This window comes from Hyla sarda, chromosome 1 (genome assembly GCF_029499605.1).
Source record: "Hyla sarda isolate aHylSar1 chromosome 1, aHylSar1.hap1, whole genome shotgun sequence".
NCBI classification, from domain to species: domain Eukaryota; kingdom Metazoa; phylum Chordata; class Amphibia; order Anura; family Hylidae; genus Hyla; species Hyla sarda.
In genome coordinates this window covers 579,793,861-580,082,218 of record NC_079189.1, presented here as the reverse complement: position 1 = coordinate 580,082,218, position 288,358 = coordinate 579,793,861, and positions in this window count along the sequence as shown.

The following is a 288,358-nucleotide window of genomic DNA, read 5'->3' as shown; positions in this document are numbered from 1 at the left end:
CCCTCCCTCTCTGTAATAGAACACTGATGTGATTGGTCACAAGATGGCTGCCGATTATATAGGGCTGTGACAGGGTGTGGCTGGCTGCGGCACGCTGCATGTGATTCAGGGTCATCCAGCCGACCCTTGCTCCCGCCTTCGCATTCCTTGCCCCATGTCCTCACATTTGGATCCGCCATTTTAGATGCCCGGCCCCTGGAGCCTGGACCGCACTAAATGGAGTTTAATTAAGCAATTTGCAAGATCAAATCACGGCAGTATTCGCATTCATTACGAATCAAATTTTTCTTGAAATTTTGTAACAAATTTGGATTCGTCAGATTCGATTCACTCATCCTTAGTGAGAGCATCTCAGGCTGGTTTGCAGTATGGGAAAGTAAAGGTAGATACCCTCTCAGATTGAATAGCCCATCCAATCCCAGGGTCACTATGATCTGCTTCCACTATCATTTTTTTTAAAGTACATTTTCCCAAAAAAAATTGAGACAAGGGAAAAGCTATGATAGTTCTGCAATAATAATAAAAACAGAATTAAATATGATAGGATATCACCTGGGATGCTATGCCTCTATAATCTACAATATTCCATGTTTCCCTTCTGATGTAAGCTCCATTTCTTGGCCATTCATCGTAGAGTGTAGATGAGTGTTTCATCAAGCAGAGGTTTCCATGGGGATTGCTATGGTAACCTTTACCTTAATAAGTTATTTTCTTATGAAACTAATGGTAACTCAAGTGTTAAAGAAAGGACGACTCTTTCAAGATTATTTTTGTACTGCCCTTGTTACCTCCAATTTCATTAAATAAGATCTTAAAAACATGGGTTAAGTGTCCGCATGTCTAAAGTAGCTTGTATTGCATGCATTATATAGTCATTGTTAATGGACAAACCTATTTGTCGTCTCTATTGACTAAATGAACGTATTCGCTAAGTTTGCTAAAAATAAAAGAGAAATGTACTTTGCTAAAAAGAGCCACTTATACTGGAGATGAGTTGTATTGGTTTTTTTTTAAGCACTCGTTCCAATTGATAAATTAAAGTGGATCAAACGCAAACTGGAGTCCTAAAGAAGATGTTTGTGGAAAACTCAACTTTTCATCAGAGCCGCCCCCCCCCCTCCCCACCTGATTGTCTATTAAACCATAAGAACCATATACGCAGTCCAAAACATTAACATTTCTGTTTTCTCTGTTCTTTTTACCTTATAAAATAAAATTTGATAATTTCATTACGGAGGTGAGTGCTGGATTTCCTATTAAGTTTGTTACCCAGATCTATATAGAATTTTTCCCTACATCGTCCTCCTGGATTTTGAAGTGTGGCTGTCTTATGAGCGGTGAGCTTGCAAACACCTGTCAATTGTATTATGTAAATGACACTCTCACAGGATGGGTTCACACTACAACTGTGCCCTCTGTGACACCTATATGGCGGCAAGCTGTGTTAGGGTATGTTCACACTACGGATATGTAGCTGAACATCAGCCTGGCAGCCGGCACCATTGATGGATATGCAGTGCTCGCGGACTTTCGCGCAAAGTATCAAAATGTTCTTTGTTTGCATGGAACAATTTCAGCGGCGGCATTGTCTGCCGCAGAAATTCCGCAGTGTGAAGCCCCATTCACACTGATGCTAACGTTCACTGTGCGGAATTTCATTCCGTGGGAACTCCGCAGTGTGAACATACCCTTAAAATGATATGACAGCATACACCAGCATGGACAGGCACATGGGCCCCACTGACAAGTATGTAGTCATCTACTGACTATGTTTAGGTCATTTTTCCAACGTAAATGTATTTTGACTTGTGGCATGCTGTGCTTTTGAGTACAAAGTGCCTATTTGTTCAGGAAATTGCACAATCATAGTCATTAGCTGACTTAGATTGTGGCACTGAAATCAAAGGGGCCCGTGCCTGTCTAGGCACATGTATGTTGTGCCAGGTTGACAGGTTGTCAATATATACTTGCTATATAGGACATAATTGTTACATGAACCCAGCCTTAACATGTTCCTGGCTACCATATATATATATATATATATATATATATATATATATATGTCACCAAGTGGTTTGAGTTGTGCCATGGCCGCCGCAGGGTAAATATGCATATTAGGGGGCATACCCTGGGAAAGGTAAGTATGAAAAGAATTTAAAAAATAAAAGGGATGGGTAGGGTGGGGCACACCATGATGATGTTGCAGGTGAGAAGGACCCAGCACTTATGATAATTCAGTTGCCCTTCCCACAAATACAGGCTGAAAAATCAACCTTAAAGGGGTACTCCAAACCTAGACATGTTTTCCATTATCCAAAGGATAGGGGATAACATGTCTGATCTTGGGACAAAAGTCAGGGGCTTCTGTGTTTGTGACTTCACATCACGCCCCCTCCATTTATTGTCTATGTGTACTGGCCATCATGCCCCCTCCCACAGACATAAATGGAGGGGGCGTGGCATAATGTCATGAACACGGAAGCCCCAGTGGCTGGATGTCCCACAATCAGACATGTTATTCCCCCTCCTTTTGATATGGAACAACATGTCTAGGGGCAGAGTATCCCTTTAATTTATATCTAATCCTAACAATTTAAAGGGGTTCTCCACCATAAGGTGATTTTAGTACGTACCTGGCAGACAGTAACGGACATGCTTAGGAAGGATCTGCGCTTGTCTTGGGCTAAATGGCTATGTTGTGAGATTACCATAATACTGTGGCTAGCTTTCTGTGAACTTGTATTTCCTGTTTTCGGTTTTCTTGTTTGCCTACAAATCCCATGATACTATTTTCCTCCTTCCCACACATCAGCTACTCCACCCATTGAAACATAAATGAGCTGCCAACCTGTGATTTTCAATCAGAGTGCCTCCAGCTGTTGCATTAGTTGCAGATTGCTCTCTCCACCCATTGAAGCAGACAGGCTCTCTATCATCAGCTGACTAGTGTGTCAGGTCTCGGCCGCATTGCAAGATGGGAAAAATCCAAGACAACAGTCATTTTGTATGCTGATAAAAATAAATATTGGGATGAAAATCACAGAAGAATTGTGAGAAAACTGACACACAGGTACAGACACTATATTATGAACTACACTAACTTTACAGCCGCTGTAGCATAGTCAAATTAAAAATTTCCTGTAATACCCCTTTAACAACTACATTGCTAAAGTAATATAAACTGAAGCAGCTAAAATGTTTGATGGAGCGACGGGGCTCCCTCTGTCATCACCAATGGGTTTCTTGACAAAGCCCCCCAGTTAAGCATGTCTTTATAGATTACATGCCAGTTTTATAATGACAGAAATAAAAAATGTTTTACTTAATTCTTAGGGGAAGATTTTTAATGCCTTTATATACCAAACAAAGCAAAAAAGATTGTTGTAGTCAATGTAGGCATATTTATTAAAATGCACATACATTTAGAAAATTGTGGACTATCCTATTGCCAGAAAATGAAAGCCACACCTAATAAAAATAAGATTTATTACTACAAAAACTGTCTTAAACTTTTAGGCAACACACCCTATTGGTAAATCACTCCCACTTTTTCAACTTTCTGCAAATTAAAGTTTCTACAGTAAAGTGTGGTTGTGCTGTTTATACACCAAATTGTCATTATGAAAGTGAAATAAAAAATACACACAAACACACACACACACACACACACATATATATACAGTGGGGCAAAAAAGTATTTAGTCAGCCGCCAATTGTGCAAGTTCTCCCACTTAAAAAGATGAGAGAGGCCTGTAATTTCCATCATAGGTATACCTCAACTATGAGAGACATAATGAGAAAAAAAATCCATAAAATCACATTGTCTGATTTTTAAAGAATTTATTTGTAAATTATGGTGGAAAATAAGTATTTGGTCAATAACAAAAGTTCATCTCAATAGTTCCATAGTTACATATAGTAAGGTTTTCACACACTGTTGCTGGTATTTTGGCCCATTCCTCCATGCAGATCTCCTCTAGAGCAGTGATGTTTTGGGGCTGTCACTGGGCAATACAGAAATTTAGGTGCACTACTGTGGTAGATGTATACAATGACATTGGCTAATCCCTCAACACTGATGTTAAAATTGAGACATTCGCCAGTGTATCCTTATATAAAGGACACACCAGAGCCCGCACACCAACGCCAAGGTTTCTCAGATGGCACGGGACCTAACGCTAACCTACCTGTGCGTATAAAGCAAAAACCAGGGGCCAGTGGGCAATTACAGCAGCACTAGGTCGACATGCAGCCTACTCCCAGTTCCCTCCAGCGTGACTGGGCACATATACAATGGGAGGAGGGAGAGAGGCTACAAGCCCCACCCAAGTTGGCTGATATAGGTGCATGGCCTCACAGGTGCAACCCTAATGCTGCCTGGAAAACTGTCACTGGGCACTGGGCACTGGGCAACACAGACTTTCAACTCCATCCAAAGGTTTTCTATGGTGTTGAGATCTGGAAACTGGCTAGGCCACTCAAGGACCTTGAAATGCTTCTTACGAAGCCTCTCCTTTGTTGCCCGGCCCGTGTGTTTGGGATCATTGTCATGCTGAGAGACCCAGCCACCCTGATGGAAGAAGGTTTGGACTCAAAAGCTCACGATACATGGCCCCATTCATTCATTCCTTTACACGGATCAGTCGTCCTGGTCATTGTACCGCCCAAAGCATGATGTTTCCACCCCCATGCTTCACAGTAGGTATGGTGTTCTTTGGATTCAACTCAGCATTCTTTCTCCTCCAAGCAGGAGGAGTTGAGTTTTTACCAAAATGTTCTACTTTGGTTTCATCTGACCATATGACATTCTCCCAATCATCTTCTGGATCATTCAAATTCTCTCGAGCAAACTTCAGATGGGCGCAGACATGTACTGGCTTAAGCAGGGGGACACATCTGGCACTCCATGATTTCAGTTCCTTGCGGTGTAGTGTGTTACTGATGGTAGCCTTTGTAAGTTTGGTCCCAGATCTCTGCAGGTCATTCACTAGGTCCCCCCGTGTGGTTCTGGGATTTTTGCTCACCGTTCTTGTGATCCTTTTGGGAGATCTTGCATGGAGCCTCCAGATAGAGGGAGATTATCAGTGGTCTTGTATGTCTTCCATTTTCTAATAATTGCTCCCACCCCAAGCTGCTTGCCTATTGCTGATTCAGTCTTCATTCTTCTTTAAAAATCAAACAATGTGATTTTAATGATTTTTTTTCTCATTATGTCTCATAGTTGAGGTATACCTCAGAACTTGCAAAATTGGTGGCTGACTAAATACTTTTTTCCCCACTGTATAACAGACACACACACACATATATGTATTTCGTATTTTGTATTTTTTAAATATATATATACAACCCTGGAGAATACCAGATCACTTAAACTGCATCACATATTGAATAAGGAAAGCAAAAACAATAAAAGGAATAAATTACCGTATTTATCGGGGTATACACGGGCACACACGCACCCTCATTTTATCATGGATATTTGGGTAAAAAACTTTTTTTACCCAAATATCCTTGGTAAAATGAGGGTGCGTGTGTGCGCGTGTATACCCCGATATACCCCCAGGAAAGGCAGGGGGAGAGAGGCCGTCACTGCCCGCTTCTCTCCCCCTGGCTTTCCTGGGGTCTAGAGCGCTGCTGTCGGCCCTTCTCTCCCCCTGGCTATCGGCACCGCTGCCCGTTCTGTCCCCCTGACTATCGGTGCCGGTGCCGATAGCCAGGGGGAGAGAAGCGGCGCCGACAGCCAGGGGGAGAGAAGGGGCAGCGGCACCCATTGCCGGCACCGCTGCCCCGTTGCCTCCCCCCATCCCCGGTGGCATAATTACCTGAGTCGGGTCCGCGCTGCTGCAGGCCTCCGGCGTGCGTCCCCGGCGTCGTTGCTATGCGCGGCGCACTGACGTCATGCGCCGCGCCGTTCAGCGCATAGCAACGACGCCGGGGACGCACGCCGGAGGCCTGCAGCAGCGCGGACCCGACTCAGGTAATTATGCCACCGGGGATGGGGGGAGGCAACGGGGCAGCGGCGCCGGCAATGGGTGCCGCTGCCCCTTCTCTCCCCCTGGCTATCGGCGCCGGCACCGATAGTCAGGGGGACAGAACGGGCAGCGGCGCCGATAGCCAGGGGGTGAGAAGGGCCGACAGCAGCACTCTAGACCCCAGGAAAGGCAGGGGGAGAGAAGCAGGCAGCGACGGCCTCTCTCCCCCTGCCTTTCCTGGGGGTGTATCGGCGTATAACACGCACACAGACTTTAGGCTAAAAATTTTAGCCTAAAAAGTGCGTGTTATACGCCGATAAATACGGTATATGTACCCTAAAATGATGCCGAAAAATAAGAGCCAAGCCCGAGCCTTCATATTGCTACTTAGATGGGGGAAAGAAGTTGGGATCTCAGAATGTAGTCACACAAAACAGTATAATAATGTGCCAATAAAAACATAACAAAAGATCTCTAGCATATATAAATTTGGTATCACAGTTATCATACTAACCATACCGTATGCAGTTCACAGCCCCCCTTCCTATTTTTTCTTTTACTAAAAATGATCAGAAACCTCCTCAGTCCAAAAAAAAGAAAAAATAAATCCTTCTAATTTAAAACAATAAAAAGAAGAAGATGAAGGGGAATGTGCAGCTGCATTGCCCCCCCCCCCCCCCCCCCTTCAATCCTTTAAATAACAGTCACAAATTATACACATTCGGTTTTTGGTATTTATTAAGGGACCTGACTTATTCTTGTAGGCAGAACCCCCTCCATTTCCCTATTCAGTGGTCAGACAAGTCATCTCTCCCCAGATGCATCAATGTATCATTGTGGTACAGACACATCATCTGTGGGTCCAGTAGACAAGGTAGTCCACCATGTTTAAAATAAAAGATTTTAGTGATTTCTACTCGTTTGCATATAGTAATATACGTAATTTATTGCCATAGCTTATTTACAGCTTGCAGTCCAACAAAAAATAGATGATGGTTTTGCTGTAGCTGGTAACATTGTAACAAAAAGTTCTTCACTATTTGCTCATTCAAGTGCTGTCACATGGGTGCAAGTGCCCAGGGCAAGGCAAGTAATTGAGCCTGAGCTTACCCTGTTGTTCTCCATCTCACCCTTCTCCGTCTTACCCCTTGTCTTTCCTTTTTTCATAACATTGTATCCAATCCAACTCTATCCACATCTCTACAATCCCCCCATTCTCTAATTCAATCTCCTCTGACTTCTTCACCCATTGCCCTTTTATATCTAGCTCCTGTCATTCTCTACCACAACCACCTGTCCCCTCTTCGTCCTCATGCCACCTTATACATTGCTATTCTTCAAGCCACCCCAATACCCTGATGCCCTTTCACATATTAGCACTATACCCTTCCCCAAGTTCCCCCTATCCCTGCTCTTCCCTGGTGTCCATTCTCCTCCATTCCATAGTTGGCTCATGCTCAGCTTCGCACCCCTAAGACTTTTGCAACCGAGCAATCTCCTCTGTGCCACACAATATGCCACTGGTCCTAAGTTCTTTACCTCAGAGGGTAAATGCCACATCATGAGGGTATTTGTACAGACTTCATACTATGCAGCAAAGTGTAGGATCACAGCATTGAGGATACTTTTAGTTATTTATTTCAGTAGGGGGTATCTGGAAACATTGAAAAAAATGCTCTTAGAGGCCCTTGCCCTACTTTGCAGAATTGAACCCTACACTTGAACCCTTCTATACTTTACATAAGTGGTCAAACTCCATGGTATTAGCTCAGCACCCCCTGCCTATATGCCTCATCAGATGAGGACACCCCACTATTAGAGACTTTCTCTCTCTCTCTCTCTCTCTCTCTCTCTCTCTCCCTCTCTCTTTCTCTCTCTCTCTCTCTCTCTCTCTCTCTCTCTCTCTCTCTCTCTCTCTCTCTTTCTTTTTTGCTATGCAAAAGAAAAACAAATATCATATAAATCAGATATAAAAATTCGATGGCATGTTGTTACAATAGTCCCGGCACGCTCATCGTGGTTTCGGTGGTAATTAGCATGCAGGACATTGACTTGTGACACACACCATTTCAGACTAGATCTGCATCTGTCAGTATAAATCCCTACCACATACAAGACATACAGTATTGAATCTAGTTAGACAACTAAGTGAATTAAAACAAAAATCTACAGATGCATGGTAAATGCGCAGGATGCTGTGTCACACATGAATAACTTCTGTGGAGGCTAAATGACAGATGTATTTCCTCAACTCCGGGGCAGACTCCAGCACAAACCACTCTTCATTTATCAATAATTGGGCCTTAATTTCATTTGGCAGTGGTAGAACAGCATGCCTAGCTTCCTCTCCAATAGACTAACACTAATTATAGTGTTTTTTGGGGGCATTCTTTTTTATTTTATTTAAATTTATTTTTTTCATACTATTTTTGAAGATCCTTAGGAAAATAAGTATTTTTGAAGGGAAACGTGTAAAATGATGCTTGGCTTAGAATTCCATTTTATAATAACTCTTGATTAGCAAATGTTGTGCTAAAAATAAGACAAGAGCGAAATTGAATGGAAGTGTCTATCATTTTAGAATGGGGCTACAAGTCAGGTTAAAGGGGTATTCCAGGCCAAAACTTTTTTTATATATATATCAACTGGCTCCGGAAAGTTAAACAGATTTGTAAATTACTTCTATTAAAAAATCTTAATCCTTCCAATAGTTATTAGCTTCTGAAGTTGAGTTGTTGTTTTCTGTCTAACTGCTCTCTGATGACTCACGTCCCGGGAGCTGTGCAGTTCTTATGGGGATATTCTCCCATCATGCACAGCTCCGGGGATGTGACATCATCATTGAGCAGTTAGACAGAAAACTTCAGAAGCTAATAACTATTGGAAGGATTAAGATTTTTTAATAGAAGTAATTTACAAATCTGTTTAACTTTCCAGAGCCAGTTGATATATATATATATATATATATAAAAAAAAGGTTTTGCCTGGAATACCCCTTTAAAGTTATACAATAGGTCAACGTCACTGTTATTTCTTGTGGGGGGGGGGGGTTGCATGTGGCCCCCAAACTATTGCTGAATTTGTAACCCATCTCCCCCTTTGTAAAGGTACACTTTATTTCCGTGTACGGCATAATAAAATGATTCTCCAATTAAGAGCCATAGAGGTAAGAGAAGTATTGAATATGTTGTCTACTATTTAGTCTACTACTTATTGTAAAAAAAAGGGGTGACAAGGTGATTTTAGTGCAGTCACTTTATTGATTTTAACCCCTTAAGGACCAAGGGCGTACAGGTACGCCTTTGCTCCCTGGTACTTAAGGACCAAGGGCGTACCTGTACGCCCGTGGGAATTTCGGTCCCTGCCGCGCGCCGGGCGGGGACCGGACCGGGGTGACTGCTGATATCAATCAGCAGGCACCCCGCGCCAATGCCCAGGGGGGTCATCAGACCCCCCCATGTAGGCGATCGCCGAAAATCGCAAGTGAATTCACACTTGCGATTTTCGGCGATTCCGGTGATGCGGGTCACGTGTGACCCGCTGACCCGGAGATACAAGGTGATCGGGGGTGTAGGATACACCCCCTATCACCCTCTGTATCTATGGGGAGGTGGCGATGTCGTCACCCCCCAGGATCGCTTCTATTGGCCGGACGATCGTCCGGCCAATAGCAGCCGGCAGGGGAGGGGTTAACGGCCCCTTCTCGCGGCTCTGCTTGCTCCCTGAGTTCATTCAGCGGCCAGAGCTGCGAGAAGGAGCCAGGGACCCCCCCTCCGTGAAGATCGGAGCCCCTCACAGAGGAAGACCCCCCTTAGAGCAGGGAGAGAGTACAGCCCCAGGGACAGGTAGGGTTAACCAGTAAAAAAAAGTAAAAAGTAAAGTAAAAAAAAGTGTAAAAAAAAAGTTAAAAATTTCCCCCCCCCCTGACCCCCTAATAGGACCTAAAGGGTCCGCAACAATTTTTTTTAGTGTGACCCGGGCCCTATTAGGGATTCAGGGCGCTGCATTTGGCCATTTTTTTTTTTTTTGCTGCAGCGGTTTTTTCCCCCCCATACAGTTAGTTACACCAATCACACACACTACATACTCACCTCCCCCCCCCACACACACACCCGCCACCCCCGCCACCAACCCCCCCCCCACCACCACCACCACCGTAGAAAAAAGGCGATGGCTCGCCAGGCATTTTCGGCAGCGGAGGCATATGCTTTTCTTGCCTCCGACTCCGAATCTGTCAGTGAGGACGATGAAGATCCAACATTCCTGTGTTCTTCATCGTCCTCCTCATCATCTAGTACTGATGATGAGTCACCTATACGGCGGCGGAGACGCCGCCAGGCGAGGCCACGCACCCCCCATGATAGTGGCCCAGTGGCCGGCACTAGTGCGAGTGGTGATGCTGCTCGTACTAGGAGTCCGACCCCCCAGACAAGTTTACCAGAGCCCCCTTCCGGTGAACCTGTCTGGAGACACCCAGAGGCTTATCAGCCACGGGTTCCGGAGTTTGTTGGCGACTCCGGAATCCGGATTGACAATTCTGGATTCACTGAAATTGACTATTTCAGTTATTTTTTCAGTGACAGTTTTGTCAATCTAATGGTGGAGCAGACGAATCTGTACGCCAGGCAGTTCATTGCCCACCACCCTGATTCTGTTTTGGCCAGGCCCAATGAATGGTACGCCATTGATGCAGCAGAGATGAGGACATTTTGGGGCCTCTTGCTGCATATGGGCCTGGTCAAAAAACCAAGTGTCAGACAGTACTGGAGCGGGGACATCTTCTACCAGACCCCGCTTTACAGTATGGTCATGGCACGGAGGCGGTACGAGGCGATTCGGAAATGCCTGCATTATGCAGATAATGCGGCATGTCCGCCCCGAGGTGATCCCGCCCATGACCGGCTTTACAAAGTGAGGCCGGTCATCGATCACTTTGGGGCCAAATTTTTGGAGGCCTATGTACCGCTCAGGGACCTCTCTGTTGATGAGTCTCTTATCAGTTTTAAGGGGAGACTCATCTTCCGCCAGTATATTCCCTCGAAGCGGGCGCGGTATGGCGTGAAGCTCTATAAACTTTGTGAGAGTACCTCTGGGTACACTCTCAAGTTTAGAGTGTATGAGGGACGAGATTCCCGTATTGAACCCCCAGATTGTTCCCCCACTCTGGGTGTTAGCGGGAAAATCGTTTGGGAGCTTGTGCACCCTTTGCTGGATAAGGGTTACCACGTGTACGTGGACAACTTTTATACCAGCATCCCTCTCTTCACATCCCTCGCCGCCAGATCCACGTCCGCTTGTGGGACCGTGCGGAAGAACCAGAGAGGCCTCCCTATAAATTTTCTGCAGACACCTATGCCCAAGGGTGAGTCCCGTGCCCTTACCCATGAAAACCTGTTGTTGGTCAGGTATAAGGATAAGAGGGATGTCCTTATGCTGACCACTATTCATGGTAACGGCAGCTCACCTGTCCCTGTGCGAGGTACCACAACACCGGTCCTCAAGCCCGATTGTATTCTGGACTACAATCGGTATATGGGGGGAGTTGATCTTTCTGATCAAGTCCTCAAGCCATACATGGCCATGCGCAAAACGCGGGTATGGTACAAAAAAGTTGCGGTCTACATGGTACAGGTTGCCATGTACAACTCTTTTGTACTGTCCCAGTACGCTGGCAACACAGGGACATTCCTCCAGTTCCAAGAAGAAGTCCTAAAGGTCCTGATCTTTGGCGACCGGGAAAGAGCAGGCCGGACTTCCCAAGGAACTGGAGTTATAGGTGCCAGGATCGTCCCAGGCCAACACTTTCCAGGTGAAGTCCCCCATACTGGAAAGAAGGGACGATCCCAGAAAAAATGCAGAGTGTGTAACAGGAGGGGGATTCGGAAAGACACCACCACTCAGTGTGACACTTGCCCCGATCATCCGGGCCTCTGCATTAAAAACTGCTTCAGGGAGTATCACACTTCCATGGAGTACTAAATTTTTCCTTTTCATTTTAATTTTCCATAATTTGACCCCAATGTACCATGTCCAGAGTACATTCCAAATTTTAACACCATAAAACCACTAAATTGCCCAAAAAAACTCATCTAAAAAAAAAAAAAAAAACTGATGAGACCTCTGGGGGTATTTTTTTCTCTGGGTCATGGGTTACTGAGTCACTATCATCGGGGACTTTTTTTGTTGCCTCAAATGCGCAGCGCTCTCTCTCCACCTGAGCGGGGTGCGCATTTGAGGCAACAGGTTAGGGACGGCCACACACGTCACATTCCCAGAATGATGATTCAGAGCATAGGGTTTGGGGTGGGCATATTTTTTAGTTTTGGCTATGCTCTGGGTCATCATTCTGGGATCAAAACCTGTTTTATAATTTTATGTCCCACTGTACCCCATTTTAGTTATTTAGTGTACCCCAGTTATTTACCCCATGTAATGCCCCTTGAGGGGGGGTCCCACTGTTCTGGCTCCTTAGGCCGCAACGCAGAAGCTCAAGGCCCCTGAATGCGACCTGCTCCTCTCAGACCAGTGTGCAAGCTGTTTACGCCCAGACTTGAGGTATGTCCTTACTCCAAAGAAATGTATTTACAAACTTACGGTGACATTTTCTCCTTTTACCACTTGTGAAAATGAAAAATTTGGTGTAACCCCAGCATTTTAGTGTAAAAAAATCCAATTTTTCTTTTTTACATCCCACTTCATGAATATTTATCAAACACCTGTGGGGTGTGAAGACTCACTGTACCCCTTGTTATGTTTCTTGAGGGATGTAGTTTCCGAAATAGTATGCCATGTGGTTTTTTTTGCTGTCCTGGCACCATAGGGGCTTCCTAAATGTGACATGCCCCCCGAGCAAAATTTGCTCTCAAAAAGCCAAATATGACTCCTTCTCTTCTGAGCATTGAAGTTCACCCGTAGTGCACTTCAGATCAACTTATGGGGTACCTCCATACTCAGAAGAGATGGGGTTACACATTTTGGGGGGTATTTTCTGCTATTAACCCTTGCAAAAATGTGAAATTTGGGGGGAAGCACACATTTTAGTGAAAAAATTATATATTTTTTTTACATATGCAAAAGTTGTGAAACCCCTGTGGAGTATTAAGGCTCACTTTATTCCTTGTTACTTTTCTCAAGGGGTCTAGTTTCCAAAATGGTATGCCATGTGTTTTTTTTGTTGTTCTGGCACCATAGGGGCTTCCTAAATGCGACATGCCCCCCGAGCAAAATTTGCTCTCAAAAAGCCAAATATGACTCCTTCTCTTCTGAGCATTGTAGCTCGCCCGTAGTGCACTTCAGGTCAACTTATGGGGTACCTCCATACTCAGAAGAGATGGGGTTACAAATTTTGGGGGGTATTTTCTGCTATTAACCCTTGCAAAAATGTGAAATTTGGGGGGAAACACACATTTTAGTGAAAAAATTATATCTTTTTTTTACATATGCAAAAGTTGTGAAACCCCTGTGGGGTATTAAGGCTCACTTTATTCCTTGTTACTTTCCTCAAGGGGTCTAGTTTCCAAAATGGTATGCCATGTGTTTTTTTTTGTTGTTCTGGCACCATAGGGGCTTCCTAAATGCAACATGCCCCCCGAGCAAAATTTGCTCTCAAAAAGCCAAATATGACTCCTTCTCTTCTGAGCATTGTAGCTCGCCCGTAGTGCACTTCAGGTCAACTTATGGGGTACCTCCATACTCAGAAGAGATGGGGTTACAAATTTTGGGGGGTATTTTCTGCTATTAACCCTTGTAAAAATGTGAAATTTGGGGGGAAACACACATTTTAGTGAAAAATTATATATTTTTTTTACATATGCAAAAGTTGTGAAACCCCTGTGGGGTATTAAGGCTCACTTTATTCCTTGTTACTTTCCTCAAGGGGTCTAGTTTCCAAAATGGTATGCCATGTGTTTTTTTTTTGTTGTTCTGGCACCATAGGGGCTTCCTAAATGCGACATGCCCCCCGAGCAAAATTTGCTCTCAAAAAGCCAAATATGACTCCTTCTCTTCTGAGCATTGTAGCTCGCCCGTAGTGCACTTCAGGTCAACTTATGGGGTACCTCCATACTCAGAAGAGATGGGGTTACAAATTTTGGGGGGTATTTTCTGCTATTAACCCTTGCAAAAATGTGAAATTTGGGGGGAAACACACATTTTAGTGAAAAAATTATATCTTTTTTTTACATATGCAAAAGTCGTGAAACACCTGTGGGGTATTAAGGCTCACTTTATTCCTTGTTACGTTCCTCAAGGGGTCTAGTTTCCAAAATGGTATGCCATGTGTTTTTTTTTGCTGTTCTGGCACCATAGGGGCTTTTTAAATGCAACATGCCCCCCAAAAACCATTTCAGAAAAACGTACTCTCCAAAATCCCCTTGTCGCTCCTTCCCTTCTGAGCCCTCTACTGCGCCCGCCGAACAATTTACATAGACATATGAGGTATGTGCTTACTCGAGAGAAATTGGGCTACAAATATAAGTATAAATTTTCTCCTTTTACCCCTTGTAAAAATTCAAAAATTGGGTCTACAAGAACATGCAAGTGTAAAAAATTAAGATTGTGAATTTTCTTCTTCACTTTGCTGCTATTCCTGTGAAACACCTAAAGGGTTAACACACTTACTGAATGTCATTTTGAATACTTTGGGGGGTGTAGTTTTTATAATGGGGTCATTTATGGGGTATTTCTAATATGAAGACCCTTCAAATCCACTTCAAACCTGAACTGGTCCCTGAAAAATAGTGAGTTTGAAAATTTTGTGAAAAATTTAAAAATTGCTGCTGAACTTTGAAGCCCTCTGGTGTCTTCCAAAAGTAAAAACTCATAAATTTTATGATGCAAACATAAAGTAGACATATTGGAAATGTGAAAAAAAAAATTTTTAATTTGGAATATCCATTTTCCTTACAAGCAGAGAGCTTCAAAGTTAGAAAAAAATCAAAATTTTCAATTTTTTCATCAAATTTTGGGATTTTTCACCAAAAAAGGATGCAAGTTACCACAAAAATTTACCACCATGTTAAAGTAGAATATGTCACGAAAAAACAATCTCAGAATCAGAATGATAACTAAAAGCATTCCAGAGTTATTAATGTTTAAAGGGACAGTGGTCAGATGTGCAAAAAACGCTCTGGTCCTAAGGTGTAAAATGGCCTGGTCCTTAAGGGGTTAAAGCTCAGTTTATTTGGCACAGCTATTTTTAATTCTTTATAGTTCAGAGCTGGGCTGTTTTCCAGCAGTACACACATAGTACTTCCTCGCTTTCATCTCTGGCCAATGACCGGACAGCACAACACATCACTTACTCCTATACCATGACATAGTGCTGGTGAGACTGCAATGAACAGGTTGATGCTGTGCTGGACTGATGATTTATTCAGTACATTACTGTATATGAAATATGGAGGGAGAAGGGGCTATAACTGCAGGAAATAAACTGCAGCACCACAGCATGGAAGGTGTTAAAAAAACTCCTACTGCTACTGCTGAGATAAGAGAATAGCTATTGTATGGACAGTACAGATTGTCTGGAGAGTTATAGATTGCAGGTATACAGCCCAGTCTTTCTTAAAGGGGAACTACATTTCAAAATCTTAACCCTTCCAGTACTTCTCAACTGCTGCATACTAGAGAGAAAATTATGAAGTTCTTTTCAGTCTGACCACAGTGCTCTCTACTGACACCTCTGTCCATGTAAGGGACTGTCCAGAGTACAAGCAAATCCCCATAGCAAACCTCTCCTGCTCTGGACAGTTCCTGACACAAACAGAGGTGTCAGCAGAGAGCACTGTGGTCAGACTTGAAAGAACTTCACAAATTTCTCTGTAGTATATCTGTAGTATACAGAGCTGATAAGTACTGGAAGGGTTCAGATTTTTAAATAGAAGTAATTTACAAATCTGTTTCACTTTCTGGCACCAGTTGATTTGAAAACATTTTTTTTTCCACCGGAGTTCCCCTTTAAGCTTCCCCTCCCCTACTGCACAGAGCTCATGACATGCTCTACACCCACTTTCTGTAGTCCGTCTTGCTGAGGCTGTTACTAAAGACAGATTACTCCGGTAACAGTCAGGGGGATGCAGACTGCAGGCAAGGTAGACATCTAGTGGCCAATACTTTTAAGCTGTGTTTCTGGTGTGAGGAATCATTTTTGATAAATGAAGTGATTTACAATAATGTTAGGAATCACGTTCACTATCAAGGGAGGGGAGTTATTTAAAATGAAAGTTGTAAAAGAGTGCTGGACTTTCTACTGTAAGCTATTGGAGATAACTAATTTTTTTTAGTTCAAGATGGCCCCATCATTCCAGGCCCCAAGCATGGAACCACCCTAATACTTTGCCCCAAGAATGGCACCCATCTAAACCTTAATCCTCAGCTTTGTTTGCCTCTTAGTCCCCAGCATGGCTTAACTCTCAGTCCCTGTTCTCAGCATAACTCCCCCCTTATTTCTAGTTCCTATCATAGGTCCCTTCTAATGGTCATTCCCCAGAATGACTCTTCTCATTCTTATACACTAGAATGAACCCACTTTCATCAGCAATCGCTCAGGAAATTATAAGGGTTCCATGGTGCTGTAAATTCCCCTCCTCCTGCTCAGGATAATGGTAGCTTCTCTTCCCAATGGTGCTGCATGTGCGGACCCGTGTCCAAATGAATAATGGCAAAAAGATTGGCAATAAAAATTTTGCTCAAAAAGTGTTTGTATGTCAGAATGGGGGCAACTTCCATAGGCTATAATGAAAGGGGAAATCCTTCATAGAAAAATATGGTCGGAATAGGGGCAGGGGGCTTATGGAAAGGGGGGTTATCTAGGGTGGTTTCATTGTATACCACTGCTTGTGATATTACATGTCATTATTTTTTTTTTATGCCTTTAATGAACCATACAAATCAATCAGCAATTCTCTTGTATCTCTGTAGTCAAAACAGGTAGTAGATGTCATTAACAATTGACATGTAGTGCTCATCACAAATTGCTCCTAATAAGCACATGTCTACTGATTTGACATACACAGATTGTTATGCAGTCCACTTATGTATACATTTGTTTAGTACAGCACTTTGGGACACGGGCAGAGCTAGCAGCTTGGTGACTGTTAAGGAGGCTCCCAGCTATGGGGGGGGCTCTGCTTCCTTGGTAGGCGTCACTGCCTCTAATATGCAGGGAGACATGTGGTATATTTAATATCTAAAGGCCACTTTTTTTATTCATCATGAGGAATAGAATAACTATGTATTTCACATGAAGTGATGTCAGCATGTCTCATGTGGTGCCATCTCTAGTTCCAGCCGAAAAATCACCAGTGTAAAACCAGGCACAGAGTCCGGCACTACTGTAATCACGGAACATAGGCGAGCACAGGTGTGTGTAATGGAACAAACATAACCGTAATGTACTCAGTCTTGGAATATGTACAAATGATACCAAAATGCCGTATAGGAAGAATTGTAGACGACACTCACCTGAGTCGTTGCTTCATAAATCTTTAATGTGCCGGCTGAGGTGCGGTCTCAGGCAGGTATCGTTGCAGGAACGCCAAGGACCTCAGCGTGGAGGTACCTCCACGCTGAGGTCCGCGGCGTTCCTGCCACAATACTTGCCTGACACCGCACCTCTGCCTGCACATTAAAGAAAGCCCCCGGAAAGTACAAAATGGGAGAGGAGGGGGCACATGAGAGGGGGTGTAGGTAGCGGTCATAGGGTTAACAGGTTAGAACTAGGCTGGGGGGGATGAGGGGTTAAAGTGGGAGGAGCTAGGCAGGCAAGGGACTTGGGGTTTGCAGGAACAGGAAGAGGAGGAGTCATTCCGGGGAGAGAAGCCGTGTCCTGCCCGTCCTTTGAGCTGGTAATGGTGGTGTTGGGTGTTTGTTTTTCGTGGGGGGCTTGGTTTCGTTCTGTCACGGCGGCGTGAGCTGGAGGCATGCTGGTAGGATGGTGGAGGCCCTGGTCATAATGGCCGGGGGGAGCTGGGTTGATAGCCAGCTAATCATGGGGGTCCCTAGCGGAAGGGACAGAGTGGGTCTCCAAAGGTGGTACCCTTGGGCCAGGTGATGGTTGACCAAGGGCAAAGGAGGAGACATTACTTGGACGAGAAGCTGCCTTCAGGTCCCCTTCCAGAATGGGGAGGGTTATTTATTTTTGGATGGGAGGTTATGTTAACCCTGTATCAGGTGTTTGAAATGCTGTTATTTAATTTGTTATTTCATTTTGTTGTTGTTTATTAAAAGAGTAAAATGTTATATAATTGTTATTTTGTTCATAAAACGGTTGGTCCGCTGTGGCCTTTACACCATACAAAAGTCTGTGGTTATTGGTAGGGATGGTGGTAAGTAAAAGGGTAGTCAGGGTGCAAGGGTAGCGTGACTCTACTCTTCCCTAATCAAGATTTATGAAGCAATGAATCTGGTGAGTGTCATCTACAATTCTTCCTATAAAGTGAAAAATCATCAGACCTATAAATAAAAATAATACTTATAAACATTAGATGACAGAATACTAGTTGAAATAGGAGCTATTTCTTGGGCAGGCCAAGGAAGTGTTGCAAACTGGTGGAGACATTCCTAGGAAGCCCTCACTATGTGTGAGTGAACAATATCCTGGTGAAACGCCATGAGAGGAAACACATGAGGGTGACGTGTCCTGCACATATCGCTGAGGGGTGACCGTAATATGTAATGTTCTCCAGATCATCACACCAGCAGGGGCAGTGTGTCACTCCACAGCAAAGGTAGGATTGAAGCACTCACCAAGAGGCCTTCATACTCAATCCTAACCATCATCGAATTCCAAGCAGACCCTGGATTTATCGATAAAGAAGATATTGTTCCAGTCTATAGCAGTCATGCACACCACTGCAAAGGAAGGCGGTGGTAGTTGGACATGTAATGGGCAATATGACACCAAATTTCCTTCTGCTAAGGGTCTGGAAATGGTATGGGCAAAAAGAGGAATGTGTAATGAAAGTGAGTGCCACCTGTGTCTGGATGGTGGACAAGGGAACTGTGGAAGCTGCTCGTGCTTGTTTGCAGATGAATTGATCCTCTCTTCTGGAGGTCTGTGTGGGCCATCCAGAGCATGTCTGCCGTGTGTGTCCACACATTACTACTGCTCCCAACACCTCCTAACTTGGTCAGCGGGGCATTAATGATGGGCATTTTGTTAAAATGACCATCTGCTTCTCTCACTTCCTTTTTCAAGTATGGCAACTGGTCAAAATGTCTTTGAGTGCATTGTAGAGGCATGTCTAGCAGTCACTGATCCCACACTAAGAAGTACACTACCTAAAAGTAGCCTCTGAGAGCCATTTATTAGCACAGTGGGATAATCCCTTTTACGCCCTCTTGTGGCAAGACCCAGTGTTTAATCTAGTCTTTCCCAACCAGGGTGCCTCCAGGTGTTGCAAAGCTACAACTCCCAGAATGCCTGGACAACCAAAGGCTGCCAAAGGCTGTCCAAGCATGCTGGGAATTGTAATTTTGCAAAATCTAGAGGCATCCTGGTTGGGAAACACTGGTCTAATCAAACCATATCTGTAGTACGGTAATTTACATATCTAATACATAACTGCATGCCGAGTTCCACAGAAATCCAACATTTCCATTTATTTATTTATTTCTATTTTATTTATTAATAAGTGTCCTTTAAAGCGTTATCCCGAAGGAAAACTTTTTTTTTAAATCAACTGGTGCCAGAAAGTTAAAAAGATTTGTAAATTACTTCTATTAAAAAATCTCAATCCTTCCAGTACTTATTAGCGTCTGTATACTACAGAAGAAATGCTTTTCTTTTTGGATTTATCTTCTGTCACAACCACAGTGCTCTCTGCTGACCTATGCTGTTCAGGAACTGTCCAGAGCAGGAGAAAATCCCCATAGCAAACATATGCTGCTCTGGACAGTCCCTGAAATGGACAGCAGAGGTCAGCAGAGAGACATCCAAAAAAAAAAGCATTTCCTCTGTAGTATACAGCCCTTAAAAAGTAATAGATGGATTAAGATTTTTTTATAGAAGTAATTAACAAATTTGTTTAACTTTCTGGCACCAGTTGATTAAAAAAAAAAAAAGTTTTCAACCGGAGTACCCCTTAAAGCTCTTAGAACTTGAAGAGCCTTTTGAGCACAATGTGAAAACGATGTGAAAACATTGTGAACTATCTGATGACAGTTAACTCCACAGGGACCCCCCAGGGCTGTGTTACTTCACACAGCTGCCAGTATTTGCTACAACTCAGAAATAACTTGCAATTCAACTTGCTGAAGATGAAAAGGCAGAGGGTCATTAATTCTCTCAACCTTATTTCTAAGAGCCCTTTCATTCCCAACTATACCCACTATACCACAGGACTAAACCATCCAGGCTATTTCAAAATCCTTAGGACACCCAACCTTCCACTACACAATGAGCCCCAATATTTTTTAATATACTTATCTCCTATTTATAGAAATCATGGCTTATATAAAAGAACACTAGGGGTCCCCATACCATCCAGAACATAATCCTTTCTGACTACCGAATCTGAACCACAGGCTGGGACAAAGTCCAGGGAGTGAGGATGGGACTAGCACTCCTCTGTGCTCACTCCTGTCTTGTCTATCAGACTCCAGTCTGAAAACAGAGAGGAGGGGGTTTCAGAGTAGCCTGCAGTGATTGGATGAAAAAACCCAGCACAGTACAGCAGACTCAGGGAGGAAGTGAATGCATGGTGAGCGAAGGTGGGCTGAGTTCTTGCCTATTACACGCCCCTTCATGAGCAGTGGATGTCAGAAAAGGTGAGCAGAAGAATGGAGGGATTTGTAAGCCAAATACAGAAGCTAGACATATAAAAAAGACATGTAAAGCATCTGCATGACCTAGTAAGTAACATATAGAAGTGTTATTTTTTTCTGTGATATGACAGGTACACTTTTAGGCTGTGAAATCACACAGCCCTGTTGCCTCACCTCACCTGAATACGAATCTAATACCAATTGGCTCCTACCCAGGCTGATGTTTCCAGCAGCCCTAAGCAGAATCCCCAGGCCTGAGCCTACCATTGTGCACCAATCCACTTGTATCAATGAATCATGAATCAATGTCAGACCTTTCAGGGTAAATAGGAGACTTTTTTATTTTTAAATTTATTTATTTATTTTAATGAAAATAACTATTGGCAGTAGGGTCAGAATTATGACACTTGGCTGCTTTACTTCCATAGAAATGTCAACATTTTCCATGTACATATAATGAAATATAATAGACTCATCTCTCCCTATACCTCTTGTGGTCTGACCAGTAGTTTATAATGCCACAATTCTCTCTACTGTACAGTTAGTTGGATGCTGGATCATGAAATGGCAATAGAAAGGAGGCAGATGGCTAATTATAAAATACAGGGAAATGCGCGTGGCTCCGAAATCTTTCTCTTCTTAACAGATGAATGGCTTGCTAGGGGTTTTGTGCTTGTGGGTAGTAAAATACAACAACTCATAGAAATAAACCCAATAGCCCCAGTTGTGCCTGCTGTGGTTTCTATTGTATTGTAACTTTTAGATTTTTTTTCTGTTTTGATGCTGCTGATCGACACACTGAGAAAATAAAATGTTTATGGGATTTTATAGGTAATAGGAATTTTCAAATTGTACAATGAGAGGAGACTTTCCACGGCACTGCTTTTAATTTTGGTCTTTAACCCCTTTAACGACGCAGGATGTATATTTACGTCCTGCGCCGGCTCCGGATATATGGGGTCGGTCCCGGCGGCTATCAACGGCTGGGACCTGCAGCTAATACTGGACATCACCGATCGCAGTCATGCCCGGTATTAACCCATCAGTCTAAAGGGAAAGTAAAAGCGTTCCCGGCAGCTCAGTCGGGCTGATCGGGACCACCACGGTGAATCCGCGCTGTCCCGATCAGCTGTACGGACACGGGGAGGGTCCCTACCTGCCTCCTAGTTGTCCGATCGCTGAATGACTGCTCCATGCCTGAGATCCAGGCAGGAGCAGTCGAGCGCCGAAAACACTGATCAATGCTATGCTATTGCACAGCATTGATCAGTGCTGGCAATCAGTGTAATGTATGTTATAGTCTCCTATGGGGGCTATGACATTGCAAAAAAAAAGTTTATAAAGATGTTTTAACCCCTTCCCTAATAAAAGTTTGAATCCCCCCCTTTCCCATTTAAATAGAAAAAGACTGCGTAAATAAAAATAAATATAAACATATGTGATATCGCCGCGTGTGTCCAAACTATAAAAATATATTGTTAATTAAACCGCACGGTTAATAGCATACATGCAAAAAAAAATTCCAAAGTCCAAAATAGCGTAGGTTCAAAATTGAAAGGGTTATGATTTTGAAAAGGAGAGGAGGAAAAATGAAAGTGCAAAAACGGAAAAACCCTGAGTTCTTAAGGGGTTAAAAGGCATTGCTCTGCAAATAAATATTGTATTAGCAAGGCTGCATTTACCATTAGACAACCGTGGGCATCTGCCTAGACCAGTGTTTCCCAACCAGAGTGCTTCCAAATGTAAAACTACAACTCCCAGTATGCACGTATCAGGAGCAACCTGAGGAAGAACAGAGACGCCACCCCTATGGCCATTTCGGAGGAAGGAGGAGGAAGGTGTTCCAAAACGTTTGCGTCCTTGTCGTACCTCAGGTTCTCTTCACATGTGGGTATTACTGTTGTTGTTTGTATGGATGTTTTTTACTTTATGGCACTTTTATCTATCTCAGGCTAGGTTCACACTACGATTTGAACTACGGTTCCTGTATACGGCTGGGAGGAGGGGTGGGCGGGGCTTAATCGCGGCGCCCGCACTCAGCCGTATTCGAGAACCGTAGTTAATTTATGTCTATGAGCCGACCGGAGTGAACCGCAGCCTCCGGTCGGCTGCTTTTTCGGCCGTATGCAGTTTCCCGACCGCAGGCAAAAACGTGGTCGACCACGTTTTTGCCTGCGGTCGGGAAACCGCATATGGCTGAAAAAGCAGCCGACCGGAGGCTGCGGTTCACTCCGGTCGGCTCATAGACATACATTAACTACGGTTCCCGAATACGGCTGAGTGCGGGCGACACGATTAAGCCCCGCCCCCCTCCTCCCAGCCGTATACGGGAACCGTAGTTCAAATCGTAGTGTGAACCCAGCCTAACATACTTCCACAGTTTATACATTTATGCAGTTGCCCTGGGTGGGACGATATATACAGGATTGTAATGTGTTCTATTTGTCAACAGTATAGTTTAACAATACGGGGGTGGGGATTGTGTGGGGGGTGGCTAATATTATTACAAGGGGGCCTAATATTACTACAGATGGAAGGGGAAATAATAATACAGGTGAGCTTACTATATTGGGACCTAATACTACAAGGGGGGCCTATTAGAGGGGGACCTAATAATACAGGGGGCCTAATATTACTACAGGGGTTCCTAATATTATTACAAGGGGGACCTAATAATACAGAGGGCCTTATATTACTACAGGGGGTCCTAATATTATTACAAGGGGGCCTAATAATACAACAGGGGGGGGGCTAATACTTCTACAGGGGGGGGGCTAATAATACTACAGGGGGGCTGATAATACCACAGAGGGCCTAATATAACTACAGGGGGGCCAAATACTACAGGGGGACCTCAGAATACTACACTGAGACCTAATTTTACAGGGGAGGGGCTAAAACTACAGGGGGCCAAGTCGTGGCCTTACAGTACATCGGGCACAGTGTGAGGCCTAATTACACAATTCTATCAACTGGATGACTGATCTCTGCACTGTCAAACTTCAGAACCAAAGTTACAGGATAGGTGCCTACTAAAATAAAGAGATCAAGAGAGCTTGTGCTTCCCCTTGCTCGAAAATAACATATTTGCCTCTGATTCCCTCTCATGTCCACCAATCATCACCATCGATAGTGATCATATACACTTAAAGTGGTATTCCGGGCAAAAACATTTTATCCCCTATCCAAAGGATAGGGGATAAGATGTCTTATCGCGGGGGGCCCGCTGCTGAGACCCCCCGCGATCTCCCTGCAGCACCCGCATTCTATGTGGGGCAGGGACGCCATCAGGGGCGTACAACCTGTACGGGGCCCGGTGGTCCAGGGAGGCCCGGACGTCCCTGGACCTTTTTTTTTTTTTGGCCTGTCAGTGAGTGACTGCGACTGTCACTCACTGACCGCTGGGTGCCCCCAGGACTATGACCGGGCCTCATAGTCCAGGGGGCCGGCACATTTCTATTAAATTTACCTTTTTGTAGGGCGCGGGCCCCTTAAGAAAAAAAATCAGGGCCGGACAGGTCAGGGGCTGATTGGAGTAGAGACGTCATGTGCCCAGCGCAGGCACGCACGTCTACTCCAATCACTTGACCTGTCCCTGCTTACCTCCCTAAGCGATCTCCTGCAGACACGATCCTCAGTGACTGGACTAGGAGCAGGCTCACGTCGATGCATCGATCCCCCGGAAGGGTAAGTAAACTGGCGCGGGGGGGGGGGGGGATGTGTTATGGGGTGATAAAAGCATTGTGGGAGGAGGGGGGGTGATAGGTGCAGGGGGGCGCATTTGATAGGTGCAGGGGGGTGTTATGGGGGTGATGAGAGGTGCGGGGGGGTGATGAGAGGTGCAGGGGGTGCTATGGGGGTGATGAGGGGTGCGGGGGGGGTGTTATGGGGGGTGATGAGGGGTGCAGGGGGGGTGATGAGAGGTTCTGGGGTGGTGGTGATGAGAGGTGCCGTAGGGTGGTGGGGGTGATTAGAGGTGCAGGGGGGGTTATAGGGGTGATGAGAGGTACAGGGGGTTATGGGGGTGATGAGAGGTGCAGGGGGGTGTTATGGGGGTGATGAGAGGAGCAGGGGGGTGTTATGGGGGTGATGAGAGGTGCAGGGGGTTATGGGGGCATGAGCGTTGCAGGGGGTGATAAGCGGTGCAGGGGGTGATGAGAGATGCAGGGGGTGTTATGGGGGGTGATAAGAGGTGCAGGGGGTGTTATGGGGGTGATAAGAGGTGCAGGGGGGTGATGAGAGGTTCTGGGGGGGTTGGTGAGAGGTGCAGGGGGTGATTAGAGGTGCAGGGGGTTATGGGGTGATGAGAGGTACAGGGGGTTATGGGGTGATAAGCGTTGCAGGGGGTGATAAGTGGTGCAGGGGGGTGATGAGAGATGCAGGGGGTGTTATGGGGGGTGATAAGAGGTGCAGGGGGTGTTATGGGGGTGATAAGAGGTGCAGGGGGTGTTAAGGGGGTGATGAGGGGTGCAGGGGGGTGATGAGAGGTTCTGGGGGGGGTTGATGAGAGGTGCAGGGGTGATTAAAGGTGCAGGGGGTTATGGGGGTGATGAGAGGTGCAGGGGGTTATGGGGGTGATGAGAGGTGCAGGGGGGGTGATGAGAGGTGCAGGGGGGGTTATGGGGGGGTGATGAGGAGAGGTGCCCCCCTCCCCTGGTTATAGTAGTGATGAGGAGAGGTGGGGGAGGAGGAGTTATAGTAAGGATTATTTTTAGTGGGTACAGTGTATAGCAGTATTATATTCAGGGTACAGTGTGGGGCAGTATTATATTTTGGGGATACAGTTTATAGCAGTATTATATTCAGGGTACAGTGTGTGGCAGTATTATATTTAATGGGTACAGTGTGTGGCAGTATTATATTTAGTGGGTACAGTGTATAGCAGTATTATATTCAGGGTACAGTGTGGGGCAGTATTATATTTTGAGGATACAGTTTATAGCAGTATTATATTCAGGGTACAGTGTGTGGCAGTATTATATTTAATGGGTACAGTGTGTGGCAGTATTATATTTAGTGGGTACAGTGTATAGCAGTATTATATTCAGGGTACAGTGTGTGACAGTATTATATTCAGTGTACAGTGTGGGGCAGCATTATATTTAGTGGGTACAGTGTATAGCAGTATTATATTCAGGGTACAGTGTGGGGCAGTATTATATTTTGGGGATACAGTTTATAGCAGTATTATATTCAGGGTACAGTATTTTATTTAGGGTACACTTTCTGGCAAGGTTATAATGATTACTGTCTTCATGCAGAGGATGAGGATCTGCTGACAAAGTGAGGAGCCAATGATGTCTGGATGTCAGACTCTGCAAAGAAGATGGAGCTGGAGGAAGACCTGGTCTCTGGACCAGATGAAGAAGAAAAGATAACAGAGAAGATATCACTCAAGTCAGAAGACGTCACTCAGGTCACTGATATCATTGTGTATTCTCCTGACTGTCCCATCAGAGCTGTAATCACTTGTAAGTTCTGCAGTGATGATGGGAAAAACTGTGTCCAATCTGTGTCTCTCCAGCTGTTACAAAACTACAACTCCCATTGCCAGAGGCTCTCCAGACATGATGGGAGTTTTAGCTTTCCAACAGCTAGAGAACCACTTCAACCGAGGTGATCGGTGGGGGGTCTCAGCAGTCAGACCCCCACCAAAAAAATGGCCCTGGGGGTGGTCTGGACAGGGGGTATGGGTAGGGAGCCCCGAGGTCATTTTTTGCATCGGGCCCTGTGGTTTCTAGCTACACCCTATATAGTTTGGGTACGCCCCTCTGTTAATAGTTGCTTCCATATAGTTTGGGTAGGCCCCTCTGTTAAAGGAGTAGTCTATTGAAAAATAACTTATCCCCTATCCAAGGATATGGGATAAGTTATCGATCGCAGGGGGGGTGCAAGTGCTGGGACCCCCCTTGCGGGGCCCTGGCAGTTTGCTGGAAGCTGACATCTGTACCCCGCAGGAAGCCGCGGCCAGCACATCCCCTCCATGTATCTCTATGGGGTACATGGAGGGGCGTGTTGACCGGTGCTCCATGCGGGGTACAGCATGCCCCCCTTCCAGCCATTCAGGAGATAGCGGGGGGCCCAATGTTCGGACCCCCGCTATCTATAACTTATCCCCTGTCCTTGGATAGGGGATAAGTTATTTTTTACCAGACAACTCCTTTAATAGCACAGTGTTATTCAACACCGCACTCTGCTCTAATCTGATTAGAAATATATAATAAGAAAATAAAATAATATTGGGGGTAGGCCACAGGGGGGGGCAGGCATTGAGCTGTGTGAGGGGCCCCGAAATTTCTGATGGCAGCCCTGATGTGGGGACTGTGTGTCTAGTTTCGGAAACCTCCGGGTTTGCGGGACTGGGGACGTGATGCCACGCCCCCTCCATTCATGTCTATGGGAGGGGGCAAAAACATTTTATCCCCTATCCAAAGGATTGGGGATAAGATGTCTTATCGCGGGGGGCCCGCTTCTGAGACCCCCCGCGATCCCCCTGCAGCACCCGCATTCTATGCGGGGACTGTGTCTCTAGTTTCGGAAACCTCTGGGTTTGCAGGACTGGGGACATGACGTCACACCACGCCCCCTCCATTCATGTCTATGGGAGGGGGCATGATGGCCATCTGCTCCGGGTCTGATGACGGGGCCGGTGATCGTCACGTCACAGCTCCGCCCCCGTGTGACGTCACCCTCCGCCCCTCAATGCAAGTCCATGGCAGGGGCGAGACAGCTGTTTCGCCCACTGCCATAGACTTACATTGAGAGGGCGGAGCGTGACGTCACATGGGGCGGAGCCGTGAAGTCACGATACTCCGGCCCCATGATCGGCAGTCATCAGACCCGGAGCAATGTTCGCTCCGAGGCCTGATGAGAGCGGGGTGCTGCGTGTGAGATCGCGGGGGTCCCCCGCACGATCAGGCAACTTATCCCTTATTCTTTAGATGGGGGATAAGTTGCCAGCATGGTAGTACCCCTTTAAAGGGACCTAAGAATACTACATGGGGACTTTATACTACGGGGGAGCCCAAAACTACTGGAGGACCTAACACTACCAGGACAGTTGTCAGTTAGATAGACATACTGTATGTGATGACTCTGGAGCCTTGGGAAAATCCTGATACACTAAGAAAGTTGTAAACCCAAAAGAGTTTGAGAACCACTGCTCCATACAGTATCCATATTGACAGAAATTACCCAAATTTAGCAACTAAATGACTGACCCCAGCACTGCCGAACTTCAGAACCAAAGGTACGCCGTAGGTGCCTACTAAAGCAAATGCCAAAGAGATCAAGAGTGCTTGTGCTTCCCCTTGGTAGAAATTATATATCTGACGTAATTTGAAAAATAAAATACATTTTGTATTATTTGAGCATAATAAATAATATATGAAAATACCAATTGAAAGTTATTTAGGTTATTTTCATGTGATTTTGTATTATTAAATATGACGATGATCCTGAAATACTTTAGCATAAAAGAGCTGAGGGTTTACTAGTGAACAGAGACATGCAGCGTATATATACTGTACCGAGGAGCCCACAAATCCACCTGGCACCAACATACTGACAGATGAAAGACCAGATTGAGACAAGAGAGAGATCCAACAATATTATTGCACCATTGCACTGACAATGATTAACTCGTATCTAACAAGGAGTTAGCTGATAGATCTACATATTTATTTTTATTTGTAAATTGAAGAATTTCATAAAAAATACATCAAAACAGTGAAACCACACTAGAAAATTATAACGTAGTAATTAAAGAGAAGGTTCATCATTGAGGTATTTCTAACAATTCCCTAATATAAACTTGTTATCCAACTTGGGAAGTTTACATGAAATAGCAGGCGGCATAAAGAGTCCCTCTAGTAAAGGAACCATAGGATGTCTCAGTTGGGTACTATATTTCCCTTTACAGCCTATATCATACCCCTGACCATCAAGATTTTCGTGGTATTGTCCTCCAAAATGGACCTGTATGGGTTAGTGGCTTCTGTAAACATACACTCACAGGGGGAGATTTATCAAAACCTGTGGAGAGGAAATGTTGACCAGTTGCCCATAGCAACCAATCAGATTGCTTCTTTTCTTCTTAACAAGGCCTCTGAAAAATGAAAGAAGCGATCTGATTGGTTGCTATGGGCAACTGGTCAACTTTTCCTCTGCACAGGTTTTGATAAATCTTCCCCACAGTAACTACCATTGGTAGTCATAAGAGCCCATTTTTACATATTTTGCCATGCACAGTGGCTTTGTCCAGAGGTAGAGGGCTAATGACCAAAAAAATGCCGTGTTGGAGGTTCCATAACCTCCTATGATGACGTAGTGGACAGATGCTATCAAAATAACCCAATCCTGTGCTCCTACCAAGGGCCAGCCAAACCAATAGATAATTATGGGTGAAGGACCTCTCTGAAAGCCAATAAACTAACTCATCTGGGCCAAAACTGTCTGGCAGTTTATAAAATCCCTAGCTGTGAGTAAATGACCATACACAAGGTGGTTGGACTCCTTCACCTTGCAAATAGAGAGCCTGCCATACGTTAAAAAAAATCCATGCTACTAGGATCAGGAAAGTCAGCAGAATATGAGTGTTGGCGCATCCCTGTCTACCCATACACGTCATGATGGATTCCACCAATCAGATATGGCCGGCTCCTATTGGCCAACATGACTTAGTTTCAAGTTTGCAGAAGAAAGTAGGGATGTCACAGTTGCCAACGGATGATCATCATTGGCCAGGAAATTACTAGTATATATATATATAAAATTGTACTGTATTTTTCTTCTATAGAATGCAAAATTGTTATGATGAATCATATGCAATAATAAAAATAAAAATATTTTTTGTCTAGAATAATTACTTGTGTGTGCACGTATTGGGGATGTTGATAGCTCATTCCTATCAACCTTTTAACTCAGTTCATAGTTTTAATCGTGGGACGTGATTTTAGCATTACAGAACCTCTCTATGGGTCTTAAGTTTACTGGACAGAGACTCTGGATAGATCTCTGTTATGTTCTGACTCGTTTTGACAAAGAACGTATCAGTACGATCGCGCATTCCTTGGCTCGCATGCGCTAGTTTCTCGCATATGGGCATGAAGTAGTATGCCTTGACAGGGTGGAGCAGAAGTGACGCCAAGCACCTGCGCACACAAAATGTTTACAAGCCCCAGCTGGTCAGCATTCCCATAGATGCCCAAAAAGTAAGTGGATTTGAAGATTGTACATATTTAAATGGAGATGACTGTAGTATAGCAGTTTTCCTGGCACATATAGCTTATTTGTATTTACACTGTAACTTGTTTTTTAAGGCTATTTGGTTGTTGTACACTATAGTGGTTGCTATGACAATATGCCTTGGTGCACTCTGAACCAATGAGAGAGGGTGGGTGTGATTTGTTAATCACTCACAGATATGTATTGACCAATGAATGTTATTTGAGACATATATATATATATATATATATATATATATATATATATAGAACACTGTTTTATTTGTATTGTATGCTTGATAAAGGCTCACATGGAGCCGAAATGTCGCTTTGTGTAACCAATAAACTTCAGCTCTATTTTAATTGACCGGAGCCTCGAGAGTGGTGCTGTGGCCTTTGCATTTCTCTATTATTTTTATTTATATATATGTGTATATATATATATATATATATATATATATATATATATATTTATTTAACATTGTACTGTACTGTACTGCAGTGAGGAACTTCTAGACAACCAGTCAGTGAAGACACCTTAGTAATCGAGCATATACAGCAACCTGAACAATGCGGAGGCAAGGGCAAGTTTGTATAATACTAACCTCCCCTGATCCCCTTCAGCCCCTGTTCCAATGGCTCCTGGTCTCTGCTTGCCACCACTGCTTCCTGGTTTTAAGACAAGTCAAGTAAGAAGGAACTGTCTGCTCAGCCAATCAGGAAGTACAGCAGTGTCCCGCCTCAGTCAGGGATTGAGCAGGGACGGGGCGCCAATCCCTATATTTCCAATATACATTGGTTAAAAAATGTGTGTATTTTTAGGTTAAAAAATTATATATGCTATTACCTGTGTGTCCCTGTACTGAGAAAAAATACAGGAACTGTGGGCGGGACAAGTAAGGCTCTGTGCAGGCTCCCAGCTTGTCAATCAGCCTGCTGTGTGAGACAGGGTATGCAACAGAGCCTCAGTGTACACAGCAGCCAGTGGTCAGCTCTGAGGAGTGAGATGTGAGGGCAAGTTTCATGCCTGCCCAAGGGAATGCCTCCTCCTCCTTAGTGAACTGCATTCAGTGTGAGAAACATAAGCAAGGGAATTAGAAGTAATACAAGGATGAAACCAAAATTTAAGCACAGGACTGGATAAGCACCAGCTAAAAAATAAGTCTGGAGAATTTATTTTTCCTTTATCTGTACACTTTAAAGAGTACCTGTCACCAAACTAAACTTTTAATATATTGTTTTTTATGTAATTAGAAAACACCTTTCAATTTACTCTTTGTTAAAATTCTCAACCTTTACATGTTTTTAATGTGATAAAAAAAAAACGGCCACTAGGTGGCTCTGTTCTGATCCCTGCCGCAAGTCAAAAAGTTAGTTTGGTCTCCTCCAGCCCTGGCGGGAGACCAAACTCAGGAAGTGCTTGTGGGACATGGCGAGGCACAGCCCTCGCATGCTTCAGTGACATCTCGCCTGCTGGGGAACACCCACTTTTTCCTGCTGGGATCTCACACAATGTGAGCAAGGGGAAAGGTATGATACAGAGCTTTTTAAAGCAGGGCAGGAGGGGTGTTAGGAGTAGTTAGGTAATATATTCTGAGTTAGTTTAGAAATATGGTTTGATGATAGGTACCCTTTAAAGGGGTACTACGCCTGTAGACATCTTATCCCCTATCCAAAGGATAGGGATAAGATGCCTGATCGTGGGGGTTCCACCCCTGGGGATCTCTCTGCTGCACCCGGCTTTCCTTTAGAGCGTCGGGTGCAGCACCAGAGGACTTGCATTGAGGGGACGTGGCTATGACATCATGCGCGGGGTGTGACTGTCACACCATGAGCCTCTGTGCCGCACCTCCAGTCATCTGGCACAGAGCGAAGTTCGCTTCGTACACCGGATGCCTGGGGTGCGCAGCCAAGATCACAAAGGTCCCCAATGGCAGGACCCCCGCGATCAGACATCTTATCCCCTATCCAAAGGATAAAATGTTTAGGGGCGGAGTAACCCTTTAAGGTGCCCCAAGACATACATAAAAATGTTATGTCCCTGAGCTACGTCTTCTCTTACATATCACAGCTTACATAATAATATCAGTGTAAGAGTAGACGGGGAGGAGACACAGACATATTTGGGGAGATTTATCCAAACCTGTGCAGAGGAAGAGTGGTGCAGTTGCCCATAGCAACCAATCAGATTGCTTCTTTCATTTTCCACAGGCCTCTTTAGAGGCCTGTGGAAAATGAAAGAAGCGATCTGATTGGTTGCTATGGGCAACTGCACCACTCTTCCTCTGCACAGGTTTGGATAAATCTCCCCCATTGAGAAAAAGGAGGGGAAGAGAAAAGCTTCGCAAGTAACACCCACTGAACTCTGAACCTTCAGCTCCACAACTAGATGACAGAGGAAACAGGTTAAACTTCAAAGTACAGTGTAAAATACAACTCTACTTCCTCTAGACAAAAATACATTTCCGATAATCTTTACAGTGCTAAAAGCACGCAAAAACCTAAAGCAGAAATGAACAAAATAACAAAGACAATTAATCATAAATAAAAATGGCGAAAAAGAAAAGGAAGTAAATCCGCACCGTACAGCTACCGACTACAGTACGGAGGGAAAATGATCATATTGAGAAACATAATTAATTCTTGGAACTTTATTCCTTTTAATTAAATTCAGTTTACAACAAAGTGATAACTGTAACATGGACCATCTGCTAAGGTCTTGTTGAATATTATCCATTTAAAGGACAAGAATGCAATCCAAAAGATGTCATTTCAGCGAGCCGGAACATAACCAAACAGGCACATGCTGAGAACTCAAATATTTTTTTTTTGCCATTTTTTGATAGTAAAACATGGAAAAAATCATGGTAAAATGATTTTATCTATTATGTGATGTAATAGTGGAATATGTGATTGCAATATATTGCGCCAATATTTTTTCTCCATATCATCAGAACTGGCAAAAAGTCTTGGAAAGTTTGAAGGTAGTTGGAATCAGGGAGTGACATTCAATGTGATGTGCATCTGCCCAGGGGCCCATAGGTAAGTGGGCCGAATGTCACACCAAAAGTTGAGTGAAATGGTGTTGAGTCAAATGGTAGGTGCTCTGTTCTGAGCTATTTGAGAACAAGAGGAGTTGATACACACTTTACATGGGTCTTTTGCCTCCTTTGACTGTTCCCGGTGGACTTGGCCAGTCAGTGGTGCATGACTAGCATTAGCCAATGACATACCAGGGCACACAGAGGAAGAAATTGGCTTCCCTCTATGGAATACTTAGAAGCTCATGGGCCCAAGTGCAAACATTTAATAAGGGTCTACCATCTACCATGTAACCAAAATGAAGCACTCAGTTTTTATTTATTTTTTTATCCATCGTGCACACTCACTATTACTCGCTGAACAATCTGTATTCATTGTATTCTAGCACGAGCCTGACTCAAAATAAGTTATTATGCTTAATGTCAGTCAGAGGATGTTAGACCTGGGTTCTGACTGGGTTCTGCACTATACCTACCAGATCCCTCCTACTAGCTCCCAGACCCCACCCCACACAGATCTGTATACTGCTGCTATCTCTATGGGATCAGGATATATAATATATATATATATATATATATATATATATATATATATATATATATATATAATAGTTACAGTATATGCCTTCCCATCAGCTCCATCTGTATACTGCTGCTGCTATATATATATATATATATATATATATATATATATATATAATGTAAGACAGTAGATATTGCACTTATACACCTCTCCTGAAGCTGTATTCACACATTTCAATCTCATATCTATCTATCTATCTATCTATCTCATATATATATATATATATCAGAGATGGAAGTAATTCCAGCAGCACACCATGGATTATGAGAAAAAAGAAGTGGTTTATTCACCCAGTGTCTTGCGACGTTTCGGTTGCCTGATTGCAATCTTTCTCAAGCTTGAGAAAGGTTGCAATCGGGCAACCGAAACGTCGCAAGACACTGGGTGAATAAACCACTTCTTTTTTCTCATAATCCATGGTGTGCTGCTGGAATTACTTCTATCTTGAATACTAGAGTAGATAGAATGTATATAGTAAGGGGCTATACATGAACCTTAATTAGGTATTACCTCACGGCAATTAGAAAGTAGAAAAAAGTGATCCCTGTAAAGGATTGAGGTGCCTTATTAAAATGTAACTTTTAATAGTTATACGCTTAAAAATATTGTCTTAACCAAATAATAGTGCTCAAATGGTGCAACCAAACAAAAAAAAAAAGGAAAAAAGCGAATCAACGCTAGAGAGCTAATTGGCTAGCGTATGGCGCTCATATGTCAGCCTCGTGTCACGATATAGGCTGATTAGTACTTGTCAACATGCTGATTAGTACTTGTCAACATGCCACCATACCAATACTAATACTAAAAGAACAGAATAACTGTATTTTAAATAAACTGTTTTAGAGTCCCTTGTCCCAACGCGTTTCCATGGGTGGAACTGATAAGTAAATTTGTTCCCACCACTTCATCAGGGTACTAGAAATCAACTTCATATATTATATGTATCCAGATAGTAGAATGGAGAACAGATACATTGTACTCCAAATAGTATACAGAGATATGGTGTATCACTGCCAGTGTCTCTCTAGTAGCTTAGAGTGATCAGTAATCCACCATTCATTCCCCTTAGGGTCCTGGTCACAACGATTATGTGTGGATACTGGGCTAGCTTGAGAGACCACCGGGTGAGTTTGTTAATAGAGATGCACGCAAAAAACGCTGCAATGGCAGCGAGTGCCGGAGCGGTGTCCGGAGCTAGTGCGTGTATGGTGAACATGCCGGCGTATCTTGAAAACTACACATAGGACTCCTGACCAGAGCCTGGTCCGCTTGCACTTAGCATAATTTCTTTCGATTTGGCTTGTGCTGCTTCATTCTTTGCATTATCTATATATCATCTATCTCATATCTATCTATCTCATATCTATCTCATATCTATCTATCTATCTATCTCATATCTATCTATCTTACATCTATCTATCTCATATCTATCTATCTATCTATCTCATATCTATCTATCTCATATCTATCTATCTATCTCATATCTATCTATATCTCATATCTATCTATCTATCTATCTATCTATCTATTTCATATCTATCTATGTATCTATCTATCTATCTCATATCAACTATCTATCTCATATCTATCTATCTCATATCTATCTATCTATCTCATATCTATCTATATATCTCATATCTATCTATCTATCTCATATCGATCTATCTATCTATCTCATATCTATCTATCTATCTATCTATCTCATATCTAATCCAAATGAAAGCGGCACCTCCTGAAAAGAGTATGGTCGAGTGCACGCCCTAGAACCTCGGTGCTCCGGTCCGTAGTCAATATAGATCAATGTAGGCAGCACACCAAAATTAGTGCAAAATTCAAGTGTTTATTCCAGGGATAGGTCACCTATCCCTGGAATAAACACTTGAATTTTGCACTAATTTTGGTGTGCTGCCTACATTGATCTATATCTCATATCTATCTATCTCATATTTATCTATATATCTCATATCTATCTATCTATCTATCTCATATCTATCTATCTATCTCATATCTATCTATCTATCTATCTCATATCTATCTATATCTCATATCTATCTATCTATTTCATATCTATCTATCTCATATCAACTATCTATCTCATATCTATCTATCTCATATCTATCTATCTATCTCATATCTATCTATATCTCATATCTATCTATCTATCTATCTATCTCATATCTATCTATCTATTTATCTATCTCATATCTATCTATCTATCTATCTCATATCTATCTATCTATCTATCTCATATCTATCTATCTATCATCTATCTATCTATCTCATATCTATCTATCTATCTCATATCTATCTATCTCATATCTATCTATCTCATATCTATCTATCTATCTCATATCTATCTATCTCATATCTATCTATATCTCATATCTATCTATATCTCATATCTATCTATCTATCTATCTATCTATCTATCTATCTCATATCTATCTATCTCATATCTATCTATCTCATATCAACTATCTATCTCATATCTATCTATCTCATATCTATCTATATCTCATATCTATCTATCTATCTATCTCATATCTATCTATATCTCATATCTATCTATCTATCTATCTCATATCTATCTATCTCATATCAACTATCTATCTCATATCTATCTATCTATCTATCTATCTCATATCTATCTATCTCATATCTATCTATCTATCTCATATCTATCTATCTATCTATCTCATATCTATCTATCTATCTCATATCTATCTATCTCATATCTATCTATCTCATATCTATCTATCTATCTCATATCTATCTATATCTCATATCTATCTATCTCATATATATCTATCTATCTATCTCATATCTATCTATCTATCTCATATCTATCTATCTATCTATCTATCATCTATCTTCTATATATCTATTCCCTCTGATCCTCTTTGTCACATTAGCGTTGCACTATGTACAGTATATACTCCTGGCAGCTTGTTAATGTTACATCTCTATGAGAGGAGCTGTCAGGGCAGCGGGCATCAATCAGTGACAATGAGGATGGCATTTTGTGTTTATCTCGGCTGATCGGCTGCAGTGTGAAAACAATGCCTGGAGAGCACAATAGTAAAGGAGACAATAACAGCTCTGACAAATATGATGATGAACAGATCCTAGTTAGTATTTGATTGGCATCACTCTGGGCACAGGTGCGGGATGGCTGCAGCGACATCTGATGGATATAAAACAACTAAATGCAAATGAAAACACTACAAGAACCGCTGTATACAAACCTCAGCCCGACTGCTCCACATTGCCCAGAGCTCCGCGCAATAAACCTTCCAATTTACTGAGAAAATGAGAGGTTGTTATATGACATCACTGTGATATATTGTGTACATTCACACCAGCCACTCCACATAACTTACCCTGTAAAATCAGCTACGTTCGAATCTAGATGCCATTAACAAGATATATATATATATACAGTACAGACCAAAAGTTTGGACACACCTTCTCATTCAGAGTTTTCTTTATTTTCATGACTATGAATATTGTAGATTCACACTGAAGGCATCAAAACTATGAGTTAACACATGTGGAATTATAGACATAACAAAAAAGTGTGAAACAACTGAAAATATGTCATATTCTAGGTTCTTCAAAGTAGCCACCTTTTGCTTTGATTACTGCTTTGCACACTCTTGGCATTCTCTTGTTGAGCTTCAAGAGGTAGTCACCTGAAATGGTTTTCACTTCGCAGGTGTGCTGGTGTGGAGGAGGAGGTGTGATGGCGGCCCTGGTGCTTTGCTGGTGACACTGTTGGGGATTTATTCAAAATTGAAGGCATACTGAACCAGCATGTCTACCACAGCATCTTGCAGCGGCTGCTATTCCATCCGGTTTGCGTTTAGTTGGACCATCATTTATTTTCAACAGGACAATGACCCCAAACACCTCCAGGCTGTGTAAGGGCTATTTGACCAAGAAGGAGAGTGATGCGGTGCTGCGCCAGATGACCTGGCCTCCACAGTCACCGGACCTGAACCCAATCGAGATGGTTTGGGGTGAGCTGGACCGCAGAGTGAAGGCAAAAAGGACCAACAAGTGCTCAGCATCTCTGGGAACTCCTTCAAGACTGTTGGAAGACCATTTCAGGTGACTACCTCTTCAAGCTCATCAAGAGAATGGAGTGTGCAAAGCAGCAATCAAAGCAAAAGGTGGCTAGAACCTAGAATATGACATATTTTCCCACTTTTTTGTTATGTATATAATTCCACATGTGTTAATTCATAGTTTTGATGTCTTCAGTGTGAATCTACAATATTCATAGTCATGAAAATAAAGAAAACTCAGAATGAGAAGGTGTGTCCAAACTTTTGGTCTGTACTTTATAAATCTCTAATAACTGGGTCCACCCCTCACATTATATACAGTATCTCCCATAAGTGAGTCCACCCCTCACATTATATACAGTATCTCCCATAAGTGAGTCCACCCCTCACATTATATATAGTATCTCCCATAAGTGAGTCCACCCCTCACATTATATATAGTATCTCCCATAAGTGAGTCCACCCCTCACATTATATACAGTATCTCCCATAAGTGAGTCCACTCCTCACATTATATACAGTATCTCCCATAAGTGAGTCCACCCCTCACATTATATACAGTATCTCCCATAAGTGAGTCCACCACTCACATTATATACAGTATCTCCCATAAGTGAGTCCACCCCTCACATTATATATACAGTATCTCCCATAAGTGAGTCCACCCCTCACATTATATATACAGTATCTCACATAAGTGTGTCCACCCCTCACATTATATATACAGAATCTCCCATAAGTGAGTCCACCCCTCACATTATATACAGTATCTCCCATATGTGAGTCCACCCCTCACATTATATATACAGTATATTCCATAAGTGAGTCCACCCCTCACATTATATACAGTATCTCCCATAAGTGAGTCCACCCCTCACATTATATATACAGTATCTCCCATAAGTGAGTCCACCCCTCACATTATATCCATATCTCCCATAAGTGAGTCCTCCCCTCACATTATATATACAGTATCTCCCATAAGTGAGTCCACCCCTCACATTATATACAGTATCTCCCATAAGTGAGTCCACCCCTCACATTATATATACAGTATCTTCCATAAGTGAGTCCTCCCCTCACATTATATATACAGTATCTCCCATAAGTGAGTCCACCCCTCACATTATATATACAGTATCTTCCATAAGTGAGTCCTCCCCTCACATTATATATACAGTATCTCCCATAAGTGAGTCCACCCCTCACATTATATATACAGTATCTCTCATAAGTGAGTCCACCCCTCACATTATATACAGTATCTCCCATAAGTGAGTCCACCCCTCACATTATATACAGTATCTCCCATAAGTGAGTCCACTCCTCACATTATATATACAGTATCTCCCATAAGTGACTCCACCCCTCACATTATATACAGTATCTCCCATAAGTGAGTCCACCCCTCCCATTATATATACAGTATCTCCCATAAGTGATTCCACCCCTCCCATTATATATACAGTATCTCCCATAAGTGATTCCACCCCTCACATTATACATACAGTATCTCCCATAAGTGAGTCCACCCCTCACATTATATATACAGTATCTCCAATAAGTGAGTCCACCCCTCCCATTATATATACAGTATCTCCCATAAGTGATTCCACCCCTCACATTATATATATACAGTATCTCCCATATGTGAGTCCACCCCTCACATTATATATATACAGTATCTCCCATAAGTGAGTCCACCCCTCACATTATATATACAGTATCTCCCATAAGTGAGTCCACCCCTCACATTATATATATACAGTATCTCCCATAAGTGAGTCCACCCCTCACATTATATACAGTATCTCCCATAAGTGAGTCCACCCCTCACATTATATACAGTATCTCCCATAAGTGACTCCACCCCTCACATTATATATACAGTATCTCCCATAAGTGAGTCCACCCCTCACATTATATACAGTATCTCCCATGAGTCCATCCCTCACATTATATATACAGTATCTCCCATAAGTGATTCCACTCCTCACATTATATATACAGTATCTCCCATAAGTGAGTCCACCCCTCACATTATATATACAGTATCTCCCATAAGTAAGTCCACCCCTCACATTATATACAGTATCTCCCATAAGTGACTCCACCCCTCACATTATATACAGTATCTCCTATAAGTGAGTCCACCCCTCACATTATATACAGTATCTCCCATGAGTCCATCCCTCACATTATATATACAGTATCTCCCATAAGTGATTCCACTCCTCACATTATATATACAGTATCTCCCATAAGTGAGTCCACCCCTCACATTATATATACAGTATCTCCCATAAGTGAGTCCACCCCTCACATTATATATACAGTATCTCCCATAAGTGAGTCCACCCCTCACATTATATACAGTATCTCCCATAAGTGAGTCCACCCCTCACATTATATATACAGTATCTCCCATAAGTGAGTCCAACCCTCAGATTATATACAGTATCTCTCATAAGTGACTCCACCCCTCACATTATATATACAGTATCTCCCATAAGTGAGTCCACCCCTCACATTATATATACAGTATCTCCCATAAGTGAGTCCACCCCTCACATTATATACAGTATCTCCCATAAGTGACTCCACCCCTCACATTATATATACAGCATCTCCCATAAGTGACTCCACCCCTCACATTATATATACAGTATCTCCCATAAGTGAGTCCTCCCCTCACATTATATATACAGTATCTCTCATAAGTGACTCCACCCCTCACATTATATATACAGTATCTCCCATAAGTGAGTCCACCCCTCACATTATATATACAGTATCTCCCATAAGTGAGTCCACCCCTCACATTATATACAGTATCTCCCATAAGTGAGTCCACCCCTCACATTATATACAGTGTCTCCCATAAGTGTGTCCACCCCTCACATTATATATACAGTATCTCCCATAAGTGATTCCACCCCTCACATTATATATACAGTATATCCCATAAGTGACTCCACCCCTCACATTATATATACAGTATCTCCCATAAGTGATTCCACCCCTCACATTATACATACAGTATCTCCCATAAGTGACTCCACCCCTCACATTATATATACAGTATCTCCCATAAGTGACTCCACCCCTCACATTATATATACAGTATCTCCCATAAGTGAGTCCATCCTTCACATTATATATACAGGATCTACCATAAGTGAGTCCACTTCTCACATTATATATACAGTATCTCCCATAAGTGAGTCCACCCCTCACATTATATACAGTATCTCCCATAAGTGAGTCCACTTCTCACATTATATATACAGTATCTCCCATAAGTGAGTCCACCCCTCACATTATATACAGTATCTCCCATAAGTGATTCCACCCCTCACATTATATATACAGTATCTCCCATAAGTGAGTCCACCCCTCACATTATATATACAATATCTACCATAAGTGTGTCCACCCCTCACATTATATATACAGTATCTCCCATAAGTGAGTCCACCCCTCACATTATATATACAGTATCTCCCATAAGTGAGTCCACCCCTCACATTATATATACAGTATCTCCCATAAGTGACTCCACCCCTCACATTATATATACAGTATCTCCCATAAGTGAGTCCACTCCTCACATTATATACAGTATCTCCCATAAGTGACTCCACCCCTCACATTATATATACAGTATCTCCCATAAGTGAGTCCACCCCTCACATTATATACAGTATCTCCCATAAGTGAGTCCATCCCTCACATTATATATACAGTATCTCCCATAAGTGAGTCCACCCCTTACATTATATATACAGTATATCCCATAAGTGAGTCCACCCCTCACATTATATACAGTATCTTCCATAAGTGAGTCCACCCCTCACATTATATACAGTATCTCCCATAAGTGAGTCCACCCCTCACATTATATATACAGTATCTCCCATAAGTGAGTCCACCCCTCACATTATATACAGTATCTCCCATAAGTGAGTCCATCCCTCACATTATATACAGTATCTCCCATAAGTGAGTCCACCCCTCACATTATATATACAGTATATCCCATAAGTGAGTCCACCCCTCACATTATATACAGTATCTCCCATAAGTGAGTCCACCCCTCACATTATATATACAGTATCTCCCATAAGTGAGTCCACCCCTCAGATTATATACAGTATCTCCCATAAGTGAGTCCACCCCTCACATTATATATACAGTATCTCCCATAAGTGAGTCCACCCCTCACATTATATATACAGTATCTCCCATAAGTGAGTCCACCCCTCACATTATATACAGTATCTCCCATAAGTGACTCCACCCCTCACATTATATATACAGCATCTCCCATAAGTGACTCCACCCCTCACATTATATATACAGTATCTCCCATAAGTGAGTCCTCCCCTCACATTATATATACAGTATCTCTCATAAGTGACTCCACCCCTCACATTATATATACAGTATCTCCCATAAGTGAGTCCACCCCTCACATTATATATACAGTATCTCCCATAAGTGAGTCCACCCCTCACATTATATACAGTATCTCCCATAAGTGAGTCCACCCCTCACATTATATACAGTGTCTCCCATAAGTGTGTCCACCCCTCACATTATATATACAGTATCTCCCATAAGTGATTCCACCCCTCACATTATATATACAGTATCTCCCATAAGTGATTCCACCCCTCACATTATATATACAGTATCTCCCATAAGTGACTCCACCCCTCACATTATATATACAGTATCTCCCATAAGTGACTCCACCCCTCACATTATATATACAGTATCTCCCATAAGTGAGTCCATCCTTCACATTATATATACAGGATCTACCATAAGTGAGTCCACTTCTCACATTATATATACAGTATCTCCCATAAGTGAGTCCACCCCTCACATTATATACAGTATCTCCCATAAGTGAGTCCACTTCTCACATTATATATACAGTATCTCCCATAAGTGAGTCCACCCCTCACATTATATATACAGTATATCCCATAAGTGAGTCCACCCCTCACATTATATATACAGTATCTCCCATAAGTGATTCCACTCCTCAAATTATATACAGTAACTCCCATAAGTGAGTCCACCCCTCACATTATATATACAGTATATCCCATAAGTGAGTCCACCCCTCACATTATATATACAGTATCTCCCATAAGTGAGTCCACCCCTCACATTATATATACAGTATCTCCCATAAGTGAGTCCACCCCTCACATTATATATACAGTATCTCCCATAAGTGAGTCCACCCCTCATATTATATATACAGTATCTCACATAAGTGAGTCCACCCCTCACATTATATACAGTATCTCCCATAAGTGACTCCACCCCTCACATTATATATACAGTATCTCCCATAAGTGAGTCCACCCCTCACATTATATACAGTATCTCCCATAAGTGAGTCCACCCCTCACATTATATACAGTATCTCCCATAAGTGAGTCCACCCCTCACATTATATACAGTATCTCCCATAAGTGAGTCCACCCCTCACATTATATATACAGTATCTCCCATAAGTGAGTCCACCCCTCACATTATATACAGTATCTCCCATAAGTGATTCCACCCCTCACATTATATATACAGTATCTCCCATAAGTGAGTCCACCCCTCACATTATATATACAATATCTACCATAAGTGTGTCCACCCCTCACATTATATATACAGTATCTCCCATAAGTGAGTCCACCCCTCACATTATATATACAGTATCTCCCATAAGTGAGTCCACCCCTCACATTATATATACAGTATCTCCCATAAGTGACTCCACCCCTCACATTATATATACAGTATCTCCCATAAGTGAGTCCACTCCTCACATTATATACAGTATCTCCCATAAGTGACTCCACCCCTCACATTATATATACAGTATCTCCCATAAGTGAGTCCACCCCTCACATTATATACAGTATCTCCCATAAGTGAGTCCATCCCTCACATTATATATACAGTATCTCCCATAAGTGAGTCCACCCCTTACATTATATATACAGTATATCCCATAAGTGAGTCCACCCCTCACATTATATATACAGTATCTTCCATAAGTGAGTCCACCCCTCACATTATATACAGTATCTCCCATAAGTGAGTCCACCCCTCACATTATATATACAGTATCTCCCATAAGTGAGTCCACCCCTCACATTATATACAGTATCTCCCATAAGTGAGTCCATCCCTCACATTATATACAGTATCTCCCATAAGTGAGTCCACCCCTCACATTATATATACAGTATATCCCATAAGTGAGTCCACCCCTCACATTATATACAGTATCTCCCATAAGTGAGTTCACCCCTCACATTATATATACAGTATCTTCCATAAGTGAGTCCACCCCTCACATTATATATACAGTATCTCCCATAAGTGAGTCCACCCCTCACATTATATATACAGTATCTTCCATAAGTGAGTCCACCCCTCACATTATATATACAGTATCTCCCATAAGTGACTCCACCCCTCACATTATATATACAGTATCTCCCATAAGTGAGTCCACCCCTCACATTATATACAGTATGTCCCATAACTGAGTCCACCCCTCACATTATATATACAGTATCTCCCATAAGTGAGTCCACCCCTCACATTATATACAGTATCTCCCATAAGTGAGTCCACCCCTCACATTATATATACAGTATCTCCCATAAGTGACTCCACCCCTCACATTATATACAGTATCTCCCATAAGTGAGTCCACCCCTCACATTATATACAGTATGTCCCATAAGTGAGTCCACCCCTCACATTATATACAGTATCTCCCATAAGTGAGTCCACCCCTCACATTATATATACAGTATCTCCCATAAGTGAGTCCACCCCTCACATTATATACAGTATATCCCATAAGTGAGTCCACCCCTCACATTATATACAGTATGTCCCATAAGTGAGTCCACCCCTCACATTATATACAGTATCTCCCATAAGTGAGTCCACCCCTCACATTATATACAGTATCTCCCATCATGCCTACTGAGCGCTCAAGTAACCAACGCTTATGAATATTTAAATGCAGACGGCGGGTCCACCTCCAGAGCACAAGTCTGCGCTGAAAGAGAAGGACCTTAGGAGGATCTGGGTTCCGTACTGCAGGTAGGTATAGCTTTCCAAGACTCCGCATCGGTCTCCTGTTCACCCGTATTATAACCCGGTGTATTGGATTATAGTGCGGGTGAACGGGCGACCGTTTTCCTTTAAACGGATTTTGCTGTATGCGGTATTTAATACATTTTCGCTACAAACCTAAATCAGTAAGAACTGAGAACCCATTCACTGTGTTCTGACTATTGCTATGTGAGGTGACATGAATGGCTTCATAATCACCTTTATAGAAGATGATAACATTGAAAATACACAAAATGTTTTTCAAGTTAAGGAGTAGATGTGCCAATTGATTGATACGGTAGAAACCCCGAAAGAGCAGATGTTTAAGAGTCTTCATCGAAATGCTGCTTTTATTCATTCTAAAATACCTTCTCAGTCTTGAAAAATACCAGTGAGTATCTGAACAAACATGAGCATAGAAAAAAGATTACTTAAAGGTACTTTAAGATTTAGCGTAAGACGCATCCGCCGTATGAGCAGAAGGATTTTAAGGGGTCGCTATAATGATGTTTCAACATATAAAGTTAATTTGGAATTTTCTTCACACAAAAGAACTGAATGGAATCATTACGTTTTGCTCTATAGGGTTATTTGGAATCATAGTAATCTGCATTTCCATAAAGAGGATGGGTACGGGGCATTACATCCCTGAAGTCTAGATTTGGGTGGAAATTATTTGAACATATGTAAAGTAAAAAAATTAATATGTCTAAATACATAAATACAAGTTCCATACAAATTATTTTTTTTAGTACAGGGGAAACTCTTATAAAGTCAGCAAATATGTAAAACATCAAGGACAACAGCTGCATTGAGTTTGAATGTTCTCCCCATTTCCCCCCAATACTCCAGTTCCCCTCCCCCACACTCCAAGACACACTGATAGGCAACTTTAGATTGTGAGCCCAATGTGGACAGAGACCAACTTAAAGGGGTATTCCAGGCCAAAACTTTTTTTTATATATCAACTGGCTCCGGAAAGTTAAACAGATTTGTAAATTACTTCTATTAAAAAATCTTAATCCTTCCCATAGTTATTAGCTTCTGAAGTTGAGCTGCTGTTTTCTGTCTAACTGCTTTCTGATGACTCACGTCCCGGGAGCTGTGCAGTTCCTATGGGGATATTTTTCCATCATGCACAGCTCCCGGGACGTGACATCATCATTGAGCAGTTAGATAGAAAACGTCAGAAGCTAATAACTATTGGAAGGATTAAGATTTTTTAATAGAAGTAATTTACAAATCTGTTTAACTTTCCGGAGCCTGTTGATATGTAAAAAAAAGTTTTTGCCTGGAATACCCCTTTAACTGTACAGTGTTGCAGAATTAGTGTGCGCTATATAAATGATTATTATTGTGAAGAAGCTGAAATAAGCATGTTTTTTTTTATCATGTGTTGAATTACTTAAAGGGGTGCTCTGGTGGAAAACATTTTTTTTCTAATCAACTGGTCCCAGAAAGTTAAACAGATTTGTACCAGTACTTTTTAGCAGCTGGATACTACAGAGGAAATTATTTTCTTTTTGAATTTCTTTTCTGTCTGTCCACAGTGCTCTCTGCTGACACCTGATGCCCGTATCAGGAACTGTCCAGAGCAGGAGACTATCCTCATTGCAAAGCTATGCTGCTCTGGACAGTTCCTGACACAGACAGAGATGTCAGCAGAGAGCACTGTGGACAAGACAAAAAAGAAATTCAAAATGAAAAGAATATCCTCTGTAGCATACAGCTGCTAAAAAGTACTGGAAGGGTAAAGATTTTTTAATAGAAGTCATTTACAAATCTGTTTAACTTTCTGGCACAAGCTGATTTAAAAAATATTTTTTAAACATTTCAACCGGAGTATCCCTTTAACCATGGCATGGTATGCTATCTCATCATGGTCCCCTAAAAAAATCCCCTCTCATTCATAGTTCCTAGCATTGCTCCTCAGCTGATTCATAGTGTCCAACAAGGTTACTGATCTCATTCCCGGTCAACAGCCTGGCACACAATCTTTTTACCTGTGCCCTATATGGCTCACCATCTTATTCCTTCAGAATGGTTCCCCACCTCATTCATGGTCCACAGCCTGGCCCACAATCTGATTACTTTACCAGGTACAGCACTATTCTTTTGGTATGGTGGCTTTTCCTCATATTACAGTTCAATCCCATCCACTTGAATGGCACTTACTAAGCTTTTCTAAGCTATCGGGCATAGCCACTACCAGTAGGGATGGGCTCTCCAATCAGATGATCGGCTGGAAGAGGCAAACACCCACACTTCCACACTAATGGTCACTATAAGTAAAAATTTAACTCCAGGGAGCTGGTACTGATCACTGTGAGTGGTGTTGGGTCCAGTGTTATCTATATTCTGGTGTCACCTTTTACTGAACACCTGTCTGGAAATGATCTGCAAGCTTTCAGAATTATTATAAAGTGTAAAAAGTTAAATGGAAAGTTACAGGAAACATCACCAATAATTTCTAAGACATATGGTTAACAGAAAACCCAAATTTAAACAACAGGTCACATTCTAAAAAATAAAATAAAAAAAATAAAAAACATTCTTTTCACATTCTTAAAATATGCTATTTTCTTCTGGCCGCTAAACCTAATAATAAGCTTACTCTTCCTGTTCGGTAGATATCACTTATCAGCATTTTACTCTTCATTATTGCAGACCGGGTTGTAGTGAGAGCTGACAGAAGTGTTTAGATAAGATGGGATCAGGCTGTTTACAATATGTGATGGCCATAGCTCCCCTCCTTCCTCTCACTGCACTGGCCGCTGACAATCTCTAGAAAACTCTCTAATAAAAGTATTTAAAGGGGTAGTAGTCTGCTCAGAACAAACGCTGGAGCCGGTGCCGAGAGCTCGTGACGTCATAGTCCCTCCCCCTCATGACATCGCGCCCTGCCCCCTCAATGCAAGTCTATGGGAGGGGGCGTGACGTCCGTCACGCCCCCTCCCATAGACTTGCATTGAGGGGACGGGGCGTAATGTCATGAGGGGGACGGGGCTATAGCATCACGAGCTCCTGGCACCAGCGTTAGCAACCGTTTGTTCCAAACGCTGAGCAGCAGAGTACCCCTTTAAGCCAGCTCCAGACCATAATGGCTGCCCATATAATTATAATGTTTAAAATATGTACAAACAGAAAATAGAAACAAAATAGTATCTGTCCATAATCAGAACAAACAATCCAGATAACACATTCCCTTGAATCAATTTTAAATGTATTCAAAGTTTTTTTTATATCCTAATATAGACATGCAAAAAAAAAAAAAAAAAACATATGCTATACTATTTCCTGATTCATTGGCCTGTGACTTGAATTGTATCCATCATATTTGCTCTGTGTCCGTGGGAACCATGGCTACTCGGTCATCAAGGGCGGCCAAAGTGTTAATAAGGGCCTAATTGCACTAATTATCCCACATCTTCAGTAAAGTGGTTAATTAGCTTTGATGAGAAATGTCTTATTAGCTGTGGAGGTAACAAAGGTAACGAAGGCGAGCGCTCGATAATTACCCAACGTGCAGAAGAAGGGGTTAATTACTTAGTACCTGGAAATGTGCCTTGGGCTTTACCCTAATATTTTGCTTGTTGCCTTAAGCTGTTTCCATAACTAACAAAGTCACAAGTTTACTCTCTTACACAAATCTAGTGTTTAGTAGTGTAGCAAAGGTAAATGTGATGTTTATGATGGTACAAACCAAGGGCAAATGTACCATAGTGGAAGAACATTAGGGTGCTATGGGGCCCTTGGAAAGAGGGGGGCCCATCCTGGTTCGTCCAATTTCTTTTCGCATTATTTGCAAAAAAAAAAAAAAAACTGTTCGGGACTCCTCTCTCCAGGGAACTGATTTGTCAGCAAATTAATGGAGAGGGATATGGACCAATGGGTCATGGAAAGCATCATTGGCGCTCCTGGAGTCACATTCGGGACATCCCTGTGTCCCGAAAAATGTTTTCAGGACACAAGGATGTCCCGGTTACCTCTCTGCAGCCCCGCATTAACTTTAAGAACGCAGGGGCCACTGGGAGGTAGCGCACGTAGTAACGGAGGAGCGGAGCATCGAGGAGGATGTGCGGGTATGGTAAGTCACCAGCACGTCATCTTCAGTGTTTCGATCACCGCTCCTCCAGTCCCGGGACCTACTGCTATGGTCTATAGGCCATAGCAGTAGATCATGACCCAGGACCAGAGGAGCGGTGGTCGGAAAACTGAAGTGGGGGCAGTACACAGACATACAGCCGCCAGCCTTACACTGTATATGACTAAAGGCTGTATGTGTGTGGGGAACTATACTGCACCTAATGTGGGGGAACTACAACCTAATGTAGGGGAACTGTACTGTACCTAGTGTGGGGAACTATACTGCACCTAATGTGGGGGAACTACAACCTAATGTGGGGGAACTATACTGCACCTAATGTGGGGAACTATACTGCACCTAATGTGGGGAACTATACTGCACCTAATGTGGGGGAACTATACTGCACCTAATGTGGGGGAACTGTACTGCACCTAATGTGGGGAACTATACTGCACCTAATGTGGGGAACTATACTGCACCTAATGTGGGGAACAATACTGCATCTAATGTGGGGAACTATACTGCACCTAATGTGGGGGAACTATACTGCACCTAATGTGGGGAACTATACTACACCTAATGTGGGGAACTATACTGCATCTAATGTGGGGGAACTATACTGCACCTAATGTGGGGAACTATACTGCACCTAATGTGGGGAACTATACTGCATCTAATGTGGGGAACTATACTGCACCTAATGTGGGGAACTATACTGCACCTAATGTGTGGGAACTGTACTGAACCCCTAATGTGGGGAACTATACTGCACCTAATGTGGGGAACTGTACTGCAACTAATGTGGGGGAACTATACTGCACCTAATGTGGGGAAACTGTACTGCACCTAATGTGGGGAACTATACTGCACCTAATGCTGGGAACCACACAGCCAACCTAATGTGGTGGAACTATACTGCACCTAATGTGGGGGAACTGGGGGTGGGGTTGGTGAAGAAAAGTGGAGTGGAGAAGGACCAGGAGGGCATGGGGGGAGGAAGTGAGGTTGTTTTCGGGGGGGGGGGGGGGGGGGGCGAAGTAAGGAAAGTGTGGGTTTGGTAAAGGGGGCAGAGAAGTGTGAAGGGGGGGGGTAGGGGGTGCAGAAAAGTGGAATAGTGGAGAAATACCAGGAGTGTAAGGCTAAGTTTCCAGAGAAGGCAAAAGCACAGGGTACACAGGGTTTGGCAGTATAATATACAGAGTACACAGGGTTTGGCAGTATAATATACAGGGTACACAGGGTTTGGCAGTATAATATACAGAGTACACAGGGTTTGGCAGTATAATATACAGAGTACACAGGGTTTGGCAGTATAATATACAGGGTACACAGGGTTTGGCAGTATAATATACAGGGTACACAGGGTTTGGCAGTATAATATACAGGGTACACAGGGTTTGGCAGTATAATATACAGGGTACACAGGGTTTGGCAGTATTATATACAGAGTACACAGGGTTTGGCAGTATAATATACAGGGTACACAGGGTTTGGCAGTATAATATACAGGGTACACAGGGTTTGGCAGTATAATATACAGGGTACACAGGGTTTGGCAGTATTATATACAGAGTACACAGGGTTTGGCAGTATAATATACAGGGTAGACAGGGTTTGGCAGTATAATATACAGAGTACATAGGGTTTGGCAGTATAATATACAGGGTACACAGGGTTTGGCAGTATAATATACAGGGTACACAGGGTTTGGCAGTATAATATACAGGGTACACAGGTTTTGGCAGTATAATATACAGGGTACACAGGGTTTGGCAGTATAATATACAGGGTACACAGGGTTTGGCAGTATAATATACAGGGTACATAGGGTTTGGCAGTATAATATACAGAGTACACAGGGTTTGGCAGTATAATATACAGGGTACACAGGGTTTGGCAGTATAATATACAGGGTACACAGGGTTTGGCAGTATAATATACAGGGTACATAGGGTTTGGCAGTATAATATACAGGGTACACAGGGTTTGGCAGTATAATATACAGGGTACACAGGGTTTGGCAGTATAATATACAGGGCACACAGGGTTTGGCAGTATAATATACAGGGTACACAGAGTTTGGCAGTATAATATACAGAGTACACAGGGTTTGGCAGTATAATATACAGGGTACACAGGGTTTGGCAGTATAATATACAGGGTACATAGGGTTTGGCAGTATAATATACAGGGTACACAGGGTTTGGCAGTATAATATACAGGGTACACAGGGTTTGGCAGTATAATATACAGAGTACACAGGGTTTGGCAGTATAATATACAGGGTACACAGGGTTTGGCAGTATAATATACAGAGTACACAGGGTTTGGCAGTATAATATACAGGGTACACAGGGTTTGGCAGTATTATATTTAGGAAGCACAGTCTCTTGAAGGGTTATAATGATTGTTGTCTTTATACAGAGGATGAGAATCGGCTGGCAGAGTGAGGAACCAATGATGTCCAGGCGTCGAACTTTACAGAGGAAGATGGAGCTGGAAGAAGACCTGGCGTCTGGACCAGATGAAGAAGAAAAGGAAAGACAACAGAGAAGACGTCTCCTGTGAGTCATTTTATGTTTGTGTATTCTCCTGACTGTCCCATTAGATCTCTCGTCACTTCTAAGTTTTGCAGTAATAATGGATGACACTGTACCCCAATTTGAGGCTCCAGCTGTTACAAAACTACAACTCCTATAATGCCTGAAGTGAAGTGATTTTAAACCATGTAGCCCATTTTATTTTAACGGGAGCCTGACTCCTGCGACACCTACCAAAAAAAAAAGGCGACATAATCTAATATGCCCGGGCCTATTTTTGGTCTCAGTTTGTTCCTTACTTAACAGACCCGCAACAAGTCTCAGTGGAAGGGAAGGGGGACTATCGGGGGGGGGGGGGGGGGGCATCATAATGAAGTACTCCGTCTTCCAGGCAGCCTTAATCTGCCCCTGATGGAAAGAAAAGAGAAATGAACACCAGATCGTTCTGTCCTGGGGCAAAATCAGACACCATAATAGAAGGCCCATTTGGACCTTTGCTATGGGGCTTCATCTGGTTCACACTCTGTATTTTGGTCGATTTTTTGCGAGCCATAAACCAATCCTAAACCATAAACTCCCGATTTACCGCTCAAAGGATTTGAGGAATACTGAAAGAAAATTACCTGGTATTTTCCATTCAGGAAAGTTTTACAGCCATAAATTTACTGCCATAAAAATAAAGGGGTGCTCCACTGCCTCAGTGTTTGGAACATTTTGTTCTGAACGCTGAGTGCGGGCACCACACCCCTTCAATGCAAGTCTATGGGAGGGGGGAATGGTGGGAGGGGGCTAGGAAAAAGTTGTATAATGTATACAGAGAATAGAGTTCTACTATCTAGCTCTCTGCTAAGTATGGCTCTGTTCACATTATTTTAAAAAGGCATGTTAAGAATGTAGAATGTGAACAGACCCTTTCTGCCAGCGTTGCCCCAAACAGGGAGCCTCCAGCTGATAGCTGTCTGGGTATGATGGGGGTTGTAGTTTAGCAACATCTAGAGGCTTCCTGTTTGGGAACACACTAGTTTATGGACGCTCTTCCCCAGGGGAGAGTTCCATAAATGTACTTACCCATTTTTTGTGTTTTTTTTTTTCTTCTTCTCGTTTCAGGTCCATGTATCTTGTGGACTACCTCAGATTCAGTCCATCAACGTAGTACATGAAAAATGGGTTAGTACATTTACGGTGCTTTATCCTGGGGAAGAGCACCCACAAAGCATTGTGTTCCCAAACAGGGAACCTTCAGGTGTTGCTAAACTATAACTCTCCATCATTCCCAGACAGCCAAAGGCTGATGGGAGTTGTAGTTTAGCAACAGCAAGCCTCCAGCAAGTTATAGTTTAGCTGGAGGCCTCCCTTCCACTACACACTTTGAATTTTAGAGCATTTTACAAGCATCAGTCCAAAATTTTCCAACATGTCACATAAGCTAAGCACAATGCACTGCCAAATATATTGGTGCAAATGTGTTGCTTTATTGGCAAAACCTGAGCAATTAGCCCACATCAGTTGCTTTGTTCCAATGCCAAAAACGCCACTTCCAGGGGATAAGTATATAGATTGCATTAAAGTGTACCTGTCAAAAAAATATATTAGTATGTTAATCAGTACCTAATCCTGTCCATGTGCATCTAATTTTTATGCTTCTGTTGTCTATATTTATTATAAAAATCCCTCTTTTAATTAGCTCACAGTGTTAGAAATCCTCTCAGGGGAAGGGGGCGTGTCCTTCCTTGTGGTGGTTGGAGGTGATTGGTGTGTAGTGGGAGGAGGCGTGTCCCTCCTTTGTGGTGGTTGGAGGTGATTGGTGTGTGGTGGGAGGGAGCGTGCCCTTCCTTGTGGTAGTGGGAGGTGATTGGTGCGTCTGCTCACTCAGCCTTGTCCAAGAGTCATCTCTTGTCCATGAATCATGGACAAGCCTGATGCTGCTGGAGGACTGGTTAGTGTCCCAGTAGGTATGAAGACCCCTAGTGATGGCATTTTCAGGAGCCGTTTTCTTTATTAAATATTTAAAAAATTAAACAACCATATTGTAACATCTTTAGTTTTCATCAGAAACAACATATAAAAAGTTTTTAGATCTGACAGTGTCTATTTAAGTCGAAGATTGTTGCAACTTTGGTGTTCTGCTCATAAAGTCTCCAACACTTTTTATTTATCTGGGAAAGAGGAAGAGGGCAATGATCTACTTTTATGGATACACTATCAATAGTATCACCTAATAACTATGTTACTTTCTTTGAAAATGTAGTAACAATCATTTTTAAACATTTTGCAAGAGCTTCTAGTCAAGCAATGATGTATTCTCTCACTGATAAAGAGGGAGTTAGGGTGCATTCACATTTTTTAACAGTTATGCCGTTCGCTGTAGTGGATCATTAACATTATATTTTTATATTTCAGAAATTTACACACGTGAGGATACCAAATATGCATATTATTTATTGTTTTTCTTTTAACCTTTTTTGTATTTACATGGGAAAAAGTGGTGATTTAAGACTTTATTGGGGGAGGGGCTTTATAAAAAAAAAAATCACTTTTTTAAAAACTTTATTTTACATTTATTTTACACTTGTTTAGTCCCCATAGGGGACTATTTATAGCAATAATTTGATTGCTAATACTGTTCAGTGCTATGTATAGGGCATAGCACTGATCAGTATTATCGTCGATCTTCTGCTCTGGTCTGCTGGAAGGTAGATCAGAGTAAAAGACCCCAGGAGACAGACGGAGGCAGGTGAAGGGACCTCTGTTCGACATATTGGTTGATCTGATCCCCGCGGGCGATCAGATCAGCCATTTTAAATGCTGCACTGCCGCAGATGCCGTGATCTGTATTGATCACAGCATCTGAGGGGTAAATGGCAGACATCAGCGTGATTGCGATGTACGCCATTGCTGGCTGGTCCGTGGCGGCTGACAGCTGCCGGGACCCACCGTGAATTAAGCGAGCACAGCTCCTGCGCTTGCATCACAGCCGCGTCATAAATGTACGGCGCTGTGAGCTAAGTAGCTCTAAGCAACGCCATACATTTATGGCATATGTCCTTAAGGGGTTAATGTTATAAAAAAAAATTATCAAAACCCATTGAGCTTCAAAATACATATGGTGGTGTCAGTTTTTTGTTTCCCGTTTCAGAAAACAAAGACTGATATGGCAACCAAACTGGATATTTTCCCTGTAAACCATCCTGCCTGAAATGCATGGCTCCTGTGGCCTCTGTTGTCTTCTCTGGCTACTTGATATTCCTTGCCATCCTTCTCTCCCCTTTGCCTACATCTCCCAGCAATCATTGCAGCTCTGCTCTGCCAGCCAGCTCCCTCTCTGAGAGCAGCCCCCACCCTCCTGCTCTGAGCAGCAGAGAGAAGCTACACACACCTCCCAGTTCTCAGCACTAAATAAAGCATGTCTCATCAGTGCAGGGCAGAAACTACATTGTCTATGTCTCTTAGGAGGGGGGCTGCTTTCAGAGAGGGATTTGGACAGAGACAGAGAGCTGGCTGGATGATGTCGTTCCTTCACTTTATGCATGTAAGTGACAGCCTAAGAGGGGTAACTGCTCTATAAAGCTTATAAATGATGGGCTATGGGTTTAGTTCCCTGGAGTACTCCTTTAAGGTACATTAGTTACCATTATTTGAAATTGCCAAGTGTGCCACTATGGACAGAAAAATGTTAGTCAATGTGGCAGACATAGCCGATTACACATCATCCGATTGAATGAGCCCAACACGAGAATCTTTCACTAGGTCATTTGCCCTTTGTAGCATCTGACAAAATGAATACATTGTCTTCTGGATGACTGGAGCAGGCAGATCACTTAGTCTTCTTCACCTCTGCTGGTTGCTATATGTCCATAAGACGTTCCGTTGGCTCTGTAGCATTGACCTGCGGGAATTGTAATTAACAGGAACGTACAGAGCATTTTAACCCCTTAAGGACCAAGCCCATTTTTGGGACTTAGGGACCAGGCCAATATTATTTTTGCTTTTTCGTTTTTTCCTCCATGCCTTTTAAAATCCATAACTTTTTTATATTTCCATGTGCAGACCCATATAAGGGCTTGTTTTTTCGCGTTATAATTTGTAATGACACCTCAAATTTTTCCATAAAATGGGGGGGGGGGGGGAGGGGGGATTTATATGACCGCCACAATTTTGCAAATTTTGGAGGGTTTAGTTTTCACACCGTACAATTTACGGTAAAAATAACATGTTTTCTTTATTCTGTGGGTCAATACGATTGAAATGATGCCCATTTTATTATTATACCGCTTAAAAAAAATCTCAAACTTTACGTACAAAATCAGTATGTTTAAAATCGTGCTATTTTGACCACCTATAACTCTTTCATTTTTCCATATACGCAGTGAGTACTTTTTTTTTTTATATCACATTTGCTTATATAAAACTTTTAAATGACTTTTTATGAATTTTTTGGGGAATAAAATGTTTTTATTTTTACGTTTACGCCGTTCACCATAGGGGATCATTAACATTATATTTTGATATTTCGGACATTTACACACACGGCGATACCAAATATGTTTTTTTTTTTAATTATGCTTTTTAAGGGTAAAATGGGAAAAAAGGGACAATTTCCATTTTATTGGGGAGGGGATTTTTCACTTTTTTTAAAACATTTTTTTACTTTTATTTTACACTTATTATGTCCCCATAGGGGACTATCTACAGCAATCACTTTATTGCTAATACTGTTCAGTGCTATGCATAGGGCATAGCACTGATCAGTGTTATCGGCTATCTTCTGCTTGATCTCAGAACAGATCAGAAGATCCCAGGAGATAGCTGGATAGCTGGAGGCCGATCATCTATTTAAACGTGCGCAATGCTGCAGATGCCGTGATCTGTATTGATCATGGCATCTGAGTGGTTGATGGCGGACATCGAAATGATCGCTGATAGCAGCAGGGACCTGCAGTGCATGACGTGAACACCGCTCCGATGCTCGCGGTCATGTACAGGATGTAAATGTATGTCCTGGTGCACAAAGTACCTCTGCACCAGGATGTACATTTACGTACATGGTTGTTAAGGGGTTAAGTGCCGTAATTCATTTTTCTAGCATCAGCTTTGTACTATTATGTTTATATTGCTTTTGACAACTGTAAGGGGTCAAATTAGGCAAATAATAAGGATGAAGCGAGGATATTTTTTTGGGTTGGGTATAAAGTCAAACTACTTATAATAGCATCAATGATGATGCAAACATTGTATACAGTAATAATAAATATTTTGTATTCTGAATATCCGGCCATCCAAATGATGTAAATCAGACCTTGCTGCCTTTTTCCATTGGTCTTCGTTCCAGGTGTAATACTCATGTGCCAGCACTTTCGCCGGTTGACAGTGGTCAGCTTAGGCACTCTGACTGTTTTGCTGCTATACAGCCCAATATACAGCTGTGATGTCCTGTGTGATCTGATATCTTTCTACCGTAGCCAGCAGGAACTTATTATGCTTGACACTGCACCATTTTTAATATAATAAAGAGGACTTGATGCAACGTGCTCGGTGAGTGCTACCTGCTATTTTTCTACACTTTCTATCATTTTGCTTTACAGCAGCTCTTCTTTGGGATCCGAGTCCTTGTTAGAGTCATTTAGATCCTGATGTGTGTTAATTTTTCTTGGTACAGGTACAAAATCAGTGAACAACAGGGTAAACCAGGGGAAAGCTAAACAGTCAAACCCTAGAGTTTATCCTAAATGTAGAGAATGCCTCTTTGTCATGGTTATCAGCCTGGGAATGAAAAGATCACATAGAAACGTAGAATGTATCGACAAATAAGAGCCATTTGCCCCATCTAGTCTGCCAGTCTGCCTAATATTCTGAATACTATGAATAGTCCCCGGCCCTATCTTATATTGAGGATATATATATATATATAGGCCTTATGCCTATCCCTATCTTATATGAAGGATAGCCTTATACCTATCCCTATCTTATATGAAGGATAACCTTATGCCTATACCTATCTTATATGAAGGATAGCCTTCTTCCTATCCCTATCTTATATGAAAGATAGCTTTATACCTATCCCTATCTTATATGAAGGATAGTCTTATACCTATCCCTATCTTATATGAAGAATAGCCTTATACCTATCCTTATCTTATATGAAGGATAGCCTTATGCCTATCCCTATCTTATATGAAGGATAACCTTATAACTATTTCTATCTTATATGAAGGATACCCTTATGCCTATCTTATATGAAGGATAGCCATATGCCTATCCCTATCTTATATGAAGGATAGCCTTATACCTATCCCTATCTTATATGAAGAATAGCCTTATGCCTATCCCTATCTTATATGAAGGATAGCCATATGCCTTTCCCTATCTTATATGAAGGATAGTCTTATGCCTATCCCTATCTTATATGAAGGATAGCCATATACCTATCCCTATCTTATATGAAGAATAGCCTTATACCTATCCCTATCTTATATGAAGGATAGCCCTATGACTGTTCGTATCTTATATGAAGGATAGACCTATGCCTATCCCTATCTTATATGAAGGATAGCTTTATACCTATTCCATACATACTTAAATTCCTTCACTGTATTTGCAGATACCACTTCTACAGGAAGGCTATTCCACTGTCCATTCAAATATTTGTAAATTGTGATCAGATCACCCCTAAGATGTCTTTTCTCCAAACGAAATAACCCCAAGCTTTATAACCTGTCTTGGTCCTGTAATCCTCCCATACCATCAATTATCTTTGTCGCCTTTTTACTTCTGCCTTGACCTTCTTATATTTAGGTCAATAGGCAAAACTATGTTCCTGTCAAAAGCTTTTATGCCATTCTATACATCCCTTGACATTCTTAGCCTTTACAGCCATAGCCTGGCACTGGTCACTAAAGTACAGTTTACAGTCCACCAGTTCACCCAAGACCTTTTCGGTAGATGTTTTACCTAGTGCCTTATTATTTAGCCCATAATTGTACATGTTGTTTTTACCTCCCAACTGCATAACCTTATATTTATCTACATTAAATTTCATTTGCCATGTCTGTGCACAAGCCTCCAGCTTCCCCAGATCCCTCTGTAATATTATATTATCCTCCTCTGGGGTGATCACCCTACCCAGTTTAGTGTCCTCTGCAAATATAGAGATTCTACTCCCTCTACAAGATCATTAATAAACATATTGAAAAGAAGTGGACCCAGTACTGCCCCCTGTGGTCCCCACCAGTAACTGTCACCCAATCAGAGTAAGTTCCATTGATCCCCACCCTCTGCTTCCTGTCACTGAGCCAGTTACTCATCCATTTACATATGTCCTCCCCCAGTCCCAGCATCCTCGTTTTATGTACTAACCTTTTGTGCGGCACAGTATCAAATGCTTTAGAAAGGTCCAGATATACAACATCCCCAGCTTCACCCCGATCCAATCTATAACTGACCTCCTCATAAAAGCTGATCAGATTGGTCTGACAGGACCGATCCCGCATAAATCCATGTTGGTGCTGTGCTAGAAGGTTATTTTCATTAAGATATTCCAGAATAGCAGAGGTCTACTTTTTGGTCCTCTGTGCCTGTCATAGTGACATCACCATTTTCAGGAACTCGGCTCTTTTTGGCTTTATTTCCGAACTGGGTTGAGACCCTGTTTGCCAGGGGGGCTCTCCTGTGCAGTTGGATTACACCGTCGCTCCCTTCATGTACGGAGTGTGGTGGTTGTTTGGCCAGGGACACCTTTACACACATAAGACCTGTATTTGAAGATATTTTCAAGGCAACCTATTGGTATGGTCAGTATTAGGGTATGGTCACAAGGCAAATTTCCGTGCAGAATTCTTATGCAAAATTCTGCCGATAGAAATTCCACTGCCGCAGAGTCTCATTGATTTCAATAGGACTCTGCTGCACTGTTCACACGGCAGAATTTCTGGCATGGAACATGTTCAATGTTTTTCCTGATTCCGCAAGAATATGTATTGCCATCTATGAGATATTTACATATTTCTTAGGGGACCAGCAATTTCAGTTTTAAGTTTCTTTTTATGTAAGTGAAGAATGTTTTTGGGTTCTTTTCACTTTCTGTTGCAATTATTCTCTCTGTTGCAATTTTTGCTACTTTTATTTGTCTTTCACAGAATGTATTCTTCTTCTTATAATATTGTAACACCTTAAAGGGGTGCTCTGCTGCTAGACATCATATCCACTATCCAAAGGATAGGGGATAAGATGTCTGATCAATCGCCGGGTTCCTGCGGCAGTGGTCGTGACGTCACGGCCACACCCCTTGTGATGTCATACCACGCCCCCTCCATTCATGTCTATGGGAGGGCTGACATGTTCCCTCCCTTGGACATGAATGGAGGGGACGTGATGTGACATCACGAGGGGGCGTGGCCGTGATGTCACGGCTTCCGGCTCTGAGCGTTCTTTTGGGCATTGAGGACACAACCAATTTTCCTTTTAATATTTTCGTCTTACCTCCTCGTCTTCTAAAAGACATATCTCATTTTTTTTTTTTCATCCTATGAGGACTCTGTGGATGGGGCAGTCTCTATAAGAAGTTTGCCTGTGGACCTGTAGGGACTAGGTGAGAAGCAGGGCTGTAGCTCCCATAAGGTGATTGAGGCAATTGGGACACATTGGCCTTAGATGTCTGGAACACATTACACTGGGCAGTGATTCTCAATCAGTGTGCCCCGTTGGTTAAAGATGACACATAAATGTTTTTGATTTTTCCTCCCCGGCCTGTGCACCTGTGGCCCACTCACAGCGAGACAGGGTCTGTGGTGCTGTAAGTGAGTCCCAAGTGTGGTACTCTGGTAGGGGTGCCCCGCAAAAATATAATTTCCGAGGGGTGCCTTGAGCCGGAATGGGGGGGGGGGCGTAATCTTCTGTTCTCGCCTCAGGCACAAAAGGAGCTAGCTACAGCTCTGGTGGGAAAGACTGCAGCAGGCAAAGAAAATCATGGGACCACCGCATATATGTTGTCACTCTTAAGGGCCATGATTGCTATTGATCATGGCATACATGAAGTCTATATAGCAAGCTCTTCTAGTAGACATCTTATTACAGGATAAATGAAAACTAAGTGACCCTCAGCCTTGAATATTTTGTTAAATTTGGTATCTGGCATTATTTGCACCTGTAATTCATCTCTACCCCTTACTCCTACTATTCCAAATATCCTGGACGTTGCTGCTTACCATAGGGACAGAGCACCCCTGTGGGAACCCCTTGTGCCTGTATACCCTCAACAAAACTGACAAGGCTGTAGAACAACAAAGCCCACTTTGCCCATTAATGCCTCCTTTTACCACTGTGTCTGTCACAAGTGGTGTCCCACGCGGCTGTCATCTGGATCCTGTCTCACGGTTGTCTCATAAGATCAGCTGCTGATGTCTTGGCGATAGGTACCACAGGATACTATCACAGGTCAGGTGGTGTCCAGGCCTCAGTGGGTAAGAGCTGTATAGGTGGCAGAGTAGTTTGTAAGTGGTTTTAATGTTATGGCTGAGCGATGAATTTTATATATATATATATATATATATATATATATATATATATATATATATATATATATATATATACATATACATATACATATATATATATATATATATATATATACATATACATATATATATATATATATATATATATATATATATATATTCACATTTCTAACTAGATATCTTGTATCTTCTATTATTTGAGATTTCGTTTTCACTTCCTCTGTGTAGCAGATGGTGCTCTGAAAAATTAATTCTATATAAAAATGTGTAATATAATAACATTTCTCACATCTATTGACATGTTGGTAGCGTGGGCATTTGTGATTATAACAGTGGGAACCGTTATATCATTGAGCTGAGGTGGTAAGGAGAATGCTGTATAGTAATACAAAGTGCCAACAATGCCAACGAGAATAACGGGAAAGAAATTCTCCTGTACTGACCCATTAACATCCTTATAACCAGTTTGCTGTACATTACTGTTCCTTATATCCTTATAACCAGTGTACTGTACATTACTGTTCTCCACTTATGAAAATTGGTGTAATAATCAGAATGCCCTTCAGTACAGATCCCACAGGGGTTGTTGTCACCCATGTTTCTCCTGAATAACCAATCTAGGTTGTACAATGATACAGTACAAGACAGGACATAGTCCCTGACAAACAAGTAACTACAAGCGTTAGGGCTTTTGTTCAAAATCTGTAACAGGACCCCAATCTACCATTTGTAATACCGTTGTGTTCTTGTGACAAAAAAGCACCCTTGACCAGTGGCCTTCATCAGCCACTGGCCTACACCTTTATGTTCCTGCCATATTCATAGGCCCTTGGTGTAGGGCCCAACAATAAAGCCAGCAAGGAACTAAAGCATTTTCCATTCATGTGTAAAGAAGTATTTCCATCTCAGACATGGGACATCTCTGGGACATAAACCTTGCTTTGAGAATGGGGGTCTCCCACTACCTATCTCACCTTATATGGTTGCCGGCAGCTTCCACATTCTGGCAGATGATGAATGTTGGACAGGTTGCTTCACTTTTTATAGAAGGTCCTGTAATTCACCAGATAAGTAAGGGGAGGATAAGTAGGATAAGGGATAAGTGTCTGGACCCCTGTGATCTCCAGAATGGGGCCCATTTCAGCCCCCCACCTTCCAAGAAATACTAGTATTGGCATTGATGGGCCATTCAGCCAATCACCAGTCACAGTGATGTCCCGCCTTAGCCCATAATTGGCTGAGGGAAGCATCACTGCTGAGACCAGTTTATCTCGGAAGGTAGGAGGCTGGAGTGCCCAACGATAAGAGTCAGGCCACATTCTGGAGATCCTACACGATCAAAACTTATCCCTGTATCCTGTAGATAGGGGCTTTATGTTACTTAAATGGATAACCCCTTAACCCCTTAAGGACTCAGCCCATTTTGGCCTTAAGGACTCAGACAATTTAATTTTTACGTTTTCATTTTTTCCTCCTCGCCTTCTAAAAATCATAACTCTTTTATATTTTCATCCACAGACTAGCATGAGGGCTTGTTTTTTGCGCGACCAGTTGTCCTTTGTAATTACATCACTCATTATATCATAACATGTATGTCGCAACCAAAAAACACTATTTTTGTGGGGAAATTAAAACGAAAAACGAAATTTTGCTAATTTTGGAAGGTTTCGTTTTCACGCCGTACAATTTATGGTAAAAATGACATGTGTTCTTTATTCTGAGGGTCAATACAATTAAAATGATACCCATTATTATATACTTTTATATTATTGTTGCGCTTAAAAAAAATCACAAACTTTTTAACCAAATTAGTATGTTTATAATCCCTTTATTTTGATGACCTCTAACTTTTTTATTTTTCCGTATAAGCGGCGGTATGGGGGCTCATTTTTTGCGCCATGATCTGTACTTTTTTTTGATACCACATTTGCATATAAAAAACTTGTAATACATTTTTTATAATTTTTTTTTAATAAAATGTATTAAAAAAGTAGGAATTTTTGACTTTTTTTTTTTTTCGTTCACGCCGTTCACCGTACGGGATCATTAACATTTTATTTTAATATTTCGGACATTTACGCATGCGGCGATACCAAATATGTCTATAAAAAATGTTTTTTACGCTTTTTGGGGGTAAAATAGGAAAAAATGGACGTTTTACTTTTTTATTGGGGGAGGGGATTTTTCACTTTTTTTTTACTTTTACTTTTACATTTTTTTACATTTTTTTTTACACTTGAATAGTCCCCATAGGGGACTATTCATAGCAATACCATGATTGCTAATACTGATCTGTTCTATGTATAGGACATAGAACAGATCAGTATTATCGGTCATCTTCTGCTCTGGTCTGCTCGATCACAGACCAGAGCAGGAGACGCCGGGAGCCGGACGGAGGGAGGGCTGCGGGCGATCCGATCGTTCATTTAAATCGCGCACTGCCGCAGATGCCGGGATCTGTATTGATCCCGGCACCTGAGGGGTTAATGGCGGATGCCCGCGAGATCGCTGGCGTCGGCCATTGCCGGCGGGTCCCTGGCTGCAATCAGCAGCTGGGATCAGCCGCGCATGACACGGGCATCGCTCCGATGCCCGCGGTTATGCACAGGACGTAAATGTACGTCCTGGTGCGTTAAGTACCACCTCACCAGGACGTACATTTACGTCCTGCGTCCTTAAGGGGTTAAGGGTAGGCCCACTCTGCAGTTGCTGTATGACCCTACACATGCACTGTGTTTGACCCTTTCCTAAAGCTACAGAACAGCTAGCAGAGATCCTGACTTTATTGGGTTGATCTGAGACATTATTGTTTAAATATGCAATATGCTTTGCATTAACAAAAAGTAAAAAAGTGCAAAAAAAAAAGTGTCAAAAAAAATAAATAACCCCTTCCCATTAACCCCTTCCCTAATAAAAGTTTGAACCCCCCCCCTACTGCCATTCCGATTTTTTAACTAAAATATTGTTAAAAAAAATCAAATAAAAAAAGGATGTTGTATCGCCGCGTGTAAATGTATAAACTAATAAAAAATTATGTTAATTACATTGTGACCAAAATGCGCAAGTCCAAAATTGTGCGTTTTGGTTACTTTACATGCCATAAAAAATAATAAAAAGCTATTAAAAAGTCCCATTAAGACAAAAATTGTGCCAATAAAAACTACAGACCACGGAGCAAAAATTAGCCCTCATACATCCCGTAGGCCAGGTATGTGCAGAGCATCACAACAGTTAGTGACCCAGGGCCTCTGAGTCTGCACAGTCACTGCTATTCACATCTGTACATACCCCCCATGTATAACAATGTGTGTTCTACAGGGAGTATGTGCAGAGCATTGCACCCTAGTGTCTGTACATTCCTATGTTAGTGGAAGCTGGCGGGATTGGACAAAAATTTCAGCGGGAGCGGGCGGGCGGGATTGGTAAAAAAAATAATCAGGAGCCAGTCCTGCGCAGGGCTCTACTGTAAAGCATATGATTTATTGCTGTTAAAACAGCACATGGAACATGGCACCCACCAAAATAATGCACAAAAAATATATACAATCAGAACATAGAAACAGATTAGAAAAAAAAGATCATGTTTCAGTATCTAGCTGTGATCAGGAAATCAAATCTAGGTGATACATTTCCTTTAAATAACTTTCAAATCCAACATGTAAAAAAATGGGTCTGGTCATAAACTGGTTAATAAAAGGTATTTGTAATAATATTAATACTAGGATATTATTTTGTGTTAACTATGGTAATACCAGAACTATCCAGTGTTGTGCGTGTACTATTGTTTGTAATAATACTTTGTTATTTTATGTTTATATGTTGTTATCATTGTTACTTTTTTTTAAATCATTTTTATGTTTTTTTATTATGTTTATTTTTTGATTGTTGGTTATTGTTGTTACTTTTGTTATTTGTCCCAGTAATACTTATTTATTATCTCTATTGTTTTCTTTTCATGTTTATTTCTTAAATATTGGTTATCGTTGTTACTTTTGTGGTTATTTGTAATAGTAATCCTTTTTTTAATTATTATTTTTATAGCAGTTATCATTATTTTTCGTTATTCTAATACTGATTATTACATTAATTATTATTAGCAGCATATGTCCTTGGCCGCAGATAAAACGGCGCCAGAAAAGCCGCAGCCAGTTAAACATTTATACCTTGCAGAGAATTTTTTTTATTTTTTTTTAAGTCGGTGATAAGAAGGAAAAATTCATCTGGGGAGTTGTAGTCTCGGCTCCGGCTTGTGCAGGAATAACCCAGTGAATTATAAATATACATCAATTATTAAAGGAATCTGCATGTCATACAGCGTGCACTATTCCCACCTTGGTTGGCAGTTTTAAATACATCGCTTTATTACAACTTCTAAGAGAAAAGCATGCTGTGATATCCCGGCTCCCGGTATTATCTGTGCTGTAACCTCTGAGGAAGTGGCGCTGCCATATTTTTCTCACGCGTCTTAAGCCACAGGTTTAATTCCCTGGTGTGATCAGGTGTTTTTCTCTCCGCCATCTGTGTGCTGCATCTCAGCTGCTTCTATAACATGTGTATTATAATGAGAGTTGCTGCTTTTTCAATTACAGTAAGATTGTTATCAGAACGTTTTTACATTGTTTTATTCACTTCTGTAAATATGTTCACGTAGATTTGCCTGTGTTATTCCGTTTTTATTATTTATTTATTTCGTTATTTATTTAGTGCTGTTAATTCTCTATGGGCTCCTGCGGAACTGATCTGCTGTATACTTTACTCTTCAATAGGTCTTGCTGGTAAAGCTTATCTGCATATCTATTATTATCTGGAAGTATACATAGCAGGTCATTCCTCTATGTACCTGCGCTTTTCGTTCTCGTGCTGTTTCTCATGCTTCCGTTTTTCTTGAGTGATAGGGTCTTACACTCGCTTCGGAAATCAACTGCTGTAGACCCGCGCCTACACTTTCCTTCAGGGATTGTGCTGCGCATCACAGTGTAAGTACGACCATCAGTAGAATGAATGTACGTGCAGCACTCACTACTCATGGCGCATACACAAGGGGTACTCCGGTGGAAAACTTTTTTTTTTTTTTTTAATCAACTGGTGCCAGAAAATTAAACAGATTTTCTAAATTACTTCTATTAAAAAATCTTAATCCTTCCAGTACGTATTAGCTGCTGAATACTACAGAGGAAATTATTTTCTTTTTGGAACACAGTGCTCTCTGCTGACATCATGAGCACAGTGCTCTCTGTTGACATCTCTGTCCATTTTAGGAACTGTCCAGAGCAGGAGAAAATCCCCATAGCAAACATATGCTGCTCTGGATGGTTCCTAAAATGGACAGAGATGTCAGCAGAGAGCACTGTGGTCATGATGTCAGCACTGAGCACTGTGTTCCAAAAAGAAAAACATTTCCTCTGTAGTGTTCAGCAGCTAATAAGTACTGGAAGGATTAAGATTTTTTAATAGAAGTAATTTACAAATCTGTTTAACTTTCTGGCACCAGTTGATTAAAAAAATAAAAATAAAAAAATAAAAGTTTTCCACCGGAGTACCCCTTTAAAAGCAGCGGGCAGCTAAAAACAGACAGCAGGCGCATTCGGAACAGCTGTTTCATGCAGCAACTCACACTTTCTATAGCCATTGGTGCATAAAACAGTTGTCCTAAATGCCCCTGCTGTCTGTTAGTAGATTGGGGGAGATCTGCCTACAAAGGGCAGCTATATAGAGGGGTCAACCTACACAAGGCACCTACTTAATAGGGGAAATTATGGGAAGGGAGCTGTCTAGGTCTGAGCATGGATGGAGGTAAAAAAGGAAAGTGAACGACTCCGATCAAAAAAGAAGTCATCTGTGAGTCACCAGATGTAACTGCACTGTAATCTCTTATATGGTCTGTTTTGAAAATTATGGTGATTGTTGTCAGTGTGTCACTTGTGTATAGCAGGTGTTCTGAAACTGAGGTGACAGACTGAAAACATTATTGCTGTTAAAGAGATATTCCCATTTCACATGTGCAGGTATGGTGGAGGGAGTGGTTAGGGGTATGGATGGGGGTGTGGTTAGGGCGTGGTTAGTGGCATGGTTGATCCCTTTTTGCTCTCACCATATCACCATAAGTTGGGAGGTTTGGATCAGGGTTCCTATCATCAGATTTATGCTGCTCTTAGATAGGGGAAAATACATCTGATGACTAATTCCCTCAAATATTGGTACCAGTTCTCTTGCAACCCAGTTTCTGAGGTGTGAGACAGGTTAGAGGAGGCAAGTATAATGTAAGTTTAGGCAGCTTAACCCCTTAAGGACTTAGGACGTACCTGTACATCCTGAGCCCGCTCCCGGTGTTAAAAACGGGGTCACGCCGCATCACACCGGGTCGGTCCAGGCTGCTAATCATAGCCGGGACCCTGGGCTAACAGCATGCGGCACTGATCGTTGTGCCGTGCACTGTTAACCCTTCAGACGCTGGGATCAAAGTTGACTGCCGCGTCTGAAAACAAAAGTAAATGCTTCCCGGCAGCTCAGTTGGGCTGAACGGGGCATCGCGATAAAATTGCGATTTCTGATCAGCTGGGACGCAGGCGGAGGTCTCTTTACCTGTGTCCACGGCGTCCGATCGGGGTTTGATTGCTCCAAGCCTGAACTACAGGCTTGAGCAATCGAGCCCCTATCTCGCTGATCCGTGCAAAGCTATGGCTCTGCAGGGATCAACATAGGAGATCAGTGTGTGCAGTGCAATAGGTCCCTATGGGAGCTATAGCACTGCAAAAAAAAAAGTGGAAAAAAAAGTTAACAAAGGTAATTTAACCCCTTTCCTAATAAAAGTTCAAATCACCCCCCTTTTCCCATAAAAAAACTGTGTAAATAAAAATAAACATATGTGGTATCGCCGCGTGCGTAAATGTCCGAACTATAAAAATATATCATTAATTAAACCGCATGGTCAATGGCGTGCGCGCCAAAAAATTCCAAAGTCCAAAATAACGTAATTTTGGTCACTTTTTATATCATGAAAAAATGAATAAAAAGCGATCAAAAAGTCCAATCAATACAAAAATTGTACCGCTCAAAATCTTAGATCATACTGCCCCATACGCAGAAAAATAAAAAAGTTATAGGGGACAGAATATGACAATTTTAAACGTATACATTTTCCTGCATGCAGTTATAATTTTTTCCAGAAGTACGACAAAATCAAACCTACATAAGTAGGAAAGTTCACAGACACTTGTCCAGCTCACCAAAACCTCTCCAATGTGCACGGATCGGTGTCCAGCCAACACCCAATAGTAGAACAAAGAAGCAGTAGATCCAGCACTATTCTTAGCAGCTTTATTGTAACACAGCACTCGGATAAAATCGGCCAACACATCAAACGCGTTTCGAGCGCATGCGCTCTTTTTCGGTGATGTCACAGGTAACTCCAGGTGAGGTTAAATTCCTTTCCATCTCAGGGAGGGGGAAGGAACTCACTCCTAACCCCACCTCTCACTGGGAACCTGTGACACAGTTTACATTAGTAAAAACAAACATTGATTTAAGATATATAAAATCTATAAAGACCATACATGCAAAAAAATGTTGCCATATTGTTCATACAGTTGTGGGATCAAAGAAATGGGAACAAGAGGTTTATAAGAATACTATAACTAGTAGTATTTTGCCTAGCAATTAGTGCTATATATAATGTTAAATATTGGATATTAATAGTGAAACAACAGTTCATGACGGACATTAAGTCCCATCGGGGAACGAGTCCCCAATGTGAACTGCCAATAAGCCTCACGATCTGCAAGTTTTTTCCTAATACAACCACCTCTTGTTCCCATTTTCACATGCTCAATGGCAAAGATTTTGAAAGAATTTAATCTACCAGCGTGTACAGAACGAAAATGCCCAGATGCCGCAGATCGTTGTCTCACCGCAGTGAGTGTACTATCATTAAGGTGTTCGAGTGCTCTGGTTTTCAGTTTTCGTGTGGTATATCCTACATATTATAGATTACACTCTGTACATTCTATCATATAAATCACATTACTGTAATTACAGTTAATGTAATTATAGATAGAATATTTTTTAGTACCATCAAAGTTTTCAAACTGGGTAGTCTGTTTCACATACTGACATGTGCGGCATACTTTATGTCCACATTTCAAAAAACCTTTTCTCTCTATCCAATTATGATTACTTCTTGTTCCCATTTCTTTGATCCCACAACTGTATGAACAATATGGCAAAATTTTTTTGCATGTATGGTCTTTATAGATTTTATATATCTTAAATCAATGTTTGTTTTTACTAATGTGAACCGTGACACAGGTTCCCAGTGAGAGGTGGGGTTAGGAGTGAGTTCCTTCCCCCTCCCTGAGATGGAAAGGTATTTAACCTCACCTGGAGTTACCTGTGACATCACCGAAAAAGAGCGCATGCGCTCGAAACGCGTTTGATGTGATGGCTGATTTTATCCGAGTGCTGTGTTACAATAAAGCTGCTAAGAATAGTGCTGGATCTACTGCTTCTTTGTTCTACTATTGGGTGTTGGCTGGATACCGATCCGTGCACATTGGAGGGATTTTGGTGAGCTGGACAAGTGTCTGTGGACTTTGCTATTGCCTCTAGCCGACCGCGCTCCCACCCCGCAGCTATTACTACACACGTTGTCAGGAACAAGCGTTTCCATCAGGCACGTTAAGGATTCATCGGCCACATTGGATTTTATCACATGCCTCATGGCTGAATCTACCGGCTTGGACAGAGCACAGAAAGCCGCCAACCTGTTTGCAGGACGGGGATCGGGAACGGCTGACACATCCACGGTGGATTTAAATGTACTCATGCATAATTTGGAAAAGTTGCAGTTACAGGAGACACGAATTTGGTGGGACTGCACCACTTTAACCAATTACGTGTCGAAAGAAATTATACCAAGGGGCCTCCGAATCAAAAAGATTCCAACTACAATCTTCTGCGAAGAAATGATAGCAGAATGGAATGAGGCCATCACAATTTGCAACCGTTTCATGAACATCATTATAAAATATGAATCCAAAAAATTGGAAACATTGACCGAAGATATCAGCAAACTACAATCTGAATTGGAGCCATACAAAGGTATGAATACTTATACTGAATTGCTTAATATTACTAATGAACGCATTGCTAAATTAGAAGAACAAATCATGGAAACAAAGAAAATTAAACTACAAAGGGACATTAGAGACTTTGAACTTAAACAGCAATATGAATGGGGGAGATGGGAACCATATGAACATACACCCAGATCCATTCAAAGAAAAATAAATTTCAGAAAAAACACATACCCACTCACAAGGTTACATTTAGTTCATCAGAGGTGGAATCGGATGGAGAGTCGGACAATCCGTCCACTTCCCATTCCACCTCTGGCAAAACATCTTATTACAAGAATTCAAAAAACGCCAAACGCAAGGCAAAAAACCCAGGAGGGGGGGAGAAAACATACCAGAAATGGACACTCCCCGACTGAGAAGCCAAACGCAGAAACAAGTGGTGTCATGAATATGTCTAGCAGGACTTTGACCGGCGATCAGATTTCTTGATTATCCAAAGGACTCAATTTTCACCAGTAAATGAATTGAACATCTTTGGGACTTTGTGTGAAATTAATAAATTTAACCGCAATATAACTGTAAAAAAGCTTTTTTTTTATGCATCTAATGATATTTAGTGCATCTAATGATATAATTGAGGTTAATTCTAATGTTTACGATCACAAAGTACACAATGAATTCCATAAACTTGCTTTTTCTGACCAAATTGTTCTAAATGAGTTACAAGGGTTAGAATGTCACAATTTTTGCAAAACGGGTATTTCAACCAATATATGGCATATTAATAAAAACCCTGGTTTTTATCCATTGTCCTCCCGCACGGAGGGCATGGATAAATTTCAAAATGAGGTTGAAAAAGATCTTGTTGCCCTTAGCAATAACATCAAAACTAGACATCCCAAATCGGACAACCTAACTAAAAAAGAACGTCAAGCATTAAAAGAACTTATATCATATGATGATATTACCATCAGGATGTCCGATAAGGGGGGTCTTGTTACAGTGATGGATAAAGAAATGTATATTTCCCAAATTAATGTATTATTAACAGATGAAAAAACTTACAAAAAAAATGGATCAGGATCCAGCTGGAAAATTTCAACAAGAATTAAGTAAATTATTGGATGAAGGTGTAGCACTGGGTGTTAATTCAGAAAGGGATAGAGATTACTTATATGTAGATCAGCCAATCATCCCAGTATTATATACTCTCCCTAAAACCCAAAAGGGTGTTATTCCCCCACCCATGAGACCGATCGTGTCGGGCAATGGTTCATTGCTGGAGCGATTGTCTACATGGGTGGATCGATAATTGCAACCCTTAGTTCAAAGAGTCCCAGGTTATTTAAAGGATTCCAGAGATGTTCTAAATGCTTTTGAAAATATCAGGTGGGATCCGGGATTCGCGTGGCTTTCCTGTGATGTGGTGTCTTTATACACCTGCATCCCATGGACTGTCGCCATGCGTGCCTTGGATTACCACTTGACTATATACAGTGATTATTCTTTGGATTTATGTGAATACATCAAAATGGTCATCTGGTTTCTCATGTCCAGGAATTATTTCATTTTTGATAAGACCTTTTTTGTACAGGTCAGTGGTGTTTCCATGGGGGCTAGGCATTCACCTTCCCTAGCTAATTTAACCATGTCATTCTAGGAGTCACAATTCATTCACAATACTGAGAATCCCTTCAAGGAAAACATACAGTGGTACGGTCGATTCATTGACGACCTCCTCCTAATTTGGAGGGGGGCGCCCCGGCCGTACCACTGTTTATAGATTACCTGAACAATAGTATGTTCAATCTAAAATTTACCCACCATGTGGATCCCATTAATATCACATTTCTAGACTTAGAGCTAAGTGGCTCTAGGGACCGAATAATTGAGACTTCAACATACAGAAAACCCATATCTGGTAATACGGTCCTGAGAGCCAACAGCAATCACCCCAGACATACTGTACAAGCGATTCCAGTAAGAGAACTAACTAGGTTAAAACGGAACTGTACAGATCCCGTAGAGTATAATACTCAAGCTGGTGAATTAAAACAAAGATTAAAACAGAGATGATATTCCTCGTACACCATTAAGAAAGCAGAACAGAAAGTGTCCAAAAAAGAAAGAAGTAACTTATTAAATCCAACATGTCAGGCAGTAACCCAAAATAAAACACCCGTACTAGCTATCACCCATTCACCTTATTTTGGCCAGATTAAAAACATAGTGCAGAGACACATGCAATATCTGAGGCAGGATGAAACCCTGGCTGAAATATTGGGTGCAGGATGCCAGATAGTTTCTAAGCGGGCACCCACACTGGGTGATAAGTTATCCCCCAGTGTGGTTGTTTCACAAAAAAGAAGTAATCATAATTGGATAGAGAGAAAAGGTTTTTTCAAATGTGGACATAAAGTATGCCGCACATGTCAGTATGTGAAACAGACTACCCAGTTTGAAAACTTTGATGGTACTAAAACATATTCTATCTATAATTACATTAACTGTAATTACAGTAATGTGATTTATATGATAGAATGTACAGAGTGTAATCTATAATATGTAGGATATACCACACGAAAACTGAAAACCAGAGCACTCGAACACCTTAATGATAGTACACTCACTGCGGTGAGACAACGATCTGCGGCATCTGGGCATTTTCGTTCTGTACACGCTGGTAGATTAAATTCTTTCAAAATCTTTGCCATTGAGCATGTGAAAATGGGAACAAGAGGTGGTTGTATTAGGAAAAAACTTGCAGATCGTGAGGCTTATTGGCAGTTCACATTGGGGACTCGTTCCCCGATGGGACTTAATGTCCGTCATGAACTGTTGTTTCACTATTAATATCCAATATTTAACATTATATATAGCACTAATTGCTAGGCAAAATACTACTAGTTATAGTATTCTTATAAACCTCTTGTTCCCATTTCTTTGATCCCACAACTGTATGAACAATATGGCAACATGTTTTTGCATGTATGGTCTTTATAGATTTTATATATCTTAAATCAATGTTTGTTTTTACTAATGTGAACTGTGTCACAGGTTCCCAGTGAGAGGTGGGGTTAGGAGTGAGTTCCTTCCCCCTCCCTGAGATGGAAAGGAATTTAACCTCACCTGGAGTTACCTGTGACATCACCGAAAAAGAGCGCATGCGCTCGAAACGCGTTTGATGTGTTGGCCGATTTTATCCGAGTGCTGTGTTACAATAAAGCTGCTAAGAATAGTGCTGGATCTACTGCTTCTTTGTTCTACTACATAAGTAGAGTATCATTTTAATCGTATGGACCTACAGAATAAAGATCAGGTGTCATTTTTACTTAAAAATGTACTTCATAGAAACGGAAGCCCCCAAAATGACAAAATGGTGTTTTTTCATCAATTTCGTCGCACAATGATTTTTATTTCCGTTTTGTTGTAGATTTTTAGGTAAAATGACTAATGTCACTGCAAATTAGAATTGGTGGCGCAAAAAATAAGCCATCATATGGATTTTTAGGTGCAAAATTGAAAGGGTTATGATTTTTAAAAGGTGAGGAGGAAAAAACGAAAGTGCAAAAACCGAAAACCCCTCAGTCCTTAAGGGGAAAGGACAAGTATCATGTAAAAAAAAACGTATCACCTATCCGAAGATCGCGGGGGGTCAGAGCGCTAGGGCCCTCCGCGATCTCCTGTTTAGAGCCCCAGCTCTCCTATACAGCGGCACATCACGGCCCCCCGCCCAAAGCCGGGACCAACACGCCCCCTCCATATAGCTCTATGGGAGAGCTGTCCGTCAATCTTCGTCTCTCCTATAGAACTATATAGAGGGAGCGTGGCGGCACCCGCTTTGGGCGGAGATCATGACACGCCACTGTATAGGAGAGCTGGGGCTCTAAACAGGAGAACCCGGGGGGCCCCACCGCTAGGACCCCCAGCGATCTAAAACTTTCTGTTGGGGAATTAGGAAGAAGCAGAGGTCTTCAGCACAAATGGTAGTAGATTTAGATCTAGCTTTGCTTTAAAAGGTCCAAAAATGCACTGATTGATTTCTTAATATAGCTTTATTATATCATCCTATGTATATACTCCTATACCTAGATGCTGAAGGAATCAAATTCATACACTTTATTGATTTAATAAAAAAAGGAAGTACCTTGCACAAGACAGGGAATGTAACCCAGCAGAGCTCCAGGGAGGATGTATATAGGTATATATCAAGGTCACCTCATGTCTTATACAGAAATCCACAGTCACAGTAGATGGTGTATACAAATTGACAAAACAGCACCCCTAAAGTAAATGGTGGGAGAAAAGATTCCTGCAGCCAATACCACATAGTAGAGATGAGCGAACTTACAGTAAATTTGATTCGTCACAAATTTCTCAGCTCGGCGGTTGCTGACTTTTCCTGCATAAATTAGTTCTGCTTTCCAGTGCTCCGGTGGGCTGGAAAAGGTGGATTCAGTCCTAGGAAAGAGTCTCCTAGGACTGTATCCACCTTTTCCAGCCCATGGGAGCACCGGAAAGCTGAACTAATTTATGCAGGAAAAGTCATCAACTGCCGAGCTGAGAAGTTCGTGACGAATCGAATTTACTGTAAGTTCGCTCATCTCTACCACATATTTCCTGCATGGCACAAAACCAGTGCTATTTATACATAGTTCACATACATCCCAAGTGGATAAGATGCATCCAATTCATACCAGTTCATCATTATATCAAATAAATGTATATAATATCAATAATATAAAAATCATCAATATAATGAACCTAAAGGACTGAGTGCTGTCACAAAAGAAAACCTATTCAACGCACGTTACGCGTCACCATGTTCAAGGAGGATGTGGTATATCTTTCTTACAGTCTGCTACAATGCTTCATATCCCCCCCGGCAGAGACTTATCATTATAAGATGGTTTATCTTCTGTGCAATGGCTTTTTCTCTAGGGATGTGGCTATAGGGGTTGGAGAAGTGCAGTGTCCTGGGACAGATCCTGCTTTCAGAAGCTATCTTGGTTGTCATTTGGTTGCAGTGTTAGCATGTTTCTTTGCTTTCACATTCAACTGTTATTTCCTATGTAAATGTTGTGAGTATTGTGACTTGTCTACCTTGCTAACATCTAGTATAAGAATCTGTAAGTGCATGTGAGAGAGGCCCGTTCACTAACACAGCTACATATACATAAAATACAAAATAAAACATACTAGAGTGTGTGAGTGGCTCCGCCTTATGCCTCCCTCTTAACTAAAGGGCAGGAATACGGTTAAAGGGGTACTCCGCTGCTAGACCTCATAGATAGGCCTCAACCCTTACCCAGGACCAGATGAAGATAAGATGTCTGATTGCAGGTGTCCTGCTTCTGGGGCCCCCGCAATCTCCCGGCAGCACCCCACGTTTGTTTAGAACGGTAGTGGTCGTGATGTCGCGGCCACGCCCCTCGTGACATCATGCCATGCCCCCTCAATTCATGTCTATGGGTGGGGGCGTGTCGGCAGACACGCCCCCACCCATAGACATGAATGGAGGGGGCGTGATGTGATGTCACAAGGGGCGTGGCCATGACATCACGATCAAGGCCTCCGGCTTAAGGCACTCTGTACAAAATGTTCAGAATGCTGGAGCACCGGAGTACCCCTTTAAAGCCAGTTTTGTTGAAATCTCCAGAAACTGTAAGGAGGAGGAGTAAGGAGTACTCTGTCTTCTCTTCTCCATAGATAGGCCTCAAGCCTTTACCCAGGACAAGATGAAGATAACTTCTAGACTCCAGCAAAGAATCTAATCATTCCCTGGATTCCCCTGATTCCTATTTAAAGGGGTTATCCAGGAAAAAACATTTTTATATATATATGAACTGGCTCCAGAAAGTTAAACAGATTTGTAAATTACTTCTATGAAAAAATATTCATCCTTTCAGTACTTATGAGCTTCTGAAGTTTTGTTGTTCTTTTCTAAGTGCTCTCTGATGACACGTGTCTCGGGAAGCGCCCAGTATAGAAGCAAATCCCCATAGCAAACCTCTTCTACTCTGTGCAGTTCCTGAGACAAGCAGAGATGTCAGCAGAGAGCACTGTTGCCAGACAGAAAACAACATCTCAACTTCAGCAGCTGATAATTTTGAAAGGATTAAGATTTTTTAATAGAAGTAATTTACAAATCTGTTTAACTTTCTGGAGCCAGTTGATATATATATATATATATATATATATATATATATATATATATATATATATAAAAAAGTTTTTTCCTGGAATACCCCTTTAAATATATCCAAAGAATCCTTCCCTCCATAAGAGGAGTGATGTCTACAGCATAGAAAATGAGGTGTACAAGAACATCTTAGCATTTCTGGCCCCTGCATGTGATTCATGGCTATTGTGTCAAATTTTGCAGAACAACCTACATTCCGCAGATGGACAGCATCACTCAAGTATCTTAAGCACTTAATTTCTACGTACTTCACCCCCTGGGAGCCAACCAGTGAAGATTCTTGGGATATTTCTAGGCTGGTCAGCAAATGTCAGCACTAAATAATCTTCTTATAACCCCACACATACATCCCATTGCATAAACACTTTCAAAGAATTTCCCTGCCAAGCCTTCATCAGTAAAGGGTCGATTCAATGTTTATGTAAACTAACACCACGGGCACCCCCCCCCCCCAACTACGATCCAGTAGACATGCTACCTAGGGTGGTCCCCGGGGGACAGGGTCTACTGCCACTATCAGAGCACATTCCCTGTTAATCTATGCCAAATTATAAAATGGCCAAAGCCCAGAGGGTCCACCCTTCAAGACTATGATATTGCAATTAGTGACTAGTGGCACTACTGCTTCATGCTGTCCCTGGCCCAAGAGTCACTACACACCTTCAAGTTAGTGTAGCACAGAAGATGCTATGCACCCCAACTGCCATCCAGTAGACATGCTACCTAGGGTGTTCCCTGGGGTACGGGAACTACTTCCACAATCAGTGCACATTTCCTGTTACTGGGTGCTAACTTAGGAAATGTGCCAGGCCTAGTGGATCCACCACTCGTGACTGTAAAATTGCAATTGGTGACTACTGGCACTACTGCTCCATGCTGTCCACTTACCCAAAAGTTACCACACACCTTCCAGTTTGGGTAGCACGGAAGACGCAGTTACACCGTGCTCTAAAAGCTCCTCTGCCACATAAACATCAGAAGATAGGAATATAGTGATCCCTCAACTTACAATGGCCTCAGGTTACAATGATTTCCCCATACAATGGTATTTTCTGGACCATTGCAACTTGAAAACAGACTCAACATACAATGCTGCAGACAGTCCATGTCAATGGCTGGAAGAACTGACCAATCAGAATGGGCATTTCCCTGATAAAAAAAAAAAAACCCTGTATTACTAAAGTTCATGCACTGACTGGCTGTCTGGTAGCGCCTCCCTACAGTAAAGGGAGGTGCTACACGCTCTCTACTACTGTGCCAGGGTTAGCTGCCCCTTTGGACACCAGGTGCGGGCGGCTCCAAGTTACTTTTTTAGGATATTGCGTGTACTGTACAGGACCCTGAAGAAGCTCCTGTCCCCTACACAGACAGTGATTACAGCTCCCAGCAGATCTGTCCTACTTTTCTATGAAAGGACTTACTTTATCTGTATTAGTTATCTACTTTCTATAATCCTCACCTATATTTGGATGACATTTTGGGGATTTAGAACCAATTACGAGGTTTTCGTAGAGTTATGGTCTCAACATACAATGGACTCAACATAAAATTGACTCAACATACAATGATCTCAATATACAATAGTCATCCTGGAATCAACTAATATTGTAACTTGAGGGACCACTGTATTATAAATGGTAGGTGGGGGCCCTGTTGCAGATTTTACATTGGGGGTCCAGAAACATCAATTAAAGAGTGCCTGTCACCAAATAAACTTTTCTAAGCTAACTTAGACTATGTTCCCTAACTACTCCCAACACTCCCGCTTCAGATTTAAAAAGCTCTGTATCTTACCATTCTTCCTGCTCACATAGTGCAATCTCCCAGCAGGAGAAAGTGGGCTCTTTGCAGCTTGCAGTGAGGCTCTGTGCAGCTGTCAATCAAGCTCAGTGCATAGAGAAGCATTTCCTGAGTTTGGTCTCCTGCCAGGCCGGGAGGAGACCATACTCACTGTATTAATTGTGGCAGGGAACAGAACAGAACCACCTAGTGGCCATTTTTTCTATAAATTTTTAAACATATTTATGTTGATCATTTTATAAGCAAGTGAATGGGAAAGTGTCTGCTAATTACACAAGGAACACTATATTAACCCCTTAAGGAGCAGGCCAATTTTCACTGTAGGACGTGTTTTTTGAATATCTGACCACTGTCACTTTAAACATTAATAACTCTGGAATGCTTTTACCTTTCATTCTGATTCCAAGATAGTTTTTTCGTGACATATTCTACTTTATGTTAGTGGTAAAATTTTGTCGATACTTGCATCATTTCTTGGTGAAAAATTCTAAAATTTTATTTAAAAAATTTAACATTTTTCATTTTTCTAACTTTGAAACTCTCTGCTTGTAAGGAAAATAGACATTCTAAATAAATGATATATTGATTCACATATACAATATGTCTACTTTATGTTTGCATCATAAAGTTGACATGTTTTTACTTTTGGAAGACATCAGAGCATTTTTAGCCCACATATGGGGTATTTCCTTACTCAGGAGAAATTGCGTTACGAATTTTGGGGGTCTTTTTTTCCTTTTACCTCTTGTGAAAATAAAAAGTATGGGGCAACACCAGAATGTTAATGGCAATTTTTTTTTTTACACTAACAGGCTGGTGTAGACCCCAACTTTTCCCTTTCATAAGAGGTAAAAGGAGAAAAAGCATCACAAAATATGTAGTGTAATTTCTCCTGAGTACGGAAATACCCCAAATGTGGCCCTAAACAGTTTCCTTGAAATACGACAGGGCTCCGAAGTGAGAGAGCGCCATGCGCATTTGAGGACTAAATTAGGGATTGCATAGGGGTGGACATAGGGGTATTCTACGCCAGTGATTCCCAAACAGGGTGCCTCCAGCTGTTGCTAAACTCCCAGCATGCCTGGACAGTCAGTGGCTGTCCGGGAATGCTGGGAGTTGTTGTTTTGCAATAGCTGGAGGCTCTGTTTTGGAAACACTGCCATACAATACGTTTTTCAATTTTATTGGGGGGGGGGGGCAGTGTAAGGGGGTGTATATGTAGTGTTTTACCCTTTATTATGTGTTAGTGTAGTGTAGTGTTTTTAGGGTACATTCGCACTGGCGGCGGTTTACAGTGAGTTTACTGCTAAAATTTGCCGCAGCTCATACTTGAAGCAGGAAACTTACTTTAAACCTGTCCGTGTGAATGTACCCTGTACATTCTCATGGGAGGGCAAACCTCCAGCTGTTTCAAAACTACAACTCCCAGCAGGTACTGACAGACCGTGCATGCTGGGAGTTGTAGTTTTGAAACAGCTGGAGGCACACTGGTTGGAAAACCTTCAGTTAGGTTCTGTTACCTAACTCAGTATTTCCAACAAGTGTGCCTCCAGCTGATGCAAAACTACAACTCCCAGCATGAACTGATCGCCAAAGTGCATGCTGGGAGATGTAGTTATGCAACAGCTGGAGGTACATAACTACAACTCCCAGCATGCCGAGACAGCTGTTTGCTGTTTGGGCATGCTGTGATTTGCAGTTTTGCAACATCTGGAGGGCTACAGTTTGAGACCACTGCAAAGTGATCTCAAAACTGTAGCCCTCCAGATGTTGCAAAACTACAAAATCCCAGCACGCCCACACAGCAAATAGCTGTCTGGGCATGCTAGGAGTTGTAGTTTTGCAAGATCTAGAGGGCCACAGTTGGATTACTGTATAGTGGTCTCAAACTGTAGCCCTCCAGATGTTGCTAGGCAACTCTCCGGCTTCCGTAGGATCCAGCCGCACGACATCGCCGCCCGCCGATCTCCGACACCGATCGTCGCCTGCAGCGAAAGTGGACTTCATCGCCATTCCCGTTCGGTTTTGCCATTCTGCCACGCCTATTGTGGGTGGGCAGAACGGGTAAACCGAAAGTTAACCCCCCCTGCCCCCGATCTGCTATTTGTCGTCATGTCTATACGACCAATAACAGGGATAGGAGGGGTGGCACCCCTACCACCTCACTCCTATCCCTTCAGGGGGATCGTAGGTGTCTTGGACAACCGCAATCCCCCTTATCTTCCATGTCACCCGGTCACCATAGACCCGTATGACCCGTAATAGCCGCAAATCAAAAGTGTGAATGCGGCCAACATGGGGGGGTCTGATGATACGCCTGGGCATTTGCGCAGGGTGCCTGCTGATCGATATCAACAGTCAACCCAATCCGGTCCCCGCCCAGCGCGTGGCAGGGACCGAAATCCCCACGGGCGTACAGGTACGCCCTTGGTCCTTAAGTACCAGGGAGCAAAGGCGTACCTGCATGCCCTTGGTCCTTAACAGGTTAAAGGTTTTATTTGTTGACAGGTAGTCTATAATGTCTCTTTACTGTATAAACCTACACAAGAACCTCTTGCAGTACATGTTTTCCTTGAAAATTAGTTGTGGTGTACGCTAAATGACGCACCATTTCCGAAATGATTCATGGAGGATTTTTCAAGCTCTGCGTTGAGCTGCGCATCTGTAATGATGAGAGATTCTTTGCTGTGACTTGAACCATTGGCAGGCATTGAAGCGTCTTGTTTTGGATCATCTGGGACTGAATATAATCTGTTTCCTCCACAATCCCCAGTTGTGGGGATGTCTGATGCACTACAGCTGCACGTTACTAATTGTTTCCATCCCTTATCGACTGTATCTGCCGAAGTACAGAATAAAAAAATGCTTCAGCGTTTCACGGGCTCGCCAAAAGTCGTCTATCCTTCTGTAAATCAGGAGATGGATTCCCAAAATTATTCTGCGTACTTTCTCATTTCTCCATGTTTTGGGTTGATACCATATCGCAAATTCACCGTGGGATAAACAGCAAAGAAATAGAATTTTGCAGGGGTGGAAGATGGGGGGATTTAAACAAATGTCAAGCAGAATTGTAAACAAAAATTCCCTATACCTACATCCCATAGTAAGGGTCATTCATAGAAATCTGAATCTTTACAGAACTGTTTCCCAACAAGTGTGTCTCCAGCTGTTGCAAAATTACAACTCCCAACATGCCCGGACAGCCGAAGGCTGTTCGGGCATATTGGGAGTTGTAGTTTTACAACAGCTGGAGGCACACTGTTTGGGAAAAACTGCTCCGCAGTAATACCCCCCACTTGTGGCTCTCTAGTTACTACAAAGCTACAGCTCCCATCAGGCCATGACAACTGCAAGCTGTCAGGGCATGATGGGAATTTTGCTACTGAGATCTCAGAAAAAAGGCAAAAAAAAAAATTATCCAAAATCCTGAGCTGATTAATGTCATAATTTACTTGAATGAGTTATTTTATTAATTATAGAGTTCTGGCTACATGCCACCACCACTAGAGGGAGCTAACTGCACATGAAATGTATACAACTCAGTGGATGTTGCAGAAATCAGTATTCAGTAAGTTCCCCTAATGGCCACAATGACAGTGTCACAATAAGAATAAGTTCCGTTCCGAAGACCCTCCCTGTTGGATTCCATGCCCTGTTCATATCTGGATTTTTTTTTTATTTTACCCATAAATAAGGGCACCGGGTGGAAAAATATGGCTTTTTGCTTAGGAATACATGAAGCTGCCAGACCAGAAGTTTATGCAATTTCACTTATGAATGTAACTATATTATTGTTGTATATTATCTTGCAATTACATGAAGTGTCCAGTAGATGGCAGACTGCAGAATGAATGAATTAACTAAGCCATGAAGAAATCTGAGGAAGGAGGGGTTTTGTGGACATGTGCTGGTAGCCATCTCGGATTTTTCAGGTCCAGCAGACTTCCGCAGGTATGTACCCTAGCTCCAAGGTAGTGGAGGCTCACGATCGGCCTGCCGAGCACAGAGAGGTAACCAGGGTAAGGACACACAGGGATATGTTTGGACACCCCCAAAACCCTGTTACATAAGGACTAATACTGATGTTAACTGAAACTTCATAGTTGGTCTCTAATTAGCTGATCATGTTATCTATCCTATGGCATAGGCAAGACATTAATTTCCCTTTAAAAGATATATCTATATTGTCTATTTTTGAGCCCATTTAAAATTTTGGGTACAAAAGTCAGTGCTTCAACTTCCCTGTGGGACCATGGAATTAAATAATGACATTTTGGCAGAAATTAGACATCACTAGGGGATACTGGGACACTAATTGCATATGGATTTAAATAGGCATACACTTTCAAAAAACTTTTAAAAAAAATTATGTATAGTTTCTTATAAGTAAATAAGTTATAATATGTCCTATCAGAGGAAAAACACTTTTTTTCCACTTACCTGCTAAACTCATTGTGGTGTCCCGGTACAGGACCTGGTCCTGTCCCTGTCTAAAGACCCTTCAGCTAGATCCCCTTCATTCCACAGGGCTCTCCTGCAGGGCTTGCCCATTGGTTGCTTCATATAAATGTATCATTGTATAGTGTACAAATGTATAGGACCTACCCAGGTCATGTGGTATATGATAATGGTTGTATAGATATTTAGGACCTTCCGGTATCATGTGATAATGTCATGTGATATACCCAGAGTTCTCTGGGTTCAGGGCTTACAGGCTTTGCAGCCAATGGGATTAGTCCAGCCCCCTTAATATATAAGGGGCTGTAGTCTCCAAATGCTCTTTCTAGGTTCCTGCTCTTAGTTCCAGACTATCAAGCAAGCTCAATCAGCATATCTTCCTTCATCTCAACTAGGCTAAAGCCTAAAGAATAAGCAGCCACTAAAACCCTGAGTTATAAAGCTCAACCTACACATCCTGTGTGACTACTATTTCACTCAAACCTTATAATTAGTAGCACAGTGACCTGCTTAAAGCTAAAGACTTTCCATCCCGGCAAAGCCTGTGAGGAACCTGCATCCCGGTTACCTCGAGAGACACTGTACAATTGTAAAGACTGTTTGCATAAAAGTTCAAGTAAAAGTTTCCAGTTATCTCATAAAATCTCCTGTGGACATTCCGTTTATTATCCCTGCCGTTTGTGGGCCAGTTGGCGGCAGGACTTCCAAGGCTGAGCAAACTTCACCCTGGCATCACGACAAGTAAGGGTTAATACCACCAGACCCTTCATTCACCATTGCAACACCCCAGACACCACATCATCATTCATTCTCACAAAGAGAGGCTTCTAAAAAAAAAAAGTGGAAACCTAGTTTCGGTGTCTACATACACAGAGGCTTCCTTGACTTGGTAATCTTGATGTTCTGTATGTCACATTACTAATCACTAACCAGATCAAGTTGTTTACACATATAAAGTAGCGACTGATTCTTGGATTGGAATGATAATGTATCATTATAACATCTGACGTGTAAAGAAAAATGCAGATGAGAGATGGGAAATTCATTATTGCGGCAGAAAGATGCAATGCATCAATGTGTAATTGGGATATTATTCCGAGAAGAAGCCAAGATTGAAAAATTATTGAGTAAGTGTAATTAACCCGTGTTGCATAAAACTAAAGCAATGAACTAATGCTAAAGCGGGAAGAATTCCAAATTTTACTGAAGCCGGTTCCATAAATGTATAAGCCTACTCAGAACAACTCAATGTAAATCTTTGTGACAGTGAGATGTTATGGTGCAAAAAGTTGACAAAAAAAATAGGTGAAGCAGTAGTAGTTCTTTACAAAACCTGAGGTTGTATATATCCCACTGGCCTCTCAACGTTAACCCCTTAAGGACTGAGCCCATTTTGGCCTTAAAGGGGTACTCCGCCCGTAGACATCTTATCCCCTATCCAAAGGATAGGGGATAAGATGTCAGATCGCCGCAGTGCCGCTGCTGGGGAGCCCCGGGATCCCCGCTCTGTGCGTAATGACGAGCGATACAGGGGACGGAGCCACGTGATGTCATGGCTCCGCCCCTCGTGACATCACGGCCCGTCCCTTTAATGCAAGTCTATGGAGGGGGTTTTTCAAATTTTTTTTACTTTATTTTTTTACTTTCATTTTAACACTTCAATAGTCCCAATAGGGGACTATTTAAAGCAATCATTCGATTGCTAATCCTGTTCCGTGCAATGTATAGGACATAGCACTGATCAGGGTTATCGGTCATCTTCTGCTCTGGTCTGCGGGAAGGCAGATCAAAGCAGAAGACTTCCGGAAGACAGCGGAGCCAGGTGAGGGGACCTCCGGCTGCTGTGCAGGACGATCGGATTGCCGCGGCAGCGCTGCGGGCGATCCGATCATCCAATTAAGTGACCACGATCCTGCAGATGCCGTGATCGGTACTGATCATGGCATCTGAGGGGTTAATGGTGGACATCCGCGGGATCGCAGATGTCCGCCATTACCGGCGGGTCCCTGGCTGCGATCAACAGCCGGGACCTGCCGCGCATGATCCGGGCATCGCTCCGATGCCCGCGGTTATGCTCAGGACGTAAATGTACGTCCTGGTGCGTTAAGTACCACCTCACCAGGACGTACATTTACGTTTTGCGTCGTTATTGGGTTAAAGGAGTACTCCGGTGGAAAGCAATTTATTTTAAATTAACTGGTGCCAGAAAGTTAAACAACTTCGTAAATAATTTCTAGGTAAAAATCTTAATTTTTCCAGTACTTATCAGCTGCTGTTTACTACAGAGAAAGTTCTTTTCTTTTTGAATTTCTTTTCTGTCCACAGTGCTCTCTGCTGACACCTCTGTCTGTGTCAGGAACTGTCCAGAGCAGGAGAGGTTTGCTATGGGAATATACTCTAGACAGTTCCTGACATGGACAGAGATGTCAGCAGAGAGCACTGGGGACAGACAGAAAAGAAAATGAAAAAGAAAGAACTTACTCTGTAGTAAACAGCAGCTGATAAGTACTGGAAGAAGATTTTTTTAATAAAAGTAATTTACAAATCTGTTTAACTTTGTAGCAATAGTTGATTTAAAATAAATTATTTCCTACGAAGTACCCCTTTAAAGCGTACCTTTCAGATCCCACACACAAAAAAATAAATATAAATATATATATATATATATATATATATATATATATATATATATATATATATACACACACACACTCAGTACCTAACCCTGACCATGTATATGTAATTTTTATGCCTCTATCAACTATATTTATTATTAAAAAAAATCCCTCTTTTATTTAGCTAACAGTATCAGAAATCCTCTCAGGGGTGGGGTGTGTGTCCCTCCCTTGTGGTGTTGGGAGGGGATTAGTGTGTGGTGGAAGGGGGCGTGTCCTTCCATTGTAGTGGTGGGAGGTGATTGGTGTGTCTGATCATGCAGCCTTGTCCAGGAGTCATCTCTTGTCCATGACTTATGGACAAGCCTGATGCTGCTGCAGGACTGGTTAGTGTCCCAGTAGGTATGAAGATCCCTAGTGGTGGGATTTTCAAAAGCCACTTTCTTTTCTTTATTAAATATTTAAAACATTTTAAACAACCACATTACAAAAGGTCTTTAATTTTCATCAGTAACAACATATAAAAAGTTCTTGGATCTGACAGTTACCATTTAAAGCAAAGAAGCTACTTTAACACTAGTATTTTGGGCTTATATTTGCTGCTGCATTTTTTTCTAACCTTTAAAGGGGTACTCCACTGCCCCAGCGTTTTGAACATTTTGTTCTGAACGTTGGGTGTGGGCTATGGGGGTCGTAATCACAACCAAGTCCCTTGTGACGTCAGACCCCCTCAATGCAAGTCTATGGGAGGGCGTGTCACAGCTGCCACGTCCCCTCCTATAGACTTGCATTGAGTGGGTGTGGCGTGCCATCACGACCCCCGTGGCCCGCACCCAGCATTCAGAACAAAATGTTCTGAACACTGGGGCAGTGGAGTACCTCTTTAAAGTCAGTGGGTAGCAAAATTAACTGCGTATTTTGCTATCCATTGACTTTAATGGGTAGGAAAATATGCAGCATCAAATATGCAACAAAATACGGCACCTGTAAGCCTACCCTTAAGAGGTTGTCCCAAAAAATGGTTTTTCATTTAGGAATCTCAGAGTGGCAGTAAAACATAAAAAGTGCAAGCACTCACCTGCCTCTGAGTGCTGCTGTTATGACGGTGTTGATCCCGCTGCTCAGAACTTCCTGTTCTCTGTCCAATCACATAGGAAGAGACAGCTCAGCCATTCACTGGACACAGCTGTGACCCACATTAGCCAGTCATTGGCTGTGCAGGCATTTACCTTGTGTTGGGATGGAGAACTGGAAGCACTGAGCAGTCGGTCCTGCATCATTAAAATGGCAGCATCAGGGGGATCAGCAGCAGGTAAGTACATGATTTTTTTATGCCTTTATGTCACCCTAAGCACTTTTTTCTCAGGATAACTCCGTTAAGGAGACATAATAGTGAGTGGCCACGTCCCAGCTTATCCATGAGAACCCAAGAGCTTCATCTGCAATTGTTCTATAGTGGTCCTTTTGGGGTAATGTGTAAATTCTCCATCCAAAGGTGGCTAAACATCCCATAAGACCTGCCACAGAACCACCCCATACGTGGACAATCTCCATTGGCGTGGTTGTACCTTTTCATAGTTTATGCCATCTTTCACTGAACTCTATCAGGCAGCTTCTGTTATAAAGAATCACAATAGATGCACCAATTTATGCACTTGAAATTAGCCGAAGTGGGAGAATGAGGGAGCCGCCTTCGCCACTACCTGATCTGACTTGAGAGGCTAAGCTTTTAGAGACATTTTATGGTATTTAGTGTCATTAAACAGGTATAGACTCATTAGAGCTCACCGGGGTATGTGTTTATAGGGCAATATTCGCAGGTCTCAAGAGGAATTATTTATTTTAATTAAAGAGCCGTGATGTGTATTTCTGCTCACAACACGCTGCGGAAATTGGAGCCGACAGGTCTGGAGAACACTGGAATAATTCTATTTTGTTTTTGAATAAATAATAACATTTACTCAACTGCATATGTTTCCATTAGATTCTCAATGTTTAAATTTATCCGTAAAAAGTTTAATGGGGCTGGGCTCAAGGCTATGTGAAGAACACACCGAAAACATTTTTTGCAGACCTTGCTTTGTGCACAGGGGCAAGGTCGCTGTTTTTACAAGGATTTCATCTAGTTGTTGTCTTCTTGGTTAATACTTGGGTTAACACTTGGGACCCAGGTGGAGGGTGGGACCACTTTTGATCCTCTCTTAGCTTTCACAAAAGAGGGTATGTCAATCCTGGACTTTCAGGTGCCTTTTGGCCCAGAGGGGAAGGTTTGTGGGGGTCCCTCTCCTTTAGGAAAAAAGCTTGTGCACTTTTTGTGTGATTCTTGTGCACTTTTTGTGTGATTCTTGTGCACTTTTTGTGTGACATGTTTGCACTTTTTTCACTTGGGTGATGCACTGCCTCGGCTTCTTTAAAAGATAAAAAAAAAAGGGGGCAAGATTATTGTACACTATTGGGGGGAGATTTATCAAAACCTCTGTAGAGGAAAAGAGTTGCAGTTGCCCATAGCAACCAATCAGATCGCTTCTTTCATTTGTTTTCCTTTTTTTTCTTAAAAGAAGCGATCTGATTGGTTGCTATGAGCAACTGCACCTCTCTTCCTCTACACAGGTTTTGATAAATCTCCCCTTATAACACCAAACCTAAAGAGCCTAGACCATAAAAATATTCTTAAACTACAATTCCCCTTCCACAAAAGTTGCCACTTTGGTCTTTGCCAAACCAAGATTCCTCTCTCAGAAGGTATGATATGTAGGAAATGGATTTGCTGGAGTCCAGTAGGTGTTTGCTTTACACTTCCAACCATTTTTTTTTAAACTACAGTGGTTCCTCAAGTTACAATATTAATCGGTTCCAGGACGACCATTGTATATCCAGTCCATTGTATGTTGAGACCATAGCTCGGTGAAACCTGGTAATTGGTTCTGAAGACACCAAAATGTCATCCAAAAATAGGAAAAATTGAGGATTAAAGAAAAATAAGTAGATAACTAATATAGATAAAGCAAATCCTTACATATAAAAGTAAGAAAGATCTGCTGGGAGCTGTAAATCACTGTCTATGTAGAGGACAGGAGCTTCTTCAGGGTCCTGTACAGTACACAGTGTCCTAAAAAAGTAACATGGAGCAGCCCTCACCTGGAGTAGCTATCCTTAGCACAGATAAAAAGTAGAACAGAACATGTAATACCTCTCTGTACTGTAGGGGGCGCTACCAGACACCAGTCAGTGCATGCACTTCAGTAATACAGGTGATTTACCAGTAAAATGTCAATTCTGATTGGTCGGTTCTTCAAACCATTGACACACTTCACAGATCTGGACGGTCTGTACATTGTATGTTGAGTCTGGTTTGAAGTTACAATGGTCCAGAAAAGACCATTGTATGATGAAAATATTGTATGTTGAGGCCATTGTGAGTTGAGGGATCACTGTATGATGATCACAAATTAGTTTTTATAAACTGAGCAGCTACCATGTTCAGTACCAAGCACACATTAAAATGAAATGGCTAAACCAGAGGAAAAATTATGCGTTTACTTGAAGTTGAGTTTTCTCGCCATAGTCCAGTTTGCAACAAGATCCAAGGCATCACCAAAGTTAAGTGTTTAACTCCTTAACGACGAAGGACGTATATTTACGTCCTCCGCCGGCTCCCGCGTCAAATCGGGTCGGTCTCGGTGGCCATCAATGGCCGGGACCCGTGGCTAATACAGGACATCACCGATCGCGGTGATGCCCTGTATTAACCCTTCAGACGCGTCGATCAAAGCTGACCGCCGCGTCTGAAGCGAAAGTGAAACTATCCCAGCTGCTCAGTCGGGCTGTTCAGGACTGCCGTGGTGAAATCGCAGCGTCCCAAACCGCTTACAGGACACCGGGAGGGATCTTACCTGCCTCTTCGGTGTCCGATCGTCAAATTACTGCTCCGTGCCTGAGATCCAGGCAGGAGCAGTCAAGCGCCGATAACACTGATCACAGGCGTGTTAATACATGCCAGTGATCTGTGTAAAAGATCAGTGTATGTAATGTTACAGGCCCTATGGGAGCTATAACATAGCAAGAAAAAGTAAAAAAAAGTAATTTAACCCCTTCCTTAATAAAAGTTTGTATCACCCCCCTTTTCCCATAAAAAAAATAAAACAGTGTAAATCAAAATAAACATATGTGGTTTTGCCGCGTGCGTAAATGTGTGAACTATAAAACTATATAGTTAATTAAACTGCACTGTCAATGGCATACACGTAAAAAATGAATAAAAAGTGACCAAAAAGTCAGATCAAAACAAAAATGGTACAGATAAAAACTTCAGATCACGGCACAAAAAATGATCCCTCATACCGCCCTGTATGTGGAAAAATTAAAAAGTTATAGGGGTCAGAAAAAGACATTTTTAAACGTATAAATTTTCCTGCATGTAGTTATGATTTTTTACAGAAGTGCGACAAAATCAAACCTATATAAGTAGGGGATCATTTTAACCGTATGGACCTGCAGAATAATAATGTGTCATTTTTACCGAAATATGCACTGCGTAGAAACGAAAGCCCCCAAAAGTTACAAAATGGCGTTTTTTCTTCGATTTTGTCACACAATTATATATTTTTCTGTTTCGCCGTGGATTTTTGGGTAAAATGACTAATGTCACTGCAAAGTAGAATTGGTGGCGCACAAAATAAGCCATAATATGGATTTTTAGGTGGAAAATTGAAAGGGTTATGATTTTTAAAAGGTAAGGAGGAAAAAACGAAAAGGCAAAAACTGAAAAACCCTGCGTCTTTAAGGGGTTAAAGGGATACTCCACTGGAAAACATAAAAAAAAAATAAAAAAAACTGGTGCCAGAAAGTTAAACAGAATACTTCTATTTAAAAATGAGCTGCTAAATGCTCCACAGTAAATTATTTTCTTTTTGAATTTCTGTCTGACCACAGTGCTCTCTGCTGACACCTCTGTCCGTTTTAGGAACTGTCCAGAGTAGGAGAAAATCCCCATGGCAAACATGTGCTGCTCTTGACAGTTCCTTTACATGGACAGAGGTGTCAGAGCAGCTGATAAGTACTGGAAGGATTAGGATTTTTTAATAGAAGTAATAAAAAAATCTGTTTATCTTTCTGGCACCAGTTTATAAAAAATAAATTCCAGTGGAGTATCTCTTTAAAGGGGTACTCCGCCCCTGGCATCTTATCCCCTATCCAAAGGATAGGGGATAAGATGTTAGAGCGCCGTGGTCCCGCTTCTGGGGACCCCGGGGATCGCTGCTGCGGCACGCCGCCATCATTACTGCACAGAGCGAGTTCGCTCTGTGCGTAATGACGGGCGATACAGGGGCCGGAGCATCGTTACGTCACGGCTCCACCCCTCATGACATCACGGCCCGTCCCCTTAATGCAAGTCTATGACGACCGCCACGCCCCCTTCCCATAGACTTGTATTGACGGGGCGGGCCGTGATGTCACGAGGGGCGGAGCCGTGACGTAACGATGCTCCGGCCCCTGTATTGCCGTCATTACGTGCAGAGCGATCTCGCTCTGCGCAGTAATGATAGCGGGGTGCTGCAGCAGCGATCTCGGGGTCCCGCTGCTGGCGATCTGACATCTTATCCCCTATCCTTTGCATAGGGGATAAAATGTCTAGGGGCGGAGTACCCCTTTAAAGCTTTATTACAGAGCATGGAAGCATAAAATGGCAATGTTTCGGCATGCAGTAATTCCTTAAGCCTCCTTGTCCTGCATGCCAAGCCGTTGCTGCTTAAGGCTATGTTCACACAACGGAATTTCGGTGCAGAATTCCAAAGAAGAATTCTGCACGGACATTCGGCTGCAGCAAAGTCCCAATGATTTCAATGGAAATCTGCACTGTGCACAAGACGGAATTTCCGTGACATGTCTATTCTTTCTGAGAAGTCCGCACGGATAGGCATTGCCGTCTATGAGATGCCGCATTTCCTACATTCTGCCGGCGCTCTGCTGTTAGGGGATTGTCTGCACGGAAATTTTCCATGCTGACATTCTACCTTCTGAACAAAGCCTTAGGCTACTGCAATCTCAAATAACGTTTTCAACATTACTTTTGTCCTATATCGTTTCTAACATTCTTTTCTTCCATATTTGATTTTGTTTTGCCTTTCTCATATTAACCCCTTAAAGACCACAGGTTTTTTTGTTTGTGCACTTTTGTTTTTTCCTCCTCCTCACCTTCTAAAAATCAGAACACTTTAAATTTTGCACCTACAGACCCATATGAGGGCTTGTTTTTTGCACCACCAATTTTACTTTGTAATGACATCAATCATTTAACCACAAAAATTACTGCTGAACCAGAAAAAAATAATTTGTGGGCCAAAATTGGAAAAAATGTGCTATTTTGTAACCTTTGGGGGGCTTCCAATTCTACACAGTGCCCTTTTTGGTAAAAATTGCACCTTATCTTTATTCTGTAGGGCCATATGGTTACAAGAGTACCTAATTTATGTAGGGTTTATGTTATTTTACTACTTTAAAAAAATTATAACTACATGCACCAAAATTAGTATGTTTAAAATTGTCATCTGCTGACCCGTATAATTTTTTTTACATTTTTTCATATACGGGGATGTGTGAGGGCTCACTTTTTGCGCTGTGATCTGAAGTTTTTATCGGTACCATTTTTGTGTGATGGGACTTTTTGATTGCTTTTTCTAAATTTTTTAGGGTATACAAAGTGACCAAAAATATGCAATTTTGGATTTATTTTTTACCCCATTGACTACTATAGTACACCATTGACCATGCAGTTTAATTAACATTATATTTTTATAGTTCAGACATTTATGCACGCAGCAATACCACATATGTTTATTTTTATAATGTTTTTATATATTTTATATGGAATTTGAAAAAAGGGGGGTGTTTTAAACTTTTTATAAGGAAGGGGTTAATGTGTGGTTTTTTTAAACTTTTATTTACACTTTATTAGTCCCCTTAGGGGCCTTTTAGGAGGAGTCATTAGATTCCTCTTACAGATCAATGTGATTCAATAGAATCACATTGATCTGTGTAATCTGAGCTCCATTGATAAAGCCTGGTCCAGCCAGGCTTTATCAGTGCGAGAGCCAGGGCCAGCGCTGGAGCAGAGATAAGCCCTCCGGCTACCTAAGAATGGATTCTCCCCCCCCCCCCCCCCCCGCAATCGCACTGCAGGGGGCGATCCACCCCACTGGACCACCAGGGAGTATTTACATGCTTTCTATAGATGCCACTGTCAGCTTTGACAGCGGCGATCTACAGGGTTAATAGCCGCCCGCAGCACTGACGGTATGGGGTGGTATATGGGGTACAAAGATAGTGGGGCCATTCTTCATCAATGGAACCTCAAGAACACTGGATATGCGAAATTGCTACTTGATGATGTGTTTCCCTCTTTATGCACTGAAGCTGGCACGTTCCCTGGGTTTTTCCAGCAAGATGGTGCACCACCACATTATGGGTGGCAGGTCCGAGCATTTCTAGATGAACAGTTTCCTGGAAAGTTGATTGGTCGTCGTGGGCCAGTTGAATGGCCCCCAAGGTCTCCCAATCTGACCCCCTTAGACTTTTATCTTTGGGGTCATCTGAAGGCAATTGTCTATGCTGTGAAGATACGAGATGTGCAGCACCTGAAACTATGGATACTGGAAGCCTGTGCTAGCATTTCTCCTGCAGTGTTGCTATCAGTGTGTGAAAAGTGGGAGAAGAGGGTTGCATTGACAATCCAACACAATGGGCAGCACATTGAACACATTTTATAAGTGGTCAGAAACTTGTAAATAACTCATGAAAGAATAAAGTTACGTTAAAACCAAGCACATCATTGTTTTTCTTGTGAAATTCCCAATAATTTTGATGTGTCACATGACCCTCTTCCTTTTGAAAGAACAAAAGTTGGATTCAAAATGGCCGACTTCAAAATGGCTGCCTTGTTCACCACCCATCTTGAAAAGTTTCCCCCTTCACATATACTAATGTGCCACAAACAGGAAGTTAATATCACCAACCATTTCCATTTTATTAAGGTGTATCCATATAAATGGCCAACCCTGTATATTCGCTGAACGCTCTATGAAAGACCAAAATGTTCAGTTTACTTTAATGGAGTCCCTGCTCCTGTAACATATTATGCACTTCCGATTTAGGGTCTGAATCTGAAACAAATCATTTTGATGATTCAGACCCTAAATGAATCTCAGAAGATCTTTCAGCTCTAACCATAGCTCACCTATTTCCCTTTCTTTTATATTTATAATGGTGATACACTCTCTTTAAATATAAAACATCTAGAGCCGTACAGAGTTATGACACCAAAATGCTAAACTTTTGGGTACCCCAACTAATAGAGTCAAGATCATCAACTCTAATGTGGACAAACAAACTTATTCCGTCATTGAGGGGTTAAAAAACAATGCCAATTCTTCCTCGTTCATATATCACCAAGTATTCTTTGTTACTTCAGCCTTTGAATTATAATTTTTTTTTTTTTTTTAACAGAAATGAAAGAGTGGAATTCGTAAAAGAAATGATAACAAATTGAGTAGATATCATAGACGAGCTGGCAAGAGATAATGTGCCAGGTTAAGCCACAATTCTGCATGTGAAGCCAAATCTCTGAACTCCTAGCATCTGATATTGTATTGCAGATCAGGAATAAGGTTCCAGGATCTGATTCAAACTCTGCTACAGAAGCCATTTGGAAAGCTGAGGTCTGTAAAATGTGGTGGAGTAACTGGGTTGTAGAGCTGCCATCTGATCGCGGTAAAGCCAAGCTACTTGACTGTGGTTGGACTCATTCCTGGTCATGCTTTTTGTGTCTATGACATAAAGGCTGCAGATATTGATTGCATCTATTTCCTGCCATATTGTACTCACATAGGCCTCATAAAGCTTAGAACCAATTCATAACAGAAAAGGAAAGTTTATATCTGCCTTGGTTCACAATTGAGATTTATGGAGAACTTCATTCTGGTCTTCTACAAGGTGGATACATACTGATACCAGATCCCGGCCTACCTTCTATAATAACAAATACCCAATGTAGTAGAACAAAGTCCCTAATAGTTTTGAGCATATTGAGTTTAATTGTAACTGTTTCAGAAAGACAGCTCCAGAACCAAAATTTTGCATACAAATTTTGCAATTTGGTAATAAGAGGTCTCATAGATAACACTTTTCAGTAGACTTGTGCACTAGAAAAATTTTCGTTTAATTTCGTTTCGTTTTTTCGTTTTGGAAAAAAATTTCGGTTCGGCAATATATTCGGTTTAGATTTTTCGGATACATTCGGTATTCGGGTATTCGTGTTGTTTTTTTCGGATACATTCGGTATTCGGGTACATTCGGTAAATCTTTTTAGTCTTTTTTTTGGACTTTAGCGATCCTAATAAATAATGGAGATACCTTTTTTATTAAAATTTCGCAGGGTATCATAAAAAAAATCATAATAAAAAAGATACAGTGGTGATGAAAAAAATTGTATCTAACGAAATGTATCTTTTTTATTATGAAATGTTTATTCATTTTTAAACAGGGATCAATTTATGTGAGCGGGTAAAGCACTAAAAATGTAGCCGACAATAATGAAAATGTAGTGTGTGCGTGTTTTTCACTTTTTTTAAAAACATTTTTTAGGTAGTACTACTACTCCCAGCATGGAACACACTCTTCCATGATGGGAGTAGTAGTTACCTGTACTAATTGACAGATCGCAGGGGTCCCTTGCGATCATCTTGTATAATGTATAGATGCGCCGGCTGCTCTTCTATGGTCCCCTGCACTCACGTATATGTACACATATTCATATTTCCCGCAGAGCTGTGATTGGCCAGATGGTTCCAGCCAATCACAGCTCTCTGTGAGAAATAGGAATATGCGTATATATATGGCGTGCAGGGGTCCATAGAAGAGCGGCCGCCGCATTCATACATTATACTGGAGGATCGCAGCGGGTGTCAGGAGTGATACCCGCAGTGATCTTTCCTTTACTACAAGTACTAATACTCCCAACATGGAGCACACTCTGCTCCATGCTGGGAACTGTAGTACCTGTATTAATAGACAGATCGCAGCGGTTACACTCGCTGCCATATGTCTATTAATGCAGGTACTACAGCTCCCAGCATGGAGCAGAGTGTGCTCCATGTTGGGAGTATTAGTACCTGCAGTAAGGGACAGATCCCAGCGGATGTCACTTCTCCTGGCACCCCCTGCGATCGTCCTTATGTGAATGTCGGGATCAGCTGTTCTCAGGGCTACAGAGCCGGGAGAACAGCTGACGCTGAGACGTAGGTATACATCGTATATCTACTGCCCAGCAAGAACTTACAGTGAGCCTGCAATGTGTATATACAGTATACACATTGCTGGCTCACTTAACCCCTTGCTGAGCTGTGCGCTATGCGCAAGCCCAGCAAGGGAAGAGTTAACTTACACTGCTGGACAGTGTAGGTTAACCCTTTGTGCGGTATACACTTTATACAGCTATCTATAGATAGCTGTATACAGTGTATACAGAAGACGAAGTCCAGCTTACTTCCCTGGAGTCCCGGGCGGGGTTCGTGTAGCTCCGCCCCCTAGTGGTGACGTCATTAGGGGGCGGAGCTACAGAAGGGAACAAGGCTAGTTTATCTGAAGTTCTGTTCACATTGTACGTTTTGTATAATGTGAACAGACCCTTCTGGCAGTGTCTACCCAGACAGGGAGACTCCAGCTGTTGCTAAACTACAACTCCCAGCATGCCCAGACAGCCAAAGGCTGTCTGGGCATGCTGGGAGTTGTAGTTTTGCACCAATTGGTTGCTCCCTGTTTGGGTAGACATTGCATCATGGGTGCTCTCCCCAGCGGACTGCGCCAAAAATGTCATAACCAATTTTTTGTGTTTTTTTTTCTTCTCGTTTCAGATCCGTGTATGCAGAGGATTACTGCGGATTCGATGGATTACGGCGGATAATTTTTTTTCCCTTTAATAAAATGGTTAACGAGGGCTGTGGGGGAGTGTTTTTTTAAATAAAATAATTTTTCCAATGTGTTGTGTTTTTTTTTAATTTTTATTGAATTTTCAGGGTTAGTAGCGGAAGCTGTCTTATTGACGGAATCCATTACTAGGCCAGGGCTTAGTGCTAGCCCCAAAAACAGCTAGCGCTAACCCCCAATTATTACCCCGGTACCCACCGCCACAGGGGTGCCGGGAAGAGCCGGTACCAACAGGCCCGGAGCGTCAAAAATGGCGCTCCTGGACCTAGGCGGTAACAGGCTGGCGTTATTTAGGCTGGGGAGGGCCAGTAACAATGGTCCTCGCCCACCCTGGTAACGTCAGGCTGTTGCTGTTTGGTTGGTATTGTGCTGAGAATGAAAATACGGGGAACCCTATGCGTTTTTTTTTTTAAATTTAAATAAAAAATTAAAAAAAAAAACGCATAGGGTTCCCCGTATTTTCATTCTCAGCCAGATACCAACCAAACAGCAACAGCCTGACGTTACCAGGGTGGGCGAGGACCATTGTTACTGGCCCTCCCCAGCCTAAATAACGCCAGCCTGTTACCGCCTAGGCCCAGGAGCGCCATTTTGACGCTCCGGGCCTGTTGGTACCGGCTCTTCCCGGCACCCCTGTGGCGGTGGGTACCGGGGTAATAATTGGGGGTTAGCGCTAGCTGTTTTTGGGGCTAGCACTAAGCCCTGGCCTAGTAATGGATTCCGTCAATAAGACAGCGTCCACTACTAACCTTGAAAATTCAATAAAAAAAAAAAACACAACACATTGGAAAAATTATTTTATTTAAAAAAACACTCCCCCACAGCCCTCGTTAACCATTTTATTAAAGGAAAAAATAAATAATCCGCCGTAATCCATCGAATCCGCAGTAATCCTCTGCATACACGGATCTGAAACGAGAAGAAAAAAACACAAAAAATTGGTTATGACATTTTTGGCGCTGTCCGCTGGGGAGAGCACCCATGATGCAATGTCTACCCGAACAGGGAGCCACCAATTGGTGCAAAACTATAACTCCCAGCATGCCCAGACAGCCTTTGGCTGTCTGGGCATGCTGGGAGTTGTAGTTTAGCAACAGCTGGAGTCTCCCTGTCTGGGTAGACACTGCCAGAAGGGTCTGTTCACATTATACAAAATGTACAATGTGAACAGAGCTTCAGATTAATTAGCCTTGTTCCCTTCTGTAGCTCCGCCCCCTAATGGCGTCATAACTAGGGGGCGGAGCTACACGAACCCCGCCCGGGACTCGAGGGAAGTAAGCTGGACTTCGTCGTCTGTATACACTGTATACAGCTATCTACAGATAGCTGTATATAGTGTGTACCGCCCAAAGGGTTAACCTACACTGTCCAGCAGTGTAAGTTAACTCTTCCCTTGCTGGGCTTGCGCATAGCGCACAGCTCAGCAAGGGGTTAAGTGAGCCAGCAATGTGTATACTGTATACACATTGCAGGCTCACTGTAAGTTCTTGCTGGGCAGTAGATATACGATGTATACCTACGGCTCAGAGTCAGCTGTTCTCCTGGCTCTGTAGCCCTGAGAACAGCTGATCCCGACATTCACATCAGGAGGATCGCAGCGGGTGTCAGGAGGAGTGACATCCCTGGGATCTGTCCCTTACTGCAGGTACTAATACTCCCAACATGGAGCACACTCTGCTCCATGCTGGGAGCTGTAGTACCTGCATTAATAGACATATGGCAGCGAGTGTAACCGCTGCGATCTGTCTATTAATACAGGTACTACAGTTTCCAGCATGGAGCAGAGTGTACTCCATGTTGGGAGTAGTAGTACTTGTAGTAAAGGGAAGATCACTGCGGGTATCACTCCTGACACCCGCTGCGATCCTCCAGTATAATGTATGAAAGCGGCGGCCGCTCTTCTATGGTCCCCTGCACGGCCGTATATATACACATATTCCTATTTCTCACAGAGAGCTGTGATTGGCTGGAACCATCTGGCCAATCACAGCTCTGCGGGAAATATGAATATGTGTATATATACGTGAGTGCAGGGGACCATAGAAGAGCAGCCGCCGCATCTATACATTATACAAGAGGATCGCAAGGGACCCCTGCGATCTGTCAATTAGTACAGGTAACTACTACTCCCATCATGGAAGTGTGTTCCATGCTGGGAGTAGTAGTACTACCTAAAAAATGTTTTTAAAAAAAGTGAAAAACACGCACACACTACATTTTTACTATTGTCGGCTACATTTTTAGTGCTTTACCCGCTCACATAAATTGATCCCTGTTTAAAAATTAATAAACATTTCATAATAAAAATGATACAATTTTTTTCCATCACCACTGTATCTTTTTTATTATGATTTTTTTATGATACCCTACGAAATTTTTATAAAAAAGGTATCTCCATAATTTTTTAGGATCGCTAAAGTCCAAAAAAAGAATAAAAAGATTTACCGAATGTACCCGAATACCGAATGTATCCGAAAAATCAAACTATCTATATCCTTTTTTATTATATTTGTTATCAGAATGAACTCTTCACGTTCGTTTACAGATAACAAATGCATTCGTTATTTACAGCATTATGGTCGGGAAATAACGAATGTATTCGTTACTTTGCTATTCGTATTATCGTGGCTATTCGGGAATGTTCAAAATATGTTTTCGTGCATTCGGATCTGTCCGAATGCACGAAAACGGTAAAATTCGTTAATTTAGACATTCGTGCCGAACCGAATTGCACATGTCTACTTTTCAGTGAACTCCATGTTTCGGCCAGATTTTCCGTTTACAGCCCTAAGGCAGGTTCCAAGTCCTGTGGGCAATGGAAGTTTGAAAGATAGTCAAGAAACATTTGAGTTAAGTGCACAAATAAGCAGGAACCATTTGGAGAGAATGGAACGATCAAGGACTTTACAACCATTAAAGCCGAAACCAGAAATCTCTGTTATCAGTTGTATCTACTAGAGATGAGCAAATTTCTGAAAAATTCAATTCGGCCGATTCGCCGAATTTTTTGAAAAAATTCAGTCCGATTTGAATTTATTCACGGCGAATCTATATTAAAAACGTCTATTTCTGGCCTACAGAGAGCCTCAATAGGATGTGTAAAACACATTGCTAGGTTTCAACATGCAAATGGAGTGTGCTGGGGTAGTGAAATAATACTGTTATTCAGTATGACATGCAGATTACAGGCATCGCTTTTAGGATCATTGCTGCAGAGCGGCACAATGACAAAGCCTGGAGGTGGCATCAGGATTAGGAGACCATATAGTGGCTGAATGACACAGCGTGGAGGTGTTGGCAGCATGAGGAGACCATATAGTGACTGAATGACACAGCTTGGATGAGGCTGTAGCATGAGGAGACCATATAGTGACTGAATGACAGAACCTGGAGGGGTTGGCAGCATGAGAAGACCATAAAGTGGCTGAATGACACAGCTTGGATCAGTCTGAAGCATGAGGAGACATATAGTGGCTGAATGACACAGCTTGGATGAAGCTGAAGTATGAGGACACCATATAGTGGCTGAATGGCACAGCGTGGAGGTGTTGGCAGCATGAGGAGACCATATAGTGGCTGAATGACACAGCTTGGATGAGGCTGAAGCATGAGGAGACCATATAGCGGCAGAATGACACATCCTGGAGTTGGCAGCAGCATGAGTAGACACTAGGGCTTCACAATTCCTAAGATTAAAAGATGAATTTTTAAATTTAAATAGAAGATTTATGGTAGCTATTGCTACCATAAACATTTTTTAGGCCCAGACCAAGGTCCAGCAGCATCAGTAAACCATATATTGGCTGAATGACAGAGTCTATAGTTGGCTGAAGCATGAACAGACCATATAGTGTCTGAATGGCACAGCCAGGAGTTGGCAGCAGCATGAGTAGACACTAAGACTTCACAATCCCTAAGATTAAAAGATGAATTCTGAAATTTAAACCAAAGATTTTGGGTAGCTAGTGCTACCATAACAAAGGTTATATTACCAGACCAAGGCCCAGCAGCATCAGTAAACCATATATTGCCTGAATGACACAGCCTTTAGTTGACTGAAGCATGAGGAGACCATTGAAATTAAAACATTTTAAATAGCAATTTAAGATTTTTAAATTGAAATTGAGGGCTTCGAAATTGAATTCTTAACTCCCAAGTTTTAGTCTCCTGGGCACCAACGTGTGGGTACAAAGGACCTAATCTAACAAGGAGTCACATGTCACATGGCAGCACAATGACAGAGCCTGGAGGTGGCATCAGTTGGAGGAGACCATATAGTGTTTGAATGGCACAGCCTGGAGTTGGCAGCAGATAAGGAGACAAAAGGGCCTCACAATCTCTAAGAATAAAAGATGAATTTTGAAATATCCATTAAAGATGTGTGGTACCTAGTGCTACCATAAACATATAAAGGTAATGTCCTAGACCCAGCAGCATCACTAAACCATGTAGTTGCTGAATGACACAGACTGGTGCTGGCTGAGGCATGATTAAACCATATATTGGATGAATGGAACAGCCTGGAGGTGGCTGAAACATGAGGAGACCATATAGTGGCTGAATGACACAGCCTGGAGTTGGCTGAAGCATGAGAAGAGATCATATAGTGGCTGAATGGCACAGCCTGGAGGGGGCAGCAGCATCAGGAGTCCTGAAAGTGACCCGGTGACAGAGTGGTGTGGTGGGTGGCATTACCAGTACCCGGCGACGAAGGTGGATTCAAAAAGGTCTGATGCGGAGGAATGTTTGTAACTGGGGAGCAGCGCCTTAAATCTGTTTGGCACTATCCATATTTGTGAAGTGTTAGTGTGACACCATGGTCAATCTACTCTAATGCATCAGGCATTGATCCTGGCTGAACCATGCCTTATTCGTCTTCACAAAGGTCAGTCTTCATGGACAGACGAGTTCTCCTTGGGGTGACTATGGCCCCCGCCACACTAAACAGTCGCTCTGATGGCACACTACTGGACGGGCAGGACAGCTTTTCCAGGGAAAACTCTGCTAGTTGCAGCCACAAATCAAGTTTGGCTGCCCAGAAGTCCAGCGGATCTTCAAGATGTGTTGGCATGGGCATGTCAAGGTATACCACCACCTGCTGGTTCAGGTACTGCTGCAGGTCTACCTGCTGCTAATGAGTTGTTTCACTATGCGGGTTAAGAAAGCTACTCATCAGCCACTGTAGACTCAGACTGCTGATGATGGAGCTGGTACTGCTCCTGCCACCCCACCCCTCCCCTGCAGCCATGGCAGTGGAAGTTGAGCGCAGGGGGACCCCCGATTCTGACCTGCGAGAGGATGGACGATGGTGCCGATAGGCATCGGCCAACTGACTACATAGGATGCCTCTGTAGCAGGTCATTTTGTCCTCCATCTCAGTGGGTGTAAAAAAGGCCCCTATTTTGTGGAGGTAGCGAGGGTCCAATAAGGTGGAGATCCAGAAGTCATCACGCTGCAGAATGGTAACAAATCGTCTGTCACTACGCAAGCAGGTGAGCATGCATTGTGCCATTTGTGCAAGTGACTTGGAGGAACTCCCTGCCACCATCTCCACTGCATACTGCCACAGTGTGTCTGGGTCCTCTGTCTCACCTCCCTCACAACCCTCTAGCTCCTCTGGCTGCTCCTGCTCCCCCTCTCCTGTTACTAGAAAAAACACCCATTTGGTGAAACCTAAACTCTGCTCCACTGTGCACCTCTACCTCCTTCTTCTTCCTTTAGTTCAGCCCCCACAGGGCTCATGTGGCCGTGAGATGTAGGCGCCACTTCTCCAGTGCCCTGACCAGTCCACCACTGAGAGCCTTTTAAAAAATATTTTAAAAAAAATTTGATAAAATGTGCCGCTGCAATTTTTGTGTTTGTTTCTGGTTATGCCTTGGTATACTGATTCTGTCTGTGGCGTGTTTATGTGTTATTGACCTGGTGTCACATATGGGCAGAAAAGGAGTGCAGTACTGATCTCAACCACTCCCTCTATCCCTGCCTTCTTTCCTATCCGCCCTAAATAGCGGATCGACAATCACAGTGACAGACCCTCCCTATATATGTGATGAAAGTCACTGTCAACAAAATAAACTACAATGCAGACACAGGTCAGGATACAGTGAGGGAAGAAACAGACTAACAGAAATAATATCCAACACACACGCACAATAAGTCACAGTTCACTAGCTGAGTCAATACCAGGAATTATCAGAAGTGCCAAGTTGCAAAAACAGGAGAATGGTCAGAATGCCAAGCAAGAAGAAATGCCAGAAGATCAGGAATACAAGAAACAACGCTAGCTACTAGACAAAACTCTGCAGGCAAAGTCTGGATGTAAACTGCAGGTATAAATAGGGAGTACACAGGTGAAAGCTAGCGAGGTCAGCTGACCATCCCAGAGAACTAAGTGTAACCACAGTAAATAGAATAAACAAAAGCTCTTAGTGCATATTAACCCTTCGGGTACTTACACCTGCTCTGTCTGACACTCTGTGCACTTACTGGGGGAGATTCATCAAAACCTGTGCAAAGAAAAAGTTGTCCAGTTGCCTATAAACGTTGTCCAGTTGCCAGAAGATCAGGAATACAAGAAACAATGCTAGCTACTAGACTAAACTCTTTTGCAGGCAAAGTCTGGATGTAAACTGCAGGTATAAATAGGGAGTACACAGGTGAAAGCTAGCGAGGTCAGCTGACCATCCCAGAGAACTAAGTGTAACCACAGTAACCAGAATAAACAAAAGCTCTTAGTGCATATTAACCCTTTGGGTACTTACACCTGGCCTGTCTGACACTGTGCACTTACTGGGAGAGATTCATCAAAACCTGTGCAAAGGAAAAGTTGCCCAGTTGCCTATAGCAACCAATCAGATCGCTTCTTTCATTTTGCAGAGGCCTTGTTTAAAATGAAAGAAGCGATTTGATTGGTTGCCATGGGCAATTGGGCAACTTTTCCTCTGGACTATGTGTAGAGACCCATACTCAGTTGAGGGCTGTCGTTTAGAAGGTAGGGTAAACAGGTAGGGACTGTGGCTGAGAAAAGGGCCGATCTGTACCCTAAGTATTGTGACAAGTACCACTAAATTTCACTATATTATTTTTGTCTTTTTTGTTTATCTTATTGTTTACAGGTATGAAGGGCTGAGAAGGTCTCAAGATCCTAATTTAAAGTAAATATTCAGTTTGGAATAAGATGGTGGAAAACACAATGTGAAGCAGAGGTAACAAAGTATGTATCTCCCGCTTTCTCATTTATTTTATGCGCTCATAACAGGGAATGGTGATTGTTGGAAAGCACTCAGGCAATGTTAATCAATAATGCTAATTATTAATATGTCACATTTTTATGGCTCGCAATTATCCATTTTAGTCAATGGAGTGATGTCTGCTGTAAAATATTCATCTTGCTTAGACTTACAGGATTTAAGCATTCTCATTTCCCTCACAGGATAAACAGGAATTTGTTTAATATGATGGAAAAACAATTTAAGTCTTTAATTAATCCACAAACTATATTGAAATAAAATATAAAAAAAAAATAATCAAAAAATGTAATGACATTTTTGGATTTTTTTTTAAATGATGTCCTTTATGAAAGAGTATGAGCATCGGAGTAAATGGGATGTTTGTCTCACTATCAAGGCCATGCCTAAAGCTAACTACAATAGACAATCACTTACAATAGATGCCGAAATTGGATCTTGGTCAGTGTCACAACCTCCTGTGGGGATTTTATTAGCTTTTTTTGCTGTTCAAAGCTCAGCACTGAACAGTGTATGCAATCGTGTATGCATGGTATAGCCCCCTATGGAGACAAAAAAAAAAAAAAAAAAGTGTAAATAAAAAAGTTAATAAATGTGAATAAGCCCCTCCTCTAATACAAGTTTGAAACACATTATAAAATGTAATAAAAAATAAACAAACATATGTGGTACCGCTGCATGCGTAAATGCCTTTACAATTAAGATATAAAATTAGTAAAAGTGCACGAACGATAGCGTATACGTTAAAAATACCAAAGTCCATAATTGTGCATTTTTGGTCTTTTCATATACCATAAAAATTTTTTATGAAAAGCGATCAAAAGTCCCATCAAAACAAAAATGGTACTGCAGACCACGGCATCAAAAATGAGCCCTCACATAGCCCTGTATGAGGGGAAAAAGAAAGGTTATAGAGGTTAAAAGATGACAATTTCAAACATACTAATTTTGGTGCATGTAGTTATAATTTTTTTTAAAGTGGTACTCCGCCACTAGACATCTTATCCCCTATCTAAAGGATAGAGGATAAGATGTCTGATTGTGGGGGTCCCGCCACTGAGAATCCCCGCAATCTCTCCTGCAGCATCCCTGTCATCTGGTGCACGGACTGAGCTTTGGTTCATGACTGGCCAATCGTTACATCACAGCCGTCCTAAACTAACTTAGATTATATTTCCTAACTAATTCTAACACCCCTCCTGCTCTTAAAAAAAAATTCTTGAGCTTTAAATGGGTACTCTGGTGGAAGACTATTTTTTTATATTAACTGGTGCCAGAAAGTTGAACAGTATTGTAAATTTCTTCTATATAAAAATATTAATCCTTCCAGTACTTACCAGCTGTTGTATGTTCCACAGGAAGTTCTTTTCTTTTTGAATTTCTTTTCTGTCTTACCACAGTGCTCTCTGCTGACACCTCTGTCCAGGTCAGGAACTGTCCAGAGCAGAAGCAAATTCCCATAGCAAACCTCTCCTGCTCTGGACAGTTCCTGACATGGACAAAGGTGTCAGCAGAGAGCCCTATAATCAGACTGAAAGGAACTCTAGAAAGAAATACAGCTTCCTCTGTAGTATACAGCAGCTGATTAGTACTAGAAGGACAAGAGGAGAATTTACAAATCTGTTTAACTTTTTGGCACCAGTTGATTTAAAAAAAAAATTCCACTGGAGTACCCCTTTAAGTAGTAAAATAAAATAAAACCTACATACATTGTAGCAATAGAAGAGGTGTAGATCCAGCTCCCAACAAACAGTGAATTAAAATCTTCAAACGTTAATAGAAATCCAGGTTAAAAGCAAAACAAAAGCAACATGTCACTGTAAGGTGATAAAACTCTGACTCGTTTTGGGGCTGAGGAATAGCCCTTAATCATGGCAAAGATACATAGCAAATGTTTAAATACTCCAAATACAGGAAAGGGGGAAACAGCACTCACGTTTCAAGCGATGCATCTTTCTACATTCATCCCTTATTTATATTTATCTAACTTATGCTATTTTCCTTTCTAATGCCATCATTTTGTGTTTTTCTCTGGTTGCATGCCATTTTTGAGCAATAATGTGCCTTTATTGTGCAAGCTATATTGTTTATGAATATTATTTTCTTCTCAAGTCATGTGCTGTTTTGGATATTATCGCTTACCTTATATATGTCATGTGCAACACAAAAAGAGAAACACAGCCGCACATCCACCATTTGTAATTTGATCTACTTGCTTCTCAGCATAATTTCAAAAACGAACAGGTTGTTAGTATACATTTTGATCAAAAAGTACAAGCCCACTCGCCACGTCAAGGCCACCTAGTTAGAGTGGCTCCCTGCCACTCCCTGCCTCAAAGACTCTGTGCCCAACGGGGGGAGTGACCCAGTGGCCAGGCAGCCCCACTACTTCCCGACCAAGCCCCTGGCTCCGGGCCAGTTCACCCCACAGACAAAGCATCACAGAAACAATGGCCGCCACAGAGAACCACACCAGTATGAAACCTACCATGTGCTCACTGACATAGGGCTGGGAGAATGGTAGGAGGAAACCCTTATGCAGTCTCCTGCTGATTAAAAATGCCTGGGCCAAATGGGTGGAGCGAAGTGCTGGCCATGGAAAAGGGAGAGACTACAAATGTGCAACACAAAAAGAGAAACACAGCAGCACATCCACCATTTGTAATTTGATCTACTTGCTTCTCAGCATAATTTAAAAAATGAACAGGTTGTTAGTATACATTTTGATCAAAAAGTACAAGCCCACTCGCCACGTCAAGGCAACCTAGTTAGAGTGGGTCCCTAACCTGACACTGGTGTAGCGCCGGGCGGTGACCACTGCCTCCGAGACTCCGTGCCCAATGGGGGGAGCGACCCAGTGGCCAGGCAGCCCCACTACTGCCCGACCAAGCCCCTGTCTCTGGGCCACTCTGCCCCACCCCCTCAGCTCAACCCTATATAAGTAGTAGTTAGCTACACAAGGGCCTTTTCTTTCCTAGTAGCCTCCCAGTCTGACTGGGAGCACATGGTAAGTGAGCTTTTACACTCTGTCCACACTGGTGTGGTGCTGTGCAGCGTCCGTTGCTGCCGTGGCACTGTGTCTGTAGGGAGGTGCCACCCATGGACTGGATTAAGTGGCATTGGGTCCGCTCTGCCACTGGGTCGTTCCCCCCTGTGGGCACTGGTGTTGCGGCGGTGGCGGTCGCCGCCCAGCGCTATGCCATTTTATGCTAGGGACGTTAGGGACCCACTCTAATTAGGTGGCCTTGATGTGGCGAGTGGGCTAGTACCTTTTGATCAAAATGTATGCTAACAACCTGTTAGCTTTTGAATTTATGATGAGAAGCAATTAGATCAAAATGCAATATGTGGATGTGCGACCATGTCATTTTTCTACTTGTATTCACATTGTGTTTTCTATCCCCTCTTTTTTTTAAAGTTGTGTCTGCACTCTGCCCCACCCCCTCAGCCTAACCCTATATAAGTAGTAGTTAGCTACACAAGGGCCTTTTCTTTCCTAGCAGACTCCCAGTCTGACTGGGAGCACATGGTAAGTGAGCTTTTACACCCTGTTCACACTGGTGTGGTGCTGTGCGGCGTCCGTTGCTGCTGTGGCACTGTGTCTGTAGGGAGGTGCGACCCAGGGACTGGTTTGAGTGGCATTGGGGCCGCTCTGCCAGTGAGTCGTTCCCCCTGTGGGCACTGGTGTTGCGGCGGTGGCGGTCGCCGCCCAGCGCTATGCCATTTTATGCTAGGGACGTTAGGGACCCATTCTAATTAGCTTGTACCTTGTGATCAAAATGTATACTAACAACCTGCTTGTTTTTGAATTTATGCTGAGAAGCAATTAGATCAAAATGCAATATGTGGATGTGCGACCATGTCTTTTTTCTACTTGAATTCACCTTATATATGTCATGCTCCCTTGCTAGTGACGTGATCTTTGCATTTAACACATTCCCTCCTGTTTGTGAGGTTGCCATGACTACAGGACATTTAGCTTTTTCCTTCCTGTATGCACTTCACTTTGAATGTATAAACGTCATTCCATGTCCGGTGGACTGATGTCTCCTTTCATCGTTTGACACGTGAGCGCTGTTTCCTCCTTTCCTGTATCTGGAATATTTAAACATTCAGGGGCGTAGGAAGCCCCACAAATCTGAGGAGGATAGCATTGTAATTCGGTGTGGCTTTAAAAAAAGGCAGAGCCATAAAAGGGGAGGAACTAAAAGGGGCGGGGTCACCAAATTTTGCATGACAATACAGGCTCCGCATCACAGGTACCTTCAGGGAGCAGTAAATTAAAGGGATAGGGATCTGTCATGACTGTGGGAGGTAGGCTGTGTGTGTAAGGTCAGGATGAGGGATTAGTGTAGGTACCATTGACACCTTGATGAAACAGGGTGTACATGTATGCCGTGGTAGCAGTCTGGGTGTATGAAGTGCCCTTACAAGCTGAGCGCTCTTCATTTATTGCTAATGCCAGACATCAGTGATCACGTCCCTCCCCTAATAAAACTGTAAACAAAAATAAACGTATTTGGTATCTCTGCATATGGAAATGACAGAACTATTAAAATATAACATTAACCCCATAAGGACCAAGGACGTATCGGTACGTCCTGAGTCCTCTCCCTTACAACAACGCAGGGGCCACGGCGTGGCCCCGCGTCATAGTGGGTTGGCCCGGCCTCTAACAACGGGCGGGTCCTGGGGCTAATAGCGCGTGCCACTGATCGCGGTGCCGTGCGCTATTAACCCTTTAGATGCTGCGTTCAACTTTGAACGCCGCGTCTAAAGTGAAGATAAACCAATGCAAGTTATCTCACGGAGCTGTTTGGGATCGCTGCTGAGAATTCACGGTATCCCAAATAGATGTAGGACAGCAGGAGGGTCCCCTTACCTGCCTCCTGTTGTCCGATCGCCGAATGACTGCTCAGTGCCTGAGATCCAGGCATGAGTAGTCAAGCGGCAGAATCATTGATCAATGGTTTTCTATGAGAAACCATTGATCAATGTAAAAGATCAGTGTGTGCAATGTTATGGCCCCCTATGGAAAGTGGAAAAAAAAGTGAACATAGCAATGCTGAGCCCCCGAAAGGAGCCGGGGTGCAAAATCTTTCTGTCCGCATTGAGAAGCGCTATGGGATGCCAATTCTCAATGAGGGACGGGTCTTTACCCTTTGACAGGATGATCAGAGCTGACCTCCTCAGTGACTTCGGCAGAGTGCCCAAGGATAGACACTCATTTAATACCACTGTCAAGAGAGTGTCCTTAACCCCTTAAGGACTCAGGGTTTTTCAGTTTTTGCACTTTCGTTTTTTCCTCCTTACCTTTTAAAAATCATAACCCTTTCAATTTTCCACCTAAAAATCCATATTATGGCTTATTTTTGGCGTCGCCAATTATACTTTGCAGTGACATTAGTAATTTTACCCAAAAATGCACGGCAAAACGGAAAAAAAAATCATTGTGCGACAAAATCGAAGAAAAAACGCCATTTTGTAACTTTTGGGGGCTTCCGTTTCTACGCAGTGCATATTGCGGTACAAATTACACCTTATCATTATTCTGTAGGTCCATACGGTTAAAATTATACCCAACTTATATAGGTTTGATTTTGTCGCACTTCTGGAAAAAATCATAACTACATGCAGGAAAATTTATACGTTTAAAAATGTCATCTTCTGACCCCTATAACTTTTTTATTTTTCCACATACAGGGCGGTATGAGGACTCATTTTTTGCGCCATGATCTGAAATTTTTATTGGTATGATTTTTGTTTTGATTGGACTTTTTGATCACTTTTTATTTATTTTTTAATGGTATAAAAAGTGACCAAAATACGCTTTTTTGGACTTTGGAATTTTTTTGCGCGCACGCCATTGACCGTGCGATTTAATTAATGATATATTTTTATAGTTCGGACATTTACGCACGCGGCGATACCATATATGTTTATTTTTTTTTTTTTTTTACACTGTTATTTTTTTTATGGGAAAAGGGGGGTGATTCAAACTTTTATTAGGGAAGGGGTTAAATGACCTTTATTAACACTTTTTTTTTACATTTTTTTTGCAGTGTTATAGGTCCCATAGGGACCTATAACACTGCACACACTGATCTTCTACACAGATCACAGGCGTGTATTAACACGCCTGTGATCAGTGTTATCGGCGCTTGACTGCTCCTGCCTGGATCTCAGGCACGGAGCAGTCATTCGCCGATCGGACACCGAGAAGGCAGGTAAGGGCACTCCCGGTGTCCGGTCAGCTGTTCGGGACGCCGCGATTTCACCGCGGCGGTCCCGAACAGCCCGACTGAGCAGCCGGGTCACTTTCAGTTTCGCTTTAGAAGCGGCGGTCAGCTTTGACCGCCGCTTCTAAAGGGTTAATACCACACATCGCCGCGATCGGCGATGTGTGATATTAGCCGCTGGTCCCGGCCGTTGATGAGCGCCGGGACCGACACGATATGATGCGGGATCGCGGCGCGATCCCGCTTCATATCGCGGGAGCCGGCGCAGGACGTAAATATACGTCCTGCGTCGTTAAGGGGTTAAAGGTCCTATAGAACTCAGATGTTAAGCCATCTGGACCGGGTGACTTCTTGAGTGCAAGCCCATCAATCGCCATCTTGACTTCCTCTTCCCGGATCATCTCTGTCAAAATGTCAAGAGAGGGGTCTACTCCTGATTCAGGGACGGTTTTAGCCAAGAAAGCTGATACCTTATCCCGATCTAGATTCTTCCTTCCCAAGAGGTGCGAGTGAAAGGATCTGACGACCTCCAGGATCCCTGATCTGGACCTTTTCAAGGATCCCATACTATCAATCAGTCCTGAGACTACTTTACTATTCACTGATATCTTGCAGTTTCTGTAAGGGTCGGGCGAGCGGTACTTCCTGTAATCCCACTCAAAAACCAAAGATGCGTGCCTATCGTACTGACACCTCATCAGCAAGGACTTCCCTCTGGAGATATCATCACGGCTACCTCCATTCGAGACAAGATATTCAAGTTTCTTCCTCAGGCCCTGGTACAATCGGTACCTGTTTAGGCTTCTGAGGCCCTCGAGCAGGTGGAAGAATCTCGCAACCCTTTTTTTGAAGATCTCCCACCACTCTGACTTACTGCTACAAAGGCCCAGCAATGGTACCTGGCTCTGAAGAAAATCCTCAAAGCACTGTCTTATCTCCCCTTCTACCAAGAGTGACGAATTGAGCTTCTAATAGCCTCTGCCCATCCAGGGTGTCTCTGTGACATTCAGAGAAAACAAAATTAAACAGTGATCGGAGAACTCCACATCAACAACAGACACTGCTGAAGAGACAGCTTCCTCCTTTAAATAAAACCTGTCTATTCTGGACTGACAACTACCCCTATGATAGGTGCATCCCGCGTGGCTTGGGGTGTGCCGGATGTGGACATTCACCAGGTGAGCCTCACTCGCTATGCTATTAAGGGCAACGCTATCATAAGCCAGCTTGTCTCTGGAACCTCCCCTGTCTTGGGGCCTCGTGACAGCATTAAAGTCCCCTCCAAAGACCACCTGCCAACTTGTAAAAAGATATGGCTTGATCCTCATAAAGAGACACTTCCGGTCCCACTTAAACTGTGGGCCGTAGATGTTAATAAGGCAAAGTTCTTGTCCCTTCATGAGGACATCTAAAATCAGGCACCTCCATATTTCTAACTCGACAACCCGTCCACAAGGACCGCTACTCCGCTACATAGCTCTGCCGCATGAGACCAGTAGGAGGGCCCATGCCTCCACTCCTTTCTGGCTTTAAATATAGATGACATATCTGTTAACCTGGTCTCCTGCAAAAATAAAATGTCGGCATTCATAAGGCTAAAAAAAAATCAAAAGCCGCCAATTGAGCCATATCTGACTTAATGCTGGTGACATTAATGGACGCCAGCATCAACGGAGAGGGTGCCACCATCGAGGGTGATAAAGTTAGAAAGCTTTCATTTTCCAGCTTCCCTTCTCACTCTCCACATCAGAAGAACTTTTTACCCTCTTAAGAGATACCGAAGTATCCATCACACCAAACACATTTTTTTCCCCCTCGACTCCAGACTCTAGGCCAGTCCCTTCCACCGAGGACATTACCTACCCATGAGAAGAGGACTCGGCACCCCCTGGAAGCCCCACCGTCACCTTCAGAACCTCACCCTCAGCCTCCCCTTCCGAAGAAGAGAAAGAGATGTCCTTGAGGGGTTGGAATTGATTGGAAAGGCCAATCAGAGGGGAGTCAGTTTTGCCTTCCTTTGGCACCTGAACCAGGGTGGGAGAAGATCTAAAATCTCCCCTTTTTCTACTTGTACCCCGCTTTCGTGTCTCCTTCTGCCATCCCTCATCATCTTCCTCCACGCTATCTGAGGAGATGGCACCTTCCTCATTCTAGATCCTCCTGACCTCCTTATCCAGCTCGTCATTCCTCAGAGTCTAAGCAGCAAGGTTAGCCTCTGGAACAGGATTAGAGGTCGTCCCGGTAACTCGGGCTTTCCCCATCACCCTATCCCTTTGGTGTTTATCAAGACATCTAAGTTGGGCTGGTGTCTTTTTCTTGCTGTTCCTCACTGACCCCTCAGTTCCCTCACCTCTGCTAACCCCCTCCCCAGCAGATTCCTGTTCATGATCTTCATCCGCTGGGGCCAAGACTGCATTAGCAAAAGAATGAGGACTGTATGGGTGACCTAAATTCCCACACAGGTGACACCTAATCTCTGCACAAGATGCGGCAAGATGGCCTAAACCCCCACACAAGGCACATTTCTGTACCGTACAGTTTGCACTGAAGTGTGTGAGTTAACCACATTTGTGACAGCTTCGGCTGACCCTGGTAGAAAATCTGGATATGATCCCTACCGAGAAAGGCAGAGGATGGAATATGGGTAACTGTATTTCCTGAACGCTTACGTTTTACCAAAAACATCCAGGCTCCTGACCAGATGCCAAATTCATTCCCTGTTCTTCTGGGGATCTCCCATGTCCTCGCCATACCGTCCTAACCAGGTGATGATGTCTACACAAGAGAGTGATTCGTTCGTTACTGTTGGGAGGGACCACATAGTATCCCCCCTCTTTCCTCTCGGAAGACAGAGAGACCGTGCCTCTCTATCCAGAATGACAGATCAACTGCTCTACCCTCTACACTGATTGACCTTTCCCCCTTTTTCAGAGCTTCCAGGAGACGTTGTTGCAATAAACCGTCCCTAGAGTCAGGAGACAAGGAAAGAATCATACTTCCATCCAGCAGTGACATTTGCATAACTCCTAGGGTCTTTCATCACTGGGGGGACAACCGGACCAGACTCTACACCAATATTTTTAACAATACCCTCATACCCAGTCACATTACCACCACCCTCAATAACATTACCTCTAAGCATATCACCACCCTCAATGACAACATCCCCACCACCCCCAACAACAACATCAGCACCAACCCCAACAACATGGTCCCCAACAACATTTTTTCTAGCCCCATCACCACCACCCCCAACAAGAGCAACACCACCACCTCCCCCCAAAACACTTTCCCTGGTAATATCAACTTCCATCCTCTCCCCAGTCATACACCCCGCACCCCCATTTACCTTTTCATTCACACTGGCTGGACCAGAAACAGATAAACCCGCCAGCAGCAGATGATGATGATGATGAATTTTCAGTCTGTTTTGCCTCGGCATCACAGGGCACTAGGGCTGGGACAACCTCCGCTGGCCCTTTAAGGGACCAGGCAACATGCTTACCCAGTCTAGAGGAGGCCCCAGCCCTGTTCTTATTAGTGCCGTCCGCTTAATCAGCACTTTCTCCAGTCCAATCAGGGCGCCGCTGATCAATGGGATTAGCAGCACCAATGAAAAACAATATTTTTCGTTTATTTTTGGGAGCATCTGTAACAATGTCCTTGGACACCGTGACTACCTCCGGCACTGAGTCAATCCCCCCTTCCACAGGGGAGCGAACTACAGCACTGGTGTCTGCCTCTCTGCCCACCGCTGGCCCGCCCTCACTGTCCGACCTTCTCTGCTCCATCCCTGCTACTGCAAACAGGCATGGATTGCTGCACCCTTTTAGTACCTGTACTCTCCCCGCACCTTTTCACCGAGTCCACCACAGAATATGGGCTGGGCTGGGTAATGGGGCTCGCACAATGAGCTGACCCTGTGGCTGACTCTTCTTCTTACCCCCAGGGGCCTCATGTGGGAGTTCACCCCCGAATACCAGGTTCTGAGGACACGCTGGGTATTCCAGCAATCTGATCTGGGCCATCAGCGCCCCTCCCTGGCCACTGCTGTTGCTGTCCTCCCCTGAGTCGGCAGGTCACACTGCTGGCTGCTGTGCAGGGGGCCCACTGTACAGGGGCCTGCTTGTCTTGCTGCAGGCTACCACCTGGCTCTCAGGTTGCAGCCCCATCAACTTTTTCTCACTGTTCTCAGCCATTTCCCTGAAGTGGTCTTCATTTTCCAGTTTTTCCTTAAAAGGGCGACTCATCTCTCATAACATTGCTGTTCTTTCCTCCAAAGCTTCAACTTCAGACATTAGTCTCTTTATCTGTGCCTGAATTTCTGCCCTTTTCCGTTTAGGGGTAACATCAGCCCTGGAACGGGCACACTGCAGTTCCTCTCTGAGTCTCCTGACGGCTTTACAGGCGTCTTCATACTCAAAGAGGTGACTCATTACCCGGGAGCCATAGGTGGAAATAGACTCCCGGGTCCTCAGCATTCCCCAGCCTTCCTCACTGAAGTTGGCTTCACCTCTGTGAGCACTCTGCCTTCTCTCTGAAAAACCCAGCTTTCCTGAGGTTGATTCAACCTTGTGGCTTCTCGCCTCAATGGGGGGAGTTGGAATCACATTGCTGCGATTCTGTGTGGAGCGCCTCACCTCAAATCCTGCAATGTACAGGCCGCTTGCTGGCCTCTCCTGCTCCCCTGTGGCCTACTCCATGGAGCAGAAGCCTGGGCCTTGCCTCCCTCACTGATCCCTGGAAACCCACTCCCTCCCTGGGGAGGAGGAAGCAGGCTCCAGGTGGAACAGATGGAAATCCCCTGGAGCTCAGGAGGCACAGCCGACACAGCAAAGCTGAAGCACGACCACACCCACCCCTAATTGGTCTGCACTCCAGAGCTGTACTCACTATTCTGCTGGTGAGATTACTGTGTACATACATTGCATTACTTATCATGTACTGATCCTGAGTTGTATCCTGTATTATACTCCAGAGCTGTACTCACTATTCTGCTGGTGGGGTCACTGTGTACATACATTACATTACTTATCCTGTACTGATCCTGCGGTATAACCTGTAGATCTTTTATTAAAATTTCAAACATAACAATAAAAAAAAATTACAAAACATAAACATATCATATCCGACAGAACATAATCAATATAACGATCATAAAACCAACACCATAGCATAAAATACAACACCGGTCCACCCCACACTCATTCCTGCACACAAACAAATATATACAATATTTACAAAAGACAGATTCCTATAATACCCTTAATACCCATACCATACTAATAAACTATATACACTAATACTAAATGTGAATTTCCTGGCCCAGTTGCAATACCAAAAACCCAATACCAGTAATATACCAAAAAGAATAACAACAACAACAATAATAATATATACAAAATAATAAAAACCAACACAAACAAAATAACACCACTTTTTTTTTTTTTTTTTTTTTTTTTTTGGCCCTGAGCTGGTCCCGCATCCCATGCCCCCAGTACATGTTACCAGACGTCCATGAACCAGTCCAGGATTTTCTGTATATATAAAAGTCCCATATAAACCCCCTCCCCCCTTTTTAACCCACCACCCAACCTAAACTAAACCCAAACCCCAGGTGGCATCACACAATATATACAATATATGCATTACATAAAATATACACAGACTAACAATATATACAATACATAAGTATACAAATAGACTACAACAATAAATACAATAACAAATACATATAACACTATAAGCCAAACAACAAACCCCTAAAGCTCAAGTTCAGTGCCTGCAAGCCCTATATTACCATAAACCAACTGCTCAAAACAAAAAGACTAATGTGCCAGCATCAGCCCACCACCAGGGGGGGACAACAGGCTAAGGCACTTTAAAGGCAGAGCCCCTCCATAGACGAGAGGCCCTGCCAGCACCCAGCCTCTCGTACTCCAGAGAACGCACCTTCACCAGGTCACCGAGAATGTTCCTAACCACCACATCCACAGGGAGGATTTTACGCTGCGTCGACACTAAACACCGTGCGTTCCACGTGTAATACCTGACCACTGAGCTGACTAGGAATAAAGTGCACCGGTCCCAGCCTCCAAGGTTTCTGAATGCCCCATAGGCCCATTCCGCATAGGAGAGACTGGCCAGCCGAGGCCAACCAATGGAAGCGCCCACCCTGTTGTAAACCTCTGTGTTAAAGGGACAATGAAGCAGAAAATGCTCCATGCTTTCCAGCATGCCTCCACACTCTTCGCGGGGACATCCCCGGTCATCAGAGCTCCTGCACTTCAGATTGTCCCTCACACACAGTTTCCCATGGAAGCAGCGCCAAGTCAAGTCCCAAAACTTCAAGGGGATCCTGATAGAATTCAAAAGCTCTAAACCCACCTCCAGATCCCGACTTGGGCAGTCCTTGAGCGCCAATGGCCTCTGGAAATGAGAAGACAGGACCCTCTTGTCAAGGAATTTCCTCGACAGAGTCCTAATCTCCCACATCCCCAGACCCCACCGACGAATAACCTTCAGAACCGGGGTAGCATAAGCCGGGAGATGCCCGTGTGGTGTGCGAAGATCCTTCACTTGCCCTCCTGTCTCCCATTCCTGGAAGAAAGGCTGAAACCATCCCCTACAGGAGGATACCCACGGAGGAGCCCTCTCTGACCAGAGGTTTGCTATATTGGTCTTAAGAAAGGTATTCACTAGGAATACCACGGGGTTGACCATACACAACCCCCCTAGTCTCCTTGTACGGTAAGTAACCTCCCTCTTCACTAGGTTCAGTCTGTTCCCCCATAACATCTGGAAGAACACACTGTAGACCCGGGTCCAAAGAGGTTCTGGCAACATGCATACACTGCCCAGGTATATCAGTAAAGGGAGCAGGAATGTTTTGATCAGGTTAACCCTTTCCCGGAGGGTCAAAGACCAACCCTTCCACTGATCCACCTTCTGAGCGGCGATCTTAAGCCTGCTGTCCCAGTTTTGTTTGGGGTAATCCCCTTGGCCAAATTCGATGCCGAGAACTTTTGCAGATTCCTGGGGCCCTGGAAGGGCGTCCGGGAGATCAAAACTAGGATCTCCCCCTCCCAGCCAGAGACTCTCGCACTTATCCCGGTTGATCTTGGACCCGGATGCCTCCGAGTAGCGGTCCACCTCTGACATCACCCATTGGCCTTCCTCTTGTGAGGAGACAAACACGGTGACATCATCAGCATACGCTACCGCCCTCAGAGCCAAATCCGGCACCGCCAGGTCCATTCTCACCCCCGCCAACGGTCCACAATCAATCCTCCTAAGGAAAGGATCAATTGCAAACACGTACAGCAACGGGCTCAAAGGACAACCCTGACGGACGCCAGACCCAACCTCAAAAGAGCGGCCAATCCAACCATTCACAAGCGGGAAACTCTCTGCCCCTGCGTACAAGATCTTAAGCCAATCAACAAACCCCCCCGGCAGGCCATATCTCAGAAGAACAGACCAGAGGTACTCATGGTTAACCCGATCAAACGCTTTAGCCTGATCCAAGGACAGCAAGTACCCCTTCCAGTGGCCAGCCCTACCCTGCTCCACAGCCTCTCGGACACTGAGCACAGCACTAAATGTACTGCGGCCCGGAACAGAGCAATTCTGAGCCCCCGAAAGGAGCCGGGGTGCAAACTCCACCAGCCGGTTAAACAGCACTTTTGCCAGAATCTTTCGGTCCACATTGAGAAGCGCTATGGGACGCCAATTCTCAATGTGGAACGGGTCTTTACCCTTTGACAGGATGATCAGCGCTGACCTCCTCATTGACTTTGGCCGAGTGCCCGAGGATAGACACTCATTAAAAACCGCAGTCAAGAGGGGAACCAAAGTGTCCTTAAAGGTCTTATAGAACTCAGATGTTAAGCCATCTGGACCGGGTGACTTCTTGAGGGCAAGCCCATCAATAGCCATCCTGACTTCCTCTTCCCGGATCATCTCTGTCAAAACGTCAAGAGAGGGGTCTACTCCTGGTTCAGGGACGGTTTCAGCCAAGAAAGCTGATACCTTATCTCGATCTAGATCCTTCCTTCCCAAGAGGTGCGAGTAGAAGGATCTGACGACCTCCAAGATCCCTGATCTGGACCTTTTCAAGGATCCCGTACTATCAATCAGTCCTGAGACTATTTTACTATTCACTGACATCTTGCAGTTTCTGTAAGGGTCAGGCGAGCGGAACTTCCCGTAATCCCTCTCAAAAACCAAAGATGCGTGTCTGTCGTACTGGCACTTCATCAACAAGGACTTCACTCTGGAGATATCGTCACGACTACCTCCAGTCGAGACAAGGTGCTCAAGTTTCTTCCTCAGGCCCTGGTACAAACGGTACCTGTTTAGGCTTCTGAGGCCCGAGAGCTGGCGGAAGAATCTCGCAACCCTTTCCTTGAAGATCTCCCACCACTCTGACTTACTGCTACAAAGGCCCAGCAATGGTACCTGGCTCTGAAGAAAATCCTCAAAGGACTGTCTTATCTCCGCTTCTTCCAAGAGAGACGAATTCAGCTTCCAATAGCCTCTGCCCATCCGGGGGGTCTCTGCGACATTCAGAGAAAACAAAATTAAACAGTGATCGGAAAACTCCACCTCAACAACAGATACTGCTGAAGAGACGGCCTCCTCCTTTAAATAAAACCTGTCTATCCTAGACATACAACTACCCCTATGATAGGTGAATCCCACGTGGCCTGGGGTGTGCCGGATGTGGACATCCACCAGGCGAGCCTCACTCGCTATGCTATTAAGGGCGGCGCTATCATAAGTCAGCTTGTCTCTGGCACCTCCCCTGTCTTGGGGCCTCGTGACAGCATTAAAGTCCCCTCCAAAGACCACCTGCCGACTTGTAAAAAGATAGGGCTTGATCCTCATAAAGAGACACTTCCGGTCCCACTTAGACTGTGGGCCGTAGATGTTAATAAGGCGAAGTTCTTGTCCCTTCATGAGGACATCTAAGATCAGGCACCTCCCCATTTCTAACTCGATAACCCGTCGGCATTCTACCGCTGCGGTAAAAAGGACCGCCACTCCGCTATACGGCTCGGCCCCAAGAGACCAGTAGGAGGGCCCATTCCTCCACTCTCTTTTAGCCTTGTAGATAGATGACATATCTGTTAGCCTGGTCTCCTGCAAAAATAAAATATCAGCATTAATATGGGCAAAAAAATCATAGGCCGCAAATCGAGCCGTATCTGACTTTATGCTGGCAACATTAATGGATGCCAGAGTCAACGGAGAGGGTGCCGCCATCAAGGGTGATTGAGTTAGACAGCTTTCTTTTTCCCACCATCCTTCCCATCCACCCCACCACCCTCCTCATCAGATGATGGTTTACCCCTTTTAAGTGAAATAGATGTGTCCATTTTCCCTTTATATAAATTTTCCTCGTCCCCTGACTCTGGGCCTGTCTCCCCCCCTGAAGACATAGATTCCCCAGGGAGAGAGGACTCAGCGTCTCCTGTGAGCCCCACCGCAACATCCGGAACCTCACCCCCAGCCACCCCCTCCTCCGAAGAGGAAATGTCGCGGAGGGCTCGGAACCGGTTGGAGAGACCAATCAGAGGGAGATCAGTTGTACCTTCCTTTGGCATCTGGCAGGTGGGAGAAGATCTTACATCTCTCCTTTTCTTATTCTTCCGAGTACCCCGCTTTGTTTCTGCCCATCCCCCACTGTCCTCATCCGCGCTCCCACCATGGGAGGACAGTGAGGAGACGGCATCCCCCTCTTTGTGGATCCTTCCAGTCTCCTCATCCAGTTCACTATCCCCCAGGGCCTCAGCAGTAAGACTGGCCGCAGGGACAGGATCAGGAGTCACCCCAGTTGGTTGATGCTCATGTGAGTCCTGAATCTCCCTGTCCCTTTGACGCTTCTCGAGACGCCTCAGTTGGGCAGGCGTCTTCTGCTTACTTTTCTTCCCTGGCCCCTGCACCCCTTCATCCCCGACAGCCATCCCCCCAGCAGAATCCACCTCACGGCTTACTCCCACCGGGGCAACAACCGCGTTGACAAAGGAACGAGGGCAGCGACTGAATGGGTGACCTAAGTCACCACACAGGTGACACCTAATCTCTGCACAAGATGTAGCGAGATGGCCTATTTCCCCACACAGAGTGCACTTCTGCACAGTGCAATTGGCACTAAAATGTGTGGGGTCACCACATCTGTGACAGAGCTTCGGCTGACCCTGGTAGAAGATCTGGATACGATCCCTTCCGAGGAAGGTCGCAGATGGTATATGGGTAACAGTGTTTCCTGAACGCCTAAGCTTGACCATAAACGTCCAGGCCCCTGACCAGATGCCATATTCATCCCTGTTCTTTTTTGGGACCTCCACCACCTCTCCATACCGACCTAGCCACGTCATGATGTCAATACAAGAAAGCGATTCATTACGGGTTAAAACGGTCACCTTCTTGACATTATTTTGGCGAGACACTGCCTGAATGGCAAAGTTTCGCCAGCCGGGCTCATTCTTTACCAACTCATAATTCGACCAGAAGAGCTCAAGCCCCTCCGGCCGAACAAAGCTGATATCGAACTCAGGGGTACCATAAGGATGTATCAAGGCATAGATGTCAGCTGCCTTAAAGCCCAACTTCAGCAGAAGCTCAACAACTTTAGATCTTGGAGGACATGTATCACTGCCTCTCCACCTCAGCCGGACCACATTCCTACGGAGACCACCTGGCCCGGCTGTAGGGAGGGACCACACATTATCCCCCCCTCTTTCCTCTCGGAAGGCTGAAAGACCATGTCTCTCTATCCAGAAGGATAGATCAACCTCCCTACCCTCTACATTGATCGATCTCTCCCCTCTCCTTAAGGCCCCCAGGAGACGCTGCTGCAAACTGTTCTCCCCAGAGCCAGAGGACGAGGAAGCTGCCCCCCTTCCCCCAGCGGTGACATTCGCGTAGCTGCGGATGGGTGCTGCCACCGCTGGGGGTGCAACTGGACCAGGCCCTACATTCCCACCACTAATCTGTGCCCCTTCACCACCCTCCTCCACATAATCCATACCCAAACCATTGACCCCTATTTTAGCTGATGTGCCCCCCATACCTCCACCCGTGCTACAGCCCAAACCACTATTCAAAGCCCCAGACAGATTTTTAGTAACAGATGAATTATTCCCCTCATTCACACCCTCAGTCACTCCAACATTAACCTCCACATTCATACTGGCTGGACCGGTGCGTTCTGGCGCAGATTTTGTACTGTCAGCATCACTGGGTACCAGGGCTGGAGCCATCACCACAGGACAGGTCACCGGTCCCTTATACAAGGACCGGGAAGCCTGCCTAGCCTGTTTATTAGCGGCCCCAGCCCTGTTTTTACCGGTACCCTCCGCCTCATCCGTACTAGAATGTCCAGCTCCTGGGCGCCGCTGATCTGGATCAGCGGCGCCAATGCAAAACAAAAGTTTTTTTCTACTTTTGGGAGAATCTATTTTTCCCTTAGCCACCACGACTACCTCCGGCACTGAGTCACCCCCCTCTCCCACAGGGGAGCGAACTACAGCACTGGAGTCTGCCTCTATGCCCACCGCTGGGCCGCCCTCACTGTACGGCCTTGTGGCCGATGCCTTCTCTGCTCCATCCCTGCTACTGCAAACAGGCATGGAGCTCTGCGCCCTTTTAGTATCTGTACTCTCCCCGCACCTTTGCACCGAGTCCACCACAGAACACGGGCTGGGCTGGGTAACGGGGCTTGCACAATGAGCTGACCCTGCGGCTGACTCAGGGTTTACAGGGAGGGGGGTGTAGATGTAACTCACCACTTCTTGCTGCTTTGGCTTGGTCTTCTTTTTCTTCTTACCCCCAGGTGCCTCATTTGGGAGCTCATCTCCAAACACCAGGTTCTGAGGACACACTGGGGATTCCAGCATACGAATCTGGGCCATTAGCGCCCCTCCCTGGTAGCTGCTGTCACTGTCCTCCCCTGAGTCGGCAGGTGATACTGCTGGCTGCTGTGCAGGGGGCCCACTGTACGGGGCCTGCTGCTGTTGCCGCAGGCCACCAGGTGGATCTGGCTGTTGTTCTTCCTCCATCTCCTCCACATCATCCACCTGGCTCTCAGGTTGCAGCCCCATCAACCTTTTATTTTTTTCTTCTTCTGTCACCCTGAAGCGCTCCTCATTTTCCAATTTTTCTTTAAATGGCCCACTCTTCTCCAGTAATGCTGCTCTCCTCTCCTCCAAAACTTGCATGTCAGCCATAAGTCTTTTTATCTCTGACTGGATCTCAGTTTTTTTCCGTTTAGGACTAACCTTGGCTCTGGCACGGGCACAGCGCAGTTCCTCTCGGAGCCTCCTGATGGCCTTACAGGCGTCTTTATACTCACGGAGGTGACTTTTTACCCGGGAGGTATAGGTGGAAATAGACTCCCGGGTCCTCAGCACTCCCCAGCCTTCCTCACTGAGGTCGGCTTCACCTCCGTGAGTACTCTGCCTTCTTCCGGACGAACTCAGCTTTCCACTGGCAGCACCCAGCTTTCCCAAGGAGGATCCCACCTTGGAGTTTTTCGCCTCTGTGGGGGGAGTTGGAGCAGCATTGCTGCGACTCCTGGTGGAACGCCTCACCCCCAAATCCTCCGATGTTCCGGCCGCTTGCTGGCTTCTACTGCTCCCCTGCGGCCTATTCCGAGGAGCAGAAGCCTGGGCCTCGCCTCCCTCATTCATGCCTGGAAACCCACTCCCTCCCTGGGGAGGAGGAAGCAGGCCCCAGGTGGAACAGGTGGAAATCCCTGGAGCTCAGGAGACACAGCAGACACACACAGCACAGCTGAAGCACGACCACACCCGCAACTAATTGGTCAGCACTCCAGAGCTGTGCTCACTATTCTGCTGGTGGGGTCACTGTGTACATACATTACATTACTTATCCTGTACTGATCCTGAGTTATATCCTGTATTATACTCCAGAGCTGTACTCACTATTCTGCTGGTGAGGTCACTGTGTACATACATTACATTACTTATCCTGTACTGATCCTGCGGTATAACCTGTATTATACTCCAGAGCTGTACTCACTATTCTGTTGGTGGGGTCACTGTGTACTTACATTACATTACTTATCCTGTACTGATCCTGAGTTATATCCTGTATTATACTCCAGGGCTGCTGTCACGATGCCGGCTGGCAGGTAGTGGATCCTCTGTGCCAGAGAGGGATGGCGAGGACCGCGCTAGTGGACCGGTTCTAAGCCACTACAGGTTTTCACCAGAGCCCGCCGCAAAGCGGGATGGTCTTGCTGCGGCGGTAGTGACCAGGTCGTATCCACTAGCAACGGCTCACCTCTCTGGCTGCTGAAGATGCTGAAGATAGGCGCGGTACAAGGGAGTAGGCAGAAGCAAGGTCGGACGTAGCAGAAGGTCGGGGGCAGGCGGCAAGGATCGTAGTCAGGGGCAACGGCAGGAGGTCAGGAACACGGACTAGGAACAGACAAGGGAACGCTTTCACTAGGCACAAGTGCAACAAGATCCGGCAAGGGAGTGCAAGGGAAGTGAGGTAATATAGGGAAGTGCACAGGTGATTACCCTAATTGGAACCACTGCGCCAATCAGCGGCGCAGTGGCCCTTTAAATCGCAGAGACCCGGCGCGCGCGCGCCCTAGGGAGCGGGGCCGCGCGCGCCGGGACAGAACAGACGGGGAGCGAGTCAGGTAGGGGGACCGGGGTGCGCATCGCGAGCGGGCGCTACCCGCATCGCGAATCGCATCCCGGCTGAAGGCGGGACCGCAGCGCACCCGGTCAGTGGATCTGACCGGGGCGCTGCAACAATGAAGATGAGGCGAGCGCTCCGGGGAGGAACGGGGACCCGGAGCGCTCGGCGTAACAGTACCCCCCCCCTTGGGTCTCCCCCTCTTCTTGGGGCCAAAGAACCTGAGGAAAAAAAACTCAATTTTTCCGTGATGAGGTCCGATGCACATTAGGAGGGGTTCTGTGTGGAAACGTACGAGACAGTCCAATCTTTTATTGAAAAAACAATAGATGTAGAGGGGTCTGGCGAGACTGGTCACAGGAACGTAGAACCTGTTGATGAGAGAGGCCAAAAAAAATTTTCCTGCAGATCCGGAATCCAAGAAGAGCATAGTAGAGAAGGAGAAGGTAGAGGCAGATATCCGCACAGGCACAGTAAGGCGTGGAGAAGCAGAGTTGACATCAAGAACTGTGTCACCTTTGTGCGGAGTCAGCGTACGTCTTTCCAGGCGGGGAGGACGGATAGGACAATCCTTCAGGAAGTGTTCGGTACCGGCATAGTACAGGCAAAGATTCTCCATGCGGCGTCGTGTCCTCTCTTGAGGTGTCAAGCAAGACCGGTCAACTTGCATAGCCTCCGCGGCGGGAAGCACAGGAACAGATTGCAGAGGACCAGAGGAGAGAGGAGCCGGGGAGAAAAAACGCCTCGTGCGAACAAAGTCCATATCCAGGCGGAGCTCCAGACGCCATCCGGAAGAACGCATGTCAATGCGAGTGGCTAGATGAATGAGTTCATGTAGGTCAGCAGGAGTCTCTCGTGCGGCCAGAACATCTTTAATGTTGCTGGATAGGCCTTTTTTAAAGGTCGCGCAGAGAATCTCACTATTCCAGGACAACTCGTAAGCAAGAGCACGGAACTGAATGGCGTACTCGCCAACGGAAGAAACACCCTGGGCCAGGTTCAGCAGGGCAATCTCGGCTGAAGAAGCTCGGGCAGGTTCCTCAAAGACACTTCGAATTTCCGAGAAGAAGGAGTGTACAGAGGCAGTGACGGGGTCATTGCGGTCCCAGAGCGGTGCGGCCCATGACAGGGCTTTTCCAGACAGAAGGCAGAACACGAAAGCCACCTTAGACCTTTCAGTAGGAAACTGGTCCGACATCATCTCCAAGTGCTGGGAACATTGCGAAAGAAAGCCACGGCAATACTTAGAGTCCCCATTAAATTTGTCCGGCAAGGATAGGCGGAGGCTAGGAGTGGCCACTCGCTGCGGAGGAGGTGCAGGAGCTGGCGGAGGAGAAGATTGCTGGAGAAGTTGCGACTGAAGTTGGTGCGAAATGGTGGACATTTCCGACAGCTGACGGGTTAGAAGGGCGATCTGTCGGGCTTGCTGGGCGGCCATCGTGGTGAGGTCAGCGACAACTGGCAGAGGAACTTCAGCGGGATCCATGGCCGAATCTACTGTCACGATGCCGGCTGGCAGGTAGTGGATCCTCTGTGCCAGAGAGGGATGGCGAGGACCGCGCTAGTGGACCGGTTCTAAGCCACTACAGGTTTTCACCAGAGCCCGCCGCAAAGCGGGATGGTCTTGCTGCGGCGGTAGTGACCAGGTCGTATCCACTAGCAACGGCTCACCTCTCTGGCTGCTGAAGATGCTGAAGATAGGCGCGGTACAAGGGAGTAGGCAGAAGCAAGGTCGGACGTAGCAGAAGGTCGGGGGCAGGCGGCAAGGATCGTAGTCAGGGGCAACGGCAGGAGGTCAGGAACACGGACTAGGAACAGACAAGGGAACGCTTTCACTAGGCACAAGTGCAACAAGATCCGGCAAGGGAGTGCAAGGGAAGTGAGGTAATATAGGGAAGTGCACAGGTGATTACCCTAATTGGAACCACTGCGCCAATCAGCGGCGCAGTGGCCCTTTAAATCGCAGAGACCCGGCGCGCGCGCGCCCTAGGGAGCGGGGCCGCGCGCGCCGGGACAGAACAGACGGGGAGCGAGTCAGGTAGGGGGACCGGGGTGCGCATCGCGAGCGGGCGCTACCCGCATCGCGAATCGCATCCCGGCTGAAGGCGGGACCGCAGCGCACCCGGTCAGTGGATCTGACCGGGGCGCTGCAACAATGAAGATGAGGCGAGCGCTCCGGGGAGGAACGGGGACCCGGAGCGCTCGGCGTAACAGCTGCACTCACTATTCTGCTGGTGGGGTCACTTTGTACTGATCCTGCGGTATAACCTGTATTATACTCCAGAGCTGTACTCACTATTCTGCTGGTGGGGTCACTTTGTACATACATTACATTACTTATCCTGTACTTATCCTGAGTTATGTCCTGTATTATACTCCAGAGCTGTATTCACTATTCTGCTGGGGGAGTCACTGTGCACATACATTACATTACTTATCCTGTACTGATGCTGAGTTATATCCTGTATTATACTCCAGAGCTGTGCTCACTATTCTGCTGGTGGGGTCACTGTGTACATACATTACATTACTTATCCTGTACTGATCCTGAGTTATATCCTGTATTATACTCCAGAGCTGTACTCACTATTCTGCTGGTGAGGTCACTGTGTACATACATTACATTACTTATCCTGTACTGATCCTGAGTTATATTCTGTATTATACTACAGAGCTGCACTCACTATTCTGCTGGTGGGTCACTGTGTACATACATTAAATTACTTATCCTGTTATAGCCTGAGTTATATCCTGTATTGTCATCATTTGAAATTTGATTAAAATAAAAAATGGGCTGCTAAGTCTAAAATGCCCAGGCCTATTTTTGTTCCCAGTCTGGCCCTGGTAGTGTGGTAGGGTGGTAAGGAGCAGTTTGGCTTCCCTCCTCTACCTTAGGCCTAAGAAACTGTCTGGGCCCATATAAATCAATATTTCCATATCTACGGAGAATGCCAAGTTTATCAGTTCATACCTGAAGGGGCTATTTCATCCTGTAGCTAACAGATCTACAGTAGTCAGTGAGAAGGTATACAAGTGCCCCATTGGCATTTAGGACCTGTTGGGCTTCAGTCCGGGCCCTGTAAATCCAATGGCTGTGAGAGCTACAACTCAAGTGCCCGCACCTTTCAGCTTCGGGTATTGCAGAGTTTCAGATGTACTACAAGTGTCAGAAAACCCACCGGGAGCTAACCAGTGTGAATTGACCTCTTTGGTGAAGCAGGGTGAGAGAACTGTGATTGCTTAAATTGAGTATGGAACTGGGCAGAAGGAAGACAGGGACACCAATCTCACATTCCAGTGTAAGGCCAGGGTACTCCCTTTCTGTGGTCATCTACCGTCAAAGATGTGGAACATATTGCTGTTTTGTGACCTGTCTTCTGTTTTCACTGGATCAAGTAAAGGAAGCTATGAAGTAAGAGAGGGTGCCTCCATTTATTTTACCCTTTAGTGTCTGGCATTTCATTCTGCTCATCATTATCAGGGTGCTCCTACTACCACCATGCCCTACACCCTCATCCGGGTGTCCCCTGGGTTAAATCTGCACTACCAGTGTGGCCCTCTAAGCATCTTGTTCCAGCTCTATGTAGCATGGGTGACTGGTGAGACCCCTCAAGCCCATGACTGTGACCAGCTGTGGCAATGCAAGAACTGTCCTTCCCATGGATTCTTTTCCCATAACTGGCATTCCTCCAGGGCTGAGATAGCAATGCACTTTGTCAGTTAGTCTGACTTCTGGAGTTGGGAATCAAAGTATTTGAAGGAAGTCTGGAAGCCACATCATCTGGACTCTGAAGACGTCTCAGATTTAAAGAATGAAATTGGAGCTGCCTGGAAGATTGGGTTGTGTAAGGGTTCTCCCATCGAAGTCATGAAGGCTTCAAGCAGGTCATGAAGTGTCGGCACCTCTGCCTGTAGGCACTAGTCCAGGGCTAAAAGTGGCTTCTGTCCTCATGGAACCAGCACTTAAGGAGTAGTTGTGGGATAAGTACTGTTATTGTGAATATTAAATGCAATGGCCAAGATGTATCAATTTATTTGAGACAGAAACTGTGCAGTTGGGTCCCTTAAATTTCAACAGGTGATTTTGTAGCCTTTCCACAGGTACCATCGTGTTCTGAAGCCACTTAGTCTGTGCCCATATTTGTTTTCATCCTGCCAACTAACACTCATTGAAAGGTTCAGGAATATAAGCAACACTCAAATAAATGCTGTAAACCTCTGTAGTGGTGCAATGCATAACAACATCAACGCTCAAAAGCACATATAATGACACATCATTTCTTCAGTTATATTGCCATACAGGACTAAAACTGAATGTTTTTAGGGTCTGTTTTAATCTATTGTCAGATATAGAGCTCAGTGTAAATACCTGACTGCTAGAAATGACTCCAATTTCGGCTTGTTCAAGAAGGTCTATCTTGGGCTTCCCAGGAAAAAGGGACCTTGGATAACTACCCAGTGTTCCATCATCTAAAACCTGGGTCTTATCTATAAGACAACCACCTTTATGTAAGTGTCTCTAAAGAAGACCATGCTTGGATGTCCGACCATTTTCTTCCGACTCTTTTGTGGCATGTGATCATAATAGATGCTGACCAAAAGCACATATCTGTTGAAAATTAAAAAAAAATAAATAATAATAATAATAATATAATATATATATATATATATATATATATATATATATATATAATTAGCTGTCTCAAATCCCTAATGAATGATCAGTTTAAAGGGGTTATCCAGGAAAAAAAAAATTTTTATGTATCAACTGGCTCCAGAAAGTAAACAGATTTGTAAATTACTTCTGTTAAAAAATCTTAATCCTTTCAGTACTTATGAGCTGCTGAAGTTGAGTGGTTCTTTTCTGTCTAAGTGCTCTCTTATGACACCTGTCAGCAAACCTCTTCTACTTTGTGCAGTTCCCGAGACAAGCAGAGATGTCAGCAGAGAGCACTGTTGTGAGACAGAAAAAAAAAAAACTCAAATTCAGCAGCTGATCATTATTGTAAGGATTAAGATTTTTTAATAGAAGTAATTTACAAATCTGTTTACCTTTCTGCAGTCAGTTGATACATATATATATAAAAAAAAAAAACCCTTTAAGCTATTCTTGGTTCCAATCCTTACCATAATCTAAAGGCTACTGTCTATGGAAGCCTCCCAAGTGTTCCCCGACCAATGATGTTTGGGAAGAGAAGGATTGGGCATGTTGCATTTAAATTATTCAACCCTTTATGTTTTTGGAGAGATATGTTACCATTAGAATTGTCTGGCATCACCTTACGCCACCTCTTCCCATTCAAAGCACATTCACTTTTAGCCTAATTGGACTTTTTTTGAAGGAGGTAAATGGGAGAATGGGCACCTTTATCTTAACTCTTAACAAACTGGCCTCCAACTTTAATCACTGATTTCTCTATAATCCACTCTAAATCACTAAAGTTCTTTCCATTCATTAGTTTTCTTACAAATAATATTAAATCTTAAAGGGAATCTGTCACTAAGTTTTACGCTATATAACACTTGGTAGGGTATCATATCATATGTCTTACTATGCCTAATGTTCGTAAATGTAGAGGTCACCATGTAGTATGTAAATTAGGTCAGTGGTGTATTCTTTTTTTTTTGGTTTGACCATGGTGCCACTGACCCTGGGGGTGCCAATTCCCCACAATCCACCTCACCTAGTGGATATTGTGGGATAGAGCGAGCTCCAGGTAGAGGTGTAGCTTGTAGCTTCTGAGCCCTGATGGAAGATCTGCAATAGGGCCCCATATGCCAATTATATTACTTGTCTCTAATGGGGCAGATGTGCTTGGGCACCAGGGCCCCGAGGCAACTGCTACCTCAGCTAACTAGCTATGCCCCTAGCTCCAGATTACGGTGTAGTACGCAGCCTGAAGACAGGCTACAGCCTATACCGAGAGTGGAGTGTGACCTCTGCCCTGGCACAGGTGGTGATGTCGCACGTCATTGTCGGCTGCACCAGTGGAAGAAGGAGGCGGTCTGGCTGCTGTAGCTCTGCACTGGAGATGAGGTAAATATACATATTAATTATTTTATAATAATTTCTACTGGGGGGAATAACTGCTTCCTACTGAGGAGATAACTGCTGCCTATTGAGGGGGGGGGAGAGATAACTGCTGCATACTGGGGGAGGGATTAACTTCTGCCTACTAAGGGGATAATTGCATCCTTCTGGGTGGAAAAATAACTGCTGCCTGCTTGGGGGATAATTGCTGCCTACTGGGGGATAATTGCTGCCTACTGGGTGGTATTACTGTTGCTTACTGGGGGAAATAACTGCTGCCTACTGGGGGAGGGGGGCTGCTACCTACTGGGGGGTGGGGAATAACTGTTAACTACAGGGGGACAGCTTGCCTACTGGGTAAGCTACCTGGCTAAATGGGGTGATTGCCTGCTTACTGAGGGGCTTACTTGCTTACTGAAGAGGCTACATGTCTACCAGGAAACTACTTAATGACTCCAAGAAGACGTCACCTGTGAGTCACTGCTGGTATCTACTGCTTTATTGTCACACAATGGGGAATTATTAGCCTACATATAATTTGTGTTATGTGGTAACAGTATGGCTTCAAGAGCAGGGGGAGGGGAAATATTGGATCCACTCTTGTTGCCAAATACTCTAGGTACACCCCTGAATAAGGCCCAAGTAGTCATTTGGGCACGTGGCTTGCCAAACTAGTCTCTGGGGCTCAGGCTGTAATCACGCCTATTAAGGTTTGACTATTAAGGTTTGACTAAAGCATGATTAAAAGCCTAGGCATAACCTGTGAGCGCTGACATCAGGTCATGTCTGAGCTGTCAATCACACTTAACCACTCCTAGTTCAGCCTGCTGCACGCCCAAATGAATACTTGGGCCTAATTTACATACTACATAGGACACTTATAAAAGCAGTTTTCTCCACATTTACAGATGGTCCAGAAGAGATCAGTACATGGTAGGACACATGACATTAAACTCTATGACATGTTGCCACTTACGTACGGTAGGGTAAATATAGGCTAAAACTTAGTGATGGGTTCCCTTTAAATACTAACAAATAATCTGCCAGAAAAAGAGCACATCTGAAATTAGTCTCCATAGAATTAAGTTTAATTATGTACAATATAAAGCGCAGCCATAAGGGACCTCGGCTACGTTAGTTCACAATTAATAACGCCTAAACACATGGTAAATTGTTAAACAGGCGGCCTATTACTCAGCGCACGTGAAAAATCGCCCGGGCTACGGTAAAACAAGATAATTTCTTCCTCAATGTAAACAAATTACACTTGTATTAACATGCGGCTATAGCTACATTGTTAATTATTGGACCAGTAAAGTATAAAATTGTTTTGCTTTCTCCGTTTCTGTAAAAAAATAAAAATAAATAAGCAAAAAAAAAAAAAAAACATAAGTAGTTTAATAGGGAACTAATTATGCAAAAAATGTAGATGCCGAAAATGTGTTTGTACTATAATTACATAAAACGGTGATCTGTTTAACTATTGGACGGCTGGTAATTGGAGGCTAGTGCGAGGGCTGAATATTGCAAATCAATGATTCTTTGGTAGCACATATTTCCCTCTATATCCGTCTTAGGCATGAAGTGAATATTTAATTACCTTTTGCCAGAAGAGTTACAGTGAATTTTATACAAATAGATAGAAAATAATGAACGTGCTTTCGCCTGTGTTGTCTCTATTTTTATAACCAAGGATATTATGTTGCTACTGATAGTATAAAATTAAATTAAACTAGGTGTAGAATGTTGGGTAATGCAGAAATTAACGAAGTTTATAGGTAGCCATTTTCTCTGCAATAAATTAGCGGTTAAATAAATGCGGCATTTTTCTTTTATTTTTTCGGTTCTAAATGTAGGTGCCTGTTCATTATTATGTTCAGCATTGGAATTAAAGAACATTTAACCCCCTCTGAAAATAAAAGAGAACATGCCTATGTTTACTCAATATATTGTAGTCAGCCTTTCTGGGTCTATTACATGATAACAGATGCTGGTTAGTGGCTTTCATTGTTGTGGTTGGAATCTAGATTTTTAAAGATTACGGGGGTTGCCCAATAAAAGGGGTTGTCTAATGGGAATAAAAAAAGGGGCAGACAGGGTTAAAACAAAAATGAAAAAATATGAGATTTTTTTTTTTTTTTTTTTTTTTATAGTTCCGTGTTTGCAGCTGATTTTTTCCCACCATCGCCTTAATTATGGACGATTTTTTCATGCCGGGATGAAAACTGCCACAAAAAAAAAAAATGCACACAAAAAAAATGCGCACCTATTTTATACACAGTCTCCCATAAACAGATTTACAAAGAAATGCTCAACTGCCTTAAAAAGTTTTAAAGTTTAAAGTTTTATCCAGATATTAAAAACGTATTATTCCCTATGCACAGGATAGGGGATAAGTGTCTGATCATGGGGGATCTGACCAATGGGACCCCCAGTATTACCAAACTTTAGTGGATGCATGGAATAACATTCCTTGAAGTGGTAGCAGCAAATAGAGTGAAGGTTTACTGTGAGGTTAAGTATGCATGGGATAGGCATAAGGCTATCCTTCATATAAGATAGGGATAGACATAAGGCTTTCCTTCATATAAGATAGGGATAGGTATAAGGCTATTCTTCATATAAGATAGAGATAGGTATAAGGCTATTCTTCATATAAGATAGGGATGGGCACAAGGCTATTCTTCATATAAGATAGGGATGGGCACAAGGTTATCCTTCATATAAGATAGGGATAGGCATAAGGCTATCCATCAAATAAGATAGGGATAGGCATAAGGATATCCTTCATATAAGATAGGGATAGGCATAAGGCTATCCTTCATATAAGATAGGGATAGGTATAAGGCTATTATTCATATAAGATAGAGATAGACATAAGGCCATCATTCATATAAGATAGGGCTAGGCATAAGGCTATCCTTTATATAAAATAGAGATAGGAATAAGACTATACTTCATATAAGATAGGGATAGGCATAAGACTATTCTTCATATAAAATAGGGATAGGCATAAGGCTATCCTTCATATAAGATAGGGATAGGCTCAAAGCTATCCTTCATATAAGATAGAGATAGGTATAAGGCTATCCTTCTTATAAGATAGGGATAGGCATAAGGCTATCCTTCATATAAGATAGGGATATGCATAAGACTATCCTTCATATACGATAGGGATAGGCATAAGGCTATCCTTCATATAAGATAGGGATAGGCATAAGGCTATTCTTCATGTAAGATAGGGATAGGCATAAGGCTGTCCTTCATATAAGATAGGGATAGGCATAAGACTATTCTTCATATAAGATAGGGATAGGCATAAGGCTATCCTTCATATAAGATAGGTATAGGTATAAGACTATCTTTCATATAAGATAGGGATAGGCATAAGGTTATCCTTCATATAAGATAAGGATAGGCATAAGACTATCCCTCATATAAGATAGGGATAGGCATAAGGATATCCTTCATATAAGATAGGGATAGGCATAAAGCTATCCTTTATATAAGATAGGGATATGAATTAGACTATACTTCATATAAGATAGGGATAGGCATAAGACTATTCTTCATATAAAATAGGGATAGGCATAAGGCTATCCTTCATATAAGATAGAGATAGGTATAAGGCTATCCTTCATATAAGATAGGGATAGGCATAAGACTATTCTTCATATAAAATAGGGATAGGCATAAGGCTATTTTTCATTTAAGATAGGGATAGACATAAGGCTATCCTTCATATAAGATAGGGATAGACATAAGGCTATCCTTCATATAAGATAGGGATAGGCATAAGACTATTCTTCATATAAGATAGTGATAGGCATAAGGCTGTCCTTCTTTGAAGATAGAGATAGGTATAAGGCTATCCTTCATATAAAATAGGGATAGACATAAGGCTATCCTTCATATAAGATAGAGATAGGCATAAGGCTATCCTTCATATAAGATAGGGATAGGCATAAGGCTATCCTTCATATAAGATAGGGATAGGTATAAGGTTATCCTTCATATAAGATAGGCATAGGCATAAGACTATCCTTCATATAAAATAGGGATAGGTATAAAGCTATCCTTCATATAAGATAGGGATAGGTATAAGGCTATTCTTCATATAGGACAGGGCCAGGAACTATTCATAGTATTCAGAATGTTGGGCAGACTAGATGGGCTGAATTTTTCTTATCTTCCGACACATTCTATGTTTCCCCCACCTTCCAAGACATTATAGTCTTGGCAGTGATGGTCCGCCTAGCCAATTACCTTCTGAGGTGGGAAACCAAATAAGAATGAACCCCCCCAGGATGAGTTTTTTGATAACCCCTTTAAGCAGTCCTTATCGAACACCGGCTGTCATTACACCACCACCCTCGGCTGACCAAGTCCTAGTCTGTACTGCAGGAAACAGGAATTGTCAGTATATAGTATACACCCCAGTGGTCAGTGTTTTATATGAATAGTAATATGGAGAAAAAAAATCTTATAATAAAACCCAATGTTTATACCAAATTGTTACGCCTAGCGCTCCGGGTCCCCGCTCCTCCCCGGAGCGCGTACGGCGTCTCTCTCTCCGCAGCGCCCCGGTCGGTCCCGCTGACCGGGAGCGCTGCCCTGTCATGGCCGTTGGGGATGCGATTCGCACAGCGGGACGCGCCCGCTCGCGAATCGCATCCCAGGTCACTTACCCGTTCCCGTCTCCTGCTGTCATGTGCTGGCGCGCGCGGCTCCGCTCTCTAGGGCGCGCGCGCGCCAGCTCCCTGAGATTTAAAGGGCCAGTGCACCAATGATTGGTGCCTGGCCCAATTAGCTTATTGTGTTCACCTGTGCACTTCCCTATATCTAGTCACTTCCCTTGCACTCCCTGGCCGGATCTTGTTGCCTTAGTGCCTAGTGAAAGCGTTCCCTAGTCTGTTCCTAGTCCGTGTTCCTGACCTCCTGCCGTTGCCCCTGACTACGATCCTTGCCGCCTGCCCCCGACCTTCTGCTACGTCCGACCTTGCTTCTGCCTACTCCATTGTACCGCGCCTATCTTCAGCATCTTCAGCAGCCAGAGAGGTAAGCCGTTGCTAGTGGATACGACCTGGTCACTACCGCCGCAGCAAGACCATCCCGCTTTGCGGCGGGCTCTGGTGAAAACCTGTAGTGGCTTAGAACCGGTCCACTAGCGCGGTCCTCGCCATCCCTCTCTGGCACAGGGGATCCACTACCTGCCAGCCGGCATCGTGACAGTAGATCCGGCCATGGATCCCGCTGAAGTTCCTCTGTCAGTGGTCGCTGACCTCACCACGGTGGCCGCCCAGCAAGCCCGACTGATCGCCCTTCTAACCCGTCAGCTGTCGGAAATGTCCACCATTTCGCACCAACTTCAGTCGCAACTTCTCCAGCAATCTTCTCCTCCGCCAGCTCCTGCACCTCCTCCGCAGCGAGTGGCCACTCCTAGCCTCTGCCTGTCCTTGCCGGACAAATTTGATGGGGACTCTAAGTATTGCCGTGGCTTTCTTTCGCAATGTTCCCAGCACTTGGAGATGATGTCGGACCAGTTTCCTACTGAGAGGTCTATGGTGGCTTTCGTAGTCAGCCTTCTGTCTGGAAAAGCCCTGTCATGGGCCGCACCGCTCTGGGACCGCAATGACCCCGTCACTGCCTCTGTACACTCCTTCTTCTCGGAAATTCGAAGTGTCTTTGAGGAACCTGCCCGAGCTTCTTCAGCCGAGATTGCCCTGCTGAACCTGGCCCAGGGTGTTTCTTCCGTTGGCGAGTACGCCATTCAGTTCCGTGCTCTTGCTTACGAGTTGTCCTGGAATAGTGAGGTTCTCTGCGCGACCTTTAAAAAAGGCCTATCCAGCAACATTAAAGATGTTCTGGCCGCACGAGAGACTCCTGCTGACCTACATGAACTCATTCATCTTGCCACTCGCATTGACATGCGTTCTTCCGGATGGCGTCTGGAGCTTCGCCTGGATATGGACTTTGTTCGCACGAAGCGTTTTTTCTCCCCGGCTCCTCTCTCCTCTGGTCCTCTGCAATCTGTTCCTGTGCTTCCCGCCGCGGAGGCTATGCAAGTTGACCGGTCTCGCTTGACACCTCAAGAGAGGACACGATGCCGTATGGAGAACCTCTGCCTGTACTGTGCTAGTACCGAACACTTCCTAAGAGATTGTCCTATCCGTCCTCCCCGCCAGGAAAGACGTACGCTGACTCCGCACAAAGGTGAGACAGTCCTTGATGTCTACTCTGCTTCTCCACGTCTTACTGTGCCTGTGCGGATGTCTGCCTCTGCCTTCTCCTTCTCTACAGTGGCCTTCTTGGATTCCGGATCTGCAGGAAAAATTTTTTTGGCCTCTCTCATCAACAGGTTCTACGTTCCTGTGACCAGTCTCGCCAGACCCCTCTACATCTATTGTTTTTACAATAAAAGATTGGACTGTCTCGTTCGTTTCCACACAGAACCCCTCCTAATTTGCATCGGACCTCATCACGAAAAAATTGAATTTTTTTTCCTCAGGTTCTTTGGCCCCAAGAAGAGGGGGAGACCTAAGGGGGGGGGTACTGTTACGCCTAGCGCTCCGGGTCCCCGCTCCTCCCCGGAGCGCGTACGGCGTCTCTCTCTCCGCAGCGCCCCGGTCGGTCCCGCTGACCGGGAGCGCTGCCCTGTCATGGCCGTTGGGGATGCGATTCGCACAGCGGGACGCGCCCGCTCGCGAATCGCATCCCAGGTCACTTACCCGTTCCCGTCTCCTGCTGTCATGTGCTGGCGCGCGCGGCTCCGCTCTCTAGGGCGCGCGCGCGCCAGCTCCCTGAGATTTAAAGGGCCAGTGCACCAATGATTGGTGCCTGGCCCAATTAGCTTATTGTGTTCACCTGTGCACTTCCCTATATCTAGTCACTTCCCTTGCACTCCCTGGCCGGATCTTGTTGCCTTAGTGCCTAGTGAAAGCGTTCCCTAGTCTGTTCCTAGTCCGTGTTCCTGACCTCCTGCCGTTGCCCCTGACTACGATCCTTGCCGCCTGCCCCCGACCTTCTGCTACGTCCGACCTTGCTTCTGCCTACTCCATTGTACCGCGCCTATCTTCAGCATCTTCAGCAGCCAGAGAGGTAAGCCGTTGCTAGTGGATACGACCTGGTCACTACCGCCGCAGCAAGACCATCCCGCTTTGCGGCGGGCTCTGGTGAAAACCTGTAGTGGCTTAGAACCGGTCCACTAGCGCGGTCCTCGCCATCCCTCTCTGGCACAGGGGATCCACTACCTGCCAGCCGGCATCGTGACACAAATCATTTTCTGATGATACTTTCCCTTTAAGTACAAAATACTATGATGGATTTGGATACTTAATGATGAACGTAACAACATGTGTCAGACATGATGCAGAGTCCAGAAGCGGTGAGATTGAATTATAATTACGGCTTCTATGACTATTGTATCATTAAGACTTCAATACATGATGAATGCTGTTTACTATAAGACCGGCCTCGCTGCTGATTAGAAAGTCATATTAATTAATGGGGCAATGGGTGGACGGGTTCCAATAGAAGGTTTGGATTACACTCCCACCAAGATGGCTGTTTTATTTTCATTAATAACATCATATGTTTTCAAGGGTGCCAGAAAGACAAGGTGCAGATGTCCACATAGGAAAGCACGTACTAAGGACATTTCAGGGAATGTAAAACCTGCAGGAAACAGAGTTATTTTCAATGCTTACATTTCCTTAAAGGGGTACTCCGCCCCTAGACATTTGTCTGATCGCGGAGGTACCGCCGCTGGGGACCCCTGCGATCTCCCTGCTGCACCCCAGACATCCGGTGCACGGAGCGAACTTCGCTCCGTGCCGGATGACTGGCGATGGTGGCAGGGGCTCATGACATCACGGCCATGCCCACTCAGAGCAAGTCTATAGACTTGCACTGATGGGGCGTGGCTGTGACGTCATGAGAGGGGCACAACTATCACGTCACAAGCCTCAGGTTCTGCACCCAATGCTCTAAACGAATGCCAGGTGCACATGGCATACTATTTTGGAAACTACACCCCTCAAGGAATGTAACAAGGGGTAAAGTTAGCCTTAACAACCCACATGTGTTTGACCACTTTTCGTTATAGTTGGATGTGTAAATGATTTTTTTTCCCACTAAAATGCTAGTGTGGTGCCTTGGGGGGGGGGGGTGGCAGTTGGGGTGTTGCTGTGAGGTATATCACGGGTATAGTTAACTCTTGTCAGTCGTGATGCCAGGGTGAGGGTTAATACTGTGATGTTGGCCTATCGCCACCCTTCCCAAAAGCGATAGGGAGATGTAGAATAAATGCAATGTCCACAACCTAAGCTTTGCTGAAAACTTTCGGAAACTTTACTGAAGATTTTCTGTAACATAGATAACAGGAACAGTCTTTATAACAAAGTCTATGTACAACGCAGCTGAGATTGACGTATGGTTGGGACTTTTGTAAGTTCTTAGCATAGATCCGCTGGATTTAGGGGTATGTTTAGGTCCAGAGGTCTCACTATCATAAGCGGGGAAGTTGTAAGAACTCACTGTTTCGTTTCAGGCTGAGGCCGGCAGGCTGTGGCCTAGTAGCAGTCATTGTAAGTTGCGAAGGTCTGTCCTCATGAAGTGTCAGCAACCCAAGAGAGAAGAGATGCTGCTTGCTTTGCAGCTCAGGAACAAAAGAGCATCTATTGGCTGAAGCTCCCTTATATGGGCAGGGGCTGGCCGTTTTAGGATTGGTCCAGAACATCTGTCAATCAGCTTTACAAAGTCTTATGGGTAATCACCTGACCCATGAACCTCCAAAGGTCCTTTTACCTACCATAGAGTACTAATCCGAATCACATGACCTAAGGTCCTGCGATGCTATGAAGGTAAGCATACATATAATATACAGCATTTACATATTATTTACTAGAATATTAAATATTTGAGGGGTGACTAGGGGATGACTAAAGAAGCGGAACCCCACAGTTACTAGGAACTCTGACTTTGGGGACCCCTAACAAAGGTACGGTATGCAATACGGTACCATGACACCACACTAGATTTCCCCCAAATGTAAATTTTTTAAAAGGGGTTATAGGAGAAAATGCCCCCCAAAATTTGTAACCCCATCTCTTCTGAGTATGGAAATACCCCATATGTGGATGCGAGCAAACTACAATGCTCAGAAAAGAAGGAGTGTCATTGAGCTTTTGGAGAAAGAATTTGTTTGGAATGGAAGTTGGGGACCATGTGCGTTTACAAAGCCCTGTGGTGCCAGAACAGTGGACCCCCACATGTGACCCAATTTTGAAAACTAAACCCCTCACAGAATGTAATAAGGGGTGCAATGAGCATTTACATCCCACTGACGTTTGACAAATCTGTGGAGCAGTGCGCTGTGCAAATGAAAAATTACATTTTCAATTCAAATTTTTTACAAGGGGTAATAGGATAAAACGCCCCCCAAAATTTGTAACCCCATCTCTTCTGAGTACGGAAATACCCATGTGTGGACGTCAAGTGCTCTGCTGGCGAACTACAATGCTATGAGAAGGAGTCACATTTGGCTTTTGGAAAGCAAATTTTGCTGAAATGGTTTTAGGGGGGCATGTCGCATTTAGGAAGCCCCTATGGTGCCAGAACAGCAAAAAAAACACATGGCATACTATTTTGGAAATTACACCCCTCAAGGAACGTAACAAGGGGTCCAGTGAGCCTTAAAACCCCACAGGTGTTTGACGACTTTTCGTTAAAGTTGGATGTGTAAATGATTTTTTTTTCCACTAAAATGCTGGTTTTCCCCAAATTTTACATTTTTACAAGGGGTAATAAGAGAAAATGCCCCCCAAATTTTTAACCCCATCTCTTCTGAGTATGGAAATACCCCATATGCGGACATCAAGTGCACTGCGGACGCACTACAATGCTCAGAAGAGAAGGAGTCACATTTGGTTTTTGGAAAGCAAATTTTGCTGAAATAGTTTTAAGGGGGCATGTCGCATCTACCAAGCCCCTATGGTGCCAGAACAGCAAAGAAAACACATGGCATGCTATTTTGGAAACCACACCCCTCAAGGAACTTAACAAGGGGTACATTGATCCTTAGCACCCCACAGGTGTTTGATGATTTTTCGTGGTGCCCCCGTGGTGCCAGAACAGTGGACCCCCCACATGTGACCACTCATGTGACCCCATTTTGGAAACTAAACCCCTCACAGAATGTAATAAGGGGTGCAATGAGCATTTACATCCCACTGATGTTTGACAAATCTTTGGAGAAGTGGGCTGTGCAAATGAAAAATTACATTTTCAATGTAAAATTTTTACAAGGGGTAATAGGATAAAACGCCCCCCAAAATTTGTAACCCCATCTCTTCTGAGTACGGAAATACCCATGTGTGGACATCAAGTGCTCTGCTGGCGAACTACAATGGGCTTATCATTTTTTTCTTTTTTTTGATGAAACATTTTTTGGGCCAATTTAGTGGTTTATAGGGTTAAAACTTGGAATGTACTCTGGACTTGGTACATTGGGTCAAATTATGGGAAATTTAAATGAAAAGGGAAAATTTAGTACTGCATGGAAGTGTGATACTCCCTGAAGCAGTTTTTAATGCAAAGGCCCGGATGATCGGGGCAAGTGTCACATTGAGAGGTGGTGTCCTTCCGTATCCCCCTCTTGTAACACACTCTACATTTTTTCTTCAGAACACAGGCCTGCTCTTTCCCGGTCGCCAAAGACCAGGGCCTTTAGGACTTCTTCTTGGAACTGAAGGTATGTCCCTGTGTTGCCAGCGTGCTGGGACAGTACAAAAGAGTTGAACATGGCAACCTGTACCAAGTAGAGCGCAACTTTTTTGTACCATACACGTGTTTTGTGCATGGCGTTGTATGACTTGAGGATTTGATCAGAGAGATCAACTCCCCCCATATACCGATTGTAGTCCAGAATACATGCTGGATCCAATATAAATGTATAAAACCAGGGAGGGGTGCACGGCTACAGAGGGTGGCACTCCTCCTAAATTGCAGAACAAAAACAGAAAGAAAAATAGCCAGCACAACTACCTAATACACGGTTGCAGTAGCACTCTTAGTCAAAAAAATTGATAGGGGGGACACGTTTTGATCAAAAAGTGCGTTAAGAGCCTCCATTTTTTGACCAAGAGTGCTGCTGCAACCTTCTTTTTTGTATACATGTACATAGTTTACAGTGAATCCCTAGGCAATACATTTCTGTGCACTGTGTAGGCAAACACCCTTGTGCTGCCATATCATGTTGACTTGTAGCCTAAGTAAGCTTCATCTGGCTTTATGTTCTGCAAATATCTTTGGTGTTTTATGCTACTATTTCTCACCTCAAATGCCATATTTATATAACTGGTGTTAGTTATGTACAGTGCAGTGTACCTATTTGTTATGTAGAGCTGCAGTGGAAGTGAAAATGAGAATACACAACTGATATAAAAAATCATGAGGATAAAACACTGATGCAGCTCTGTCCATACGCGCATTATGGCTTCTGTTATAAGGGTAGAAAATAAAGACAAAAAGAAAATCACACATGGCGCTCAGGGCGTTATCCCAGTATTCCAAAGTTGTACAAAGCTAGTATTAGGGTGCATGCACACCAAGTTTTTGCTATACAGTTCCCGTATACGGTTTCAAGTTAAAAACCGTATTGAACCGTATAGAAAACCTTATGCATTGACTTAACTTTGTAAACCGTATGTCGAACGCATCATCCGGTTTAGTCCGCTTTGCGTCTTATACGGTTTTGTCCAATTTTTACTGTACCTGTACCCAAAACTGTAGTCCACCACGTTTTTGGTCTGGGTGAAAAGCCGTATTAAACCGTATACAGTTTTTTTTAACATGGGAGTCAATGGGAACCATACAGAACCGCATGTGCTTACAGTTCCATCCGGTTTTCACCATACGGTTTTTGACTTTGCACAGTTTTTTTATTGGAATTTCAATCAAACAAGTGAAACTTTATTCAAAATGGAGTGAAAAGTTACAAATGGATACGTTTAAAAAAAAAAAAAACAGATGCAACTGGACATCATTTTTCAAACCGCATACGGTTTTTAACCGTATACAGATTTAAAATTTGCACACACGTTTTTATACAGTTTAGTCAGGTTTTGAGGAATCCATTTTTCTTCAAAAACCTGATACGAGAACTGTATTGCAAAAACGTGGTGTGCATGCACCCTTATGCTCACATGGAGCGCAATACATATGCGCATATTACCCAAACAATGTGGGTACAGAGGTCCGGTGGATTCCTGGGAGTGTTGCTTGGTCCGTCCACAAGTGAAGCAGAAACTATACAAAAGAATCCCTCTCTAGGCGCTACTTCTCCAAATGGAATGACACAGAAGAAGATATAAAGCAAAATTGTTCTTTATTTACCAATGACCCGTTTCGGGTATTCACCCTTCTTCAGATTGGAATTACATAAAACATATAAGTGGGATATTTATACACTAAAAAACCTGTCAAGAATCTGGCAGGTGAAACAAAAAAGGGGAGGAGTTACGTACTTAGGTATAGTCACATGATATAATCAAACACATACAACTACGAGAATATTATAATAATATAAAATAATGTTTGGGTCTATCATGCTAATAGATGGTGGGACATTAAAATAGTAAAAAAAAAAGGTAATAAAACGTTGAGATAACGGAATGTTGATCTGTGGAGGCGGTATTGAAGATGAGGCTTGCACTGCACATGGGCAGTCCAGAGAGAAACGTCAGGATTCTGCAGAGAACTGTAAACGAGGCTTGCGGGACACATAGGCAGTCCAGGAAATGACATGATAATTCTACAGGAGATGGAGGTGAGGCTTGCGGAACATGACTTTCCTGAGTGCAGAAGAAACTATTAGGAAAAAAATGATAAATAACAGAATCAGAGGACACACACATATAATGCATTACAAATGCGGCTGTTTGAGTGATCGGATGATATTATAGTTGTGTATAAGAGAAAACAAAGTAGCAGTGCTCTAGATCACATGTGTCTAAACTGGCCAATAGTGGAAGGAAAAGGCAGAATGGAATGTAAGGTATTGGACATAAATGAAGATTACAAGATGGAGTGAAGTACCAATACCCAATGTCAAAAGGAAGAATAAGATTGATCTCCGTGGTGAGTAAAAAAGTAAAAGCATTTACTTACGATCTGTGTATGCATCAATAGTGGGGAAGATCAAAATGTGATAACTCTGCTCTGTGATAACAGCTGGAAAGAGCAGTATTACAGTATTATAGTGATACAATGAGTGAGAAAGTATATATATATATATATATATATATATATATATATATATCTGTATATATATATATATATATATATCTGTATATATATATATATATATATATATATATATATATATACATATATATATATATATATATATGTATATATATATCTATACATACACAGTGGGGATCACAAATGTGGGCATCCCAGGTAAAAATTTGTATTAATGTGCATAAAGAAGCCAAAGAAATATCTCCAAAAGGCATCAAATTACAGATTATACATTCTTATAATATGTCAACAAAAGTTAGATTTTATTTATATCATTTACACTTTTAAAATAACAGAAAACAAAAAAAAATGGTGTCTGCAAAAGTTTGGGCACCCTGCAGAGTTAATATCTTGTACTGCCCCCTTTGGTAAGTATCACAGCTTGTAAACGCTTTTTGTAGCCAGCCAAGAGTCTTTCAATCCTTTTTTGAGGTATCTCTGCCCATTCCTTCTTACAAAAGTCTTCCAGTTCTTTGAGATTTCTGGGCTGTCTGTCACGCACTGCTCTTTTAAGGTCTATCCATAGATTTTTAATTATGTTGAGGTCAGGAGATTGTGAAGGCCATGGCAAAACCTTCAGTTCACACCTCTTGATGTAATCCCCGGTGGATTTCGAGGTGTGTTTTGGACCATTATCCATTTGTGTTACGCCGAGCGCTCCGGGTCCCTACTCCTCCCCGGAGCGCTAGCGGCGTTCCTCTCTCTGCAGCGCCCCGGTCAGACCCGCTGACCAGGAGCGCTGCACTGACATTGCCGGCGGGGATGCGATTCGCATAGCGGGACGCGCCCGCTCGCGAATCGCATCCCAAGTCACTCACCTGTCCCGACCCCCGGCTGTCATGTCCTGGCGCGCGCGGCTCCGCTCCTTAGGGCGCGCGCGCGCCAGCTCTCTAAGTTTTAAAGGGCCAGTGCACCAATGATTGGTGCCTGGCCCAATTAGCCTAATTAGCTTCCACCTGCTCCCTGGCTATATCACCTCACTTCCCCTGCACTTCCTTGCCGGATCTTGTTGCCTTGTGCCAGTGAAAGCGTTTAGTGTTGTCCAAAGCCTGTGTTCCAGATCTTCTGCTATCCACATTGACTACGAACCTTGCCGCCTGCCCCGACCTTCTGCTACGTCCGACCTTGCTCTTGTCTACTCCCTTGTACCGCGCTTATCTCAGCAGTCAGAGAGGTTGAGCCGTTGCCGGTGGATACGACCTGGTTGCTACCGCCGCTGCAAGACCATCCCGCTTTGCGGCGGGCTCTGGTGAATACCAGTAGCAACTTAGAACCGGTCCACCGACACAGTCCACGCCAATCCCTCTCAGGCACAGAGGATCCACCTCCAGCCAGCCGAATCGTGACAGTAGATCCGGCCATGGATCCCGCTGAGGTGTCGCTGCCAAGTCTCGCTGACCTATCCACGGTGGTCGCTCAGCAATCGCAGCAAATCGCCCAACAAGGACAGCAGCTGTCGCAGTTGACCGCCACGGTACAGCAACTTCTGCCACTGCTACAGCAGCAACCATCTCCTCCGCCAGCTCCTGCACCTCCTCCGCAGCGAGTGGCCGCTCCCAGCCTCCGCTTGTCCCTGCCGGACAAATTTGATGGGGACTCTAGACTCTGCCGTGGCTTTCTGTCTCAATGTTCCCTACATATGGAGATGTTGTCCAATTTCCCACAGAACGGTCTAAGGTGGCGTTCGTAGTGAGTCTTCTTTCTGGAAAGGCCTTGTCTTGGGCCACACCGCTCTGGGACCGCAATGATCCTGCCACAGCCACAGTCCAGTCCTTCTTCGCTGAAGTCCGTAGTGTCTTCGAGGAACCAGCCCGAGCTTCTTCTGCCGAGACTGCCCTGCTGAACCTGGTCCAGGGTAATTCTTCAGTAGGCGAGTACACCATCCAATTTCGTACTCTCGCTTCCGAATTATCTTGGAATAACGAGGCCTATCCAGTAACATCATGGATGTGCTGGCCACACGAGAGATTCCTGCCAACCTGCAAGAACTCATCCATTTGGCCACCCGCATTGACATGCGTTTTTCTGAGAGACACCAGGAGCTCCGCCAGGAAAAAGACCTTGATCTCTGGGCACCTCTCCCACCGCCGAGGAGGCTATGCAAGTGGATCGGTCTCGCCTGACCCAGGAAGAGAGGACTCGCCGTAGAGAAAAAAATCTTTGTCTGTACTGCGCTAGTACCGAACATTTCTTGGTGGATTGCCCTATTCGTCCTCCACGTCTGGGAAACGCACGCACGCACCCAGCTCACGTGGGTTTGGCGTCTCTTTGTACGAAGTCTGCTTCTCCACGTCTCACTGTGCCCGTGCGGATTTCTCCTTCTGCCAACTCCTCCCTCTCAGCCGTGGCCTGCTTGGACTCTGGTGCTTCTGGAAATTTTATTCTGGACTCTTTGGTGAATAAGTTCTGCATCCCGGTGACCCGTCTTGTCAAGCCGCTCTACATTTCTTCTGTCAATGGAGTGAAGTTGGACTGTACTGTGCGTTACCGCACAGAACCCCTCTTAATGTGCATTGGACCCCATCACGAAAAGATTGAATTGTTCGTCCTTCCCAACTGTACCTCTGAAGTCCTCCTCGGTCTGCCATGGCTCCAGCATCATTCTCCCACCCTTGACTGGACCACCAGGGAGATCAAGAATTGGGGTTCTGCTTGCCGTAAGAAATGCCTCACCTCTGCTCCCAGTCCCGTCTGTCGGGCCTCAGTGTCTCCTCCGGTGCCTGGTCTCCCCAAGGCCTATCAGGATGTGCCATGCCTCCTCATAGTCCCCGTCCTGGTGACACTCTGCCCCGTGCCAAGCTTCACCCTCTGCCCTCCCTCCCCATTCCCACTCCTTCTGAACTGCCTGCCTTTGAGGAAACCCTACAATCGCTCCCAGTGTCCTCGTCCCACATGAAGCAGTTGCCGGACAAAAAAAGGGGGAGACCTAAGGGGGGGGGTACTGTTACGCCGAGCGCTCCGGGTCCCTGCTTCTCCCCGGAGCGCTCGCGGCGTTCCTCTCTCTGCAGCGCCCCGGTCAGACCCGCTGACCGGGAGCGCTGCACTGACATTGCCGGCGGGGATGTGATTCGCATAGCGGGACGCGCCCGCTCGCGAATCGCATCCCAAGTCACTCACCTGTCCCGACCCCCGGCTGTCATGTCCTGGCACGCGCGGCTCCGCTCCTTAGGGCGCACGCGCGCCAGCTCTCTAAGATTTAAAGGGCCAGTGCACCAATGATTGGTGCCTGGCCCAATTAGCCTAATTAGCTTCCACCTGCTCCCTGGCTATATCACCTCACTTCCCCTGCACTTCCTTGCCGGATCTTGTTGCCTTGTGCCAGTGAAAGCGTTTAGTGTTGTCCAAAGCCTGTGTTCCAGATCTTCTGCTATCCACATTGACTACGAACCTTGCCGCCTGCCCCGACCTTCTGCTACGTCTGACCTTGCTCTTGTCTACTCCCTTGTACCGCGCTTATCTCAGGAGTCAGAGAGGTTGAGCCGTTGCCGGTGGATACGACCTGGTTGCTACCGCCGCAGCAAGACCATTCCGCTTTGCGGCGGGCTCTGGTGAATACCAGTAGCAACTTACAACCGGTCCACCAACACGGTCCACACCAATCCCTCTCAGGCACAGAGGATCCACCTCCAGCCAGCCGAATCGTGACAATTTGTAGAAGCCATCCTCTCTTTAACTTCAGCTTTTTCACAGATTGCATCAAGTTAGCATCCAAAATTTGCTGAAATTTTATTGAATCCATTTTCCTTCTACTCGTGAGATGTTCCCTGTGCTGCTGGCTGCAATATAACCCCAATTTATTAAATTATTTTCCCCTTCTTCTCCAAACGTACCTTTGCTCATTCCGGCCAAAAAGTTACATTTTATCCTCATTGGTCCACAAAACTTGTTTCCACAATGCATCATGCTCTATCTGTTCATTTGCAAAAATAAAACACAGATTTTTTGGGTGAGGACATAGAAGAGGTTTTCTTCTGATGACTCTTCTATGAAGACCGTATTTGTACAAGTATCTCTTTATAGTGGAATAGTGTACCACAACTCCAGTGTCTGCCAGATCTTTCTGGAGGGATTGTGCAATCAAACGTGGGTTTTGAATTGTATTTCTCACAATCCTGTGAGCTGTTCTGTCTGATATTTTTCTTCGTCTTCCAGATCTTGATTTAACTTCCACTGTTCCTAATGACTGCCATTTGTTAATTACATTCTGAACAGAGGATATTGACATCTCAAAACTTTTTGCTATCTTCTTATAGCCTCCTCCAGCTTTGTGAGCATCAACTATTTTCAGTGTCAGATTTCTAGACAACTGCTTAGAAGAACCCATGGTGCTGATTGTTGGGGCAAGGTCAGATTAGTCTGGGCATTTAAAACCTTTGAGATTGACATCACCTGGTCTTCCCAGATGATGATTGAGAACAATCCATGACACTGGCAGGTCTCAGCTTTGCAAAGGGGGCAGTGCATGCTATAAATTCTGCAGGGTGCCCAAACTTTTGCAGAAGCAAAAATAACTGGTGCAGAGCAAGAAAATTACATACAGATAAGTAAACAAAATGTCCACATACTATATATAGCAGATATGGAATATATAGTTTGCCCCTGTGGGCTATCCATACAAGTGCTACATGTTTACAAAGTTTTAGTGTACATCTGATATCGCCTCAGGCTGATATACAGCCAGGCCAGAGAATACACAGTGAAACTAAGTAATAACATGGACAGCGTGTGCAGATTTCTCAGTAAGAATCAATATATAACCTTACCCATGTGGGATAGCAAGCTCTGTGACCGGCCCCTACGACCGTTTCGGTTTCCCTTTATCAAAAGGTACTGACTATGTGAGTGGTGTGACGGTTTATATGTGGTACGATAATGATGCAAATTACCTGCAGCGGTGTTGAGATTCCGTCGGCGCCTGCGTCATGCTCCGCCGGAACAAAGGCTGGCCCCACTTCCGGCGTGTACGTCCATCTGCGCAGGACCGAGAAACAGTGTTCCCGGGCATGCGCACTGAACTCCAGTCACGTCGGAGGGCCGCATCACTAGCGAAGAACAAGGCGCAGGTGCACTGGTTACTGCACCGCTGCGAGAGATGTCCCCAGTGATCACTATATTCAATTTACATTCGATTACATGCCTGAAAGATAATAGAAACTAGTGTTGAGCGGCATAGGCCATATTCGAATTAGCGATATTTCGCGAATATATGGACGAATATTCGTCATATATTCGCTAAATTCGCATATTTGTAATATTCGCTTTTTATTTTTGCATATGCGAAAATTCGTGTATGCGAAAATTAGCATATGTGAAAATTTGCATATAAAAAAATTACCATGAGTGAAAATTTGCATATGCAAAAATTAACATATGCAAATTTTCGCATATGCAAATTTTCGCATGTTCGAAAATTCGCTCTCCAGTCTCACACAGTAGTATTAGAGCCTTCTTTACACCACACAAGCTGGAAGCAGAGAGGGATGATCACTGTGATGTGTACTGTGGAAAAAAAAAACCAAAAAAAAACGAATATTCGTAATTACGAATTTATAGTGCTATAATCGCGAATATTCACGAATTTGCGAATATTCACGAATTCGCGAATAAAATTCGTATTGCGAATATTCGCGAGCAACACTAATAGAAACGTGCAAATATAAAGGTGAACATTAAAACCACACAAAAATACATTGTCAAACATAGTGGAAAAAACAAGCAAGTTATACCAATCGTGTTTGAATAATAAAATATTAGTGTATAGAATATATAATGTTCTAGTGCGTGGTGCAATAATAATATAAAGAGGATGTGAGAAGAATGTGATCGGGTGATCACATCTATACCTCAACTACCTAAATAAATGTAGCTGATTAGTGAAGAGATTACATCTCAAAAAATTACCTATAATGTGAATACACCAGGCTGCAAATGAAAAAAGAGGACTATAAAGAGTTTGGCATATTCCATGTCCACTAGTAATTCTTTAGGGACCAAATAGATAACATAACATTACCAACATGTAAACCGATCAAACCACTGTAAAAACCATGTGAAATGGATCCTAAAACATAAACGTAAAATTTTTTTAGTTACAGACACAAACTGTTAAAAATTACCACACATGGTAAATATATAAAACAACTAGGAGACAGACGGATATGATATACCTATATAGTTCAATGACGGAAGCTACACAAAAAGATGCCCTTAACTATCATACACATCCCCAGAATGTTTGCTGGGGTGTGTGTATAGAGTAAAGTTAAGTCCAAAATATTGAACCAACAGCCCCCATAGTAAAGTTGCCATATATAGGGGACTGTATCAACTATAAATTTACTACAATTGACGTATATCAAGGAAATATATATGTATTTAAAGCTGCAGGCCAAGAGAGCACGACCAGGACAGCTAACCATCAGAAAGAGGCGCTACTTAGAGGATTCTGTATCAGAGAGTGGTCCTATAACCTACAAAAAAGGGGAGAAACTCAATTGTTCATTAAGTCCGTTAGGGACCATTGTGTCGAGCACAATGATCCAACGACACTCCTTTTGCGCCAAAATTTTCTTGAAATTACCACCACGAATATTGCCTTGAATTTTCTCTATCCCTTTTACTTTTAACCCACCAGGGTCACAGTTATGTTTTTCCTTAAAGTGTCTTGGTATGGTTTTTAAAGTGGACACATCGATACAGTTTTTAGCCGACAATAATTCTCGTATATATGCTCTCGCACACGGATACGTAGTTGTGGAGATGTTAACCCAATATATACTTTTTCACATTCACATATGGCATAATAGATCATGTGTGTGCTGCAGCACGAGACACATTGTCGGATGGTGTATTCACGGTTACCATTAGTTGAAGAGAAGGTTTTGGCTCTTACTATGTTTGCATTGTTACAAGCTAGACAGTCCCCACAGGTACTGTCACGGTAAGAGGGCCTTTGGTGTATAGTGGCTCTTCACCAACAGGTCTCTCAAATTGCGGCTATGTCGGGCGGTCATTGGTACCTTATCTGCCACTTTGGTGGCTAGTACAGGGTCCATCTTAAGGATCCCAATATGTTTATGTACTGCTTCCCGCATTTGTTGCCATTGACAATTATATGTTGAGATAAATCGTGTTTGTTCACTACCTCTACTTTCTTGTTTACATTTTTTTGTGACCAGCAACTCTTCCCTGGGGGTATATCTAGCTCTCCTATAAGCTCTTTTAATAGATCTTTTACTATACCCTGGTTCCTCAAACCTTCTACTTAGTTCTCAACTTTGCACTTAAAATTTTTCCACATTAGAACAGGTCCGTTTTAGGCGTAAGAATTTCCCAAATGGGACTGCATTGATTGTAGATGGTATATGGGATGAACTCGCATGTAATAGAGAATTTGCGGCGGTCTCCTTTCTATAGATATCTGTTGCCAGATGTCTATCAAGTTGACGTTGTAGCTGGATATCCAGAGAATTTGCGGATGTGGAGCTGTAAGTATATGTTAATTTAAGGTTAATGGAGTTATTGTTTAGATCAATCATAAAGTCTTTTAGCAGTTCTGTTGGACCATGCCACAAAAATAGCACATCGTCGAAGTAGCGAAGCCAGCACTGCACATGGGCAATGCCCTGCACCCCGCCGCACTGGAATACCTCCCTCTCCCAGTACCTCAAGAAGAGGTTGGCATACGACGGGGCGCAGGAAGTGCCCATGGCAGTGCCATGCTTCTGCAGATAGAAATCATTTTTTAAAATAAAAAAATTATGTGTTAAAATAAACTCCAGCAACTCCAAAATTAAAAGACTCAAATCAGTTGGGATATTACTGGATTCTAAATAGAATCCAACCGCCTTGAGTTCATCTCTGTGAGCTATACAAGTGTACAATGATTCCGCATCTGCGGTGACAATCAGCATATCCTCTTCCACAAAAATCCCATTGATCCTCCTGAGCACGTCCGTAGTGTCCCGCACATAGGATGGTAAACTTTCCATTAAGGGTTTGAGGTGGATGTCAATAAACTTGCAGGTAAGATCACAGATCCCTTCAATTCCTGACACTATTGGACGGCCAGGAGGATCGAGGGGATTTTTGTGGATTTTGGGCAACAGGTAAAGGGTAGGTATCTGGGGATACATTGGTATAGGAGCATCCATTTGTCTTTTAGAGATGATCCCTTTCTCTATCGCCATCTCCAGGATGCCCCTGAGTTCCTGTCCATATGATACTACGGGATTGTTGGTAAGTTTTTGATATGTGGTTTTGTCTTTTAATTCCCGTTCATACAGGGCAGTAGGCCACACCCCCATGTTTCCCCCCTTGTCTGCCGGCTTGTAAACTACATCATCAAGATTTTGTAACTCTTGCAGCGCATTGCGCTGAACTTGAGTCAAATTATCCTTTTGGCGTCTAGTAGAAATTTGTTTAAACTCTTCCAGCACCATTTTGGTGAATATATCAATTGCCGGACATAAAGACAAAGGGGGAAACGTTTTGGTTTTCGGTAATATTGTGTCAATCTGCCTACCTGGGTCATTGTCTGTCTGTTCTTGAAGTAAATCCTCTAAGGCTTGTAACGCCTCTCTCTCTCTGTACATATATTTGTGGAGTTCCCCTGTCCTTGACAGGATCATTTTGCACTCCCCTATGGGTGTCACTGGGACACAGGGTAGTTTTAGTTGCATGGTACTAGGACTTTGGTGTTCAGTACTTTATGCAAGTCCAGCCCCTCGCCAGCTTTATTAGACAGGTTGCAGGATAAATAAAAACATAAGACAGGAACAAACAAAACCCTAAACCGTTTAGTCACTGACTAAACAATTCAGCATGCCCCGACTTTCAACTGGTGGGCTTTTCCCGGCCAGTTAAACATACTTTCTCCAGTGCTATCTAGGTAAATATACCCTTCCCTTGCCACAGTGTCACAATATATATATATATATATATATATATATATATATGTGTGTGTGTGTGTGTGTATGTATAATGTGATATCTCAAAGATACATTAGTAGCTGACTGTTCATGTGGCACATTCTATGTATTCGTTCAAGCCCAGGGGAGTTAGACATCGTAATTTGAATATCCTGTAATTTTCACTTTGTTTAAGTTTGTCGAATGTGTTGTGTCCTTCCGGGATGAATTCAATGGGGGTGACAGAGAATTCTTTAAAGCAACCATTATGATGTGTTGTGATGGGAAATACTGTGTAAGGGGAAGTTGGTTGTAACATTACTGTCACGGATCGGCAGGCTGGAGGTGGATCCTCTGTGTCAGAGAGGGTTTGGCGAGGACCGTGTCGGTGGACCGGTTCTAAGTAGCTACTGGTTTTCACCAGAGCCCGCCGCAAAGCGGGATGGTCTTGCAGCGGCGGTAGCAACCAGGTCGTATCCACCGGCAATGGCTCAACCTCTCTGACTGCTGAGATAGGCATGGTACAAGGGATAAGGCAAGAGCAAGGTCGGACGTAGCAGAAGGTCAGGGCAGGCAGCAAGGGTCGTAGTCAGGGGCAACGGCAGGAGGTCTGGAACACGGGCTAGGAACAAACAAGGGAACGCTTTCACTAGGCACAAGGGCAACAAGATCCGGCAAGGGAGTGCAGGGGCAGTGAGCAGATATAGTCTGGGAGCAGGTGGGAGCCAATTAAGCTAATTGGGAAGATTGGGCCAGGCACCATCATTGGTGCACTGGCCCTTTAAATCTAGAGAGCTGGCGCGCGCCAGAGCATGACAGCCGGGGACCGGGACAGGTAAGTGACCTGGGATGCGACTCGCGAGCGGGCGCGTCCCGCTGTGCGAATCGCATCCCCAACGGCCATGACATGCACTGGGACTGACCGGAGCGCTGCAGGGAGAGAGACGCAGTGAGCGCTCCGGGGAGGAGCGGGGACCCGGAGCGCTCGGCGTAACAATTACTTCTATGTTTATTAATGCCGCTCCTCAGGCATTGGGAAGTGCGACCAATGTATTGAAGACCGCATGAACATTCAATTAAATAGATAACAAAAGATGAACCACAGTTTAAAAATGTATCTATTTTGAATATTAGGCCACCAAAAGGAATTAATATAGTAATCAAATCACATAGGTTCACTTACGAAATATACACCAACCAAAAAAGAACCCATAGTGTAAAAATATGAACTTTATTGAACATATATCAAATAGCAAGACAAACATTTAAAAGAGAAATTATAAAAAATACAGGCACGGTTATTGCAAGTACAGAGAAGTGTAGGTGGTAGAGTAGGCACAGATACATGGAATACAGGGTACATACAAAATACCGGAGTACTCTCAGCAGGCATATCAATCACAATAATAGCTGGTATATACCCAGTGTAACAGTACAAAATAGATAGATATGCATCATGAGTAAAGGAAGAAAGTCACATAAAAGCATCGTAAATTACACAAAAAAAACGACTAAAAACTCCATAGGACATCCTGCCATGTGTGTTGCCAACCTACCAGCTCCTACCCCAATGTACATTTCGTGTTGTGCTTCGTCAGGGGCCTTGTCTACAAACCCCTCCACAGGTGGGTATATATATATATATATATATATATGTATGTATATAGTACATCAACCAATCCAGTCCCATATAGAGAGACTGACAAATATCGTGAGAGGAGAGGCCCAGAAGACCAATGTGCACAGAGCGGTCATGTGACGTATCACATTACATCGGTCACATGACGGTAAATGTACTCCGTCAATATAGGGGCATGACAGAGATCTCATGCCAATGATTAGAAGTGAATGGGATAGTGTTGCATATTCATACAGTGGGAGGAGTTTCCATTGATGAATATGCAATACAAAAGACAGCGCATACAATGAGATATGTTGGTACTAAAGGACAAGGACAACAAATATTGTGTCCACCCTATTTTTTGTCCTTCTCTTTTAGTCCCGATATGTCTCATTGTATGCGCTGTCTTTTGTATTGTATATACATCAATGGAAACTCCTCCCACTCTATGAATATGCAGTACTATCCCATTCACTTCCAATTATCAGCATGAGATATCTGTCCTGCCTCTATATTGACGGAGTGCACTTACCGTCTTGAGACCGATATCATGTGATATGTCACATGACCGCTCTGTGCGCATTGGTCTACCGGGCCTCTCCCAGCTGTTTTGCGCATGCGCATGGTGCGTGGCCATGTGACCGGTCACATGACCGCTTCAGTTTACCGTTTCCGGACTTCCGCCTGTCATCTGTGCCGTGTCTGCCGACTATGGTTTGCGCACAATTCCTATACTGTGGCCGCAGGTATGGGACGTAACAGACGCACATATATGATATCATTGATTTCAAGCAATGCATCTCATGGCACAGGTGTATAATTAGATGAATGGCTTTGGGAGGTGTTAGTAAGCAGTACTTGGGCACGATATTTGTCAGTCTCTCTATATGGAACTGAATTGGTTGATGTACTATATATATATATATATATATATATATATATATATATACCCACCTGTGGGGGGTTTGTAGACACGCGCCCTGATGAAGCACAACGTGAAACGTACGTTGGGGTAGGAGCTGGTAGGTTGGCAACACACATGGCAGGATGTCCTATGGAGTTTTCAGTCGTTTTTCTTGTGTACTTTATGATGCTTTTATGTGACTTTCTTCCTTTACTCATGATGCATATCTATCTATTTTGTACTGTTACACTGGGTATATACCAGCTATTATTGTGATTGATATGCCCGCTGAGAGTACTCCGGTATTTTGTATGTACCCTGTATTCCATGTATCTTTGCCTACTCTACCACCTACACTTCTCTGTACTTGCCATAACAGTGCCTGTATTTTTATAATTTCTCTTTTAAATGTTTGTTTTGCTATTTGATATTTGTTCAATAAAATTAAACTATTATTTTTTTTTGGTTGGTGTATATGTCTATTTTGAATACCTGCTTAGTCACTTGGGAGCAAAAAATTATTTTATTATGTGTGATATTCATGCAGTATTTGCATCTCGAGTGTCCACATTTAAAAGCGCCTTTGAGAAGATTTTTAGAAATAATTTAAGTAGGGTTAGCTGCCTTTTTAAAACTACTTGGTGCTAAAATATTTTTAGGGTGTGAGCTCTTTTGAAAGTAATACGGGGTCTGTCTGGGAGTAGGGGGCTCAAGTAATTATCCTGTAATAGGATGTGCCAGTGTTTCTCAAAGATTTGCTTGATTTTGGAATGATCACTGGAATATGCGGTGATGATGTTACATTGCCAATCTGATCTTGTGTCCTGATGTTTTCTAGGGGCAAGGCATTCATCTTGCGTCAGAAGACTTGCCTGATTATTTGAGGTTTCAATTAATGACTTCGGGTATTTCTTTGCTCTGAACTTTTCTGCTTTGATCTTGCTCTGGTTTTTGTAATTAAACTGACCGTAAGGCACATTAACTAGCCATTTTTTGTAATAATTGCTACTGAAATGCAAATAACTGTTGCTGTCCACTTTTTTAAAAGAAGACTTTGTGGTTATAGTTTTGTCTTGAGTGTGTGTTACCACCACATCCAGGAATTCTGCATCATTTGAAAAAAATGGATTGGGTGAAACTGTGACCCCAATTATTATTATTGATAAGGGTAAGGAAGGTTTTTAATAATGTGGTGGATCCTTTTCACACAATAAAAATATCATCTATATAACGTTTATAAAATGAACAATGTTTAAAAAGTGGATGTTTGTCAATAGTGGTTTACTCGAACAGTCCTACAAATAAGTTAGCGAAACTTGGGCTGAAACGTGTTCCCATCGCTGTGCCCGATACTGTTCGAAGATCACCTAGTTAAATTCAAAGTACTGTAGTTGTGCTTTAAAATAAACATAAAAGCTTACAGAATAAAATTCCTTTAGAGGGTGGGCATGGTCAAATCCAGGGAAAGAAAGTGCTCAACGGCCTTTGTGCCTAAATCGTGATCAATTACTGTATAAAGGGAAGCTATATCCATAGTTATAAATTTACAATCGTCTTCCCATTGTACTCGTTTGATGGCTTTAATAAATTCATTAAAGCCATCAAACAAGTGGTGTCTTCCTGACTACATCTACAGTAATTTTCTATTTATGCAGTGGCTGTCACTACCCACAAAATAGGGGGTATTTGTCTGATTGCAGGTGGGTTCGACTGCTGGGACCCTCTGCAATCTCCAAAACTGGGCCTGTCACTTACTGCTGAACACTCCAATCCCCACTGAACGTACTAGTCTTAGCAAAGATTGGCCACTCAGTCAATAATCATCCTCAGCCAGTGATTGACTGGGCGGACTGTCATTGCTAAGACCAGTTTATCTTGTAAGGTGAAAACATTGCGCTCCCCTCCATGCTGAGAGATCCATCCATTTCTCTGCAGAGTAGTCTGACACCCAGTCCCTACCAATCAGCTGTTTGCCTGAGCCATGGCACCCACACACACAACAAAGTAAACAGAGAACAATGGGATCTGTGCTGTAGTAACCCAGCATGTCCACTACACAATGTATGGAGTTGCCTGCTTCTAGTTCTATACCATGTATAGGGGTGCTACAGCTCTAAAAAAACAGATGATCGCTAGGATGTAAGGTGTCAGCACCCCATAGATCTGATATTGATGTCCGATCCAAAGAATAGGTCATCAATAAATTTAAAGCGTACCTGTCAGATACTGTTATATGTTACTCAGTATCTCATCTTTACCATGGTATGTCTCTGTCACTGATATTTCACTAAAAAATAGCATATTACAGCTGCTCAATGTCTTTTCCATCTTGTGGCAGGGAGGGGGCATGTCTATCTCTTGCCTGCACTGTGATGACTCCTCCCCCTCCCTTACTCTGCCCACAGCTTTTGCAAAATTACAACTCCCAGCATGCACAGACATCCTTTGACTGTCCAGGCATGTTTAGAGTTATCATTTTGCAACAGCTGGAGGCACATGTTTGGTAAAACTCTGTGTTACAGCAGTGTTGCTGCAGACTGTGTTGCCAACCAGCCATTTTGTGTCCATGACTCTTGGACACCCTCATGCTGCTAATATACTTTAAATAAGTGTAATAGAAAAACAATTATCTTGCCTGAAGATCCGGCCCAGCATCTTGAGGATGTGTCTTTGTATAAATGTGTGCAAACTATTTTTAGATCGTTTCTCATGAGGCTAGGGCATGGGTCGTGTGGCCAAAGCTGAGTCACACTACTTGGACCTCATTGCAGCTAATGCAAGGCAATGGGGTTGCCTTATTATCCATGAGTAGCAGCAACTGTTATGCAGCATAACTGAGGGAGCGCGACACGATGAACATGCAGCCCTAACCATGAGCTACATTTTTAACCCGATAATGACCATGGACGAGTATAGACGTCCAGGTTGACGGCCGTTCCGGCATCTGGACGTCTATACTCGTCAATGGTTCTCATGGGTGCTGTCCAGTGCACCCACGAGATCGCGGCAGGGACTCGGCTGTAACACACAGCGGGGACCCTTCCAATGCATAAAAGAAAAAGTGAAAAAAAAATCAAATAAATAAAAGTGCAAAAACAATAAGTATAAAAAAAAGTGTAAAAAAAAGTGTAAAAAAAATTATTAAAAAAACATTTATTAAATAAATATAATGAAAAATAAAAATGTATAATGTGTAGGATCACACGGCGCACATCCGCAGCATATGACGTGCTGCGGATGCCCGCCAACAGTCAAAATAATGAGCTCCCTCTTAGGCTTGGTAGCTTTGTGTGTCCACTCATAGTGGCGGATTTCATGAGCGGATACACTGAGCTACCCAGCCACAGCAGTGATCTTGCCCTTGTGACTGCTGGGAGGCATCTGCGGTGTGAAATATGCTGTGGATGCGCTCTATGTGACCCTACACTGTGTCCCATTCATAGAGGTATCCGTCAGCATCACGTCAAAAGAGTGATACTGACGTATACTGTAGCAGCTCCATTTATTTCTGAATGAGACTATTACAGTATATATTGGCATCCCTTTTTTACAGGACAATGGACACCTATACCGCAGAAATGCAGTATGAATGGGGACTATTCATATAATAATGCCCTGAGAGCCAAAGGAGGCACCTCTCCTTCTTGGTCCTACCAGGCAGGGTACTGCCCAGCCCGGGACAAACAGGGTGATAAAATATGGGGCGCATTTCCTCCATTTCAAAAGCAACTTACCAAAATGATGTCCCACAAATAAAGAATTTGTGGAAAAAAAGCTAATTGCTATTTATTCCACTGACCTTGAAATAATTCTAGCCACACAATAAGGGCTCAACGTACTCACTTTTGCCCTAGGTGAATACTTTAGGGGGTGTAGTTTTGAAAATGGGGTCACATCTGGGGGTGCGGTATTGTTCTGACAACTAGAATGCTTTGCAAGATGAAGTGCGGCCTATCATTTGTATGATGATGTCCTGAAAGCCAAATGGGGCTCCTCTCCTTTTGGGTCCCTCCATGTGGCCATGCAACCAAATATGGTCTTAACGGGAGTATTACCGAACACGGGATGAACAGCGTAATAAAATATGGGGCGCATTTTCTACTTTTAAGATGTAGTGTACAAAAAATATGTCCCACAAATGATGCATTTGTGAAAAAAAAAGAAAATTTAAATTTTTCCACTGACTTTGTATCCATGCCAGTCACACAAAAATGACTAAAAGTACTCACTTTTGGTCTAGATGAATACTTTAGGGGGTGTAGTTTCCAAAATGGGGTCACTTGTGGAGGTTCTATATGGTTCTTGCAGCTAAAACCCTTTGCAGGCATGAAGTGCGGCCTATAATCCATTCGGCCTCCTCTCCTTCTGGGTCCTACCATGCGGCCAAGGAACCAAATATGGACAAAGTGGGGGTATTTCCAAACAGCAGCTTAATAAAATATAGGGTGCATTTCTTGCAAAATCAGAAGTGATGTACAAAAAATATATCCCACAAATGATGCATTTGTGAAAAAATGCAAATTTTGAATTTTTAACACTGACTTTGTAATAATTCCTGCCAAAAAACTATGGTGTTAAAATACTCACTGAACCCCCTAGCGAATACCCTAGGGGTCTAGTTTTTAAAATGGGGGTCATTGAGGGGGGGGTTCCTATGTTCTACCACCTTCAAATTTCTGCAAATCTTGTGTGTGTATATATATATATATATATATATATATATATATATATATATATAGGCATTTAGGAAAGAATGAGGTCTGTTTACAGCATAGTGCATTGGGATAAAGAATACCACAGACAGAGGAGCGGTTGGGCTAAAGAATACCACAGACAGAGGAGCAGACAGAAAATGAATAAAGCAGCTGCTGCAACCTCCTTAATTCTGCTGTGTAAAGCAATGCCCTGAAACAGCTCTGGATGGGAACTGGCAGAAGTGCTGTGGAAAGGGAGTAACAGGGTGGGAGATTTTGTGATGGAAGCAATACATTTTAGGAATTGTAGTGCTGAGCAACTACTCAATCATGATAACCAGGAACTACATGACTAAGACCCCCAAAACAAATTAATTTTTGGAGGTCTCAGAATGGAGGTACACACGTAAGACTAGGTTCACACTGCCATTGTACTCCGACCCATTCAGGGTCCGTTCAGCTATTTTTTTTTATACACTGAATGGAAACGCAATTGACACTGTCAGGTCCTGATGGATCCCATTAAATTGAGTTGAGCGGATAAAAAAAACTAGGACTCACACTTTTTTCTCTCCACTTGATCAAGGAAGCTCCCTTTACTGGATCACAACAGCCGTGTGACGAGCCCTAAGCAATGCTATTTGTTTCTGCAGCATTTTTATTTTATTTTTTAACTGCCGATGGAGTACCCTTTTACCTCTTTTTGTTAAATCGAGGTCCAAAACCAGAAAAGGTAAACGTATTGTCTATGCGAAAATACACTAATGCTTCCAATCCTGAAACAAAAGATGACTTCTTTTTAGGCAAACGGCCATGATCTAATTATTCACTGGAGCCTTGAAGCAGGTGCTGTAAGAGACTTAAAATTTCTAGCGTAATTAAAAAAAAAATTATAATAATAATAAACCCCAATCATTACCATACAAGCATAGGAACGATGATCCCCCCAAAAAAAGAGGACTATGTCCCTTTAAGAAAAAATAAATAGATATAAGTAAAATATGAACTAGCAAAAAAAAAAAAAAATGCTGCCATTTTCATCCTGGCCTTGATTAATGATTTTTCTGTCTAATAAAAGGTTCACAAACCATCTGTTTTTCTCCCTAATGCCTTGCCCAAAGGTTTTTCGTTCCTATTTTGGGCTTTGGGCCAAGTGACATTCCTCCCTCTTTTTTTTTTTTTCTAAGCCTTGTAAACAAACCCTTCTCTCTTTTTAATCTTCTAGTACTGCTTCTTACCCATCGTTATGCATATTCATTGCAAGTAAACAGTTTTAGTGTCTACACTTAATCTCTTCCACTGGCAATTACTGTTCTATGCTGTTTTGTAATGCAGAAGGGCCAACGCTTTCCCTTCTAATAACAGCTGGGTCGCAGATGGGGCCTGCAGTCATTGTAGAAAATAAAAATTTACAAGATGCCAGTGGAATTTATTTCGGTTTTATGGAGTCGCAGAGGAACCTTTTCTGTTATCTGCCTTCAGTGAAAATTTGCAGGCATAAGGCGAGCTTTTGACATTTAATCAAAGGGGGGTCAGGTAGGGTCGGGAACTAGTGCAGGGAGAAAGCAGGTGGATGGTATTAGGTGGTGCCACGGTTAATTTATCGAAAAGTGATCGCTTCGGATGTGGGCAGCCAATATCCGCTGTTTTGGATATATACCTTGCCACGGCCAGTGCCTGCGTATTGTTTTGACTGCCGACCAAAGCAGGTGCTTCCTTTATACGAGAGCGGCTAAATCAGTCCGCGTATATTCCAGTAAATGCACAATGTTTCCTCTGTAAATAATTGATTTGCCGAGAGGCACAATGAATTCCAAATAATCAGCGTTTCAGATGTTTCTATCTATCAATTGTTTTTGTTTTTTTTCTTTTTTACACAACAAGGGGTCAGGTACACAGCGGATATGAAGCAGCGATAATGAAGGAATGTGGTGTGTGTTTGATCTACCGTATATCGTCTGAAATTGTTATTACTACTGCGAATTCTAACCTTGTGAAGAATGTGACGGGGACAATGCCTAGAAGTGATCCAGGAATGCATTGGGTGATGAGCTCAGATCTTTCACAGTTCTGTGTATTCTGGTGTAGTCATTCCACCGCCAAGCTGCGACCTTGTAGATTATGTAAGACCATTGTCAACTAGTGAGCTTCTCCTTGCAATGGGTAGGAGTTTGCCTATTGCATTAGACATGCGGAATGCTGATGTACAGGGTGCTGCATACAACCTCTCCTGTGCCTTCATCCTATACCTTTGCTCTTCCAGCATTTAATTTACATTTATTTATTTTTTTATTCCTATTTTCTGTTATAAGCGTTCTGGATACATCTACTTACAGTATATCATTGTTTCCCAACCACCCTGGGTTTCATGGGAGCTACTGCCAGCGGATTTTAACTTCTTAAAGCGTACATGTCAGATCCCACAAAAAAATAAAAAAAAAGAATGAATCTTTTACTCAGTGCCTATTCCTGACCATGTACATGTAATTTTTATGCCTCTGTCACCTGTATTTATTATAAAAAATACCTCTTTTCATTAGCTCACAGTGTTAGAAATCTCTCATGGGAAGAGCGGGTGTCCCACCCTTGTGGTGGTTGGAGGTGATTGGTGTGTGGTGGAAGGGGGCGTGTCTCTCCTTGTGGTGGTGGGAGGTGATTGGTGTGTGGTGGAAGGGGGCGTGTCTCTCCTTGTGGTGGTGGGAGGTGATTGGTGTGTGGTGGGAGGGAGCGTGTCTCTCCTTGTGGGGGTGGGAGGTGATTGGTGTGTGGTGGGAGGGGGTGTGTCCCTTCCTTGTGGTGGTGGGAGGTGATTGGTGTGTGATGGGAGGGGGTGTGTCCCTTCCTTGTGATGGGAGGTGATTGGGGTGTAGTGGGAGGGGGTATGTCCCTCTTTGTGGTGGTGGGAAGGGATTGGTGTGTGGTGGGAGGGGGTTTGTCCCTTCCTTGTGGTGGTGGGAGGGGATTGGTGTGTGGTGGAAGGGGGCATATCCCTCCTTGTGGTTGTGGGAGGTGATTGGTGTGTGATGGGATGGGGTGTGTCCCTTCCTTGTGGTGGTGGGAGGTGATTGGTGTGTGGTGGGAGGGGGCGTGTCTCTTTGTGTGGTGGTGGGAGGTGATTGGTGTGTGGAGGGAGGGGGCATGTCCCTCTTTGTGGTGGTGGGAGGGGATTGGTGTGTGGTGGGAGGGGGTGTGCCCCTTCCTTGTGGTGGTGGGAGGTGATTGGTCTGTGGTGGGAGGGGGCATGTCCCTCCCTTGTCCTGGTGGGAGGTGATTGGTGTGTGGTGGGAGGGGGCGTGTCCCTTCCTTGTGGTGGTGGGAGGTGATTGGTGTGTGGTGGGAGGGGGCATGTCCCTTCCTTGTGGTGGTGGGAGGTGATTGGTGTGTGGTAGGAGGGGGCGTGTCCCTTTTTGTGGTGTTGGGAGGTTAATGGTGTGTGGTCAGAGGGGGCATGTCCCTTCCTTTTGGTGGTGGGAGGTGATTGGTGTATGGTGGAAGGGGGCGTTTCCCTTTTTGTAGTGGTGGGAGGTGATTGGTGTGTGGTGGGAGGGGGCGTGTTCCTTCCTTGTGGTGGTGGGAGGTGATTGATGCATCTGCTCATGCAGCCTTGTCCATGAGTCATCTCTTGTCCATGACTGATGGACAAGCCTGATGCTGCTGCAGGACTGGTTAGTGTCCCAGTAGGTATGGGGACCCCTAGAGGTGGGATTTTCAGGAGCCATTTTCTTTATTAAATATTCACAAAATTGTAATCATCCATATTACAAAATATCTTTAATTTTCATCAGTAACAACAAATAAAACGTTTTTGGATATTGTCCTTTAGGGACAAAGGGCGTAAATTTATGCCCTTGCCCCGCTTAGGTTGTATGAAGTGCACTCAGAATTTAAGCGCGCTTTGTAACCGGCAGGTCCCCAATGCTATCATCAGCCAGGACCCACGGGTAATGGTGGACATCACTGATCAGGCCAACATCCAGCGTTAACCATTTAGACACTGGTAGCTCAGTGGTGCTGATTGGGACCACCGCGAAATTTCGGGGGTCCCGATCAGCTGAGAGGACGAGGGACATTTCTCTCACCTGCACCTGGCTCGTCCAATCAACACTCCTTCACTGTTGGCAGCCTCAGAAGCCTGTAGTAATGGAGCGCCGATAACACTGATCAATGCTGTTCTATGGCATAGCATTGATCAGTGTGTGCAATCGAAAGATTGTGTGCAATAGTCCATTATGGAGACTAAAAAATTGTGAATAAAATGTTTCAAACAAATGAAAATAAATTAAAATAAGCCCCTTCTCTATTAAAAGTTTGAAACACTCCCTTTTCCCATTTTTCAAATAAAATGATGGAAAGTAAAATGAAAATATGTGCCATCGCCGTGTGCATAAATGTCCGAAATAATAAAATATAATGTTAAAGAACCAGCAGGGTCAATAGCATATATGTTAAAAAAAAATACCAAAGTCCAGCATTGCCTATTTTTGTCACTTTATATACAAGAAAAAATGTATAAATAGTGATCAAAAAGCCCCATGAAAAAAAAAAAATAAAATAAAATACTACAGATTAAAACTACATATCCCAGCAGATAAAATGACCCTTATAAAGTCTCCTATACATAAAAATAAAGGGGTTATAGCGGTCACAAGAGAGCAATTTTAAGCATACTAATTTTCGTACAAAAAGCTATAATTTTTTTTAAAGTAGTAATAAAAAGCAAAATCGCTGTAATTGTATGGACCTACAGAATAAAGATAATGGCCCTGATTTACTAAAGTCCAACCGACTTTTTTTCTCGGTTTATGCGCCAAAATTTTTGTCGCACCATCCGCAGTATCCCATTAATAACTCTGGGATACTTTTACCTTTCATTCTGATTCCGAGATAGTTTTTTTGGGACATATTCTACTTAATGTTAGGGGTAAAATTTTGTCGATACTTGTTTCATTTCTTGGTGAAAAATTCCAAAATTTGATGAAAAAATTTAAAATTTTGCATTTTTTTTAAACTTTGAAGCTCTCTGCTTATAAGGAAAATGGATATTCCAAATAAATTATACATTGATTCAAATACACAATATGTCTACTTTATGTTTGCATCATAAAGTTGACATGTTTTTACTTTTGGAAGACATCAGAGGGCTTCAAAGTTCAGCAGCAATTTTCCAATTTTTCACAAAATTTTCAAAATTGGAATTTTTCATGGACCAGTTCTGTTTTGAAGTGGATTTGAAGGGCCTTCATATTAGAAATTCCCCATAAATTACCCAATTATAAAAACTGCACCCCTCAAAGTATCCAAAATGACATTCAGTAAGTGTGTTAACCCTTTAGGTGTTTCACAGGAATAGCGGCAAGGTGAAGGAGAAAATTCAAAATCTTCATTTTTTACACTCGCATGTCCTTGTAGACCCAGTTTTTGAATTTTTACAAGTGGTTATAGGAGAAAAAGCCCCCCAAAATTTGTAACCCAATTTCTCTCGAGTAAGGAAATACCTCATATGTGTATGTCAAGTGTTCGGCGGGCGCAGTAGAGGGCTCAGAAGGGAAGGAGCAACAATGGGATTTTGGAGAGTGAATTTTGCTGAAATGGTTTTTGGGGGGGCATGTCAAATTTAGAAAGCCCCTATGGTGCCAGAACAGCAGAAAACCCAACATGGCATTCCATTTTGGATACTACACCCCTCAAGGCACGTAACAAGGGGTCCAGTTAGGCTTAAAACCCCACAGGTGTTTGACAACTTTTCGTTAAAATCGGATGTGTAAATGGAAAAAAAACATTTTTCAATAAAGTGCAGTTTTTACTCCAAATTTACCATTTTTACAAAGGGTAATGGGAGAAAATGCCCCCCAAAATTTGTAGCCCCATCTCTTCTGAGTATGGAAATGCCCCATGTTAGGACGTAAAATGCTCTGCGGGCGAACTACAATGCTCAGAAGAGAAGGTGTCACATTTGGCTTTTTGAAAGCAAATTTTGCTGAAATGGTTTTTGGGGGGCATGTTGCATTTAGGAAGCCCCTGTGGTGCCAGAACAGCAAAAAATACCCACATGGCATACCATTTTGGAAACTAAACTCCTTAAGGAACGTAACAAGGGGTACAGTGAGCCTTAACTACCCACAGGTGTTTGACGACTTTTTGTTAAAGTTGGATGTGTAAATGAAAAAAAAAATATTTTACTAAAATGCAGTTTTTTCCCTAAATTTTACATTTTTACAATGGGTAATAGGAGAAAATGACCCCCAAAATTTGTAACCCCATTTCTTCTGAGTATGGAAATACCCCATGTGTGGACGTCAAGTGCTCTGCTAGCGAACTACAATGCTCAGAAGAGGAGTAGTGCCATTGAGCTTTTGGAAAGAGAATTCGTTTGTAATGGTAGTCAGGGTCCATGTGCGTTTCCAAAGCCCCCCGTGGTGCCAGAACAGTGGACCCCCCCCCCCCCCCCACATGTGACCCCATTTTTGAAACTACACCCCTCACAGAATTTAATAAGGGGTGCAGTGAGTATTTACACCCCACTGGCATTTGACAGATCTTTGGAACAGTGGGCTGTGCAAATGAAAAATTAAATTTTTCATTTTCACGGACCACTGTTCCAAAAATCTGTCAGACACCTGTGGGGCATAAATGCTCACTGTACCCCTTATTACATTAGGTGAGGGGTGCAGTTTCCAAAATGGGTTCACATGTGGGGGGGTCCATTGTTCTGGCACTATGGGGGCTTTGTAAACACACGTGGCCTTCAATTCGGGACAAATTTTCTCTTCAAAATCCCAATGGCGCTCCTTCTGTTCTGTATGGGGTATGGTCTTACTCAGAAGAAATGGGGTTACACATTTTGGGGGGATTTTTCCCTATTTTCCCTTGTGAAAATGAAAAATTTAGGGTAACACCAGCATTTTAGTGAAAACATTTTTCTTTTTTCATTTTCCCTTCCAACTTTAATAAAAACACCTGTGGGGTGTTAAGGCTCACTATACCCCTTGTCACGTTCCGTGAGGGGGTGTAGTTTCCAAAATGGGGTCACATGTGGGTATTTTTTTTTTTATGTCAGAACCGCCGTAAAATCAGCCACCCCTGTGCAAATCACCAATTTAGGCCTCAAATGTACATGGTGCGCTCTCACTCCTGAGCCTTGTTGTGTGCCCGCAGAGCATTTTACACCCACATATGGGGTATTTCCGTACTCAGGAGAAATTGCGTTACAAATTTTGGGGGTCTTTTTTTTTTCATTTTACTGCTTGTGAAAATAAAAAGTATAGGGCAACACTAGAATGTTAGTGTAATTTATTTTTTTTTTTTTACACTAACAGGCTGGTGTAGCCCCCAACTTTTCCTTTTCATAAGGGGTAAAAGAAGAAAAAGCCCCCCAAAATGAGACCTTCTATTTATTCTGTAGGTCCAAATTATTAAAATGATACCCAACTGTCAGGATCCGGACTGATATGCGCAGAGGGCACTGATGGTGGATCCTCTGTGTCAGTGAGGTGATGGCGTGGGCCGTACCAGGGGAACGGAATCCGCCGCAAAGCGGGATGGACTTGCAGCGGCAGGTAACCCCCAGGTCGTTCCACCCGATAGCGACTCAACCTCACTGACAGCTGAGACAGGCACGGTACACAAGCATTAGACAGAGGCGAGGTCAGACGTAGCAGAAGGTCAGGGCAGACAGCGAGGTTCGTAGTCAGGGGTAACAGCAGAAGGTCTGGGTACACAGGCTTGGGAACACACTATAACGCTTTCTCAGGGCACAAGGCAACAAGATCTGGCAGGGAACGGAAGGGGAAGCAGACTTTTATGAACATGGAAGAGATGGAAGCTGATTAGACTGATTAGGCCAGGCACCAATAAGCGGTGCGGTGGCCCTTTAAATCTGAGAGCCCCGGCGCACGCAAGCCCTAGAGAGTGGGGCCGCGCGCACCGGGACCCAGCAGGAGATCGAGGCAGGTGAGTGGGATGGGATGTGTTCCGCGGACGGGCACGTCCCGCTAGGTGGGTCGCATCCCCGCCGGGCACAACGGAGCAGCGTCTCCGGTCAGAGCTGCTGACCGGAGCACTGTAGGGCAGAAGATGCCGCGAGCGCTCCGTAGGAGGAGGGGGACCCAGAGCGCTCGGCGTAACACTAACTTATGTAAGTTTGATTTTGTTTTACTTCTTTTTAAAAATTATAACTTTTTGTATGGACATTTGCCTGTTTAAAAATTTCCTCTTCCGACCCCCATCATTTTTAAAATGTTTCCGTATACAGGGCTAATTTTTTTGCGTTGTGATCTGTAGTTTTTATCAATATATTTTTTGTTTTGAAGAGACTTTTTTTTATCACTTTATATACATTTTTTTACATTCTACAAAGTCACCAAAAATACACAATTCTGGACTTTGGTATTTTTTTTTTTACGTAGACGTCATTGAGCATGCAGTTAAAGTAACGTTACATTTTTATAGTTTGGACATTTACGCAAGCGGTGATACCACATTTTTTTATGTTTATTTTTGTTTACATTTTTTTTATGGGAAAAGGGGAGTGTTTCAAACTTTTATTATGGAAATATTAAATCACTTTAACTTTAACCTTTTTTTTACTTTTTTTTACATAATTTTATAGTTACCATAAGGGACTAACATGCAATCTTCGGATTGCATACACTGTTTAATGCTATACCATAGAATAGCATTGATCAGTGTTATCGGTGCTCCATTGCTCCAGCCTGCCATGGCTGACTGGAGCTTTGGATTACCTATCGTACGGTGAGGAGGAAAGTGAAGGTTTCACCGCGGTGGTCCCAATCAGCACTGCTGAGGAGCTGGGAAATGGTCGGTGATGTCTGGCATTAGCCTCAGGTCCCGGCGGCAGATAGCCGACGGGACCAGCCTGCTATGACTTGCGCTCAGCTCCTGAGTACGCGTCATAGAAGAGGAGCCGGACAAGGGTGTACAGGTATGCACTTCGTCCTCAAGAGGTTAAACACTTATTTTTCCGTGTACGCGGCTATATGGGGCTTATTTTTTGCATCATGATTTGTAGTTTTTATTGGTACCATTTTTATTTTGATGGGACTTTTTGATCACTCTTTAATACATTTTTCTAATATATGAAGTGACCAAAATCAGCAATTCTGGACTTTTATTTTTTATGTTTATGCTATTTACCATGCAAATTCATTAACACGTATATTTTAATAGTTTGGATGTTTCCATACACGGCGATACCTCGTATGTTTCCGTTCATTTTTGTTTACATTATTTGATTTAAAAAACTGGAAAAGGGGTGTAATTCAAACTATTATTAGTGAAGGGGTTTATTCCCATTTATGAACATTTTAATTTTTACATTTTATTCACCATTTTTTAGCCCTCATAGGGAACTATTAACTGCAAACTTATGTTTGCAGACTCTGATCAATGCTGTGCCACTGAACAGCATTGATCACTGCTATCGGCACTCCATTTACTCAGGCTGCCGAGGCTACCTGCATATCTGGAGTGCTGACCAAATGGGACAGAGCTAGGTAAGGGACCTCTGCTCATCCTGTTAGCTGATTGGGACCCAACAGTCTTTCTTCCTGGGAACCGGCAATGATTTTTACCAGCTTTAGACATGGCATGTCTGGTAACGCTGATAACAGCTGGGACTCATCATGCAGGAAACGTGCTAAGCTCCTGAGCGCACTTTATACAGTGGGAGCAGGTGCAGGATGTACTTGTACAGTACGTCCTTTGTCCTCTAGGAGTCAAGGTTTTCTTGATGAAGATTTCAAGGTGTTTTATGGGTTACTCCCTAAACACCTTTGGTTAGGGGATAAGATGTCTGATCGCGGGGTGTCTGGCCTCTGGGACCAGCCTACGTTTTCTGTGCAGCACCTGGCGTTCTGAACATTATGTTCAGAAAGCTTAGTGAATTCAGGCGTGACGTCACACCACACCCCCGTTAGACAAAAATGGAGGGGCCGTGGTGTGACATCATGAAGGGGAGTGGCGTTACATCATGACCACGGCCACCTGCACCAAGCATTCTGAACACAATGTTCAGAACGCCAGGTACTGCACGGAGATAGCAAGGGGGTCTAAGAGGCTGGGCCCTCTTGATCAGACATCTTATCCCCTATCCTTTGCATAGCGGATAATATGTATTTTTCTTACATGTTTTTACAGCATTTTGGCTTTTTTTTGTAGCGATTTTAATAAATTGTGGCTACAATGAAATATTATCTCTGTAATTTACATAATTGCTATAAAATGGAATCAACAGCCAGGGGCTGCAGTTAATAGCCTGCAGCGGCAATAGCCACTGCAAGGCTATTAACCCTTTAGATCTCGCAATCAAAGCTGATCGAGGGACCTAAGGCCAGCAACATTGGTTGCTATGGGTGATCAGGACCACCACGGGGCAAGTGCGCGGTCTTGATTACCTTAACTGACAGCCGGAGGGTCCCTACCTTCCTCCATGCCATTGGATGCTCTTTGTGTTGCTCTAGCCTGTCCATGAGTCATCTCATTCATGGACAAGCTGATGCTGCTGCCTCTGGATAGTGTCTCAGTAGGACCGTAGGGGAGTTTTCTGGAGCAGTTTTCTTTATTAAATATTTTAAAAAAAAAACTAAAAATTTTCAAACAAAAATTGTGTTTTGCTCTGAAAGTGCCCATTGTGCACTCCTAAATAGATAGACAATGACTTACAGGGTGGTCATCTACTGTATAGGTGGCACTAGAGAGACAATTTTCTTCCTTCAAGGACACAGCTATTAAGTATGCTTTTCCCATGGAGCATTGCCTATAAGACTCCATATCTGCTTGATCTCCACAAGAAGAATCAGAACTTTACCAAAGTATTACCTATAGTAAGAATTGATTTACTAGAAAGTAAACATTGATGTGTGTGATAAAATGCTTCTAAAATGGACTAATCCCATGACCTCTAACACCCTCTAATACCCTCTTCTCTTCTGTCTCTCACATTCCACTATTCATAGCACTAATTACTATCTAAATGAGGGATGTAATGGCTTCAGAAATTCCATCTGGCAAGATACTGTTCTTTCATAAAAAGATGGTAAGGAGATATCTAATGTGTGTATATCCAGTGGAGGTGAAATTATTACATGTTTTCTTAAAGTTTAAGTATTTATTTTATACATCTATCTATCTATCTATCTATCTATAGGTCTCATATCTATCTATCTATCTATCTATCTATCTATCTATCTATCTATCTATCTCATATCTATCTATCTATGCATCTATCTATGTATCTGTCTCATATCTATCTATAAATCTATCTATCTCATATTTATCTATCTCATATCTATCTACCTCATATCTATCTATCTATCATATAGCTATCTATATGTCTATCTCATATCTATCTATCAATCTATCTATCTATCTCATATCAACCTATCTCATATCTATCTATCTCATATCTATCGATCTATCTAAATTTGGCGGCCAAATAGCGTGGACCGTCCCACCACGGTAAGGTGGCCTCATTCTGGGACGGACCCTACACTATGAATGAGGTCACCTTACCGTGGTGGGACGGTCCACGCCATTTGGCCGCCAAATTTGCAAGCTAAGTACCTCATAATTTCATAGCTTCATATTTTTATTTATTGCACTACAGCTGTATAGCTTTTCATGTTCTATCTATATACTCATGTTTTATATATATACTTATGTTTTATCTATATCTTTGTGCTAGCAGTGTGCTGCTGTATTCTCCTGTTGCTGTATATTTAGCCCAGCATCCTGTAAGCCAGGTCTTTACAATAGTTTGGAATCAATAGTGCTGGCCAACTTATTCTTTGGTTGTATCTATTTATCTATCTATCTATCTATCTCATATCTATCTATCTCATATCTATCTATCTATCTATATATCTATCTATCTATCTCTCTCATATCTATCTATCTATCTATCTGTCTATCTCATATATATCTCATATCTATCTATCTATCTATCTATCTCATATGTATCTATCTATCTATCTCATATCTATCTATCTATCTATCTATCTCATATCTATCTCCCATAAGTGAGTCCACCCCTCACATTATATACAGTATCTCCCAAAAGTGAGTCCACCCCTCACATTATATATACAGTATCTCCCATAAGTGAGTCCACCCCTCACATTATATACAGTATCTCCCATAAGTGACTCCACCCCTCACCTTACATACAGTATATCCCATAAGTGAGTCCACCCCTCACATTATATACAGTATCTCCCATAAGTGAATCCACCCCTCACATTATATATACAGTATCTCCCATAAGTGAGTCCACCCCTCACATTATATATACAGTATCTCCCATAAGTGAGTTCACCCCTCACATTATATATACAGTATCTCCCATAAGTGAGTCCACCCCTCAAATTATATATACAGTATCTCCTATAAGTGAGTCCACCCATCACATTATATATACAGTATCTCCCATAAGTGAGTCCACCCCTCTCATTATATACAGTATCTCCCATAAGTAAGTCCACCCCTCACATTATATATACAGTATCTCCCATAAGTGAGTCCACCCCTCACATTATATATACAGTATCTCCCATAAGTGAGTCCACCCCTCACATTATATATACAGTATATCCCATAAGTGAGTCCACCCCTCACATTATATATACAGTATCTCCCATAAGTGAGTCCACCCCTCATATTATATATACAGTATCTCCCATAAGTGAGTCCACCCCTCACATTATATTCACAGTATGTCCCATAAGTAAGTCCACCCCTCACATTATATATACAGTATCTCCCATAACTGCAGCGTATAGAATATGCCTGGAAAAAGAGGGCATACCCTGTGACTGAGTAAATGAAACTTAGGGGAGGGTGGGTGGGGATCGAAGAACCCACGGCGCCTGGATGTGACGCCGCCGTGGGTTCTTAAAGGCAGCCCGCTCCTCCCACAAACTTAGGCCAGCTGCGCAGGCCTATACACTTGTGGTCGTAGCTCCTGCTCGAGAAGCGTACCTACCTATCCTACTGAATACCAACCCCTATCTAGCCAAGTAGTCTGAGGTGTGCTATAACTGCAGCGTATAGAATATGCCTGGAAAAAGAGGGCAAAACCCAATAACTGCATGAAGTACGTTTATTACAGAAAGTTACAAGACCAATGTTTCAAAAGCACTAGCCATCTCTGAACGAGGGTTAGGGATGTATTGCATATAACATCCCAATTTCCAGCGATCCAATTTCTTTATGACGTGAGCTGGAATTCCGTTTTTTCATGTGGCAGTGGCAGCGCCGATTCTGAGTGAATGACCAGTCAAAGCAGATGGATCTCCACCAAGTGACCTAATGAGAATGCGAAGATACTTAATGAATTGAGAAGTGGTTAACACATCATGCTTGAAACTTAACAGAGGACTCTCCGGAGAAGTACTAACACATTTGCCAAGTAGGGCACTGAATACGGCAACCGGGCACCACTTGTGGGTAGTAGGGAAATACCGGACTATGGTTACCTGACCGGGCAGGGAGGTTTTAGTGTTAAGCAAGGACAACTCACAATGGTCTGTAACAAACCTGAGTTGGTTGGCTTTAAGACACTGACCTTTGGCAGTTCTAGACGTAAATTCACCTGGCCTTAGGAACCCATAAAACCCAAGATATAAGGCTGCTTTTAAGATTAAACTATCGCGAAACCCAAATGGTGAGGTATCGAGAATATCTGACAATTTCCTGAACAACTCCCCCGAAACAGGTTGCCTTACCGGAATGCTGGGAACCTCATTTTTCTGGATGCCCTTCAGGGCAAAAGAGAGAATGACTATAGGGATTGGTTAAGGACAAATGGAACTGTATGCCCGCTAGACAGCTTTTGATGGTATTAAATGAGAGATGCAGAGATAAGTGGCAAAACCATATATAAGCTAAAATGAACGGAACAGAGTCAATTGTATTTTCATTGTGCATGGCTTTGAATCTTACAAACGAATTCCAACCCGCATCATAGATTCTTTTTGGGTGTTGGTAAAAAGTGATTGATTCATCAATCGTTGTGCAACTTGAAAATGTAGGTTCAGTTCAGGATTAGTAAATGGTAAGGCGGGACCTGGGCCCCTATGACATTGGCTTCTGATATTATCTGAAAGAAGCGGGAGAGATTATTTCTAGATAAGGCATCAGCTGCCATGTTCTAAACACCGCTAATGTGGGCGCAAGTGAAGTTAAATGCATGATGCAGGGATAATCAAACTAACCGCCTTGCTAAAGCCATGATAAGAGGACAACTAGATCTACCTTTCAACAAGATATCCACTGTAGCTGCATTGTCTGACACAAATACGACTGTGGATTTCCTCCAAGTGTGACCCCACACCTGGGCTGCCGCCACAATGGGGTAGAGCTCAAAGGCTGCTGAATTGCTTGTGAACCTGTCCAGCTGAGCAATCTCGGTAGGCCAAGAGGCAGCAAACCAGTGAGTGCCCCAGATTGCGGCGAAACCCAAAGTGGAAGCCGCGTCGGAAAAAATCGTGGGGGACTGATTATCTACTCTCGGTATGAAAAAAGATATACCATTCCAACCAGTCAAGAATGCTTCCCACATGGCCAGGTCGGCCAGCGCTTGTTGGTCCAGGTGTATGATGCTATTCTGCTGAGGCGCAGAGGGATGCAGGCTTAACAGACGGGAAATGAAGGTGCGACCTTGCGGGATGATCCGCATGGCGAAATTGAGCATACCCAAGATAGACTGCAGTTCTACCTTAGGTATATGGGGGTTGTCTCTGAAATTGCGAATGGCAGTTCTAATCCTAACTAGCTTAGCTTCAGGGAGCCTGGCTTCCATCTTTTGCGAATCGAGCACCACTCCGAGGAAGGTAATGACTGTTGAGGGGCCCTCGGTCTTTGCCGGTGACACAGGCACTTTTAGCTGATGGAACACAGTTCGTAGAATGTCTAAGTCCCTTGGAATGGAGTTGGGTGGCTCGATGAGCAAAAAATCATCCAGGTAGTGTATAACGTGTCTACAATCTGTTTTCGAGTAGCCAATGTAAAGCCAAAGCGAAACGGTTGAACAGCCATGGACTCCGAGCACCGAACGTCAGCTTAGTGGCGAAATAATACTGACTCTGCCAACGAATGCCATGCCATCTCCATAGTTGTGGCATAATAGGGAGGAGCTTAAAGGCGTCCATGATGTCAGCCTTAGACAACCACGCTCCCTGCCCCATGGTGAGAATGATGGCAATGGCTTCGTCGACAGAGGAGTATTTTAACGCGACTTCATCTGCAGGAATTAAAGAGTTGATACTCGGGACCGAGGAAGAATACAGGGCAGACAGGTCATATATTAGCCGCTGTTTATTATTAAATTTGCCGGTAACAAGGTCAACAGGACTGGCTCTCCAGAAGTCATATGGGGAATGGGAAAATGGACCAATCACAAAACCTTTCTCTACTTCAATTTGAATAAGAGACGACATAGTGACAGGATCGGCCAGGGCTGATTTTAGGTTCCTGCATTCATAGGTCTTATCAGGCAGAGCCACCAGACCCACGTGGAAACCAGACTGGAATCCAGAGATTAAGTGCTGCACAAATTGCTGATCTGGATGGCCCTGTAAAAACTGACCCAGGAAGACAGTATCAACCACAGCTAGTCAGGATTTTTCCTTTTTTTGACCACATGCGGTTTTAGGGTGGGCCCTATAGCAGATGAAGCAAATATGTAAGAGTCTGCATTGACTGTAAGTGCAAGACGTGTAATTAAAATTATTACATATTTGCGACTTCCCTAAATACCGGATTGGCCTACCCAACTTGTCTGTTAAGCCTGAAGTTTTGGGTCCCTTAGCCTGGGTAGCAGCTGAAGTGCTGGGAGGAGTTTCTTCGTTCACCGAGACACACCACTCTGTGGTGTGGGAGGATGAATGACAGTAGGCGCAAACCGGGGCCTTGAGTCCTGCGAAATGATTGCAGTACAACTCGGTGTCCACGATTGCCCAGTTGACATTGTAATTGAACTGACTGAGAGCGGCCGCGGCTTTGGCAGCAAAGGATTTATGATACTCATGAAAGGAATACCCTCCAAATTTATGGTATAGCTCGGTGATTTTGTACAGGTATTGATCCAGCTCCTCCCTTCTTTCAGGTTTCACCGTGCATATAATATCACGGTATATGCTGAACGCCATTATGAATTCTGACAGGGTTAACTTCCTATTCAACCTGACGTCTTTGGACTTCAATACGACAGATACGTCACCACAGGCTATAGTTTTGTTTTCGTTCAGGTCGTGCGTGGCTATCAATAACAAAGCTAAATTAACCTCTTTGCCTTCCAGTATATCCTTTTTTATGTGTGCCGGTATGAAGTGGGCTGGTGCGATGTGAGGGACGGCAGAGGCAGTACCTGAGGTGCTAGCATGAGGCTGGAATGGTGGAGGGAGAGTTATAGCCAGCGGTGAAGTAGCTGTGGCATTCCTGTTCTCCATGACGTCCATCCTATTTTGCATTTCAGACATGTTAGACGTGAGATTATTAATCATGGCATGTAGCTGCGTGAGGGAAGTCTGCAAGGTGGACATAGAAACTTCCTCAGGGTTAAGCCCTGAAGCCTCGTTTGTCAAGATCCTATATAATTCTACCTTATGGGCAGAGGCCGGGAAGGGTATACCCCTCCTGACCAACTCAGCAGTGAGTTTCGGCACAGTCCATGTTCTTAAGGAGGGAAGACTGGCATGCTCAGAAGTTCTGGCTACATTTTACAGCACCGAGGCGGAGTCCTCTATGTCGGAGGCATGAGACATTCTGAAACAATCCAAATCAAACTGCAATGAATCTCTGAGCCGGGCCTAAGCTGCCACTAACACCACAACTCACTTCACCTATTCACTTATCCACCTGTAATGACCTATAAATGGGTGACAGAACATCCGAGGGCGTGTCGGATAGCGGTCTGTATGCGTAGGGGGGGCTTATCAAATATGTGTTAGTGATGAGTGAAGGAGATGAAAATGACTATCGCTCAACCAACACACCCTGTGCTTCTTACAAGTACGTGACTTATGACGTGAGACAGGTGCACCGAAAAAAAATTTAAGTAGCCACAACTAGTGTTGAGCGGCATAGGCCATATTCGAATTCGCGAATATTCACGAATATATGGACGAATATTCGTCATATATTCGCGAATATTCGCATATTCGTTATATTCTCGTTTTATTTTCGCATATGCGAAAATCCGCCTATGCAAAAATTAACATATGTGAATATTAGCATATACAAAATTAACATACGGGAATTTTCGCATATACGAAAATTAGCATATGCGAATTTTCGCATATGCGAATTTTCGCACGCCAGTCTCACAGTAGTATTACAGCCTTCTTTACACCACACAAGCTGGAAGCAGAGAGGGGTGATCACTGTTATGTGTACTGTGAAAAAAAAAAAAAAAATAACGAATATTCGTAATTACGAATATATAGCGCTATATTCGCGAAATTCGCGAATTCGCGAAATTCGCGAATTCGCGAATATGCAATATTCACGAATAATATTCGAATTGCGAATATTCGTGAGCAACACTAGCCACAACCTGAAGGCATGTCAGGTTCATGAGGTGACTACTTAATCTGAGCGACTGATATTCTTACCCGAGATAGATGTCTTGACGCAACCTAGAACTGAAACATAACACGCAACGTCACGCAGGCCCAGAACAGACCTGATAATCTCAGTGCCAGGCTAAAATTGCCATAGACTACTCTGCCACCGACACCACAACTTACCTTACCTACTCACCTGTTTGCCTGTAATACTAAAAGGGGACAAAACATCCGAAGACGTGTCGGATACCGGACTGATGCGTAAAGGGCCTAAACGACTATGTGTTAGTGACACTTGTGCTAAATGGATCAGCCAGAACTTAACCAAAGACACCCTGTACTATGAAGTACATGGCTAGTGAAGTGGATTAAGTGCACCGAAGGAATAAGTAATCACAACCTGAAAGTGTGTCAGGTTCATGAGGTGATTACTTAATATGAACTTGAGACACTTTTACCGGAGACAGGTCTTGGCACAACCTGGAATAAACATGACATGCGACTTCACTTTAACCCAATATAGAAGAGGAACCTACTAGAGAAATCTGAATTGACATACCTTAAGCCTGCACAACCTATCAGGAAAGGATACAAGAAATGCTGAGTGGTGACCCGATGTAAACGACAACCGATGAGACAAGATATTTGAGGGCCAAGACACTTCAAAATGCTGGGTTAGAAGCTGAAACAGAGACCAGATATAAAACTACAACAAGGAGCATCAGGCTAAACCTACCTAATTCACGTACCTCACCTAAGATGGCAAAAATAGGATGAGAGAGAGTAGGACCGGAACTCTGGCGTTTGGTCAGGACACACAGGATCTACGCAGAAATGTCCGCATTAGCTATGTACAAAATCACAAAGAAACCAAGGAACGGAACATACCTGGAGCTTATGGAAACCTTGAACCGAGTAACACCAGACAACGCAACCTGTAATAGAAAGTACTCCTAAGCTATGAACAGAAAAGGAGGCCCCAGCTGACAAATGCACTAGAACATACCGATTATAACCACTTGCCAAATTGACGATCTCTGACCAATCACAAGAAAGACACTGACTGAATACACTGGTTGACGTAAACCTGTGAACTAAATTTGACATGTTGTAGTGACCGAAAACCCCCGACAATATTTCTGTAAGTAAAGTACTAACCCTAATATTGGTAACTTGCTAAGAAGATCTCCAGAAGCAGACAACGAACATGATCTATGATAAACAAAACAGCGTCATGGGACTGACCTACTCAGACTAATACTAAGGCTACCTTAACCTACTACTAGAAATTATGCGAACAGAGAAACAAAAGACTAGATTGATTGTATGCGTAAATGAAAAACGAGAATGTGCGAAATTGTTTGTGCAAATACACGTTACCCCTGCAGCGGTTATTCCGAGCATCACCACAAGTAAGACAGTGACTCACGTGCATGATACATATCCATGCATACTGCTGTTATGATTTTTTTTTAACCATATATATTATATATATATATATATATATATATATATATATATGTATACACATATGTATATTTATACCTACACACATACACATACCTACCCCCTATATATATATATATATATATATATATATATATATTTATTTATTTATTTTTTATTTTTTGGGAAACGCATAAGGATGTGCGGAAAGGATGCATAAGGACATGTTGTGATCTAGTCTATGTGTGACCGAGGCAAGGGCCACGGAATTTGACATGATATGAGGCTACTTATCTTTGATTATAGTTAGAAAAGATGACCACCATTAAGATTAACCCCTAAAGGACCAAGGGCGGACAGGTACGCCCTTGGTCCTGCTCTCCTGATATAACGCGGGTTACACAGTAACCCCGCGTCATATCACGGCGGGCCCGACGTCATAGTGTAGCCGGGACCCGCCTCTAATAGCGCGCAGCGCCGATCGCGGCGCCGCGCGCTATTAACCCTTTAGCCGCGCGCTCAGAGCTGAGCCGCGCGGCTAAAAGTGAAACCGAAAGTGGCCGGCTAGCTCAGTCGGGCTGTTCGGGATAGCCGCGGCTAATCGCGGCATCCCGAACAGCTGACAGGACAGCGGGAGGGCCCCTACCTGCCTCCTCGCTGTCCGATCGCCGAATGACTGCTCAGTGCCTGAGATCCAGGCATGAGCAGTCATGCGGCAGAATCATTGATCAATGGTTTCTTTTGAGAAACCAGTGATCAATGATGAAGATCAGTGTGTGCAGTGTTATAGGTCCCTATGGGACCTATAACACTGCAAAAAAAAAAGTGAAAAAAAAAAGTGAATAAAGATCATTTAACTCCTCCCCTATTAAAAGTTTGAATCACCCCCCTTTTCCAATAAAAAAAAAACACAGTGTAAATAAAAATAAAAATAAACATATATGGTATCACCGCGTGTGTAAATGTCCGAATTATAAAAATATATCATTAATTAAACCGCTCGGTCAATGGCGTGCGCGCAAAAAAATTCCAATAAGTCCTATCAATGCAAAAATTGTACCGTTAAAAACTTCAGATCACGGCGCAAAAAATGAGCCCTCATACCGCCCCATACACGGAAAAATAAAAAAGTTATAGGGGTCAGAAGATGACAATTTTAAACGTATTAATTTTCCTGCATGTAGTTATGATTTTTTCCAGAAGTACGACAAAATCAAACCTTTATAAGTAGGGTATCATTTTAATCGTTTGGACCTACAGAATAAAGATAATGTGTCATTTTTACCGAAAAATTTACTACGTAGAAACGGAAGCCCCCAAAAATTACAAAACGGCGTTTTTTTTTTTCAATTTTGTCGCACAATGATTTTTTTTTCCGTTTCACCGTAGATTTTTGGGTAAAATGACTGACGTCATTACATAGTAGGATTGGTAACGCAAAAAATAAGCCATCATGTGGATTTTTAGGTGCAAAATTGAAAGAGTTATGATTTTTTAAATGAAAGGAGCAAAAAATGAAAATGCAAAAATGGAAAAAACCCCGGTCCTTAAGGGCTTAAGAACCACACACCTCATGGTAAGACACTAAGCCGTATACATAATGATAAGACGGCGGACACCACTCTGCATTGATAGGAATGAATGACTGTGATATGGGTAGATGAGGTTAACCCCTTAAGGACTCAGGGTTTTTCCGTTTTTGCACTTTCGTTTTTTCCTCCTTACCTTTTAAAAATCATAACCCTTTCAATTTTCCACCTAAAAATTCATATTATGGCTTTTTTTTTGTGTCGCCAATTCTACTTTGCAGTGACATTAGTCATTTTACCCAAAAATGCACGGCGAAACGGAAAAAAAAATCATTGTGCGACAAAATCGAAATAAAACGCCATTTTGTAACTTTTGGGGGCTTCCGTTTCTACGCAGTGCATATTTCGGTAAAAATTACACCTTATCATTATTCTGTAGGTCCATATGGTTAAAATGATACCCTACTTATATAGGTTTGATTTTGTCGCACTTCTGGAAAAAATCATAACTACATGCAGGAAAATTTATACGTTTAAAAATGTCATCTTCTGACCCCTATAACTTTTTTATTTTTCCATGTACGGGGCGGTACGAGGACTCATTTTTTGCGCCGTGATCTGAAGTTTTTATCGGTATGATTTTTGTTTTGATCGGACTTTTTGATCACTTTTTATTCATTTTTTAATGTTATAAAAAGTGACCAAAATACGCTTTTTTGGACATTGGAATTTCTTTGCGCGTATGTCATTGACCGTGCGGTTTAATTAATGATATATTTTTATAGTTCGGACATTTACACACGCGGCGATACCACATATGTTTATTTATTTATTTTTTTACACTGTTTTATTTTTTTTATGGGAAAAGGGGTGTGATTCAAACTTTTATTAGGGAAGGGGTTAAATGACCTTTATTAACACTTTTTTTTTTGCAGTGTTATAGGTCCCATAGGGACCTATAACACTGCACACACTGATCTCTCATCCTGATCACAGGCGTGTATTAACACGCCTGTGATCAGCATTATCGGCGCTTGACTGCTCCTGCCTGGATCTCAGGCACGGAGCAGTCATTCGTCGATCGGACACCGAGGAGGCAGGTAAGAGCCCTCCCGGTGTCCGATCAGCTGTTCGGGACGCAGCGATTTCACCGCGGCGGTCCCGAACAGCCCGACTGAGCCGGGATACTTTCAGTTTCACTTTAGAAGCGGCGGTCAGCTTTGACCGCCGCTTCTAAAGGGTTAATACCGCACATCGCCGCGATCGGCGATGTGTGGTATTAGCCGCGGGTCCCGGCCGTTGATTAGCGCCGGGACCGACGCGATATTATGCGGGATCGCGGCGCGATCCCGCTTCATATCGCGGGAGCCGGCGCAGGACGTAAATATACGTCCTGCGTCATTAAGGAGTTAAGGAGCCTGGTGCATGTAGGACAGCAACTACCCATGCAGCATGTAACCCGTTATAACATTAAGTGCCTGCATTGTTTGTAAGCAGTGGGGCGCCGTGATGAGGGATAGCACACCCACAGGGCCTGTGCGGCCCCGTGGCAGGTGAGCTACCCCGGCCCAAGACACACACAACACCCCGAGGCGACATGCAGGCCGGGAGTCCGCCGTGCCCCGCTTATCAGGGCGGCAGGCTAGCGCGGCTAGCCGTCCCAGCATTAGCGCCGAAAATGCTGACGGATCCGCAAATTAAAAAATGTGTATGCTGGGTGAGCCAGGAGGTTGCAGGGCTAACCATATGGCGCAACAGTGATCAGGCGGCCCGACAACACGACTCCCGGCATCCCCAGCAACTCACCATCCGAAGCGCTGCTCCGTGTGCACGCGTAGATGCCGACTTCCGGTCAGCTTGAACGGAAATCAGCTGACACCCGGAACTGAAGGATCAAAGAACCCACGGCGCCTGGATGTGACGCCGCCGTGGGTTCTTAAAGGCAGCCCGCTCCTCCCACAAACTTAGGCCAGCTGCGCAGGCCTATACACGTATCTCCCATAAGTGAGTCCACCCCTCACATTAAATACACAGTATCTTCCATGAGTGAGTCCACCCCTCACATTATATATACAGTATCTCCCATAAGTGAGTCCACCCCTCATATTATATATACAGTATCTCCCAAAAGTGACTCCACCCCTCACATTATATATACAGTATCTCCCATAAGTGAGTCCACCCCTCACATTATATATACAGTATATCCCATAAGTGACTCCACCCCTCACATTATATATATACAGTATATCCCATAAGTGACTCCACCCCTCACATTATATATACAGTATCTCCCATAAGTGAGTCCACCCTCACATTATATATACAGTATCTCCCATAAGTGAGTCCACCCCTCACATTATATACAGTATCTTCCATGAGTGAGTCCACCCCTCACATTATATATACAGTATCTCCCATAAGTGAGTCCACCCCTCACATTATATACAGTATCTTCCATGAGTGAGTCCACCCCTCACATTATATATACAGTATCTCCCATAAGTGAGTCCACCCCTCACATTATATATACAGTATCTCTCATAAGTGAGTCCACCCCTCACATTATATACACAGTATCTCCCATAAGTGAGTCCACCCCTCACATTGTATATACAGTATATCCCATAAGTGAGTTCACCCCTCACATTATATATACAGTATATCCCATAAGTGAGTCCACCCCTCACATTGTATATACAGTATATCCCATAAGTGAGTCCACCCCTCACATTGTATATACAGTATCTCCCATAAGTGAGTCCACCCCTCACATTACATACACAGTATCTTCCATAAGTGAGTCCACCCCTCACATTATATATACAGTATCTTCCATAGGTGAGTCCACCCCTCACATTATATACAGTATCTCCCATAAGTGAGTCCACCCCTCACATTATATATACAGTATCTCCCATAAGTGAGTCCACCCCTCACATTATATACAGTATTTCCCATAAGTGAGTCCGCCCCTCACATTATATACAGTATCTCCCATAAGTGAGTCCACCCCTCGCATTATATATACAGTATCTCTCATAAGTGAGTCCACCCCTCACATTATATATACAGTATCTCCCATAAGTGAGTCCACCCCTCATATTATATATACAGTATCTCCCATAAGTGAGTCCACCCCTCACATTATATATACAGTATCTTCCATAAGTGAGTCCACCACTCACATTATACATACAGTATCTCCCATAAGTGAGTCCACCACTCACATTATGTATACAGTATCTTCCATAAGTGAGTCCACCCCTCACATTATATATACAGTATCTCCCATAAGTGAGTCCACCCCTCACATTATATACAGTATCTCCCATAAGTGAGTCCACCCCTCACATTATATATACAGTATCTTCCATAAGTGAGTCCACCCCTCACATTATATATACAGTATCTCCCATAAGTGAGTCCACCCCTCACATTATATACAGTATCTTCCATAAGTGAGTCCACCCCTCACATTATATACAGTATCTCCCATAAGTGAGTCCACCCCTCACATTATATATATATACAGTATCTCCCATAAGTGAGTCCACCCCTCACATTATATATACAGTATATCCCATAAGTGAGTCCACCCCTCACATTATATATACAGTATCTCCCATAAGTGAGTCCACCCCTCACATTATATACAGTATCTCCCATAAGTGAGTCCACCCCTCACATTATATATACAGTATCTCCCATAAGTGAGTCCTCCCCTCACATTATATACACAGTATCTCCCATAAGTGAGTCCACCCCTCACATTATATACAGTATCTCCCATAAGTGAGTCCACCCCTCACATTATATACAGTATCTCCCATAAGTGACTCCACCCCTCACATTATATATACAGTATCTCCCATTAGTGAGTCCCCCCTCACATTATATATACAGTATCTCCCATAAGTGAGTCCACCCCTCACATTATATATACAGTATCTCCCATAAGTGAGTCCACCCCTCACATTATATATACAGTATCTACCATTAGTGAGTCCCCCCTCACATTATATATACAGTATCTCCCATAAGTGACTCCACCCCTCACAATATATATACAGTATCTCCCATTAGTGAGTCCACCCCTCACATTATATATACAGTATCTCCCATAAGTGAGTCCACCCCTCACATTATATACACAGTATCTCCCATAAGTGAGTCCACCCCTCACATTATATATATATATATATAGTATCTCCCATAAGTGAGTCCGCCCCTCACATTATATACAGTATCTCCCATAAGTGAGTCCACCCCTCGCATTATATATACAGTATCTCCCAAAAGTGAGTCCACCCCTCACATTATATATACATTATCTCCCATAAGTGAGTCCTCCCCTCACATTATATACAGTATCTCCCATAAGTGAGTCCACCCCTCACATTATATCTACAGTATCTCCCAAAAGTGAGTCCACCCCTCACATTATATATACAGTATCTCCCATAAGTGAGTCCACCCCTCACATTATATATACATTATCTCCCATAAGTGAGTCCTCCCCTCACATTATATAAAGTATCTCCCATAAGTGAGTCCACCCCTCACATTATATATACAATATCTCCCATAAGTGAGTCCACCCCTCACATTATATATACAGTATCTCCCATAAGTGATTCCACTCCTCACATTATATATAGAGTATATACCATAAGTGAGTCCACCCCTCACATTATATATACAGTATCTCCCATAAGTGAGTCCACCCCTCACATTATATATACGGTATGTCCCATAAGTGAGTCCACCCCTCATATTATATATACAGTATCTCCCATAAGTAAGTCCACCCCTCACATTATATTCACAGTATGTCCCATAAGTGAGTCCACGCCTCACATTATATATACAATATCTCCCATAAGTGAGTCCACCCCTCACATTATATATACAGTATCTCCCATAAGTGATTCCACTCCTCACATTATATATAGAGTATATACCATAAGTGAGTCCACCCCTCACATTATATATACAGTATCTCCCATAAGTGATTCCACCCCTCACATTATATATACAGTATCTCCCATAAGTGAGTCCACCCCTCGCATTATATATATAGTATCTCTCATAAGTGAGTCCACCCCTCACATTATATATGCGGTATCTCCCATAAGTGATTCCACCCCTCACATTATATATACAGTATCTCCCATAAGTGAGTCCACTCCTCACATTATATATACAGTATCTCCCATAAGTGACTCCACCCCTCACATTATATATATACAGTATCTCCCATAAGTGAGTCCACCCCTCACATTATATATACAGTATATCCCATAAGTGAGTCCACCCCTCACATTATATATACAGTATCTCCCATAAGTGAGTCCACCCCTCACATTATATATACAGTATCTCCCATAAGTGAGTCCACCCCTCACATTATATACGGTATTTCCCATAAGTGAGTCCACCCCTCACATTATATACAGTATCTCCCATAAGTGAGTCCACCCCTCACATTATATATACAGTATCTCCCATAAGTGACTCCACCCCTCACATTATATATATACATTATCTCCCATGAGTGAGTCCACCCCTCACATTATATATACAGTATCTCCCATAAGTGAGTCCACCCCTCACATTATATACGGTATTTCCCATAAGTGAGTCCACCCCTCACATTATATACAGTATCTCCCATAAGTGAGTCCACCCCTCACATTATATACAGTATCTCCCATAAGTGAGTCCACCCCTCACATTATATATACAGTATCTCCCAAAAGTGAGTCCACCCCTCACATTATATATACAGTATCTCCCATTAGTGAGTCCCCCCTCACATTATATATACAGTATCTCCCATAAGTGAGTCCACCCCTCACATTATATATACAGTATCTCCCATAAGTGAGTCCACCCCTCACATTATATATACAGTATCTCCCATTAGTGAGTCCACCCCTCACATTATATATACAGTATCTCCCATAAGTGAGTCCACCCCTCACATTATATACACAGTATCTCCCATAAGTGAGTCCACCCCTCACATTATATATATATATATATAGTATCTCCCATAAGTGAGTCCGCCCCTCACATTATATACAGTATCTCCCATAAGTGAGTCCACCCCTCGCATTATATATACAGTATCTCCCAAAAGTGAGTCCACCCCTCACATTATATATACATTATCTCCCATAAGTGAGTCCTCCCCTCACATTATATACAGTATCTCCCATAAGTGAGTCCACCCCTCACATTATATCTACAGTATCTCCCAAAAGTGAGTCCACCCCTCACATTATATATACAGTATCTCCCATAAGTGAGTCCACCCCTCACATTATATATACATTATCTCCCATAAGTGAGTCCTCCCCTCACATTATATAAAGTATCTCCCATAAGTGAGTCCACCCCTCACATTATATATACAATATCTCCCATAAGTGAGTCCACCCCTCACATTATATATACAGTATCTCCCATAAGTGATTCCACTCCTCACATTATATATAGAGTATATACCATAAGTGAGTCCACCCCTCACATTATATATACAGTATCTCCCATAAGTGAGTCCACCCCTCACATTATATATACGGTATGTCCCATAAGTGAGTCCACCCCTCATATTATATATACAGTATCTCCCATAAGTAAGTCCACCCCTCACATTATATTCACAGTATGTCCCATAAGTGAGTCCACGCCTCACATTATATATACAATATCTCCCATAAGTGAGTCCACCCCTCACATTATATATACAGTATCTCCCATAAGTGATTCCACTCCTCACATTATATATAGAGTATATACCATAAGTGAGTCCACCCCTCACATTATATATACAGTATCTCCCATAAGTGATTCCACCCCTCACATTATATATACAGTATCTCCCATAAGTGAGTCCACCCCTCGCATTATATATATAGTATCTCTCATAAGTGAGTCCACCCCTCACATTATATATGCGGTATCTCCCATAAGTGATTCCACCCCTCACATTATATATACAGTATCTCCCATAAGTGAGTCCACTCCTCACATTATATATACAGTATCTCCCATAAGTGACTCCACCCCTCACATTATATATATACAGTATCTCCCATAAGTGAGTCCACCCCTCACATTATATATACAGTATATCCCATAAGTGAGTCCACCCCTCACATTATATATACAGTATCTCCCATAAGTGAGTCCACCCCTCACATTATATATACAGTATCTCCCATAAGTGAGTCCACCCCTCACATTATATACGGTATTTCCCATAAGTGAGTCCACCCCTCACATTATATACAGTATCTCCCATAAGTGAGTCCACCCCTCACATTATATATACAGTATCTCCCATAAGTGACTCCACCCCTCACATTATATATATACAGTATCTCCCATGAGTGAGTCCACCCCTCACATTATATATACAGTATCTCCCATAAGTGAGTCCACCCCTCACATTATATACGGTATTTCCCATAAGTGAGTCCACCCCTCACATTATATACAGTATCTCCCATAAGTGAGTCCACCCCTCACATTATATACAGTATCTCCCATAAGTGAGTCCACCCCTCACATTATATATACAGTATCTCCCAAAAGTGAGTCCACCCCTCACATTATATATACATTATCTCCCATAAGTGAGTCCACCCCTCACATTATATACAGTATCTCCCATAAGTGAGTCCACCCCTCACATTATATCTACAGTATCTCCCAAAAGTGAGTCCACCCCTCAGATTATATATACAGTATCTCCTATAAGTGAGTCCACCCCTCACATTATATATACATTATCTCCCATAAGTGAGTCCTCCCCTCACATTATATAAAGTATCTCCCATAAGTGAGTCCACCCCTCACATTATATATACAATATCTCCCATAAGTGAGTCCACCCCTCACATTATATACAGTATCTCCCATAAGTGATTCCACTCCTCACATTATATATAGAGTATATACCATAAGTGAGTCCACCCCTCACATTATATATACAGTATCTCCCATAAGTGAGTCCACCCCTCACATTATATATACGGTATGTCCCATAAGTGAGTCCACCCCTCATATTATATATACAGTATCTCCCATAAGTAAGTCCACCCCTCACATTATATTCACAGTATCTCCCATAAGTGATTCCACCCCTCACATTGTATATACAGTATCTCCCATAAGTGATTCCACCCCTCACATTATATATACAGTATCTCCCATAAGTGAGTCCACCCCTCGCATTATATATATAGTATCTCTCATAAGTGAGTCCACCCCTCACATTATATATGCGGTATCTCCCATAAGTGATTCCACCCCTCACATTATATATACAGTATCTCCCATAAGTGAGTCCACCCCTCACATTATATATACAGTATCTCCCATAAGTGAGTCCACCCCTCACATTATATACGGTATTTCCCATAAGTGAGTCCACCCCTCACATTATATACAGTATCTCCCATAAGTGAGTCCACCCCTCACATTATATATACAATATCTCCCATAAGTGAGTCCACCCCTCACATTATATCTACAGTATCTCCCAAAAGTGAGTCTACCCCTCACATTATATATACAGTATCTCCCATAAGTGAGTCCACCCCTCACATTATATATACATTATCTCCCATAAGTGAGTCCACCCCTCACATTATATATACATTATCTCCCATAAGTGAGTCCTCCCCTCACATTATATAAAGTATCTCCCATAAGTGAGTCCACCCCTCACATTATATATACAATATCTCCCATAAGTGAGTCCACCCCTCACATTATATACACAGTATCTCCCATAAGTGATTCCACTCCTCACATTATATATAGAGTATATACCATAAGTGAGTCCACCCCTCACATTATATATACAGTATCTCCCATAAGTGAGTCCACCCCTCACATTATATATACAGTATCTCCCATAAGTAAGTCCACCCCTCACATTATATTCACAGTATGTCCCATAAGTGAGTCCACCCCTCACATTGTATATACAGTATCTCCCATAAGTGATTCCACCCCTCACATTATATATACAGTATCTCCCATAAGTGAGTCCACCCCTCACATTATATATACAGTATCTCCCATAAGTGAGTCCACCCCTCACATTATATACGGTATTTCCCATAAGTGAGTCCACCCCTCACATTATATACAGTATCTCCCATAAGTGAGTCCACCCCTCACATTATATATACAGTATCTCCCATAAGTGACTCCACCCCTCACATTATATATACAATATCTCCCATAAGTGAGTCCACCCCTCACATTATATACGGTATTTCCCATAAGTGAGTCCACCCCTCACATTATATACAGTATCTCCCATAAGTGAGTCCTCCCCTCACATTATATATACAGTATCTGCCATAAGTGAGTCCACCCCTCACATTATATATACAGTATATCCCATAAGTGAGTCCAACCCTCACATTATATATACAGTATCTCCCATAAGTGAGTCCACCCCTCACATTATATATACAGTATCTCCCATAAGTCAGTCCACCCCTCACATTATATATACAGTATATCCCATAAGTGACTCCACCCCTCACATAATATATACAGTATATCCCATAAGTGAGTCCACCCCTCACATTATATAAAGTATCTCCCATAAGTACACCCTCACATTTTTGTAAATATTTTCCTCTTTATCTTTTCATGTGACAACACTGAAGAAATGACCCTTAAAGGAAAACTGTCAGATATTTTCTCCCGCACTGTCCACAGGTACTGGTGGATAGTGCGGGAGACGCTGATTCCTATGAGCCCTACTTTGGTCGAATCTGCCCGGCCGTTCACCCACAGTTATAGCTTTTATTATCTGTTGAAATCTTCCTGTAACTGGCATGGGCGGGGCTTCTGTGCTTAACTGGCACTGACGTCAGCGTCGCTTACTAATATTCATCCCCCCTCCCCCCAGTTAGGAGCGGCAAAGAGAGGGAGAACTGGTGGGAGGGGGGATGAATATTCATAAGCGGCGCTGACGTGGGTGCCAGTAAACCTGCAGAAGCCCAGCCCGTGCCAGTTACAGCAAGATTTCAACAGATAATAAAACTACAATTGCGGGAGAACGACGGCGCAGATCCGGACAAGGTAGGGCTCATTTTAATCAGCGTCTCCCGCACTATCCACCAGTACCTGTGGATAGTGCTGGAGAAAATATCTGACAGTTTTCCTTTAACTCCAATTTAGTGAGTGCACAGCCTGTATAACAGTGTTTAATGTTGTATCCCCCCCCCCCAAAAAAAAATAACTCAACACACAGGTATTAATGTCTAAACCTTGGCAACTAAGGTGAGCACAGCCCTAAGTGGAAATGTCCAAATTGGGTCCAAAGTTTGAATATTTTATGTGGCCACCATTCTTTTCCATCACTGCTTTAAGCCAGACCTCACCCCATTAAATAAAGCCAATCTGGTCTACATCTTTACCAGAGGCATCACTTGCAGCTTCTGGGTCCCAATGCAAAGTATCTAACAGAACCCACCTGATTACCATGTGGTAATTATCATACTGATCTTGTTATTGTGTACCCTCAGGCGCCAGGGCCTAGTTGCCAGTGCACCACCTATGGCTATATCTCATCCATAGAGGGAGTCCGTTTGCTTACAGAAAGATTTCTGAATATTTTTGTATTTTTTGCCATGTTATTTTTCATAAAGAAGCATTAGAGAACTTGAGTCCAACATGATTCCATCATTTACTGCAGTTCTTATTGTCCTGAACAATCCTATGTTTTCTACTCAATTTTGTATCTTCAAAGCAGCTTCAAATGATTCCATTCATGGACGTAGCTGTTTACTCTGCCAAACACAAATAACTAATAGTGAGCGAGGAGATCCAAGTTTACACATGTGGTTTTTATACAAGAGGAAGTAAGTCACTATGTCCCTGAATGAGCATTGAATATTTTAGGGTTGCAAAGGGAGAGGGTGTGGACAGGAAGAAACGGAGCAAAGTATTTAGATGAGCTTCTTCTGTGAGGTTTTATTTACTTATTTGTCTTTTTTGAGGAATTATATGTTTGTCTCAGGATATTACACTTCTCTCATGAGCAAAAAGTATTGTGTACACAAATAAAAAAATTGTATATAAAGACATGGAAAAACACTCATCTTAAAGGGGTACTCCGGCCCAGGACATCTTATCCCCTATCCAAAGTTTTGTGACGTCACGCCCGCCCCCTCAACGAAAGTCTATGGGAAGGTCGTGCCCCCTTCACATAGACTTTCGTTGAGGTGACGGGCGTGATGTGACGAGGGGGTGGACGTAACGTCACGAGGGGGCGGCCTCGAACATGGAAGCCCTCACACAGCGTTCAGAGTAATGAACTTCCGGACGCTGCGAGCGGAGCTCCGGAAGGCAGGGCAGCGGACAACCCCTTTAAAGTTACCCTATTTCAGACTTGTAAGGGACTGTATAAAAATCATTAAATGACCTAGTGGGAAAGGACATATTATAACTTTCCAGAAGATTTTGGTAGTCTCACTTTAGAAATGACCAATTACGAAATTAGTTATTCAGTTTTGTCAGTGTCTAAAGGGTCTTTTTTGTTGTTTTTTTTATCAAAATCTGAGAGGTGGAATTTAGTATATTTAGATGATATTTGCTTTTGTTTGTGAATTAATGATTCTAAATTACCTGGTTGCTGCTACTTTCCACTCACAGCTCTGTAGTGAGGTGTAATACAAATACACAACAGTGATTTTTAGGCAACGAAAGAAAGTTCACAGATTTTGAAGAGAACCTTGTTGCATGCTACATGAGATACGTTGTAGAAAATATGTCTTCATGGTAAACAGAAGTGGGAGGACAGCTGTTACATTTTGCAGCCAAAGTAAGAGAGAGAGAGAGAGCGAGCGAGGACCAGACCTCATCATTTTATGTGAAGTATTTACAGAAGCCGAGCCAGAAAGATTGCAAATACTTCTAAAAGTAGCTAAGTGTAAAGTGTTAAAAATATATTGAATTGGCCTCATTGTTGGCACGAGAGCATGATATGAAGATGGTTGACAAAGAATGTGTGAAAAATTTTAATCGAACTGACCTTAAAAGGGTACACCGCTCCTAAAATTGTTTGTTTATTTTGCTTGCAATATTGCATGCAATATTTCTCCCGTTACTATCTTCCATCACAAAATAACGTCCGTTATTAATAACGGGCTATAATGGGTTAAAACAGCTATTAGAAAAATCCCATAGACTATAATTTTAAAGCATTTTACAGCTGATTTTCAGACGAAACTTCATACGGATCTTTAAAACAGTAATTTTATAGGGTGAAAGGGGCCTTACAAATTTCAGGAAAAATTAGATTCACAACGAATGTGAATATTGCCACAATTCGATTGCGCGTATCACTTAATTAAACTCCATTTAGTGCGGTCCAGGCTCAAGGGCATCTAAAATGGGGCAAGGAATCCTGGGAAGGCGGGAACAAGCGTTGGCGGAATGGCCCTGAATCCCATGCAGCATGCAGCCTGCTACCCTTGTGATGTCACAGCCTTAATCGGCAGCCATCAGCCATAATCGGCAGCCATCTTGAGGCCAGTCACATCAGCATTCTATCACAGAGAGAGAGAGGGACAGACAGCAGTGTGTGTTGCACAGAAAAGCATTTTCACAGCAGTGATCCACCTCCCAGTCACATCAGTGTTTTATTGCAGAGAGAGAGGGACAGAGAGCAGTGTGTTGCACAGAAAAGCTTTTTTACAGAAGCGATTCACCTCAAGCCCAAATCCAGCCTAGCAGCACTGATAGGGAAGGGAGTGAGATTGAGAGGGAAAGTGCAATTTTGCGTGTAGTACACAGCGACTGTGTGCTGCAGCACTGGTGTGTACAACAACTGAAAACCTAATAGTAGACAGCCAGTTAGGGTGAGCAGGGCACTAAAAGTGTATTGTAACCTGTGCCTACATCTAAGTGGTGTACCATTTTGTTCCTGTTAAAGTCTTAAGGGCCTAGATATTGTGAAAGGCCAGCCAAAAGTACACACCTGCTGCTGTTGTAGACAAATACTGTTTTAAGCATGCTGAAGTGCATTGTCCTCCCCTCATAAGTGCATACCACATACGTACATCTAAGTGGTGTGCTATTTTGTTACTGTAAAAGTCTTAAGGGCCTAGATAATGTGAAAGGCCAGCCAAAAGTACACACCTGCTGGTGTTGTAGGCAAATACTGTTTTTAAGCATACTGGAGTGCACAACTCATCCACAAAGGCTGCTGAGGAGATGTGTGGCACAGTAGGAAAGAGACTGAGTCATAGTGAGGGACTGCCAAGAAGTCAGGACTGGCGGCATAATAGCAAGGTCAGGTCACGTAGCAAGAGGTCAGAAGGCAGGCGGCACAGGAGCAAGGTCAGGATACGTAGCAATAGGGTCAGATGCATGCCAGGAGACAGGGAGAGAGGAGGTGCGGCGAGATTAGTAACGGACCAGAACATTCCGCAATATGCACCGAGGCACCGCCGGTAAGGGAGGAGGGAGCAGGAGTGCGCTTGCGGCCAGTATGTCTGGCTGCAGTGTATTCCGTAACAGATCCCGGTCCAAGATGTTCTCCACAGGCTCCTATGACCTCTCCTCAGGGCCAAAACCCTTCTAATCCACCAAGAAGTACAGTTTCCCCCTGATGGTTTTGGTGGCAAGAATCTCCTTAACCTTAAAAATATCGGCTGCACCAGACACGGGAGTAAAAGAGATTTCGCCCTGGGAGAAATGGTTGAGGACAAATGGCTTAAGGAGAGAGACATAGAAGGAGGCAGACAGAGCTTATAGGAGACCAGGTTAATTTGATGTAAGATCCTATAGAAGGGGCTTCATCATCATTAGGAGAAGAGGGTTGCAGGTTGCCTGTGAGGTAAAAGCTGAGCCAGCAAGGTGGTAGCATGGTGGCAGAAGTGGAAAGTCTGGAGCCAAACGAGCCCAGGGTAGACCACCTGCTTCGCGGCAACCTACCTTCCCAGGAGGATGTGGAACAGGGGTTCCTGGAGTCGGCGGCAGTAGCAGTCAATCAGTGCGGACTGTTGATGGGAAAATCAGCTACTTGGCGGTGTGGCAGTTTTTCATCAAGCATCCAGAGGATGTTAACCTTGCCACATGCAAGATGTGTCGGCAGAAGGTGAAGCATGGCCAGGGTCCCAATGTTGCCACCACGGCCCTGCGTCAACATATGCAGCGTCACCATAAAGCGGCCTGGGAGAACCGTGGCTCTGATGTGGTGGTCCAGCCTGCTAAATCACCCAGTGGTACACCACTCCCTGTTTCAGCCAGCCAAGGCTCTACCACCTCAGTTGAAGGGAGCTGTGTGTCATACCCATCTTCTGTCGCTCTAGATGCTCCTGCTCCTCCTACTTCGAGTCAGTCATTCCGCCAGCAATCCATCGGTGAAGCCATGTCCAAGAGACAACAGTATGTGCCCACGCAGAAGCTGAATGTGCTCCTGTCCAAGTTGCTGGTTCTGCAGTCCCTCCCTTTTCAAGTGGTGGACTCTGCACCTCTTAGAGAACTGATGGCTTGTGTCGAGCCGAGGTGGAGAGTGCCAAGCCATCATTTCTTTGCGAAGAAGGCAGTACCAGCCCTTCACAATTTTGTGGAACAGAAGGTGGGCCAGTCCTTGAGCCTGTCAGTGTGTACCAAAGTGCACGGCATTGCTGACATATGGAGCTGTAACTACAGTCAGGGACAATACATGTCCTTTATGGCTAACTGGGTAAATGTGGTTCCTGCACAGACACAACAGCAACTTGGACAGGTCACGCCGCTTCCACCTCAACGCTCTCAGGCCGTTGGTCCAGTGACAGTGTTCTCCTCCGCCTCCCCATCCTCCACCGTGTCCTCAGCCTCCACTGTCTGGACAAGTCTCAGTGCCCCTCCAGCATACAATGTGTGCAGGGCACGGCGGTGTCATGCTGTTCTTCACATGGTTTGCCTTGGCAAACTGAGTCACACAGGGGAGGAACTTCTAAAAGTCATTCATCAAGAAATTTAATCATGGCTTACTCCAAAAAAACTGGCAATGGAAACCATGGTGAAGAACATCTTGTCTGCACTGCGACAAGGAAGCCTGAGGCATGCGCCCTGCATGGCACATGTGTTCAATCTGGTTGTCAAGCGGTTCCTGAAGTGTTCCCCCCATCTGCAAGACATCCTGACAATGGGAAGGAAACTTTGCATGCACTTCAGCCACTCGTACACCACAAAGCACACCCTCCTTGAGCTACCAGCTCCATCAGCAGCAGCCTGAGTCTATAGTCGCTGATGAGTAGCTTTCTTCATTCGCCTAGTGAAGCAACTCATAATCAGCAGGTAGATCTGGAGCAGGACCTGAACCAGCAGGTGGTGGCATACCTTGACATGACCATGCCAACAAAACTTAAAGATCCGCTGGACTTCTGGGCAGCCAAACTTGATTTGTGGCTGCAACTAGCAGAGTTTGCCCTTCAAAAGCTGTCCTGCCCAGCCAGTAGTGTGCCATCAGAGCGGGTGTTTAGTGCGGCGGGGGCCATAGTCACCCCAAAGAGAACTCGTCTGTCCACAAAAAATGTGAAGAGACTGACCTTCGTACAGATGAATCAGGCATGGATCAGCCAGGATTTCCACCCACCAATGCCTGATGCATCAGAGTAGATTGACCATGTTGCTACACCAACACTTCACAAATATGAATAGTGCAAAACATGTTTAAGGTGCTGCTCCCCAGTTACAGACATTCCTCCGCATCAGACCACAAGTATTGAGGATATGCATTAGCTAAAACTTAACTTTTCTCAGGATAAAATATATGTACCCAAATTTTTGGGAAATCAAACAAAAAAGTGTGCAAAAAACACCAAGTGCCACCTACACCTCCAAGTATTGATGTGCTACAAAGACCTCTAAAAAGTGGAAAGGACAACGTCTGGTCCATTGTAACTGCTAGGGGGTAAAACTTTCCCCTATAAGGCCCTACTCTCGCATTATTAATTCCCTTCTTGGCAAGTGTTACTTGCCCTAAAAAGGGCTTCCCCACACAGGAAACTCACCCTATTTCCACCTACAAACACTGCCATTTCTCAGGGTTTGTAGGTGGAACTAGGGAGAGGTTCCTGGGTGGGGCCACCCTTTTTAGGGCAAGTAACACTTGCCAAGAAGGGAATTAATAATGTGAGAATAGTGCCTTACAGGGGAAGTGTTTACCCTCACCGGTTACAATGAACCATACAGTGTTCCCTTTCACCTTTTAGAGGTCTTTGCATCACATCAATACTTGGTGGTGTAGGTTGCACATGGTGTTTTTTGCACACCTTTCCTTTTGTTTGATTTCAAAATAATTTTGGGTACTTATATTTTATCCTAAGAATATTATTAACAGCTAAGTTTTACGTAATGCATATCCTCAATACTAGTGCACACTAACACTTTTACAAAAGAGACCGTTTTCTTCTGCCTACCTTACTCAGCTACTATTCTGATCCCGCCACCCATCTAATGCCACACATCTTATGCCATGTTTTCTTTTTTTCACCCACCTTCATCACCGAGTACTGGTATTGCCAATCACCGCCCCACTATGTCACCGGGTCACTTTCAAGACTCCTGATGCTGGTGATGCCACCTCTAGGCTGTCTCATACTACCACCATATGTTCTCCTCATGCTGCTGCCACCTACAGGCTGTCTCATTCTGCAACTATATGGTATACTCATGCTTCCGCCACCTCCAGGCTATGTCATTCAGCCACTATTTGGTCTCTTCATGCTGCCGCCAACTCCAGGCTTTGTCATTCAGCCACTATATGGTCTGCTTGTGCTGATGCCAACTCCAGGCTGTGTCATTCAGCCACTATATGGTCTCCTCATTGTCACATGTAGCACCGCTGGCCATGGGCGCACTCCCCGCCCGGACCGCAATGCGCTTCGCATGATGCGATGTGATAGCGCTCGGTCCGCTGGTTCTCACCTGCCCCGCCATCTTCCTGCTTCCTCTGTCCTCCTTGGTGGCCATCGCGGACATACTTGCCTCCTAGGGCACGCGCGCTGGTTCTCAGAGATTTAAAGGGCCAGTGCACCCCTGATTGGTGTTTCCTAGGAACTGACCTTATTTAACCCCACACTTCCTCCTGTTCCCTGTTGGATCTTTGTGCCCTGTTGCCTTAGAGAAAGAGTTCCCTATGTTATCTGCTATTCCGTGTACCAGTTCTCTTGCTACGTTTCCTGACCACAGTTCCTTGCTGCCAACCCTGACCTACCTGCCTGTCCCCGACTCTGATTATGTCTCTTCCTTCTGTGCCTCGCATCACCTCGGCAGACTTTGTGGATGAGTCGTGCCAGGAGTAGCGACCTGGGAGACGCCTGCCGCAGCAAGTCCATCCCATTTTGTGGGGGGCTCTGGTGAAAACCAGCGGCTCCTTAGACTCCACTCCCTGGTGTGGATCACTATCGGCCACACAGGTACAGTGGATCCACACCATCACCCGTTACAGTAAGATCCGGCCATGGATCCCGCCAAGGTGCCTCTGCAGAATGTGGCTGATCTATCTGCCATAGTGGCACAACAATCTCTTCAGATTGAGCAACAAGCACAACAGCTGAATCAGCTATCCTTAACCCCTTAAGGACACATGACGTTCTCATGCGTCTCCATTTCCGAGTCCTTAAGGACACATGACGTATGAGAACGTCATGTGTTTTACCGGCCCCCCGCAACCATCTGGAGCGGAGCCGGTCCCCGATGCCTGCTGAAATCGTTCAGCAGGCATCGGGGCATATCGCCCAGGGGGGTCATTATGACCCCCCATGTCGGCGATGGCCGCAGATCGCTGGACAATTCAGTCCAGCGATCTGCGGCGGATTCCGGGTCAATCGGGTCTCCAGTGACCCGGTGACCCGGAATTATTGGCTGATCGGGGCCGTCAGAGACGGCCCCGAACAGCCAGAGCCTGCAGGGGTGAGGTGGCACTGGTGCCACCTCACGATCGCCCTGATTCGTCGGCCGAATTACCGGCCGACCAATCAGGGCGCCTGCTGCGGGTGTCACTCCCGCAACCCGCTCCGCCCCTCTTCCGGAGGACGTGAGCGGGTGCGGGACGTGCACCCCGGGTGCTGGGGACCCCGATCCCCGGCGCCCCTGTTGGGATCGGGGCCCCAGGAGCAGCGGCGGCGGAGACGACGAGGGACTGACCTGTGCGGCGAGGATCGTTGGAGGTGAGTGACAGCCTCCTGCTGTTGCTTAGCAACAGCTCCCAGCATGCAAAAAGGGCATGCTGGGAGCTGTAGTTATGCAACAGCAGGAGGCAGACCACCACAACTCCCAGCATGCCCTTATGGGCATGCTGGGACTTGTAGTTTTGCAACAGCTGGAGGCACATTCTTTCTATGGAAAAGTGTACCTTCAGCTGTTGTGTAACTACAACTCCCAGCTTGCACAATCAGCTAAAGTGCATGCTGGGAGTTGTAGTGGTGCATCTGGTGGTTGCATAACTACAACTCCCAGCATGCCCGTTGGCTGTCGGTGACTGCTGAGAGTTGTAGTTTTGCAACAGCTGAAGGCACACTGAGTTAAGTAGTAAACCAGTGTGTCTCCAGCTGTTGCATAACTACAATCCCCAGCATCCCCAGCCAAAGTAGTATGCCTCCAGCTGTTGCATAACTACAACACCCAGCATGCCCTTCCGCTGTCCGTACATGCTGGGGGTTGTAGCTTTTGCAACAGCTGAAGGCACACTGGTTGCAAAACACTGAGTTTGTTACCAAACTCGGTGTTTCACAACCAGTGTGCCTCCAGCTGTTGCAAAACTACAACTCCCAGCATGCACTGATAGACCGTACATGCTGGGAGTTGTAGTTTTGCAACAGCTGGATGTTCCCCCCCCCCCCCCCAATGTGAACGTACAGGGTACACTCACATGGGCGGAGGATTACAGTTAGTATCCGGCTGCAAGTTTGAGGTGCCGCAAAATTTCTGCCGCAGCTCAAACTGCCAGCGAGAAACTACTGTGAACCCCCCGCCCGTGTGACTGTACCCTAAAAACACTACACTACACTACCACAAAATAAAATAAAAAGTAAAAAACACTACAAATACACATACCCCTACACAGCCCCCCTCCCCAATAAAAATGAAAAACGTCTGGTACGCCACTGTTTCCAAAACGGAGCCTCCAGCGGTTGCAAAACTACAACTCCCAGCATGCACTGATAGACCGTACATGCTGGGAGTTGTAGTTTTGCAACAGCTGGATGTTTCCCCCCCCCAATGTGAACGTACAGGGTACACTCACATGGGCGGAAGATTACAGTAAGTATCCGGCTGCAAGTTTGAGCTGCGTCAAATTTTCTGCCGTAGCTCAAACTGCCAGCGAGAAACTACTGTGAACCCCCGCCCGTGCGACTGTACCCTAAAAACACTACACTACACTAACACAAAATAAAATAAAAAGTAAAAAACACTACATATACACATACCCCTATACAACCCCCCTCCCCAATAAAAATGAAAAACGTCTGGTACGCCACTGTTTCCAAAACGGAGCCTCCAGCTGTTGCAAAACAACTACTCCCAGTATTGCCAGATAGCCGTTGACTGTCCAGGCATGCTGGGAGTTTTACAACAGCTGGAGGCACCCTGTTTGGGAATCACTGGCGTAGAATACCCCTATGTCCACCCCTATGCAAGTCCCTAATTTAGGCCTCAAATGCGCATGGCGCTCTCACTTTGGAGCCCTGTCGTATTTCAAGGCAACAGTTTAGGGCCACATATGGGGTATCGCCGTACTCGGGAGAAATTGGGCTTCAAATTTTGGGGGGTATTTTCTGCTATTACCCTTTTAAAAAATGTAAAATTTTTGGGAAAACAAGCATTTTAGGTAAAAAAAATGTATATTTTTTTACATATGCAAAAGTCGTGAAACACCTGTAGGGTATTAAGGTTCAAATTACCCCTTGTTACGTTCCCCGAGGGGTCTAGTTTCCAAAATGGTATGCCATGTGTTTTTTTTTTTGCTGTCCTGGCACCATAGGGGCTTCCTAAATGCGGCATGCCCCCAGAGCAAAATTCGCTTTCAAAAAGCCAAATGTGACTCCTTCTCTTCTGAGACCTGTAGTGCGCCAGCAGAGCACTTTTCACACCCATATGGGGTGTTTTCTGAATCGGGAGAAATTGGGTTTCAAATTTTGGGGGGTATTTTCTGCTATTACCCTTTTTAAAATTGTAAAAATTTTGGGAAACCAAGCATTTTAGGTAAAAAAAAATATATATTTTTTTACATATGCAAAAGTCGTGAAACACCTGTAGGGCATTAAGGTTCACATTACCCCTTGTTACGTTCCCCGAGGGGTCTAGTTTCCAAAATGGTATGCCATGTGTTTTTTTTTTGCTGTTCTGGCACCATAGGGGCTTCCTAAATGCGGCATGCCCCCAGAGCAAAATTTGCTTTAAAAAAGCCAAATGTTACTCCTTCTCTTCTGAGACCTGTAGTGCGCCAGCAGAGCACTTTTCACCCCCATATGGGGTGTTTTCTGAATTGGGAGAAATTGGGCTTCAAATTTTGGGGGGTATTTTCCGCTATTACCCTTTTTAAAAATGTAAACATTTTGGGAAAACAAGCATTTTAGGTAAAAAAGAATTTTTTTTTTTACATATGCAAAAGTCGTGAAACACCTGTAGGGCATTAAGGTTCACATTACCCCTTGTTACGTTCCCCGAGGGGTCTAGTTTCCAAAATGGTATGCCATGTGTTTTTTTTTTGCTGTTCTGGCACCATAGGGGCTTCCTAAATGCGGCATGCCCCCAGAGCAAAATTTGCTTTCAAAAAGCCAAATGTGACTCCTTCTCTTCTGAGACCTGTAGTGCACCAGCAGAGCACTTTTCACCCCCATGCGAGGTGTTTTCTGTATCGGGAGAAATTGGGCTTCAAATTTTGGGGGGTATTTTCTGCTATTACCCTTTTTAAAAATGTAAAATTTTTGGGAAACCAAGCATTTTAGGTAAAAAAAATATATATTTTTTTTACATATGCAAAAGTCGTGAATCACCTGTAGGGTATTAAGGTTCACTTTACCCCTTGTTACGTTCCCTGAGGGGTCTAGTTTCCAAAATGGTATGCCATGTGTTTTTTTTTGCTGTCCTGGCACCATAGGGGCTTCCTAAATGCGGCATGCCCCCCAAAAACCATTTGTCGCTCCTTCCCTTCTGAGCCCTCTACTGCGCCCGCCGAACAATTAACATAGACATATGAGGTATGTTCTTACTCGAGAGAAATTGGGTTTCAAATACAAGTAAAAATTTTCTCCTTTTTATCCCTTGCAAAAATTCAAAAATTGGGTCTACAAGAACATGCGAGTGTAAAAAATGAAGATTTTGAATTTTCTCCTTCACTTTGCTGCTATTCCTGTGAAACACCTAAAGGGTTAATACACTTACTGAATGTTTTTTTTGAATACTTTAGGGGGTGTAGTTTTTATAATGGGGTCTTTTATGGGGTATTTCTAATATGAAGACCCTTCAAATCCACTTCAAAACTGAACTGGTCCATGAAAAATAGTGAGTTTGAAAATTTTGTGAAAAATTTCAAAATTGCTACTGAACTTTGAAGCCCTATGGTGTCTTCCAAAAGTAAAAACTCATAAATTTTATGATGCAAACATAAAGTAGACATATTGTATATGTGAACCCAAAAAAAATATATTTTGAATATCCATTTTCCTTACAAGCAGAGAGCTTCAAAGTTAGAAAAATGCAAAATTTTCATTTTTTTCATCAAATTTTGGGATTTTTCACCAAGAAAGGATGCAAGTTACCATAAAATTTTACCACTAAGTTAAAGTAGAATATGTCACGACAAAACAATCTCGGAATCAGAATGATAACTAAAAGTATTCCAGAGTTATTAATGTTTAAAGTGACAGTGGTCAGAATTGCAAAAAACGCTCCGGTCCTTAAGGTATAAAATGGCCTGGTCCTTAAGGGGTTAATGATGCAGCAGCTCCTCTCCGCTCAACAGCCTACACCTCCTCCAGTGGCTTCTCTGTTATCTGCAGCTTCCATGGCTTCCGTTGGCTCCAAATTACATTTGTCTCTACTGACGAAGTTCGAAAGGGACCCTAAATTGTGCAGGGGGTTTGTGACCCAATGTTCTATGCATTTGGAACTTATGGCTGATCTGTTCCCAAAGGAGCGAGCCAAGGTGGCGTTCATGGTCAGTCTTCTTTCCGGGAAAGCCCTAGCCTGGGCTAAACCTCTCTGGAACAGAAATGATCCTGTGTCCTCCTTCCTTTCAGAGTGTTTTTGAATAGCCTGCACGGGCCTCCTTGTCCAAAACCGCATTACTGAACCTCTGCCAAGGGGACTCTACTGTTGGTGACTACGCAGTCCAGTTCCGCATTCTTGCCTCCGAATTGGCCTGGAATGATGTGGCTCTGTGTGCTACCTTTAAAAAAGAAGGACTTTCCAGTAGAGTTAAGGATGCTCTCGCTGCACAAGATCCTCCATCTTCTCTCAGTGAGCTCATTCTCTTATCCACTCGCATCGACGTGCGTTTTGCCGAGAGGCAAGAGGAACTTTGCCAAGAACGTGAACCAGTTCGGACTCATCGTTTTCCCCAATTGACATCAGTGTTCGAGCGGCCACCTCATCCACCAACGTTGCCTCCTGCCGAAGAGGCTATGCATGTGGACCGTGCCCACTTGTCAAAGCAAGAGAGGTCCCGCTGACGTGATGAGAACTTGTGCTTGTACTGTGCCAGCACGGAACATTTCCTCAGAAATTGTCCTTTACGGCCACCCCTTTTGGGAAATGCATGAAACTAGGGAATGTGGGAGAGGTGTCTCTAGGTGTGAATTCTCCCTCTCCTCTACTAATTATGCCAGTTCTATTACTCACCTCTGCCGGAGCTTCGTTCCACGCCTCTGCCTTTCTTGGATTCGGGTTCTGCAGGAGATTTTATCAACGCTTCCCTGGTCCACAAGCATAGTCTTCCAGTGACACAGCTCGTAAAGCCTTTATACATTTCCTCCATCAATGGTGAATGCTTGAAATACGCAGAGCACTTCCGCACTGAACCTCTTTTGTTGCAAGTGGGTGCTTTACACAAAGATAGAGTTCTATGAGCTTCCTCATTTTACTTCGGAGCTTCTCCTCGGTCTTCCCTGGCTTCAATGTCACGCCCCGGTTCTCGACTGGCAAACTGCTGAAGTCATTTGCTGGGGACCTGTCCGCCAAAATCGCTCTCTGGCATCACCAAAGCCTAAGTATTCTCTACCTCCTTCATCTATGCCGGGTTTGCCTGTTCCTTACCAGGACTTTCAGCCTGCTTTTCACAGAACACATCTGCAAAGTCTTCCTTCGCACCGTCCCTATGACTGCCCGATTGACCTTCTGACTGACTGACGCCTCCTCAGGGAAGAATCTACCACTTGTCTGTTCCCGAGACACAAGTCATGACTCAATAAATCAAGGAGAATCTCCAGAAGGGCTTCATCCGGAAATCCTCCTCCCCTGCCGGTGCAAGATTGTTTTTTGTGGAAAAGAACGACGGGTCTCTATGCCCTTATATTGATTACCGGGGACTTAAAGGAGTAGTCCAGTGGTGACTCAGTGGTGAACAACTTATCCCCTATCTTAAGGATAGGGGATAAGTTGCAGATCGCGGGGAGTCCGACTGCTGGGGCCCCCTGCTTTCTCCTGTACGGAGCCCCGACAGCCCGCGGGAAGGGGGCGTGTCGACCTCCACACGAAGCGGCGTCCGACACGCCCCCTCAATACAACTCTATGGCAGAGCTGAAGCGCTGCCTTCGGCAATATCCGGCTCTGCCATTGAGATGTATTGAGGGGGCGTGTCGGCCGCCGCTTCGTGCGGGGGTCGACACCCGCTATCTGGCCAGAGAGCCGGGGCCCTGTACAGAGAGATCGCAGGGGGCCCCAGCGGTTGGACCCCCCGCGATCTCAAACTTATCCCCTATCCTTAGGATAGGGGATACGTTTTTCACCACTGGACTACCCCTTTAACAAGTTCACTATCAAGAATCAGTACCCCTTACCTTTGATTTCTGAGCTCTTTGATCGCCTCCGGGGTGCCAAGGTCTTCTCCAAACTTGATCTGCGAGGAGGGTACCACCTCATCATAATACGGGAAGGAGATAAATGGAAGACGGCCTTTAATACCCGTGATGGGCACTTCGAGTACCTTGTGATGCCATTTGGTCTCTGTAACGCCCCGGCCGTTTTTCAAGAATTTATCAATGACATCTTAAGTTATCTTCTCTACACTTGTGTAGTGGTGTATTTGGATGATATCCTGATCTCTCCCAACTTGGAGGTCCATCGCGCACATGTGCATCAGGTCCTACGATGCCTACAGCTTAATCGCCATTACGCCAAACTCTACCTTTACGCGAACTCTCTGCCCTACTCCCCACATGGACCACAATGCGCTTTGCATGTTGCGATAGCGCTCGGTGTGCCGGTTCTCACCTGCCCCGCTGTGTCCCTGCTTCCTCTGTCCTCCTGGTGGCCGGCGCACACCTCCTAGAGCGCACTTGTGCGGATTCTCAGAGATTTTTATTAACCCCACACTTCCTCCTGTTCCCTGCCGGATCTTTGTGCCCTGTTGCCTTTGAGAACGTGTTCCCTGTGTTATCTGCTATTCCATGTACCAGTTCTCTTGCTACATTTCCTGACCACAGTTCCTTGCCGCGAGCCCTGACCTACCTGCCTGTCCCCAACTCTGTGTACGTCTCTTCCTTGTGTGCCTCACATCACCTCGGCTGCCTTTGTTGACAAGTCGTGCTAGGGGTAGCGACCTGGGAGCCGCCAGCCACAGCAAGTCCATCCCGCTTTGCGGCGGGCTCTGGTGAAAACCAGCAGCTCATTAGACTCCGCTCTTTGGTGCAGCTCACGCCATCGTCCACACAGGCAAAGCAGATTCACACCACCAGCCGTTACACTCATGCTGCCGCCAACTACAGGCTGTGTCATTCAGCCACTATATGGTCTCCTCATGCTTCCGCCACCTCCAGGCTGTGTCACTGTACCACCATGTGGTCTCCTCATGCTGCTGACACATTAAATAAAACTTTTTAGGTCCATCTATTTGAAATTTTCTATTTAAATGTAAAAAAATATCTTTAATCTTTTCAATTGTGAGGCCCTATGGTCTCATCAGGCTGTTACCACCTCGAGGCTGGGTCATTCAGCCACTATATGGTCTCCTCATGCTTCCACCACCTCCACGCTGTGTCATTCAGTCACTATATGGTCTCCTCATGCTGCCAACACCTCCACACTGTGTAATTCAGCCATGCTGAATGCTCGTGCTGGTCTCCTCATGCTGCTGCCACCTCCACGCTTTGTCATTCAGGCACTATATGGTCTCCTCATACTGCCGCCACCTCCACACTGTGTAATTCAGCCACTATATGGTCTCCTCATTCTGCCGCCACCTCCACGCTGTGTCATTCAGCCACTACATTGTCTCCTCATGCGGCCACCACCTCCACGCTGTGTCATTCATCCACTCTATGGTCTCTTCATGCTGCCGCCATCTCCACACTGTGTCATTCAGCCACTATATGGTCTCCTCATGCTGCTGCCACCTCCACGGTGTGTTATTCAGCCACTATATGGTTTCCTCATACTGATGCCAACTCCAGGCTCTGTGATTCAAATAGCAACACCTCTAATCTGCATGTCATATTGAATAACTGTATTATTTCACTAACCCAGCACACACCCTATGCATTTTACAGCAAGTTAAGGTATTCTACACCCCTATTGAGGCTCTCTGTAGACCAGAAATAGTCATGTTTAATACAGATTTGCCGCAAATAAATTCGGACCAAGCTAAATTTATTTCGGAAAATACGGCGAATCGGCTGAATCAAATTTTTCAAAAATTCACTCATCTCTAGGGTATTAGGCTGCAGGTAAGCTAAGGGTGAAAGTACTATAGATATCATGAAACAGGGTGGTGTTACTCTCCTGCTGTTGAACCCCACTGATATTTTGTTAAATGAGTTGTACCTGTAATGCAAAGTGAAAGAGACCTCTGGATACTAGGATTCTGGGAAACAACGTTAATACTTTACTGAAGCTTCTGTGCAAATTTAATACTATACCATCTGTTTATCACAGTGTAGGATGTTACAGCTTTTAGTCCAGATGGATATTTGGTCACTGTCCTTTTAGGATAGAGTCATGTGTGATGCATTTTGCTGCGGATTTGCTGTTGCGTATTCTTTTACCCATTGAAGTCAATGAGTAGCAAAATATGCCGCTAATTTTGTTATCAATTGACTTCAATGGGTAGGAAAATACACAGAAGCAGAAAATACACATCAAAATAGAGCACATGTGACTCTACCCTTAAAGGTTGCTTTTGCAGCAGATTTACTGAAGAGAAATCTCTGAAGTTCTCTTAGCATGTGTAAGTGTGGAGACAAATGCAGATGTAGACAGGATACAGACCAGTCAACTTGTTCTGTAATGATAAGGATATAAACAGGTTGGCACACTGTAGTGCAATACTTGTACTTTTACTTACAAACTCTATTGACATGAAAGCCACCAAGCAAATATTCCGACCATAGGTCACAGAAGAGATTAGTGTATTTAGAGGGACCCTTGTTTAGCTTATTCTCTCTAAAACAAATAACTTCTTCTTGGACTTGAAGGTTTGACACACTTTATCCTCACAGTGTGGACTGGAACAATACAGTAACTTGCTTGCAGAACAGGATTTCACCAAGAAAAAACACTTTGGTCTAGGTATGCTTAGGAAGCTTAAGAGATGTTGCTTTGGCAAAAGCCAGGCCTAGACTAACTGACAGGGTTTGGGGCCATAGATTCTTCTGAAAGAAGAGGCTGGAATAAGAATTTCTCCCATAGCCATAGGTTTAGGGAGCATCACACGACCAAAGCATCATTCATCTGACACAACAGTATTCAGATGTTAACCCTTACGCTCATAGTGCAATGCACATAAAAAAACTGTTCTCCAACCATTTTTAGGGGACGGTAGCTGAACTACAGGTACTGGGGCACTACAACAGGGAATAATGTTTTCTTTTCCAATGGTCTAGTATAAAAAAAGGATTAATATTTTGTTTCCATTACGACTGTCTTTCATTGGGCAGAGTGCTTTATGAATGTTTTTGGATTCTGCCCCTAGACATCTTATCCCCTATCCAAAGGAAGGGGATAAGATGTCTGATTGCGAGGGTCCCGCCACTGGGGACCCCTGGGATCTCGGCTCGGCCCTCCAGACATCCGGTGTACAGATCAAACTTCACTCCGTGGATTACTGGTGATGCAGGACGGAGGCTCGTGACATTGTGATCACACCCCCTCCCATAGACATGCATTGAGGGGGCGTGACCATGACATCACGAGCGGGGCGCGGCTGTGACATCACCAGCGGAGCACGATCGTGACGTCACAAGTCTCTGGCGCTGCACCAAATATCTAGGGGCGCAATAGCCCTTTAAGTATATTAAAATGAAGGACTTTTTAGCAAGACTTTATTATAGCCCCAACAGTACGGTATGAAAAGTAAAAAGGTGAAAATGTTGCACTGGCTTCACCTTCTAAGAACTGCGCTTTGAATTCATAACATATTTATAAGTTTCCCCAAGTAACTTGCAAGTGGAATGTGACTACTTGGGTTATAGAGCTGTGGAGCCGGAGTGATTTATCACTGTAAACATCTGAGACAGAGGTATGCTCAGCTCCTCAGACAAGGTAATGATCTATTGATTTACACATTAAGGGATTCAACAAGGCTCAGGACGAAAGTATATTCAGTAAAATAGGTTTGTCAGAACAAAAGGTCATAATCCGGGTGCTGGGAGACATGAGAGGTAAAAATTATCTGACAACGTAGCTTGCGCAGGGCACGGTCTGTCAGCGGGAAGGGCAGGGGGCAATTCACTGAAGACAGACAACATGATATAAAAACCATTCTAAAGAACACAGAGGGATATACAAATACATACAGCTATGAATAGTCATGATGCTGGAAGACAATGCAGATGCATGCCAAGTCAGATAAAATCATAATTCAGTGAATAAAACATGCAAGGGGCAGCAGAGGGACTACCATGAGGAAACCAACATTGTCCATAAATATTAGCTTGTGTATTTATCTATTTACGGCAAGAATGTGCTCCTGGATATCAATAGAAAAGTAAATAACATCTTAAAGGGGTCATCCCATCACCAAAGAATATGTCCTATCGTCAGAATAAATAAACTGAATAAATAAACTGATCGGTGGAGGTCTGGCGGCGGAGACCCCCACAGATCACAAGAACACGTGAAAATTATGCACATAAATCTTGTGAATATGGGATAACTTTGGGAGATGGGAATACCTCTTTTAATAATTTCCAATATAAATGGGTTTTCCCATAAAAAACACTCATCCCCTATCCACAGAGTGTTGGATCAGTGCAGGTCTGACCACTGGGACCCTCCACCGATCATGAAAATGGGGGTCCATTAACCACTGTAGTTGATTGAGGCTAGACATGAGCACTACACCGCCATTTAACTGTTTAGGACTCAGCTCTCCTCATCTGGGTCATGTAGTTAAAAGGAGCGACACCACACATGTCGCCATTCAAACAGAGGGACAGATGATCAGTTGGAAGTTCCAGTAGTCGTACCCTCCCTGATCACTGTGCAAAACTCCAGTTCATATTCTTCTGGTTCCCCACCGCAGCAAAGTCCCAACTTGACCAGTGATTTACTAAACAGGAAGGTCCTGCTAAGAGCTTGCCTCCAAAGTAGGTTGAGGGTACGTGTCGCTGGGGACCAGAGGAAGCACCAGAGATGCAGCCGGACTAGTGAGCCATGGGTACATAAGTATAGTTTCTCTTTCTACTGCACCAGGACACTGTATTCTTTTTTTTTCTCAGTTTTTTTTTTTTTTTTGCATTATTTTTTCTACAGTGCACTCTGTTCCATGTGACCCAAGATGGTGTCATTCTGGAAGTCTATAGGACCATCTCGGGTCACATGAAGTGTATTTGAGGGGAATAAAATATGTTAATCTATAATCATTGGGGAGTTGAAAATTTTCTCTTTACCCCCACACCTTTGGTGTATCTTTATTGTGGGGCTTGGGTAGTTACCTAACTCGGGTGTGGTCCTGTACGCCAAGTCTGCAGGACTTATTCTTGTTTAAACTATGTTGTATGCACACAGATTACAAGTAGAACATAATATTTGTGAATAAGTAAATGTGATAGCCTGGGGGATGTAGGGTATGGGGAGTGTAGCTGTGCGGTGATTAAAGGGTGCTGGTTAACCCTTGCTATTCGTGATGCCAGGGTGAAGGCTCCTCAGTAATGCTTGTCCTACCGCCACCCTTCCCAAGAGCGATAGGGAGGTAGATAATAATAGATTGTCCACAACCGGAGAGTTTGCTTAAACAGGTGTAACTTTTACTGGCGATTTTATGCAAGCTTCACAACCGGAACAGTTGCTATACATGCAAGCTTTCTTTGGAGATTGACAAAGGTTGGGACTTTAGCAATTTAGAGTCTTTAGGATAATATGCGCTGTTCCACTGGATTTAGGGGATTTTGTTGCGGTCCAGTATTCATGCTAGCTTTAGCGGGGAGTAGTTTAGAACTCACGGTTTAGTTCAGCTGAGGCCGGTAGGTTTTCAGGCCTTCCGTGTCTTTGCAAGTTGCGCAGATCCATCCTGCTAGTCCGGCATCCATGAGAGCTGCAACCTAAGAGAGCGATAATTGGCTACAGCTCCCTTATATGGGCAGGGGCTGGACTAGAGCTAATTGGTCCAATACTGATGTCAATCACCATTATAAACGATTATGGGCAACATGTGACCCAAGGACCTCCAAAGCTCCTCTAATATACCATAGAGGATTTTAACACAGTCCCATGACCGAAAGTCCTGCGACGCTAAACATGGTAAGTACTCCATACATTATCTTAAATATATATTATTACTAAATATATACATATATCAACATTATAGAATTAGAGTAGAGGAGAGGCGACTAGGGGCTGTCCCACCTGGGGGACCCTACCTGAGCATAGATACTCTGACTTTGGGGACCACCACACTAGGTACGGTATGCAATACGTTACCGGGACACCACAAACCCCCTTACTTAAAATACGTCGGCCTCGACGTCTGTCCCCCTAAGACAGAGGGACGAAGTGAAGGTTGGTTAATAACTTTATGAAGCTACTTAACTTTTTTGAGGTACATACATTTACTTGGGTAAACTCATGAACAGGATTGTTGGATTCATGAATTTAGTAACGGGATGATATTATTCACATGAGATACATCCTACTTAACATTTTTGAGGCTTACTAGACATTGTTGAATTTCACTATACATTTTTGTCATTTTAGCTACCTGTTTAGTACACTGAAAACTTTACTGGCTTGCCTGAGGCTTTCTGCCAATAAACTGGCTACTAGGGTCCATTGGCTACACGCTCTTATCCCTAGAACACAACAGATAATTATTTTTTTAATTATGTGTATTACTTTTAGCTCGCAAGAGCACCTACTGGCCAGGCAGGGCATCTTGCACACGTAGGAGAGAGAAGAGTTAGTTAGTGTACATAACAGTGGCAGGAATTGGAAAATGACATTAGCTACAATTCCCAAAACATTTACTTGATTGTGAGATATTTTTGTTGTTTGTTTGGTGTACTAAGTTTAAGTGAGGTAAGTACACTTAAGTGATTATTTTGAGGTACTATGTGTGTAGTACTATGTGAAAGGTCAGTCTTGATACCTTAGGGGGAGTTTTCCTTGAGTGGACCTTTGAGAAGGTGTTAGTGATGGGTGACAGAACTGTTATCCTCAGAGGAGCTGAGAAAGCCACCTACTAGCAATTACTACAACACCTATTATTTACATTTTTCCTTTTGGTGTACACATGCATAAAGCAGAAATTTTTCCGTGTACAGTAACCATTTACATTTAGTTAAATTAGCATAAACATTTATTAGACACTCCAAGAGGGTTCAGGTGTATTCACCTGATAAGTGCAATTTTAGCAAAGAATGTCACATTACTATTGAGGTATATACATGTAAAAAAACATGCAAGGATCAGCAGTCCACAAGAGTCCAAATATCACGGCTAGCAGAGTTTAGCCGGGCACACACTTACGAATCTCTTACCGCTAGGAGTCTCTTGGTCTAAGGGCCAGGCACAAAAGCTTGACGGTTACTGTTTCAACTTGAACAGTCTTAGCATAGTCCTGCTAGGCACACTTCTTAAATGTTACAGAAACTCTGTGAAGACAAGAAACTTTAAAACAAGATAAGTGCAACTGTTCAGACAAAACTCTTGCGATGACGTCCTGCTCCTTGCCTGGAGCCTCTACCTACCCCTCTCAGGATCACGAGCAGGAAAATAGTTAATGTGGCTCTCCCACACCACATTAGTAAGGGTAGAGTGTGACACTGTAGGGTTGAGACTAACAGTTGGTGCTAGTTGATTCAGCCCCACCTCCTCGTCGGGAGTGGGCCGCAGCACTTTCGTTGGTACCCGGTGGGCAGGCCAAACCTCTGCGTCGGGAGTAGGCCTAGTTTCATTGGTTGGTACCCGCTGGGTAGGCCAAACCTCCTTAATAGGAGTAGGCCTGGGTACTTTGCTGAAGGTAGAAGTAAGTGGCTTCTGCTGTAGTAATTCCTCCTTGGATTCGTAGTTGGAGGTATCAGGAGCAGGCCATTTTGGCTTCAGCTGGAAGGGGTCCACCTCCCAATCAGTAGAAGGAAAGTACTTGAAAGGAAGCTGGGTTGGAGCGGCTGGTCTGGTGACTGCGGCAGCCCACTCTCCTCGCAGGCCCTGGACGGGGGTGTACTCCACTATCTCACCCACCTCCAAGGAATGGAACTTTTTGTGGATGCATGGCCTCTGTACAGCTCGCCGGTTTACGAGGATGGTTTAGCCGGTGTGGCAATCAATGAGGGTACCATAACCTCTGACCTTGTCCAACTTGGACACTGTTGCTCTACGATGTTCCAAGGGCTTCTTCCCTTCTCGGGGATGATCCCACATGCGTATAAAGAGTGCTTCCATCTCTTTGGTGTTCTCCTGGAAGCGGATCCTCTCCTCATAAGGCAGATGAACATGCTTGGGTGCATAAAGTTCTCTGTGTCGGGCCTTTAACTTTTCCATCAAGTCCGCTATTTCGGCCTCCTGACGGGCCCTTTCCCTCTGTGCCTTAGGGACCGGTGGAAGGGACTTCCCAGGCAGGGGTTGAAGAACATCATGCATGTACTGGATTAAATCAGGTTCATCCCCAAAGACCCATCGGGGCAATTTTGGTGAGCGCGGTCGTGCACTCTGCAAAGCAGACAGGGGTATTTCTGGCTCAAGGCTGGTGGAGGAGGAGAAGCCAGCTTCTGATGGTGTACTTACAGACGACTCCTCCGTCTGGATCTCGGCCCACGAACCCCACGTCCAGTGGTAAGGGGACAGTCTCACTGGTGAAGGAGCTCCAGGTGTCCCTGCGGTTTCCCCTGAAGGGGTATCCGGCCAGCCGTTGTCATCGTCGGGCATGTGGGGGAAGATTGCAGGCCCCCTCTTCATCCAGCGACAACCGCTTTAGACGGTCGGCAAAGTTGTGGAACAGTTGGGCTGCGACCGCCGCAACTATCTTTGATCCGGTGCAATCTTGGGGCGCACGCCACGTGGAACACTGCTCTCCGCCATGTCTGTACCTTCCGGCTCTCTCTTGTGCAGACTGAAGAGTTCACTGTGCAGGGCTCCTTTTTTATTGGGCTTCTCCAAAATGGCTGCCGGCCGGAAGGACGTCATCGGTGCAGCCCCGACTTCCAGTCCTCCCGGAAACAACAACTGCAAATTCAAGTTCCCTTTTGGCTGCGATACGCTCACTTGATAGCCCCGCCCAGGGTCGGGTCGTGGCACAGCGGGTTAACTCTTTTCTGGCAGCGGGTTAACTCTTGCATTGCTGACCGGACCAGAGGATCGTAGCATACATTCACTTCTCACTTTACACATTTCTGCAGCAATAACATTTTCTCCTCCCCCCTTACTTTTCTTGTGTGCTCTCTGCACATGGCATCATACACAAAATTCCGTACTCTGAGATGGTGCTCCGTAACACATTGATACAGTCTTTTACACAGGGGGAGTACACTTTACTTGGTGGCAACAGCTGGAGGCACACACCCGTATCCTGTTCGTAGGACGCCAAAAAGCTATGTGATAGCCTGGGGGATGTAGGGTATGGGGAGTGTAGCTGTGCGGTGATTAAAGGGTGCTGGTTAACCCTTGCTATTCGTGACGCCAGGGTGAAGGCTCCTCAGTAATGCTTGTCCTATCGCCACCCTTCCCAAGAGCGATAGGGAGGTAGATAATAATGGAATGTCCACAACTTGAGAGTTTGCTGAAACAGGTGTAACGTTTGCTGAAGATTTTATGCAAGCTTCATAACCGGAACAGTTGCTATACATGCAAGCTTTCTTTGGAGATTGACAAAGGTTGGGACTTTAGCAATTTAGAGTCTTTAGGATAATGTGCGCTGTTCCACTGGATTTAAGGGATTAAGTTGCGGTCCAGTAGTCACGCTAGCTTTAGCGGGGAGTAGTTTAGGACTCACGGTTTAGTTCAGCTGAGGCCGGTAGGTTTTCAGGCTTACCGTGTCTTTGCAAGTTGCGCAGATCCATCCTGCTAGTCCGGCATCCACGAGAGCAGCAACCCAAGAGAGCGATAATTGGCTGGCTACAGCTCCCTTATATGGGCAGGGGCTGGACTTGAGCTAATTGGGCCAATACTGATGTCAATCAACATTACAAAGGGTTATGGCAACATGTGACCCAAGGACCTCCAAAGGTCCTCCAACATACCATAGAGGATTTTAACACAGTTACATGACGGAAGGTCCTGCGACGCTAAACAAGGTAAGTACTCTATACATTATCTTAAATATATATTATTACTAAATATATACATATATCAACTTTATAGAATTAGAGTTGAGGAGAGGCACCTAGGGGCTGTCCCACCTGGGGGACCCTACCTGAGCGTAGTTACTCTGACTTTGGGGACCACCACACTAGGTACGGTATGCAATACGGTACCGGGACACCACATATACAATTGTTATTAGCACAACAGTGATACAATAAAGAAAGTTAGAATGTATTTCAATAATACCAGAATAAAGGGTAGGTAGGGAGTTGGGGGAAGGGTGCAGGGTTTGCTCAGTAATCTCAGGGCAATTGGTGCATTTCCAAAGCCACATCTGTATGCAAAATGTATATTACAGATTCACTGAATCTGACCCAAAGCGTATGATGGGAGATTTGCTCACTTATACTGGGAAACATTGGTGACCAGTGTTGTGATTTAACAACAGATAACAATATTTAATTATACCAGGGCTGTGGTACATGCCAGTCCTAGACAATTAGATGGCTGGTAACCTCCTCTAAACCAAAAGTATAGCCTGGAACTTAAATACATTATGGAATGCCAAAAACATTGGCCTTAAAGAGGTTATCCACCATAAGGTGATTTTTGTGAACTGGGTATTTCCTGTTGGAGTTCGGTCTCTTCAACTATATATCCCATAGTTCCATGCTTGTAAGTGTAAAGTTACATTCCTCCCTCCCACACATCAGTCAACCCACCCATTGCAGCACAAATTAGCTCAAAAGATCAGTGTTTTCTAATCAGGGTGCCAACAGCTGTTGCAAAATTATCTCTCTCCCACCCAGCGGTCGCTCCACCCATTGATGCAGGACTGGCTCCCTCTGATCACTTGACTAGTGATGTCAGGTCTCAACACACTGCAACCTGGGAAATCCCGAGACCTGAGTAATTTTGTATGCTGCTAAAAATAAATATTGGGTCAAAAATCATATTATGAACTACACTAACATCACAGCCCCTGTAGCATAGTCAAATAAAAAAATTCCTGGAATACCCCTTTAATATAGAGATCTATAGAAATCCTTTTCGATGATTGAAAGACTGAACCCTTCAGATTCAGTGACCAGCATAATAAAAAACTTAGCCCAAGTGTAGAGTCTGACCAAAGTGAGTATTCAACAACCTAAACTGGGGAAGTATAAGGCTGCATGCACACCACGATTTTGCTATGCAGTTCCCGTATACGGAACCGTACAGAAAACCGTATGCATTGACTTAACATTGTAAACCATATGTCAAACGCATCATCCGGTTTAGACCGTTTTGCGTCTTATACGGTTTTGTCCGTTTTTTACCCGTACCCAAAACTGTAGTCTACCACGTTTTTTGGTCCGGGTGAAAAACTGTATTAAACCGTATGCGTTTTTTTTAACATGGGAGTCAACGGGAACTGTACAGAACTGTATGTGCGTACGGTTCCATCCGGTTTTCACCATACGGTTTTTGGGGGAGATTTATCAAAATCTGTCCAGAGGAAAAGTTGCTGAGTTGCTTATAGCAACCAATCAGATCACTTCTTTCATTTTTCAGAGGCCTTTTCCAAAATTAAAGAAGTGATCTGATATGGGCAACTCAGCAACTTTTTCTCTGGACAGGTTTTGATAAATCTCCCCCTTTGACTTTGCACAGTTTTTTTTCTTGGAATTTCAATCAAACATGTGAAACTTTATTCAAAATGGAGTGAAAAGTTAAAAACGTATACGGTTTGCAACAGGACATAATTGCAAAAAACGGATGCAACTGGACATCATTTTTCAAACCGTATACGGGTTAAAATTTGTACACACGTTTTGATACAGTTTAGTCAGGTTTTGAGGAATCCGTTTTTCATCAAAAACCTGAAACGGGAACTGAATTGCGAAAACGTGTTGTGCATGCAGCACAATGAGGTCCTGTGTGAAGCCACACACTTGGGAAAGAGGCTTCTGTGAAGGTAACAGGATCCTACATCTAGTATGAAGGGTTGAATGCCATTCGGGATCTGCTTACATCATTTTGCTTGTGACATCTGAGTAGAAATAACTGCTAAGCTTATGTGCCTCTATTGAGAACTACTACGAATTGTGCCACTTGAGTGATAGAAAAGCTAAACAAACCTGACGGTTTGCATAATACCAGTCTTCATGTGTCTTCTTGTAAAGGGTAACCAGCATAAATGAGAGAAGGAGAAGGATTCGGGATTGCCCGTGTTTCCCCTCCGAGTCCCACGCTACAGATTCAGTTCATGTTGACAGCTGAATTCTAGATAACACGGAATATATCAAGATGCCCTGAGACCAGATCGTTACTAGTGTCATCCGCACAATAATAATGTAAAGTGTGCGGTTACTTGGCAATCAAATTAGAACTAGATCAGAGGTAGCAAAGTGGAGCCCCGGGGTGTTACGTGCTGTAGAAACGCCAGAATATTCACATTAAAGGGACGCTCTTGTGAAAAGCCAGACACTATTTACAGGAAAATAAGCTCTTTACATCCGATCAGCCATTTCCCATTTCATAAAATAGTATCTGCGGCTCAGCGAAGTGTAAAGGACACTGTTTGATGCTGGGGTGTCTTTGTGAAGTGCAAACACTCATTTTACTCCCTCTGAAATATTGAATTCTTGATGTTTGTACACAATAAGTCACTATGGCAACAAGCGGTTTATTTATAGTTTGAACTTTAAATTAGTTTTCTTTGATAAATATTTTTTTTCCAGCTTCTGACATTATTTCATGTTATCCAGGATAAAGAAAGAGAGACGTCCAAACTAAACTTACATTGGGTCAATAAGGGGAAGACAGGTGTTGCGGTCTTGGGGTCTATTTACACAGTGGAATTTCCGCCTCAAATGAAAGCGCATAGACTTCTATGGGATTCTGCACTCCCATTCACACTTCTGAAATCCGCGGAATTTCAGAGGTGTGAATGGGAGTGCAGAATCCCATAGAAGTCTATGCCCTTTCATTTGAGGCGGAAATTCCACTGTGTAAATAGACCCCAAGACCGCAACACCTGTCTTCCCCTTATTGACCCAATGGCCCTTTTGTGGTATGGTGGAGGGAGCTGCAGCCTCAATGGATGGACAGACCCCAATGGCAGGTCGACATCAGGAAGATACCAGGATATCAGCAACAGCAAAAATATACGACGGCTGCGCTTTATAGGATAGGAAGACAATCAAAATTTGTTGTACTTCTAAGGGTAACATAGTAACATAGTTCATAAGGTTGAAAAAAGACCAGAGTCCATCAAGTTCAACCTATAACCCTAATGAGTCCCTACTGAGTGATCCAGAGGAAGGCAAAAAACGCTCATACTAGAGGTAAAAATTCCTTCCTGACTCCAAATATTGCATCAGAATAAATCCCTGGATCAACTTTCTGTCCCTATAAATCAAATATACATAGCAAGCAGTGATGTAGCTATACAGGTCGCAAAGGTCGCAATCACAACCGGGCCCGACCGCCTGGGGGGCCCGCAGGGCCCCCCTGCCACTACCCTATACTACACTTATATGCTGCAGCAGTAGGGCCCTGCGCGCAGCCCTACGTGTCATTGCACTATACAGTACTTATATTTCACAGTGGTTGGGCCCCGGGCACGCCATTGGCAGCACTTTTTTTTTTATTACCCCTAAAACGGCAAGCGATACACGAACAGGCCAGGGGCTCATATAATGAGCATGGGGTCTGGGGAGAGGGGGTGATTCATATTATGAGCATGGGGTCCGGGGGGAGGGGGGTGATTCCAATAATGAGCATGGGGTCCGGGGGGGGGGTTGATTCCAATAATGAGCATTGGGTCCGGGGGGAGGGGGGTGATTCCAATAATGAGCATAGGGTCTGGGGGGAGGGGGGTGATTGCAATTATGAGCATGGGGTCCAGGGGGGTAATTGCAATAATGAGGAACGGGGTCCGGGGAGAAGAATTGCAATGATGAGCAGAACGAGGATGGGAATGGGGGGGGCAGAGTGGGTGTAATGATGAGGAGACTGAGGATGGGGTGCGGGGGGGAAGGATGGAATGATGTGGAGACTGAGGATGGAGTCCCCGGGGGGGGGGGGAATAACAGGATAATGAGGAGACTGAGGGTGGGGTGAGCGGGATATGGAGTGCAGGGGCGAGGAGACCAAGGATGGGTGGGGTGGGGGGGGGTGAGGGTATGGCAGTATTACATTCAAGGGGTACAGTGTGTAGCAGTATTATATTCAGAGGGTACAGTGGTTGGCAGTATTATATTCAGAGGGTACAGTGTGTGGCAGTAATATATTCAGGGGCACAGTGGTTGGCAGTATTATATTCAGGGAGTACAGTTGTTGTCAGTATTATATCCAGGGGAAACAGTGTGTGGCAGCATTATATTCAGGGGGTACAGTGGGTGGCAGTATTATATTCAAGGGGTACAGTGGGTGGCAATATTATATTCAGGGGTACAGTTGTTGCCAGTATTATATCCAGGGGGTAAAGTGTGTGGCAGTATTATATTCAGGGTACAGTTGTTGCCAGTATTTTATCCAGGGGGAACAGTGTGTGGCAGTATTATATTCAGGGGGTACTGTGTGTGGCAGTATTACCGTATATTCGTGGGTACGGTGTGTGGCAATAATATATTTAGAGGGGACAGTGGTTGGCAGTATTATGTTCAGGGGGTACAGTATTATAATGATTATTGACTTTATACAGATGATGAGGATCTGCTGACAAATTAAGAAACCAATAATGTTCTGGCATCAGACTCTGCAGAGAAGATGGAGCTGGAAGACGTCCTGGTGTCTGGACCAGATGGAGAAGAAAAGAAAAGACAACAGAGAAGACGTCACTCAGGTCAGTGATATCATTGTGTGTTCTGTCTGACCCAATCTGTGGCTCTCCAGCTGTTATAAAACGGCAACATTCATAATGCCTGAGGCTCTCTAGACATGATGGGAGTTGTAGCTTTGCAACATCTGGAGAGCCACTTGAACCAAGGTGATTCGTGGAGGTCCCACATTATAAAAATGAGCTGCTTATTCTAAAATGTCTGGGTCTATTTTTTTTGTCCCAGTCCTGCCCTGTCTGTAAGTGACTTATATCACTTTGTATTCTCCTGACTGTGTCTCATCAGTGCTGTGGTCACTGATCTAGTTGTGTGGCCGAGTAAGGGGTCGTCAGGGAGTAGGGAAGCGGGTCGTCAGGGAGTAGGGGGGCCCAGGACAATTTTTTGCATCGGGGCCCTGTGGTTTCTAGCTACACCCCTGATAGCAAGCGATGTTATTACTCTCCAAAAATGCATCCAGCCCCTTTTGAATTCTTTTACAGAGTTCCCCATGACCACCTCAGGCAGAGAATTCCACAGTCTCACTGCTCTTACAGTAAAGAATCCCCGTCTGTGCTGGTGTAGAAACCTTCTTTCCTCTAGACGTAGAGGATGCCCCCTTGTTATAGATACAGTCCTAGGTTTAAATAGATCATGGGAGAGATCTCTGTACTGCCCCCTGATATATTTATACATAGTTATTAGGTCGCCCCTAAGCCTTCTTTTTTCTAAATTAAATAACTCTGGTTGCTCGCCTTTGAACCCTCTCCAGCTCCACTATATCTTTCTTGTACACTGGTGCCCAGTACTGAACACAGTATTCCATGTGTGGTCTGACTAGTGATTTGTACAGCGGTAGAATTATTTCCTTGTCATTGGCATCTATGTCCCCATTGATGCACTGCGTAATTCCCGGGGAATTCCACTCTCGGAGTGGAACTACGTGCAGTGAACATTAACATCAGTGTGAATGGGTCTTCCGCAAGACAATTCTGCCGCTGAAATTGTTCCACGCAAAGAATGAACATGTTCATTCCTTGCGCAGAGGTCCGCGAGCACTGCATAGCCATCATCAATGATGACGGTGCAGTGCCACGCTGTCTTACTGCTGGCGGCGGACACTAGATGGAATCTCTGCTTGCGGAATTCTGCAAGCAGAGATTCCGCAGTGTGAAAGCACCCTAAAACTTTTACCAATGACTACTCCTCATGCAGTAATACAGTATTCTATACTATGCATCATATACTATAATAGCATAAATTTGTGTAGATAGAGAGACATGATATAGATAGATATGTCCCTCATAGTCCCTCATAGTCGTCCCTCATAGTCGACTGACAGGTAAGTTAAGGTCTTTGGGCTTGGAAACTTTAGTTTGTAACTGGATTGAACACTGGCTCATGGATCGTACTCAGAGAGTGGTGGTCAATGATTCGTACTCTGATTGGTCCCCGGTTATTAGTGGTGTACCCCAAGGTTCAGTACTGGGCCCGCTGTTGTTTCATTTATTTATCAATGATATAGATGATGGCATTAACAGCTCTGTTTCTATCTTTACAGATGACACCAAGCTTTGTAGCACGGTACAGTCTATAGAGGATGTGTATAAGTTACAAGATGACTTGGATAGACTAAGTGTTTGGGCATCCACTTGGCAAATGAGGTTCAATGTGGATAAATGTAAAGTTATGCATCTGGGTAGTAATAACCTGCATGCGTCATATGTCTTAGGGGGGGGGATTAAACTGGCAGAGTCACTGGTAGAGAAGGATCTGGGTGTACTTATAGATCACAGACTACAGAATAGCATGCAATGTCAGGCTGCTGCTTCCAAAGCCAGCAGGATATTGTCATGTATCAAAAGAGGCATGGACTCAAGGGACAGGGACATAATACTCCCCCTTTATAAAGCATTGGTACGGCCTCACCTGGAATATGCTGTTTAGTTTTGGTCGCCTGTCCATAAAAGGGACACTGTGAAGCTGGAAAGGGTGCAGAGACGTGCGACTAAACTAATATGGGGCATGGAACATTTTAGCTACGGGGAACGATTAAAGGAGTTACAATTGTTTAGTCTTGAGAAGAGACGTTTAAGGGGGGATATGATAAACGTATATAAGTATATAAATGGCCCATACAAAAAATATGGAGAAAAACTGTTCCAGGTTAAACCTCCCCAAAGGACGAGGGGCACTCCCTCCGTCTGGAGAAGAAAAGGTTTAGTCTAAAGGGGCGACACGCCTTCTTTACCATAAGAACTGTGAATTTATGGAACAGTCTACCTCAGGAACTGGTCACAGCAGGAACAATTAATAGCTTTAAAACAGGGTTAGATACAATCCTGGAACAAAATAACATTAATGCTTATGCAGAATTATAAAACAACATCCCTTCCCCTTATCCCCTTACACCCTTCCCTTCAATTCGCTGGTTGAACATGATGGACGTATGTCTTTTTTCAACCATACTAACTATGCAACTATGAGATAAATAGATAGATAGACAGATAGATAGATAGATAGATAGATATGAGACACTGCTAGCACAAAGATATATATGAAATTTGAAATGCTTTATTGTTATAATGAAAAATGAAAAATTGAGGTGCTTAGCTTACCATTTGGCCAAATAGTGTGTATCATCCCACCATGATAAGGTGACCTCATTTGGATAGACCCCATACATTTTATACGGTGCTGGATGTCCCAGACCTTACAAGCCTGGTAACTGACAGCTCAGAGGCATATTCATAGTGTAGGGTCTGTCCCAATGAGGTCACCTTATCGTGGTGGGATGGTACACACTATTTGGCCAAATGGTAAGCTAAGCACCTCAATTTAGCATTTTTCATTATAGCAATATAGCATTTCATATATATAAATATATATATATATATATATATATATATATATCTTTGTGCTAGCAGTGTGCTGCTGTATTTTCCTGCTTGTGTATATTTAGCCTAGCAGTGTGCACCTGTGTGCCGGGTCCATGCAATAGTTGTGTATCAGTATCAGTATGTGTTGGCCAACTTATCCTTTTTTTTTTAAGATAGATAGATATGAGATAGTAACATAGTAACATAGTTCATAAGGTCAAAAAAAGACCAGAGTCCATCAAGTTCAACCTATAACCCTAATGAGTCCCTACTGAGTTGATATAGATCTACTGTAGAGTCCATAACCTGTAATGTTATTATTCTCCAAAAATGCATCCAGACCCCTTTTAAATTCTTTTACAGAGTTCACCATGACCACCTCCTCCGGCAGAGAATTCCATAGTCTCACTGCTCTTTAGTGTTGCTCGCGAATATTTGCAATGCATATTCGCGAATTTTCGCATATGCGAAAATAAAACACGATTATTACGAATATGCGAATTTAGCGAATGTATGACGAATATTCGTCCATATATTCACGAAATATCGCGAATTCGAATATGGCCTATGCCGCTCAACACTACTGCTCTTACAGCAAAGAACCCCCATCTGTGCTGGGGTAGAAACCTTCTTTCCTCTAGACGTAGAGGATGCCCCCTTGTTATAGATACAGTCCTGGGTATAAATAGATCATGGGAGAGATCTCTGTACTGCCCCCTGATATATTTATACATAGATATTAGGTCTCCCCTAAGCCTTCTTTTTACTAAACTAAATAACCCTAATTCTGATAATCTTTCTGGGTACTGTAGTCCTCCCATTCCCCGTATTACCCTGGTTGCCCGTCTTTGAACCATCTCCAGCTCCACTATATCTTTCTTGTACACTGGTGCCCAGTACTGTACACAGTATTCTATGTGTGGTCTGACTAGTGATTTGTACAGCGGTAGAATTATTTCCTTGTCGGGGGCATCTATGCCCCTATTGATGCACCCCATGATTTTATTTGTCTTGGCAGCAGCTGCCCGACACTGGTCACTACAGCCAAATTTACTATTAACTAAGACTCCTAAGTCCTTTTCCACATCAGTTGTCCCAAGTGTTCTCCCATTTAATACATACTCCCAGCCCAGATTTTTTTCCTCATGTGCATTATCTTACATTTATCAGTGTTGGACCTCATCTGCAAAGATTGCTACTTTACTATTCAACCCCTCTATAAGGTTATTAATGAATATATTAAATAGGACAGGACCCAAGACTGACCCCTGTGGTCCCCACTAGTAAAAGTCACCCAATCAGAATAAGTACCATTAATAATCACCCTCTGTTTCCTATCACTAAGCCAGTTTCTTACCCACTTACACACACTCTCCCCCAGCCCAAACCTTCTCATTTTATGCACCAATCTTTTATGTGGCACTGTATCAAATGCTTTGGAAAAGTCCAGATATATGACATCCAGCAATTGCCCATGGTCCAGTCTGGAGCTCACCTCCTCATAAAAGCTGATCAGGTTAGTTTGACAGGACCGATCCCTCATAAAGCCATGCTGATATGGAGTCATACATTTATTTTTATCAAGATACTCCAAAATAGCATTTCTTAGAAAAGCCTCAAACAATTTACATGCAATGGAGGTTAAACTAACAGGTCTATAATTCCCGGGGTCACCTTTTGTCCCCTTTTTAAATATTGGCACCACATTTGCCATGTGCCAGTCCTGGGGAACAGTCCCTGTTACTATAGGGTCCCTGAATATTAAAAATAGGTGTCTGTCTATTACATTAGTTAATTCCTTTAGAACACGGGGGTGAATGCCATGTGGACCTGGTGATTTGTCTATTTAGATTTTTTGTAGGCGGCACTGTACTTCTTCCTGGGTTAGACAGGTGACCTGTACTGGGGAGTTTACCTTATCTCGCTGTATTTCACCTGGCATTTCATTTTTCATAGTGAATACAGTGAAGAAGAATTTGTTTAATAAATTAGCTTTTTCCTGATCTCCATTTATAAATTCTTCCTCATAATTTTTTAAAGGGCCAACACTTTCATTTTTAACCTGTTTGCTATTTATATAGTTAAAGAACATTTGGGGTCTTTGGCAATGTGTCTTTCTGTCTCTATTTTTGCAGCTTCTATCTGTTTTTCACATATTTTTCATTTTTTCTCTATAGCTTTTTAATAATTCTGCACTGCCGTCCTGTTTTAGTAGTTGAAATGCTTTATTTTTGTCATTAATTGCCCCCTTAACATTTTTATTCATCCATATAGGGTATAAGGTATATAAGGTATATACATCTTATAGTGAAAATTTAAGATATTTTTAAAAGTCTCCCATTTAGTGTCAGTATTCTTGTTTTTGAGGACATTATCCCATTTTATATTGTTAAGGACTTCTCTGAGATCTAACTTAGCCTTTCTAAAGTTCATTGTTTTTGTGGCCCCTCGAGAGATTCCTTTATTGAAGAACAAGTTATAATGTATTATATTATGATCACTATTTCCTAGGTGTCCTTCTACCTGCACATTAGTTACTCTGTCAGGTCTGTTGGTTAATATTAAGTCTATAAGGGCGCCCCCTCTTGTCGGGCCCTGCACCATTTGGGACAGATAATTGTCTTTAGTTATAGTCAGAGACCTGTTTCCTTTATGAGATTCACAGGACTCAGTCTCCTAGTTTATATCAGGATAGTTAAAGTCCCCCATTATTATCACATTATTCTGATTTGCTGCCTTGTTTATTTGCCTCAGTAATTGATCTTCTGGCTCTTCCAGAATTTTTTTTTATTTTTATCTCCATATATTTCTACCCATAATGACTCCACATTATCATTTCCCTCCCATTTATTCTCCCCCAGTGCAGCCTTCAGACTCGTTTCACATAAAGACAAACTCCTCCCCCTTTCCGTTTTGTCCGATCCTTCCTGAATAAACTATAACCCTGTATGTTGACCGACCAGTCACAGCTATCATCCAACCAAGTCTCTGTTGTACCCACTATGTCATAATTCTCCTCAGATATCAACCACTCCAGTTCGTCAGTTTTATTGGACAGACTTCTGGCATTAGTCAACATGCAATCCAATGGTGTATGTTTTTTCTTCCTATGAAGCCAATCCCTATTAACTATTCTAACCACTCCCTCCGCTCCACCCCCAGGTACATTAATAAGTCCCCCCTCTCTATCTACACTATCTTCCCACTTTATGTTGTAGGTTCCCCCCCCCCCAGTCCCTAGTTTAAACACTCCTCCACCCTTCTAGCCATCTTCTCCCCAAGCACAGCTGCACCCTCCCCATTGAGGTGCAGCCCGTCCCTACGGTAGAGCCGGTAACCGACAGTGAAGTCAGCCCAGTTCTCCATGAACCCAAACCCCTCATTCCTACACCAGCTTCTGAGACACTTGTTTACCTCCCTGATCTCCCGCTGCCTCTCTGGTGTGGCTTGTGGTACAGGTAATATTTCAGAAAATATTACCTTGGAGGTCCTTGCCTTAAGCTTGTAGAGATAGATAAATAGATAGATTAAAAGTATAATAAATATTTAATAGGCAGTTACCATCTACAGTCAGACTATAGTATGGCTGTTGTAGAGTAGAACACTGTACAACTATTGTCACTGATAAATGGGAATAAAAAATGTAAAAATTGACATGAAAAGTTTTAGCAAATGGTAAAAACATGTCTACAAAATATTCAGCGTCGATAAATAATAAATAACAAGCTCTTGTCTTACGGAGACAAAAATAATATATCTCACAATGAATTATCAACACCACTTTGATGTTCCCGGCTAAATGTAAACAAAAAATTTGCATACGCAAAAAAATTTGCAAAAAAAAAGAAATTTGCAAAAAAATAAATATATAAAAAGGCCAATTATAAAAGCAGGAAAGCAGCGAACAGAAGGGATATATGTACTCTGAGGAATAGGTTTTATACCAAACATCAATCAATCCCAGCTTTAGAGGGCTATTTATAATACTGTGGGTGTTCTGGACGCTCGCGTTTCACACTGTGAGGATCAGTCCATGACATTATCTATGTGACAATTGAAGTCTATTCCAATAATTAAAGCCGTGTTTGAAAATGTGTGTTATCATCACCTGTTTTTCTCCTCAACATATATTGAAATGTCAGCACTGGCGACGACTGTCAGACGCGGGGTTTATTCTAATAGCTGGGAATGGTGCGATGTCATGTGAGCAGGACTGGATTTAAAGTGCCCAATGATTCGAGAAAAATAAATTCTGCAAAGTTGTACAGTTGAAGGTAATGACTTGGGGTAATCTGCAGCAGCCCGGGATCCTGAAGGGAAAGGTAATTTATTTTCGTACAATTGCAATATGCACAACTAGGTTTATAGCTTTAGGCCTTTTGTGTTATTTGGTTTTCCTTTCTTTTTTTTATATATATTTTTGAATTTTTAGATTCTTTATTTTCTTATGTTTAAGTTGGTAGATTATTAAAGGGGTTATAGGATTATCTAGCAATAGAATAACAGCTGATTTTGGCCAAAAACAGCCCCACCCCTGTCGTGTTTGGTGTGCAGTATTGCAGCTTAGTTTCATTGAAGTGAAGGGAGTCAAGTTGTAATACCACAATAGGGGTAGTGGTGTTTTTGAAAGAAATCAGCTGTATTTCTATTGCTGGATAACCCCTTTATAGTGGTACTCTGTTGCTAGACATCTTGTCCACTATCCAAAGGATCGCAGGGATTCGGCCACTGGGACCCCCCACGATCTCCGTGCAGACACCCGGCATAGGGGATAAGATGTCTAGCAACAGAGTACCCCTTTAAGGCTAGGTTTCCATGCAGGTTTTTTTTTTCTAGTATTTTTTTGGAAAGCTGCCACTGCAGTTTTTGAGCCAAAGCCAGAAGTGTATTCAAATGGAATGGGAAATATAAAGGAAGGACTTATACTTCTGCTTTCTTCTCAATTCATTTCTGACTTTGACCCAAAAACTGCAATGGCAGTTATCCCCCCAAAAAAGCCAGAAAACTGTGCGGAAACCTAGCCTAAAGGAGTTGTCTGGAGGGATAACATAAAAAAAAAAGGTAGCAGAAAAATAGTAATACTCAACTTACTAATCCTTCACCACTGCTGCTCCAACAACACTGCTGGTCCTCACTGGACTCCTGGTCTCAGCAAACAGAAAATGGTGGGAATACCTGCTTACTTATCATTAGCAATGGCTGGTCAATGTGTCAAGATGGGGACCAGGAAAAGGGGATTAGCAGGGAGGTGAGTACAGTTTTTTTTTATACCATTCCTTTCCTGCCCCTATCCCCCCGCTTCTTCCATGTTTTTCCTTATCCCATAAGACAACCCATAAAACATTTTTCCCATAAACAACACTTCCCATAACCGTCTCTCTATGCATCTCTACTGGACTGAGGTCAATTAAATAGAGATGCAGAGCACATGCCCAACCACTTTGCCATTCAAACAGGGGACATGGGTGCCCAAATGTTTTGATCAGTGATGGTCCCAACACTGATAAATAGGAGATAGATGTTCATGGGAAAACTCCCTTAAAATAAGAATTTAGCCACCTCAATAGGACACAACCCATATGTTTGATTTCTATGGCCAGCCGGGGACCTGCCTGTGATACGGCGTTTGATTCTACAGGATAAGATCAATTTGTTTTCTTCTCATTAAAATAGGCAAGACGGTATTTTTTGCATTTTCCCTTTGATCATTCAGTTTTAATTTACTGTTCCTAAACTTTGTGATTTGTCTGTAGACATGAAATAAGAATTTTTAAGGACAGGTTCACCATAGCTGGGACATGCCAAAAATGTGCAATAAGCAAAGGACTGACAAGTGAAAGGGCCACTAAAAAGTGCATTTCAACCTGTACAACTTGAACTTCTCAGCTCAGCTCTTTTATGGCCTAACAAGTAAAATGTATTTTTCTATAAGGCTGCTTTCACACTATAAAAATTCTTCCGTTATGAATGCCCGTTATAAAATGCCTGGAAATCAGCAGTTATACGGCCAGTACAAAATCATTAAAGGCCGTTAGAAAATCCCATTATAGTCTATGGGATTTTTCTAATAGCTGTTTCAACCTGTTATCGCCCGTTATTTTGTGACGGGCGATAATAATGGAAGAATTAGTGCATACACTATTTCTCCTGTTCATTCGCCTGTCACAAAATAACGGCCGTTATTAATAACGGGCGTTAACAGGTGAAAACAGCTATTAGAAAAATCCCATAGACTATAAAGGGATTTTCTAACGGCCATTAGTGATTTTGTACTGGCCGTATAACTGCCGATTTCCAGGCTTTTTATAATGGGCGTTCATAACGGAAGTATTTTTATAGTGGGAAAGCAGCCTGATCCATTCAGTGGTGCAGTACCAACCATGAACACAAGGAGGCATGCACAGACATTCCTTTCCTGCACATGTGTAATTGTGTGTCTTAGTTAAATAGCCTGATGCTTGTCACATGTTTCTCACATCAATGAGAGGATGTGAAGGAAGGTCTATGTTGAGATGTCCATCTGCATCATAATATCATATCTGTAAGAACCGACCCTTTCCAATAAGATTTGGACTGGAATTAAGTTGGCCACTCTATAGCCGAGACATCGTACCTAGGTGATACATAAAGAGTTGTGCCAACTGGGGACGGTCAGGATTTGTGGTTGGTAGTAGTAGTATATTGGTCGCAGAGATGCTGGATGATAAGCTATCGGTGGAACCCCATGGGTTGTGTATAGGTGGAGAGGGCTGTGGCAGAGAGGAACCTTTCTGAGATCCACAATGGTACAGTAGAACGGGTAAAAGCCAATTATCACTTTGGTGCAACTTGACTTTGGTGGAACCTGGGCTATATTCAAGTCATGGGCCCCATTGAAAGGACTGTTTAGAACAAGTTACTTCATTGTGAAGGAATAAAAGTGCTATGCTCATCCAAAAATAGTTCTTAATGATTCTAAGAAATCGGACAGACTCCATGAGAGTCCACAAACAGACTCCATGAAAATCCAAGAACAGACTCCATGAAAGTCCATGAACAGACTCCATGAAAGTCCACAAACAGACTCCATGAAAGTCCAAGAACAGACTCCATGAAAGTCCATGAACAGAATCCATGAAAGTCCAAGAACAGACTCCATGAAAGTCCAAGAACAGACTCCATGAAAGTCTACGAACAGACTCCATGAAAGTTCACAAACAGACTACATGAAAGTCCATGAACAGACTCCATGAAAGTCCACATACAGACTCCATGAAAATCCAAGAACAGACTCCATGAAAGTCCACAAACAGATTCCATGAAAGTCCACAAACAGACTCCATGAAAGTCCAAGAACAGACTCCATGAAAGTTCACAAACAAACTCCATGACAGTCTACGAACAGACTCCATGAAAGTCCATGAACAGACTCCATGAAAGTCCAAGAACAGACTCCATGAAAGTCCACGAACAGACTCCATGAAAGTCCAAGAACAGACTCCATGAAAGTCCAAGAACAGACTCCATGAAAGTCCAAGAACAGACTCCATGAAAGTCCAAGAACAGACTCCATGAAAGTCCAAGAACAGACTCCATGAAAGTCCACAAACAGACTCCATGAAAGTCCATGAACAGACTCCATGAAAGTCCAAGAACAGACTCAATGAAAGTCCACGAACAGACTCCATGAAAGTCCAAGAACAGACTCCATGAAAGTTCACAAACAGACTCCATGAAAGTCCACAAACAAACTCCATGAAAGTTCACATACAGACTCCATGAAAATCCAAGAACAGACTCCATGAAAGTCCACAAAAAGATTCCATGAAAGTCCACAAATAGACTCCATGAAAGTCCAAGAACAGACTCCATGAAAGTCCACAAACAGACTCCATGAAGGTCCACGAACAGACTCCATGAAAGTCCATGAACAGACTCCATGAAAGTCCAAGAACAGACTCAATGAAAGTCCACGAACAGACTCCATGAAAGTCCAAGAACAGACTCCATGAAAGTTCCCAAACAGACTCCATGAAAATCCAAGAACAGACTCCGTGAAAGTTCACAAACAGACTCCATGAAAGTTCACAAACAGACTCCATGAAAGTCCACATACAGACTCCATGAAAGTCCAAGTACAGCAGGGCTCGAGTCCTGCAGGAATGCACAGGAACGGCGTTCCTTTGCTTTTTCCAGAGGAGGAATGCCGTCCTGCAGGACTGACCTCTGAATTATTTTAACCCTCCCTCCGTCTCTTGCCCTGGCCCGGACTGCTAGATGCTGGAGATGTAGGACCTGTGATGATGTCACCATCACATTTGGGGCAGAGCTAAGCTGTGGAGGAGAGGAAAGATCGTGGTTGAAGGACCTGTGTGATGCTGTGGAGGAGGCGGGGCTGAGCTGGAGGAGACATATCACATGTCACCCCAGTAAGGTAATTACATGGAAGGAGATTTGTTACAGTGTGTCACCCCAGTAGTAAGAAGATTACAAGAGGAGGTGGTTTGTTACAGTGTGTCACCCCAGTAGTAAGGAGATTACATGAGGAGGAGGTTTGTTACAGTGTGTCAACCAGTAGTACGGAGATTACAAGAGGAGGAGGTTTGTTACAGTGTGTCACCGCAGTAGTAAGGAGATTACAAGAGGAGGAGGTTTGTTACAGTGTGTCACCCCAGTAGTAAGGAGATTACATGAGGAGTAGGTTTGTTACAGTGTGTCACCCCAGTAGTAAGGAGATTACATGAGGAGGAGGTTTGTTACAGTGTGTCACCCCAGTAGTAAGGAGATTACATGAGGAGTAGGTTTGTTACAGTGTGTAACCCCAGTAGTAATGAGGTTACATGAGGAGGAGGTTTGTTACAGTATGTCACCCCAGTAGTAAGGTGATTACATGAGGAGGAGGTTTGTTACAGTGTGTCACTCTTATACTCCATTGGCAGCAGTATGCCTGTGGCCTGTAAGAATCCTGGAACCGTGCAGGATGTCAAGTTTTAGCTTGGACATTTTCTTTTTTTTTTTTTTTTGTGCAAACTGGGAGGGGGGGGGGGGGTGTATTAGAAATCTTGGGTGAGTTCACTCACTTTTTTTTTCCAGGACTTGACCCCTGAAGAACAGACTCTATGAAAGTCCAAGAACAGACTCCATGAAAGTCCATGAAAGTCCGTCCACTAACAAACTCCATTCAAGAACTTTATGGGGGATGACACATATGTGGACTCAAAGGGAAGCATAATCTTTGTCCCAGCTGAAGCACAGGCAGGGACAAAGTCTAGTAAGTGAGGGCAGGTCTAACAGTCATCTGTGCTCACTCCTGTCTTGTCTATCAGACTGCAGCATAAAAACACAGAGGAGAGGGTTATAGAGCAAGCGGCAATGATTGGATGAAGAGAACTGGCACAGCCGACTCAGGGAGGAAGTGAATACATGGTGAGTGAGGGTGGGCTCAGTGCTTGCCTCAGAGACGCCTCTTCCTGAGCAGTGGATGTCAGAATGGGTGAGCAGCTGAACAGAGGGATTTTTGAGCCAAATACAGAAGCTAGACACATATAATATACATGGAAAGCCTCTGCCTGACCTAGTGAGTAACAAATCTAGCGTTATTTTTCGTGATATGGCAGAATGCTGCAGAAAAATTCCGGTGCAGCAGCCTCCCATTGTTTTCGATGAAATTCTGCTGCACAGTGCATGTCCGCAATGCAGTCTGCATGGTCCTAGCGCTGACTACTGCCGACACTGGCCACCATCAGAAACTCCGGTCAGAAATTCAGTGTTGTAAACCCAGCCTCAGACAATAAGAATAGCGTTGCAGGTTATATTTTTTTACACAGCACCTGTGCGAACGAGTCTAAATATAGAAACACTTAAATAATATTGAAATATTTCAAATGAATTTATTCAAGAGGCAGACTCTGAACCTATAGCGAAATAATGTGATTTTATATTTCGGCAATAATTGTCTGACTTTTTTATTTCAAGGAACAGAATTTCCATTTTCAAGTGGAATTTAAATTCTGGTTTGAATGTCTGCGACTTATCAGCACTTAATTAGATTTACTGTATTTTTTATGTAATCAAACTATTTTAATCAAGAATACATTAGTAATGTAAAAAAGGTATTGCCACTTATATACAGATTGCCGCCTTTTATTATTTTTTATTTTTTATTTCCCCAAAAAATTCACATTCACAGTTCTATGTCATTCGAGAAAGTATGGGATGTTCTTCTTTTTATTGCCAATCATTTTTGGATAGTCTTCTAGATGGTGAATTGGTGTCACTTCAAATATATATGTGACTATGTTACATTTTACATTGACATTTTCTGCATTGGTAATTCCTTTGTTAGATTTGACGCCAGCAGTAGCACAGCATGTGACACTATTATTATTCCAATCTAAATGACCCAACAACAGAACCTTGACAGATATTGAAATTCAGTGGTGTTGGACACTAGGGTGGGTTACTGTTGGCCGCCATTGTACCATGTATCTGGCATGGCACTGGGGTTTGTATTACAAATGGAAACCACAATGAAAATGACCTGAGATAATAAAATAATGAGGGGGGGGGGGGGGGCATAAGACTTGAGGTTGGTTCTTGTTGTGTAGATCCTTGTTTAGTTTAGGTCAGTTCTCAAAGTAGCAAACAACAATGACATTTCTAGGGGATAGACCATAACTGACACTTTAAAGACGTTTTCTGGTTTATAAAAACATATCCCCTATTAAAACTTTAAACCTCCACCTTTATTGGTTATTTAAAACTATGCCAAGCACAACAAGGCAGCAAAAAGAATTGTGAAAAAAAAAATCTGCAATGTAGATAAAATCTACAAACAGATAAAGCCATTCAATTGGCATTTGCTCCATATCTTTTACTTCAATAGTTGTTCTCTGTTGGGTCACAATAGCCACATATGTTATCAAAAGAAAAAAACTAATCTTAGAACGAGGAAATATCACTAAAAAAATTCAGCATCAAGTCAGAAGGCATTTGTACGGTAGATATTAATGAATGAGGTTCTTGAAGGTTAGTTGCTTTATAATGTATACATCTGAGAATGTACAGTTTTCATAATCTGTTAAAGGGGTTCTCCACCACAAGGTGATTCTAGTACATACCTGCCAGACAGTAATGGACATGCTTAGAAAGGAACTGCTCTTGTCTTAGGGCTAAATGGCTGTGATGTGAGATTACCATAATGCTGAAGCTATCTTTTTGTGAAATGGCTATTTCCTGTTGGAAATCCCTCTGTCAAACTACAAATCCCATAATACCGTGTTTGTAAGTGTGAGGTCCCTTTTCTCCCTCCTACACATCAGCCACCCCACCCACTGAAGCACAGGTGAGCTGCCTTCCATGCTTTGCTGTAAACAAAACACCAGTGTTTTCTAACCAGGGTGCCTCCAGTTTTTGCAAAACTACAATTCACTGCAGAATGATCTCCTTCCCATCCAGCGGTCGCTCCACCCATTGAAGCAGACAGGCTCCCTCTGAACACCTGACTAGTGATGTAAAGTCCTGGTCGCACTGCAACCTGGGAAAACCGACACTGTTGAAAATAAACATTGTGGCAAAAATCACATAAGAATTGCAAGACCAGCCATCAAACACAGGTACAGACACATTATTATGAACTACACTAACTTTACAGTCCCTGTAGCATAGTCAAATAAAACAAATTCCTGGAATACCCCTTTAAATCCCTGGTTCAACCGTGGTGCTTACACTAGTCTTATTATATTCTTGCTGCCATCTTTAATGGCAAACAAAAATGGAATCTCTGTCCTTAACTTGAAAGCAGAGTTGCCAAGACAAAAATGGTGGCCTCACTTATCAGTGGCTATCACCTATTAATAACCTGCATATACCATAAATGAAAAGGAGATTCCCAGAAAAATATGTTTCATCAGTTCATCAAGGGATTTTGAGGGGGGAAAAAAAGCAATATTTTCATTTTATAAATTCCCTGATGAACCTCGGTTTTCCAGAGAGAGGGGAAACACATAGGGAACAGTTTACCAAGGATTGTCGATCGGAAACTGGCAAACTGGCAACATGGTCATGTATGCCCAAAGCTCACTGATACTATAAAGCAAATTGCTAAAAAAAAAAAGTTACTGCATGCCATGATAGACGGTATCAGAAGAAGCTTGAAATGGCTGATTGGTGTCAAAGGTAAAATATGGGAAATGAAAATATATTAAATGTAGAAGAAAAGAAAATAAGAAAGTAACCATCTATTTCACTTCCCCTCAAAGGTTATTTGTACTCCATTATTTTTTGGAGCATGGTAAGTGAGGTGCAACCATCTTATGTATTCACTCTAGGTTAAAGGAAGCTGAGAGAGTTGCAGTGAAGTATTTGACTGTCTGAGCCGGTTGTCACATGCTGTGTGCCCCATGGGACACCAATGATTCCTACACTTGGAACAGGGACAATGCAACTTAATCAGTCTGACAGGAAACAGACAGCGATTACAGTGCGCTGTTACATCTGCTGGGTTCCACTTCAGTGAACGTAGAGTTATCTCAATTTTCCTGTACATCCCTTTTCATGTTTCATTTAACCTATACTGTATTATTAAATGCATCAAAATATAATAACACCCAATAACAGAGGGAAAATGGAGCACATGTGGGTATAATACTCATGTACATCAAATACCGTCTTTCCGTCATTCCTCGCACTCATCATTCATTAGCAGGTGTACTATTGTCTATGCCAGTGGTTCCTAACTGGGGTGTGGTAGTTTTCCAGTGGGCAAAATGGTGACAAGACTTGCTAGTGTGATGCTTGTGGCCCCTTCCTCCAGGGCGAACATAATGAGTGACATGATTGTGCGTGTTCTAAAGGTAGAGATGTCTAGGAAGAAGCTACCTGCGGCCATCTAAGTGGGAGAAGTGGGGGAAGTGGGAGAAATGGAGCAAATTACCTACTGGTATTACCTAGAGGGAGCAAACCACAGGAGAAAAGTACATATGTGGTCCTACCTAGAAAGGGAACACTACCTTGGGGGGGATTAAGATATTTGTCTTCCATGTTCTGCAGAGATTAGTTGAGCCTGAAAGAGATTGTCATGACGGTCTGGGACACATGGAGAAGAGAAGAGAAAGTGAACGACATGGAGGAGACTTCACCTGGGAGACACTGGATCAATCTCAAACTATGGGGAATTTAAAGGGGTACTCCGCTGCCCCAGCGTATGGAACATTTTGTGCCAAACGCTTGGAGCAGGTGCGGGGGTCATGACGTCACAGCCACGCATTGAGGGGGCATGGCGCAACATCACGAGGGCAGTGGCCATGATATCACAACACTAGCTGCCATCACCCAGCGTTCTAAACGAACACCGGGTGCTGCACAGAGATCCTATCTTTTGGATTGGGGATAAGATGTCTAGGGGTGGAGTACCCCTTTAACCCTTCTGCTGAAACTAGATCTATTTATTATCTGCTTTTTTGAGGCTGCATCCATCGAGAGTACAATTCCCATCTGAGGGTCTTATTCCTTTCAACCTGTCTAATATAATAACTTTAAGCTGGTTTTAAAACCATTAACCAGCTGAATTCAGCACCTGTGCTGATCTGGGCGCAGCTTAAAATCTAACATGACCCAGGAAGCGGAATAAAAGGCGAATTCTGCCTTTGATTCCATATTAATCCAGGCCTGTAAATAGGATTCACCAAAAGTCCTTAGCAAGCTAATTTTTTTTTTTTAGAGATTTAACTCTTTCCTAAATTTCCCATATCTCGCATTTCTTTCCGTGGATGAGTTTGTTCCCCCTGAAACCTAGTTTCTAATTTTGATAGGTACCTTGGGTAAATATGGTGATCCCTGACCACCATTTCTCACTTGCTAGATGTAAAGATCTACTTTTCTTTTTCTAGAAACAGCGCCATGGGAAAAAACAACTGTCGCTATTTACAAACACTTTTTTTCCTACACCTTGAGAGCTTTTTTAAAGTGTCAGATCAGCATTGGTCTCCCGCCCATTCTGCACAGATCAGTGTGGACAGACGCAGCTGAAGCCACCATACGACGTCCAGCCAGTTCTGCAGATGAGCTTTTTTCCGAGAACCCAGACTTTTGCAGGGAACTTGCTGGTTGCCGGACAGTTGCCTTGTCAACTGTACCACCCAGCGTGGCAGCTTTGGACTTACAATTGTTTTCGAAACAACTGGTGGCAGAAAATTATACTGATTTTTAAACTACTTCTATATAAAAATCTTAATCCTTCCAGTACTTATCAGCTGCTGTATGCTCCAGACGAAGTTGTTTAGTTTTTTCCAGTCTGACCACAGTGCTCTCTGCTGACACCTCTGTCCGTGTCAGGAACTGTCCAGAGCAGGAGCAAATCCCCAGAGCACAGAGCATTGTGGTCAGACTGGAAAGAACTACACAACTTCCTCTGGAGCATACAGCAGCTGATAAGTACTGGAAGGATTAAGATTTTTACAAAGAAGTATTTTTATCCTCCAGAGCACCCCTTTAAGGTCTTGTAGGTGCATTCACACCACAAAATTTTTCAGTTGGTAGAGTGGGACCTAAGTGATGCATGACTAAGGGCGTCCTGTTACACGCCTGAAACGCGTAACCCTGTATTTACCGTTCCTGTTTTTATCCATTTAATAAATCTGGGATCCGCTTTACCTCGCTGGCATTTCTTCCTTGTTTCTGCATTCGGTGCTGCCATACACCTGCCGTGCGTTGGTTTTGGGAGGATGGTCCGGTGGTAGCTGATCAGCTCGCACTTTACCTAAGTGATGCATGTGTATTGCTTGTGTAGTTGCACTGTATGTGTACTTTGTTTGCCTTTTTTTGTAGTTGGTATTTGCTAAGGGAGGGAGCATTAAAGGGGTACTAAAGTGGAAAACAATTTTTTTCTAATCAACTGGTGCCACAAAGTTATACAAATTTGTAAATTACATCTTTTTAAAAAACTAAATTTTTCTTGTACTTATCAGCTGCTGTATGCTCCAGAGGAGGTTGTATAGTTCTTTATGTCTGACCACAATGCTCTCAGCTAACACCTCTGGCCATGTCAGGAACTCTCCAGAGCAGTAGAGGTTTGGTATAGGCATTTGCTTCTACTCTGGACAGTTCCTGACATGGACAGAGGTGTCACCAGAGAGCAATGTGGTCAGACTGGAAAGATCTACACAACTTCCTCTGTAGTATACAGCAGCTGATAAATACTGGAAGGATTCAGATTTTTAAATAGAAGTAATTTACAAATCTGTTTACCTTTTTCGCACCATTTGATTTAAAAAAATGTTTTCCACTGGTGTACTCCTTTAAGGTGTTACTGTTATTTAAAGAGTACCTCTCATGATCTTGTTAAATTTTATAATCCTCCCAGTTCACTGCCCCCATCATGATAAACCACCCTTTGCCTTTATTTTAATTATTATTTTTAATTATTATTTTTCATTTTCTACCTTGTAATTGTTCTGTATTTTCTGCTCAGTCTCACAGACTGGGAAGGGGCATTCCCCAGCATCATCTGAAGCCATACAGGAGAGAACTTCCTCCCTCACTCTGCTACACACATCCCAGAGCAGTCCGGTGTGAGATGAGCTATGATTGGCTAAGGCTATACCACCCCCCTCAGCACTCCAGACTCCATTTGCTGATTTTTTACTTTTGCCAGGCCAGAAGGAGTCCAAAGTCTGTGCAAGAGATGGGGGAAATGTGCTCTGGACAAGTAGGGAGACACCTAGTGGCAGCTTTTTTAAACACAAAGAAAACATAGAAAACTTCATTTTTTTAAACAAAGTACAGTAGAAAGATTTTTTATTTACCATAAGCAAAATGCAATAGCAAAAATTTTTTTAATGAGAGTGCCCACTTTATAAAACTTTTGAGATGTCACGGAGACATGTTAAAAGTTTGGGGCTCTGGGTCCTTAAACCGTGACCGAGTGCTAAAAATAAGCTGGAAAAAGTGTGGGGCTGAGCCTGTCTTGCTGCTCTCCCTGACTCACTGCAGGAGACGTGCTCCATAGACTCCATATACAATCCATCATCTGCAGGGACATTGAGAGAGAAGCACTCAGTGAAGCGTTTCTCCCAGCTTGTTGTAAAGATTGGTGGTGGTCTGAACACCCAGACTCGGACCAGTCAAAACAGACTGGTCATGGTTATGAAATTCCCGTTTAAGCATTGCATGTTTTTTATTTATCTGTGTCCCGTACAAAATGTGTATCGGATCTCTCCCATCGGATCTCTTATCACTCCTTTACATATTGAAAATGAGGTAGCTGGAAGCATCTGGGAGACATCTCCTGCTAATGTATCACTGAAAAACATGGAAGATTTACCATTCAAGTCACTGAGAAAGCCTTAGCTTGAATGTGACTTATCCTAAATTATTATTATTATTTTTTTTTTTGTGAAATGTCTTTAATTTTTGCCAATGTGTGTCCAGCAGTGGTGGCTTAATTGGTTGCCTACCAGCTTTCCAGTATACAAATACACAAAATAGGCCAAATTTGATTTATGTTTTTATTTATTTATCTTATTATTATTTTTGCTGATTTCTGTAATTGCAGCTGACATATTAACTATCCTGGAGGTAAGCAGACAAGGTCATAGAACAGCAGGAAATGCTAGCAGAATGCTTGGGTATAGGGAGAGGTATTAGCAATTAAGGGAAGTGCTCATGGATGTATAGGGAGAGATATTAGCAGTAGAGAGTGAAGTGCATATGGGTGTATAGAAAGAGGTATTAGCAGTATAGAGAAGTGTCCATAGGTGTATAGGGAGAGGTATTAGCAGTAGAGAGGGAAGTGCTCATTTGTATATGGGAAGAGGTAATAAAAGTAGAGAGAGAAGTGCTCATGGTTGTACAGGGAGAGGTATTAGCAGTAGAGGGGGAAGTGCTCATGGTTGTACAGGGAGAGGTATTAGCAGTAGAGAGGGAAGTGCTCATGGTTGTACAGGGAGAGGTATTAGCTGCTGAGCACTGGTGAGACCTCACTTGGAGTACTGTGCGCAGTACTGGAGACCGTATCTCCAGATGAATATATATACATTGGAGAGAGATTAGAGACAATACTAAACTAGTACATGGTCTACAGGATAACATTTACCAGGAAAGGTTAAAGGATCTTAACATGTATAGAAGAAAGACGAGACAGAGGGGATATGATAGAAACTTTTATATACATAAAGGGAATCAACACGGTAAAGGAGGAGAGGAGATTAATAAGAAGAAAAACTCCCACTAGAGAACATAGTTTTATATTAGAGGGGAAAGGTTTCTGCAGTAATATCAGAAAGTATTACTTTACTGAAAGAGTAGTGGGTGCATGGAAGTGGTAGTTGCAAATACAGTGCAGGAGATTGAGCATCCATGGGATAGGTATAAGGATATCCTTTATATAAAATAGGGATAGGCATAAAGCTGTCATTCATATAAAATAGGTAGAGGCATAAGACTATCCTTCATATAAGATAGGGATAGGCATAAGGCTATTCTTCATATAAGATAGGTATATGGCTATCCTTCATATAAGATAGGGATAGGTATAAGGCTATCCTTCATATAGGATAGGGATAGGCATAAGGCTATTCTTCATATAAGATAGGTATATGGCTATCCTTCATATAAGATAGGGATAGGCATAGGGCTATTCTTCATATAAGATAGATATAAAGCTATCCTTCATATAAGATAAGGATAGACATAAGGCTATTCTCATGTAAGATAGGGATAGGTATAAGGCTATCCTTCATATAAGATAAGGATAGACATAAGGCTATTCTCATGTAAGATAGGGATAGGTATAAGGCTATTCTTCATATAGGATAGGGATAGGCATACGGCTATTCTTCAGATACGTTAGGCATAAGGCTATCCTTCATATAAGATAGGGATAGACATAAGACTATCCTTCATATAAGATAGGGATAGGCATAAGGCTATTCTTCATATAAGATAGGGATAGGTATAAGGATATACTTCATATAAGATAGGGATAGGCATAAGGCCATCCTTCATATAAGATAGGAATAGGTAGAAGTATATCCTTTATATAAGATAGGGCGAGGGACTATTAATAGTATTCAGAATATTGGGCAGACTAGATGGGCCAAATGGTTCTTATCTTCAGACACATTCTGTGTTTCTAAGTAGTTACAGTGATGTGGAAAAAGCTTGCAAACCATATAAGTGAATAGTAACATATAGTGACGACAGGTGACATCTTCGCTAATCGGACCTGTTCCCTTTCATCATCCTTTTCCCTGGTCATGACAAAAAATTTCTTCTAGCCACAACTCATGTTTGCAAACTTTGCTGTCTTTCTAGCACATTCTATACTCCTCCTCCGTGGCACACAGTGATTTTGTACTACAAGCAATAATAATGCTCCCAAAATAGTAGAAGTGCCCTATCATGTGTCTAACACAAAAATATTGACCTTTAAACAGTAATAGTTTACCCTTTAGTCCCCACACTGCTACAAAGTGCACCTCCAAAGAATAATAGTGCCCTGCGCATCATTAATGCCTCTCATTGTGCCCCACACAATGAGAGGGCCTCCAAACTCTAATAGTTCTTCTTTTAGGCCCTACATTATAATAATATTCTAACAGAATAATAGAGCCCTCTTTATGTTCCCCCACACCTTAAGAGATATCCTTTGTGTCCCAATTAAGTAATACTGTTTCCCCCTCTTCCTCAGGGCCAGATTAACGTAGGGGCTGATGGAGCTGATGGCCCCTACAGTAAAATAGACCCAGCCAGCCGCCAAAAAGGCTGCAGCGGAGTGGAGCCGCCCACGCTGCAAGACTGCAAGAGAACAGAATTTAAATCCTCTCTACTCTCGCAACTCTGCACTCTCGCGGGCTGCGGCAGCCGGCAGTCAGAGCCAGAGGCAGCTCTACCAACCCTTGCTCTGGTTGGGGCCTCGCTCTGGCCCTGACCACCGCATGGGTCCCCCGTCACATTCTGGACATCCCTGTGTCCCAAAAAGATCTTTTTGGAACACAAGGATGTCTCGGCGGTTACCTCTCTGCGGCCCTGTTTTAACTTTAAAAACGCAGGGGCCACCGGGAGGGAGCGCACGCACGGACGTCACTGACGTCCCGTGCGTGTGCCCATGGCAACAGCAGAGCGGAGTGGAGCAGCAAGGAGGAGGATGTACGCGCCCATGGTAAGTTACCTGTATGTTGTACGTCATCTTCAGTGTTACGACCACCACTCCTCCGGTCCCGGGACCTACTGCTATGGCCTGTAGGCCATAACAGTAGATTGCGACCCCGGACCGGAGGAGTGGTGGTTGGTACACTGAAGTGGGACAGTACCCAGGCATACAGCCTCCAGCCATACACTGTATATGGCTGAAGGCTGTATGTCTGTGGGGGAACTGTACTGCACCTAATGTGGGGAGCTATACTGCACCTAATATGGGGGAACTATACTGCACATAATGTGGGGGAACTATACTGCACCTAATGTGGGGGAACTATACTGCACCTAATGTGGGGGAACTATACTGCACCTAATGTGGGGGAACTATACTGCACCTAATGTGGGGGAACTATACTGCACCTAATGTGGGGGAACTATACTGTACCTAATGTGGAGAACTATACTGCACCTAATGTGGGGGAGCTATACTGCACCTAATGTGGGGGATTATACTGCACCTAATGTGGGGGATTATACTGCACCTAATGTGGGGGAACTATACTGCACCTAATGTGGGGAACTATACTGCACCTAATGTGGGGGAACTATACTGCACCCAATGTGGGGGAACTATACTGCACCTAATGTGGGGGAACTATACTGCACCTAATGTGGAGAACTATACTGCACCTAATGTGGGGGACTATACTGCACCTAATGTGGGGAACTATACTGCACCTAATGTGGGAGAACTATACTACACCTAATGTGGGGTAACTATACTGCACCTAATGTGAGGGAACTATACTACACCTAATGTGGGGGAACTATACTGCACCTAATGTGGGGCAACTATACTGCACCTAATGTGGGGTAACTATACTGCACCTAATGTGGGGAGCTATACTGCACCTAATGTGGGGAACTATACTTCACCTAATGTGGGGGAACTATAATACACCTAATGTGGGGGAACTATACTACAGCTAATGTGGGGGAACTATACTGCACCTAATGTGGGGAGCTATACTGCACCTAATGTGGGGAACTATACTTCAACTTATGTGGGGGAACTATAATACACCTAATGTGGGGGAACTATACTACACCTAATGTGGGGGAACTATACTGCACCTAATGTGGGGGAACTATACTGCACCTAATGTGGGGGAACTATACTGCACCTAATGTGGGGAGCTATACTGCACCTAATGTGGGGAACTATACTTCACCTAATGTGGGGGAACTATAATACACCTAATGTGGGGGAACTATACTACAGCTAATGTGGGGGAACTATACTGCACCTAATGTGGGGAGCTACTATATAAGGATAGGAGTTATACCATACCACCATCAGTGTCTGGATCACTATATAAGGATAGGAGTGATACATTTCATAAAAAGGCCCAGAAAAATTCTCAGCACCAGGCCCATGAGCTCTTCATCCGGCCCTGCTCTTCCTCCAATATAGTTGTAACTTTCGTTTTGTGCCTGACATAGTACTTAGGTAGACACCCAATCCCCCCCTGTCCCCTATACTGTATGAATGTAGTAGGTAGATAGCCCCCCTATATAGTTAATAGTAATAGGAATCCAGTGTAAGTGCTGTGGATTCCCAGGACATGCAGCAGACCTCCCAGGACAGCGGGACACTATGTGAAATCAAGGACTGTCCCACTGGATCCAAGACACACGAAAAATGAACGCGCATGTATACACCTGCACAATGCCACAGTCTATGGCATTGTTTCCCATCCAGTATGCCTTCAGCTGTTGCAAAACTACAATACCCCGCATGCCTGGACAGCCGAAGGCTGTCCAGGCATGTGGGGAGTTGTAGTTTTGCAACAGCTAGAGGCACACTGGTTGGGAAACACTGGTCTGTGGGCATGTCAGTGTATATTAAAAGCTCTCTTGGTACCTAAGATGGTGTTTTAGACTCTAGTGCCGAAATGTAAAAAGAAATATCTAATAATAATAATAATAATAATAATAAAAGCAGAAGGCTGTCCAGGCATGCAGTGAGTTGTAGTATTGAAACAGCTGGAGGCACACTAGTTGGGAAACACTGGTCTATGGGCATGTCAGTGTATATTAAAAGCTCTCTTGGTGCCTAAGATTGTGTTATAGTCTAGCACCTGAATGTAAAAAAAAATGTTAAAAAAAAAAAAATAATAATAATGATAAAAATAATAATAATAATACTAAAAATATAATAATAAATATATATTTAATAATAATAATAATAACAAAAATAATAATAATTATTATTTCTTATTATGATAACAATAATAATAATTAATGATAATAATGATGATGATGATAATAATAATAATAATGAAAAACAAATCCATGCATTTTTTATTTTTTTTATATTAGTTTTTTACTGCTTCCCTGGACCTTTGTATACTGTGCTCACCCCCCAGGAGAATTGTGGTGTAGATTGAGCCTAACCCAATCCATCAGACTCTTTGCCTGAGATACAATACTGGCAGGTAAATCTGGGAGCTCAAGGGTAAACTGCGCCAAGTTTCGATAAAGAAACTCTTCTTTTTTTTTCCTGCTATAAGATAATCCTTAGATTGCGGTGACGTCGGGGGCAGCTCCAGCCGCTCTAACACCACTTTTGCCTTTTTTTGTGGCTGGCAGACTGCAGGAATGCCACTGTGCGCTCCGCTGTAATTTTATATCAATGATTTCCCCAGCACAAATCTAGTTGCTGCTTTATATTAATGGACTGTCACAGTCCTCATTGTTTTCTCCGAGCCGTGCAGCTGCATTTTCTCACAGGTGCTTGGCAAATTAAAATGATTTGGGTTTGGGGTTTCAGCCTGATACAAAATGACTCCTTCAGCAGATTGTTAGGAAGTTATTCAGGCAGGAAACACGTCTCGTAGTTTTAAGGCTCTCTGCATGCTGAGCTGGCAGGTCTAGGCAAAAAATAATAATAAATAATAGATAAGGTAAAAAAAAAAAAATAATTATAATAATAGTTAAAAAGTATTGGTCAGATCTAAAAAAATATATACATATATATGTTACTCAGTACCTAATCCTGACCGTGTGCATGCCTCTATCACCTATATTTATTACAAAAATATCTCTTTTCATTAGCTCACAGTGTTAGAAATCTCAGAGGAAGGGGGTGTGTCCCTCCCTTGTGGTGGTGGGAGGTGATTGGTGTGTTGAGGGAGGGGGCGTGTCCCTCCCTTGTGGTGGTGGGAGGTGATTGGTGTGTTGAGGGAGGGGGCGTGTCCCTCCCTTGTGGTGGTGGGAGGTGATTGGTGTGTTGAGGGAGGGGGCGTGTCCCTCCCTTGTGGTGGTGGGAGGTGATTGGTGTGTTGAGGGAGGGGGCGTGTCCCTCCCTTGTGGTGGTGGGAGGTGATTGGTGTGTTGAGGGAGGGGGCGTGTCCCTCCCTTGTGGTGGTGGGAGGTGACTGGTGTGTTGTGGGAGGGGGCGTGCCCCTCCCTTGTGGTGGTGGGAGGTGATTGGTGTGTTGAAGGAGGGGGCGTGTCCCTCCCTTGTGGTGGTGGGAGGTGATTGAAGTATTGCGGGAGGGGGCGTGTCCCTCCCTTGTGGTGGTGGGAGGTGACTGGTGTGTTGTGGGAGGGGGCGTGCCCCTCCCTTGTGGTGGTGGGAGGTGATTGGTGTGTTGAGGGAGGGGGCGTGTCCCTCCCTTGTGGTGGTGGGAGGTGATTGAAGTATTGCGGGAGGGGGCGTGTCCCTCCCTTGTGGTGGTGGGAGGTGACTGGTGTGTTGTGGGAGGGGGCGTGCCCCTCCCTTGTGGTGGTGGGAGGTGATTGGTGTGTTGAGGGAGGGGGCGTGTCCCTCCCTTGTGGTGGTGGGAGGTGATTGGTGTGTTGTGGGGCGGGGGTGTCGCTCCCTTGTTTTGATGGGAGGTGATTGGTGCGTGGTGGATGGGGAGTGACCCTCCCTTGTGGTGGTGGGAGATGATTGGTGTGTGGTGGGAGGAGGCATTTCCCTCCTTGTGGTGGTGGGAGAAGATTGGTGTTTCTGCTCATGCAGCCTTGTCCATGAATTTTCTCTTGTCTATGACTCATGGACAAGCCTGATGCTGCTGTGGACTGGTTAGTGTCCCAGTAGGTATGGGAACCTCTAGTGGTGGGATTTCAGGAGCTGTTTTTTTTATTAAATGTTCACAAAAAATTTAAACAACCATATTACAAAAAGGCTTTAAAGGGGTTATCCAGGAAAATACTTTTTTATATATATCAACTGGCTCCAGAAAGTTAAAAAGATTTGTAAATTACTTCTATTAAAAAATCTTAATCCTTTCATTACTTATGAGCTTCTGAAGTTAAGGTTGTTCTTTTCTGTCTTTTCTTTGCTCTCTGAGGACACGTGTCTCGGGAACTGCCCAGTTTAGAAGAGGTTTGCTATGGGGATTTGCTTCTAAACTGGGCGGTTCCCGAGACACCTGTCATTAGAGAACACTTAGACAGAAAAGAACAACCTTAACTTCAGAAGCTCATAAGTACTGAATGGATTAAGATTTTTTAATAGAAGTAATTTACAAATCTGTTTAACTTTCTGGAGCCAGCTGATATATATAAAAAAAAGTTTTTTTTCTGGATAAACCCTTTAATTTTCATCATCAACAACAATCTCAAAGATGCGAGGCCTGTAATTTTTATCATAGGTATACCTCAACTATGAGAGACAATGAGAAAAAGAAATCCATAAAATCACATTGTCTGATTTCTAAAGAATTTATTAGCAAAGTATGGTGGAAAAGTAGTATTTGGTCAATAACAAAAGTTCATCTCAATACTTTGTCATATAACCTTTCTTGGCAATGACAGAGGTCAAACGTTTTCTGTAAGTATCACAAGGTTTTCACACACTGTTGCTGGTGTTTTGGCCCATTCATCCATGCAGATCTCCTCTAGAGCAGTGATGTTTTGGGGCTGTTGCTGGGCAACACAGATTTCCAACTACCTCCAAAGGTTTTCTATGGGATTGAGATCTGGAGACTGGCTAGGCCACTCCAGGACCTTGAAATGCTTCTTATGAAGCCACTCCTTCATTGCCCGGGTGGTGTGTTTGGGATCATTGTCATGCTGAAAGACCCAGCCACGTTTCATTTTCAATGCCCTTGCTGATGGAAGGAGATTTTCCCTCAAAATCTCACAATACATGGCCCATTCATTTCTTTCCTTTACACGGATCAGTCTTCTTTGTCCCTTGGCAGAAAAACAGCCCCAAAGCATAATGTTTCCACCCCCATGCTTCAGAGGAGGTATGGTGTTCTTTGGAAGCAACTCAGCATTCTTTCTCCTCCAAACACGATGAGTTGAGTTTTTACTGAAAAGTTCTACTTTGGTTTCATCTGACCATATGACATTCTCCCAATCCTCTTCTGGATCATCCAAATGCTCTCTAGCAAACTTCAGATGGGCCCGGAAATGTACTGGCCTAAGCAGGGGGACACATCTGGCACTGCATGATTTGAGTCCCTGGTGGCCGCCTTTGTTACTTTGGTCTCAGCTCTCTGCAGGTCATTCACTAGGTTTCCCCGTGTGGTTCTGGGATTTTTGCTCACCGTTCTTGTGATCATTTTGAGATTTAGCGTGGAGCCCCAGATCGAGGGAGATTATCAGTGGTCTTGTATGTCTTCCATGTTCTAATGATTGCTCCCACATTTCTTCAGAACAAGCTGCTTGCCTATTGCAGATTCAGTCTTCCCAGCCTGGTTCAGGTCTACAATTTTGTTTCTGGTGTCCTTCGACAGTTTTTTGGTTTTGGCCATAGTGGAGTTTGTAGTGTGACCATTTGAGGTTGTGGACAGGTGTCTTTATACTGATAACAAGTTCAAACAGGTGTCATTAATACAGGTAAGGAGTGGAGGACAGAGGAAACTCTTAAAGGGGTACTCCGCCCCTAAGACATCTTATCCCCTATCCAAAGGATAGGGGAAAAGATGTCTGACCATGGGGGTCCCGCTGCTGGGGACCCCCACAATCTTGCATTCGGCAGTTTGTGAGCTGGCAGCGTTGAGTGCAGCTCAAAGAGGTGGGTGCCGAATGCAAGATTGCGGGGGTCCCCAGCAGCGGGACTCATGCGGTCAGATATCTTATCCCCCATCCTTTGGATAGGGGATAAGATGTCTTAGGGCCGGAGTATCACTTTAAAGAAGAAATTACAGTTCTGTGAGAGCCAGAAATCTTGCTTGTTTGTAGGTGACCAAATACTTATTTTCCACCATAATTTGCAAATAAATTCTTTAAAAATCAGACAATGTGATTTTATGGATTTTTTTCTTCTCATTCTGTCTCATAGTTGAGTTATACCTATGATGAAAATTACAGGCCTCTCTCATCTTTTTAAGTGGGAGAACTTGCACAATTGGTGGCTGACTAAATACTTTTTTGCCCCACTGTAAGTCCAGAAAAAAAAGTTGGACTCTAAAGAACTAAAATAAACAACAAAGCTTAAAATAAAATAAAGGATAACATTTTGAAAATTCCCAGGCCCCTCCACCCCCTCTTTTCTATACCTTTCCCTGAGCCTTGGTCCTTGCGGCCTCGTGAATGGGAGCAGTCTACAAGGTAGGTGCCTCGCCATATGATAGAGACTTTTAAATAAATAAAGGGAATCAACACGGTAAAGGAGGAGAGGATATTTAAAAGAGGAAAAACTACCACAAAGAGAATGTAGTTTTAAATTAGAGGGGCAAAGGTTTAAAGGGGTATTCCGGTGGAAAACTTTTTTTTTAAATCAAGTGGTGCTCAAAAGTTAAACAGATTTGTAAATTACTTCTATTAAAAAATCTTAATCCTTCCAGTACTTATTAGCTGCTGAATACTACAGAGGAAATGATTTTCTTTTTGGGACACAGAGATCTCTGCTGACATCACGAGCACAGTGCTCTCTGCTGACATCTCTGTCCATTTTAGGAACTGTTCGGAGCAGGATAGGTTTGCTTTGGGGATTTTCTCCTACTCCGAACAGTTCTTAAAATGGACAGAGATGTCAGCAGAGAGCACTGTGGTCGTAATGTCAGCTGAGAGCTCTGTGTTTCAAAAATAAAATAATTTCCTCTGTAGTATTTATCAGCTAATAAGTACTGGAAGGATTAAGATTTTTTTTAACCCCTTCAGGACCAAGCCCATTTTGTCCTTAAGGACCAGAGCGTTTTTTGCACATCTGACCACTGTCACTTTAAACATTAATAACTCTGGAATGCTTTTAGTTATCATTCTGATTCCGAGATTGTTTTTTGAAAATTTAGCATTTTTCTAACTTTGAAGCTTTCTGCTTGTAAGGAAAATGTATATTACGAATAGATTTTTTTTGATTCACATATACAATATGTCTACTTTATGTTTGCATCATAAAATTGATGTGTTTTTACTTTTGGAAGACACCAGAGGGCTTCAAAGTTCAGCAGCAATTTTCCAATTTTTCAAACTCGAACTTTTCAAACAAAATTTTCAAACTCGATATTTTTCAGGGACCAGTTCAGTTTTGAAGTGGATTTGAAGGGTCTTCATATTAGAAATACCCCATAAATGACCCCATTATAAAAACTACACCCCCCAAAGTATTCAAAATGACATTCAGTCAGGGTTTTAACCCTTTAGGTGTTTCACAGGAATAGCAGCAAATTGAAGGAGAAAATTCTAAATCTTCATTTTTTACACTCACATGTTCTTGTAGACCCAATTTTTGAAGTTTTGCAAGTGGTAAAAGAAGAAATTTTTTACTTGTATTTGTAGCCCAATTTCTCTGGAGTAAGCACATACCTCATATGTCTATGTAAAGTGTTCGGCGGGCGCAGTAGAGGGCTCAGAAGTGAAGGAGCGACAAGGGGATTTTGGAGAGTATGTTTTTCTGAAATGGTTTTTGGGGGGCATGTTGCATTTAGGAAGCCCCTATGGTGCCAGAACAGCAAAAAAAAAACCACATGGCATACCATTTTGGAAACGAGACCCCTCTGGGAATGTAACATGGGATAAAGTGAGCCTTAATACCCCACAGGTGTTTCATGACTTTTGCAAATGTAAAAATAAAATAATAATTTTTACCTAAAATGCTTGTTTTCCCAAAAATTTTACATTTTTAAAAAGGGTAATAGCAGAAAATACCCCTCAAAATTTGAAGCCCAATTTCTCCCGATTCAGAAAACAACCCATATGGGGGGGGGGAAATGCTCTGCTGGCGCACTACAGGTCTCAGAAGAGAAGGAGTCACATTTGGCTTTTTGGAAGCAAATTTTGCTCTGGGGGCATGCCGCATTTAGGAAGCCCCTATGGTGCCAGGACAGCAAAAAAAAAACCCACATGGCATACCATTTTGGAAACTAGACCCTTGGGGAACGTAACAAGGGGTTAAGTGAACCTTTATACCCCACAGGTGTTTCACGACTTTTGCATATGTAAAAAAAAAAAATTTCTTTTACCTAAAATGCTTGTTTTCCCAAAAATGTAACATTTTTAAAAAGGGTAAAAGCAGAAAATAGCCCCCAAAATTTGTAACACAATTTCTCCCGAGTACGGCGATACCCCATATGTGGCCCTAAACTGTTGCCTTGAAATACGACAGGGCTCCAAAGTGAGAGCGCCATGTGCATTTGAGGCCTAAATTAGGGACTTGCATTGGGGTGGACATAGGGGTATTCTACGCCAGTGATTCCCAAACAGGGTGCCTCCAGCTGTTGCAAAACTCCCAGCATGCCTGGACAATCATCGGCTGTCCGACAATACTGGGAGTTGTTGTTTTGCAACAGCTGGAGGCTCCATTTTGGAAACAGTGGCGTACCAGACGTTTTTCATTTTTATTGGGGAGGGGGGCTGTGCAGGGGTATGTGTATATGTAGTGTTTTTTACTTTTTATTTTATTTTGTGTTAGTGTAGTGTAGTGTTTTTAGGGTACAGTCGCACAGGCGGGGGTTGACAGTAGTTTCTCGCTGGCAGTTTGAGCTGTGGCAGAAAATTTGCCGCAGCTCAAACTTGCAGCCGGATACTTACTGTAAACCTCCGCCCATGTGAGTGTACCCTGTACATTCACATTGGGGAGGGGAGGGGGGGGGGACATCCAGCTGTTGCAAAACTACAACTCCCAGCATGCGCTGACAGACTGTACATGCTGAGAGTTTTAGTTTTGCAACAGCTGTAGGCACACTGGTTATGTATCACTGAGTTTGTGACCTAACTCAGTGTTTCACAACCAGTGTGCCTCCAGCTGTTGCAAAACTACAACTCCCAGCGTTAATGGTGCATGGTGTACGGTGACTGCTGAGAGTTGTAGTTTGCAACAGCTGGAGGCACACCGGTCGTGAAACACTGAGTTAGGTAAAAAAAAACTCTGAGTTTCACAACCAGTGTGCCTTTAGCTGTTGCAAAACTACAACTCTCAGCAGTCACCGACAGCCAACGGGCATGCTGGGAGTTGTAGTTATGCAACCAGCAGATGCACCACTACAACTCCCAGCATGCACTTTAGCTGTTTGTGCAAGCTGGGAGTTGTAGTTATACAACAGCTGAAGGTACACTTTTCCATAGAAAAAATGTGCCTCCAGCTGTTGCAAAACTATAAGTTCCAGCATGCCCATAAGAGAATGCTGGGATTTGTGGTTGTCTGCCTCCTGCTGTTGCATAACTACAGCTCCCAGCATGCCCTTTTTGCATGCTGGGAGCTGTTGCTAAGCAACAGCAGGAGGCTGTCACTCACCTCCTGCTGCTGCTTCGGGACACAGATCAGTCCCTCGCCGCCGCCGCTCCTGGGCCTCCAATCCCAACATTGACGCCAGGGATCGGGGTCCCCAGCTCCCGGGGTCTTCTTCCCGTACCCGCTCATGTCCTCCGGAAAAGGGGCGGAGCGGGTTGCGGGAGTGACACCCGCAGCAGGCGCCCTGATTGGTCGGCCGGTAAACCGGCCGACAAATCAGGGCGATCGTGGGGTGGCACCAGTACCACCTCACACCTGCAGGCTATGGCTGTTCGGGGCCGTCAGAGACGGCCCCGATCAGCCAATAATTCCGGGTCACCGGGTCACTGGAGACCCGATTGACCCGGAATCGCCGCAGATCGCTGGACTGAATTGTCCAGCAATCTGCGGCCATCGCCAACATGGGGGGGCATAATGACCCCCCTGGGCGATATGCCGCGATGCCTGCTGAACGATTTCAGCAGGCATCCGGCTCCGGTCCCCAACCGGCTAGCGGTGGGGACCGGAATTCCCACGGGCGTATGGATACGCCCTCGGTCCTTAAGGAATCGGAATGCAGGGCGTATCCATACGCCCTATGTCCTGAAGAGGTTAATAGAAATAATTTACAAATCTGTTTAACTTTCTGGCACCAGTTGATTTAAAAAAAATAAATAAATAAATAAAAGGATTTCCACCGGAGTACCCATTTAAAAGTAATATCAAGAAGTATTACTTTACTGAGAGAGTAGTGGATGCATGGAATAGCCTTCCTGCAGAAGTGGTCTCTGCAAATACAGTGAAGGAGTTTAAACATGCATGGGATAAGCATAAGGCTATCCTTCATATAAGATAGAGATAGGTATAAGGCTATCCTTCATATAAGATAGGGATAGGCATAAGGCAATCCTTCATATAAGATAGGGATAAGCATAAGGCTATCCTTCATATAAGATAGGGATAGGCATAAGGCTATCCTTCATATAAGATAGGGATAGGCATAAGGCTATCCTTCATATAAGATGGGGATAGGCATAAGGCTATCCTTCATATAAGATAGGGATAGGCATAAGGCTATCCTTCATATAAGATAGGGATAAGCATAAGGCTATCCTTCATATAAGATAGGGATAGGTATGATATGCATAAGGCTATCCTTCATACAAGATAGGGATAGGCATAAGGCTATCCTTCATATAAGATAGGGATAGGCATAAGGCTATTCTTCATATAAGATAGGGATAGGTATAAGACTATCCTTCATATAAGATAGGGATGTGAATAAGGCTATCCTTCATATAAGATAGAGATAGGCATAAGATTATCCTTCATATAAGATAGGGATAGACATAAGACTATCCTTCATATAAGATAGGGATAAGCATAAGGCTATTCTTCATATAAGATAGGGATAGGCATAATGTTATCTTTCATATAAGATAGGGATAGGCATAAGGCTATACTTCATATAAGATAGGGATAGGTATAAGGCTATCCTTCTTATAAGATAGGGATAGGTATAAGGCTATCCTTCATATAAGATAGGGATAGGTATAAGGCTATCCTTCATATAAGATAGGGATAGGCATAATGTTATCCTTCATATAAGATAGGGATAGGTATAAGGCTATCCTTCATATAAGATAGGAATAAGGCTATCCTTCATATAAGATAGGGATAGGCATAATGTTATCCTTCATATAAGATAGGGATAGGTATAAGGCTATTCTTCATATAAGATAGGTATAGGTATAAAACTATCCTTCATATAAGATAGGGATAGGCATAAGGCTATCCTTCATATAAGATAGGGATAGGCATTAGTGTTGAGCGGCATAGGCCATATTCGAATTCGCGAATATTCGCGAAAATATGGACGAATATTCGTCATATTCGCGAATATTCGCATATTCATAATATTCGCGTTTTATTTTCGCATAAGCGAAAATGCGCGAATGCGAAAATTAACATATGCGAAAATTAGCATATACAAAATTAGCATAAGCGAACATTCGCATATGCGAAAATCTGCACAGTAGTATTAGAGCCTTCTTTATACCGCACAAGCTGGAAGCAGAGAGGGATGATCACTGTGATGTGTACTGTGAAAAAAAAATAAAATAATCAAAAAAATAAAAAAATAAAATAAAAATATTCGGCATTACGAATATATAGTGCTATATTCGCGAATATTCGCGAATTCGCGAATATGCGGTATTCGCGAATAAAATTCGCATTGCGAATATTCGCGAGCAACACTAATAGGCATAAGGCTATCCTTCATATACGATAGGTATAAGGCTATCCTTCATATAACATAGGGCCAGGGACTATTGATAGGATTCAGTGGCGTTGCTAGGGTTGGTGTCACCCGGTGCGGTAGAAAATGGTGTCACCCCATAGCTTTCCCCTCCCCCCCTCAGTAAGTTTTTAGCCTGTTGTGACAGACACCACTGTTGTAGCGCATTATGAGAAATTCTAGTATAATAATCAGATATACCAGTTGCCACAGAATGGGAAAGTGTTAAAGGGGTACTCCGCCCCTAGACATCTTATCCCCTATCCAAAGGATAGGGGATAAGATGTCAGATTGCCGGGGTCCCGCTGCTGGGGACCCTGGGGATCGCTGCTGCAGCACCCCGCTACATTTCGCTCAATACAGGGGCCGGAGCATCGTTACATCATGGCTACGCCCCTCGTGACGTCACGGCCCGCCGCCGTCAATACAAGTCTATGGGAAGGGGCGTGGCAGTCGTCACGCCCCCTGCCATAGACTTGAATTAACGGGACGGGCCGTGATGTCATGAGGGGTGGAGCCATGACGTCACGCTGCTCCGGCCCCTGTATCGCCCGTCATTACGCACAGAGCGAACTCGCTCTGTGCAGTAATAATGGGGCCGCAGCGGCGATCCCCGGGGTCCCCAGCAGCGGGAACACGGCGATCTAACATGCCAGGGGCGGAGTACCCCTTTAAAGAAGTTTTCACCATTTAAATATACAGCTCCCAGAATTACTTAAAGGGGTACTTCACTGGAAAACATTTACTTTTATATCAACTGGTGCCAGAAAGTTAAACAGATTTTTAAATTACTTCTATTTAAAATATTAATCCTTACAGTACTTATAAGCTGTTGTATTCTCCACAGGAAGTTGTGTAGTCCTTTCCAGTCTGTCCACTGCTCTGTCTGTCCATGTTAGGAACTGTCCAGAGCAGGATAGGTTTGCAATGGGGATTTGCTTCTTCTATGGACAGTTCTTGACATGGACAGAGGTGTCAGCACAGAGCACTGTGGTCATACAGAAAATAACTTAAAAAAGGAAAGAACTTCCTGTGAATCACTTATACAGCAGCTAATAAGTACTGGAAGGATTAAGATTTTTAAGTAGAAGTAATTTATAAATCTCTTTAACTTTGTAGCACCAGTTGATTAAAAAAAATGTTTTCCAGTAGAGTACCCCTTTATGCAGTGGTAAGGTTATGCTGGGAGTTGTAGTTTCACTCATCATAACTGTAGAACTGACAAGTGACTACAGCTCTGATAGGACATAGTTAGGAGAATACACAATGATATCAGTGACTACAGGTGACGTCTTCTCTATAGTGAGGAGAATACACAATGATATCAGTCACTACAGGTGACGTCTTCGCTATAGTGAGGAGAATACACAATGATATCAGTGATTACAGGTGACGTCTTCTCTATAGTGAAGAGAATACAGAATGATATCAGTGACTACAGGTGACGTCTTCTCTATAGTGAGGAGAATACACAATGATATCAGTGATTACAGGTGACGTCTTCTCTATAGTGAGGAGAATACACAATGATATCAGTGACTACAGGTGACGTCTTCTCTATAGTGAGGAGAATACACAATGATATCAGTGACTACAGGTGACGTCTTCTCTATAGTGAGGAGAATACACAATGATATCAGTCACTACAGGTAACGTCTTCTCTATAGTGAGGAGAATACACAATGATATCAGTCACTACAGGTGACGTCTTTGCTATAGTGAGAATACACAATGATATCAGTGACTACAGGTGACGTCTTCTCTATAGTGAGGAGAATACACAATGATATCAGTGATTACAGGTGACGTCTTCTCTATAGTGAGGAGAATACACAATGATATCAGTGATTACAGGTGACGTCTTCTCTATAGTGAGGAGAATACACAATGATATCAGTGACTACAGGTGACGTCTTCTCTATAGTCTTTCCTTATCTAATTCAGATGGTACATACCGCCTGGTCCAGCTAAAACTTCTGTCTGTAGAATGTGACGCCCAGATAACTCCTCACTATGTCAGCGCATTCTCATCCTCTATATGAAAACAAGTATTATTATAAACCTGCCAGACACTGTATCCTCTAAATATAATACTACTATACACTACACTCTTTGATTATAAACCTTCCATACACCGTACCCACTGTATATAATACTACCACACATCTGTACATTCTGAATATAATACCAACACATACTGTACCCTCTGAATATAAATCTGCCACATACTGTACCCTCTGAATATAAATCTGCCACATACTGTACCCTCTGAATATAATACCGCCACACACTGTACCCTCTGAATATAAATCTGCCACATACTGTACCCTCTGAATATAAATCTGCCATATACTGTACCCTCTGAATATAAATCTGGTGGTGTTGCTAGTGGATGATGGGGGTGCTAGTACTGGGGGGGTGTTGCTGGAGGATGATGAGGGTGCTACTGGCCATCCCCCCTGGCAGTATCACCCCCATTATCCATCGGCAGGATCATCCTCCTGGCAGGAGCACCCCCATCATCCACCATCAGGATCTGCTGATGGAGGTGCTGCTGCTTGGGGGGGGTTGCTGGTGGATGATGAGGACGCTACTGCCAGGGGGGGAGCATTAGGTAGGCAGCAGTTTTCCCACTTAAGGTAGGTAGCAGTTCCCCCACATAAGGTAGGTAGTAGTTTCCCCACATTAGGTAGCATAGATTCCCCACATTTGGTACCAGTTACCCCACATTAGGTAATTTCCCCGCATTAGGTAGCACAGATTCCCCACATTAGGTAGCACAGATTCCACACATTAGGTAGCACAGATTCCACACATTAGGTAGCAGTTTCCCCACATTAGGTAGCACAGATTCCCCACATTAGGTAGCAGTTTTGCCACATTATGTAGCAGCTTTCGTTCATTAGGTAGCAGTTTTCCAACATTTGGTAGCAGTTTCCCCACATTAGGTAGCAGTTTCCCCACATTAGGTAGCATAGATTTCCCACATTTGGTAGTAGTTTCCCCCCATTAGGCTGCAGGTTTCCTTGCATGTTCCCCACAATAGGTCAAAGTCTCCCCACATTAGATCGCTGGTTCAAAGAGAGAGACACACAGTCAGAGAGACACACACTCACAGACAGAGAGACACACACACACACAGTCACACGCAGTCACACACACACAGAGTCACACACAGTCACACACAGAAAGAGAGCCACACACAGACAGAGAGCCACACGCAGACAGAGAGCCACACGCAGACAGAGAGCCACACACAGACAGAGAGCCACACACAGACAGAGATAGCGACAGACAGACACACACCCAAACACACACACAGAGACACACACTCACAGACAGAGAGAGACACACACAGACAGAGTCACACAGTCACACACAGAGTCACACACAGACAGAGAGTCACACACAGTCACACACACAGACAGAGAGTCACACACAGTCACACACACAGACAGAGAGTCACACGCACACACAGTCACACACACACAGAGAGTCACACACACAGTCACACACACACAGAATTACACACACACAGTCACACACACAGAGTCACACACACAGTCACACACAGTCACACACACACACACAGAGTCACACACACAGAGTCACACACAGTCACACACTCACACACAGTCACACACACACAGAGGCACACACACAGAGTCACACACAGTCACACACACACACACACACACAGAGAGTCACACACAGTCACACACACACACACACACAGAGAGTCACACACAGTCACACACACACACACACACACACACACAGAGTCACATACACACAGACAGAGACACACAAACAGAGATAGAGGGAGACAGACACACACTCACTCACCCATCCAGCGCAGCGCTCCTTCTTTCCGGGTGCTCTGCGAGTGACGTCACGTCCTCCTGAGCGGCCCTGCGGAGGGACGTCGGGCTGGCGCAACAGAAGACGTGGGGGCGCAGGCCGGTTCACTGTGTGTGCAGGTGGGGGGGATGGTGCTACTAGTACAGAGACAGCGCAAGTGAGGACAGGGGGGGTACTATTACAGAGACAACGCAAGTGATGACGCGGGGGGGGGGGGTGCTAGACCGGGGGCGTACCTGGTGTCACCCCATCAGGATGGTGTCACCTGGTGCAGGCCGCACCCTGGTCGCAATGCCACTGATAGGATTCAGATTATTGGGCAGACTAGATGGGCCAAATGATTCTTATCTGCCGACACATTCTGGCCCTCATTTACTTTGAAAATCGGGTTGTAAGTCTATCTTGCTTTCGTACCCGACTGCTTTTTTCGCCTGGTATTTACTATTATGTCGCATCCTGTTTGTCGCATGTGCGTCTTTTTGGCTTGGTTTCCAACTCCTCTGAGTTGTCGGGAAAAAAATCCACAACAATTGAACCAATTCGGGTTGGAAAGCTTTATAAATACGTGGGAAAGCTCAGAAATGTCGGGTTACCCCCCTTATTCAGGTTTGGGAGAATCCACACCGCGTCCATCGAGAAAAAATGTTGCATCGTGTCGCAGACTGGCGCACGATGTCTGCGACATGTCGCAGACAAAGATGCGACAAAAAAACCTGACAAAACAAGTCGGGTTTAGAATAGTAAATGAGGGGCCTCTATGTTTCTAAGTATTGTCCTGTTTCCTTTTGCACCACTCTCTCATTTCCCCTCCCCCACCTGCTTTCCCTGTTAGGCTGTGTTCACACGCCGGAATGTCCACATGGAATATCTCCGTGCAGACATTCAGCAGACTGCGAGCAAGATTAATAAATCTATACTATTGGAAAAAAAAAAAACATTTCAAAAATGGGAATTTCAACCGAAAATAAATGTTAAAAAAAATATAAAAATTTTTAAACAATTCAAAAATAATTCAAAAATAATTTTGAAAACAAGAATTTCAACCCAAAACAAATGTAAAAACAAAAAACATATATACACACAGACATTTTTGAACACTTTTCAAACCTTATCACGAATGTAAATACCAACCCCGATTATTAAGTAGGTGAGGAAGAAGAGCCAAATCTACACATCTAAAATGATACGAGAGCAGTGGAACAGAAAATCTGTTGTGAATTGTATGCATTTCTCCTCTTATTTGCCAGAGGATTGGGATCGTGCATGCCAAAATCTTGCGGCATATGTAAGCTGAGCATTATACGAGGATCAGGAAGCAGTTAACCAGATGTTGTTTTGATTCGGAGTTAATTATCAGGTGTCTTTTGTAATCCCTGCGCACTTTTTGGTAGGATTCCACCGCGCAACGTTAAAGCTTTTGGACGTTCGTTTCAAAACATAGTTGACTGCTTGCGACGACTGTAGCCGCTTGTGTGTGTGGATTTTATTTTATTTATTTATTTTTAATTTTTTGTGTTTTTTTTTTTTTTGTCTCATGGATATCAGCTGTTAAATGTTTCTTTGTAGGTTTTGTTATAACACGAACGCGGCACCTGAAAGGCACCTCTCGCGAGCAAATGTTTACAGTCGTAGCACCATTGATAAAATTAAAAAAGCCTCGGTTCACATGACTCCCGGCGCGCTAGATCTATCAACAATGATTAGTTAGTGGTGGGGGTGGGGTGGTGGGGGTGTCGAAATGCGTACAATGGCTCATGGGAAAATGGTTTAATTCGATGAACATTGCATCCCCTAAAAAGTGGAATATATTAGAAAAATATCCCTTTATAAGGCAGTGTTTTTCTACGAAGGTGCCTCCAGCTGTTGTGAAACTACAACTCCCAGCATGCCCGGACAGCCAAAGGCTGTCCGGGCATGCTGGGAGTTGTAGTTTTGCAACAGCTAGAGGCACCCTGGTTGGAAAAACACTTTTATAAGGTGTAATTCACACTTCTTAATCCTGTCCTTAAAGGGGTACTACCGTGCTGACAACTTATCCCCTATCTAAAGGATAGGGGATAAGTTGACTGATCACGTGGGGTCCCGCCGCTGGGGACTCCAGCGATCTCGCACACAGCACCCCGCTCTCATCAGGCCCCGGAGCGAACATCCCTCCGGTTCTGATGACGGGGCCGGAGTATCGTGACGTCACAGCTCCGTCCCTGTGTGACGTCACGCTCCGCCCCCTTAATGCAAGTCTATGGCAGGGGCGAGACAGCTGTCTGGCCCTCTGCCATAGACTTACACTGAGGGGGCGGAACGTGAGGTCACATGGGGGCGGAGCTGTGATGTCACTATACTCCGTCCCCGTGATCGGCAGTCATCAGACCCGGAGCAATGTTCGCTGCGGGGCCTGATGAGAGCGGGGTGCTGCGTGTGATATCGTGGTGGTCCCCAGCGGGGGTCCCCATCTATACTTTAGATAGGGGATAAGTTGTCAGCACGGTAGTTCCCCTTTAATCCTTGTTTGCACTGCAATAACTTGGCATCTTTTGCAATTAATTTTTTTAATTATTTATTTAGTTAGTTAGTCAGTTATTTTGCCAACACATTGGTATAGCACTTGTGATTTTTTTTTTTTTGCACAAAAATGTTCTGCAGAAATTAATGAAAAAAAAAAAAAAAAAAAGCTGCACTTGCTGCATAGAAGTTTTTGAGGGGTAATAATTGCTGGAAGTCAATAGGGAAATATTAAACGCCATACCCACATGGCATGTCTGTTTTTTGTTTTTTTTTCCAGTTTTTTCACTCTTGTGTAGCATTTGTGTAGTTTTCCAAAATCACGGAATGCTGAGGGTATGGTTTTTGGCATTTTTCCTTCCACAGACTTCTATAGGAGGAGAGAAAAATGCCTGCGACCTACAGGAACCAATGACAGGACATGTAGTTGATGGCATGGTTTTAGGCAGGGCTGGTGCAAGGATTTCTGCCACCCTAGGCCAGAGCTAATTTTGCCGCCCCCTTGACTCCTCCCATTGACACACCCCGCCTTACTACTGGGGTGACACACTGTAACAAACCTACTCCTCATGTAATCTTCTTACTTCTGAAGTGACACACTGTAACAAACCCCCTCCACCTGTAATCTCATTACTACTGGGGTGACACACTGTAACAAACCTCCTCATGTAATCTCCTTACTAGTGAGATGACACACTGTAACAAACCTCCTCCTCATGTAATCTCCTTACTACTGGGGTGACACACTGTAACAAACCCCCTCCTCATCTAATCTCATTACTAATGGGGTGACACACTGTAACAAAGCCCCTCCTCATGTAATCTCCTTACTACTGTGGATACATATTGTAACAAACCTCCTCCTAATGTAATCACTTTACTACTGGGATGACAGACTGTAACAAACCTCCTCCTCATGTAATCACCTTACTACTGGAGTGACAGCTTAGCGGTTGTCAGGACCTGGAGAAATAACTTTCTTGCGGAGGGCAGAACAGCGCCCCCTATCAAGAGGACTCTCTAGGCGGCTGCCTATTTTGCCTATAGGTGGAGCCGGCCCTGGTTTTAGGATGCATACACAGGTGAAGGTGGCACTTCACACTGGTGGGCCCAGTCACGGTCACACCCCCTATAATAAACATGATCCTTAAGCCCCTGGTTCCCTGGGCGGAGCGTGACATCACAATACTCCGGCCCCGTCATCAGACCCGGAGCGATGTTCACTCCAGGGCCTGATGAGAGCGGGGTGCAGCATGCGAGATCGCGGGGGTCCCCTGGGCGATCAGGCAACTTATCCCTTATGCTATAGAAGTTGTCAGCATGGTAGTACCCTTTAAGGTTTTTAGATTTGGACCTTCCCTCAGAGAAGACAGCAATGGAAGCCTAGTACTGTAGGAGCAGACAGAAGATGTAGTTGGGGCAATCAAATGTCAGGGCAATTGGAGTTTAGTCAACACAGGTAACAGGCAGAAGATCAGAGTAGGCAGCAGATAAAGGGAACACATAGGAAACTAGTTAGGTCAGAAATACTGAGGAATGCACTTATCAATTATGACCACATCAGAAGGAGCCTATAAAGGGGTTATCTAGTGTTTGACAACTTGTCCACAGGATAAGGAATATGGGGGGAATTTATCATTAGTGGTAGAAGCTTTCTTTTCTATATGTAGCGCAAATTTTAGCGCAGTGAATTATTTTGCGTCTTTTTTGTGCATTTTTTTTGATAGAGCAAAAAGCAAGTAGTCTATTTTTTGGTGTATTGTGGAATGCATTTTGCAGTGGATACTAATTCATCATGTGCTTTTTTTTTTTGTTTAGACACATTATTTTATTTTTTTTGCGCAAATAAATTTTTTAACACAAACCATCAAAAAAAGACACGTAGGAAAGAGTTCTACCAGGACAGTCGGGGGATGCAGGAGCTGTCCCTCAACACTGCTAAACTACAACTACTCCCATCATGGGAGAGAGTCTTTCCCAGGAAGGGAGTAGTTGTAGTACCACAGCACTGAGGGACGGCACCTGTACATCCCCCGGCTACGGGACTCTTTTAGGACTCCTACTCCCATCATGGACAGACTCCATCCATGACGGGAGTTATAGTCCAGGGATGAGTCGCAGATCATAGCAGGTTATACTGCTGAGACCCACTGCAATCCGCATTTATTAAGTTAACAAGCCGGTGGCACATGCAGCACCATTGCGCTCCCCGTCGGCTCCTGTATACAGCTGTCACATTTCATAATCCCCGCCACCGGGAGACGGGAGCTCTGATTGGTGAATAGCTATTCACTAATCAGAGCTCCGGTCTCCCGGTGGCGGGAATTATGACAGTGTATACAGTATCCTCCGCTTGGAGCCGGCGGGGAGCGCAGTGGAGCCGCATGTGGCGCTGGCTTGTTAACTTAATAAATGCTGATCACAGTGGGTCTCAGCAGAATGACCTGCTGCGATCTTGCTCTCAGCCCCTGCACTATAACTCCCATCATGGACGGAGTCGGGCCATGATGTGAGTAGTAGTCCTAACTGTCCAAAAAGAGTCCTGCAGCCAGGGGATGTGCAAGTGCCATCCTTCAGCGCTGTGGTACTACAACAGTGTCTGTCCCATAATGGGAGTAGTAGTCCAAGGGTCGAGGGACAGATCGACCTTTACTGCTCTTCCCCCTAGTGATGATGTCATTAGGGGGTGGAGCTACACTGTCCAAGCCTGAAGCAAGGGTGGTAAGCATGGCTCTTTTCTCATTATGCGTTTTGTATAATGGGAACAGAGCCTTTCTGGCAGTGTGCTCCCAAACAGGGAGACTCCCGCTGTTGCTTAACTACAGCCCCCCCTTGATGGGAGTTGTAGTTTAGCAGCAATTGGAGGCTCCCTGTTTGGAGGCTCCCTGTTTACTAATGCATATTTCTTGTTTTTCTTATCTGCTCATTTCAGAAACATGAATGCGGAGGACTACGTCAGATTCTGACATGTTTTTTTAAATAAAATGTTTTTTTCAATGTGTCCGTTTTTTTATAATTAAATTTTCAGGCTTAGTAGGGGAAGCCGTTTTGTAGACGGAATCCATTACTAAGCCAGGGCTTAGCGTTAGCCCCAAAAACAGCTTATTACCCCGGTGCTCACAGCCACAGGAGTGCCGGGCAGAGCCAGTACCAAGAGGCCCAGAGTGTCAAATATGGCACTCCTGGGCCTAGGCTGTAATAGGCTGGCATTATTTAGGCTGGGGAGGGCCAGTAACAATGGTCCTCACCCACCCTGGTAACAACAAGGCTGTTGCTGCTTGGTTGGTATCTGGCTGATATTGAATATATGGGGGAACTCTACTTTTTTTTTCTTTTTAAACAAATAAATAAAAAAAATGTGTGTGGTTCTCCCTATTTTCATTCTCAGCCAGATACCAAACAAGCAGCAACAGCCTGACGTTACCAGGGTGGGCAAGGACCATTGTTACTGGCCCTCCCCAGCCTAAATAACACCAGCCTATTACCGCCTAGGTCCAGGAGGCAATTTTTGATGCTCCGGTCCTGTTGGTGCCAGCTCTTCCAGGCACCCCTGTGGCGGTGGGTACAGGGGTAATAATTGGGGGTTAGCGCTAGCTATTTTTGGGGCTAACACTAAGCCCCGGCTTATTAATGTATACTGTCTACAAGATGGCTTCCACCACTTAGCCTGAAAATTCAATTATAAAAGAAAACATGACACATTGAAAACAAAGTTTAAAAAAAAAAAACATTCCCCCACAGCCCTCGCTAACCATTTTATTGAAATAAAAAAAAAACGCTGGTCATCGTCGCAGTCCACCGAATCTGACGTAGTCCTCTGCATTCATGTATCTGAAATGAGAAGAAAACAAAAACAAAAAATATCTCCAAACAGGGAGCCTCCAATTGTTGCTAAACTACAACTCCCATCAAGGGGGGGCTGTAGTTAAGCAACAGCTGGAGTCTCCCTATTTGGGAGCACACTGCCAGAAAGGCTCTGTTCCCATTATACAAAACACATAATGAGAACAGAGACATGCTTACCACCCTGGCTTCAGGCTTGGACAGTGTAGCTCCGCCCCCTAATGCCATTATCACTAGAGGGCGGAGCAGTAAAGGTTGCAGGAGCCCTCAACCCTTTTATTGACATTTAAAAAATCACTGCTCATCATCACAATCCCCCGAATCAGACATAGTCCTCCGCATTCACGTATCTGAAATGAGAAGAAAAGAAAAAAAAAGGTTAGTACATTTTTGGCGCGTTCCCCTGGGGTGTTCCTAAACAGGGAGCCTCCATTTGTTGGTGTCAGCCTACTGTATCCTGTACATACAGTCATCTATAGACAGCTGTTTATACAGGATAGCGCACAAAGACAACTCAGCAGCAGCGTGGGTTAACTCTTTCTTTGCTGGGCTCCTGTATAGTATACATGGGTACACTATGCACCCCTGTATACTATACAGCCGGCAGAGGTAAGTAGTGATGCTCTGCACCCTGTATATGTATATGCTATATATCACTCCTTACCTCCTTACACTCTGTGGACCGGGCGCTCTGCAGTGAATAAATTGCCACAGTGTACAAAAGTGACTGTTTCCACACACCAGCAAAAATGCAAGAAAAAACGCATGAAAAAGCTGTGACAGTTTTTCTGGTGTTTTTGCTGGTGGACAAAAAACCTAAATGGAATCCGAGCCTCAAAGCAATAGAACAAAATCCCTGTGTCCACTTTTCCTGTGAGGTGCAGCTCAGGTGTACAAATAGAACATGTATCATGTGCCTTGCACAAGTATGGTGAATTTGGTGCACATGCACCAAATTGTAACCAACCAAAACGATCTACAAAAAACTTCTTCCTACACCAACATTGATACATTTCCCACTAAGTGTTTGATTGCAAGGGGCGGGTCAGACTGCTGGGACCCCCGCAATCTGTGGCACCTGAATTTTCCTGTGTATGAAGCGGGACTGACACGCCCCATCGATGCATTCTCTATGGGATCACCGGAGGCAGCCAAATACACTGGTATCTCCGGCATGTTGGGAGTTGTAGTTTTGCAATATTTGGAGACACACTATTTGGAAAACACTTCCATAAAGACTTCATGGAGGTGGCATGAATATGGAGATTAAGGCGCTGTTCTGGAGATCGCCAACCCGGTGATCATTCCACCCCCCTTCCTCCCCCACAATCAGACACTTATCCTATAAATAGGAGCTATGTAAGAGTACCCCTTTAAAGCAGCTCACACTATCTATTCGCGTAGACATGACTGAGCCAGAATGGTGAAGAAGAGGTTGTTGCTGGAGAAACCCGTCAGGTAGTGGCAATCGCTGCAGACAGGATGGTGAGTAGATGGTAGCATGACAAGACCCAACAGAATATCAGGAAAAACTGATTGCTCATATGTGAATTTTTGGGATTTTTGAGTATCCCTTGGGACCTGACATATTTCAGATATTTTGTAAAAGAGCTTTTCTATGTGATTGATGAATGCACATGACTATAGGCATGATGTTTGCTCTTCTGGCTTGCATCCATTGAAAAGATTTGGAGAATGAAAATTTTTGACAACAAAATAGCCTCCTGGAGACCGGAATAATTCATGGCCTAATGTAATATTTATTGAGTCAGAAGTCCATCCAGTCTGCAGTTTTATTCCCTCACATACAACTTTAGACAATGAAAAAAAATTCTTTAAACTCCCCCCTCCCGATCTAGGGACAATGATAGTCCTGTGTAAAGCAAACAGTCGGCGGAGTGTTCCGTCATATGGATCACCATGGAAATCTATAGCCAGTGATGACAGCCAGGCTACGGCTTCAATAGACATCCAGAAATCCCTTCTAAATATTTCACCAAGTGTTTTAACATATTCACTGATGAGCAAACATCTGCTATGGATTTGGCCCAAACACAATTGTAATTTATGAAGGAAAAACTGAATGAATAATTTAGACTTGTAATATACTGAAGGATGTTACATTAACAAGAAATGTTCCTGGCAATTACGTGGCGCATCCATTCTAAAGTTTTGCTTCCTCCCAAATGGTTTGCAAATATGAATGTGGATTTATGAATGATGTTTGATTCATATGGAGACACTTAGTGACCCACATCAGTCAGTTGTCTACAAAGCTTCCATCGCCATCGCCATCCGATTTATATATTATATACTAAAGGAGAAGTCACTTCTTTATATAGTCATTTGTAGGCAACAGTACAATATAGCGGTCAATAGGGGAGATTTATCAAAACCTGTACAGAGGAAAAGTTGCCTAGTTGCCCATAGCAACCAATCAGATTGCTTCTTTCATATTCAACAAGGTTTCTGCAAAATGAAAGAAGCAATCTGATTGGTTGCTATGGGCAACTGGTTAACTCTTTCTTTGCACAGGTTTTGATAAATCTCCCCCATATATACAGTGGACCCCCCTTCCTACGATGGCCCCGACATACGATCATTTCCCCATACGATGGCCTCTCAGAGGCCATCGCATGTTGAAGGCAGCATCAACATACAATGCTTTTGTATGTCGGGGCCATCGTATAAATGGCTATCCGGCAGCACAGACTGCTTCAGCTGCCGCTGGATAGCCGTTTAAGGTGCCACGTGTGGTCCGATGACGATCATTTACATGTCCCCGGCGCTCCGGACCGTCCTCTTCGGAATCCCCTGCATCGTCGGCGCTCTCCATCATCATCATCACGTCGCTGCGCACACTGTCCCGTCATCCAATAGGAGCGGCGTGCATAGTGACGTGAAGACGGCGATAAGGAACGACAATCCCAGGCAGCGGAGATGCTCTGGAGTGGCGGGGACACCACGGGGACGCGGCGACAGCGATGGACGGTGACATCCAGGGCAGCGGTGACGGTCCGGAGCGGCGGGGACAGGTGAGTATAACTTCCTATATTTAACATTGCACAGATCCCTCGACATACGATGGTTTCAACAAACGATGGTTCATTTGGAACGAATTCCCATCGTATGTTGAGGGACCACTGTATATGACTACCGGAATTGTGTATCCAATGTGATGGCTGAACCATAGTAACGTGTGATCTTTGCTGCCTTAAAAACTTGAAAAGGGTCAAGGGGACCTAGGCAGGACCAGCTCTGCCTATAGGTTAAATAGGCAGCCGCCTAGAGTGCACTCTTGATGGGGGCGCCGCTCTGCACACAGCAAATATCTGAAGCACCCGCCCATCCTGCAAAACCTCGTCACCCCAGTAGTAAGGTGAATGCATGGGGAGGAGGTTTGTTACAGTGTGTCACGCCAGTAGTAAGGACATTCCATGAGGAGGGGGATTGTTACAGTGTGTCACCTAGTATCAACGAGATTCAATGAGGAGGAGGTTTGTTACAGTGTGCCACCTCAGTAGTAAGGAGATGCTATGAGGAGGAGGTTTGTTACAGTGTGTCACCCCCATAGTAAGGTGATTACATGAGGAGAAGGTTTGTTACAGTGTGTCACCCCCTAGAAAGGTGGGGCGTGTCAAAGGGTAGAGCCAATGGGCCGCAAAATTAGCTTTCGCCTACGGTGGCAAAAATCCTTGCACCAGGCCTGGACCTAAGCATGTGCTTTGTGGGTCCCAGTGTTAGGCTATGTTCATACAGGGGAATGTGTGCACAGAATATTTCTCTGTGGACGTTCCTCTGACAGCAGAGTGCCGGCAGGACATGCCAGCGCTAGGACCGCTTGAAAATTAACCGTCTCATAGACGGCAATTAATTTCTGTGCGGAGTCCACAGAAAGAATAGATGTGTCTACTCTTTCTGCAGACACCAAAACTTGAATTTCCACTATATGAACAGTGCAACAGAATCCTATTAAAACCAATGGGACTCTGCTGCTGCAGAATCTTTGTGTGGAATTCCGCACAGAAATTCCATCATGTGCCCAAACCCTCATTATGGGACCCAGTGGGTAAAGGTATAAGGCAGTGTTTCCCAACCAGGGTGCTTCCAGCTGTTGCAAAAATACAACTCCCAGCATGTAGGCACTAAACAGCTGTAGGCACTCTGGTTGAAAAATACTGCCTGATAGCTTTACCCAGAGCTGTAAGTATATTGTACCGCCATACAAAGCAACATAATACTGACACACTTAACCCCCCCCCCCACAGTCCATAATAATAGCACAGTACAGACAGGGGTGTAACATGTAACCATAGGGCTCCATAACAAGACCTGGAGGTGGGTTCCTAAATGACAATACACAGTGATGTGACAATAGTGCAATACTTTGCATAGTGATGTCACAAAAACAGGGGATATATGTCACCTTAATGTCCTAGTACAGGGATCGTCACAGTGATGTCACAGCATAACCATATTTATACAGGGATGCCCGCTAGTTATGAGCGGCAGGGGCCATATTCGAATTTGCTATATTTTTCACGAAAATATGGACGAATATTCGTCCTATGTTCGCGAAATTCGCATATTCGCTGTTTGTTCTTTTTTTTTTCATGCTAAAATTCGTAATGAAATCAGCATAGTGCGCAATTATATCTTTCACCTAAAAGAAGGGAGGGATCAGTGTCCCCAGGAAGTGCCGATATTCACGAAATATGTACGAAATATTCGCGCTGGAGCCATCTTTGGACCACAAGCTGGATGCAGGGAGGGATGATCACTTTTTATTTTTACACAGTACACATGATTGTTGTGATGTGTACTGTGAAGAAGAAAAAACGAATATTCATCATAAATAGGTCTGCGTTGAAGGATAATGATGTCGCTGTACAGAAATAATAAACACAGCAGGGGCTCGGAAACAATTAGGGAGTGTTGGACTGCAGTCTAGTTGTCTTCTGCAAACTGTTTGCAGGCATCATATTAGGAAGAGGCTTCCTTCTAGGATGACAGCTATGCAGACCAATTTTATTCAGTGTATGGTCCGAGCACTGACCCCTACCCATTCAACCTCTGCAGCAATGCTGGCAGCACTTGTATGTCTATTTCCAAAAGATAACCTCTGGATATGACGCTGAGCACATGCACTCAGCTTCTTTGGTCAACCATGGCGAGGCCTGTTCTGAATGGAAACTGTCCTGTGAAACCACTATATAGTCTTGCCCGTCGTGCTGCAGCTCGGCTTTAGGGTCATGGTAGTCTTCTATCCTAGGACATCTTTATGTAGGGCAACAATTCTTTTTTTTTTGCCATGAGCTGCCAAATTGAACTTCTAGGGATCAGTATTAATGAGTGTGAGAGCGACAACACCACATTTAAACACCTGCTCCCCATTCACACCTGAGACCTTGTAACACTAAAGAGTCAAATGACATTGGGGTGGAAAAATTGCTAAATACATTATATATACAGGACTCACTTATGGTAGATACTGTATATAATGTGAGGGGTGGACTCACTTATGGGAGATACTGTATATATAATGTGAGGGGTGGAGTCACTTATGGGAGATACTGTATATATAATGTGAGGGGTGGACTCACTTATGGGAGATACTGTGTATATAATGTGAGGGGTGGACTCACTTATGGGAGATACTGTGTATATAATGTGAGGGGTGGACTCACTTATGGGAGATACTGTGTATATAATGTGAGGGGTGGACTCACTTATGGGAGATACTGTATATAATGTGAGGGGTGGACTCACTTATGGGAGAAACTGTATATAATGTGAGGGGTGGACTCACTTATGGGATATACTGTATATAATGTGAGGGGTGGACTCACTTATAGGAGATACTGTATATAATGTGAGGGGTGGAGTCACTTATGGGATATACTGTATATATAATGTGAGGGGTGGACTCACTTATGGGATATACTGTATATATAATGTGAGGGGTGGACTCACTTATGGGATATACTGTATATATAATGTGAGGGGTGGACTCACTTATGGGAGATACTGTATATATAATGTGAGGGGTGGACTCACTTATGGGAGATACTGTATATAATGTGAGGGGTGGACTCACTTATGGGAGATACTGTATAATGTGAGGGGTGGACTCACTTATGGGAGATACTGTATATATAATGTGAGGGGTGGACTCACTTATGGGAGATACTGTGTATATAATGTGAGGGGTGGACTCACTTATGGGAGATACTGTATATATAATGTGAGGGGTGGACTCACTTATGGGATATACTGTATATATAATGTGAGGGGTGGACTCACTTATGGGAGATACTGTATATAATGTGAGGGGTGGACTCACTTATGGGAGATACTGTATATATAATGTGAGGGGTGGACTCACTTATGGGAGATACTGTATGTAATGTGAGGGGTGGACTCACTTATGGGAGATACTGTATATATAATGTGAGGGGTGGACTCACTTATGGGAGATACTGTATATATTATGTGAGGGGTGGAGTCACTTATGGGAGATACTGTATATATAATCTGAGGGGTGAACTCACTTATGGGATATACTGTATATATAATGTGAGGGGTGGACTCACTTATGGGAGATACTGTATATAATGTGAGGGGTGGAGTCCCTTATGGGAGATACTGTATATATAATGTAAGGGGTGGACTCACTTATGTGAGATACTGTATATATAATGTGAGGGGTGGAATCACTTATGGGAAATACTGTATATAATGTGAGGGGTGGACTCACTTATAGGAGATACTGTATATATAATGTGAGGGGTGGACTCACTTATGGGAGATACTGTATATATTGTGAGGGGTGGACTCACTTATGGGATATACTGTATATATAATGTGAGGGGTGGACTCACTTATGGGAGATACTGTATATATTGTGAGGGGTGGACTCACTTATGGGATATACTGTATATAATGTGGGGGGTGGACTCACTTATTGGAGATACTGTATATATAATGTGAGGGGTGGACTCACTTATGGGAGATACTGTATATATAATGTGAGGGTGGAATCACTTATGGGATATACTATATATAATGTGAGGGGTGGACTCACTTATGGGAGATACTGTATATATAATGTGAGGTGTGAAATCACTTATGGGAGATACTGTGTATATATATATAATGTGAGGGGTGGACTCACTTATGGGAGATGCTGTATATAATGTGAGGGGTGGAGTCACTTATGGGAGATACTGTATATATATATATAATGTGAGGGGTGGACTCACTTATGGGAGATACTGTATATATAATGTGAGGGGTGGACTCACTTATGGGAGATACTGTATATATAATGTGAGGGGTGGACTCACTTATGGGAGATACTGTATATATAATGTAAGGGGTGGACTCACTTATGGGAGATACTGTATATAATATGAGGGGTGGAGTCACTTATGGGAGATAATGTATATATAATGTGAGGGGTGGAATCACTTATGGGAGATACTGTATATAATGTGAGGGGTGGAGTCACTTATGGGAGATACTGTATATATATATATATATATAATGTGAGGGGTGGACTCACTTATGGGAGATACTGTATATATAATGTGAGGGGTGGACTCACTTATGGGAGATACTGTATATAATATGAGGGGTGGAATCACTTATTGGAGATACTGCATATATAATGTGAGGGGTGGACTCACTTATGGGAGATACTGTATATATAATGTGAGGGTTGGACTCACTTATGGGAGATACTGTATATATAATGTGAGGGGTGGACACACTTATGGGAGATACTGTATATAATGTGAGGGGTGGACTCACTTATGGGAGATACTGTATATATAATGTGAGGGGTGGACTCACTTATGGGAGATACTGTATATAATGGGAGGGGTGGACTCACTTATGGGAGATACTGTATATATAATGTGAGGGGTGGACTCACTTATGGGAGATACTGTATATATAATGTGAGGGGTGGACTCTCTTATGGGAGATACTGTATATATAATGTGAGGGGTGGGCTCACTTATGGGAGATACTGTATATATAATGTGAGGGGTGGACTCACTTATGAGAGATACTGTATATATAATGTGAGGGGTGGAATCACTTATGGGATATACTGTATATAATGTGAGGGGTGGACTCACTTATGGGAGATACTGTATATAATGTGAGGAGTGGACTCACTTATGGGAGATACTGTATATATAATGTGAGGGGTGGACTCACTTATGGGAGATACTGTATATATAATGTGAGGGGTGGACTCACTTATGGGAGATACTGTATATATAATGTGAGGGGTGGACTCACTTATGGGAGATACTGTATATAATGTGAGGGGTGGACTCACTTATGGGGGATACTGTATATATAATGTGAGGAGTGGACTCACTTATGGGAGATACTGTATATAATGTGAGGGGTGGACTCACTTATGGGAGATACTGTATATATATAATGTGAGGGGTGGACTCACTTATGGGAGATACTGTATATATAATGTGAGGGGTGGACTCACTTATGGGAGATACTGTATATAATGTGAGGGGAGGACTCACTTATGGGAGATACTGTATATAATGTGAGGGGTGGAATCACTTATGGGAGATACTGTATATATAATGTGAGGGGTGGACTCACTTATGGGAGATACTGTATATATAATGTGAGGGGTGGACTCACTTATGGGAGATACTGTATATAATGTGAGGGGAGGACTCACTTATGGGAGATACTGTATATAATGTGAGGGGTGGAATCACTTATGGGAGATACTGTATATATAATGTGAGGGGTGGACTCACTTATGGGAGATACTGTATATATAATGTGAGGGGTGGACTCACTTATGGGATATACTGTATATATAATATGAGGGGTGGACTTACTTATGGGAGATACTGTATATATAATGTGAGGGGAGGACTCACTTATTGGAGATACTGTATATAATGTGAGGGGTGGACTCACTTATGGGAGATACTGTATATAATGTGAGGGGTGGACTCACTTATGGGAGATACTGTATATAATGTGAGGGGTGGACTCACTTATGGGAGATACTGTATATAATGTGAGGGGTGGAATCACTTATGGGAGATACTGTATATAATGTGAGGGGTGGAATCACTTATGGAAGATACTGTATATATAATGTGAGGGGTGGACTCACTTATGGGATATACTGTATATATATATATATATAATGTGAGGGGTGGAATCACTTATGGGAGATACTGTACATATAATGTGAGCGGTGGACTCACTTATGGGAGATACTGTATATATAATGTGAGGGGTGGACTCACTTATGGGAGATACTGTATATATAATGTGAGGGGTGGACTCACCTATGGGAGATACTGTATATAATGTGAGGGGTGGAATCACTTATGGGAGATACTGTATGTAATGTGAGGGGTGGAATCACTTATGGGAGATACTGTATATATAATGTGAGGGGTGGACTCACTTATGGGATATACTGTATGTATATATATATATTGTGAGGTGTGAAATCACTTATGGGAGATACTGTATATATAATGTGAGCGGTGGACTCACTTATGGGAGATACTGTATATATAATGTGAGGGGTGGACTCACTTATGGGAGATACTGTATATATAATGTGAGGGGTGGACTCACTTATGGGAGATACTGTATATATAATGTGAGGGGTGGACTCACTTATGGGAGATACTGTATATATAATGTGAGGGGTGGAGTCACTTATGGTAGATACTGTGTATATAATGTGAGGGTTGGACTCACTTATGAGAGATACTGTATATAATGTGAGGGGTGGACTCACTTATGGGAGATACTGTATATATAATGTGAGGGGTGGACTCACTTATGGGAGATACTGTATATAATGTGAGGGGTGGACTCACTTATGGGAGATACTGTATATAATGTGAGGGGTGGACTCACTTATGGGAGATACTGTATATATAATGTGAGGGGTGGACTCAATTATGGGAGATACTGTATATATAATGTGAGGGGTGGACTCACTTATGGGATATACTGTATGTATATATATATATTGTGAGGTGTGAAATCACTTATGGGAGATACTGTATATATAATGTGAGCGGTGGACTCACTTATGGGAGATACTGTATATATAATGTGAGGGGTGGACTCACTTATGGGAGATACTGTATATATAATGTGAGGGGTGGACTCACTTATGGGAGATACTGTATATATAATGTGAGGGGTGGACTCACTTATGGGAGATACTGTATATATAATGTGAGGGGTGGAGTCACTTATGGTAGATACTGTGTATATAATGTGAGGGTTGGACTCACTTATGAGAGATACTGTATATAATGTGAGGGGTGGACTCACTTATGGGAGATACTGTATATAATGTGAGGGGTGGACTCACTTATGGGAGATACTGTATATATAATGTGAGGGGTGGAGTCACTTATGTGAGATACTGTATATATAATGTGAGGGGTGGACTCTCTTATGGGAGATACTGTATATATAATGTGAGGGGTGGACTCACTTATGAGAGATACTGTATATAATGTGAAGGGTGGACTCACTTATGGGAGATACTGTATATATAATGTGAGGGGTGGACTCTCTTATGGGATATACTGTATATATAATGTGAGGGGTGGACTCACTTATGGGAGATACTGTATATATAATGTGAGGGGTGGACTCTCTTATGGGATATACTGTATATATAATGTGAGGGGTGGACTCACTTATGGGAGATACTGTATATATAATGTGAGGGGTGGACTCACTTATGGGAGATACTGTATATATAATGTGAGGGGTGGACTCACTTATGAGAGATACTGTATATAATGTGAAGGGTGGACTCACTTATGGGAGATACTGTACAGTGGTCCCTCAACATACGATGGTAATTCGTTCCAAACGAGCCATCGTTTGTCGAATCCATCGTATGTTGAGGGATTCGTGCAATGTAAAGTATAGGAAGCTGTACTAACCTGTCCCGGCCGCTCGTGATGGTGTCCCCGCCGCTCCCGATGGTGACCCCGGCCTCCTCTGGGCTCTCCGCTGTCTTCTCCGGTCCCCTACTGTCTTCTCCGGTCCTCTTCTGTCTTTCTCAAGGCCTTACTAGGCCTGCGTAGCGACGTCATTACGCCGCTGCGTACGCCATTCCTATTGGATGACGTGCGCAGCAGCGTATTGACGTCATCGGAGAGGGCCGAGAAGACACCGGAAGACCAGCGCTGGACCCGGAGGGCACCCCGAAGCATCGTGGAGGGGTAAGTAATACTTACCGCACCACACGGGGAACATTAAGCTGCTATCCGGCAGCAGCTTAAGCATTTGGCGCTGCCGGATAGCACTTAATGCGATGGCGCCAACATAAAAAAGCATCGCATGTCAATGCTGTCATCGACATGCGATGGCCTCTGAGAGGCCATCGTATGTCGATTTCATCATATGTCGGGGCAATCGTAGGTCGGAGGGTCACTGTATATATAATGTGAGGGGTGGACTCACTTATGGGAGATACTGTATATAATGTGAGGGGTGGACTCACTTATGGGAGATACTGTATATATAATGTGAGGGGTGGACTCACTTATAGGAGATATTGTATAAATAATATGAGGGGTGGACTCCCTTATGGGACATACTGTATATATATAATGTGAGGGGTGGACTCACTTATGGGAGATACTGTATATATAATGTGAGGGGTGGAGTCACTTATGGGAGATACTGTATATATAATGTGAGGGGTGGACTCACTTATGGGAGATACTGTATCTATAATCTGAGGGGTGGAATCACTTATATACTGTATATATAATGTGAGGGGTGGAGTCACTTATGGGAGATACTGTATATATAATGTGAGGGGTGGAGTCACTTATGGGAGATACTGTATATATAATGTGAGGGGTGGACTCACTTATGGGAGATACTGTATATATAATGTGAGGGGTGGACTCACTTATGGGAGATACTGTATATATAATGTGAGGGGTGGACTCACTTATGGGAGATACTGTATATATAATGTGAGGGGTGGACTCACTTATGGGAGATACTGTATATATAATGTGAGGGGTGGACTCACTTATGGGAGATACTGTATATAATGTGAGGGGTGGACTCACTTATGGGAGATACTGTATAAATAATGTGAGGGGTGGACTCACTTATGGGATATACTGTATATATATATATATATATATATAATGTGAGGGGTGGAATCACTTATGGGAGATACTGTATATAATGTGAGGGGTGGACTCACTTATGGGAGATACTGTATATATAATGTGAGGGGTGGACTCAATTATGGGAGATACTGTATATATAATGTGAGGGGTGGACTCACTTATGGGATATACTGTATGTATATATATATATTGTGAGGTGTGAAATCACTTATGGGAGATACTGTATATATAATGTGAGGGGTGGACTCAATTATGGGAGATACTGTATATATAATGTGAGGGGTGGACTCAATTATGGGAGATACTGTATATATAATGTGAGGGGTGGACTCACTTATGGGATATACTGTATGTATATATATATATTGTGAGGTGTGAAATCACTTATGGGAGATACTGTATATATAATGTGAGCGGTGGACTCACTTATGGGAGATACTGTATATATAATGTGAGGGGTGGACTCACTTATGGGAGATACTGTATATATAATGTGAGGGGTGGACTCACTTATGGGAGATACTGTATATATAATGTGAGGGGTGGACTCACTTATGGGAGATACTGTATATATAATGTGAGGGGTGGAGTCACTTATGGTAGATACTGTGTATATAATGTGAGGGTTGGACTCACTTATGAGAGATACTGTATATAATGTGAGGGGTGGACTCACTTATGGGAGATACTGTATATAATGTGAGGGGTGGACTCACTTATGGGAGATACTGTATATATAATGTGAGGGGTGGAGTCACTTATGTGAGATACTGTATATATAATGTGAGGGGTGGACTCTCTTATGGGATATACTGTATATATAATGTGAGGGGTGGACTCACTTATGGGAGATACTGTATATATAATGTGAGGGGTGGACTCACTTATGGGAGATACTGTATATATAATGTGAGGGGTGGAGTCACTTATGGGAGATACTGTATATATAATGTGAGGGGTGGACTCACTTATGAGAGATACTGTATATAATGTGAAGGGTGGACTCACTTATGGGAGATATTGTATATATAATGTGAGGGGTGGACTCACTTATGAGAGATACTGTATATAATGTGAAGGGTGGACTCACTTATGGGAGATACTGTATATATAATGTGAGGGGTGGACTCTCTTATGGGATATACTGTATATATAATGTGAGGGGTGGACTCACTTATGGGAGATACTGTATATATAATGTGAGGGGTGGACTCTCTTATGGGATATACTGTATATATAATGTGAGGGGTGGACTCACTTATGGGAGATACTGTATATATAATGTGAGGGGTGGACTCACTTATGGGAGATACTGTATATATAATGTGAGGGGTGGACTCACTTATGAGAGATACTGTATATAATGTGAAGGGTGGACTCACTTATGGGAGATACTGTACAGTGGTCCCTCAACATACGATGGTAATTCGTTCCAAACGAGCCATCGTTTGTCGAATCCATCGTATGTTGAGGGATTCGTGCAATGTAAAGTATAGGAAGCTGTACTAACCTGTCCCGGCCGCTCGTGATGGTGTCCCCGCCGCTCCCGATGGTGACCCCGGCCTCCTCTGGGCTCTCCGCTGTCTTCTCCGGTCCCCTACTGTCTTCTCCGGTCCTCTTCTGTCTTTCTCAAGGCCTTACTAGGCCTGCGTAGCGACGTCATTACGCCGCTGCGTACGCCATTCCTATTGGATGACGTGCGCAGCAGCGTATTGACGTCATCGGAGAGGGCCGAGAAGACACCGGAAGACCAGCGCTGGACCCGGAGGGCACCCCGAAGCATCGTGGAGGGGTAAGTAATACTTACCGCACCACACGGGGAACATTAAGCTGCTATCCGGCAGCAGCTTAAGCATTTGGCGCTGCCGGATAGCACTTAATGCGATGGCGCCAACATAAAAAAGCATCGCATGTCAATGCTGTCATCGACATGCGATGGCCTCTGAGAGGCCATCGTATGTCGATTTCATCATATGTCGGGGCAATCGTAGGTCGGAGGGTCACTGTATATATAATGTGAGGGGTGGACTCACTTATGGGAGATACTGTATATAATGTGAGGGGTGGACTCACTTATGGGAGATACTGTATATATAATGTGAGGGGTGGACTCACTTATAGGAGATATTGTATAAATAATATGAGGGGTGGACTCCCTTATGGGACATACTGTATATATATAATGTGAGGGGTGGACTCACTTATGGGAGATACTGTATATATAATGTGAGGGGTGGAGTCACTTATGGGAGATACTGTATATATAATGTGAGGGGTGGACTCACTTATGGGAGATACTGTATCTATAATCTGAGGGGTGGAATCACTTATATACTGTATATATAATGTGAGGGGTGGAGTCACTTATGGGAGATACTGTATAAATAATGTGAGGGGTGGAGTCACTTATGGGAGATACTGTATATATAATGTGAGGGGTGGACTCACTTATGGGAGATACTGTATATATAATGTGAGGGGTGGACTCACTTATGGGAGATACTGTATATATAATGTGAGGGGTGGACTCACTTATGGGAGATACTGTATATATAATGTGAGGGGTGGACTCACTTATGGGAGATACTGTATATATAATGTGAGGGGTGGACTCACTTATGGGAGATACTGTATATAATGTGAGGGGTGGACTCACTTATGGGAGATACTGTATAAATAATGTGAGGGGTGGACTCACTTATGGGATATACTGTATATATATATATATATATATATAATGTGAGGGGTGGAATCACTTATGGGAGATACTGTATATATAATGTGAGCGGTGGACTCACTTATGGGAGATACTGTATATATAATGTGAGGGGTGGACTCACTTATGGGAGATACTGTATATATAATGTGAGGGGTGGACTCACTTATGGGAGATACTGTATATAATGTGAGGGGTGGACTCACTTATGGGAGATACTGTATATAATGTGAGGGGTGGAATCACTTATGGGAGATACTGTATATAATGTGAGGGGTGGAGTCACTTATGGGAGATACTGTATATATAATGTGAGGGGTGGACTCACTTATGGGATATACTGTATGTATATATATATTGTGAGGTGTGAAATCACTTATGGGAGATACTGTATATATAATGTGAGGGGTGGACTCACTTATGGGAGATACTGTATATAATGTGAGGGGTGGACTCACTTATGGGAGATACTGTATATATAATGTGAGGGGTGGACTCACTTATGGGAGATACTGTATATATAATGTGAGGGGTGGACTCACTTATGGGAGATACTGTATATATAATGTGAGGGGTGGACTCACTTATGGGAGATACTGTATATATAATGTGAGGGGTGGAGTCACTTATGGTAGATACTGTATATATAATGTGAGGGGTGGACTCACTTATGAGAGATACTGTATATAATGTGAGGGGTGGACTCACTTATGGGAGATACTGTATATAATGTGAGGGGTGGACTCACTTATGGGAGATACTGTATATAATGTGAGGGGTGGACTCACTTATGGGAGATACTGTATATATAATGTGAGGGGTGGACTCACTTATGGGAGATACTGTATATATAATGTGAGGGGTGGAGTCACTTATGGGAGATACTGTATATATAAAGTGAGGGGTGGACTCACTTATGGGAGATACTGTATATAATGTGAGGGGTGGACTCACTTATGGGAGATACTGTATATATAATGTGAGGGGTGGAGTCACTTATGTGAGATACTGTATATATAATGTGAGGGGTGGACTCACTTATGGGATATACTGTATATATAATGTGAGGGGTGGACTCACTTATGGGAGATACTGTATATATAATGTGAGGGGTGGACTCACTTATGGGAGATACTGTATATATAATGTGAGGGGTGGAGTCACTTATTGGAAATACTGTATATAATGTGAGGGGTGGAGTCACTTATGGGAGATACTGTATATAATGTGAGGGGTGGACTCACTTATGGGAGATACTGTATATAATGTGAGGGGTGGACTCACTTATGGGAGATACTGTATATAATGTGAGGGGTGGACTCACTTATGGGAGATACTGTATATATAATGTGAGGGGTGGAGTCACTTATGTGAGATACTGTATATATTATGTGAGGGGTGGACTCTCTTATGGGATATACTGTATATATAATGTGAGGGGTGGACTCACTTATGGGAGATACTGTATATATAATGTGAGGGGTGGACTCACTTATGGGAGATACTGTATATATAATGTGAGGGGTGGACTCACTTATGAGAGATACTGTATATAATGTGAAGGGTGGACTCACTTATGGGAGATACTGTACAGTGGTCCCTCAACATACGATGGTAATTCGTTCCAAACGAGCCAACGTTTGTCGAATCCATCGTATGTTGAGGGATTCGTGCAATGTAAAGTATAGGAAGCTGTACTAACCTGTCCCGGCCGCTCGTGATGGTGTCCCCGCCGCTCCCGATGGTGACCCCGGCCTCCTCTGGGCTCTCCGCTGTCTTCTCCGGTCCCCTACTGTCTTCTCCGATCCTCTTCTGTCTTCTCCGGTCCTCTTCTGTCTTTCTCAAGGCCTTACTAGGCCTGCGTAGCGACGTCATTACGCCGCTGCGTACGCCATTCCTATTGGATGACGTGCGCAGCAGCGTATTGACGTCATCGGAGAGGGCCGAGAAGACACCGGAAGACCAGCGCTGGACCCGGAGGGCACCCCGGAGCATCGTGGAGGGGTAAGTAATACTTACCGCACCACACGGGGAACATTAAGCTGCTATCCGGCAGCAGCTTAAGCATTTGGCGCTGCCGGATAGCACTTAATGCGATGGCGTCAACATAAAAAAGCATCGCATGTCAATGCTGTCATCGACATGCGATGGCCTCTGAGAGGCCATCGTATGTCGATTTCATCATATGTCGGGGCAATCGTAGGTCGGAGGGTCACTGTATATATAATGTGAGGGGTGGACTCACTTATGGGAGATACTGTATATAATGTGAGGGGTGGACTCACTTATGGGAGATACTGTATATATAATGTGAGGGGTGGACTCACTTATAGGAGATATTGTATAAATAATATGAGGGGTGGACTCCCTTATGGGACATACTGTATATATATAATGTGAGGGGTGGACTCACTTATGGGAGATACTGTATATATAATGTGAGGGGTGGAGTCACTTATGGGAGATACTGTATATATAATGTGAGGGGTGGACTCACTTATGGGAGATACTGTATCTATAATCTGAGGGGTGGAATCACTTATATACTGTATATATAATGTGAGGGGTGGAGTCACTTATGGGAGATACTGTATATATAATGTGAGGGGTGGAGTCACTTATGGGAGATACTGTATATATAATGTGAGGGGTGGACTCACTTATGGGAGATACTGTATATATAATGTGAGGGGTGGACTCACTTATGGGAGATACTGTATATATAATGTGAGGGGTGGACTCACTTATGGGAGATACTGTATATATAATGTGAGGGGTGGACTCACTTATGGGAGATACTGTATAAATAATGTGAGGGGTGGACTCACTTATGGGAGATACTGTATATATAATGTGAGGGGTGGACTCACTTATGGGATATACTGTATATATAATGTGAGGGGTGGACTCACTTATGGGATATACTGTATATAATGTGAGGGGTGGACTCACTTATGGGAGATACTGTACATAATCTGAGGGGTGGACTCACTTATGGGAGATACTGTATATATAATCTGAGGGGTGGACTCACTTATGGGAGATACTGTATATATAATGTGAGGGGTGGACTCACTTATGTGAATACTGTATATATAATGTGAGGGGTGGACTCACTTATGTGATATACTGTATATATAATGTGAGGTGTGGACTCACTTATGGGAGATACTGTATATATAATGTTAGGGGTGGACTCACTTATGGGAGATACTGTATATATAATGTGAGGGGTGGAGTCATTTATGGGAGATACTGTATATAATGTGAGGGGTGGACTCACTTATGGGAGATACTGTATATAATGTGAGGGGTGGACTCACTTATAGGAGATACTGTATATATAATGTGAGGGGTGGACTCACTTATGGGAGATACTGTATATATAATGTGAGGGGTGGACTCACTTATGGGAGATACTGTATATATAATGTGAGGGGTGGAATCACTTATGGGAGATATTGTATAGAATATGAGGGGTGGACTCACTTATGGGAGATACTGTATATATAATGTGAGGGGTGGAGTCACTTATGGGAGATACTGTATATAATGTGAGGGGTGGACTCACTTATGGGAGATACTGTATATAATGTGAGGGGTGGACTCACTTATAGGGGATACTGTATATATAATGTGAGGGGTGGACTCACTTATGGGAGATACTGTATATATAATGTGAGGGGTGGACTCACTTATGGGAGATACTGTACATAAGCTGAGGAGAGGACTCACTTATGGGATATACTGTATATATAATGTGAGGGGTGGACTCACTTATGGGAGATACTGTACATAAGCTGAGGAGTGGACTCACTTATGGGATATACTGTATATATAATGTGAGGGGTGGACTCACTTATGGGAGATACTGTATATATAATGTGAGGGGTGGACTCACTTATGGGAGATACTGTATATAATGTGAGGGGTGGACTCACTTATGGGAGATACTGTATATAATGTGAGGGGTGGACTCACTTATGGGAGATACTGTATATAATGTGAGGGGTGGACTCACTTATGGGAGATACTGTATATATAATGTGAGGGGTGGACTCACTTATGGGAGATACTGTATATAATGTGAGGGGTGGAATCACTTATGGGAGATACTGTATATAATGTGAGGGGTGGAATCACTTATGGGAGATACTGTATATATAATGTGAGCGGTGGACTCACTTATGGGAGATACTGTATATATAATGTGAGGGGTGGACTCACTTATGGGAGATACTGTATATATAATGTGAGGGGTGGACTCACTTATGGGAGATACTGTATATAATGTGAGGGGTGGACTCACTTATGGGAGATACTGTATATAATGTGAGGGGTGGACTCACTTATGGGAGATACTGTATATAATGTGAGGGGTGGACTCACTTATGGGAGATACTGTATATATAATGTGAGGGGTGGACTCACTTATGGGATATACTGTATGTATATATATAATGTGAGGTGTGAAATCACTTATGGGAGATACTGTATATATAATGTGAGCGGTGGACTCACTTATGGGAGATACTGTATATATAATGTGAGGGGTGGACTCACTTATGGGAGATACTGTATATATAATGTGAGGGGTGGACTCACTTATGGGAGATACTGTATATATAATGTGAGGGGTGGACTCACTTATGAGAGATACTGTATATAATGTGAGGGGTGGACTCACTTATGGGAGATACTATATATAATGTGAGGGGTGGACTCACTTATGGGAGATACTGTATATAATGTGAGGGGTGGACTCACTTATGGGAGATACTGTATATATAATGTGAGGGGTGGACTCACTTATGGGAGATACTGTATATATAATGTGAGGGGTAGAGTCACTTATGGGAGATACTGTATATAATGTGAAGGGTGAAGTCACTTATGGGAGATACTGTATATATAATGTGAGGGGTGGACTCACTTATGGGAGATACTGTATATAATGTGAGGGGTGGACTCACTTATGGGAGATACTGTATATAATGTGAGGGGTGGACTCACTTATGGGAGATACTGTATATATAATGTGAGGGGTGGAGTCACTTATGTGAGATACTGTATATATAATGTGAGGGGTGGACTCACTTATGGGATATACTGTATATATAATGTGAGGGGTGGACTCACTTATGGGAGATACTGTATATATAATGTGAGGGGTGGACTCACTTATGGGAGATACTGTATATATAATGTGAGGGGTGGAGTCACTTATTGGAAATACTGTATATAATGTGAGGGGTGGAGTCACTTATGGGAGATACTGTATATATAATGTGAGGGGTGGACTCACTTATGGGAGATACTGTATATATAATGTGAGGGGTGGAGTCACTTATTGGAAATACTGTATATAATGTGAGGGGTGGAGTCACTTATGGGAGATACTGTATATAATGTGAGGGGTGGACTCACTTATGGGAGATATTGTATAAATAATGTGAGGGTTGGACTCACTTATGGGAGATACTGTATATAATGTGAGGGGTGGACTCACTTATGGGAGATACTGTATATAATGTGAGGGGTGGACTCACTTATGGGAGATACTGTATATATAATGTGAGGGGTGGAGTCACTTATGTGAGATACTGTATATATAATGTGAGGGGTGGACTCTCTTATGGGATATACTGTATATATAATGTGAGGGGTGGACTCACTTATGGGAGATACTGTATATATAATGTGAGGGGTGGACTCACTTATGGGAGATACTGTATATATAATGTGAGGGGTGGACTCACTTATGAGAGATACTGTATATAATGTGAAGGGTGGACTCACTTATGGGAGATACTGTACAGTGGTCCCTCAACATACGATGGTAATTCGTTCCAAACGAGCCATCGTTTGTCGAATCCATCGTATGTTGAGGGATTCGTGCAATGTAAAGTATAGGAAGCTGTACTAACCTGTCCCGGCCGCTCGTGATGGTGTCCCCGCCGCTCCCGATGGTGACCCCGGCCTCCTCTGGGCTCTCCGCTGTCTTCTCCGGTCCCCTACTGTCTTCTCCGGTCCTCTTCTGTCTTCTCCGGTCCTCTTCTGTCTTTCTCAAGGCCTTACTAGGCCTGCGTAGCGACGTCATTACGCCGCTGCGTACGCCATTCCTATTGGATGACGTGCGCAGCAGCGTATTGACGTCATCGGAGAGGGCCGAGAAGACACCGGAAGACCAGCGCTGGACCCGGAGGGCACCCCGGAGCATCGTGGAGGGGTAAGTAATACTTCCCGCACCACACGGGGAACATTAAGCTGCTATCCGGCAGCAGCTTAAGCATTTGGCGCTGCTGGATAGCACTTAATGCGATGGCGCCAACATAAAAAAGCATCGTATGTCAATGCTGTCATCGACATGCGATGTCCTCTGAGAGGCCATCGTATGTCGATTTCATCATATGTCGGGGCAATCCTAGGTCGGAGGGTCACTGTATATATAATGTGAGGGGTGGACTCACTTATGGGAGATACTGTATATAATGTGAGGGGTGGACTCACTTATGGGATATACTGTATATATAATGTGAGGGGTGGACTCACTTATAGGAGATATTGTATAAATAATATGAGGGGTGGACTCCCTTATGGGAGATACTGTATATATATAATGTGAGGGGTGGACTCACTTATGGGAGATACTGTATCTATAATCTGAGGGGTGGAGTCACTTATGGGAGATACTGTATATATAATGTGAGGGGTGGACTCACTTATGGGAGATACTGTATCTATAATCTGAGGGGTGGAATCACTTATATACTGTATATATAATGTGAGGGGTGGAGTCACTTATGGGAGATACTGTATATATAATGTGAGGGGTGGACTCACTTATGGGAGATACTGTATATATAATGTGAGGGGTGGACTCACTTATGGGAGATACTGTATATATAATGTGAGGGGTGGACTCACTTATGGGAGATACTGTATATATATAATGTGAGGGGTGGACTCACTTATGGGAGATACTGTATATAATGTGAGGGGTGGACTCACTTATGGGAGATACTGTATATATAATGTGAGGGGTGGACTCACTTATGAGATGTACTGTATATATAATGTGAGGGGTGGACTCACTTATGGGAGATACTGTATATATAATGTGAGGGGTGGACTCACTTATGGGAGATACTGTACATAATCTGAGGAGTGGACTCACTTATGGGATATACTGTATATATAATGTGAGGGGTGGACTCACTTATGGGAGATACTGTATATATAATGTGAGGGGTGGACTCACTTATGGGAGATACTGTATATATAATCTGAGGGGTGGACTCACTTATGGGAGATACTGTATATATAATGTGAGGGGTGGACTCACTTATGTGAGATACTGTATATATAATGTGAGGGGTGGACTCACTTATGGGAGATACTGTACATAATCTGAGGAGTGGACTCACTTATGGGATATACTGTATATATAATGTGAGGGGTGGACTCACTTATGGGAGATACTGTATATATAATGTGAGGGGTGGACTCACTTATGGGAGATACTGTACATAATCTGAGGAGTGGACTCACTTATGGGAGATAGTGTATATATAATGTGAGGGGTGGACTCACTTATGGGAGATACTGTATATATAATGTGAGGGGTGGACTCACTTATGGGAGATACTGTATATAATGTGAGGGGTGGACTCACTTATGGGAGATACTGTATATATAATGTGAGGGGTGGAGTCACTTATGGGAGATACTGTATATAATGTGAGGGGTGGACTCACTTATGGGAGATACTGTATATAATGTGAGGGGTGGACTCACTTATAGGAGATACTGTATATATAATGTGAGGGGTGGACTCACATATGGGAGATACTGTATATATAATGTGAGGGGTGGACTCACTTATGGGAGATACTGTACATAAGCTGAGGAGTGGACTCACTTATGGGATATACTGTATATATAATGTGAGGGGTGGACTCACTTATGGGAGATACTGTATATATAATGTGAGGGGTGGACTCACTTATGGGAGATACTGTATATATAATGTGAGGGGTGGACTCACTTATGGGAGATACTGTATATATAATGTGAGGGGTGAACTCACTTATGGGATATACTGTATATAATGTGAGGGGTGGACTCACTTATGGGAGATACTGTATATATAATGTGAGGAGTGGACTCACTTATGGGAGATACTGTGTATAATGTGAGGGGTGGACTCACTTATGGGAGATACTGTATATATAATGTGAGGGGTGGACTCACTTATGGGAGATACTGTATATATAATGTGAGGGGTGGACTCACTAATCGGATATACTGTATATATAATGTGAGGGGTGGACTCACTTATGGGAGATACTGTATATAATGTGAGGAGTGGACTCACTTATGGGAGATACTGTATATATAATGTGAGGGGTGGACTCACTTATGGGAGATACTGTATATATAATGTGAGGGGTGGACTCACTTATGAGATGTACTGTATATATAATGTGAGGGGTGGACTCACTTATGAAAGATACTGTATATATAATGTGAGGGGTGGACTCACTTATGGGTGATACTGTATATATAATGTGAGGGGTGGACTCACTTATGGGAGATACTGTATATATAATGTGAGGGGTGAACTCACTTATGGGATATACTGTATATATAATGTGAGAGGTGGACAAACTTATGGGAGATACTGTATATATAATGTGAGGGGTGGAGTCACTTATGGGATATACTGTATATATAATGTGAGGGGTGGACTCACTTATGGGAGATACTGTATATATAATGTGAGGGGTGGACTCACTTATGGGAGATACTGTATATAATGTGAGGGGTGGACTTACTTATTGGATATACTGTATATATAATGTGAGGAGTGGACTCACTTATGGGAAATACTGTGTATAATGTGAGGGGTGGACTCACTTATGGGAGATATTGTATATATAATGTGAGAGGTGGACTCACTAATCGGATATACTGTATATATAATGTGAGGGGTGGACTCACTTATGGGAGATCCTGTATATAATGTGAGGAGTGGACTCACTTATGGGAGATACTGTATATATAATGTGAGGGGTGGACTCACTTATGGGAGATACTGTATATATAATGTGAGGGGTGGACTCACTTATTGGAGATACTGTATATAATGTGAGGGGTGGACTCACTTATGGGAGATACTGTATATAATGTGAGGGGTGGACTCACTTATGGGAGATACTGTATATAATGTGAGGGGTGGACTCACTTATGGGAGATACTGTATATATAATGTGAGGGGTGGACTCACTTATGGGAGATACTGTATATATAATGTGAGGGGTGGACTCTCTTATGGGAGATACTGTACATAATCTGAGGAGTGGACTCACTTATGGGAGATACTGTATATATAATGTGAGAGGTGGACTCACTTATGGAAGATACTGTATATATAATGTGAGGAGTGGACTCACTTATGGGAGATACTGTATATAATGTGAGGAGTGGACTCACTTATGGGAGATACTGTATATATAATGTGAGGGGTGGAGTCACTTATAGGAGATACTGTATATATAATGTGAGGGGTGGACTCACTTATGGGAGATACTGTATATATAATGTGAGGGGTGGACTCACTTATGGGAGATACTGTATATATAATGTGAGGGGTGGACTCACTTATGGGAGATACTGTATATAATGTGAGGGGTGGACTCACTTATGGGAGATACTGTATGTAATGTGAGGGGTGGACTCACTTATGGGAGATACTGTATATATAATGTGAGGGGTGGACTCACTTATGGGAGATACTGTATATATAATGTGAGGGGTGGACTCACTTATGGGAGATACTGTATATATAATGTGAGGGGTGGACTCACTTATGGGATTAACTGTATATATAATGTGAGGGGTGGACTCACTTATGGGAGATACTGTATATATAATGTGAGGGGTGGAGTCACTTATGGGAGATACTGTATATATAATGTGAGGGGTGGAGTCACTTATGGGATATACTGTATATATAATGTGAGGGGTGGACTCACTTATGGGAGATACTGTATATAATGTGAGGGGTGGACTCACTTATGGGAGATACTGTATATATAATGTGAGGGGTGGACTCACTTATGGGAGATACTGTATATATAATGTGAGGGGTGGACTCACTTATGGGAGATACTGTACATATAATGTGAGGGGTGGAGTCACTTATGGGAGATACTGTATATATAATGTGAGGGGTGGACTCACTTATGGGAGATACTGTATATATAATGTGAGGGGTGGACTCACTTATGGGAGATACTGTATATATAATGTGAGGGGTGGACTCACTTATGGGAGATACTGTATATAATGTGAGGGGTGGAGTCACTTATGGGAGATACTGTATATATAATGTGAGGGGTGGACTCACTTATGGGAGATACTTTATATATAATGTGAGGGTTGGACTCACTTATGGGAGATACTGTATATATAATGTGAGGGGTGGACTCAACTATGGGAGATACTATACATAAGCTGAGGAGTGGACTCACTTATGGGATATACTGTATATATAATGTGAGGGGTGGACTCACTTATGGGAGATACTGTACATAAGCTGAGGAGTGGACTCACTTATGGGATATACTGTATATATAATGTGAGGGGTGGACTCACTTATGGGAGATACTGTATATATAATGTGAGGGGTGGACTCACTTATGAAAGATACTGTATATATAATGTGAGGGGTGGACTCACTTATGGGAGATACTGTATATATAATGTGAGGGGTGGACTCACTTATGGGAGATACTGTATATATAATGTGAGGGGTGGACTCACTTATGGGATATACTGTATATATAATGTGAGGGGTGGACTCACTTATGGAAGATACTGTATATATAATGTGAGGGGTGGACTCACTTATGGGATATACTGTATATATAATGTGAGGGGTGAACTCACTTATGGGATATACTGTATATATAATGTGAGGGGTGGACTCACTTATGGGAGATACTGTATATATAATGTGAGGGGTGGACTCACTTATGGGAGATACTGTATATATAATGTGAGGAGTGGACTCACTTATGGGATATACTGTATATATAATGTGAGGGGTGGACTCACTTATGGAAGATACTGTGTATAATGTGAGGGGTGGACTCACTTATGGGAGATATTGTATATATAATGTGAGGGGTGGACTCACTAATCGGATATACTGTATATATAATGTGAGGGGTGGACTCACTTATGGGAGATACTGTATATATAATGTGAGGAGTGGACTCACTTATG